The sequence below is a fragment of the Microtus oregoni genome, unplaced genomic scaffold (genome assembly GCF_018167655.1).
Source record: "Microtus oregoni isolate MIOR12 unplaced genomic scaffold, Mior012 000025F_ref0000491, whole genome shotgun sequence".
In the NCBI taxonomy this organism is placed as follows: Eukaryota; Metazoa; Chordata; class Mammalia; order Rodentia; family Cricetidae; genus Microtus; species Microtus oregoni.
In genome coordinates this window covers 9,885,038-10,162,188 of record NW_024543084.1, presented here as the reverse complement: position 1 = coordinate 10,162,188, position 277,151 = coordinate 9,885,038, and the positions used below count along the sequence as shown (strand labels likewise).

The 277,151-nt window shown below is 52.4% G+C and overlaps 9 protein-coding genes and 1 long non-coding RNA gene across 34 annotated transcripts; 7 read left to right on the top strand and 3 right to left on the bottom strand.

The window, feature by feature from the left end:
* Positions 1-64,880: 64,880 nt before the first annotated feature.
* Notch1 (notch receptor 1) lies at positions 64,881-111,531 on the top strand. Its single transcript, XM_041674453.1, has 34 exons — positions 64,881-65,187; positions 66,748-66,826; positions 83,679-83,941; positions 84,431-84,769; positions 87,352-87,474; positions 88,019-88,252; positions 88,828-88,983; positions 89,101-89,286; positions 89,578-89,691; positions 90,427-90,540; positions 90,828-91,061; positions 91,145-91,255; positions 91,781-91,973; positions 92,428-92,573; positions 92,769-92,882; positions 94,674-94,793; positions 95,096-95,248; positions 95,894-96,122; positions 96,644-96,845; positions 97,635-97,788; positions 97,922-98,106; positions 98,526-98,658; positions 98,865-99,122; positions 99,207-99,319; positions 100,167-100,738; positions 100,938-101,339; positions 102,375-102,523; positions 103,399-103,615; positions 103,836-103,923; positions 104,014-104,179; positions 105,412-105,707; positions 106,955-107,102; positions 107,199-107,296; positions 108,448-111,531. Exons 1-34 carry the CDS (start codon positions 65,127-65,129, stop codon positions 109,891-109,893), a joined length of 7,596 nt encoding a protein of 2,531 aa, XP_041530387.1. The 5' UTR covers positions 64,881-65,126; the 3' UTR covers positions 109,894-111,531.
* Positions 111,532-123,120: 11,589 nt separating this feature from the next.
* Positions 123,121-159,053, top strand: Sec16a (SEC16 homolog A, endoplasmic reticulum export factor). Of its 7 annotated transcripts, XM_041674245.1 has the most exons (32): positions 123,627-123,760; positions 127,243-129,774; positions 130,468-130,905; positions 133,304-133,440; positions 136,212-136,309; positions 137,900-138,023; positions 138,525-138,756; positions 138,865-139,039; positions 139,609-139,751; positions 140,207-140,268; positions 140,376-140,514; positions 140,891-141,136; positions 142,620-142,717; positions 143,004-143,085; positions 143,275-143,392; positions 143,569-143,680; positions 143,873-143,978; positions 144,875-145,015; positions 145,842-145,955; positions 146,193-146,376; positions 147,603-147,848; positions 148,414-148,496; positions 150,081-150,230; positions 152,027-152,104; positions 152,302-152,358; positions 152,506-152,617; positions 152,897-153,034; positions 153,293-153,348; positions 154,243-154,317; positions 154,930-154,989; positions 155,773-155,850; positions 157,537-159,053. In XM_041674245.1, exons 2-32 carry the CDS (start codon positions 127,309-127,311, stop codon positions 157,603-157,605), a joined length of 6,417 nt encoding a protein of 2,138 aa, XP_041530179.1. In that variant the 5' UTR covers positions 123,627-123,760; positions 127,243-127,308; the 3' UTR covers positions 157,606-159,053. The 7 variants fall into 7 exon arrangements, with proteins under 7 accessions (XP_041530175.1, XP_041530179.1, XP_041530176.1 ...); XM_041674241.1 differs by lacking the exon at positions 123,627-123,760 and adding an exon at positions 123,121-123,219 and having other exon boundaries at positions 127,243-130,905; XM_041674242.1 differs by having other exon boundaries at positions 127,243-130,905; positions 138,525-138,723.
* Positions 159,054-159,270: 217 nt separating this feature from the next.
* Positions 159,271-172,125, top strand: Inpp5e (inositol polyphosphate-5-phosphatase E). 2 transcript variants are annotated; one of them, XM_041674401.1, is made up of 11 exons: positions 159,271-159,495; positions 159,692-160,738; positions 165,821-165,944; positions 166,413-166,510; positions 167,214-167,338; positions 167,898-168,017; positions 168,280-168,387; positions 168,880-169,041; positions 169,107-169,222; positions 169,712-169,848; positions 170,321-172,125. In XM_041674401.1, the coding sequence occupies exons 2-11, from the start codon at positions 159,912-159,914 to the stop codon at positions 170,451-170,453; spliced, it is 1,950 nt and encodes a 649-aa protein (XP_041530335.1). In that variant the 5' UTR covers positions 159,271-159,495; positions 159,692-159,911; the 3' UTR covers positions 170,454-172,125. The 2 variants fall into 2 exon arrangements, with proteins under 2 accessions (XP_041530335.1, XP_041530334.1); XM_041674400.1 differs by having other exon boundaries at positions 159,271-160,738.
* Positions 172,126-172,704: 579 nt separating this feature from the next.
* Pmpca (peptidase, mitochondrial processing subunit alpha) lies at positions 172,705-179,850 on the bottom strand. 3 transcript variants are annotated; one of them, XM_041674404.1, is made up of 14 exons: positions 179,769-179,833; positions 179,313-179,521; positions 178,876-179,078; positions 178,400-178,479; positions 178,123-178,205; positions 177,636-177,730; positions 176,952-177,052; positions 176,402-176,665; positions 176,086-176,178; positions 175,890-176,008; positions 175,703-175,793; positions 175,485-175,547; positions 174,102-174,246; positions 172,705-173,023 (listed from the first exon to the last, which is right to left on the bottom strand). In XM_041674404.1, exons 2-14 carry the CDS (start codon positions 179,339-179,341, stop codon positions 172,854-172,856), a joined length of 1,536 nt encoding a protein of 511 aa, XP_041530338.1. In that variant the 5' UTR covers positions 179,342-179,521; positions 179,769-179,833; the 3' UTR covers positions 172,705-172,853. The 3 variants fall into 3 exon arrangements, with proteins under 3 accessions (XP_041530338.1, XP_041530337.1, XP_041530339.1); XM_041674403.1 differs by lacking the exon at positions 179,313-179,521 and having other exon boundaries at positions 179,769-179,850; XM_041674405.1 differs by lacking the exons at positions 178,876-179,078; positions 179,313-179,521; positions 179,769-179,833 and having other exon boundaries at positions 177,636-177,728; positions 178,400-178,455.
* Positions 179,851-179,889: 39 nt separating this feature from the next.
* Positions 179,890-186,864, top strand: Entr1 (endosome associated trafficking regulator 1). Of its 3 annotated transcripts, XM_041675220.1 has the most exons (10): positions 179,890-180,052; positions 180,136-180,285; positions 180,604-180,672; positions 181,384-181,499; positions 181,731-182,141; positions 182,927-183,000; positions 183,391-183,502; positions 183,854-183,916; positions 184,217-184,356; positions 185,877-186,864. In XM_041675220.1, the coding sequence occupies exons 1-10, from the start codon at positions 179,983-179,985 to the stop codon at positions 185,971-185,973; spliced, it is 1,302 nt and encodes a 433-aa protein (XP_041531154.1). In that variant the 5' UTR covers positions 179,890-179,982; the 3' UTR covers positions 185,974-186,864. The 3 variants fall into 3 exon arrangements, with proteins under 3 accessions (XP_041531154.1, XP_041531152.1, XP_041531153.1); XM_041675218.1 differs by lacking the exon at positions 180,136-180,285; XM_041675219.1 differs by lacking the exons at positions 180,136-180,285; positions 180,604-180,672.
* Positions 186,865-187,971: 1,107 nt separating this feature from the next.
* Positions 187,972-208,098, top strand: Snapc4 (small nuclear RNA activating complex polypeptide 4). Of its 5 annotated transcripts, none has more exons than XM_041675211.1 (23): positions 187,972-188,024; positions 190,095-190,237; positions 190,646-190,692; positions 192,085-192,252; positions 192,763-192,888; positions 193,357-193,435; positions 193,865-193,946; positions 194,842-194,946; positions 195,022-195,094; positions 195,449-195,613; positions 196,542-196,689; positions 196,935-197,041; positions 197,151-197,245; positions 199,182-199,276; positions 200,496-200,575; positions 200,830-201,198; positions 201,949-202,276; positions 202,623-202,693; positions 203,214-203,324; positions 204,191-204,218; positions 204,806-206,247; positions 207,064-207,185; positions 207,889-208,098. In XM_041675211.1, the coding sequence occupies exons 2-22, from the start codon at positions 190,108-190,110 to the stop codon at positions 207,175-207,177; spliced, it is 3,963 nt and encodes a 1,320-aa protein (XP_041531145.1). In that variant the 5' UTR covers positions 187,972-188,024; positions 190,095-190,107; the 3' UTR covers positions 207,178-207,185; positions 207,889-208,098. The 5 variants fall into 5 exon arrangements, with proteins under 5 accessions (XP_041531145.1, XP_041531148.1, XP_041531149.1 ...); XM_041675214.1 differs by having other exon boundaries at positions 207,787-208,098; XM_041675212.1 differs by having other exon boundaries at positions 187,979-188,024; positions 190,099-190,237.
* A 194-nt stretch (positions 208,099-208,292) lies between these two features.
* On the top strand, positions 208,293-219,608 carry Card9 (caspase recruitment domain family member 9). 6 transcript variants are annotated; one of them, XM_041675033.1, is made up of 13 exons: positions 208,293-208,400; positions 211,385-211,585; positions 211,997-212,134; positions 212,910-213,214; positions 213,288-213,467; positions 213,581-213,724; positions 214,051-214,176; positions 215,688-215,879; positions 216,369-216,410; positions 216,797-216,845; positions 218,244-218,317; positions 219,232-219,308; positions 219,384-219,608. In XM_041675033.1, the coding sequence occupies exons 2-13, from the start codon at positions 211,402-211,404 to the stop codon at positions 219,481-219,483; spliced, it is 1,611 nt and encodes a 536-aa protein (XP_041530967.1). In that variant the 5' UTR covers positions 208,293-208,400; positions 211,385-211,401; the 3' UTR covers positions 219,484-219,608. The 6 variants fall into 6 exon arrangements, with proteins under 6 accessions (XP_041530967.1, XP_041530968.1, XP_041530969.1 ...); XM_041675034.1 differs by lacking the exon at positions 208,293-208,400 and adding an exon at positions 210,014-210,154 and having other exon boundaries at positions 211,356-211,585; positions 218,244-218,417; positions 219,384-219,529; XM_041675031.1 differs by lacking the exon at positions 208,293-208,400 and adding an exon at positions 210,015-210,154 and having other exon boundaries at positions 211,356-211,585.
* LOC121463012 lies at positions 210,098-212,062 on the bottom strand. Its single transcript, XR_005976384.1, has 3 exons — positions 211,959-212,062; positions 210,715-210,870; positions 210,098-210,623 (listed from the first exon to the last, which is right to left on the bottom strand). It is a non-coding gene; the product is annotated as an uncharacterized LOC121463012 (long non-coding RNA).
* Positions 219,609-219,611: 3 nt separating the features above from the next.
* Positions 219,612-225,425, top strand: Dnlz (DNL-type zinc finger). Its single transcript, XM_041675037.1, has 3 exons — positions 219,612-219,985; positions 220,314-220,453; positions 224,670-225,425. The coding sequence occupies exons 1-3, from the start codon at positions 219,770-219,772 to the stop codon at positions 224,794-224,796; spliced, it is 483 nt and encodes a 160-aa protein (XP_041530971.1). The 5' UTR covers positions 219,612-219,769; the 3' UTR covers positions 224,797-225,425.
* Positions 225,426-229,153: 3,728 nt separating this feature from the next.
* On the bottom strand, positions 229,154-256,675 carry Gpsm1 (G protein signaling modulator 1). 5 transcript variants are annotated; one of them, XM_041674889.1, is made up of 14 exons: positions 256,498-256,675; positions 249,112-249,333; positions 248,182-248,317; positions 247,776-247,918; positions 247,300-247,423; positions 246,940-247,055; positions 246,256-246,411; positions 245,334-245,442; positions 244,318-244,441; positions 237,699-237,769; positions 236,854-237,033; positions 232,560-232,716; positions 231,954-232,162; positions 229,154-230,608 (listed from the first exon to the last, which is right to left on the bottom strand). In XM_041674889.1, the coding sequence occupies exons 1-14, from the start codon at positions 256,563-256,565 to the stop codon at positions 230,402-230,404; spliced, it is 2,022 nt and encodes a 673-aa protein (XP_041530823.1). In that variant the 5' UTR covers positions 256,566-256,675; the 3' UTR covers positions 229,154-230,401. The 5 variants fall into 5 exon arrangements, with proteins under 5 accessions (XP_041530823.1, XP_041530824.1, XP_041530827.1 ...); XM_041674890.1 differs by lacking the exon at positions 256,498-256,675 and adding an exon at positions 254,788-254,981; XM_041674893.1 differs by lacking the exons at positions 249,112-249,333; positions 256,498-256,675 and having other exon boundaries at positions 247,772-247,918; positions 248,182-248,240.
* Positions 256,676-277,151: the final 20,476 nt, after the last annotated feature.

Genomic DNA, 277,151 nt, shown 5'->3' with positions numbered 1-277,151 from the left:
GGCTTAGATGTTGAAAGGACTGGTGTCGGCCTAAGACACCCCAAGACCAAGTACTCAGCACAAAAGAGATTTATTTATACCAGAGGGACAAAGGGCAGGGAATAAGAGACATAGACAGGACAACGTGTGGTGGCGCACACCTTTAATCCCTGCACCCTGGAGGCAGAGGCAGACGCAGCCTTGACTTTGAGGCCAGCCTGGTCTACAAAGTGAGTTCCAGGATGGCCAGGGCTACACAGAGAAACTCCGCCCGAAGGGCGGGGGGAATAGAAGGGTAGTAGGGGAAAGAAACAAAGGAGAAGGAAAAGGGATATTTGCCCTGGATGGACAAAGGACTGGCTCTGGATAGAGAGGACACAGATGTGGCCCATAGACAAATGTCAGTTTATAAAGGGGGCTGGAGAGATGGCTCAGAGGTTAAGAGCACTGGCTGCTCTTCCAGAGGTCCTGAGTTCAATGTCCAGCAACCACATGGTGGCTCACAGCCATCTATAATGAGATCTGGTGCCCTCTTCTGGCCTGCAGGTGTCCATGCAGGCAGAACACTGTACACATAATAAATAATAAAGATGCTGGGCGGTGGTGGCGCACGCCTTTAATCCCAGCACTTGGGAGGCAGAGGCAGGCGGATCTCTGGGAGTTCGAGACCAGCCTGGTCTACAAGAGCTAGTTCCAGGACAGGCTCCAAAGCCACAGAGAAACCCTGTCTCGAAAAACCAAAAAAAAAAAAAAAAAAAAAAAAAACATTTTAAAAAAGGGGGGGAATTTTGATTGGACTTCTTAATCAGTTGAGCCAAAGCGGGCTTTTGATTGCTGTACTTCAACACTTGATAGCTGGACCTTAGTAGTCAGCCTCAGGAGGTGGAAGTGGCCAGTAGGGGAATGGACCTTGGTGGCAGCTTTAGGAATGTAGAGGGAATGGGGACAGAGGGTAAAAGGGAAAACCTGTCAGTGGCAGGTCTGCCATGCTGGGGCCTGTGTTTGCTATGTCAGGCCTGTTAGAGCCCCTTAGTTATTGTAGATATTTCATTAACGGTGTTTGTTTTATTTTTGTATATAGTGTGGCGGGTGGTGTTTGCACATCGGTGTGCGGGTGTGTACACCCACACACTCACGTGCAGAGGCCAGAGCTAGGCATCAAACGTCTTTCTCCTTGTTGTTTTGAGACAGAGGCTTTCACTGTTCTGCCAGGCTGCCTGGTCAGCCAGTGCATCAGCTCCACCGAGCTCAGGTCCCAGGGCTGGCCTTGCAGGCAGTGTCCACTTCTCATGTTGGCTTTGTGGATTCAGGTGCATTGGGCCCACAGAACAAATGCTCTTATCTGCAGAGCCATTTCCCCAGCCCCGATAAATGTTTTAAATCACTGGTGCTTTATTGGTGAAATACAGAAATTTCACAGTTTTTTGAACAGGCCCTTTCCTCTTCGTCTTGCAAAGGTAACTCCATTCTAGCAACTGCTCATAATTTTCAAAAAGATTCTCAATCAGGTCTAGTAGTATAGGCCTTTTCTCCCAGAAAACTGGGGCAGAAGAATCTTGAGTTCTAGAATTTACTGAGCCACACAGTGAGACTCTGCCTTACTGTTCTATTGCTGTGATAAAGACACCAGGACCAAGACAACTTGGTGTTTAATTTGGGGTTTACAGTTTCAGAGTCCATTATGGTAGAACAAGGCCATGGAGGCAGGAACAGCTGAGAGTTTGTATCTTGATTCAAAAGTTGGAGGCAGAGACAAAGAAGTCTTTTTAAACCTCAAAACCCAGCTAACCCCCAGTGGCACACCTCCTCCAACAAGGTTACACCTCCTAATCCTTCCACCAGTGGGGGACCAAGCATTCAAACATAGGTGCCTAGGCCATTGTCATTCAAACCACTACAGTGTTGTAGTTTGTTTCTGTTGTTGTGATGAACGCCAGGGTCAAAGAACAACTTAGGAAGGAAAGGGTTTATTCAAGCTTACCATTCCCAGGTTGCAGCCCATCAGGGAAGGAAACCAAAGCAGAAACCTGGAGGCAGGAATTGAGCAGAGACCATGAAGGAATGCTGCTTCCTGGTTTGCTCCACGTGACTTGCTCACTCTGCTTATATATATACACACACACATATATATATACATACATACATATATACATATACATACATACATAAAATCCATATATATAAGATATAAAGGACCACCTGCCCAGTGGTAACACTTCCCGCAGTGGTCTGGACCCTGATACATCAATCATAAATCAAGAAAATCCCCGCCCCCCCCCCCCCGGGCTGGAGAGATGTCTCAGAGGTTAAGAGCATTGCCTGCTCTTCCAAAGGTCCTGAGTTCAATTCCCAGCAACCACATGGTGGCTCACAACCATCTGGAATGGGACCCTCTTCTGGCCTGCAGGCATACACACAGACAGAATATTGTATACATAATAAATAAATAAATATTATTTAAAAAAAAGAAAAGAAAATCCCCCCCCCCCCACACAGACTTGCCCACAGGCCAATCTGACAGAGGCATTTTTTTTCAACTGAGGTTCCTTCTTTCCAGATGACCACAGCTTGTGTCAAGTTGAGCAAAACTAACCAGCAGACTGTTCTCACAAAACTAAAAAAAAAAAAAAAAAAAAAAGTCGTAGGTGACCTACACCTGTAATCCAGCACGTGGGAGGCAGAGGTGGACAGGTCTCTTTCAGTTCCAGCCTGGTCTACACAGAAAGTTCTAGAACAGTTAGGGCTGCATAGAGAGACTCTGGAGAGAGAGAGAGAGAGAGAGAGAGAGAGCAGGGAGAGAGGGAGGGAAAGAATTTTGTACTTAAAAGCTGTGCCTTCCTCTGACCCATGCCCTGCATCCTTCGGTGGCCTAGAGGTGTCAGCCAGGCCCTGCTGTGAGCAGATCAGCAGAGTTGAGAGCAGGCCTCCGACGTGTCAATCTTGGAGGGTTCAGTTTCTGCCCCATGTAGCATAGGCATACACATGCCTAGATCTCACCAGTTACTAAGTCCTTCTCGCTGAGTGCTGGGTGCTGCTGAGTGCTGTGTGCTTATGCTCATACGGCAGTTAGAGGACCACGTCTGGCAGTCGGTTCTCACTTTCCATCCTGTGGGTCTCCGGTATGGAACAGGATCCTCCCAACTGCGTTAGACTCAGGTTGTGGTTCTTGGTGGCAAGTGTCTTTAACCTCCGAGCCATCTCACCCTGTCTTCGGTTGTTTGTTCTAGTTTTGGTTTTGTCTTATGTGGTACTGGGAATCAAACCTATGGCTTCGAGCATGCTAGGCAGGCACTCTGCCAACTTTCGATCGCTTTTGATTATAAACTGAACTTTAGCAGGCCCAGGATTTTTCTGGCTCCTTTTCCTCCTGTGTCAGTGTTAGCAAATTTTGTCCTTTGGGGAATTTTTCCCATTCATCTGAATTGCCAAAATTTCGATCATCAGGTTTCTTTTATGGCTCTGAGACGTTATTTCCCCCTTTTGTCCCCCTTTCCCAGGCCGGTACCCTAGCAAGCCCTGAGCTCCCCGTTTCCTCCTGAGTGCTGGCCCCACCGTGTTGTCTATCACTTTCCCAGTGTCTGCTGAGTGTGCGTCAAGGCTTTGTCTTCGGATCCTGACCTTTCTTTACAAGTCTCTCCAGATTTAATCGTGGGTTACAATGACTTTCTGGTTGGTGCATTTTATTTATTTCTTTTAAAAAGATTTTAAAATGTTTATGTACACTTGCATTTTGCCTGCACATGTATATCTGTGTGAGGGTGCCAGATCCCCTGGGGACTGAAGTTACAGACAGTTGTGAGCTGCTATGTGGGTGCTGGGAATTGAACCTGGGTCCTCTGGAAAAGCAGTCAGTGCTCCTAACCACTGAGCATCTCTCTAGCTCCCTGTTGGTCCACTTTTGTTTGTTTTTGCTTTTGTTTTTAGAGGCAGTGTTTGTGGAGCCCTGGCTGTTCTGGAACTCACTCTGGAGATCAGGCTGGCCTTGAAATTGGAGATCTGCCTGCCTCTGCCTCCCAAGTTCTGGGTTTAAAGGCATATGCCACCCCCACCCAACTCCTGTTGGTCCATTTTAATTTCAATTCTATCTACTCATTTTTCTTCTGCTTTGTTTGTATTTAATCTCTTGGAGGGGGAAGCCCTGCCATATCTTTCCCACAGGTCTGGATCCTGGGGAGGAGCAGGTCCCTACCACCACCCCTGTCAACCCTGACCTGCTTCTCTGGAGGGGTCCTGAGTACTCTTCTTCCAACGCTGGGGTGCATGAGGGAAGTGTGGGCTCCCGGGCCATAAACCCAGGCTCCGAGTACAAACCACAGTGTTCAGACTAGGGGGCTCCCCAACTTCCTCCCCTCTGTCCCTCAGTTCCTATAGACCCCAGGAAGCCAACGCCTTTGCCAGCTCTTGGTACCAGTGTACCAACCTAGATGATGCAGAACCACAGCTGACCACAAGGGGGCAATGTGGCTTTAGAAAAGGCTACAGTGACGGCATGTGTGACCCAGTTCTCTCCCAGGTAACCACAATTTGTCCCGATCCTGTACATGGCCCCTCAGCTTTTCTCTCACCCTAGACCCAGTGGTGATCAAAGGCCAGGCCTCTGAAAACCCTTCAGTATCCTCATGGCCTACCAAGGGGTGCCAGCTGCTTGAGGACCAGCTGCCGGAAGGTTTGTGGGAGAGGGGAGAAAGGACAGACTATATGATGGGGGCAGAGGGGTAGAGCGCTGCTGAAAGAGGCAGAGGAGGGTTCACCCTGAGCCCGGGCCCCTCTCCATCCGACCTTCAAATGGGAGCTCCCCACTCCCAGAGACACGGATTGAACCTCAAGAACTGACCCGCTTCAGAGTCAGGACTAGAAGTTAGTGCAGGGCCACAGGCGGATGCTTGACACACGGGTGGATGAGAGAGGATGGAGAGGCCTTTGGCAAGGCAGACACGGAATGGGGACAGGGATGCGTGTTGGAGTTCCTGAGGCCTGCAGGGAGCTACCCTTCCTTTCCTGCCTCTGGGGCTGGTCAGGGTACTGGATGATGTTGTTCTCGGGTTACATTTAACCAACACCCCCTTCTTAGTACCTCACAGGGTCCCTTGTGCTCTGCCAGCAAAGCGCAGGCTGAGTTGTAACTCCCTTGGCTTGGGGAAGCTGGGGGGCTTGTAGCCCAGTTACGGGGGGGGGGGGGTCTCTGAGGAGTAATGGGGGACAAGGACACCACACGGCCTCTGAGGCGCTCCATTGTGCCAAGGTGGGTAGGGTGGAGTATGTCAGCTGCTTCCAGCCCTCGCCCCAACAAATCAGAGCAGCAGCATATGGTCAGCAGGCCTTTGTGTGCCCAGAAGAGTGGGCTGGTTCGCTGCCAAGGTCCCATCACAGGCCCATCCCTGCCCCGCCTTAGTGGCTCTGTTGAGCTCCATCCCTAGCCCTGGCAACAGCCAAGTCTGGCTCCCAGCTGGCCCAGAGCAACAGGTACCTGTGCTGTCAGACAAAGCAGGGTGCAGGAGAGGCAGTACCCAGTGAGGACCTTGGCCTCCAGGGTCCCTAACAAGAGGCAGGCCACATCTGAACCTGCATGGCCCCAGCTGGTGTCCGGCAGAGATTCAGCACCGGGAAGGCAATTTAGAGCTCTGTCCCCCACACTCAGCTACAAAGACTGGGGAGGGCAGTCTACAGGTTTTGTCCAGAGATCTGTGGGTGTCTAGGTTTCCTCTTCTGAGAAGCAGAGTGAGGTTCGTACTTCAGGGTGCCTGGCTGCAGGCTGAAGGAGCTCGCCTGGCATTCCCAGGACTGAAGGCTGGACCCCAGCTCTGGCACTGAAACCTGGGTGGCATGCCTCAGTGTCCCCGAGGGCTCTCAGAACCCAGTGGAGCATGGCAAGCTCCAGTCAGATGCCAAGGTAAAAGGCCAAAACTGTGGGAACAGGAAGAGAGCAGATGTCACTGGTGACCACGGTCTCCCCAGGGGCTGTCATACATACCTGAAGCAGAGGGATAACTTGGGGCTGGCCCTGTGTGGTTGCTGGGCAGGCATCCCGGGCAGCTAAGGGAGGAGGGACAGACAGCTCTACCTGGACTTCATCTTGAAATGCCGGTGACGACTCCCCAAATGGAGCAGCACCCTCTTTCCCTCATGCCCACGCCTCCTTCCTTGGATTTGGAGAAAGCCCTCCAAGCAAGACTCTTTGTTGCATAAACTGAAGCCTGTTAGGCAGTCCAACCTCTTGATCTGACTAGTGGTCTTTTCTGTTCAGTGAGACTACAGAACACATAGCCTTCCACAACCCAGCAGCCTCTTCCTGAAGCTCCAGCCTGGGGCCTTAGTTCCTCCCTCCCTCCCTTCTTAGCCCCTCACGCCTCATATTCCATTATATTGTCCCCCAGGCCTCCTAGTCCAGTCACCTGACCTCCTCTGGGGTTCAGACTGGACGCTACCCATACCTTCTTAGTCTCTACTGAATACCCAGGGTCACAGAGGGCCACTGACATCCTCTGTCCTCAGTTTCCCACCTCTCTGTTCTGTGATACCTAACATGCCCAGCCAGACCCAGGTCCATGACCCTATAGACATTCATAGCACACGAATTGTCTTCATTTCTTTAAAAATGGGGTGGAAAGTAACCTTTGGAGGTAAGAAAATGCTGTACTTATAGTATTAATAGAGTTCCTGTATGTCAATATGGCCATCAAATAGTTTTTGCTAGTTTAACTTTCCTTTTTTAATTAATTATTAATAATTAATAATTCTCTGTGTAGCTTTGGCTGTTCTGGAACTCACTATGTAGATCTGGTCGGTCTCAAACTCACAGAGATCCACCTGCCTCTGCCTCCTGAGTGCTGGGATCAAAGGCGTGCGCCACCACCACCCTATGCTAGTTTGACTTTCTATGGTTGAAATGAACGGGAAAATAAATTGTGTTGCCCATCCACCAGCCCCAGGGACCTCTCATCCCAGGCTGACTGCACCTTGCTGGACTGGCAGACGTGGAGGTAGGGCCAGGTGGAGGCAGCCCTGGCACCTACAGGTCTGACTACCCTACTGAGGCCTCAAGGACCACAAACCCACCTGGCTCCCCCACCCTGCTCTTTTGGTTTGTGGTCTCAGGGTTCTACAGAATTTAGGAAACATTGAGCCCATCCCCAGGGGTACAAAGAGGGCTCCCGAAGCTGCTGGGACCGGGAAGGCTTTGAAGTGACCTAGAGGTCCTGTAAACTGGCTAATGAGGCTGATGAAACCAATAAACACAGAATGCAAATGAGTTTCTTCAGAGGCTTTGAGGAGTACTGGGTGCCAAGCTACAGGCTTGTGGAGCCTTGCTGGCTTAGAGCCTGGGCCAACACCACCTGCCAGGGCCCTCCTTTACCTGCTCAGCTGGGAGGTGACAGTGGCCCTATCTTGGGAATCACCCCCTGCTCTGCTTGGCTGCCTTCAGTCCTCACTTGGATCATGGGAAAGCTCTAAGGCACATAGTTGAGGGGTGCTGACAGTTTGGCAATGCAGTCATCTTCCGCCAATGCATGTGTGTATGTGTGCATGTATGTGCATGTGCGTGTGTGTGTGTGTGTGTGTGCATGTGTGTTATGCATGTGTGTTATGCATGTGTGTGCATGGATAGACAGCGCTACTCACCCACGTGCGTACTTGTGAAGGTCAGGGGTCTACGTTAGGTGTCTTTCTCTATTGCTCTTCTCCGGATGTTTTGAGACAGGGTCTCTCACCAAATCTGGGACTTACCATTTTGGCTAGGCTAACTGGCCAGCAAGCCACTGGGATCTGCCTGTCTTTGTCTACCCCTAGTACTAGGGTTACAGATATGCCACACTGTCCCCAGCTTTTTTTTACCTGCTGCTGACTATCCAAACATGGGTTCTCATGATTGCTCAGCAAATATGTTACTCACTGAACCATTTCCCCGTCTTTTTTGTTTGTTGGGGTTTTTAAATGGGGGGGGGGTTGTTTCTTTTTTCAAGACAGGGTCTCACTTTGTAGCTCTGGGCTGTGCTGGAACTCCCTATGTAGACTAGACTGGCCTTGAATTTACAGAGCTCCACCTGCCTCTGCCTTAGAATTAAAGGTGGGCACCACTTTGTCCGGGCTTACATTTCCCCAGCTTTGAGCATCTCATTTTGTGACTGGAAAACGGAGGCTCACTAGTTACACAGATGCGCTAGGCAGCGGCACCTTCTAGATGGCAGGTTTCACTCCCTCTTCCAGCTGGAGCCTGGGACTCCATGGAAGGGCTCTGACCCAGGGCAGGGCTCTATCTCCCGAGTGTCACTCCCCAGTCTAACCAGTTGTTACAGAGCAAAGACCAGAGCCCATACCTGAGGCCCAGCCCAGCCCAGCTCCGGACTCTCTGAGGCTCTCAGCATGGACTACAGAGCCTTGGGGCTTTCCCACGGTGCAGGTGCGGTCCGGGATGACCTGGGGGAGTAGCCACAGGGAGCTGGGGGCTTTCCTATGAGAAAGGGCTCTTCCAGCCATGCCTTTGTCAGGGCCTCTATCGGAAGCCAAACATAGACCTGGGGAATGTCAATATCTCAGGCTTGCCACCTGGCATCTGGTGCCCAAAGGCTAGGCGGTGCCTATGGAGGACACTGCAACCACCCGCAGACAAGACGCTCCAGGCTATTTATAACACGGCTTGGAGAAGCTGGGCAAACATCAGATGTCCCCTCCCCACTCCCCTTGACCTCCAGGCTGTGTGTTTAAACTCTCACTGGGCAAATAGGAGGCCGATAAGTGCAGAGATTAGAGGGACAGTTCAGCTCCGATAAGCAGCTTCCTCCCTGAGTACAGGCTTGCTTGCACGGGACTTGAGCTGGCGTGGGGAGCTGGCACTGTCCGTTGCCTGAGTCCCTCTGCTGTCCCTACCCTCTTCTATCTCTTATTTCTTCTGGCAACCCCCAGTTGAGGCGCACCCCACCTAAGCACCCTGCCTCACACGCCTGCAACTGTCGTGTTGAGGTCTGCCTCTAGCAAGTGACGGACCCAGTCAAAGCGCACAGCATGCCATTCCCTGCTACACATACTTGAGCATGGGGGAACTAGCCTAGGCAAAGCCCAGGGGAGCCTGTTCACTCCTTGGGGCCTGCTCAGAAGAGCCAGTATACAGCAGGTGTTCCGAGTATCAGATAGTCCAGTGTCCCATCCCATCCCCGCAGCTAGCTCCTTAGCCTTTCTGCAGGCAACAGCCCAGCCAGGCTCTTTCCTGAGACTACGCTGCCCTAATTTACTGTGAAAGTGGACACAACACCCGGGGAAGGTTCAGAGCCCAGTACAGATCGACTTCCATCTTCTGTAGTCCACTGTTCACCTCTGCTGAGGTAGCTAACCCCATAGTGGCTTCAGTCTGGGAAATAAGGTGAGACAGGGCCGAGATAGAAACCCCAAGAGCTGGAGGCCTGCAAAGAGAGAAATGAAGGTCAGTATGGAGCCAGGATCGGTCTGTTTGAAGTTAGGGGCCATGCTTAGGTTGAGATCCTAGTCAGTCTCTCGTTCTGAACTTGTGTTAGAGTTTAGTGGATAGCAGGGGTCAAGGTTTCGTCAGTGCTATGTCAGGGCTCAGTGTGTGGCTGGGATCAGGGCTCAGTCAGTGCTGTGTCGAGTCTAAGGCTGGGAGTCACAGCTCAGTCTGTCACTAGGATCAAATCCTGGTCGATGGCTTTGATCAAGGCCCAGCTTGGGCTGGCGTTGAGGGGCTCAGGCTGTGACTGGGATCAGCAACAACAAACTTGTGCCTGACATAAGGGATCTGTCTACGGCTGGGGTCAAGAGTTACGCAGGTAGGACCAAGGCTCAGTATGTGAATCACCTTAGTCAATCTGTATCGGGGACCAGGGATCAGGAGGGTATTCATGGCTACGGTAGTCTGTGTCCGTGGAAGGCCTCCATCCCAAAATGACAACAGAGTGGGAAAGGTGATAGCGGGGATCAGGGCTCAGACTGGGATTGGAATATAGGCTCTGATATATAGCAGGAATTGGGAATCATCTCAGGGCTTGGATTGGAACTCAGTCTTGGCCTGAGCCTGGACAGTGTGCATCTACCCAAGGTTTCCTCACTTCCCAGTGGTCCTGGGTCAGGTTGGGCAAGTGAACTGTGCTTCCTCTTCGGATCGGAGTGTTCTTGGCCAGCACCCAGGTGCTGATTCCCGGGGGAGAGGCCTGTTCCTGCTAGCCACATTCCCACGCTCGCCTGGGAGGGTGCCAGCGGGTGGTAAGTGTCAAGGGGCTGCCTTCTAGGGGGTCTCTGTCTTATCCTCCTAGCTGTTGCCCCTGCCGCCAGCAGTAGGCTTCTGCAGAAGGACCCTGTCTCACAGGTCCATCATCCTACTGCTCGATAAAGGACAAGAAGATGGAGCATTTGGGAGGTCTACATCCCAAAGCTAAAAAATCAAGTTACTTTCTCTCAAAGGACCTGCCAGCAGTGGTTTCAGAAGTTGAATGTGGGCCTGTGCTTTCTTGGGCCTCAGTTTCCCCAAAATGACAAGAGAATGGGAAATATGATAGCCGGGACAGAATCTGCCAATGGCCCCTCTACTGAAACAGCTCTGACGGGTTTCACTTGCTCCCGAAGGGATTTCCATCCCAGGGCCTGGTGGGACAGAGACAAGATTCAGGGTTTTGAGGGGCTGGCCTGGACTCCAGGGATTTTCGCTGACCTCAGGTCTGTTACCAGAGGAGTGTACCTAGCTTTCAGAAGGTAGGTGCACACAGGATGGGCAGGCCCATGGCAGGGCTGCATGCCAGTTCTTGACTCCATGGGACCAAAGAAGTATATCAACATGGCTACATATATACAGGAACTCAGTCCAACAGCAGACAAGATCAGAGAGGCAGAAACCACAGACCACCATACCCCAAACTGTTAGTGCCAGGACCTTAGGATTTCTGGTTTTGTGTCCTGGAGAGACAGCCACCTACTATGGCAACAAAGATCTGTGCCCCGAGGTGGCCATTTCTGTTACCGTGTTTCTCTCGAAAGAGTCTCACTGCAGCCTGTGACGATGACAGGGTATACAGCTGAGTCAGGCTTCATATATGTCTCAATCAATTTTATCACTCCAGCTTCGAGGGGTGGGAATAGGACCAGGGAGGGCCAGGCCCCTGTGCCAGGCCTCTAGACTAGCTTTGGGGAGGACAGAAGCTTATGTCCTCGCTGGCCTGGGGGCTGGGATGTGGGAGCTGCTTGGCCTGTGTTGCAAACTCCTCTATTCCTGCCGTGTCCAGACTTGCTGCAGCTCTTGCCCCCGGGCCCAGAGGAGAGCCTCACCTTCCTTCCCAAGACCAGGACGACAAGTCTCAGCGTGGCCTGGTCTCTGTGCCAGCTCTGAGCGTGAGAACATGCTGAGCAGAGGAGGGAAGAATGGCAGGTGGCCAGGTGTGAGCACCAGCAAGTGCCCCTCAAGAAGCCACAAGGAAGCTGCCCAGCCCCCAGCCGCTCCCTGACTGGTTGTCCAGGTCTCGATTGGAGCTGGTGGGGGGACCCTCTTCCTATGCTCCTGACTTGACCAGCCTGCAGCCCCACCCACACCATCAGCTCTGCCCACATCGGCACTGCACGGCACACAGCTGGTGCTTACTAATTGCTTCTGCCAGGAGGTAGAATAGAACTGAGCAGTTTGACCGTGTGCTCAGTGAGGGCCACAGGAGCCGGCCAGGGTTATGGAAATCAGAGCTATGGAGTCTCCGTACCCCTGAGGCTACTGTCCCCTGTATAAGAATGGAGAGCTGAGTCTAGAGCCTTCTGGGGTCACTGTGTCTGCCTCAGGGATGGAGGTAAATATGCACTCAGGGCTTGGCACACAGGTACCTGGCCTCTAGGGTCATTGGGTGATCTCTGGCTCACCATAGCAGAGAGACATTGAGGAGGATCTCAGGAGCTGAGAGCCAGCTCTAGGGGCCAGGAAAGCCATCTCTAGCATCCAGTTGCAGCAAGCATTGCCTGGGCATGTGCCCTGCTTGGTACAGCAGCTGCCCTGAGAGGCATCATCGTAAGTGTCCTTACCACCAGAGGAGCCAGGCAGTGGTCTTCAGGCACTGGCCATGGCATTGACAAAGAAGTAGCTTGCTCAGGACCTCCAACCTCTGTATGCTGAAGTGGTTTCAGAGCCTGTCCGGGTCCTGGGACATAGGGGAGTTCGGTCAGGGACAGGGAGTCCTTGGGAGGCTCCTGGAGGAGGTGACCACAAAGTCAGACTCTGCTTGGAGTAACAGAAAAGATGAAACCAAAGGGGCATATGCTACGGAGGAGCATGGAGAAGGGAACTTTAGCCATGGAGGTCCAGGCTGTGTCCTTACAAGACAGGGAGGGACAGGTGGGTGTGGGCCACCCTGACCAGGGCCCACCTAGGCCTGCTTACTGCTACCCTTTGTTCAACACTGCTCTGAACCCTTTGTCATAGCCACCTAGCTTCCATATGTCTGTGTCCTGGACACTGAGGGTCCCCAAAGAGACCTTACTCAGCTCCCTCCTAGTCAGAGCCCCCAAAGCAGTGGCCGTATTACAGAGGTCAGACAGGGACAGTACCTTGACCAGACACTGGGGCGGGGCGGGGGGCCGAAAAGAGACCAAGGAATGAGGCAGGGCCAGGCGGCAGCAGAAGCTTTGTAGGTGGGTGGTAGGACACTCCACGGGCTTGAGGGTGGTGTCTCCGGAAGAGGTCTTGAGGTAGGTCTGGCTGCTATAATGCCAAGTCCTGTGAACAGTGTGTAACCTGCATAATGGCACCGGAAAGCTTTGATAGGTACAGCCAGAATGACCAGAGAAGAATTGCCTTGGCACAGGGAGGAGGCTGTTAACTCCAGGAGCCTCTGCTTGCAGGTCGGTTCCTTCCACCAAGCCCAGCACCGGGACCATCACCTCTAGCAGTGCCACTGCGGGGGGGATGACCTTTCTCATTTGTTCCTCAGCTCCCTGCCTCTCTACTTCATCTGCCCAGAGGAAGGAAAACCCTGTCACTGGCCCCACCAGCAGTAGTCTGTGCTGTGAACAGGAAACCCAGGGCGTGAGGCCACCACCCACCTGCCTGCAACCAGGAGAAATGATCGGGGAAGGGGGTGCTGGGTCTTGGCTACACATAAGCCTCAGGCCCCCGACCTGTGAGTCCACTCAGAACTGCCTTTCTCTCTAGCTTGGTCCATACTCCAGAGAGGCTTCTTGGTTTCCAGGTATGCCTAGACAAAACTCACAGATAGCTTCCTCGGGTATCTGGGGTCTCTGAGGAATAGCATGCTATCACCCAAGGGCAAAGGGTGCAAATGAGGACCTGGAGGAGGGGCCAATCTCAGTGTGCCCCCCTACTCACACACATTTCCCAGATGTGGGCAAGGCTGAGATGTGCCACCCCCAGACATCTGATGGGGGCTTTGGGAAGCCAAGGTACCAGGACCCAATGGTTATTGTGAGGGCTCTGGTTGTTTGGGGTCTGGGCATAGAGCACTTTTGCCTAGGCAGGTGAGACACGCAGTGCCCACCACTCCTCTCTCAGGGACCTGCAGCCTAGGGACATGTCTCCACAGGGTCTCTGGGCTGGTACCCCCTCCCCCGTGGGAAAGAAGCCTGGGAGCCCCAGGCGGGCAGCAGGTTGGGACCTGAAAGTGACGAGGGTTTCTGCCACAGCCTTCGTGTGATGTTGTAAGAGGAGCAAGAAGGCTGGCTGCAGGCACTGGGTGGGTCCCGGGGTGGGGGCAGTGACTAGAGGCTCTGGTGTGGAAAGAGGGGCTCTGTGGGATCCCAGAGAGTTCCATGTCCTCGGAGACCCCCCACGTGGGGAGGCAACTCCATGTCTGCTCCTAGGAAGCTTCGGTCAGTGTCCCTCTGGAAAGATTGAGGGAAGCAGGTGTCTCCTTCCTGGTCTTTGGTCGTGAGTCACATGCCCGGTCTGCAAAGAGGCTCCAGCTTGAGCCAGGGATCTGGGAGAAGAGTATGGCCTGGAACATGGCAGGCCAGCTCTTGGGCACTGTCTGGCTGTCCCTCTATCCCATTCCCCCTTTCCAGAGAGCACCTAGCAGGACCTGCAGGGGTGTGGTTACATGATGAAGAGACGAGGAGGAGGGCCTAGCGTAGTCCACCCAAATGTATCTGCAACCCCAGGGAAGGTCACCTCTCTTTCCCAGGCCTTGATTGCCTTCAAAAAGCCATTATGGTCAAATCGGCCTCTAGAGACCTCTGGGATTCCCTGACCAGTGGCCACAGCCCCTGACCACGTCTGTGAAATCTCCCTCCTTGGCCCTGTGACAAGTTCCCGGCATCTGCTCCAGCTATAAACAATTATCTCTGGCAGGGCAAGGCAGCCCCAGATAATGAAGCCTGGAGGACAGGGGGAACCAACGCCCCTCCCCGTGCCAGCCTGCTTGCTGAGGTCATACACATCGGCCCAATAGTGGTGGCTGGGGTGGAGTGCTGGCTCTGCATCTATGCTTCATCAGGAACACCACAGTAATCAGCTGCCCCTTCCCACCCCTCCCCTGCACTCTCAGGGCCATCCCTTAGGACATTGCTACTCCTGGGGGCCTCTGGGCACTTGGGTACCTACCTTCCATCCGGAACCTCTCTGTGGAGGGTGGGCAGGGGTCCCATAAAACATCTTATGTTCATTGCTGTTATCGCCCCATGCTCAACACAATCCAGACCCTCCTGTAGGCATGAGTGGGGGAGGGTAGGTCATCCCTAGCTTATCTTGCTAGTCAGGGAAGATGCCAAGCCCTGTGACTTGTGTGCTGCCCTTGCTCCAGGCTTCCTAGGCTACCATAGCTCTTTCTTTACAGCCTAGCTCAGGACCTTGCCTGACCCCTTTCCTGCCAACTCTGCCCAGGGTGTTCCAGAGCTCACCCAATAAGGGAGGAATGACCTGCTTCAACTCCCACAGGGAGCTCTGAGAGCAGGATTTGGACAGGCCCATCATTCAGACCAGAGCCTGGCTCTAACCTAAAGGCTAAACTTCCAGCTTTGTCCTGAGAGACCCCCAAGGGCTTGGCTGGGTTTGGCAGGGAAGACAGTGTCAGCGTGGGGGATGGGGAGTGTGGTCTTGACCCCCAGGCTCTAGAGTATGTGACACAGGAGCCACATCGAGGAGGGTGGAGGCAGAGCTGAGGGGAGATAGATGTGTGGCACAGGATCCCCCTGCTCGGTTCAGGCTGCAGGCTAGAAACCCGTCTGTTGGGTATAAGCCTTGCTTTGACTTGATGGAGACACCCGGCCATTGGGTTACTCCTGATGACCCACAGCTGCCCCTCGCGTGCCGCCACAGGCGGCCAGCTTTCCGGGCCCCACATTCATTGCACAAGCTCATGGGCCATCTACACAAACATCCCTCTTGCACCAGAACTCGAGTCTGCTTCCTCTTTGCTCTGCTGAGGCCTTGGCCGAGGGCAAGCAGGGCCCCAGCTGCTGTGGTCCAGCCCATCCTGGGGGCCCATGTGCCGAACAAGCCATGGAAGCTGCAGGCTTTGTGAGACAGGGTCAGCCCCCCGCCAGATGACCTGGCTCCCCAGAGAACACTGAAGCACAGTGACTCTCAGAACTGTCCCCAAACACGGGTACAGAAGCACAGAGGAGGAGGGAGTCTGGCACCTTGCCCGCGGGTTCATCTATCTACACGAGAAACTGCCAGGAGAGATAGGACCAGCTCTTCTTCCCATCACACAGAGGGACACTTAGCCTCTGAAAACTCTGGACAGATGCCTCTGTCTCTAGGAAGACCTTCTAGATGCCAACCCTTCCCTGCAGAGGTCTTTGTCTCCTCAGGTGACAGGTCCAAGACAGTGGAGCTGGGTAGAGCTAGACTTGGGTAGACCCCAAGTCCTTTGTCCTTGCCTGATGCTATGGTCCCTGGGTCCAGAGCCTATGTGTCCAGCTGCCCACCCCAGTAGCAAGCAGCCTGACCCTGCCATGGAGGTTAGAACACAGCTCAGAGCCTGATCCCAATGCCAAAGGGACTTGAGTGGTCTCTCTCATGTTGGACATGTGACAGAGAACTAGCCTGTTTTGTTGTTGTTTCTTTGCTTTTGTTTTTGTTTTGTTTTGGAGTAGGAGATGAAGAAGTAGGAGATGCAGCAAGGCTGGTCCACGTTAGGAGCCAATTACCAAACAGTGGGTACCCTGTTTGGGGATGAGTATGGGTCAGTCATAGTCCGGCCCATGAGGCTCCATTCTGCTGAGTGTTCTCTTCTGGGAGTCAGCCTCAGGGCCACCAATATACTTCAGAGGACATGTGGGAGGCAGAGACACCATGTGGGCCAGGGTGGACACCAACACCTGTCACCGAAGCCAGGTTTGGAGCCAGGCACTGCCTGCAGCACACAGAGCTGGCTTACCCCAAAGGCTTACAAGCTACAGGTTCTGTTGATGTGGGGAAGCTGGCAAACGCAGAGGGAAGAAGGAAAGACAGGACATCCCTGTTGCCCGGCGGGCTGACTCTCAGGCCTTCTAGACGGTTCTCACAGAATCCAAGTGCCCTGCTCACATGCAGAAGCCTGTCAGCTTTTTTCCATTTTCCAGTTCAGCACTTGTTGCTTGATCATCTTTTCCACAAGAAAGTGAATCCTCACTCAGCCTCAACCCTCTTCCTCATGACTCCCCTCATCCCACCCAGTCCTGTAAGCCACCCCTTTTCTAGTTACCTGTGGGCTCCAGCAAGTGGGTGGGGCTGCCCAGGTGATGCTGGGCTGGGCCTGAGCAGGCCTGGGCAGAGGCTGGCTCATCTCCCTCCAGGTTTCGGCTGGTGGGGAGTTAATTGCCCCGAAACGCAGGTTCTGTACACAGCTGTGCCCTGACTCCGTGCACCTGTCAAGAAGCCTCCAGGCATCCTGGTTCAGCCTTTGGGTGCAGGGAGCCCCTAAGAAGAGTCCAAGAGCAGCTCTCTCCTGCAGTTTCCTCTCGATTATCCCCAAATTGAGAACCCCCCACATAGCGGTCAGATAACTCACAAGTTGGACTTAGGACCAGAGAGTGAGAGGTTCACTCAAGGTGGTCTGAGCTCCTTCCAGGACCCCTTACTCCTCATGCCTCCCTGAGCGCTGAGACATCACGGCCTACACTAGGCTTCCTGTCATGGTCAGCCCCATGCCCCCATAGAAAGCCTCTGTTGCTACCCCATTCACTCATCTGTGTCTCAAGTACAGCTTGGTGTCAGCCCCAGACCCAGAGTCCTGCTAGGTTTCCCACACCCAGAGCCTAACGAACTTCCCTCCTCTGACGCATGGTTCTCTTATGTCCCTGATAGTCCCGAGGGGCCCCTTGTGGTACCCTCTCTGTCCCCGTCTTGAAACCCAGACAGAGCAGACTGATGTGTTCTCCAGACAAGACAGCATCCAAGCCATGTGGGGAGTTCCACCCACCCTCTAGCTTGATCCCGTGGCCCAGGGCCTGGGAAGGCAAGGTTGGAGGAGCAAGATCAGTAGAAAGAGTCCCCAGGTGGCTCTGCAAGCTGTGTGGACAGCTGGACACGACAGTGGGAGGCCCGTGGAGGGAGGGAATCGCCTTACAGGGAGGGTGAATTGATGCGGCAGGGGAGGGGGGACGACTCTGTGCCTGAAATAGGGAGGGTGGGGACTCTGGGAGAAGGTTCTGGAATGTGTGGTTCCCAAAGTCTTCAGAAAGATGTGGGGGAGGGTTATCTGTGACCAGTGACGGCAAAGCCCCCAGCATCCTGAGGACCACATTCCCCTGCTGAGAGCACAGGGGCGTGGCACATGGATAAGGGCTACTATGGCCCCCAGAATAGCTGGTGCAGATGTCCAGGGTGTGACACTCCCATTCCCGGTGGCCACCTCAGAACAGTCTGGCCCTGCCACAATGATTAGGACACAGCTCAAAGTCCATCCTTAAAGCCGTCCTGAGTAGGGATGGCTGAGTCCCTGGGGTGCCAGGTGGAATCTCTCCCTGACTGAAGGTTGTGGGGAGTCCTCACCGGGTGCGTACTCTTGACAGCCAGTGGGCTCTTCTAGTTTAGAGCTGAACCTCTTCCTGAAATATGGTGAAGCCCCTCCTGTCATGGTGAGGGTATCCCTGGGGGCCGAGCCAGGGGACAGGCTTCAAGGGAGGTTGGTATGAGACAGAAAAGGTCTTGAGAGGCCTGTAGGTTAATCCAGATGGCTTCTCAAGGTTAGAAGCCACAGCGTGGGGTGGGGAGGCTGGGTAGAAATGTCTTTGCCATGAGTACAGGGTGTGGATACCAGCAGAGCCCTCCCTCTGGCCAGTGAGACGCTTGCTCTCAGACCCTCTGGGACTGTTTCGGTTCCTCAGTTTTGATAGCCCAGAGGGACAGCTTCTGAGCACCTCTTAGACGCTGAGTGCTCGTAGCTAGCAAAGTGCTTCTTGTTTACCAGTTCCGACCAAGCCTAGGTCATGCTCAAAGTAGCCATGTGAGGTAAAGGGCTCCATTCTCCCGATGAGGCCTGTGTAGCTCAGAGGCATTAGGCAGTTTACCCTAAACCCCATACTCACCAGCAACTGACCTCCCGGTACGACCTCCCATAACCCATTCACGTCCTTGATCCCAGAAGGAAGGTGGGACAATACCAAAGCTAAGGTAGGGCCTCATGATATGCAGGATGGCTGGCCTCCCAGGTAAGGAAGAGGCTAAAGGCTGCATGGTAGAAGAAAATGGGGTGTCTGGGTTCAACTGGGGCCTTGAATGTAGCAAAGAGAAGGCATCTGGGAAGCATGGGTCTCATTAGCTAACATAGACTGAGAGAGATCCACCAGGGACCAGAAACCCACTTTTGCCCTCACTTGGGTGGTGTATACCAGCTGAGAGGCCAGACACAAAGGGAGGAGGCTGACTTCCCACTTAGGAGGAAGCCCTGCAGGACTAGCCTCTGTCCCAGGGGTCTTAGGAGCTGAGTGGTATCCTCCCAAAAATCTAACCCCAGGGCTTCAATATGTGGCTTTTTGAAACAGGATCTTTAAAGAGCTTGTTTTAAAAGCTGGAGTGTGAGGGAACGTCCTAGCCAACATGACTGATGCCTTCCTTACAGGGAGGGGGCAGGGCAGACACCAAAGGATGGCCATGTCCGGAGCCAGGGCACAGATGGCATCTGCAAGCTGAGAAGGAGCGACCAGCCCCAAAACCCTCAGATTTAAGACTGCTTTTCATATATGTGGCACTAGAAGTGGAGCCCAGGGCCTTGAACAAGCTGTGTCCAACTCCCGCTGCAGGCGCTGCAGGAACCTTGAAACCATAAGTTTAAACTGCCAATCTGTGTGACTCTGTTACCACTGCCCAAGCAAATGAATAGATCTGGCCTGTGCCCCTTGTCCTCACCCATCAGGGAGACGGGCATGGATGGGTTAATGTCCCCCTAACGCCCAGGTCTGAGTTCATGGGGCCTGCCTCAACTTGTATAGCCTCCTCCTTCTCTTTTGTCTCTGATGATCCCATCTCCAGTTGTAGTTGTTGGGGGCCTGCTAGGTTTGTGGGGAGACACACAGGGCCTGAGAGCACCCAGGAAGTTCCCTGAAGGAAGCCCAGCCTCACATGTCCCATGAAGCTGTACCCATACTGTCCTGCAACCTCTCAGAGAAATTCCTCAGCCAACCCTGAGACACTCCTCTTTGGGGTACCCCAACAGGAACAATGGAAACAGAGGTGGAAGTCCTTTGGGTCATGGTTTCTGCCTGGCACCTCTTGAAGCTGGGCACAGAAGGCATAAAGCTGGGTACGCAAGGCGTGTGGCCAGTTCTAGAAACGTGTTCGGTACTGGAGGTGTGTGGTCATTCCTGGGTGTGGGAAGTTAATCCTAGAGTCATATAGTCAGTGCTGAGGTTACTCGGGCAGTCATGTGGGTGCGGTCAGTTCTGGAATCATGCGGTCAGTTTCGTGGGCATGCGGTCAGTCCTGGGGTGAGGTAAATGGTCAATATTTAAGTCTCAAAGGAGTTCTGAGATCAGGCGGTCGGTCACTACTAAGCGCATATGGTCAAGTCTCATTGGGCAGTCCTAAGGTGCACAGTCAGTCTTGGGGGGCACACAGTCATTTCAGGGGGCTGCATGAACAGCCTCTCACTCAGGGATCCATAGGACCCCGTGGTCAGCCAGTGGGGCTGGACAGGAGGCAGCTACTTCCATGGCTACTAGTGACTCACAGCCTACTTTCTGGGAACCCCTACTTCCATATCCTGATGGTGCAGGGCTCAGTATGGGATCAGCTACAGGAAGAAGCGTGGCCATGACTAACGCCAGTACTGGGTGAGGAAGGATAGGAGCCCAGAGAAAGGACAACTCTCTGGCCCACCAGGCGATGGCCGAGCTGTCCTAGACCTCCCTGGCCCAGCATTCTTCCTCTCTTGGACAGGGGTCAGGGGCCTGAATGTCACCCACAGAGTCTCCGGCCTGAGCTCATCTTCTAGTCTCTCATGCTCAGGATACATGACAGGGCCTATAAGTGGAACTCACAGAGGGCAAGCCTTCCCACAACCAGGGTAGTGTTGGGGTGGCACTCCTGGATCTTACCACTCAGAGGGTCTCCTCCTGGATGCCAGACATAGGCCACTTGTAAGCAAGGGTGGGATATGGGGCAGTCCCCACCAGGCTTCCTGGGCCGGTGTCCAAATGCCATTTGTTCCTTGGCTTCCTTCTGGGAAGACTGTGGGAGGGGCGGAGGCCTTAGCAGGGTCAGAGTAGGAACAGAGCAAACTGTTGCCAGCCTGGGCCTTCACTCTTCACCCTGCTGTACTGCAGGAGGCCATGGGGGGAGGGACATCGCTGCCCCAGGCCCACATAAGCCTGGCTAACTGTGGACCCAGGGCAAGTGTCTTAGATTTTTTTTTTTCAGCTTAATAATTCGCCTGGCACTTCCACCAGATCCAATCACTCACAGCACCTCAAGCAGGTATTGCTGGACAGGTCTTAAGAAATGTGGGTCTCTCCCATCCGACCTCTGCCTCCGAGACACTGTCACGAGTGGGTAGCCTGCCCTGTGGTTTGCACGGCTCTCTGAGTTCCTTCTGGTCTCTCCCTAGTCCAGCAGCTGTGGGACCATCTTTCCTCATTGTGGCTGATCCATCGTACGGCCGGGCCACGCTTGATTATCTGCCATCCACGCTGGTTATGCAGGTTGTCGACGACTGTGTTGCCGGGAATGTTCTGGTATGGTGTTAGCCATGAGCCCATGTAGACAAAGATGCCCAGATCTCGGGTGTAAGGGTGTGTGAGTTGTTTGTGGGGGGCTGTCATCAGCCATGCCATTGTGTACTGCAGGTCTCAAGGCCCCCCTCTCCATGGATGTGATACCCCCACAGGACATTTACCCACACCTGAGGACTGGTCTGTGACCACGTGTGGTAGCAGGATCATCTGGTACCTGCTTCCGGTGGAGATGCTGGGCTCAGAGATGGATGTCTGCATCTGGTTCCCACTGGCTAGCCTTTTCTAGGCTTTTCCCAGGAGCACAAAACCCTCCTGTCCTCAAGTCCCACACTTGGCCACCAAGCTGAAGAATCTGAGACTGAAAACCCAAGTATGAGGTTCTAGAAGGTTATCAAGAATTCTGGAAGCTGAGTGGTGGTGGCACATATCTTTAACCCCCGCACTTGGGAGGCAGAGGTAGACAAATCTCCTGGTCTAGAAAGTGAGTTCCAGGACAGCTAGGGTTACACAGAAAAACCCTGTCTTGAAAAACCAAAGGAAAAAAAATTCTGGAAAGTTCTGCAAGCAACTGGAGCTCTCTAAGCTCCAATTCTGTGGCTCTGGCCCAAGTGGTCTCCCTCACACCACAGGCTTTTTGTTTCTGAGTGCTTGGCTGCAGCCCAGGAAGCCTGGGGCAGGGTCAAACTCACAACACCCTGTTGGTCAGCTACTCATCCCGCTGGCCTGGATACACAATGTGAGCACCCCTATTACCCTAAGCACGCCTATCTCAGCCTCAGCCCTGCCAATAGCCTTCTGTGGCAAGGCCACCCTCACAATAAGCACTCTCACCAGTGGGGTGGATGTGGAGGTATCAGGTGTGGGGTTCTGGGAGCTCAGCCTAGAAGTCCCAGAAAAAGGCAGCCTGGAGGGCTGGGAGGTGACTCAGTTGGCAACGCCACACAAGCATGAGAACTTGAGTGTCATCTTCAGAACCTCCACTGGGGGAAAAAAGCCAGGCTAGAGTCGGGCGGTGGTGGCACAGGCCTTGCCTTTAATCCCAGCACTCAGGAGTGGATCTCTGTGAGTTCGAGGCCAGTCTGGTCTACAGAGAAAGTAGCAAGTTCCAGGACAGCCAGGGCTACACAGAGAAATCCTGTCCTGAAAAACCAAAAGGAAGGAAGGAAGGAAGGAAGGAAGGGAGGGAGGGAGGGAAAAGAAGAAAAGGGATGGGAGGGGAGGGGAGGAGGGAGGGATGGAGTGAGTAAAAGAAGGAAGGAAGGAAGCAAGCAAGCAAGTCAGGCTTAATGGCATAAATTTATAATTCCAACACTCAAAGCAGAGACAGGCAGATCACTGGGGCTTACTGGACATCCAACCTAGCCTAATCTCTGAGTTCTAATTGAGCCCCATCTCAAAATAACAAGGCAGTGTGTGCAATGATAACCTAAGGTTGACCTCTGACTTCCACTTGCACACACACACACACATGCACACACGCGCACGCACACACACATGCACACACGCGCGCACACACACACAGGCACTCTGGTCAGCCATTAGATGCAGTCACACAACAGCTGCCAGGGACCACCCCATCCCACACCGAATGCCTATCATTTTTTTCTTCAAGTACCCCCAGGAGTGGGCGTGCGATCTCCATCTGTGTGGAAACTAAGATTTGGGTCACTGTTTGCTTCCAACATGGCACCTGGCAGTGCTGGGGAATCTGGACAGCAGTGACTGCAGCAGCCTGGCTCTCCTGTCCCCAGAGCTTCTGGTCCCCTATGCTGTGGTCATTTGGTCTTTCCAGGATAGCTGGATTGTGGCATTGTGTCCTGTAAAAGGTCCTCAGACCTTTTAGGTGTGAGCACCCTGTATGCTTGTTCCCTAGAAACCACCGTTCCTTCCCTGACTAGACATGCCAGGCTCTTTGTTTTCCACAAGGACTAGGGCTGGTGCAATCCTCCCCTACCTATGATGTCATTATGCCTGTCACCCTATCTGGAATCAGGTTTGTCCGATCACAGGGCCTGGGAAGAAGTTTCTGCCGAAAGGGCTAGTTGGGAAGACAAGCCAGAGAAAGGACGAAGAGGAAAGGCCTGAGCACCACCAGTGACTTTCAGAGCAAGCTAGAGTCACCTAGACCAAGACCAGGGGCCACAGACCTGGTAGACCTCAGTCCTATCGTGTTACAGGACGGAGCTGGGGCTTGGGGAGGCTCTGTGGAACCAGGAACTTTCTTTAGAATAGAAGCTCGGGAAAGAATCGCCAAGAGAATGTCACCTCCAGTCCTCTGGGAAGGCAAAATCTACCACCCTGATTGTCCCAGGAGAGCATCTCCCCAGAAGCCTGGTCTGCTACCCTCAAGCCAAGGAATGAGTCTTAGTCAAGTCCTCCTCAAGCTCAGGCGGCCTGGCAGGTGGGATTGAACCACCTAGGTATCTGTCAAGAATGGCTCTCAGAGAAAGTCAGCCACAGGGGTCCTGGGAGGAGCCAAGGTTAAGGCTGCCTGGGGCAGGCAGTGGACACACGGGAGGGGCCCCCAGCGAGAAATGTGAGCTCCAGCAGCTGGCTAGGGCCTGGAACTCAAGTAGTTCCATGACCACTCGCAAGAGCAGCTGTAGGGAAGGATGGCGCAAAACTGGCTGCTCGGACTGCGGCTTGGCCAACGCTACCATCCAGCCCAGCCCTGGGACCTTGGAGTTCTCAGACTAGAAATGGCCGCTCAGAGCATGGCATCATGGACTCTCACTTCTCTGTCTACGGTGTACCCAGCCCACGGTTTAAGGGAAGTACAACATCTCTAGGAGGGAGGGACCCCGTAGGGGCCAGGAGTTCATGCCACACACACCATTTGCCGAGGCTGTGGGCCAGCTGTCAGCGAGGCTGTCCTCACCCAGGGGACAGATTCAGGCCATTTGCCATTTGTCCCCATGCAAAGAGACCTGCAGTGTCTATTTTCCTAGAAGTGTGGACTGTAGTGGGACACACACACACACACACACACACGAGAGCGGGGAAGAAAAGGGAGAGGGAGGGAGAAGAAGGGAGAGACACCTAGAGACAGCAACAGACCAAGGGAGAAGGACAAAGCAGGGAGAATAACATCAGAAAGAGAGAGAGAACTATAGAAACATCCAGAGGCCCAAAGGTGGTCAGGGCAGAGCAGCCCAGTTGAGAATACTCTCTCTCTCTCTCTCTCTCTCTCTCTCACGCACACATACACACACACATATACACACCCCAACAGAAATATCTTGGAATCCCAAAGTTGGCCAAGGACAGACAGAGTCTGTCTGGAGTGACGGGGAGGTGTTGCCAGGCCATCTGACTGGTAGACGCACAGGTGAATCGGGAGCCCTGTCTGGCCCATGCGCCAGCAGGGCACGGGTTGGAACAAAGACCCCTTTGAACTCAGCATTAGATGCTTGGTTTTATTTGAGCTCTGCTGTGGCTTGCGAGCAGGAGCTGCTTCAAAGGCCACAGGGATCCCTGAGGGAGGTGGGAGGCAGGAGACTTGTTCAACCTGCCAGTGAGAATGATCCAGCACAGTCTCAGGCTGGGCCGAAAAAGCAGAGGGGACCAGTCAAGTCCGGAGACCACCTGCTAGACTGTTGGCCAGCTCAGCAGGTGGGCACGAGAAAGACAGAACAGGTAGAAAGGTATTGGAGGCTGCAGCTCAGACACTGCAAAGGATGAGCCAAGAAGGCCTTCTAGCCCAGTAGGCTGACCTTCCTGGGGGTATGGAGGGATTTGACTGTGGATACAGGACAGAGCTGTAGCCGCCTCCCTCATTTTGGACTCTACCCCTCTATTAACGCCACATGGCAGGTCTCCAAAGCTGGTGTCCTCCCTACACAGACAACTCCTTTTGGCTTCTCAGTTCCAGTGGCCTTTGGCCCGGGTTCCTTTTTGTATCCAGGCTCTCTTGCATCCTGGGAATCATCCATAGGGAATTAATTGCTCATCCACCTCATCCTACTCTGTCAAGCCCTCCCTACAGAGCTTCCCCTTCCTAATTAGTCCCTGGCCCCACCCTCCGAGCCATGTCCTGGGAACCAGGGATGTGTTCTGCCCCCTCTCACCTCACATCCATCCCCAGGTCAGTGTTCCCTGAGCTGCCTCCTCCCCATGTAACTGTGGCCTTGGAGCAGTCTGTCTAACCATATTTGTGGCCGGTGCCCACCGTGGATAGAGCCTGGATAAAGGTTGGCACACAGGGTTGCCAGGACAGTCCATCAAGATGGATTTGAACTCAAAGATCTGAGTACAAGTGGGGTCCTCCCTCAGGAGAAGAGCTGATCCCAGAATCATGGCTGCTCAGCATGTTGTAACAGAAGCCAAGGTACCTGCCACCTGCCCAGTCAGGGAAACCTGCAGGTTCTCAGGACCCCTTTCCGCCCACACTGTGAGCAAGGGGCAGAAGTGGGGATCAGACTCCAGACTCTCTGGGCTGCACTTCTGCCTGAGGCAGATGCTCCGGTGGAGGGAGGGAGAGAAGGAGGGCTCAGACACCCAGAAACTTTCCCTGGCTGCCTGAGGCCAGCTGCCTTTGAAGTGGGACGGCCTGGGAGGTGAGATGGTACAAGCTGCAATTACAGCAAGTTTCACTCTCTCACAGGGAGTAAAACCAGTCCTGCCTCCCAGGACAGAGCTGGCCTTGCTCCCTGACCCGAGCAGGGTCTCCAGTTCTGTGGCCACCTGCCTCGTCTCCCCAGGAGGGTGGGCAGCTCTGCCTATTCCCATAAGCACTGACCCTTGGCCCAAGATGTACCAGGAAGGTTAAACAGAATGGTCAGCTCCCTGCAGTCTTTCTTGCTGCTGAGTCTGCCCCCTGTCTCCTAGCGTCCCATTTTCTGTTTTTAGGGAATGTGGGGTTGGGTGGTTTAATGCACACTCTCCAGCCAAGATCTCCTTTGACCCTGGAGTTTGGAGCAGAATGCACCGCCAGGCTAGGTGAGGCACCCTTTTCTGAGGAGCACAGGTCAGGCTGAGCTACAGTTGCTCTGTCCCTATCTACCATGTCAGTTTCCCACTGGGCTGCGCTGGTAAGGTCTAACTCCATGTTGACGGGGCTGGATTCCTTCACTGTGTCTGCCTTCCTTCCATGTCTGCTTCTGTTTCTCTATCCCCTCAACCTGCATTCCAGGACCCTGACCGATGATTTGGGCAGAGAGCTTTGTAGTGAGTCTGGGACTTCCTGTTTAGGAGCAGCTATGTGAACACAGTCAGCTCGTGTGCCCCAGCTACTGGCTCTAAGGTACAGTTGTTCAAAGAACTCTGGTACTGGAAGGAGTGGGGTCAGGGTTCATCACGTTAGGAGAGCAAACGGACCATCTGCAGGACTCATCAAGCATCTGAGGCAGCCGTTGGGCCCTCCACACTGCCTGCATCCACCTCCCTACCCTGCCACAGACCCGCGCTGCCCCCTCTACATCTGGATGCCTCCCTGCCTTGACTGTAAACTAAGCTGCCCATCCTCTCCTCTGACCCTTACCTCTCAGGGCCACAGACAACTCAGCCTCCACAAGCAGCCTTTCTCCTCAGGAAAATGAGGAAATCTACAACTAAACTTAGAGTTCTAGAACTTCAAACCTCAAAGAATCGCAGCCTGCCTCATGTGGGATCATAGGTCAAGTCCTTGCCTCAGCCTGACGTGATGTTCATACTTGTAATACCAGCACTCAGGAGACTAAGGCAGGTAGATCAAAAATTTAAAGTCACCGACAGTGGTGGTGCACACCTTTAATCCCAGCACTTGGGAGGCAGAGATGGGGGGGGTCTCTGTGAGTTTAAGGCCAGCCTGGTCTACAGAGCGAGTTCAAGACAAGTCAGGGCTACACAGAGCAACCCTGTCTCAAAAAACAAAATAAGCAAACAAACAAGCAAATAAAAATTCAAAGTCATCCTGGGCAATTTAATGAAAACTCTCAGAACAAAGTTTAAAGCTGGCCTGTAATCCCAGTGACTTGGAGGACCAAGGTGGAAGGATTTGCAAGTTCAAGTCCTGCCTAGACCACAGGTGACACTTAAGCCACCAAGGGAGGCCCTGTTTCAAAAATAAGAAATAAGAAAAGGTGCCAGGCATGGTGGCACACTCCTTTAACACAGATAGAGGAGTCAGATTTCTGTGAGCTTGAGGCCAGCCTGGTCTACATGAATGTATCATATGTAGACATGTGCACACACATGCATACACACATAGACACATTTTGTTTGTTTCAAGACAATGTTTCTCTATGTAACAGCTCTAGCTGCCCTGGAACTCACTTTGTAGACCAAACTGGCCTCAAACTCACGGAGATCCTTCTGCCTTTGCCTCTCGAGTGTTGGGATTAAAGGTGTGCGTCACCACCTGACCCCACAGTTTTAAAATGAAAGAAAGAAAAGGCACTGGTGGCAGAGCACCTGCCCAGCACGTGCGAAGCCAAAAGTCAATCCCTAGTGTCAAAATATATGAGCAAAGGGACGGATGGCCGAGAGGAAGTAAAAAAGAAAGGAACAGACAGGAGGAAAAGAGGAAAGGGAGAGGAAGAAAAATAGCTTTAGGCCAGATGTAGAAACACACACCTGTAATCCCAGCACTCAAGAGGCTAATGCAGGATTGTGTATTGTTCATGAATTTAAGGATAGCCTGGACTACCAAGCAAGACCTTGAAACCAAAATGAATAAAACAAAAATAAACATTAAAAAAGGAAGGTGTTTCTCTTTTCTGAGCTGGGGGAACATGAGGCCTGGCCAGTGTACGGAGTATGTGTCTATCTGTCAGACACAATGGACCATCCCGGATGTGAGACAATTGACCAGCCCAAGATGCCCTGGGCAGGGCAGTCAGATCCCATGGAAACAGCCTTTTACAGTCATTCACTCTGCCCAGTCCTAGATCCTAGGAAAGAAAGAGCCCAGCCTCTGGGCTCCCATCTCAGCTGCAGCCCCAGTTGGCTGTGCATTATGGAATTGGGTGCAGTTCCTACAACTCATAGAGGTTCAACCTCCAGAAGCTAAAAGAGGCCAGGGTCCAGGGTACTTCTGCAGAGGAACGATCAAAGTCCCGACGGCTACATGGACATGCTAGCCAGGCACACTGTGTGCAAACCCATCCCCTTCACCCTGTAGATACCAGCAGGCTAGCTATGAGCCCAACCATCGTGTCCCGCGTTGAGATGTGAAGGCCACCTAGGGTTGTGGGAGGACCAGTGAACGCATGGCACATGGCTAGGGTGCATAAGGGTTCTGTCCTATATTATTCTCCAGGGACAAGGGTTTGTTGAGAGGACGTCACCCAGGGGAAGAAGGCATGGTCAAGTGGTTCTGGGCCCCTAACCAGTGTCAGGCATTTGGAAGAGGCCAGAGTTGCTATATTAGGGCCCAGCAGAGTGTAGAGGTTAGCACATCATTTTCACTAAATGCAGTGGCTTCTAACTAACCATAAGCAGACATTGCTAAGAGCCTGGGTAAGAGGACTGGGGGAACCATGGGGAGGCTGAGTTAGAATGCAGGCTCTTGCCCTTCCTCCCTAAAACAGCAGGGGATTGTCTAGGGACCACCCACCCCAGATGTTCAGTCCCTTTTCTCCCTTACCCTGCAGGCCTCCTGGGAATAGAGGTGTGCAGGCCCAGAGCTGGTTCCCACGATGCCAGACCATAACAGGTGCTCCTTTTACCTGCAATACCTTAAAAAAAAAAGTCACAGCTAGAGACACAGGAGCCCTAGCCACATGCTGCCACCTGCCAGTGCTGAGCCAGTGCACAAGGAGGCTCTTCATATGTCCCCCTGGCCAGCTGTCTAAAACTAGGGGCTCTGAAGTCCACACATGCTACTCCCTCCCGGCTATGCTAGCCCTCCCTGTGCCTCAGCCTCTTATTGCATCACTCACACCAGTCTGTCAGCTCAAGGGCAAAACAGCGCTCTGTCCAGGCTCTCTCAGGAACCCGCCCCAGGGTTGGCTTGGGCAGACATGGCACCCTGCTACCCACAATCTTACAGAGAGTCCACCAAAGCTGGGTGGACACTTGCCTCTGCTGCCCACCTCCCTGCCTTTGGCTTGGCTGTCCCCGCTCCCTGAGTCCACGGGAAGGAGGCTGTGGCCTAGGCTATGTGCCAGCCAAGCTCAAGTCTGTGAGCACCCCAGGAGGCTGGGGAGGAAGTGTCTGGATGCCAGCAGAGTCGGACTTGTTCAAAAGATGCAGAGGCATGCACACATGTAAACCCTCTCCGTGCTGGGATGGGGAGGCAATGGGAGGAGAAAGCCACGCTGAGCCCTGAGGCCCTGACTGTGGTACTGCGTCTCTGACCCTGGGTCTAGAATGGTTCTGAGAGGACTGTTAGTCTCCAAGAAACTGAGGTTTGGAGGAGCGAGGATGTCCACTCTTTCAGAGCCTGGGGTAGCTTTGCCCCTCAGCTACCTCAATGGGGCTCGTCCATGTCACTAGCCCTGAAAAATGGCTCCAGACATGGACAGCAGGGCTGCGGGGGCCCAGCAACCAGAAACAAAGAGGCCTTTGTGCTGCAGCCAAGGCCCCTCTGCCTTGGGTTAAGGCAGCTGAATGAGCCCCTCGGAGGCAGTCCTCCTTCTGCATGCCAAAGGCACAGGGACAGACAATGGCCATTAACATAGGCCCCTCTGAGCACCCCAGCCAAGCTGGCCATGGGATAAGGGACTTGGCCTTGAGCCTCAGAGTGGCCTTCTCGGACACCCAAGGCCCTGGGTCCACCAGCACTCCACTGGGCACCAGCACCCACTGTCAGCTGAGTCTCTGCCTGAGACCGTGGGTCACAGGATCAGGTGCAAAAAGAGGCTTAGGAGGAGGGTCACAGGGGACAGGATTCGGATCCAAGCCAGCCTGTCCTTCCCTGTAGGCCTCCCACTGGACTCTGACACGCGAACAGAGATGGCTTAAACTCAATGTACCCCACCCAGCCCTGGAAGAGAGTCTATCCCCGAGGAATGGAGGACACAGCATGTGCGTTGGGATCTCTCAGGCTCCCAAGCAAGAGCCAGTGGAACCACAGATTCCTGTCCCCTTGACACTGAGGACAGCCCAAGGCCCAGCTGAGATGGGCCAGTTCTCTGGGGCTTGCTATGTACAGGATCTCTATTGTGAACCACATCGCAAAGGTGGGCAGGGGGATGGCACCAATTCCATAGATGGGTCCGAGCAGGGGTGTCTGAAGACCCCAAGGACAGCACAGGCAGTGCATGGCCTATGGGCCCTTCTAGTTTATAGTGTGGGGCTAGGGCAGGACTAGCAGAGATTCGGGGCCCTGCTTCATGCTTGGGTCTATATTCTGTGAGATTTCCTATACCCAGCTGGGCTCTTAAACCCTGAGAAACATACCTATAGGACAGACAATTCCAGGGACATATTTCCTACATATGTCCTACTACCAGGAGTGGTCCCAGTGGTCTTTTGGGGAGGGCTGAAGGCCTGTGGCTGGATGGGATAGAGGGGTGGCAGCCTGCCATGTGACAGCTGCCAGGGGACATGAGGGCCCAAAGGCATTTGAACGCATCTTGTCTCTCAGGTCGGCCCACAAGGGCCCAGCTACTTCAGACAGGCTAGAGGACGTCTCCTAGCTGGTTCAAGCCGGTCACTCCTGAAAGGCCCTGATGGCTCTGTTGACACTTGGCTCCACGGCCACTTGGCTACAGGCCTTTGCAGTAGCTAATCCCCCACCCCACACCCCACATGCAGGGTGGGAGTCCAGGGAGCGCCTCAGGATCTATCACAGGGCCCAAGGACAGCAGTGTGGCAGGCCCTACACCTGAGAGCTGATGGGGCTCAGCAGGCTGAGACTGAGCAGGGGGTCTTGTGGAGCCCCTACCCTACTGCAGCTTTCTGCTCTACCCACGCTGTGAGGCCTCTGGCTTCCCCACAGGCATTGGCTGGACTGCAGCGCACAGTGGCTGCTACAGCACCTTTGCGGTTCGCTGCTGATGCTTCCAGGCCTGGAGGGGAAAACTAGTGAGGTGTAGAACAGAAAGAGTTGGCCGGTAACCCAAGAATGTCCAGGTGTGTGCTCACGGTGAAGACCAAGACGGGCATCCCCAGGCTCCAGGCTGGGCCCAGGATGGACGCACTCACCCACACCTCCAGCCTTTTATTACCTCCACCACCCAGGGCATTTCGAGACCCCAATCTCCTGCAGCCTGGGACCAGCCTGTTTCCTCTGAGGCTGCACCCCTCCAGAGAGGGGTGAGGAGGAGGCGGTGCCCTTGGAGCACCTCCTTACCCCGTCTACAGACTTGACCAGCCTCAGTTTCCCCACTGCGTGGTTGACTTTCGCTGAGTGGATAGGCACTTTGTTCCCATGCAGGCTGTAACTCCTCAGACTCAATTCCGGAGCCAGTCTGTAGCTGGTTTCAGGAGGAAGGCTGCCCGGGCCTGTTCAGACTCATCCCTGATACTGGCAGCGTAGCCCCTTCCGTGTGCTGGAGTCAGCCCAGCATCCCCTTCCTATTGGGGGTGTACCTTCTCCAGCCCATCATGGAGGCTGAGGCCAGGATTAGAGGACAAGCGGGGATAATGAAAGACATGCTAGTGCCAGGGTCCTCCAGTGGGGCTGCACTGAGGGGCTGCAGCACCCCTGACGCCGACAGAGTGGTCAGACCTTGTTCTGACTGACATACTCCTCTGCCCATCCAGAGACACCGAGAGCTAGCTCCAGGGGGGCCTGCAGCTGCCTTCCTACTTCAGTTTCTTCCTCGCCACTAGGCTGCTGGTGGCTGTGCCAAGTCCCTGGCACAATGCAGCACCTGCCTTGTTAGGCCCTGGTGAACCACTGGCTACTTGACAACACTTCCTCTGGGGCAGGAGAGATGTCCCGGTGTGAGGGGCCCAGAGAGGAGTGTCCCTCTGGTCACATAAAAATGGGCCAGCCTGGGCTGGGAGCCCTGCCTTGTCTTTGGCCGAGAAGATAAATTCTATCTCCCCATCAGTGCTGAGGGGAACAAAGAGGCTTTGTGCGGCCTCTGAGTGACAGGCCACAGTGCCTTCCCTCCTGACGCAGGATGAGGTACGAGGGATCCTTTCTCAGAGCATCTCCTTTCCCCAGCACCGAATCATCTTGTTACAGAGGGCAGGTTCACGGTGGTGGTCACAGAGGCTTTCTACTCTTTATGCCCTGGATGTGAGGGTGTCATGCAGGGACTGGAAAGTCTCAGAGGACAGCCATGCTCCAGTTAAGAATGCCCTCATCCACACTCACCCTCACAGAACCTGCACATCCCACACCAAGCTGCAGAACATTTATCTTCCTAGGCCTTTTCTGTGGCTTTGAAGGTTTCTCAGTCACTCAAGGACACAAAAGAAGTACACACACTCATGCCCGGGCACACACAATTATACACACAGTCATGAAAGGCACATATACATGCACACACACACTTATGCACAGGCACACATACATGTTCACACACAATCATGCACGGGTGCACATGCATGTATACACAGTTACATACACTCGTGCACAACAGCCACACACATAATTACACATGAAGTCCTGCACAGGCACATACACATGTAATGTACACAGTTACACACACACACACATGCACAGACACACACACAGTTAAACACAGTCACACACAGGCAAGTATGTATGTACACACATAGATATACACACTCATGCGCAGACACACACAATTACACAGTCATGGTCAGGCACACAGGAACACACACATATAGTTACACATTCGCAGTCACACACATAAATGGCACATATGCACAACTACACAAATCATGTGTGCAAATATACACACTCATACACATTCATGTATACACGCATCACATGCCCACACACATTGGTGCACACATGAGGCATCCTGAGACCTGTCTGTCTCATGGTTTTTTCCTACACTTTTATAATTTGCATCTTGCTTCATTAAGTGAGAACCATGCCTTCATTTGTTTGTCTATTCCCCCATTCATTCTTTCCATGAGTAATTATTCATAGCCTTGCTCATCCAGGGACTCTGCTGAAACAGCTGAGCTCAGCTCTGCCTTGCCCTATATGGTCTATCGAGGCCACACGATAGACCAAATGCGATCTACTTATGGGATCAGCACTCACTCACCCCACAAACTCTCTTCTGACTTCTGAATGTGAAACTGGCTTTTGCGATGTTCCCTGGCCCGTCGCGAGAGATCCCGCTGGAGATGTGGCGGTCCCACTAGTCAGCATGTTGGCATGGAGTGAGGTTTTCCTGCCACTCTTTGCAGAAATGTGACTTCTTGGAGCCATGCCTGTACGCGTGTGCTGGTTTAAGCCCACCTTGAAGATAAGAAGGGCCGGGCGGTGGTGGCGCACGCCTTTAATCCCAGCACTCGGGAGGCAGAGGCAGGCGGATCTCTGTGAGTTCGAGGCCAGCCTGGTCTACAAAGGGAGTTCCAGGACAGGCTCCAAAGCTACAGAGAAACCCTGTCTCGAAAAACCAAAAAAAAAAAAAAAAAGAAGAAGAAGAAGAAGGCCACAGCAGGAGGAATGACCCACGCTGGGCCCAGCAGTGAAAACGTACCATCTGTCTGACTTCATAGCTTCTCCCTAGTATGGGTCTGTTTATACCTTCCACATCTCAGCTGCCCACCAGAACCCTTCCATACCTAGGAAGGGCTGCAGCATGATGCCAGAAGATGAACCCCAGTTCAGCAAACCTCTGGGTAAAGCTGGAGCCGGTCTCCCACATTCCTCAACCCTAAGACACTATGACATCAGCCACAGTTGCACCCCTAGAGGATGGTGCTCAGGCTGAATCATCCCACCTTCTCCCAGTCCTTAAGGCGCCTCTTAAATGTTGTGACTTTCTTTTTAAAATAGTGTTAAGCTAGGCAGTGGTGGCGCAGGCCTTTAATGCCAGTTCGTGGCAGGCAGAGGCAGGCGGGTCTCTGTGAGTTTAAGACCAACCGGGTCTACAAAGCAAGTTCCAGGTTAGCCAGAGCTGTTACACAGAGAAACCTTGTCTCAAAAAAACAAAAACACAAACAAACAAAAAATGTTAAAATGTACAGGACACAAAACCCACCACTCTACCTGTTTCAAGAGTACAGTGCGGGACACAAAACCTACCACACTGGGATGAATGCCCAGGTATATTAATGCCCGGACATGTGACCTGACAAGACGATAATACAGTTCAGCCTCCATGTCCTCTGTTCAACGGCCACTCTGTAACTGTCCCCAGCTGCCATAACCAAGTGCAGCAAAGGAAGAGGCTTTGGACCATGGAGTCAGCTTCTCCCCCAGACCTGGGAGTGAGGTGTGCAGCGTCCCAGGCTCTGAGCAGGAGCCTTCTTATCTCGTCCCCATTTTTGTGCCTCTAAGTCTTCCAGGCCCATGGCAGCATAACTCCGACTGCTGCTCCTCTTCCCTTTGTGTGCCCTCTTCTCGTGAAAACACCTGACATTGGGTTGAGAGCGACCCTGAACCTAGGGCAATCTCAACTCAAGATCCCTCACTACTCAGTCCAAACGTTAGTCCCAACTAAGGCTACAGTGTGAGGTACTGTCGAGAAGGCTTTGAGAGAGTCCCCCCTCATTGTTGGGCCAGCACCCCAGAGGTTAGGTGTAAAGACACCCCAGCCTCTGCAGGTTCGTCCCCTGATGGGTGCATGAGTAAGCAGCTTCCCTTACGAACCCTGCTTCCTTGGTGGATGTCACTGAGCAGGCGCACCCGGAAATGCCCGGGTGGCGTGAGCAGCATAGGCTTGTAGTGAACTCCACTTCATGGCTTAGAGCTGAACCCAGACTGCCCTGGGGCCTCCTCTAAAGTACCATCTCAATCCATCCAGGTCCCAGGGAATCTACAAGCAGGCCCCGGTTTGCCAACTACTGAACCTGACCCCTAAGGAATCTTTGTCTTCACCCACGGGCAGGGGAGAGTTGGTGAGAATCAGCCCTAGCCAACTGTGACCATTCTCCTAGTTCACAAGGATATTGCACAGGCACGACATTTATTCCCCACCCCCCCCGGGCACTTCCAAGTTGGGGTAGCTGGGGTCTACTTGGCATTTCTAACCTGGTCAAGTGCCAGCTGTGGGAACAGAAGCGTCTGCTGGTTGGCTTTGGACAACTTGAAATAAACCTGGGAAGAGAGAATCTTAATAGAAAAATGCCTTCTTAAGATTGACCTGCAGGCAAGTCGGGGGTATTATCTTTATTAATGATTGAAGTGGGAGGGCCCTACTCACTGTGGGTGGTGCCACCCCTGGGCAGGTGGTCCTAGGGTGTGTGAGAAAGCAGGCTCTGACTAGGCCATGGGAGCAAGCCTGTAAGCAATAGAGCACTCTCCCATGGCCTCCGCAGCAGCTCCTGTCTTGCATCTCTGCCCTGACTTCCCTATATGAATATATAAATTATATATATACTGTACGCATCAGTACTACAGGCTGTAAGATGAAATAAACCCTTTCATTATCCCCAAGTTGCTTTCGGCCGTGCAGTTTTCTCACAGCAGAAGAAACTCCCCCTCAAGGATGAGCGAGGGAGCATGATGGGGAGGAAGACCTCAGCCTCCCCCAGATGGACACTTGTCAACTTTCTCTGGACCTTGTCACACTTAAGGAGCACTGTGTCTCAGTGTTAAAACAGTCACAGTAGGGTGGTTGGGCACACCTTTAATCCCAGCAATCGGAAGGCAGAGGCAGGAGGATCTCTGTGAGTTTGAGGCCTGCCTGGTCTACAAAGTGAGTTCCAGGACAGCCAGGGCTACACAGAAAAGCCCTGTCTCAAAAAAACCAAACCAAAACAAACAAAACAAGAACAGCAAAAAATCCAGCCACAGTAGGCTGGTACTGTCACTATCTCTATTACAAGGCAGAAAAAAAAATTAGAAAGATTAGGTATTTTAAATATTTTTAAAATTTATTTATTTATTTATGTGTGTGTGTGTGTGTGTGTGTGTGTGTGTGTGTGCGCACCTGTGGAGGTCAGAGACTAAGTAAGCTACAGAAGTTGGCTCTCTCCTTCCACCATGTGGGTCTTGGGGCTCAAACTCAGGCTGTCGAGCTTAACTGCAGGCTCTTTACCTCCTAAGCTCCCTCAATGGCCTGAGACCAGGTCCTCTGAGTGGACCAAGGGTACAGCAGATGAGCATCTGAGGAGGCCACTGCTTAGCTCCCTGCTGGCCTTCCCTTCAAAGGCAGCAGTTACTCAGTTACCCAGAACCCCTTGGTGCTTAGCCCCTTGCCTGCCTTCCCTTCAAAGGCAGCAGTTACCCAGTTACCCAGAACCCCTTGGTGCTCTGAAACTACCTTCTTCAGTCTATAACCTTGGGTGGCTTTGAAGGTTACCCTGTGTGTCTGAAGTCTGTGTTCAGACCCCATCGTCACATTCCTGCTGGGAGAAGGCAGTCTAAGTGTTACAGCTCCGAGGGGAAAGTTATCCTGGCAGTCAGGAAACCAGAGAATACCATCAACTCACATGACACAAAAGACCTCACAGGCTGGCGCAGAAACAGCAGGGAACTGAGCAGGAGACAAGTTTTACATATGGCTTCTTGGGGGCAGAATTTTCTAGGTTGGAGATTTCCAGGGTGAGGATTGGTGGGATTCTAAGTCCTGAGCTTGGGGTGAGCCCAGGGATTGGTGGGGTTTCAAGTTCAGAGATGGAGCTCAGGGATGGGTGGGTTTTCAAACCTGGAAATGTGCTCGGACCTTTTACCCTACAGGCAAACCTCTGAGCGCTTCCCACGGGAACCCCTCCATCAGCCTACCCTTCCTGGCTGTTACAGCAGGCCCCTTCCCTTCCTCAGTCCCATGTCTAACCACTAGCCAACTTCTGATAGAGAATCATGGGTCACGGCACCCACTTCTTAAGGCTTGGGCCTCCCTTAAGGACCAGATGAAGACGCAATGTAGCCATTGGTGTTGTGGGGTGGCCTGCCATCCCAGCACTCAGAAGGTCGAGGCAGGAAGATTGTGACTCAAGGCCAGTGTAACCTATACAACGACAGTTTGTGTGGCTGTAGACAGTTTCTGTCTCAACAATGAGAACAAAATGCAGAGTGCCTCCCAAGGCCTGGGAAGCACCATGAGGTGATTACTTTGCCTGCCAGTTGCCCCCCTATCTGGAAGCCACGTTCTCCCTTTTCTGTTTCTTGGAGGCACTAAGTAAGTAAGTACCTTCCTGCCAAGGCTGCTTTCTTTATAGACAAGATTCACCCTTCTTCAGGTTTCTCACCCTCACCTCCTTTTTGATTTTTCAAGACAGGGATTCTCTGTGTAACCCTGGCTGTACTGGAGCTAGCTCTGTAGACCAGACTGGCTTTGAACTCAGGGACTGTCCCCATTATTTTGTTTTGTTTTGGGTTTTTTCAAGACGGGGTTTCTTTGGGTAGCCCTGGCTGATCAATCTGCAGACCAGGCTGTCCTCGAACTTGGAGATCTGCCTGCCTCTGCCTCAGGAGTACTAGGCTTAAAGGTGTGCACCAATACCGCCCAGCTCTGTCCCCATCATTTTAAGGCAGGTGCAACTGTGGGCTTCAGAGTGGGCCTCCCACCTAGAGTCAGGAGCTGCCTTGCTCAGTGCATAGCAGAATCCCTGACCCAAATGGAGTATGGATGGAAGGACAGACAGTCTATACTGGGTGGCTCTGGGTCACCTTTCTGTGATTCCAGAAGAAGCCAATTCCCACAGGCCCAGGTGTCTTCCAAAGTCCTGAATGACCGCTAACCACCCAGCTGGAGGTTCTGGAGACGAGGACAAGAGGTGGCCAGGGGAGTCCTGCCCTCCCCCCACCCTACTGTGGCTCCAGGGGTCTCAGGGACAGTCCCACCCGAACAGAGGAAATCCTTGAATTTTCCGAGGGTGAATGGAAGCAACCCTTCTTGTTTATTTCCTGGTGAATTGTAGAGGGTGGGAAAATGACTGGGGGCTGGCTTTAACTCTTTCTTCCCTGGATTTAATTGTCCCCTTTCCGGCCAGGCTCCTCCAGGCTCCTGGCGCCTGGTTTTCCTGAGACTTGGGGTGGGGGGAGGGTTATGTGAAAAAACACAACAAAAAACAAAGTTCAGCAATAAATAAGTCCCTGGCGTGTAGAGTCTGGGAACCAGGAAATGCTTCCCCAGGCCCCTGATGGAGGAGGATGCAAAGCTGGGGGCTGGGGAAACACACACACACCTGACCAGGAGCCAGGCCTGTAGAGCCTGGGGGAGGTGGGGACTTCAGCTCCAGTCCTTGCTGCAAAGCTGGGACACCCCACCCCCATCCCACCCACCCTGCAGTGCAGAGTAAACTCTCAGGCGCTCTGGGGTTCTGGGATGTTCAGTTCTGGCAAGGGGGCCAGGCGGCCACGGCAAGCTTTTCCCATTACCTCACCGGAAGGGCTGAGCCGAGGCTCTCAGTGGGTTATGGATCTGGCTGGAGCTGCCCCTGCAGATGTGTACCCTAAGTCCAAAGCCTGGGGTCTCCTTCCAGCTGGGACCAGTTTAGGAGTGGGTGGATTCCACTGAGACCCCAGATGCGGACCTACTTTGTGCTTACCTGCAGGGGAGTTTCTCTGCTGGGAGCCGAAGCTTCCTCCTCTAACACCCAGGACTATGTGGTCTTCTGCGACCCTTCTGTCTGCACAGAAGTGGATGAACTCTTGGGCTCAGTTGGTAGAGTACTTCCCTTGCATGCATGACACCGTGGGTTTGATTCCTCAACGCCACAATACCCTCCCACCCCGTTATATAAATTGGTGGCCTATATCTGTATTCCCAGAGCTTGGGAAGTTGAAGCAGGGGGCTGCTTTGAGCTCAAAACTAGCCTAGAATACAGAGCAAGATACTGACAATCAAACTAAAACCTAACCCACAAGACCAGGATATTGACCCACAGAAGAGGCGCGCACACACACACATACACACATGTGCGCACGCACACACACCAGCACCAAAACTCAATTTGAACTTTTCGGTGTAGTTTTGGCCTGCTGACCCAACTTTCTGAGTCGTCCATACACACACACACACACACACACACACACACACACACACACACACTAGCCTGGGATGCACACGGAAATATGATCTGTCAGTGTGACCGGCAGGCCAGCTCCGCCCGCCCGCCCTCGACACCGGTTCTCACAGCCCCAGCCGCAGGACTGAGGCTCCCACAAGGCTGCTTTCCTCAGCAGATGCTCCTCTGCCTCCAACTTGCTACAAACACCAACCAGATGTTGGGACTGTCGCCCACAGGGGGATGTGTTTGAGGAAGTGGTTTATCTGGGGAGCCCAGCCTGGAATAAGTAGAACCTGAAGGGGTGCAGAAGTGTGCCTGAGGACTCAGCTGAGATCATCAGAACTGGGGTGATGCAAGCCCTCCCTGTGTTACAGATAGGGAGACCAAGCATGGTGAGGTCAGCAGGTTAATCTGCCTTTAAAAGTAGGAACCTAGGCCTCCTTCTGCATCTGACCAGCACAGAGAACTCAGGCTACACCAGCCCTCCCCAAGCCTGCCTGGACTCGGTCCCCCAGGTACTAGTTGGAGCATGTGAGAGGCTGTGCAGGGTCACATGGAGGAGGATGAGCCCACAAGCTCAGCTCACATCAGCATCCCTGCGGAGAACCTACAGGTCAAGATCCTGGAACTCAACCTCTTCAGGCCTAGAGGCCCATGCCTGTACGATAACTGATCTCCCTCCTCCCCAGCACTTGCATGCATGCGCACGCATGCATACACACACACACACACATGCAGATCTGTTAGCAATTATACGTATATGCTCACACATGCACACAGCACAGGTCACCTACCATTAAGAGTCTGCAAATAGGACCTTACGTATGCATGTGCACATGCACACACATGCTCATAAATACATACGCTTGAGCAAAATCCACATATAGGCACCCGCACATGTGAAGAGACACACACATATCTGCACACCACGAAGTTGTCCCTGGAGCACACAGTCCTTGGAGTGAGTGGCTCTGCTTCACATATCCATCCATCCCCAGTCTTTTCCACTCTGACAGGCTCTGTAGCAGTGAGGACTCAGAGCGGAGACAAGGTGGCCTGATACGGGGAGATGAGTTCATGGCCACCAAAAGCCAGGATATCTCTCTCTCTCTCTCTCTCTCTCTCTCTCTCTCTCTCTCTCTCCAGCCTGCAGGGGTAGCAGTAATGTATACCTGCAGAGGAGAGGTGTGTGCTCAAGAGACAGGTGCCTGTCAAGTTGCAGGAACTCAGCAATGTCCCAGTGACTGCTTCCAGCTACTGACCCTGGGGAGTAGACTGGACAGGTCTCCTCTACATAACTGAAGGAATGAAAGAAGAAGCAGCTGTTTCAGGTAGACTCCTGCCACTTGAAATTCACACACACACACACACACACACACACACACACACATTACACTACACACACCTGGATGAGCATCTTGGGATCTGGCTCTGAGGTTCAGGTTCAGGCTGCCTGTTGTGCCAGCGGACAAGCAAGCACTTCCTGTCTCCTTTGCCCATCAGTGCACCCATCACCTGTGCCCCTCGTCATGCCACTGTGTCGGCGAGAAGGCCTTGTATGTAAGCACATCCAGGCAAGTTAAATGCTTTCCTTTATAAGAGTTGCCATGGTCATGGTGTCTCTTCACAGCCACAGAGACCCTAAGGCAGTGGTCTTTCCTCTCACATCTGTGGGATTAACATTCAGAGGGCCCGGTGAGATAGAGACCCCCAACCCAAATTCAGAAGCCAGACCCCTCTGTCCAGCCCACAGGGACTGAAGAGCTGCTCCCAAGGAAACAGACACCTCAGAGACATTCCAAGCCCGGGGGTGGAATCCAGTTCAGTGGATTGCCAGAGCGAACAGGTACATCAAAAGAAACCAGCAAGCCTACCTACATGAATGAAGCCTGTTTTCACTAAATCAGCCACGATTTGGGTCAGTGGTCTTTCTCCTTGTATCTATAGGATGCACAGTCTCTGCTTCTTCCAGGCAGCCGGTCTGGTCCTAGAACCTTCTTTGCAGCCTTCATCCTCTGAGGAGTTTTCCTTGCAGCTCATCTTCTTTGGCCTAAGAGGGACTCTCGGTGTTTATAGTTTACTCCAGCAGGGAGGGGGACCTAGCGAATCTGGTCAGCTTCAGGGACTTCCTGGAGATATTTTGAGTTGTTTACCTTCTTGTTTAAGGAGCTCCCCTGCAAGGTGGAATGTTTCAATCTGGGAGGAAGCTCACATGACAAGGGTCTATGCTTCTGGGGTTAGCATCATGTGAGTTCCCAAGGACGCTCTTGTGCCTCACACAGGCCCTGCTTGGTGAGGGTTAGAGCTGCACACGCCATAGATGCTTGAAAGGGTGGGTAAAGAGATGGACAGATGTGCTCTTGACTAGAAAGAGCAGAGAGAAAGGGACTCGGAGACCTAGGGAGACCCAAGATTCCAGGAACCCTGTTTCCTACTTTCCCATCCACTCAATGCACAGGTCCACACTATGGTCCCACAGGGGGACCAAGGCCAGGAAACAGGAGTATTTGCTCTAAGTCATACAAGCAATTCTGAGGAAGGCTTTAGCTTGTAGGGAAGGAGAGTGGCTTCTACCAGATGCAGAGGCAGAGGCTACTGGTCCCTAGAGGACAGGGCACTGTTAACAGGTGCAAGTTGGGGGAGGGGCTGAGACCAGGAACAGGGATGGGAATCCAGTGTCTCGCCAGGTCTGGTCCTACCCCTCCAAAGTGATGTGACCTCAACAGTTTGATTATCCTCTCTGGGTCTGCCTCAGTTTCCCATTCTATCTGTAAGTTTGTGAGCATGGGTGTCTTGGTTCCCTACAGGAACCAGGGGACCTGAGGCACAAGGGCTGGGTGGTGAGCAGCTGACTGGCTGTCGGAAGCGGTCTTGAGGTGGAAGGAAGGCTGGCTCCAGACAACCCAGGACAAGGGTGACTGCAGGGACAGCCCCTGGGAGCAGCTTATTGTGAGTTGACAGCCTGAGGGAGGAAGTATGTTAGGGGTGGGGCCTACAGATCCCAAGCAGCTGAGAGGAGAGGGGAGGGGAGTGGTGAGGGGAGGGGAGCAGCAGGTGGGGAGAATAGCTGCCCCTGAGGACCAGCTCCTTGTAGCCTGTGGCAGCCGACAACTACTGACCAGGTAAAGGCTGTCAGCACAGCAGAGGAGAGGCTTTATCATGTACCACCCACATGAGGTCTACTCTAGTGCAATACGCTCCTGGCTTGGGTCCTGACTAGCCCGGGATGAAGCCCTAGGTTCTTAGAGGGCTCCTCCAGGAAGCTCCTGGCCATGACATAGGGCACAGGGCACCAGGACATCGTACCTATGTTCATAACCCTGTTTGGCATCTTCTTGGAAAATCCAGTGCCCACTCTGAATGTGCTGTGTGGCACAGACCGGGGGTCTTGAAACAGCAGAAATCAATGCCCTCCTTCTCTCCACTGCAGAGGTCTGAGGCCGGGTGAGGTCAGGTAAGGTGCCCCAGGGTTGAAGATTCACCCTCTACTCTGCCCGCTTTCCCTCAGTGTCTTGTCTCGAAGGCCTGGCCTACCTTGTGACAGAATCCTTAACTGACTACATCTGAAGTCCTTTTACCAGATAAGGTCCCAGCCCTGTGAGTTTGGCCCCCTACAGACCCTAGGCCAACACCAGGGTCTAAGGAGTACCCACCCTCCCCTTACTGTCTCTGGTCCTTACTTAGGGTTTGCTAGGTTTTTTTTCTTTGTTTTTCTGGAGCAGGAGTACTCTTTTAGGTGAGACGGTTGGTGCTCCTGCCCACTTGGTGGCTGCAGGCTTCTTTCTGGGTCCTGGCACGTCAGATCCATCCCTCATGGGTGGCCTGCTCTCCTTGGCATGGACCTAGGAGGCTCTGGTCCCCAAAGCCAAGAACAGAGCTGTGGGTAGCAGTAGCTGTGGGCTAAGCCCAGCATGGGCAAAGAAAGAAGACACCAACTATGTGTCCAAGAGCCTGGGAAGCCTGTGGCAGGCATGGTCCCCAACCCCCAGGTCCCAGCCAGGGCTGGGTTAGGGTTTCCCAAACTGGTGCCACCACCAGGCTGGGGCCTCCCTGGCATGTCCAGCCTGTGGCTGGCTCCCAGGACGCTGCAGAAATGTCCTTTTGTTGGCTGAACAAAGCGGCTTTGAGCTGTGCCCTTATCGCAGGCTGTAGTGAGATGGGACACCAGAGATCCGGGCAGGAGCCGGCTGGCCAGCCTGGACAGGCATCCCCCAAGCCTGGGGAGGCAGAGAAAGCCCTTCGAGGGTTGGGGGAGGGAGAGGTGAGTGCCACCTAACTTGGGGAACAAGGCACATTCAGCAGGCACAAGTGGGCACAGACGTGGACAGACTCCGGCACACAGGTAAACATAAGCAAGTTTCCCTGGCTGGGCCAGGGTGGTAGTCAAGCCCCTTTCTATACATGGTCCCCTGTAGACTGGGTGTGGCTCGTCCTGTGTCTATGCCTAGGTCATCCTTCAAAGCACCGTAAGGGTTAAACCCTGTACCACTAGGCCAAGACTCCCTCAAGATGCCATGTTGGGCAGAGTACAGTGGCCCTCTACCTCTGCCTCCTGCCTTGGTCATTCTGTAGGGCTCTGGGCAAGTTCCTCCCTCTTGCCTTCATCTTACTGCATCCTGTGCCAAATGAGTCAGGAGCCACCTTCTGAATGAATGAATGAATGAATGAAGTGAGGGCTGGGGTAGAGAACTTGCACATGCACAAAGTCCCAGGCTCTAAGACCAGAATTGCACAAACAAGGTGTATGGATGTGCACATGTGACCTTTAGCCCTTAGGAGGTAGAGACAGTAAAATCAGTTCAAGATCATCCTTGGCTGTGTCACAGTTCAAGTCTAGCTTGGGCTACGTGAGAAAAGAAAAAAATAGAGGGGTTTTGAGATGGCGTTTTGGGTAAGGACCCTTGTCACCAAGCCTAAGGGCTTACCTGAGTTTGAGGTTTAGAATCCACATGGCAGAAGGACTGACCCTGAGCATTGTCTTCTGATCCAAACAATGCAATAAAGAAATATTAAAGAAAAGAAGCCTAAAAAGAAAAAGAAAAAAGTAAATGAAGAATGAGTCGGGGACATAAAGAAAAAAAATCCCACGTCATATCCCTCCTGCCCTAATGGCTTGAGGAGGGAACTGGTATTTCCCAGACTGAGTAGAGGGACTCACCAGGTAATCCTCCTTCTAGATGGATGGAGGCCAGATAAAGTGTCTGGCAGACTCATGTCCCAGAGAGACTGTCACTCTGCTGGAGGCTGGGTGAGTTCTGTGGAGACGGCTCCATGATTGGGTGAAGCACGGATGTCAATATCCATGGCAGGCCCGCCAATGTCCAGCAAAGGGCAGGGACTTCAGTGGCCATGCTGCAGGCCATAGTGGCCCTGGGCTGATACTGTAATTGGAAGAGGGTCCCCTGATTCCTGCCTTCCCCTCCCCCAGCCCCTGAGCACTAGCTCCATCCTCACTTGGGTCCTACCTGGTGTCTAGGGAGACCAGAAGTCCTACTATGAGGACCCGTCCCTCAGCTCTGAACCTGGTACTTAGCCAGGCCAGTCTGTCTCTCCCTTGTCCCTGGGGATCCCCCCCAACTTAGCCCCTTTCTGCCTGCGATTAGGATCTTCTACTTTTCTTCACTCTAGCCTCCACAACTTTCTCACTAGCATTTTCTATTTTTTTTTTCTGGAAATCTCGTGCAATCCAGGTTAAACCTAAGACTCTATATAGTCAAAGATGACCTAGAACTTCCAATCTTCTACCTCTCAAATGCACCACCATGCTGTTTATACAATGATAGGAATCGAGCCCAGGCTTTGTGCCTTATAGGCACGCACTCTGCTAACTGAGTTACATTCCTAGCCCCCGCCCCCAAACATAAAAGTAACTTCATCAGTGGGGACGGGGATTCTTGGGCTCTCTGAGAACCTGGCTCCTCAGGTTCTTGCGTGCTTGGGCTTCAGGACTGTGTCTTAGAAAGCTCTTCTGTTCTGCCCACTGTTGTCAGGCTGCGGCTGGGTACAAGTTCTGAGTCCCCAGCATAGTATGTACTTCTGTCCAGATGGGAGGGGCCTCCTAGGAGCTCTGAGGGCCCACATGGCTCACAGCCTGGGGCAGGCAGGCTGGAAAGCCTGAGGGAAGCAGAATCTTCCGGAAATTCATACTGAAAAATGCAGATCCCACAGATCTCCATAACCAGAGAGGCACAGTGTCAATTATGTCCCTGAGAAGAGCCCAACCGGCCATGGGTTCTTCTGGGTGGAGCAGAGAGTGGGAAGAAGAAAGAGTTAAGTCACACACTCACTGATGAGGACAGCATGCACCCACTCACACATGAACACACACATGAGCATGTGCGCTCACACACACACACACACACACACACACACACACACACAAGACAGGAACTCCTACACACTCACTGATGAGGACAGCATGGCACTCACTCATACATGAACACACACACACACACACAAGACAGGAACAAAGGAAGAAATTTTCTTGTCAACTTGTCCTAGGCTTGACAAAATGTACAAAAATCTAATACAGAAAAGTGTTTTTTAATGAACTCAACTATACAGAGTAACTCTCTCACGTATCAGCAGCTACACAGAATAAAACTTCATCGAGGGACAACTGCAAGCAGAATAACTGTTCCACAAAACAACAACTGTTAAGTAAGTAAGTCAGAACAAGATGGCTCAGCAGGTAAAGGTGCTTGCTATCAAGTCCGACAGCCTGGGTTTGACCCCTAGAACTCACATGGTGGGAGGAGAGCACCAACTCCTGAAAACTGGCCCCTGACCTCCACACACACCGACACCGTGTAAGAGATTTTTTAAAAGTCAAAGTCTGGCTGGGCAGTGTGGGCACACACCGCTAATCCCAGCACTCAGGAAGCAGAGGCAGGTGGATCTCTGTGAGATTCAGCCTGGTCTACAGAGTGAGTTCCAGGACACCCAGGGCTCCACAGAGAAACCCTGTCTTGGAAAACAAAAAACCAACCAACAAACAAAAATAAAGTTTGCTGTTTAGTGAACTAGAGAAAGCATCTGGTGACTGCATCACAGAAGGCTGTCTTTTCTCAAATATAAAGAATGGCAACAAGCCGGGCGGTGGTGGCACATGCCTTTAATCCCAGCACTCGGGAGGCAGAGGCAGGCGGATCTCTGTGAGTTCGAGACCAGCCTGGTCTACAAGAGCTAGTTCCAGGACAGGCTCCAAAACCACAGAGAAACCCTGTCTTGAAAAACCAAAAAAAAAAAAAAAAAGGAACGGCAACAAACCAACAACAGTGTCAGGGAGTACAGAAAGATAAAGCTATGCAGAGATGCATCAGAGGAGAGGAGCTGGTTCAAAAAGCTTTGAGGAAAATGCAAATTAGAGCTGTGCTAACATATCAGATTGGCCGGGTCTGCTTCCAAGACCATAGCAATGGGAGGAGCCAAGGCCCACACACTGCTGTCATGGTGGTGACCTCTGCAAACAGTGATTTGGGGAATTTCCCAGCATTACCCATGCACACTCTTTGACCCCGTCCTAGGAAGGCATCCTGACACTGGGTACACTAGAGGAAAGCTCAGCCCATTGCGTCGCAGTGGCTACACAAGCCACTCTGAAACAGTCCCCAGGCAGATGTGGGAGTGACAGGAAGGCTTTCTCTGTTTGACACCATCACTGGGGAAAGAGTGGCTGTAGAACCTGCCCCAGGGAGGGCCCACAGGACCCTGTCACCTTGGCTTTTCTTGGAAGGGAAGTTTTTCTGAACCCTTTCTGGAGCACAGGAGCAGGGAAGGGAGCAGGGAAGGAACGGGCTGCCTTCCTTTTGACTTCAGTCTGGGTCAGAGCAAGATACAGGTGACAAGCATTGTGTGGCCTGCTGTGCTGGACCAGAAGTGGAGAAAGGAACAAAAGGCCAAGGCTGGAAGCTGGTGGGCTCACCCTTCTGCTGGTGAAAGTCTCCTGGTCTGAGCTTCCATACTATATGGGGCAGGCTGAAATGGGGGCCGCAAAGCCAGGCTGTAGAGATCATTGTGGCCTGAGCGTCTGCATCCTTAACGTCTCACTGAATGGAGCATTAGTGTCCAGTGAATGTTGCCAGCGCCAATGGGACTGCCTGGGCCTCCATTCCGGGGCCACCCTAGCACTGGCCAGCCGAGCAGTGTACAGCCTTCCCAAATTCTGGGTCTCCTCATCACTCATGCCCGCCAGGAGAGAAGATGGAGAAGTTTACACAAGTAGGAGTGACTGAGGCCTACTAAGCACAGCGGTCCAGGTTCTCCACTGCGCATCTCCTAGCAACAGTCTGGGCTTCCTGTTGCCTTAGTGAGTGCAGCTGTAAAATGGATAGAAGACCCCATCCTGAGAGGGTGTCTAGTTTCAGCCCAAGGTGTTAAGGGGGCAGGGGAGATGGGGAGGGAGGAAGAAGAGCATTCTCATCAAAGAAGAGCAGAGAGTGGTCTTGTGTATCTGACCACGACCACGAGGGGTCTGCCTTACCATCTTCCTCTAGTGGACCAGCTCAAGGCTCTGCAGCCCACGATGGGTGGGATGAAGCTCTGGAGGCTGCTCTTTCACCCACTTGGTCCCACAGGATGGTAGGGAGACACTGGATGCCAAAACTTCAGAATCTAAGTGACTATAGGCAAGGAGGCCCAATGACCCCAAGGGCAAAACCTTGCTTCACCCCAGTACTCCATCTCTTTGTTAACTGGGATCTTGCAGGGTTGGCTGCACATTGAGGCACCTCACTCTTTGTACCCCAAGGCTGGCTCTGTTGATCCCCACTTCAGGGGACAGTTTGAGTGCGGAATTACAGCTTCTGTCTTTACATATGATACTGGCGACGAGGATGCATTGTTAGGCTCCTAAACCAGATGAGCCAGAGGCCCTGAAATATCAGGCATAGAGGCCCAGAGCCAGTTCTCAGGGAGAGCAGCCAGACTGCTAGACATTGGCCCCAGGCTTGCAGCAGTGGGCATGGGGCAACAAGAAGGAGGGCCTGGAGGGGCAGCATTCGCAATCGGAAACCTGCATGGGGTGATCAGTGGCTAGGGGACAGGCAGGTCACGGAAGTGTGCTAAGGATGAAGTGAGAGTCTTGGGAAGCGGGAGGCCATGCAAGCAGTAAGGAGTTCAGGCTCGGTGTGCCTGTCCCTCTCCGTGACTTTACTCTGCCTGGGAACAGGTGTTCTGTAGACAGCATAGAGGATAGGGTAAAGAGTGCCAGGTTTTGACCTTTTCTGTCTAGTGCCCAAATTCTCACAGACGGCCGACAGTAGCCAGCCTAGACCAGTGCTTGGCTGGATGCCTGTAGTAGCTCTCCTCCTCTCTGTGTAGGGCGGTGCTGGCCTGGCTGACTCCTCTGGGAACTGAACAGAGGGGGTTATTCTTGCCTGTCTCAAGAGAATGTGACCACTCTATACCCGTGGCAGATAAGAGCTCAGATTCTAGTCCCGACCCAGCCATATGCTCCTAGTGTGATGCTTGACCAGTTGGCCCCTCCTCTTAGTACGTTTCCTCATCTGTAAGATGGGTTTGGTGGCTGTCTGTGTGTCAAGGCTGAAGTGTGTTCTCTGAGCCTGGCTATAGGGAGCAGGCTGGGTGGGCATATGGCCATGGGCTGGCCATAGGTGAGATACTCAGGGCTGGGACAGCAGGTTTTGCTGTCTGTGCGTGAGGAAAACCAAGACATGAAATAGGGACTTTCCAAGGACAGAGCCTGAGAAAGAGGGATAACTTGGTGACCTTAGGGGCTTCGGAAGCCAACTGTAGTGTTGAAGAGAACAGAGGATGAGGGGCAGCAAGGGCTGGAAGAGAGCAGCACCTACCCCTGGGCATTCATGTTGTCACCAGAGGTCTGAGCAGTCTTGGATAGCTCTGGGCCGCGGGTAGAGAGATGGACGCTGATGGCCAATGTGAGGATGCCTGCCATCACAGGCCACAGAGATGTGTAGAGTAGCATTGGTGGCAAGGGCCTAGGCTGACAGGACATGGCGTGACCATGGCAGGGATCCAACATGGCCACACACCCTCCTCTCAAACTCTGGGGCCCAAGGATCCTCCCAGTAGGATCTGCACTTACTCAGAGCTCTCAAGGGCTGCTCTAGGCTGGGAACTCAACAGAGGCAGTGATCTAGAGAGAAAGAGAGCTTCCACTCTCCAAAGCCAGCAGTATGCATGTTGCAGGGGCTCCCTCCCTAGGAGTCCTGGACTCCAGAGAGTCACAGACCATAGCACTGATGGCTTCCATGTTTGCTGTTAAGGGCCCTTAGGGCATGGGTGATGGTGGAGGGCACCTCTGTGTTAGTAGTGTCCCAGTGCATCTAGGACTCTGACTCAGGCCTTCCAGGCATTCCCTCTTTCTCTCCTGGCTGGTCCCAGCTCCCCGAACCTACCTGGGGACAGTAAGGGGAAAAGTGGCCTGGTGCTGGAGAAAGGGACCACAGGGACAGGAAGAGGCAGAAACCCAGGGTCAGACTCAGTCTGGATCCACCAGACCCATGCCCCTATCTCTTAGACAAACTGTGACCCATTTAGGGTCTATGTCCTAGGCGTGATCCTGCTGTCCCTGTCTCTGAACATACCCTGGGAAGCACAGGCCTTTGATATCCAGAACAGGACCCAAACCTTCTCTACACCACAGACTTGTGCTTCAGAAGGAGAAACTGAGTCAGGATTCTCACCAGCGTAGGCACTCTGCAGATACACACAGACACACAGGATACCCCACCTGAGCTTTTGACTCATCTACTCCCTAAGGCTTCTTTCCTGACATGTGAGCTTGGTGGGCCTCAACCTCAGCACCCTCCATGGTAAGTAAAATTTCTGTAGCACGGAAGCTGCCTTTGGCCCACACTGAACATCCAGCATGGTCACCAGGCTAGCTACTCATCGAATTTTATCACCACCAAGAGACGACATTCTCTTATCTCCCGCCCAGCGGCTTTGTCCCAACTGATTTTTCCACCCTGGACATATCACGTGAAGTTTATACAGCCCAAGGACCCTGGCACTGGCTTCTCCGAATCTAGCCTAACACTCCAGACCAATTTGTTGGACCCTGCACTAAAGCTTGGTTCTCTTCCTTGTTCCTTCTCCATTCCTCTGTCCCTGTGTGTAGGTGACCTGGAATGGTCTCCTCTGCCCTGGTGCCCTAGTTGCCCCGCACAACTGGGAGAGGAGGCAAGTACCCCTCCAATTCTCTGGTGAGAAGACCCGGGCTAGAAGGTAACCAAGACTTTACCAAGTCACTGAGAGCTTTCCCTGCAGAGGATGTTGGAGAGGCTCCTCTGACCCTCCAGGTAGGGATTGGGCAGCCAGCAGTATGTCTGGTGTGACACTGAGCAAGGATATGGAGACTTTCTCTTAGGGAAAAAATGCAGGAGTCCTCCCCCCTCCCCCACATCACCTGTGCAGCCTGGCAGCCTGGGGTAGGCTAACCCAGCAAGGAGAGGAGATAACTACCCACTTAGCCTAGTAATTGCTCCTGAAGAACAGAGGTGATTAATGGTGAGAATAACACGTCCCCCCTGCTGATGGCTGGACACTACCGGGTACAGCCTGTTTTCACAGAAGCCTGATCATCTTCCCTTTGCTTTAAACCATCCCTGAAACCGGAACGCACTGAAGCCTGGTACAGCTGCTCCCCAGATGACCCCCAAGCTCCCCTGATCATTCTCTTCCAAACCAGGGAAACTCTGGGCTGGCCTCCAGGATACTGGAGCTCTCAGGAGAAATGTCCACTCCCAGCTCTTTGGATTAGGCAGAAGTCAGGATGGCAGATCTAGGGGGGTTCTGGGCCCCCACAGGACACCTGTAGGTTCTACACCTTGGGTACCTCATAGGGTCTTATGGGAGCTCAGACTATTTCACCAGAATGTCTTTTGGGGATGTCAAAGTTATAGAAAGCCCAAAGAATCCTTAGAACCTGTGAACCAGTGGTTCTCAGCCTTCCTAATGGATGCCTTAATACAGTTCCTCACATTCTGATGACCCCCAACCATAAAATTATTTTCATTGCTACTTCATAACTGTAATTTTGCTACTGTTATGAACAATAGTGTAAATATCTGTGTATTCTGATGGTCTTAGGCTACCTTTGTGACAGGATAGTTCAACCCCCACCTGGGTTGGGACCTACAGGTTGAGAACCACTGCTCTGAGCTGTGCCAAGATAGCTGCTGGTTTGTTCCTGTCTTTGTCTCTGTGATGACTCAGTTCCACCACTCTTTTGTTTTGTTTTGTTTTTTCAAGACAGGGTCTCACTATGTATCTCTGGCTGTCCTGGAACTGACTAAGTATACCTGCTGGCCTTGAACTCACAGAGATCCTCCTGCCTCTGCCTCCTGTGTGACACTATGCCTGGCTTAATTTTCCCCATTCTTAAAACAAGCCTCACAGGGTGATAATAATGTATCATGAAAAAATAAGAACCTGCTTTCCTCAATCCAGGGTCTTAAGCCCACCAGTGAATGTAAGTGAGGGTTAATCATGTCTAGCCATGAAAACATCCTAACCATGAAAACACCAACCCAACTCAGGCCCATAACGTGGGGCCAGAACAAGCACTGAACCTACCTCTGGGACTGGCTGTTTGAGATGAAGAATTCCTCCTCTGCCCACCTTGGCTAGGAGAAAGGAGGTGGAAATGGGTGAGCTATCTTGGAGTTGCTCAAGATAGCCATCCAGGCCTGCCAAGCCCTGCTGCCTCTAGCCCAGGCAGTAGCCTGGTGTAGTAGTGCCCAGGCTGTGATTGTGGTTCCTTCAGGCTGCTGGTCTTCAGGTGTTCAGGACCTTGTCCTCACCTTCCTCATTCCTAGTCTGATTTCCACAGCTGTGGGGATACCATCACACTCCTGGCCGCCCCCACCCCACCTTTGGAATCTGCTTGCCTCTACTCTCAGAAACTGTCAGGCTGGTGCCTAGACATTTGGATGCCACGTTTCTCAGCTAATACACAGGGAACAGTAGAGTCAGACAAAGAGGGCTAGAGGACTGGGGGATATGTGGGAGCAGTTCAGGATGCCCCCCCGCCATCTCCACCGGCTTCCTCCCCCTGAAGCACATCTGCCTCTGCATTCCCCAGGAACTGGGACAAGTCTTAGGGATGTCTCTACCCAAGGGATGAGGATTGGCTGGTCCAGGTGGTACAGCGCTGCCCTCTGCCCTGCCGCCCACTCACCCCAGCCCACTCAGTGACCCAGAGACAGACCCGGAATTCAGCCAGAGCAGACGGGCTGCAGCTTCCCACCCGAATAGCTGGTGGGTGGTGGCCTCCCTCCTGTGCGTTCAGGCGCAAGCTGGAATGCAGCCTCCATCGCTCTCCTTGGCTGGAGCAACACACAGAGCTCAACGTTCTGCCTGCCTCCATCCTGCCTCTTCTCATCCAAGCCCATGACTGTGAGCGTTTCCCACGCCGTCGGACTTTCTGTGGTTCCCCGGGCGTCACTGCTTACTGTCAGCAGTCCACTGCTTAGTTGGCTGGCGCCGCCCCGCTCCACACATTTGGTCCCCTTCCAGGTCTGGGGTTATAAATAACACCTCCAGGGGTCCCCGCAGCAGCCAGCTTTCTGGCTCCCACGATGCTTCCTGAGGAAGAACTCCCAGAGGTGGAACCCACAGGTCATGGTGTTTGGGCTTCTAATGCCTCTCGCTACCCACGATCGCTGGAGTGGATCTGGGAACCAGCTGGGTGGAAAACGAAAACTGCCAGGCCCTTAGCTGCGGCGGGGACCTCAGCTGCTCAGGACCGACATTCTCCTCCGGCCTTGTACTTTCAGCTTGCACAATTCTGAGGAGTTCTCACGCTATCAGACCCATATGACAGGCTCATATTTTTTTGGTGGACAATTTGAGTCTTCAGGGTCTGCTTAAAATATCCCAGGCAGGGCTTTTTGTTTGTTTAGTGGGGCTGTTGAAAATGTAACTTAGGGCCTTGGTCTTACTAGGCAAGCGCTCTACCACTGGGCCCCAGCCCTGACCCTCCTGGAGCTATTTTCATCCAGAACAAGCTCTAATCAGAGACAGACAGACATCTATCACCAACCTCAGGGTAACCTTGGTGACCTTCTGCTACTGTGTGGGCCTCAGTTTCCCCACACAACTCTAGTGGAGGAGGGCAGGCTGGTGGCAGGCTTGACTAGAGTCCCAGCATAAGCTGAAGGAGTCATACTGGAGCTGAATCTCCAGTATGTGTGTACTGAAAGGCCAGGCCCCGGAGCCTCGGGGTGCTGTCCAGGGACCCTGGTTTTGTCTGTGTTATTGAGCTGGCCCTGCTCTGCAGCCCAGGCTGTGGACTCCTGAGACAACCACAGCAGAGCTGTGGTGATGGCCTGAGAGCTGGCACAGCCAGGTAGCGGACAGAGCACAGGGAAGTCACTGTTTCCTGCCGACTTCACAGCTCTGTGATGCCTCTGGTCTGCTCCTTCCTTTCTCTCAGGACCTCCAGCCTCTGTGGGGTTTCCTGTTTACTGTGTCTCAGAGGCCAGCCTGGATCTGAATGGTCAGGGCTAGTTGTCGGAGTCCATGATCATCTCACTCCCGGGTCACAGCGCTGCCGGGCATAGGGCTGGGCAGAGGTAGGCTCGTCTCTCATCTGCTCTACCCTGGACCCTGGCTTAGTGGCCCAGGCCTCTTCAGCAACCCAGCCCAGCTTGGCTGCCCCTTCTATAGGAAGCTATTCCCAAGCTTGAGGGAGCAAAGGAACAGTCTGCCATGGGCACTTCTCACCCAAGCCTACATCTTAGCTACCTGTGTAGGTCTCTAAGCAGTGTGACACCCAGGCTGGTGCTCAGAGCCAGGACCTTAAGCAAGGCCTCGCCAGGGAACTGTGAGATCCCCACACTGACACATGCCTCAGACTGTTGGCTCAGTTGCAGATGTTAAGGAAGCAGAGGCTAAGAAGGGGAGGGGACTGTCTCCTACCTGTCCCAGGACTGCTCAATAGCTGCAGGTGAGTAAGTGGGGGGCGGGGAGAGGCCACCCAGAGATCAGGAAAAGGGTTCAGTGAACTAGGAAGGACAAACTGCAATGCCAGCCTTCCTCTGTTAATTACCATGTGTCCAGCTCACATTCAGGCAATGTTTCCCAAGCAGGCATGGTCAGATAACACCGCTGAAGTAATCTGAACTTTTCGTAAGGATAACCTCGATTTTTGGATTCTTTTGCCTCTACCTCTCAAGAGCTAGAAATGCAGGCATGAGCTACCACAGCCCATTTATAGTTTATACAGCGCTGGGGACGGGGGCCTTTGTGCTTCCTAGGCAAGCAAGCTCTCCACCCTCTACCCCCTGAGACCCAGCCTATGCTTTTAACCACATTGTCTTTATTTGTTTGCATGTTTTCTTTCTTTCTTCCTTCCTTCCTTCTTTTGTTTTTTGTTTTTCAAGTCAGGGTTTCTCTGTGTAACAGCCCTGGCTATCCTGGAACTAGCTCTGTAGACCAGGCTGGCCTTGAACTCACAGAGCTCCAACCGCCTCTGTCTCCCTAGTGCTGAGATTAAAGGCATGCACCACCACCGCCAGGCTTGTTTTGTTTTTCAAGACAGGGTTTCTCTGTTTAATGACCCTGACTGTCCTAGAACTCACTCTGTAGACCAGGCTGGCCTCGAACTCCATCTGCCTCTGCCTCTGCCTCTGAATGCTGGGACTAAGTGTGTGCTCCACCATGCCAGGCAAACAAATGTATTGTGATTTATATTCTTGACCCACCCATGGGAGAGTGCAGGAGAAAGAAAGGATGTACCCTATTTCCATGGGCGTTTATCAAGTGTCCACAAAGTCTGGCTCCTGGAAGAACAGGCTTCTGTCACTGAGGTGGGGGACAATCTCCAACACTCCCTTTTCCACTCAGGTTTGCTCTTCTTAACTGAGCCTGGTTCCTGGGAAAAGTCTTCCTTACCACAGCCAAAGGAAACAAGACACTCCTGAAAACAGTGACCCCTCCCTGACAAGGACAAGGACGAGGGCCTGGCAGTTAGGGACCCAAAGGACTTCCCCAGGGCTGGCTTGCTGTGTACCCTAGGCAAGCGTGACTGCATTCGCAGAAGCAGGGCATCCTGGAACTCACTGTCCTTAGAATAACATGACGCTACAGATCGTTAACCTTACAGCCAGCGTGGCGGAACCTCAGGTCACGCTCATTCCCTGCTGGTCACTGTCCACATCTGGATCGGATCCCATCGTCTGCCTCCCAGCCTCCATCCAAACAATCCAACTGGGTCTTCCTATCACCATACTCTGCTCACCTCTCGCCTCGTCTGTCACAGGGCCCTGGGACCGTCCCTCTGCTCTGAGCTCTGAACTGATGCTGTCTAAAAGTCTCAGCTAAGCAGGGACAGGTGGTAGAAAGTCACCCCAGGGCAGGCTCTCCCCACGCTCCAGAGGAAGCTTTCTTCTTCTGAGAGCAAACAAAACGTGCAGTCTGGCTGTGGGGCCCCCAGCACCTCTGACCCCATGGTGAGGACTGGAGTCCTCCCAAGCGCCTGTGTGTGCGGAAACACCTGTTGGCCCTAGAACGATGGCAGCAGACACAACTCGGCACATGGGAGAGCACTGGGTGGCCGTTTCCCTAAGGAGCCACCAACCACAGCCACAACTATAGCTGGTTGGATTGAGGAAGTGGGCAAGGGGCGGGTGGGTAAATGTCTTTAACCAGAGAGGGGGATGCCACTTGGCCAGGTGTTAAGGGAGTGCATGGCCCTGAGGCAGGCATTATGGCAGACCCCGGGACTGGCCTCAGTAGCCTGGCAAGGAAGGGAATGGACACAATGTTCTTGTGACAGACTTAGGGCCATGGCCCTTCCCACATACACTGACTGGTCAGTGGCTCTGAAAAACAGGCTCTGCGGCTATCCTGGTCCTCATGTTGGCCAGCCTGACCCACCCCTGGACATAGTCTGGATAGAGAGGCAGAGAAGGCAGGCATCGTAGGCCCCCCATCTCAGATGTCCACTAAAAATACTGACCGCAGATGTATCAGGGCAGTAACAGAGAGTCCAGTTAATCCCACTTACCCTACAGTGCCCAAAACAGGTCCATTCCATGACGGGGAGCCCGAGGCACAAAGCAGGACTGCCGTCTGCTTGCTAGACCCCAGTCTGAGGGCCTGTAGTCAGGACTTGCTTCTAAATCTGAAGTCAGCTCCCCAACTCCTTAGTAGGCACTGGGCTTGTGAATTCTTTGGGGGGAGAACTCAGACTAAATCCTTCTGCCTCTGCTTCCCAAGTGCTGGGTTTACAACCATGTGTGCATGGTTTTATAGGGAGCCGGGGTTCAAACCCTAGGGCTTTGCACATGCTAGGAAAACACTCTGCTGAGTTACATCTCTAGCTCAGAGGTATTTCTTGGGAACAAATCAGCTTTTTACTCAAAAGTAAATGTAAATTCAAGTTTGTTTTTTGTTTGTTTGGTTTGCTGGGGTTTTTTGTTTTTCTTTAATTGTTTTTGTTGTTGTTTTGTTTTGTTTTGTTTTGAGATAGGGAGATAGAGTTTCTCTACGTAACAGCCCTGGCTGTTCTGGAGCTCACTCTGTAGACCAGGCTGGCCTCGAACTCAGAGATCTGCTTGCTGCCTCTTGCCTCCCGAGTGCTGGGACACCATTGCCTGGTGTAAATTCGGTTTTTTAAAACCCATTATTTTTAATCCCAGCACTCGTGAGGCAGAGGCAGGTGCATCTCTGTGAGTTCAAGGCCAGCCTGGTCTACAAGAGCTAATTCCAGGACAGGCTCCAAAGCCACAGAGAAACCCTGTCTCGAAAAATCAAACCAAAAAAAACCCAAAACCATTATTTATATTTAATTTTTGTCCATATGTTTACTTGCACACGTGTCTGTGTGTGTGTTTGTGTGTGTGTGTGTGTGTGTGTGTGTGTGTGTGTGCGCGCGCGCACCATGCTTATAGCACCTATGGAAGCCAGTAGAAGATATAATATCCCATGGAACTGTTGTGAGCCTCCACAGAGGTGCTGGGACCTGAACCTGGGTTCTCTGCAAGAGCAGGAAGTATTCTCAAGTGCTGAGTCAGTTTTGAAAATGTGGGTGCAGAGTCATAGGAGTGGGAACTACTGGGGCGTCAGCTGGGCTTCGTAGAGATGATCTACAGCCCCAAGATCCTGGTCCTGTTCGTATTTTCTGTAGACAAGCTCCCTTGGGAGTCCTCTCTTTATTTCTAGGATGTCTAGCTACCCCAGGAGGTCAAGCAGAGTCATTTGTACACACACACACACACACACACACACACACACACGTATGCTACCAGTTAACACAAACTTGTTCCCCCATCATCACCTAAACTGTCTTTCTCACAGAGAGGAGAGGTGGAAATGGAGGCCTAAAAGGCCTGGGCCCTTCCTTCTCTGGTTTAGTTCCCACCTTCAAAGCCACCTCAGGATATTTGTGACGTAAACCAGTGCTGTCTGGCTGTCTTGTTTCCTTGGGTAAGGTTGGTCAGAGCAAGACAACAGTTAAAGATGCAGTCTGTCATTTAGTTCCTTCTGTATCATCAGAAAACCATGGGGCCCAGGGCCCAAGTGCTCTTGCCTTTGGAAAGCCAGGTGTGCTGCCCTGGTGGGTGGTTAACAGACACTAAGACATTACCTAAAGTGAGACTTCCAGGCCTCGGGTACAGAAGACACAGGTGCCTAGCATCTTTAGGAAGGCCCAGCTCCCTTCCATTGACCCACACTCCTGCCAGCCTTGGACAAAGTTGAGACAGTCAAGAGCTATGCTTGTCAGCATGAAAATGTATCCGCTTCCAGGATAGCAAGTTACCAGGACCTTTGTGGCCTAAAACCATGGAAATGTATGATTTCTCGATTCTGGAGACTATGATATCATTCATTCATTCATTCATTCATCACTCATTTCTTTACTGAGGCAGGGTTCCTTATAGCCAAGCCTGGTCTCCATTTTTCTGTAAAATCAAAGATGAGAGTCAACTATTGATTCTCTTGCTTCCATCCCAAGTGCTGGGATTATGGTTGAGCCAATAGCCTTGATGCAGGTGAGGCAGAGCCTCTCTGCCTACAGGGTGCTCCCTGCAGGCTCCGGTGTCCCTCTCCCTTCAGTGTGTATCTTCATTGCTGCTCTCCCTCCTCTCCTACAGTGCCAGCCTCAGCAGAGGACCATGCTGATATGTAAGGACCTTATTTTAATTGATAACATCCACAAATCTTCGAAATAGAGCTACACAGATTCCAGGGGAGCCTAGCAACCTATCTTGGAGGGACATGCTTCCACTCCTAACACTCCATGAGCTACAACAATGGACAATGCAGGAACTGGGTTCCGGTGGGAAGAACCAAAGCAGAACTAGGGAGGGTGGCCTCATAAGGTCAAACCGTATGGCCCGGTCTGGCCTGGCTGGAGTTCCTCAAACACTCATTGCTTTCAGTCCCTTCAAACCTGGAGGTCCATCCCCCAGATGCTCAGATGGGTCCAGGACAGCAGAGAACTGTTTGCACCCCTTTCCCACACCTTCTTGGTTCTTCATTCACACATCACTTCTTTAGGGCCTCATACCCCAAATGGTGCCTGGTACTCCACCTCTCCCACCCCTACTCCGACCTGCCGGCCTGTCTGTGGCTCCCATACCTTGTTCTGGTTCCCTAGGCTCTGGGGTTCCCCACAGCAATACAAAATCCAGCAAGCTCTCTCTCTCAGTCCCCTCCCCACCCCCACAAGTTCTTGCAGCTTCACTGGCTCCCACGCTCTGGAGGTGGAGTGTAGGGGGTCTCCGTACAGACAGCATTTGCTTTGCATCACTGTTCCCCAGAAGGGGCTCTAGGACTGGCTGTTCTATGTTTGCGGCAGATGTTGCTGCGACTGAACTCAGGACCCCCAGCTTTGAGGGAAGGAGGTCAGATGCTCCCAGGAATGTGGGCTCTGAGGACCAGAGGATTCGATCAGGTCAGACTCTCTGCAGCAGGCCACCTTCCCATTGTCCCCAAGTGTCACCCTAGCTTAGGGGAACTTACCAGCCAGCTCGATGTCATCAAGGAATGACTCAAGGACCCCCCTCCCCACAATACATTGTCCTTCACTAGAAAAATCCTGGGATGTCACACACCCCATTCCCGCCCCCACATTCTGCTGATGGGAAGCAGAATTCTTTTCATGGGTGAGAACAGAAGAGTGGAAAGACCAATAAATTCTAAGAGGCCCCTGAGACTGCCAGTCCACAGGGAACGCTCAGAAGCGCTGTCAGCACCCAGCCTGGCACAACGGGGGCATGGCACGTGCTCACCAGCCTTGTGTCCTGGCCCCCCACATGCATAGCCCTGGTACCCTGGTTCCCAGGGTTTCCATGTCCCCTGGAAGGACTTGCCTGTCACTGGGAGCCCCTGGGAATACGAGTCCTACTGCAGTCTCTTGGCTCTGCCCCCTCCACCCCGGCGATAATTCCTCTGATTTATGTGGCAAAGACCTCAGTGCCTCAGCGTTGAGCACCAGGAGATGCTGAGAAAGCTCTCCGTCCAGCTCCAGGCCACAAGGACTGGTCTGACTACCGAGTTTCAGTATTCCACCAGTGAGATAGATGTTCCCAGTGATAAGCAGCTTAAGCTCTTGAACCCCCTTCCTGGGCCCTGTCCTAGAAGCACCAAGCATGCTTGCACATTTGACTGGCATCGCCACAGAGGTGCCTGTTTTTATTTAAATGGCCCTGAGCAAGGCTGACTAAACTAACATTCCCACGCCAACTCTCGGCAGCGCCTCTGGTTTGGGGTAATTTTTTTTCCCCTCAGCTGTCAAGGCAAAAATATAGAAGAATTCTGGTATTACTTAAAGATTTGTTGAGTTTTTGTTTTTTTTTTACCCCTTCTCTCTAGAGACCCAAAAATAGCTCACAGATGTGCTGTACCTGCTATTGTTCGAGCTCTTGTTACTTTACCATCAGAACTCCCAGCCTTCCCTGTAACCCAAACCGTGATTCCCAGGTCCATTTTCTGTTAAAGAGGGGGCTGTGGGGGAAGCGAGCCTAGAGGACGGAAGTTCTAAACATGTCTAAATGTGTCTGCAGCAAATTCCAGGAAACGCAGGCCAGTGAGAAGCCAACTCGTGTGTGGGAGGGGGTCTCTAGGATCGTAGCCAGGGCAAGAGTGGGCAGGGAATGGGTTCAGGACCTCACGGATTTCTGCTGGGGCAGGAGATTTGAGTCAGAAACCCACCCAGTCCCAGAAAAACTAAAGTGGACTCTTTTTATTATTATTATTATTTTTAAAAAGCAACTTTCCTGCTATTTTTATCACCAAAAAGGAAGAGAGGAAAGAAGAGGAAGGAAGAAGAGTGAAAGAAAGGGAAGGAAAAAGGAGGGAAAAGAGAAGGAGTTGGCTTTTGCAGTGACTCAGCCTCTAGGCTGAGCTGGTACCGAGCCTGAAGGGTGGAGCTTCACAGTTTCGTCCCCTGGGGCCTTTTCTTTTTGGAGAAAGTTCTGAGCTGGAGTGGGCAGGGGGCCAGGCAGGGTGGAGGCCCCCCTCCTCCCAGCACTGCAGGGGTTCTTGGGCCCCGGGATCCTGAGACTCTAAAGATGTGTGGGCAGACCCTGAGGCCTGGCGGGGTTCCACAACCCTACACAGAATAAGCAGGGTAGTATGGTGACAGCTTCCTGTGGGCCCAGCCCCTGCCCAGAGGTACAGTTTCTGGGTTCAACCTCCCAATCCTGCTGGGATTCCCCCTCCATTAAGCTCCCCTGATTTGAGCGAGCAAATGTCCCAGTGTACCCTAACCCACATCATGCCACAGCCAGGCACTGTTTCCCTGGGGATCTTAGGAAGTAACAGAAGTGACTACTGATCACCAAGGGATCCCATTCTAGGCTTTGTGAACAGCTGAGGGAAACTCAGGGCCTGGGTAAACTTCAGTGAGACACTCCTCAGACTATGCCCACGCCCACCCAACCTCCTCCACCACCCGCTAAATTTCAGGAGTCTATAGGCTGTTCTCTGAACAATTTGGGAACTCCTGGGGACAGGCAAATGGCCTCCATCAGAGGGTAGAGTACAGGTCATCAGGCCTAAGGCTACCTCTGCGATGACAGTGGTAAACTAGCCCAGTAGGCCAGGCCTGCAGTCTGAGTGCACCTCATGTGGGCCTTGGCAGCTCACCTGCTGGGGAGCTACTAGGTACCTGTCTCAGGGACTTGCCCGGGCAGCACACTCTTAGGCCTCCCCACAGTAGTGAAGCAGCAGGACCTGCCTTTTGGGGTGCTTTTCCTTCTTCTTAGGCTTTTAGGGCAGCAGGAAGCCATAGGCAGGCTCCCAGGTACACACAGGAGCCATTGACCTTGTAGATGGGCTCAGGGAGGTACTGGACTCTTGCCGAAGGGCTGGTCAGTATATCGGTGGTTCTTCAGGATGCCAGACGCACCAAGAGACCGCTGAATCATCTCTGCTGGCCTCTGTACTCTCCTTTCAGCCTCCCTTAGTGATGGGTCAATTATCAAACGTTTCTGAGCATTTGGTTCTGGGACACAGCAGGGCTGGGCCCTTCCTCAGAGAGCCAAGCAGAAGACAAGGTATCACAAAGGCTTAGCTGGCAAAGGTCTAGGGACGGAGGCCCAGAACCAGGAGGGCATCTTCCAAGACAGGGGGCTTAGACTGTGCTTTCCCACTGGTAGCGCTGAGATAAGCAACGCCAGTCACAGGGGAGCCAGCCTGGGCCTGCTCATCTGGAACAACAGTTCAGGCCACTGAAAGCATATGGAGAGATGTTCAAACTTCTAGAAAATGTTCAAAGCCGTGTTTAAGTGCAAAACGTAGACGGAATCTACAGATGACTTAACAGGGGGAAACCGGAAACCGAGGCCTAGAGGCCTGAGAGACCTACAGTGAGCAGGTCAGTTAGTAGTTCTGATTCAGAATCCAGGGATCTAGTTCAGAGGCTGATAGATATGGCGGGGCCGCAGCCTGGCTGTGGTGGATGCAGAGGTAGCAAGAAGCACCCTCTGGGCTGGGTGCTTCTTGGATCTCTAAGCCCAAGTAATGTAAACAGATGGATTCCAAGGATGGTGATCTGGAATATTCTCATAGCTGCCTGTTCTGCTGGCACTCCACTCGGGACAGGACACTCACCACCACAGACCACCTTTAAGCTCAGCCCTTCCTTCCCCCTTCCCCATCCTGTCTCCTTTGTCACTCCAACCAGGCGACACCATGAAAACAACATACCGCATGCCCTGAGCTGGCTTGATCTGGAATTATTCCCCTAGGGACATCTCTGAGCCTCTCCTGAGAACTAGAGAGCCTCATTCTGCCGGCACCCACACTGCCGGGTCCTTCAGGGTATAAGTGCCAAGGTGAGACCCTGCAGGAGGGAAAGGCACCTGAAACCCAGGCTTGGGAGGTTTAATCCTGGTGCTCCTGGGCTTCTGCTGCCCATCATACCCTCATGAAGACCTGGTCTCTCTAGGACAATCAGGCCTTGCTGGTGTGTACTCTGAAGCAGGTGGTTACAATGTTTCTGGCCTCCATACTGCCCAGTACCTGAAGGCTATGTTACAATGTTCCAAGTCTAAAGGCCACAAAGCACCTGAAGCCCAACTGTGTCTTGACCAGCTGTGCTTTAGAAGGGTCTAGAGTCTGGCCTGGGAACCTTTCTGGTTTATCTACAGACACCCTGCTCCAAGAAGTGCTGGCAGTCTTTAGGATGCCCTGCGGTCCTGACACCGCTCAGACAGGCATTCCGAGGAAAGAAGGGGGACGGAGCAACGTAGGCTTAAGTGGCCTCTCTGGACTGATAGTGTGAGGTGGGCCCCAAGAGAAGAGATGGCTGCTAGCCACTTTGCTTCTCCACTCCTCACTCCAGGCTCTAGCCTTACCTGCCTGAGAAAATTACCCTGGCTCCCATTATAAGTTGGGACAGCGAGCTAAAAGTGACTTCCCACTGGGGTGGCCTTCCTCTTCCTTACTGGCCAGGGTTTGGTTTTCTTACTCTGTAAGCCCTTTTCCTGGTAGATTGGGAAGAGGAGGCCCAGTATCTTGGCCTCCTGTGTGAAACAGCTTCACACCCACTTGCTAAGGGCTCAGCCCCAGCGCTGCCCACACCGGGCCTTTTACTTGGTCCAGCTGTTTGAGTGTTCTGTAGCTAAGGATATGCATCTCTCCTGCCTGTGTGCTTGGCCTCCATCTATAAAGAGAGCCGGCGAGTGCCTGGTGTCAGCTGGTCTGATGTGCAGCCATACTCATTGCTGGACAAAGACAGAAAAAAAGGAGAGACACAGGTACCCATGGACAGACAGGAGGGCAGGTAAGGAGTTGCTGCCCGACCAGTGCACTTCTCCCCAGACTCCAGAAGGCTGAGACATTCTTTGTATCCAAGCCAGGCTGGGTGGCCCCTGCAGCAAGGCTGGGATATAGTTGCCACACAGCAACAGCAGCCGGAGGCCTTCAGGGCCCATCTCAGAAGAGGCACTTGCAGAGGCTTGAGTCTGTGAACTCTGCACAGTTAGCCAGCCCTTCCTTCTATGGAAACTGCTCTCTGGGGCCGCAGATCTGTTATATAAATATTTCTGCAGCATTGGGCGCCTTTTCTCCTGGGTACTGACCCCATGCTGCTACCCCCCACCCCTCCAGGCTTGAGGCCAGCTTTTGAGAGGAGCAGGGGAGGGGGCTGAACAAGCTGTCCTCATTGGCCCTTTAGAATGCCCTCTACAAACAGGTGTGTCAAGAGAGATGGGTGGGGCTGCAGGAGAAATGAGCCCACTTCTGTCTCCCTAGGCAAGGGCTGCCTTCCAAATTCTGGACTCCCAAATTCCTTTGGTTTTCCTGACTCAGGATTCTCCTGGCAGCTTCCAGTCAGCATTTAAGGCCCTTTTAGGCATCCCCCTGCTCTGGGAGCGAGCCTTCTAGGACAATAAAAGCTGGGGCTGTATCCTGTGTTACACTCACCATCCTTTTTTGGGATGGGAGGTGTTGTCCGGTCCAGATTCCACTGAACTTTGATTGCATAGGGACAAGGAAAGCATCTTGAATGCCCAGAGTTAGCCAGTTTGGCACAAGATGTCCAAGTCCAGCACCGAGGTGGAGAGATAACTGATCAAAGAGAACCACGTGAGAATCGCTGCGCGGGTACAATCATTGTACTGGGGTTCTGCACTTTTCCGGGTCACCATAGTTGGGCAGAGCCAGGAACCAAAGAGTGACCGTGGAATGTCTAGACGCGGGTTCCTTCTGGGGAGCGAGAGCACAATTTGTTCAGCAAGGCACTGGCCGTTTGGGGGAGTTCCCTTGGCGAGCCCCGAGCTCCCTTCTATAGAGGCTGCGGGCGCGAAGTCTCTATCCTTTAAGGTCAAGCGTTCCGGAAGTCACGACTAGGGGTGCCTGACCTCAGACATCCAGTTGCCTAAAGCCGAGACCAAACGGCTCCCAGGAGTGGGGCCCCAGACGCACCCAACGCCGTCAGGGCGCGACTTCTAAACTCCCGCTCCGGGAGTCCCCCAAACCTGACTTCAGTTGCTCCAGCCCACGGCTCCAGACCTAGCTCTGGGACAGACCTGGTTCCCGGGGCAGTTTCGCCTTTTCCTACACGGCCAGAATCTTCTCGGCTATTGAAATGCAAATCCTGGCCAAATGTCCCCCGAGGGAGGTGACACACGAAGCCTGATCCTTCCGCAGCCCAGCTCAAACTTTTGGTCTCTGTAAACTTTCGAACAAGAAGTAGTCCCTAACCGCCGATTCCCTGCACCCCTCCACGCTTCCTTGTCTTGCAGACCATAGGATCCTAGATCGGGACGTTCTCCCTAGCCCGAGAAGGCGCTGAGCCCACCAGGGCGCAGAGAGGGACAGGGCCAACGAAGGGTTTCAGAGTGCTCAGGAACCGGGGGCGGAGCGCAGTGGGATGGGGCGGGGCAGGGGCGGGTCCCCTCGGGGGCGGAGCGCACGCCAGTCCTGAACCTCACTAGTGCCTCGGCCGCGGGAGGGAGCGCAGGGGCGTGGGGCGCAGGGCGCGGGCGCTGAGCGCGGGTGCGAGCGCTGTGAAGGAACGAGCCGGGGTGCCTAGTAGGGCTGGGGAGACCCTGAGAACCCAGCGCCGCCCACCCGCCAGGAAAGAGAGGGCATCAGTGGGTGGACGCCCGCGGGATCGCTGGTGGTGCCCGTGTACGTCCGATCCCCGCCGGCCACCGCAAGAGGCCGCCGCCCCGGCAGCGGGCAGCCGGCGAGCAGGCATGCCGCGGCTTCTGGCGCCCTTGCTCTGCCTAACACTGCTGCCCGCGCTCGCCGCAAGAGGTAGGCGCCTGCGAGCCCGCAACTTCGCGCACCCTTCGGAAACTTCGGCTGCGCCCTGCGCGCGCCGTGGGTGGACGGGAGTGAGAGCACCAGCTGCCAGAGTTGGTAGCCGGTGCTGGCGGATGGACATGGGGACCTGGCGTCCTCGCATGGGGTGGTCCTTCTCTTCAGTCCCCCTTCCGGGTGAATTCGCTTTACCCAGAGCTCCCTAAGTCGTTGGAAGCTCAGTGTGGGGCTCTGGGGTTTCGGGGCCCGGGACCCGGGAGACTAAACCCTGGCTCGCTCTTGGGCAGCCGCGCCTGGGGCTCGCCGCGGGGGCGGACAGGCTGCCTGCGCCTGCTACTTTTCGATTTGAATCGAATCGGTTTTGGTTTCCTGTTGCTTCTTGGGACCATTATTTTCTTTCTTCTTCGCCTCTGGCCCGTGCTGGGGCGGATGTTGGGGCTCTGTGCTCGCCTTGCTTAACGCTGGGTGGGGGAGTTGTGCCCTGGATTCCCAGTCCCGGGTTTTGGGACCGCTGTCCCCTAGCGGGACTCAAACTTTCGAAGAGAGGCAATGTACTGGCGGCTTGCTGCCTAGGGTGGGGAGTGGGACAGACTCACTTTGGAAATTTGGGACCCCTGCGCGGGCAAAGACTGGAACCTGGGGGCGGGGGCGCTTATTTGCCTGCTGGCATCACCGAACGGGGACTTCTGAGGAGTCTTGTAGTGATCAACTACATCCGTCTCCCAGTAATTGGAGGAGAAAACTGCCTGCCCTTTTCTTAAAAGTGGGGTTTTATGTATCACTTCAGCTCGGCCCCCATATCGGGGCTTAATTTCGGCGCTTCTTAAGATTATGGTGGGAGGGACTTGTTTAAGATTCCCTCCTTCCCGAGACTAGGGTGGAATTCCTTCCAAGTGCGGGCTCTAAGACCCCCTCCTTGGATGCGGCGGGGGCTGCCCCTGGAGATGCCTGCGAACAGGTATTGGGTGTCGGAGGAGGCGGGGCAGGTCTCCGGGTGCGGCCCCGCTGCCCCAGGAGGCGGCCCTGGCGCGACAATGGGCCGCTCTGATTCCCGGGCCGGCGCTTTGTTGAAGGGCGGGGTGGCGGGCTCCGCAGCTGTCGCTTTTTCCCACGATCGGGGGAGCTGAGTGTGGCCGCCCCCTCCCTCCTACTGCCCCCTTGTATTTTGTGTTTGAACCGAGGCAAGGGTGGAGGCTGGTCGGGGGCTTTGCAGGACTTCTTAATCAACACCCACTTTTGGCTGGGTGTGTAAGAAGTTTGGGAGAATGTCCCAAGTCACTCAGTTCTTTCTATTGCTTTCCACTTCGACCCACTGTGACTGGGGCTGTACACCTGCCACCTAGCCAGCTTATCCCTTTTCCGTTTATTTCTGACTAAAACCGTGTGAGCCGAACCCGGATCCCGAAGGGTTGCCCAAAGTCCCCACCCCCACCTCCCGACTTCCAATAACCCTAGCACACAGCTCCATGGCAGTAGTCTCCTTCCACAATCTGGACCACGAGGAGTCGGCTGCCCAGATCCCAGACTGACCTCTCTCTTCTGACCCTTCCCCAGGCTTGAGATGCTCCCAGCCAAGTGGGACCTGCCTGAATGGAGGGAGGTGCGAAGTGGCCAACGGCACCGAAGCCTGTGTGTGAGTACCGCCCCTGAGGGGACCTGTTGCTTTTGTCAGAGCAGAGCCCCTTCCTTCTGGGGACAGAACACTGGGCCATTGTCTTCGGAAGACAGCCCAGAGGCTGAGTGCAGTCACGTGCTGACTTTTATTGGACAAAGTCTGGCAATTACTTAATCACCAGCAATTATGCCGCGTGTGGAGCTACTCTGGCCCCTGGAGGTTGGCACACTCCTTCATGGGCCCCCTCAGGCTCCTGGGAATCCATGGTACCCTAATTCTTATTTAAAATGCTTGAGAAACAGTTATTTTTGATGAGCAGTCTGGATCACTTACTGAGTCTGAGCCCCCGCCCCCTGTCATCTGGGAGCCCTCTTCTAGGCGGGAGAACACTAGGTAGGAAATTACCCTTTTTTTGTTTTGTTTGTTTCTAGTTTTTGCTTTCTTGAGACAGGGTCTCACTAAGTAGCTCTGGCTGTCCTGGAACTCATAATGTAGAGCCCTTTATTTATTTATTTTTTTGGGGTTTTTTTTAATATTTATTTATTTATTTATTTTTTAAAGGATTTATTTAACTTTATTTTATGTGCATTGGTGTGAAGGTGTCAGATCTTGTGGAACTGCATTTTCAGACAGTTGTGAGCCGCCATGTGGGTGCTGGGAATTGAACCCAGGTCCTCTGGAAGAACAGTCAGTGCTCTTAACCGCTGAGCCATCTCTCCAGCCCCTTTATTTATTTATTATGTATACAATATTCTGTCTGTGTATGTCTGTAGGCCAGAAGAGGGCACCAGACCCCATTACAGATGGTTTTGAGCCACCATGTGGTTGCTGGGAATTGAACTCAGGACCTTTGGAAGAGCAGACAATGCTCTTAACCTCTGAGCCATCTCTCCAGCCCATGTAGAGCCCTTTAATTCAGAGATCTGCCTGCCTCTGCCTCCCAAGTGCGAGCCACCATGAGCCAGTGGAAAATGCCTATTTTAAGACAAGACTCACTCACCCCTCCTTGCTTCTTGGGTTCAAGGTGAGGTTGGGAAAAGCTGGAATGGTCCTTGTTGGCACTGCTGCCTGGGTGGTGGGTGTGGGTAAGTGCTGGAGTCTGGTTTCTATCCTGGCAGCTGCAGTCCTACCTCCCCTCTCTATGCCAGAGCTCCGCAGCCTCAGGTCCTCAGCTGTGAAATGGGCGTGACTGGGGGTGGGGTGGGAAGGTCTGTTCCGAGCCAGAAAATCTTCTGGACCAGCCAGCCAGGGTAAGTCTCCACTGGGGCTAGGGCCAGTGCCCTTCAACTTGAGCTTCTCCCTGATGAGACCAGCGAGGTGCTGGAGGCCCAGGCCTCCCCTGGAGTCTGCAGACAGAAACGGCTCCAGCCTGCGTGGCGCGCCCTCATTCCATCTGCTGAAGGGCCCATCCCCTTGACAACGGGTGCTACTGCCTACAGTACCCAGCCTGTGGGCTGCAGCCCCACCTCCCTGGCCGGCCCGCCCTGTACTGAAGCCAATTAAGCAGGTCTGTGAGCAGTTTATTGGACAAAGCCGATTGTGCCTCTGTCCGACACTAATGAATGCGCACTACTTTTTTTTCTTTGCTTTTTTGGGGGGCCCCTTTCTCCCCCTGCAGAAGCCTCACGGACGCTTGATGCCCTAAATCTTATTTCCTTCCATTCAGAGGCCGACAGCTGGGATTCAGTAGAAGGGCAGCGGCTATTGTTGGGAGGCGATTAATGCTGTGTGATTAATTATGCGTGGCTTCCCAGAATGCACAACCCCCTTCCCCGCCACCGTGCTCCTTGCTCTGCCTGCCTGCCTGCTTCACTGGCAGGGCAGGACTGAAAGGCTTCTTATGCTTACTTCTTACTTCAGACGGAGGAAGGTGGGGGTAGTTTCTTCTTAGCCCCGCCAGGCAATGGGCACAGCCTGGCCTGCTACATGCCAGTCACTTGTGCCGCGCTATCTGGTGGAGTTGTGTGTGGGGTCCAGTCTGCTTGCTGCAATCCCAATAGCTTGTATCTTGTTATCTGTGTGAAGACCTTTCAAGCTGAAGGCAAACGGGAGCTGTACTTTCTCTCCCACCTCCCAAGCTTGGGGAAGCTGCTTGCAAGTACCTTGCAGTACAAGCCAGGCCACTGAGAGGATCATTGGTGCCAGGCCTTCTGTCTTGCGCTGGATCTTAAGGTCCTTCCTCCTTGGCGGAAAACTGGCCTGTTTGGCTCAGAGTTCCACGGAGTTCTGTCCACAGAGGCTCCATTGTGCTCACTTTGTAAGTCCAATGAGATGAGATAGATGTACTTGCTCACTTCTGGGCAACAGAGCGGGAGCCCAAGGCTACAGCTAGGCCCGGCTTGTGATGCACAGGTCTGGACACACTGTGTGGTTTAGGGGACTTCGCAGTCAATCCATGGAGGGGCCCAGCTCACGGTCTGGGCTTGGGTGCTTGAGGACACCTCTCCTCCCCTATTCCTTGGTGGCTTTTACCTTTCCACTCCTGTCCACTTCTTCAGATGGCCTCAGGAGGCCTACTCAAGAGTTGACCATAGCACTCACAGAGGGTCCACCTCTCCTGGCTGAGGAAAGGAAGCCTCCTCTTTTCCTCAAGGGCAAACTTGGAGCCTGTAGGCCTCTGTCACACCTAGCCATGACCTCGAGTGGTTTTTGACGTCTGGTGCTGCCTACTCCAAGGAAGGCCTGAGAATGGAACCATAGGATGGTGAATTAGTACCTTGTAAATTATCTCTTCTACCCAAACAGAGAAATTTCCCCAGAAACTTCTGGACAGGGAGTTTCAGGACTTAGGATTGGAAAGTGAATCCTTTTGGTACCAAGGGCCTTCTGGAAAGGTCCAGTACCCCTGAGGTCTAGCTAGCCAGTGATCATATGGGAAAGGCCTGGGGTTACATCCTGTAGACTGAGCACAGTCTGGGTAGCTGCTGTGTGCTGTGGGGTATCAGAGACCCTTTGGGGAAGTTTGGGACTCACTGTGGCTTCCTTGTAGATCCAATGTGTGCTGAGGAGGAAGGCTGAACAAGAGCTGTCATTTGAAGCGGGGTGAGGAGGAGGTACCTATACACTTGGGTAAACATGAATTTACTGATCAAAAAGGGGGTGTAGACTCTGAGCTGAGGGAGCGCAAGAATAGTGTTAGGGCGACTAAGAGACCCCCGTCACTGGGGGCAAAGTCCAATGTGATGAGGACATCTTTTAAATGCATTTAGAAACCTGATGAACTAGCCAGAGAAGCTTGAGCTGATGGATGATAATCTTGGGGTGCCCTACAGTTGAGAAATGACTTCAGTCACGCCATCTTTAAATCGGGGCAGATGCAGGGTTGATGGATCGGTGGTGCCTCAGGACTGAGTAGGAACTGTGAGTGGTGGACACTGTAGAATGTCGGGGTCCTTCACATGCTGTCCTGGTGAGCTCATAGGGCTGCTTTCAAGGGCCTCGTTCTCCTATAGTAAGTTGGTTAATGAATGAATTCGCCATCCCAAAAGTACTGTCTGGTGGGCCTGTTTGTATTTGGTTCTGAGGTGGCTACAGTTGTCAGCTCCTTTGGTTTCCTTTTTTTGGACTTTCTCTGTCTGTGCTCTCACAGCAGGCATATGCATGGAGGTCAGAGGACAACTTTTACGAGTCAGCGTGAGGTCTGGGGATCAAACTCAGGCAGTCAGGCTTGTATAGTAACTGTCTTTTCCCTCTGCGCCATCTTGCCACTTCTTCAGACACCTTAAAGCAACTCCTGTTTTCTGAGCTCTACACCAGGTATAGCCCAGAACTGGCCAGGACCACTCAGGATTAAGAGAGTCATTCAGCATGGGTGTGACATATAGCAGGTGGGCCTGCCCCACCATGGCCTGCCAGGACTCTCAGTTGGTCGGTCAGACCAGCCATGCTTGGCCCTGAGTGTCTCAGCTGATGCTGTGTTATGGTCACATCCCCGGCCCATCACTTCCCGCCTGTTTGGCGAGGAAACGGGTGAGGCAGGAAGTGATTGGTGGGCTGAGGAGGGACCCAGCAGAATGTCATATGTCTTCCGTCATCTGGCCTTGCTACAGTTCGGTTCCGTTGAGTCACTTGCCATCTCGGTTTGGTCCCATCCTCCCCAGGAGGAGAGCCGAAGCTGTCTCAGGCCTGCCTGTCTGTGCGGTGTCTTGTCTGGTCTTCAAGGACAGGAGGTTAGAAAAACAGGTGAAAAACAGCCTCCCAGCCTCACTTGTCATGGAACCTGTGGGGAGCCGTCCAGGTACCGGGACACCTGAGTAGAGGCGGGGTGTTCCGTGAAGTAAAGTGTCTCTGTGGGCAGCCCTGCCTCTGGCCAGCAGCCAACAGTTTTTCCACTGAAGGAATAATAATAATGCTAAAAAGGAGAGAGACCGAGAGCAAGCTGTGACCTCAGCAGGAAGAGGGTGGGGTAGGGCAGACAGGAGAGTCCTCTTTCAAGGAGCTGAGCACGGTGTAGATAAGCAGGGCCGGCAGCTGCAGTCCCCAGAAACTGGGTGGTAGAGGGGTTTCCGCAGGGTTTCATGGCCAGTGTCAAAGATGGAAACTCCACAGGGGAAGAAGATGGCTCTGGTCCTCATCCCTGCCCCCTGTGGTGGGGTAGTGCACTGGCGTTCAGAAGACCCAGATGGCAGTGGCAGCCTGGGCTGAGGGGTTGGCCCCTATCGTGTGCGGAGGGACATGCTTGTGTCTCAGCTATAAATAGTGAGAGGATGTGGCTTCGCAGGCGAGTGGAGTCCACGCTGCTTTCCTGAAAAACGTGAAGGTAGCAGCCCTTGCAGAGCCGGGGCTGCCGTGATCAGCCCCGGAAACTTGGTGGCAGTGAGCCGGGTTTTCCCTGAAGGCCTGGCCCATCCTGTGTGTTTCATCTCCAGTTTATAGGTGGGAAAAACTGAAGCTAAGGGTGAAGAGGGTGGGGGGGTGGAGGACCCAAGGCCAGCTTGCATCAGCTTTCACCTTCATGTGCAGGCGTATCCAGAACTTTCCAGGCCTTTCCCAGAGGCCGAGGGGAATCATCACCAGCTTTAACGAGCGGCTGGCTTCAGGGCATCGTTGTGACTACGTCAGGATGTGTCTGATCCCCCTTGTTTCCCAGGCAGGGCACACCCTGGCACCTGCCGACTGGAAGACACAGACCAGCTGGCTGTGGTAAACTGTACTCAAGTCTCAGTTTACCCCCCGTGCATGGGAGGGCCCCATAACCTCTTTTCTGCTGCATCTAGGCTGGGCTCAGGGATAACCTACAGGTGTAAGAATGGCTGTTGCAGGTAGCATTACCTAGGACTGAAAAGTAGCCGTGTGGCAGGGCCAGTTCTGCAAGCTGGGGCATATTTTGGCCTCGGGCTGGGGACACCCCTACTGGAGAAGAGAGTGATTGTCAGGGTGGGAGGGCAGGGGATGTCTTTCTTGTGGCCTCACCCTGCCCTCTCTTGCTGACCCAGAGCCCAGGGTTTTAGGACCAATTTGGGAGATGGGGCTTTGGGGTGGCGGATTTACATGCTTTGTAAAATGCGCCATTTGAGCCATGGAGCCATGGAAAGTACACAGAACAGCATGCTTAGTAGAGGCGTGGGTTGCACAACCGGCACACCTATCCAGTTCCAGGCTTGTAATCACCCAGAGGCAGCCGCTTGCCAGCTCCCCTCTCCTCCCTGGCATCTACTGAGCTGCCCTCTGACCCTGAGCCTTTGCTGTTCCATTTCCTGTGAATGAAGTTACCCAGTCTGTGACCACTGAGTGCTGCTTTCTGAACGTGGAAGATGTCAGGGTCTCTCTGTGCCACTGTGGGTGCCAGCTCTGCCCTCCTCTAATTATAGATTCAGCTTCTGGTACCGTCAGGATGAGCCCTGTTATGAGTCCTGACGAGTCCTACAGGGACCAGAATGTACGTCTCTGGGCCTGTGTTGCCACCTGGGGCTGTAGGGGAGTGGGGCCTAGCATGCTCCCATGTGAGTCTGATAATGGCCTACAGTACCCAAGGCCCCACATTTCCCAGTGTGCATGGCAGACTCTCAGCCACCTCATCTTGCTTTCCCACGGCCATCTAGCCGCTTGGCCTCTTACAACCTGAAGGGAGACTTAGTGAGGTCAGTGTGCCCAGTGCAGGCCAACCGAGGCAGTGGATTTTTGCTGAGCGCTTAGTATATGCTGGACCCTAGGATTTAGGGCAGGCAAGGCAGCCACCCTACTTAGGCACACAGCTATGAGGAGATGGGAAACCAGGGTAGGTGGGCTGCTGGGGTCAAACTTAGTCTTCAAAGGGTAAAGCTTGGGGAATACCTTGTCTGAGTGTGCTAGGCCTTTCGTAGCTTTGGGTGAGGCCCACCGCAGGGTGGCATCTATGGTAGCCTGGATGGACCAGCAGTCGGGGGAGCCATAGCCAGCTGGGGCAGTGTGCAGTGTATTGGGGACGGCAGGGAGGGAAGCTCTAGCCCTGCCTCCCATTGGCCTATGCTGTGGTTTCCCCTCCATGGACTGGGACCTTTGAGAGGACCTGCCAGTCACTCACAAGCACTTTCTGTTCCCTAGGAGGAGAACCAAACTCTGTAAAAGGAAAGAGCTCGGTGCTTACCTTAGACGTAGAGACTACTCCCTCAGTTGCCCCTGGGGCTCAGAGAGGTGTAATATCTCCTGCAGGACTGTCTCCCTAGCTAGCACAAGTGGGAGTTTGACCATCCAGACCTCTAAGTGTCGCCAGTGCAGGGGAGAGGAGTAATTGAATGGACTTGGAATTTGAGGGCTGCTTTCTCAGTGTCCCTGAGACCTACAGGATTCTAGAAGTAGAAGCCTCTTCCCCTAGGACCTCACTTCCGGACCGCGCCTTTCTGTTACATCTCTTCCCTCCAGCAGCTCCTGGGCCAGAAGTGCTCTGGATAGGTGGTCCTCCCAACTTTCCCCTGTGCTCCTGTAATGTACACTCTAGAATGAATTAGCTAGACTAATTCTTTTCTTCCTGCCCCCCTCCCCCCCCGCCTTTTTAAAGCAGTTTCTTTATATGGTACCCACCAGGTGAGTTTCATCCACTCCTGAGGCACAGGTAGGGAATGACTGTCACCTGTTGTGGAACGAGGCCAAATGCTGGTTGCAGCCTTGCCCTAACAGGCAGATAAGAAGGGTTGTCATTGGACTTGTGTTGGCTTATCCTACCACCTGGCTGGGTGTCCCTGGTGCGACTGACGTGCTTAAAGTGCTTGTCCTTCTGAGCTAAGTAAATGAGCCCCTTGTCATCTGTCGACACTGCTAATTTGCTGAACAAATTCTACCACAGGTAATGCCAGAGGCCAGTCTGCCCCCAAGCCCTAGCACAGGCCTGAGGAGGCAGAGCCCGCCGCAAGCGCTGTCAGTCTTGTGCCTGTCAATCTTGTGCAAGCAGCCCTGCCCCATGCAACTAGCTGAGGACTTGAGAGGTGGCCACATCTACTGCCAAGAGTCCTTAGGCCTGAGCAGGGGGACGAAGAGCTGTCTTCCCAAGATGATACCCAGGCACCGAGGCCGTAGTTTGGCTCTGGGCCTCCTGCCTTAACACCACATGTGGGTCACCCTGCATGAATCACAGCCCAGCCACAGGGAGGCCAGGGAGCCGCAGGCAGCATGGAGGCCACTGGCTTTCCTAGAGAAACATCTGTGTTTAATCAAGTTCAGGAAGAAAGCTGGGCGGCAGCCCGCTCCCTGGAGCAGGTTTTCCCACGGCCCAGAATCACGCGTGTGTGACCCTGTTTTTTTTTCGTGTGTGTGTGTGTGTGTGTGTGTGTGTGTGCGCGCGCGTGCGCGCTCATGTACAGGAGGGTACTTGGGGATGGGAGGAGACAAAGTTGACAGCAGCTTTCTTTCCTTCACCGTGCTCCACTTCCATTTTTTTGTGGAGGGTCTCTCACTGAATCTGAAGCTCATCAGTTCAGCCAGCCAGACGGTCACTCATCTTCAGGGGTCCTTCTCCTATCTCCTCTCCTTGGAAGGCTGGGGCGACACTACAGGAACATGCCATCACACCCACATTTTTACCTGGGTTCTGGGGATTTGAACTTAGGTCCTTGTGCTTGCACAGCAGGTGCTTTGCCTACCGATTCAACGTTCTGGGTGTTTGTGTGTGTTCATATATGTATGTGTGTGTGTTTGACATGTGTGTGGAGGTCAGAGGTCAACCCTGTGTGTCTTCTATTGCACCCCATCTTACTTTTGAGCTCACTGATTCGGCTAGACTGGCTAGCCGACAAGTCCCAAGGATCCTCCTGCCTCCTCCTCCCCAGTGCTGGTGCACCACCATTCTTGGCTGATACAGGTGCTGAGAATTGACCTTAAGTTGTCATGCTTGCTCAGCAAACACTTTCCGGACGGAGCCAGTGCCCCAGTGTCTCGCAGGTAGAGCTCTTGGTGTGCAGTGTCCCCTATTGTAGACCATGTATCCATAGGCTAGATCCCAGAGATACCCCAGGGGAAGCAGCTCACACTCCGGGCTCCCAGGGCCGATGCTCTGCTTAAGGAGAAATGTGGGTGGTAGACTCTGGAAAGATCACCCAGGCCTGAACAGCAGCAGCTTGGGCCTCGGGCTTGGGGACCTGCCTCCTACCATTTCCTCTCAGTTTTGGTTCTTAGTGAGCGGAAACAGCACAGTTACTGGAAATGAGAGGTTTGAGTGAAAGCGGGGCTTCCAGGGTTTGTGCTTTGCCCTGAGGTGGCTGGGGTAGGGGCAGGCGCTGCCTGTGTGCCTGACCCGCTGCTGCACCATGGACCTCTGTTTCTTGTCTGGGTCTGGTGGAACATGACTTCTAGGGGTCCCGTGATGTGGGGCTTTCCTCCCTTCCTTCCTCTTCTCAGGGTCAGACGAGGATGACCTCAGCTCTGTCTCAGAGCCTGACAGTCGAGACCAGGTGGGGCTGTCAGCAGGGACTATGATATGACAGGTCAGGCCGTGGCTGTATTCTGTCTTCATGGTCCAGAGACTGGCCCAGTCTGTGGTGTTGGCAACTGAGTTAAGCTAGGCAGTCTAGTCAGATGGACTGGGGCAGGCCTGGGCCAGGTGGGTAGCCCTAGGTTGCTAAGACCTGGCTCACAGTTCTCAGAAACCACGATGCAGGCTGGACACACACACACAGCCCACGTACTCTGGACTTGGCCTCTAAGCCAGCGTGTAACCTTCTAGCATCCTGTTCCGTTAGCATGTGTCTGGTCAAAGCTCAGAATGAGGATGTTTCCTTCACAGTGGTGCCTGCAGCTACATTCTCACACTTCCTTTTCATCAGACAGGACCATCTCCTTGGGGTGAGTGGAGGATCCCATGGGGCTTCTGATGCTAAAGGTGCTGGCTGGCCTCACTGCTGTGTATTGGACGTTGTTGTCTTTGCGGTCTCTGGGGTCTCACTTTGAGATCCCCGTGTGTTGTCATGAGGCTACAGAAAGTGCCAGGTTGACCTTGGACTGCTCTGACTTAATGGAGCATGTTCTTTTTGTTTTGTTCAACCCCGACTAAGGCTTTGAGGGTTCACAGGATGTCAGTGAACTTATGTTTGAGAATAGGCCAGGCAAGCTGGTGTGATGGCTCAGCCATTAAAAGCGAGGCTCACAACCACAATATAAGAGAAAAGGCCAGGCATGGGGTATCAGTGTCCACTGGAATTGAGGGTCCAGAACCTACAAGCCCAAAGCTTGCCCTAGCCCAGCTGAACTGGGACACCTCAGATCCCCTACAGATTCCTCCCAGAGTGCCCGCTCTTCCCTGGGCCTCTTCTAGAGCAGAATACACGCAAGTGGCTCTCCCTGTCTTCCAGAGTTTACTGTGTCCTGAGGCGGAATGAGAGTTTCTTATGGAGAGCTGGTACACTGTGAGACTTTCTGTGATCAGGATTGGGATTAGACCTAGCCGTCCGCTGGGGTGTGGGGACCTCCCTGGCAGGGGAGCTCTTTCTTGTTGGAAAACATTTGGCTGGGGTGGGAGCTGCTGAGTTTTGAAGGGTGGGGGTGACCTCTGGGGACCCTACCAAAGCTGCAGTCTGCACTTCAGCCAGTCATCTGAAGGATTCACTGAAGCAGGTTTCCTGGGAGCTCCGGGAAGAATGCAGCCGAGGCCTGTCTCTCTTTGTCTGCCCAGCAGCCAGTGGCTCTGCCCCAGTGGGTAGCTGGACATGGGTTTCACTGCCGTGTCTTCAGTGCCCACGGTTGGGAAGGATAGCCACAGGGATGGCATGAGACGACCCTTCTATAGGGAGGGTCTTGAGGGGTTTGGGGAAGCTAGGAGTTTTGAGGTTTCCCTTGCAGTGGCAAGTACCTCTCAGTTCCTGGGTGTCTCCCTAAGAGCCCTGCCCCCTTCCTACCAATTTTGTTGCAGCCAGACTCCACCTCCTTTCTTTCTGGGAGATCAGGTGATCAAGCCACAATCTAGACTGAGGGATGAGGCAGCTTGGGGCACGGGGCACCTCTGCCTCTTTCCCTAGAAGCCTCTGCTACTCTGCCCTGCCTGTGACTGTTCTCTGAGCCAAGGCTGGTCTGCCATGGGTGACAGGAATTAAGCACTATAGAACTGTGCATGTGTGTGCAGAGCCTGCTGGGCCTTTGTCTTCCCATCTGTAAAATGGACCTAGCTACCTCTAGGACTGGAGTAAGGGTCTAGTGAGGTGAAGCTTCTACATTCCAAGGACCAGTTTAGCCAAGAGGGAGTGTGTCCTCTCTTTTGGACCTGGGAAGGAAAACAGGGTAGCCCCTGAGCAGCCCCCTTCACCATCTTTATATTTACTTAGGAAAGCAGCGATGGGCAGGGGCATAGAGTTCAGTGTGCGGCATCTGGCTTCACCTCACTCTGGACGAAGCTCTTCTCTCATTGCTTAACCTGAGCAGGTACAGGGTTGAGCTCCATCCTGTACAGACCAGAGAGGCCTGTAGTTGTTGCCTGTGGCTCTCCCTGGCCTTTCTTGATACTGCTGCACACACAATACTTGTCCTTGTGAGTCCCCAGGACCACTCAGAATGGGTGGCAGGCATTGTGGAGTACCAAAGGAAGACAGATTCCTGGCCTTTGCCTGAAACTTGAGGCTCTCTGTGTTTTGGGAAGATGAAGCAGGAAACTGTCCTCAGTGGAAGCAGGAGCTTAAGCAGGTGTTTTTCACACCCTAACAGTGACCTCTGCTTCCTGGTGACCCCAGTTTGCCGGGTGATGCTTTCACCAGTGGTAGAAGGGGCAGGTTGGGTGGAGTCTCCCACCCTTGCTCCCATGGGTCTCCACTTCCCACAGATCAACTCCAGGAAATTATTTGATTGCCCCTCCCCCAGGAAGCTTTTGGTCCCCTCAAAGGGGCCTTCACAGGCAGCAGCCAGGGGCATTGTTTTCCCTATGGTGGGAAAGGTGGCTTCCCTGGAGGGCAGGTTCCAACCTCAACTGTCTCCCACACAAAGGGCTTTCCTGCGCCAGGCCAGGAAGCGGGTGCTTTTCCTGAGCTTCCTTTTCCAGCATATTTTAAACCACCCAAGGATGCAACTGGGGGGAAAGATTTGAAGACAAAAGCGCTGAGCATGCTGGGAGTGGCTCTCTGAGCTGGAAAGCCTGGACCCTGGCCTCAGTCCTGGCTGGCACCTGTAGCCACCTGCAGACGCGCCACACCTGCCCCAGCCCTGACCCCCCTCTGTCCAGGCAGCTTGAGCAGCAGCTGATGTTTGGGGCAGGAGAGTCTACCTAGCCACGGCCCTTACTGTCCTCTCACCTTTCTGCTGCTCTGGCCACCAGTGGGTGACAGGGCCTCGGGGCCAGGGAGGAGACAACAGTTCAGTTATTCCCGCCTGCCGCCCCTGCCAGGACAGGTGCAGCCACAGGTGCAGGCTATAAGTAGCAGTATTGCTGCTCCCATTAGGGGCAAGGCTACCAGTGCCCTGGGCTACGTGGGTACCCACATGCTTGTACACCTCATCCAGCCAGGGTGGGGGAGGAAACTTGGTTGTGGGTATAAAGGCAAGAGACCGTGAGGATGAAGGGGGCTGTTCCCACCCTTGTGCTCTAAATGATTTTCAGATAAGTGTTTGGATTCAGGCAGGTTTGGTAGGAAGCTGGAGTCTTGTATGTTCTTTGCCCTGAGGGCTGTGGGGAAGCGAAGGGATAGGGCTGTGGTTTGTAGGTGTCTCCTGTCTTTTGGACAAGGGAGAGTGCCCGAGAGTCAGCAGGTCACTGAGCCACTGCTCAGTCTTCTGCAAGGCACTGGGATTTGGGGGGACTTGGATTGGCCTGTGCTCAGGGAAGAGCTGAGGTCTCAGAACCTCTCTCCTGCTCCCAGAAGCCTTTGCCAAGCATGGGGCTGGGACTATTGACCCTATGAAAACCCTACAGGGTGGGCTGTTTGAGTAAGAGGTGGTTCTGATTTGGACCCACTGTGGGAAGGTCAGCAGGCAGGCAGCCATCCTCACTGTGTTTCAGCTGAACAGACCAAAGTCAGGCTCAGGGAGGGATCTACATTTCTACACGGAACCCTTCCTGAGGTACAAGAGCATGGCCACTACTTGTTGAGTGAGAGCTTGCAGAAGAAGGGTCTTGGCTATATTTGGGTAGCTCTAGACACAGGCAAAAAAGATTAAAGTGAAGACAGGGGCTCCCTCCACCACCACCACCCGGTGCCAGACACTCTCAGTGGTGTGAGCGACCAAGGTATACAGTAATTCTCTGTGTGGGGAGGCCACCCTCTGGTTGGGGAGGTGTACATTCTGGGCTCAGGGCTTCAGATGCCTCCCTGCAGACTCCTGGCCCCAGAGAAGAGTAAGCAAGGATCTTGGTGCTCAGATAGGGACCTATGGTGCCTTCCAGTCCTCAGAGGGGTATGCTTACCTGGACAATGAAATGTGCCCCCCCCCCAAGGGACAGGACTGCACCTTTGAGAATCAAACCAGCCCGAGAGCCCTCAGCATCTTGGGTCTGCTGGTGCCTGCTGCAAGGGTCCACCTTCAACAACCACCCTGCCCCACGCATACATCCACACCCACGCACACACAGAGCTCTTCTGTGAAACTGAGGCTACACTTGCGTGTAGCAGCTAAAGCAGAGCTGGGAGGGTCCCACAAGCCCCACCCCCTACTGGAAGTGCTTTCTCACCCAAAGGTTTCTCTGGCCGCTAGGTTCTTGGAAGCCAATGAAGGGTCCCCCAGCATTGAGACCCTCCACTCAGCCATCTGAGCTCTAATAGATCCTCTACTCCTTTCCCCAGCCTGCTTGACCATAAACCCATCAAGAGCAAGAGCTAAGAAACTCCTACCACAGTCCCTCTGCCCCCTCCTCATTTTGGGGTGGAGGAGCCGTCATCTGTCCCCTGGGGGCGGCAGATGGCCGCATAGTTTGGAAAGGAAAACAGCACAATTTTGAATTAGTCCCGGGTGAGAGGCCACAGCAACATCTGCCTCCGGATGCTTTGGGGAGTCGCATTTCTATGGAGCAGCAGCGCGGCCAGGGAGGTGGGAGGCAGCGCAGTGGAAATACTGAAGCCGCCAACAAAACTGCAGGCAGCAGTTGGGGATGACAGGCACAGGGGCCACTTGTACTCCTCTGCATCTGCGGAAGCCCGCCCCCTTCCTGGGCAGCCAGCCACGGTGGCACAGGTCACACCTCAGGCCTTGGAGTGTGCTGCCTAGAAGAGGTGAGGTGGAGAAGTAGGTGCCCTGAGGAGACCTCAAGAAGGAAGTAAGGAGAGGGTGCACCTGCCGTGGCCAGGTTCCGGCTGTGGGGAGCCTTGCGTGCCAAAGCATTGCAGAGCGCAGGCAGCTCTTCTCTTGCTGACAGATCAGGCTCCTGCCCTGAGGAAGTCCTACCTTTCAGTCCTGGGAGGGTCCTTCTGCTACACGGATAGGAGGTGACTCTGGGGAAGCAGAGGGGACATCCTGGGTCACTCAGGGAGGCTCTGGTCTGGTGCTCAGGGACTCCCCAGTGAGCGAGGCCACTGTTGGGTACAGCCTCCCATGCAGGGCTCAGGTGCCTCTTTGTTGCTCACATCCTCCTGTCAGCGCTGAGGACCAAATGGCCAGTGATGCTGGGGACTGTGGCATGGCTGCAGGGCCTCTTTTACCATCTCAGGGGCGTCTGTATGCTGTGAGGAGAGAATGTGACTAGGTGGTCGAGCGTGAGACAGGAAGGGCACAGACAGAGGAGACACGCGCCTTTAGCCTGCCCCCTTTCCTTCCCCAGCTGACCCTGAGCTAGACCCTGCCATCTGGTGCCAGGCATCTGAGGGACAGTCCCATCCAGGTACTTGCTGTAGTACGTTGGTGGTGGATGGTGGCCTCACCCTGGTAGGCCCAGCCAGGCAACATGCCTGCACTATGGTGTCCCCAAGCCCAGGGTGGCTTATCCGGTGGACAATGGGCCTTCTTAGCCACCGCATTCCCCCACGGAGGAGCTTCCCTGGCCACCAACTTCCCAGCTTCTGCCCCACCCGCTGGGGTTGGCATCTGGCCGCGCCCAGCAGGAGCAGCTGTCCCCTCCACAGACGCACCTGCTCCCTGCTGCCCTTTGTCCATGCTGCCGGTGCCTGATTTATTGGCCATATTTTCCCCCTTGCTGGTCCAGCAGAACCCAGCCGCGCTGACAAGTGTACATCCCGTTTAGGCGGGTTTCCCCCAGTCCTGCCATGGTGGTTTCTTTTCAGGGTGCTGTAGGGAATGCAGCCCATGTCTGGGGGCGGGGGAAGAGGGGTGTGAGCAGGTCTGGAGCCTTTGGCTACGTTCAGTGTCTTTACCTTAAGAAACCTAACCGGGGTTGCTTAAGGGCTGTAGACCCAGAATGGCATTGGGCTTACCCCATTTTCTCACCCAGGGAAATCTTCCCGCCTCTTGAAGCCTTGGTCTCACTGGCCAAGAGCTCCCCCCACTTCCCTAGTCTGCAGGGATGGGTGGATGGCAGCTCCATGGCTTTGAAGATGAAGCTCCCTCTGTCCCTCAACACCCCCTCCCCCGCAGCTTCACCAGTGGCTGGGAAAGAAAAAAAACCTTTTCTCCAAGTGGGCTGAGGCCAACTCTGCCTGACAAAGGGGCATTGATCCAGAGAGGAGGGCTGCTTCTAGGGGCCAGCCTCAGCCTGCAGATCCCAGGCTCCCAGGGGCCTCTCCAGCTGACTGGTAACTGGATCCATGAGTAGCCAAGGCAATGCCTGCCTCCTTTCCTCCCCAAGTGTGCTTCTGTCAGAGACTAGGTGCCACAGAGTAGCAGGTGTGGATCTCAGCGGCTGGGTACACTGGTGGGAGGTACCCTTCAGGGCTACCCCATGCAGGAGGAGCCAGATGGCCCCCCCTCCAGCACTTACACCAAACACACACTTCCCAATTTGTGCGGGAACTCTTGCAAAGGCTTGAGTTAACTCCCCGGGGGAGGAGGTGATTTGTTTTCTTTAAGCCAGTTGGTTTGAGACTTTTGGCTTCTGGCAACAGATGGTCGCCGGAGTGGCCATTTTGTGTCCTCCTTACCCAAGCCATGGACACAGATGAAAGGCTTCAGAGCAGACAGATGCCTCCCAGTATTCTGTGGAGATACCTGACCCCAGGCCCCACGCTGCCTCCAGCAGCTCTTAGTGGGAAGGTCTCTCCTGGGGCCAACTCTCACACAGAGGTTTGGTTATAAATAGCCGTTCAGAAGCAAGTGGAGACTAACAGGCTGGCACTGGAAGTGGGGATTGGGGCAGGTTACGGCCTCAGCTTTGGGTGCTTGGGGATCAAGGGGCAGTGTCTATGCTGGTGGGTAACCTCTGGAAAGCAGGATGCCTGTTGGCAGGGGCTGTGTCCACCCAGAACCTGGCTGTGACCCTGCCGTGGGGCTGTTTTGTCAGCCAGCACGTTCTGCCTCACAGCCTTTACCTCTGGGAAGAGCTTGGCCCTGCTGCTCCCAGAGCCTTCTCTGGGAGTGTGGGACCTGAAGGCGGGGCAGGAGTGGGGTCAGGGAATTTATGGCCCAGGCTCTGGGAGCAAGGCAGGCAGGTGGCTAAGGAGGCTCCTGTGGCTGGGGCGGTGGTGGACCTTGAGCTTGTCCCTTCAGGGAACCAGTGAGTCTAGGCATGAAGACAGGAAGCCCCACTTGTACGGAGATGGGGCATGCTCTCAGCCCACCAAAGTGCTGAGGAGAGCTATCCTTCGCTGCATTGTGTCCTCAGAGACTGGTAGTGGTGGTGCTGCTGCTGGATGCGTGGCACAGAGAACTTGTGTCTGGAAATTTAATTTGTCCCCCTGAGGGAGTGTCATTGCTGCCAGAGGTATGCTATGAGGAACCTGTGTCTGGGAGCTGAGCTGTAGAGAGTGGGCACCAGCCTGCATCCTGGCATAGCCCCCCTGGCTATGGGGCAGGAACTGAATAGGAAGAAAGCACATACACTCTCCAGTCTGCTCCGCTTCCCGCGTTTACTGTGCTATTGATGTTTGAAAGTCGAAGGAACCGTGAACTCTTTTATTGCCCAGATGATGCATATTCATGACAGAAGCTGGGAGAGAAAAAGCAGATCAGCCTCCCAAATGAGAGTTTCACGGAGTGCCCCCACCCCCACCCCCGGGGGCTCTGCTGGGCCTGCAGGGGCCCCTTCTCCATGGCTCACTCTATACTCACAAGTAGAGACCCATGGGTTTGAAATCTGCCTGGTTTGAAATTCAAGCTGGTCTTGTCTCTCCAGCCTGGCCCCAATTAACAGTTGCTATTATTTCTTTTTATTGAGGTGAAGTTCACTGACTATGTGAAAGTAGCCACTTTAAAGTGAGTGCCTCCGAGGTACTGGTGCGTGCTCCAGAGGTTTCATCACCTCGGAAACCTCTGCCCACCGAGCAGCTACTGCTCCTTGCTTCTAGAGCCTGATTCCAGTTGCACCTGCTACCCAGGGTGAGAAGAGCTGTGGCTAACAGAAAAGAAGGCTGGGGTGCTAACTGCCCTGTGTGTCTGTCAACAGCTGCAGCGGGGCCTTTGTGGGCCAACGATGCCAGGACCCCAATCCGTGCCTGAGCACACCCTGCAAGAATGCCGGGACATGCCATGTTGTGGACCATGGTGGCACTGTGGATTACGCCTGCAGCTGTCCCCTGGGTTTCTCTGGGCCCCTCTGCCTGACACCCCTGGACAATGCCTGCCTAGCCAACCCCTGCCGCAATGGGGGCACCTGTGACCTGCTCACTCTCACAGAATACAAGTGCCGCTGCCCCCCAGGATGGTCAGGTAAGGGCTGTGAGAAGGCTGTGAACCTCATGGCTGGGGCCAAACTTTCTCCGAAATAAGCAGGGATCTACTATCCTGAAAACTCTTGGGGTTCCTCAGGAACTCTGGTCCTTTCCAGCCCCGAACTGTCTGATATTTGGTTGCCAGAGCCCCAAACCCTCTGTTTCTGTGAGCAGAGGGGGAGTCCTCATGCAGCGCTGGTCTCACCCTCTCCATGCTGGGATGCTTTCAGCTGCCATTGGTTAGATATGTGGGGTCCAGGAGACAGCTAGTACAAATTTGGGGCTACCCATTCCTACTCCTGTCTCTGTTCTTGGGTGGTCACTTGGTCTCTTGTAATCCCCAGGCCTCTGTGTATAGAAAGATGTCTACATTTTGCATCAGGTACTAGGAAACACCCCTAGTTGGTGCCTCCATGATGTCCAAATTTGCCATGGAATCATAAGGGAGGCCCTGGCTACAGCTGACCCTCTTGCTTCCCCGCTCCAGGAAAGTCATGTCAGCAAGCCGACCCGTGTGCCTCCAACCCTTGTGCCAATGGTGGCCAGTGCCTACCCTTTGAGTCTTCATACATCTGTGGCTGCCCTCCTGGCTTCCATGGCCCCACCTGCAGGCAAGATGTTAACGAGTGCAGCCAGAACCCCGGGCTGTGTCGCCACGGAGGCACCTGCCACAATGAGTTCGGCTCCTACCGCTGTGCCTGCCGTGCCACCCATACGGGTCCCCACTGTGAACTGCCCTACGTGCCCTGCAGCCCCTCACCCTGCCAGAATGGGGGCACCTGCCGCCCTACGGGAGACACCACCCACGAGTGTGCCTGCCTGCCAGGTAGGTCCCATCTCAATATACTGGCCTATCTAGCCTGGATGTCCACACCCATGCGTGTTCTGCTGTCAAGCCAGAGGGGTACAGAAAAGGGATCATACCTTTTGTGGGGGAGAGCACAGAGGAAGTTTAGAGAAGGCCGGCCACAGAGAGCCTGGCGACCAGGGCATGGTTCTCAGGAGCAGGTGCCCATGAAGGAAGCCTCGGGTGTAGTGTAAGAGCATGTTAAGATAGAGGTATCAAAGCCAGGTGGCACTCTCAATGGCACTACACACTTAAGGCCCCATTGGTCCATTTCCATCTGACCCATCTGCTGAGATCCATCAGCTGGGTGCGTGAGCCCCAAGCCTTCTTTCTGCTAAGGGTGCCTTCCCCTGATATTTCCTTCATCCTGGAACTCCCCTGATTCTGGCTGCCTAGCACCCTGTCTATACCATGAGCCTCTTAGTGCTGGGGCCAACCTGCCTGTAAAGCCAGCTCGTGAGCTGCCGGGCATCTGCGTGTGAATCTGTATGTTGGAGGATCAACCTGTCACGGGCAGTCCCTGGGGTTTCCCCTGTCTCAGGGGATGGAAGTTGGTTAGTAGGGCCTTGAGGACCCGAGGGGCGGAGAATTGCTCATTACTTCCTCGGCAGTGTTCGTCCCTCTGGGCCTGCTGTTTCTGCAGGGGTGGAGCCTTTCTGCTAAGGATGGTAACTCAAAGGTTTGAGACCTCCTCTCATACCAGGAGGTTGAGAATGGGCTCAGGAAATAGGAATAGGTTTGGTTGCTAGAGGTAACCTCAGGCCACCCCACCCCCTTTGCAACCCTGGGGCCACACTACCCCCTGAAAAAGGGAAGTTCCCTTCTGCTCCGAGCTTGCAGAGCCAGCCTCAAGAGTCTGCGTGCAGACTCTGGCTTGTGCATTTCCTGAAAGTCGTTGGGCAAGCTTGGAGGTAACAGACAGCTGCCTACACATTCTGTGGCCAGCTAGGCTTTCTGGAGGGCTGGGACAGAATCTTCATGCTCAGTAGGCCCCAGAGCTCTGGGTTCAGATCCTCCTTGGTGGCCACATCAGACCTCAGGTGTTAGAACCTGTGTTGAGAGGCCAGGTCTATCATGGGGGCTGGGAGAAAACCACTTTGTCCAAGGAGCTTGTGCATGGCGCTGGCACCGATCCACCTTAGGCAGGGTGGGGTGGGTCAACTCAGGGTGTTGGGAGGTGGGCAGGAGGGAAGGAAGGGCTGGGTGGGGTCTGCTTACCCTGACTGGTGGGTCTTAGAGGTTGATGTGTTAGTGGCTGGGTCACCCCTAAAAGCAGGACACCCTGAAAAGCATGGAGACTTTCAGAGTAAGAAGAGGTGAGAATTGTTTGCCCAAATTGCTGAAGGGACTCAGTCAGGGCTCAGGTATACCCACCCTTTGGGCTCTCAGGTAACCTTGTCCCCTGAGGGGCACATGACCTAAGGAGATCTAGGGCACTAAGGTCCAGACTGAACTCAGCCCTGGGAGCTCTGGCTAGGGATTAAAGTGACTCTGGCTCATGGGTACCTTGCTGGGTCCCACCAGGCTCCCTTGTGCTCTCATAGGCCCTGTTTCCCTAGAGGATGCTGTATAGAGAAGGCTCCAGCCAGGCTGCATGTTGGACTTAAGCTCTCTTGTCCTCTCCCCTGAGTGAGATCATTCTGCACTGCTCAGGGCGCCTCCAGGCTCAGTTCTAGCCTGGAAACGTGGCTTGCCTTAGAATAAAGCCCTGCACAGGCAGGGAGTCAGGGTGTTTGGTCTCGCTGACCCCTAGGTGGGCGCTAGACTCCTGGTTGGCTCTTCCCCCTCCCAGACAAGCATTTGTTCTTCACTTTGGCTTTTCCCAGCCTCCAGCTTTTTGCTGTGGTGCAAGGTGGTGGGGTGGAGGGGGAATCTTTGAGGAGGAGCCAAACAGGTGGGTTCTCCAAGGGCAAGAGGGGTTCAAAGGCATCCTCGGAGAGGGTGTTAATTAGTAACCGGCTGCAGGTTTGGCTGTTGCCAGACTCGCCTTTCTGGGTTGATCATTGAACCGGCGGGAGTTGAGGAGATTAATAGCTAACTGGCTGCTCAGGAGGCCCTCATGAAGGCCACGCTGCAGGCCACACCTCGGGGCCCAGCCCCAGGCTAGATGAGCTGCTTTAGCCTGTGGAGGAGAGACAGGTGCCCTCACCGTGCTCTAGGGAAAATAGCTCACAGGTCCTGGTTCGGCAGGCCTGCCGGGGTCCCACGCCTAGGCCCTAGTGTCAACTCCAGCAGTTTTAAGTGTTCGTGCCTACCCCACTGATAGAGAACCCCAATGTGCAGTTTCCAGAAACACTGTTAGTAGTTTTATAGCAGAACCTTCTGGAACACTATGTTTCTGGATCCCTGTCTGTTTAGCCAGCTCTTTATACAGCGACTCTCTAGAAGGGAGCTGTCACCTGTCACCTGGACACGAGAGCAGGGAGGCCATGGAGGGATAGATAGATACCTTGTCCTGAGTAGTACACTGGGCCCAGTTAGAAACTGAAGACACTGGAGCCCAGCGGGGCTTCTCAGCTGACCCTTAAGGTCAGGTTGACCTGCTGGCCTCTGCCCCACAGGCTTTGCTGGCCAGAACTGTGAAGAAAATGTGGATGACTGTCCGGGAAACAACTGCAAGAATGGGGGTGCATGCGTGGATGGCGTGAATACCTATAATTGCCGCTGCCCACCGGAGTGGACAGGTGTGTACGTGGGACGTCTGTGGGACAGCCTTCCACTCATCTAACTGCACGCAGTGGAGTGGTAGGGAGGTCTGAACTCTGTTCCATGCTCGGGAAGCCCAGGCTGAGAGACCCAGGATGACAACTCCTGGACCTCCACTTAGAGTCAGCACAGCTCAGCATCAGCTGGTTCTTGTGGGCTATTAGCACACATCCAAAATCAGGTCCCCAGCACTGAGCCAGACAGAGGTCTAGCATTCTGGGCAAGCTACCCAGGGATGAACACAAAGCTGTTCTCAGGAGGATCACTAGTGTTAATGATAAATTAATGATAAACTAGGACTGATGGCCCTTTGGGCTGGAGAATGGGGTGCATGCTGGCTGCATAAGTCAGCTAGGAAGACTTCCTGGAGAGAGTGGCTTACAGTCCCACAGGCTAGGGCAGGGAGCTCAACACGTAGCATCTAATGAGGTTGATGGTCCTGTGGTCCTCCCAGGTCAGTCTGCACAGAGGATGCTCAGCACGTAGCATCCCCTGAGGCTGATGGTCCTGTGGTCCTCCCAGGTCAGTACTGCACAGAGGATGTGGATGAGTGTCAGCTGATGCCCAATGCCTGCCAGAATGGTGGAACCTGCCACAATACACATGGCGGCTACAACTGCGTGTGTGTCAATGGCTGGACCGGGGAAGACTGCAGTGAGAACATCGATGACTGTGCCAGTGCCGCCTGTTTCCAGGGTGCCACCTGCCACGACCGCGTGGCCTCCTTCTATTGCGAGTGTCCACATGGGCGCACGGGTGAGTGAGCGTGGAGTCTCCGAGGAGAAGGCAAGCTTGGTTGGCTTGTCAACCTTGGCTGCACACACCTGGGGCACTGCGGGTGAAATGGCAGGGACCAGCTTCACTCCAACATAGCTATAGGGCTGGGCACGTGGCTCAGCTGGTAGAGTGCTTGCCTGGCATGCACAAGGCCCTGGATTCAACTCTCAGTGCCACATCAGCTGTGTGGGTGGTGGTGGCATATGCCTATTGGTCTAACACTCAGGGAACAGTGGACCGAAAGTTCAAGGTCTTCTTTAGCTATATAGCAAACTTGAGTCCATCCTGGAATACGAGAGAGACCCTGTCTTAGAAAAGCACAACCAACCAAAAGACAAGACAAAACAAAACAAAAAAAGCAGATAAAGCTGTGGCTCTCATGACCAGGTAGACCTTGACAAGATACTTGCAGTGATCCAAGCATTATGGGATGTTATGGGTTGCTTGAATGAGTCACAGAGATTCATTTCAGGGTGTTGGGTGAGGATGAGCCAGCTGCAACAGCCAGTCAGTAGGGAAAAGCAATGAGCACTCATCACGGCTGCTCTGTCTAGGTCTGCTGTGCCACCTCAACGATGCGTGCATCAGCAACCCCTGCAACGAGGGATCCAACTGTGACACCAACCCTGTCAATGGCAAGGCCATCTGCACTTGCCCCTCCGGGTACACGGGGCCAGCCTGCAGCCAGGACGTGGATGAATGTGCTCTGGGTAGGTGCAGGTGACCTGTCCTGGAGATCCACCAGTTTGATGACATGGGCTGGGGCATTGCAGATGATCTGGAGGCCGGAAGGCCAGATCAACCCTCATCTCTGCCTCCCCCACCAGGTGCCAACCCCTGTGAGCATGCAGGCAAGTGCATCAACACTCTGGGTTCCTTTGAGTGCCAGTGTCTACAGGGCTACACGGGGCCCCGCTGTGAGATCGATGTCAATGAGTGTATCTCCAACCCGTGTCAGAATGATGCCACCTGCCTGGACCAGATTGGGGAGTTCCAGTGTATATGTATGCCGGGTATGTTTCTGCTGCCTCCTGCCCTGGGGGCTGCCAGGAGCAGGGAGCTGGAGACTGAGTCGAGGCTGGATAGCTTCGAGTAAGGCTTCTGTCTGGGTTGGCAGGCAGCACATGGGGAACTGAGACTAGGTGAACAGGACAAAGCAGAGCAGATACAGACCCGAACCCCAGTGGGCTGGCATACTAGGCCTGTGTGAGGGAGGGTCACTTCTGTCCCGTATCTTCAGTTGGGGGAGGGCTCTAGTAGGGCCTACTGAAGCCATCCTCAGTGTCACCATCTCCCGTCCACAGGTTATGAGGGTGTGTACTGTGAGATCAACACGGACGAGTGTGCCAGCAGCCCCTGCCTGCACAATGGCCACTGCATAGACAAGATCAACGAGTTCCTGTGTCAGTGCCCCAAAGGTGAGGCCACCTGCTTACCACAGGACCTGCGTCCTCTTGATCTCCTCCCAGACTACTCTGAGGGAGGACTTTGCCTTGTGAGTTGACCAGGATGTTTTTAGGTCTTCCTCAAAGGTGAAGACAGTAGGCAATTGAGCCCATGCTGAGATGTAGGGAGCCTGGCACCTGAAAACCTTTACTGAAGGAGGGAAGGATGATGAAGTGCAGTACCTCTGAGATAGGAGGGCCCAGCTGCCTGGCTCTCCCCATGTCTGCTTCTTGATGGTCGTGGGGAGTGAGGACATAGCATGGGGATCTGACTTAATAGGGATGGGAAGGACTTGGAGGAACTGAGATGGAGGGTGTCTTGCCTACCCCAGGACTGGACAAGGCCTTGGGCCTTCTGAGATGTTAATCAGCCATCCTAGACATGGTTGAGCCAGGGGAGCCCCATTCACAGCCTAGCGCAGCTGTAACCATAGCAACCAGAGGCGGTTTGGAGAAAAAGGACCCTCTGTTGGGCCAGGGAGGCAGCCACCAAGCAGTGCTGAACAGGGACCTCTGATCAGAGGGGCAGGGTGTAAGGGGCAGGATACAAGAGGCAGGTAGAAGCCTTCAGGTCATCTGTACCTAGAGCCAAAGCACCCTCTGGGGAGCCCATGTAGGCAGGCATTCAGCTAACGCTAAGGTTTGTGGGTAGCAACCAGGGGGCTAAGATATGGTCAGATGTAACCATCTCCTCTTCCCTGACCACAGGCTTCAGCGGGCACTTGTGCCAGTATGATGTGGATGAGTGTGCCAGCACACCTTGCAAGAATGGTGCCAAGTGTCTGGATGGGCCCAACACCTACACCTGTGTGTGCACAGAAGGTATAAGAGGCAGTGTGGGGTCTCTGGGGCTAGATGGTAGGAAGAGGCCAAGAGACTGGGGAGGCCTCAGTCTGGGGTCATCTGATCTGAGGATCAGGAACTTTGCTGAGTTTTGACGCCAGGCAGGAGTAATAAGGATATCCCAGGGTATATGACACCTCTACATCCATCAGTGACCTGGCAGTGACCCCAGGATGGTCCAGTGGTTTCCCAATGTATGTCCAGCTAAGTGTTGAGGGAGTTACTGGCCCTGAAGCTCACCTGTGCCCACCCTTCTTGTGATCTAGGTTACACGGGGACCCACTGCGAGGTGGACATCGATGAATGTGACCCTGACCCCTGTCACTATGGTTCCTGCAAGGATGGTGTGGCCACCTTTACCTGCCTCTGCCAGCCAGGCTACATGGGCCATCACTGTGAGACCAACATTAATGAGTGCCACAGCCAGCCATGCCGCCACGGGGGCACCTGCCAAGACCGCGACAACTCCTACCTCTGCTTATGCCTCAAGGGAACCACAGGTGACTGGCCAGAGCCAGCAGTGGGTGGGAAAGGGCGGGGCTCAGCTTGGAAGCTAGCTGACCCATGTGTCACATGACCCTAGGACCCAACTGCGAGATCAACTTGGATGACTGTGCCAGCAACCCCTGCGACTCAGGCACCTGTCTGGACAAGATTGACGGCTACGAGTGCGCCTGCGAGCCAGGCTACACAGGTGAATGGCTGAAGTCAGAGGTCAAGGTCAACCGTAGAGTTAGATGAGTCAGGTCTGGGAGGATCTCTGGAGTTAGCAGGAAATGGATGACACAAGCCTGGGTGCCCACGACCCTTGGGGGACAGCAGAAGAGAATGGGTCTCAAGACTGTAGTAAAGCTGGTCTGAAGAATGGCTCAGTCGATGAGATGTTGGTCTACCAGGCATGAAGCCCTGGGTCCAGTTCTGCAACCACACATATGTGGCACATATATAGTGGCATATGTTTGTAACCCTAGCACTCTGACATCGAAAGCAAGAAGAGGAGAAGTTCAGGTCATCCTCAGCTACCTAATGGGTCTGTAGCTAGGCTGGAACACACGAGACCCCGAAGCTACTGGCACTACAGTCCTTTGGCTCGTTGCTACATAAAGCAGTTTACCGTAGCTCAGGATTTCACAGATGAGCATGGAGAAACTGAGGCCCAGAAAGGGAGGGGTGGGCTCCGGGAGGCAGGCCTTGTATCTGATTCCCTCCCCACCCACAGGGAGCATGTGCAATGTCAACATTGATGAGTGTGCAGGCAGCCCCTGCCACAATGGGGGTACCTGTGAGGATGGCATCGCTGGCTTCACCTGCCGCTGCCCCGAAGGCTACCACGATCCCACGTGTCTGTCCGAAGTCAACGAGTGCAACAGCAACCCCTGCATCCACGGGGTTTGCCGGGATGGCCTCAACGGGTACGGCAGGCTGGCACGGGAGGTATCAGCTCGAAGCCTGGGGCAGACACAGGCCGGGTGGATGTGTGCTCCAATGGTGTTGAGGTCAGCCCCCAGCATCTTCCCAGTATCCCTGCTCTGGGTCCTCATTGGCCAGCATCAGCTGAAGATACAGCCACAAGTACCCTAAACCCACTGTGGCAGCTGAAGCAGTCTTCTGACACTTATGATAAGGACAGCAGCCCTTTGTCCGGTGCAGGGTGGAGGGGACGTGGATAGGTGAATGGACTATTAAAGTCTTTATTGAAACTAATAAAGTTTTACACAGAAGGTCAGGTACTTTGTCACATTCACATTGTCCCAGTCTGGAGCCCTTTCATGGTTTTGGGCAAAGTGGTTATCTCCAGCTCACCTTACGAGTGTCCCAGTAGATGACGGGCTCTGAGCCCGGGCTGCAGCTCAGTTTTCTGTGTAGGTACAAGTGTGACTGTGCCCCTGGGTGGAGTGGAACAAACTGTGACATCAACAACAACGAGTGTGAGTCGAACCCTTGTGTCAACGGTGGCACCTGCAAAGACATGACCAGTGGCTACGTGTGCACCTGCCGAGAAGGCTTCAGTGGTGAGTGCGGTGGGTGGCATGGCCCAGTGGGGTCCCCTGGGTGACCTGGGGCTGGCAATACAGCCCATAGTATCCTCTTCTTGGTTCACCTGATACACAAGAGCTGCTGATGTCTCAGGCTGGGCCTCTGACTCGCTAGAGTAAATGCATAGGGGAGAGGCGCAGGCCCACCCACTCTTGCTCCTCTTCTTACAGGCCCTAACTGCCAGACCAACATCAACGAGTGTGCCTCCAACCCCTGCCTGAACCAGGGGACCTGCATTGATGATGTCGCCGGGTACAAGTGCAACTGCCCTCTACCCTATACAGGTACAAGCAGCCAAGGGGTGTAATGGGCTCTGGTGGTAGCTAGTGGGACTGAGAGTATTGGGATCACCAGGCATTTTAGAAGGTTCTGCTTCTTGCTGAGAGCCTTAGGTCCCGCAGCGCTTGGGCCTGGGTCTAGGGATAGGGTCTCTATAGAGGATGCCTGGAAGGACTCAGATACCAGGGTGTGTATGTCCAGGTGTCTATCTGGCAGGCTCGGAGTGAGATGTGCACTGGACTCCTCTGGGGAAAGCCCAGGGGGCCAGTAGACAGTGCATGGATTAGTGTCCACCCTGTGCTTCTGAGGGGCCTGGCTGCTCTCCTCTGCCGGCTGGGCCTGAAATGCCTTTGATGGCAGCTTCTTTGTGTGAGGGGACAAGGAGCTCTCTGTTCAGATGAACAGAAGCAGCTCCTGCCATGGGCACTGCCTGAGGAATGGCGAGAAGTGGACCCCTTGCAGGAGAGATGAGCAAAGCAACGAACATGAAAGCCATGGCCACATTGCCCCCCCAACCCTCTCAGCTCCTGATACTGCTGCCACTGGGTACTGGTGGCTTCATGCTGCTGGTCTCTGGACATCCCAAGTGGGTCTCTGAAGTTGGAGGGGAGGGTCCTCTTATGTCTGGCAGCTGGTGACCAGGATGCTGGGGGTTTTTTTTGTTTTTTTTTTTTTTTGACAAAAGTTAAAGGGCCTGGATTTTGTCTCCTGTGTTGGTCAGTGAGGAAACTGTCAGCAGCTGGGCGAACCCCGTGTTCCTCTAGGTCTTGTTGCTATCGGGGCTGGCGGGAGGAGTCAAGCCATGCTGACCTGCTTCCTGCTGGCCTGCTTCCTGCTTCCCTTTGCACAATTGTCGGAAACTCTGTCAAAGTTCCTGTCTGCCCAGGTCACCGTGGAAACCGATAGAGATAGGGGCCCTGGAGACTCACACCAGCAGGCTAGGGACACGGTGGGAGACAAGGAAGATAAGGTTTCCTTGCTCAGCTGTGGAGCCAACCATAGCCATAAACAGGAAAGCTAGCCTGGATTACAAGGAGCGTGGGTGCACATGGCTCCCCCAGGCGGTTATCAGATTCACTGTCCTGGCATGAGGCTGCACCCCTTGCTCCCCAACAAGTAGGATGTGCTTGGAGTAGCCACAATGGCTTCTGGGATCTAAAGCCTCAGGACTGGCTGCAGGCAGGGCATTTCCTGGAATGGGAACAGGCCAGGGTTCACCAGGCTTAACCACCTGTTGTAGGATGGGTCTTGTTTTGAGGTTTTCTGGTTGGGCAAGGCCCAGGCTTCATCTTGGAGAGTTTGAGAGACAAGAGGTGGCTTCAGGGGCTAGGTAGGCAGCTCATGGAGGAAGAGTGCTGGCTGTGGAAACTTGAGGCCCGTGTTACATGAAGACAGGATGTGACTAAATGCCCATTACCCAATTGTTTGGGAGCAGAGACTGATGTATCCTAGGAGCTCACTGGCTGGCCAGCCTAGCTGAATTGACAGTCTTCCAGTTCATTGAGACTTGGTCTCCAAGGAGTAAAGTGCGGAATTGAGAGAAGACATCTGATGTCCGCCTCTGTCTGTGTACACACTCACACCCCACATGCACATACCATACGCTTAAAAAGAAAGTGGCTTCAGAAAGAGACTTGTTTCTGCTGTGTCTCTAACTTCCTGTCTGTGATTATCACTCCTCCCAGGATCAGATTCTGGCTGGCCAATCATACAGGGTCCCCATATCACCCCCCCTTCCCAATGAGAGATGCTATGGGTCATGCCCACTGGGTTCAACTACGTATCTTTCCCCTTAGGAGCCACATGTGAAGTGGTACTGGCCCCGTGTGCCACCAGCCCTTGCAAAAACAGCGGGGTGTGCAAGGAGTCTGAGGACTATGAGAGTTTTTCCTGTGTCTGTCCCACAGGCTGGCAGGGTAAGGCTTGCCTGGTTCCACCAGACTGGGGCAGTGGTGGCGGGTGGGAAGTCAAGAGCCCCGGCCAGCTCTAGGTCAGGAGGGAGTAGGTGCCAGTCTCCAGAGATGAGCCCATAGGTACTGAGCCACCTGCTCTGGGAAGCTCCAAAAGCAGGAGGTGACCTTGGGTGGCCCTTCCCATCTTGACTCTGTAGCTTTCTTTTTCCCAGAGGTCAGGAAGTAGCATTGCAGGTAGAAAGACCAGCTAGGGCAGAAGCTCAGAGGGCAGGGGCAGGGTAGCCAACTGGATCTTGTCCTAACAGGTCAAACCTGTGAGATTGACATCAATGAGTGTGTGAAGAGTCCATGTCGCCACGGGGCCTCCTGCCAGAACACCAATGGCAGTTACCGCTGCCTCTGCCAGGCTGGCTACACAGGTCGCAACTGTGAGAGTGACATCGATGACTGCCGGCCCAGTAAGTGGTACCCAGCTCTGTCCACCCGACGTTTCGGCATCTGTCCCTTAGGCACGCATGGCAGTGAGCTGCCGAATCTGAGATGGGACATTAGTCCTAGCATCCAGTGACAGCCAGTGATGTCAGCTTCAGGGCTGTGGGTAGCTGTGCCCTCAGACCAAGAGGTGGCTGTTGGGCACCACTGCGTGCTCCACATGGGCCGAGCAATGCGGCTCCAAAAGGCTTTGCAGCTAGATTGCCCAACCCAATTGAATGGCATGGAACAGAGGCGCCAGGCGCTTCGCAATGATGGCATAGGCCTAACTGTATTAAACCTTAACACTTGGCTTTTGTCAGGACACATTGAGTTGTGCAGGGCTCTGGGGTTGCCCCCATCCTGAGTCAAAGCTAAGACTTAGAGAGATTGAGGGTCTGCCTGGCACCATCAGGGTGTGTGTAGGAGGATGAATTTCCCCATGGCTGGTCTGCAAAGCTGGTGAATTCTTGTCTCCCCACTGCCTTGGGCCTGGGGGAAGGGAGGTATGTGGAGCAGAGCCCAGACTCAGAGCTGGGATCAGCCTGGAGTGAGTGGCCCCACTGACTGGTGTTCCCAGAGGCTTGCTGCGAGCCCTGGCCACCCTAAGGCTCATCCTTTTGTCCCTTCAGACCCATGTCACAATGGGGGTTCCTGCACTGATGGCATCAACACGGCCTTCTGCGACTGCCTGCCTGGCTTCCAGGGCGCCTTCTGTGAGGAGGATATCAACGAATGTGCCAGCAATCCCTGCCGAAATGGTGCCAACTGCACCGACTGCGTGGACAGTTACACGTGCACCTGCCCCGCGGGCTTCAACGGCATCCACTGCGAGAATAACATACCTGACTGTACCGAGAGGTGGGTCCCGCCAGCCTGGGCTGAGGCAGGGAGAGGATGGTGGGGGGGCACATAGGGACTCACAGCATGGCACCTCAAGCAAGTGTCTTGCCCAGACCCAGTGGGCATTCAGCCCTAATTGAGTTGAGTCCAGCATTGTTCATTATACTACGGTGTCCCTCCTAAAAGGGCCATTGTGACCTCCAGTGACTTAGAACAAGGAAGTTTATCCAGAGGAATTGGTGAGCCAGCCTCCTACTAAACAGAAGCTCTATAATCCATCTTATTTCCCCCTTTGCCCTGATTGCCAGGAAGCTTAATTTTAAATGTCAGTCTCACGCCTGGTTTGCAATGTGTTTCCTATAGTATTCTGATTTTGCCCTTGATTTTTTTTTTTCCTTTTTAACCATCATGTACCTGTGTGCTGTAAAATCTCTGGTCGTGACGTGAGTGTTGTAGCCAGGCTAGCATGGCGTTGACTTCTCCAGGCAAGGACCTTAGCACACTCCCTCACTCTCCTCTGCTCCTGTCTACCTCCGCAGCTCCTGCTTCAATGGTGGCACCTGTGTGGATGGCATCAACTCCTTCACCTGTCTGTGTCCACCTGGCTTCACAGGCAGCTACTGCCAGTATGATGTCAATGAGTGTGACTCACGGCCCTGTCTGCACGGTGGCACCTGCCAAGACAGCTATGGTACCTATAAGTGCACCTGCCCACAGGGCTACACTGGCCTCAACTGCCAGGTGAGCCAAGGTTGCAGAGTATGACCCCCGAGGGCCTAGGACTCTCCACTGCCCGGTGCCCAGCCCTTGGCCATGCTGCCTTCAGAAGGCCAGGGACACAGGAGCAGAGAGGGCTCCCAGGTGTTATTATGGGTTTATGGGGCCAGAGTGGACCCACATTCTCTGGGAAAATGCCAGGATGGGTTTTTCTAAGGGAGAGAGTGGGTAGGGATGCCAGGCTCTTGCGTCTATGGAATGCATTATATGGCCATTTATCTAAAGCAGCCTGGGGGCATGCTCCCTTCTGGTGGAGGATGTCCAAGGGAAGGCAGTAGACATTCTGACTTTGCAGAGGGCCTTGAAGGAGAGCAAGGGAGACATGGTGTTCCATGTGTGCCCAGAGTGCTCCCAGGGCAGGTGTCTGTGAGCCCGGTGCCTGGGAGTTCTTAGGTGACATTCTCTCTGAACTGGTGTAAAAGGAGGTGAGGGAGGGAGGGAGGGACAAAATGTCCCCCTCTAGTGGGTCTCACCTTGGGTCACAACCCCCACAGGGGTTGCATTTTAGATCTCCTGCATATCTGATATTTACATTACAGTCTGCGACAGCAGCAAGATCACAGTGATGCAGGAGCAATGAAATTATTTTATGGTTGGGGTCACCACAACATGAGGAACTGTACTAAAGGGTCCCAGCCTTAGGAAGGCTGAGAACCGTTGCGCTACTCAGAGCTGGCCAGGACCAGGGCAAGAGGAAGTCCCTGGCAGTCAGAGTTGGTGGGGGAAGAGGCTGACAATTGTCTGTGTCCTCAGAACCTTGTGCGTTGGTGCGACTCGGCTCCCTGCAAGAACGGTGGCAAGTGCTGGCAGACCAACACGCAGTACCACTGTGAGTGCCGTAGCGGTTGGACTGGCTTCAATTGCGACGTGCTCAGCGTGTCCTGCGAGGTGGCTGCACAGAAGCGAGGTAATTGGCCCAGCCCATCTGTTCTTGCCCTGGCTCGGCCCAGGCCAGGCCTACCAGGTCAGGAGGACGTGGGCAGTAGTCATCCTGGAAGTCATGACCCAAGTCTCAGCTCCTTTTCGTCTGGTCCCCACAGGCATCGACGTCACCCTCCTGTGCCAGCACGGAGGCCTCTGTGTAGATGAGGAAGACAAGCATTACTGCCACTGCCAGGCGGGCTACACCGGCAGCTACTGTGAGGATGAGGTGGACGAGTGCTCACCTAACCCGTGCCAGAATGGAGCCACCTGCACTGACTACCTTGGTGGCTTTTCCTGCAAGGTATGGGCTGTCTTGAAGTGGGGGGTGGCGCGGGGCAGGGGTTATTGGCATGAGTGTTGCCGCAGGAGGGCTTTGGAGCTGGGACCTGGTGTATCATGGCCGACTGAGTCCAGTGTCTTGTTAGAGCAAGGTGTCACACACCTGGGCAGGATCCATTCACATTGCAGATGTGCTGGAAGAGGAGGTGCAAGCAGTGGTCCAGGGTACTCTTCCTAGAGAGCTTTATGCTACCCAACTCCTGCTCCAAGACCTCACCCCTGTGGGACCAGGTGTTGTCCCCTCCCCACCTTGGACAGTGACTTTAATTTGCCTAGGTCCTACCTAGGGTCTGCTAGGTAGAGCCCCCATTCAGACTGCCAGTGTAGGCCTGAGTGTGTACCCTGACCCCACCCAAGCTGTGGCCTGTGCCATTTCTACAGTGTGTGGCTGGCTATCACGGAGCTAACTGTTCTGAGGAGATCAACGAGTGTCTGTCCCAGCCCTGCCAAAACGGGGGGACCTGCATCGATCTGACCAACACCTACAAGTGCTCCTGCCCCAGGGGTACACAGGGTAAGAATGGGGACCTGGGTAGGGTGACGAGGATCCAGCCAGAGCTCATTCCATCTCGCCTTGTGGGACCAATCTTAGTAGGAAGATGGACTTCACTAGCGCTGTGCCTCTTTCTTTGTGTCCCGGTTCCTAACTGCTGTGCTGGATCACATAGGACAGAGTACAGCCAGTACCGTCCCTTGATAATGTCCCTGGTCATTCTGCAGGTGTACACTGTGAGATCAATGTTGATGACTGCCACCCCCACCTTGACCCTGCCACTCGAAGCCCCAAGTGCTTCAACAATGGCACCTGTGTGGACCAGGTGGGTGGCTATAGCTGCACCTGCCCACCAGGCTTCGTCGGGGAGCGGTGTGAGGGCGATGTCAACGAGTGTCTCTCCAACCCCTGTGACCCGCGTGGCACCCAGGACTGCGTGCAGCGGGTTAATGACTTCCATTGCGAGTGCCGGGCTGGTCACACTGGTGCGTGCCTTGGGCAGGTGGGCCGAATGGGAGGACGGGCAGTGGCAGCAGGGCATGCTCCTTACTTACTGTCTTCTCACCCAGGACGCCGCTGTGAGTCAGTCATCAATGGCTGCAGGGGCAAACCGTGCAAGAATGGGGGTGTCTGTGCCGTGGCCTCCAACACCGCCCGCGGATTTATCTGCAGGTGCCCTGCGGTAGGTGCCCCTGGCCCTGTGCAGCCGCTAGGGTGCCGTGTCTGAGGGTGCCAGAACCCCTGAATCTTACATTGGATGGACCTGTCCCTTACCCACCCTCACCCAGAGTAGTTTAGCCTGAAGGCGTCTAGCTGAGGCTAGGGACCAAGAACCATTCTCCCTTATGCCCACTCTCCCAGCTCATTCATAAAACTTGAGTGGGCATAACACATACATGCCTGTGATTCTAGTCCTCTGGGGCTGAGGCTGAAAGATTGCCCTGCATTCAAGGCTACCTTAGGCTACAGAGCAAGACCCTGTTTAAAGAAGTTTATTTCCTGCTCTGCTGGATTGAGCATCTAGGTCCTCACACATTCTGGGCAAATGTTCTGGCACTGGGTCCCAGCCCAGCCTCTTGTTTTTATATAGATGTTCATTTTAAAGCAGTTTTAGGTTTGCATGAGAACTTATCAGGAGGGCCAGGTCCCTACCCTGCCTGCCATCTCCTATGGTTACCACCTTGCATGGAAGGTGTCGCGGGTCACACTCAGAGCTGGCACTGGTGTGCAGTGTTTGCTCTGGGTGTTAACCCCTTGGGGATTCACACATACAGTGGACCAGTGTCGGCCTGGTTTTTCATGGCTCTAAAAACTCCTAGGGTTCTACCCACTCAGCTATCGCTCTGTTTCAAAGCCCTTGGCAATTCTGACCTTCCTGTGGCGAGGATGTTTCAAGGGTCTTGTTACTGGGGAAAGGCCACAGACACCTTTCATAGGTCATGGGATGTGGCTAGGCTTAGGCTGGGATGCTTGATGTCCCTGAATCCTAGCACCCTGATCCAATGCTCCATCCTCTCTCTCCACCACAGGGTTTTGAGGGCGCCACGTGTGAGAATGATGCCCGCACCTGTGGCAGTCTGCGCTGCCTCAACGGCGGTACGTGTATCTCAGGCCCCCGCAGTCCCACCTGCCTCTGCTTGGGCTCCTTCACTGGTCCCGAGTGCCAGTTTCCGGCCAGCAGCCCCTGTGTGGGTAGCAACCCCTGCTACAATCAGGGCACCTGTGAGCCCACATCCGAGAGCCCTTTCTACCGCTGCCTTTGTCCTGCCAAATTCAATGGGCTGCTGTGCCACATCCTGGACTACAGCTTCACGGGAGGTGCTGGGCGAGACATTCCCCCGCCACCGATTGAGGAGGACTGTGAGCTGCCCGAATGCCAGGTGGACGCAGGCAACAAGGTCTGCAACCTCCAGTGCAACAACCACGCATGTGGCTGGGATGGTGGCGACTGCTCCCTCAACTTCAACGACCCTTGGAAGAACTGCACACAGTCCCTGCAGTGCTGGAAGTATTTCAGTGACGGCCACTGTGACAGCCAGTGCAACTCACCTGGCTGCCTCTTTGATGGCTTTGATTGCCAGCAAACCGAAGGGCAGTGCAAGTAAGTAAGGCTGGGTTGCTTCAGAATCCCAGGGCTCAGCAGATAGCTGCGGGAGGAAGGACCAAATACCGGGAACCTGAGGCCAATGTCTACCCCTGCTCTTAGGGGATACCAAGCACGTTTCCCAGGTCTGGGCTGGTCAGGGTGGGTGTGAGACACACAGACTGGGATAAGACTGAGTGTGTCCCGTATCCCTCAGCCCCCTGTATGACCAGTATTGCAAGGACCACTTCAGTGACGGCCATTGCGACCAGGGCTGCAACAGCGCCGAGTGTGAGTGGGACGGACTGGACTGCGCAGAACACGTGCCCGAGCGGCTGGCAGCCGGCACGTTGGTGTTGGTGGTGCTGCTTCCCCCTGAGCAGCTACGCAACAACTCCTTCCACTTCCTGCGGGAACTCAGCCACGTCTTGCACACTAACGTGGTCTTCAAGCGTGACGCGCAAGGCCAGCAGATGATCTTCCCCTACTATGGCCGCGAGGAGGAGCTGCGCAAGCACCCTATCAAGCGCTCCGCTGTGGGTTGGACCACCTCTTCTCTGCTTCCCGGCACCAGTGGGGGCCGCCAACGCAGGGAACTGGACCCCATGGACATCCGGGGGTGAGTGAGCACCAGATCCAGCCGCCATGGGCTATTTCCCACGTCCCGGGACCCTGTTGCCAGCTCAGTCCTGGAGGTGAACTCTGGGGAGATAGTATTCACCCCGACTTATGGTCAAAAGGGATCTGCAGTGCTGAGGTCACCCCTCTTCAGGCACCTGGCAGGCTTTACTCTTTGCCAAGCTTGAGGTTTTTAGGCCCCACTATGTACCAGGTGATTAATTGGGACCAACCTGATTAAAGCCTCCAGGGTGTTCCCTGAAGCTAAGTCATCCTAGACCAAGCCTGCACCTCAGTCTCTACAGCCCCCTTACCCGCACTGCAGAGGAGGCAGGTGGGGAATGAAGAGGGCGTTGTTGCTGAGCCTTGACAGCTGAAGACCCAAGGGTGGCAGTGAGTGAGGGCATCTCGCGGATGCTTCACGAAGCCACCTGGGGATGAGCAGAGAAGCACCAACGAGGCCAAGTTATGCCTCCCCCACACCCTGCATTTGAGGGTCCCAGAATGGCACCTTAGTGTCTCCTGACCCCAGTGGTTCTTAGTCCTGATTTCCTTGGCATGGAACTGCAGTAGAGGTCAGAAATGTATTGTCACCTGGAGGCTGTATTAGAATCCTGTGTTTGAGGGGCCAGAGCCTGAGAGTGGGTAACCCGGCTGGCATGAGAGTCTCACCTCTCTGGCATCCGATCCTGCTGTTGCCTCAAGCCACTCCCTGGGGAGTTCTGAGGAATAACCCACAATTGCATCCCTGCACTTCTGTGGGGCATCACATACTGCTTTCAAGAGGGCCATGGGTGCCTGAGGACATTCTCTTCTCTTAGTTGAAGCAAAGGGGTGCTGTGGTACCTAAGGGGCAAGGCTGAAAGACATGTTGGGCAGTGGGATGAGCCCCTGCTAAGTGCTGAAAATGGGGCTGCAGAGAGACCGTCCAGTTGCAGGGCTATTGTTGTCAGACATGCTCTCTGGATCAGGGTGATAGGTATGCAGGCAGCATGCTAGGCTATGTCTGATCTCAACCCGATGTGTGTGTTCCCAGCTCCATTGTCTACCTGGAGATCGACAACCGGCAATGTATCCAGTCATACTCGCAGTGCTTCCAGAGTGCCACCGATGTGGCCGCCTTCCTGGGCGCGCTGGCTTCACTGGGCAACCTCAATATCCCCTACAAGATCGAGGCCGTAAAGAGTGAGTGGTCATGGTTGGAAGGAAGACTTGGTAGTTAAGGACGCTGGCTGAGAACTGGCAGAGAACCCCGGTTCAAATCTCACAATCCACATGGTATCTTATAACTCTCTGTAACTCCAATCCCAGGGGATCTGACACCTTCTGACCTTCGCAGGCACCAGGCATGCTCAGGGTTCACAGACATACATGCAGGCAAAAAATACACACATTAAAAAGAAAATTTAAGTGAGCGTCCCACTCCCCAGCCCTGCTTCTTCAGGGATGGGTTGCTGGAGTCTGTCTGGGAGGGTCACAGCCTGTCTCTCACTCCTTGTGCCAACTGCCCTCCAGAGTTCAGGGAGTGCTTTTCTGGAATTTTCCTGATAGCCTTCCCTCCCTGTGGATGGTAACAGCCATGGATAAAGCTTAGTTGTACACATATACCAGAAAGTGTGGGGGAGCTTTTTTGTCTCCCCATTCTTTACCCCTGATTTTTCTTTGTTGGGTATTATTTCAAAATCATTACAGTTTTTTTTTAAGAGAGAGAGAGAATTGATCGGTGTCATGTGAAGTGTTGAAGTTTGTATCTTGAAAATCCCCCTAAATCCTTTGTCTTAACAGCTCAATGCGAGCGCAGCGATTTGAAGTTCGCTAATCCTCCTCCTCGAAAGGGGAGAAGTGAGCACTGTCTCCAGACAGATCAGCTGGTGCAGGAGAGAATTTAGCGATAGTTTGCAATTCTGATTAATCACGTAGAAAATGACCTTATTTTGGGGGGTGGGATGGAGGAGAGTGGGTGAGGAGGAACTGGCCGTGGAGCCAGTCCGCCGCCCCCCGCCGGCCCACAGCATCACCACGCCTGACGTGGGGTGCTTGCCTGCCGCCCCTGCCCGCAGGTGAGACGGTGGAGCCTTCCGTGCCCCCGCAGCTGCACCTCATGTACGTGGCAGCCGCCGCCTTCGTGCTCCTGTTCTTTGTGGGCTGTGGGGTACTGCTGTCCCGCAAGCGCCGGCGGCAGCATGGCCAGCTCTGGTTCCCCGAGGGCTTCAAAGTGTCAGAGGCCAGCAAGAAGAAGCGAAGAGAGCCCCTCGGCGAGGACTCTGTCGGCCTCAAGTGAGTAGACACTGTTCCCACTATGTGTGTGTGGGGGGGGGGGGTGAGTGAGTAGCAGGGGTGGGTGGGTGGGTGGGGGTGATTACCTCCTGCAAGCCCCTGGGCCCATCGCTCCCTGTCCTCACTCTGAGCCCACCTGCATGTAGAGGATATCCATAGGTACTGTGGCTACAGGGCACTCCCTGGAGCCCCTGCTCAGTCTCCCCATGCCCTTACCCAGGCCCCTGAAGAATGCCTCAGACGGTGCCCTGATGGACGACAATCAGAACGAGTGGGGGGACGAAGATCTGGAGACCAAGAAGTTCCGGGTAAGTCCAGCAGGCTCCGAGGCTTCCCTGGGCGGCACTTCCCACCTGGTCCCCCAGTGATGAGGCTCTGCTTACTCTGTCCAAATTCAGTTTGAGGAGCCAGTGGTTCTTCCTGACCTGGATGATCAGACTGACCACCGGCAGTGGACCCAGCAGCACCTGGATGCCGCCGACTTACGCATGTCTGCCATGGCCCCAACACCGCCTCAGGGTGAGGTGGACGCTGACTGCATGGATGTTAATGTCCGAGGACCAGGTAAGGCCACTGGAGGCGCACACACACACACACACACACACACACTAGCGTAGATTTAGAGGCCAGCGCGCACACACACACACACACACACACACACTAGCGTAGATTTAGAGGCCAGCGCGCGCGCGCACACACACACACACACACACACACACACACACTAGCGTAGATTTAGAGGCCAGCACACACACACACACATGCACTAGCATAGACTTAGAGGCCAGTAGGACTTGAGAAGGGTTGACTCGTTGAATAGCTCTGCCTAGCAGCACCACTGACCCAAAGTATACTTTTTCATGAAATGCTGCTTTGCAATACATCCAAGTGTTGATTTTTTTTTCCTTTGTTTTTTGAAGCTGGGCCCCAAATATGATTCTTCTGTCTCAGCGTCTAGTGTGCTGGGTTTATAGGTGTGGCCCCCACGACTAGCTAAAGTGTTGACGTTTTAAATTATATGAATATATGTATGTAAAATATATGTGTGTATATATATTATTTTATGTGCATGGTTCTGCTTATACATACATGTCTGTGTACCATGTGCATGCCTAGTGTCTGTGGAAGCCAGAAGAGGCTATTTGATCCCCTGGAACTAGAATTGTAGATTGTTGTGAGCGGCTGTATGGGTGCCGGGTATTAAACCCAGGTCTTCTGGAAGAGCAGCCAGTGCTCTAACTGTTGAGCTACCTCTCCAGCCCTTATTTTATTATATTTTAAAGCATTTATTCAAGTGTGAGGGGCACACATGTGCCATAGTGTGCACACGTGGGGGTCAGAGGACAACTTGCATGAGTTCATTCTCTCTTTCTGCCATGTGGCTCCAGGGATCAAGCTCAAGTTTTCTGGAATGGCAGCAAAGGCCTTTACCCACTGAGCCATCTCATTTGCCCAATAGTGACTTTTTAAGTACATTTTTCTTGTCTTTTTCCTGGATGGATCTTCAATGAAGGGTATCCTCTTTGAAGGGCAGGTCAGGAGGTAAAACTGGAGGGGTCTTCATCACTCCATACTACAGATTGGTAGCTATACTAGGGCTCTATCCTGCAGAAACTCAAGGTAACTTCAACAGCCCCCAGTAGCCACTGTGTGCTGAGAGGTGTGTGTCTGTCCCCACAACTGTCCCTTGAACTGAAGGCTGTAGCAGGGCTGCCATGGTCATGGCTGGGTACTGACCCTCCCTGAGGCCGATACCACCACTTCCATGCCCACCCCTGTCTCTCTCCTCTCTGCAGATGGCTTCACACCCCTCATGATCGCCTCCTGCAGTGGAGGGGGCCTTGAGACAGGCAATAGTGAGGAAGAGGAAGATGCACCTGCTGTCATCTCCGACTTCATCTACCAGGGCGCCAGCTTGCACAACCAGACGGACCGCACAGGGGAGACTGCTCTGCACCTGGCTGCCAGATACTCTCGTTCAGATGCTGCCAAGCGCTTGCTGGAGGCCAGCGCAGATGCCAACATCCAGGACAACATGGGGCGCACCCCACTGCATGCAGCTGTTTCTGCAGATGCTCAGGGTGTCTTCCAGGTAGGCAGCCCTCCATCCCTGGGGACAGTGGACCTGATCTGGGGCGGTGGTCTGACTGGCATAGGCTCTGCAAGCCCTAATTCCAAGTGTGACTTGGCAAGAACAGCTGGCATTTCAACACTGAAACTGCACATTGAAGAAAGTCCAGGTTACAGAGGGCATCAAGCCCCACCTGCGTTCTCTGGGCGAGCTGGCTGAAGGTGGTTCTGAGAAACCTACAGAGTGCATCAGGGCCTCCCTACCCTCAGTAAGACCCTTCTGTCTACAGGCTGTGGCCTGACTTGAGGCCCCTGGACCAGTGCTATAGCCTTGCAACCTAGTCCCACCCCATTCAGCTGTGGCTGCAGGCATAGCCCATGGCGGCAGGAAGAGAGTTTTAGAGGCTGCTGGTCCTGGCCTTTGCCTGGAAGCCTGAAGCCAGCCAGGGTAGATTTAGAGATTGAGTTGCCTGGGTCTCCAGGGACCATCCCTAGTAAATACTCCTGTATGCTGCCAGCCGTTGACCCCGGCTACCAGGTCCCATCTTCTAGGTTGCTCTGGAGCAGGCTCCAATGGGGCATAGACCTGATGTCAAAAAGCTTGCCATTTCATCATGTCTTAACTCGAGCTACATACTGTCAGTCTGCAGAGGAGATTTAACCAGACAGGGCAGTGCACACCTGTTATCCCAGCACTCTAGAATCTGAGAGGATTGTGAGCGCAAGGCTAGCCTGATCATTAAAGAAAGACCCTGTTTCAAAATAGCAAAGAGAGGCTGACATCAGCCACAGGGTAAGATGAGCCCAGGGCAGGCCCACATGGCCTGCTTTGCCTACACAGATCTGTGTATGACCTGCAGGAATCTAGGCAGTGCTGAGAGTCCTTACTCAGGTCGCTATCCCACTCCTCCCACTTGTGACTCAATCAGGGCAGCTTAGCAGTTCCAAGTATGGCTGTGGGCTGTGTGTATGCACCCTGGTTCCCCTCCCTTCTGTCCCCCATGCCAGGCAGAAGCTTGACTCCTTTAACCTGGAGATGTTTCTGGTAGCCATGACCATAAGATGAGGCCATATGTGGTCACAGTGGGTCATCTCTGTCACCAAAGGTTGGGGTAGGAACCCTAGCCCCTCCTGCACATTGACTGTAGCTCCATAACATCCCATCTTCCTTGGGAGTTCATCTGAGTCATGGGAACAACTGGGCATTGGTTCTTGGAGATACCAGCTTGTGTTTGGATCAGTCTGCCTGAATCCATCCCTACCTTCCAGATCCTGCTCCGGAACCGAGCCACAGACCTGGATGCCCGCATGCATGATGGCACAACCCCGCTGATCCTGGCTGCACGCCTGGCCGTGGAGGGTATGCTGGAGGACCTCATTAACTCACATGCAGACGTCAATGCTGTGGACGACCTAGGTAGGCCCAAGCTAGAGCCCGGCTATGGAAGGCATCAACCACTCCACGGTCTGGTCAGCCCTAACCTAATTTCCTCTCTCCTTGCTTCCTTTCCAGGCAAGTCAGCCCTGCACTGGGCAGCGGCAGTGAACAACGTGGATGCTGCAGTTGTCCTCCTGAAGAACGGAGCCAACAAAGACATGCAAAACAACAAGGTGAGCAAAGGGGCTGCCTTAACCGCAGGGGCAGTACAGGGACTCCAGTGTACCCATATGGGGACCACTTGGGGTGTTAGAGTGTCTGGGACACAGCTAATTCTTCTGCCACCTCCCAAGTGTGGGGGCTGGGGTTTGGGACAACAGCAGATAAAGTAACCTACCCTTGCCGAGGAGATGGGGTGAGGCAGCAGCCAATGTCCTATGTCACTGTTACTTGAACCTTACCTTTTGTTCCCCTCTGTCCTTGGGGGGTATGGTGACCCTAGGGGTTCAGGATTGGCCAAAGGGCTTGGGTGGGGTGGCTCTGTATGGCCCACTACTACCATCTTCCCTCTGTTGGGATAAAGGAAATCCTAGGCTGCATCTCCCCACCTTGCTTTCCCAATGTCTCTGTTTGTCGTTTGTCGAGGGCTAGTTACTGCTCCAGTACTGTTTAGTTGCTCAGAAGTGCCAAGTCCATGCCTCCCTCACCAGCTCCACTGCAGGGCAGGAAATGCAGCAGGCAGCAGGCACCAGGGGCTCTCCCTGGTGTGGGGTGGGCCAGTGGTTATCAAGAGAATCAGAGCCTGGTAGACGCCTCTCTAGGTTCCTTTGCCTTTCACAGCCCTCGCAGAAGTATGGTTATGTCTACTGGGCAGAGCAGACCTGGAAGGAACTGAGATGCCACAGCCACTGGCAGTCCTTTGGACAGATTTTCCTTAAAGGTTCCTGAGTCCCCAGATTGCAGTATTTTGAGGAGGGTAAAGGGCACGAGGTTCAGTAGGTTTTTGGCAGCCTGACCCCACACAGAGGAAGCCCTGTGGATTTAGCATGGAGGGTCCCACAGACCTTCTCTGGTATGAAGTGATAGATCTAGATTCTCTAAAAAAGGGGCTCAGGTCCAGCCAGGTGTGGTGGCACACACCTGTAATCCTAGCACTAGGAAGTTGAGGCAAGATGATTTTGAATTGCAGGCCATCTTGGGTAACATAGGGAGGCCCCACTATAACCTTCCTCTCTCCAAGCCTGGTAGTCTAGGCCCACTGTGAAAAGAGGAAGAGGAACCCCTGCTTCCCTAGCTCCTCCTCCCAGGCCATCCATCATGAATGACTCAGCAGGTCCTATCCCAGGCCCAGCTCCCTCATAGGCCTCCTGTCCATGTCCTGCAGGAGGAGACTCCCCTGTTCCTGGCCGCCCGTGAGGGCAGCTACGAGACCGCCAAAGTGCTGCTGGACCACTTCGCCAACCGGGACATCACAGATCACATGGACCGACTGCCCCGGGACATTGCTCAGGAGCGCATGCACCATGATATCGTGCGGCTGCTGGATGAGTACAACCTGGTGCGCAGTCCGCAGCTGCACGGCACGGCCCTGGGTGGCACGCCCACACTGTCTCCCACACTCTGCTCACCCAATGGCTACCTGGGCAACCTCAAGTCTGCCACCCAAGGCAAAAAGGCCCGCAAGCCCAGCACCAAAGGGCTGGCCTGTGGCAGCAAGGAAGCTAAGGACCTCAAAGCACGGAGGAAGAAGTCCCAGGATGGCAAGGGCTGCCTGTTGGACAGCTCAAGCATGCTGTCGCCTGTGGACTCCCTCGAGTCGCCTCATGGCTACTTGTCAGATGTGGCCTCTCCACCTCTCCTCCCCTCCCCGTTCCAGCAGTCTCCATCCATGCCTCTCAGCCACCTGCCTGGTATGCCTGACACCCACCTGGGCATCAGCCACTTGAATGTGGCGGCCAAACCTGAGATGGCAGCGCTGGCAGGAAGCAGCCGGCTGGCCTTTGAGCCGCCGCCCCCACGCCTCTCCCACCTGCCTGTAGCCTCCAGTGCCAGCACAGTGCTGAGTACCAATGGCACAGGGGCTATGAATTTCACCGTGGGTACACCTGCAAGCTTGAATAGCCAGTGCGAGTGGCTGCCCCGGCTGCAGAACGGCATGGTGCCCAGCCAGTACAACCCACTGCGATCAGGTGTGGCATCGGGCACGCTGAGCACACAGGCAGCTGGCCTCCAGCATGGCATGATGGCCCCACTACACAGCAGCCTTTCCACCAATACTTTGTCCCCGATGATCTACCAGGGCTTGCCCAACACAAGGCTGGCTACTCAGCCCCATCTGGTGCAGACCCAGCAGGTGCAGCCACAGAACTTACAAATCCAGCCTCAGAACCTGCAGCCGCCATCACAGCCACACCTCAGTGTGAGCTCAGCAGCCAATGGGCACCTGGGCCGGAGCTTCCTGGGTGGGGAGCACAGCCAGGCGGATGTACAGCCCCTGGGCCCCAGCAGTCTGCCTGTGCACACCATCCTGCCCCAGGAGAACCAGGCCCAGCCCACATCACTGCCATCCTCGATGATCCCGCCCATAACCACCACCCAGTTCCTGACCCCTCCTTCCCAGCATAGCTACTCATCCTCACCTGTGGACAACACCCCCAGCCACCAGCTGCAGGTGCCAGAGCACCCCTTCCTCACCCCATCCCCTGAGTCCCCTGACCAGTGGTCCAGCTCCTCCCCGCATTCCAACATCTCTGATTGGTCCGAGGGCATCTCCAGCCCGCCCACCAGCATGCCGTCCCAGATCACCCACATTCCAGAGGCGTTTAAGTAAACAGTGATGCGGGATGCAGGACCCCAGCTTCCGTTCCCAAGCCCTGTTGGGAGTCGTTTCCAGTGCTCCAGGATGCAGGGGCGACCAAAGGAGCTTTTTTTAAAAAAATGTTTTTATACAAAATAAGAGGACAAGAATTTCCATTTTTTTTTAGTATTTATTTATGTACTTTTATTTTCCACAGAAACACTGCCTTTTTATTTATATGTATTGTTTTCTATGGCACTAGGGAAAGACCTATCTGTTCCAAGAAAATAAACTAGTTCTCAGAGCCTTGATTTTCCTGGTCAGGGTGAAGTTTGTAAAATATGAACAAGGACTCATGATTTGTAAATGCTGTTTATTTATTGATTGCTTCTTTCCAAAATCAAAAGAGAAACCATGACAGAAGGGAAGCTGGAACCTGCCATGGTCAGAAATCCCCGTCTACCCAAGATGCCTGCCAACCTCCAACCACTGCCCCCTCCTCCCGGTCTGACCTGGGATTTGTAGATGTGTTTAGAGACAGGCCAAGACCTTCACACCTTGGGCTCGGAGATTAGTTTTGTACCTAAAACAGGAAACAAGTAAAATGATGTGGTTTATATGTTTTTCTAAAACCACCAGTGTGGGTTTAAAGAGATGTCTTGGCATGTGCAGAGTGTGCTACCCAGTACCAGTCATGAGTCTTCAGGCTTCCGTGTTCCACAGTAGTGTTTATGGGCCTTGGGAGTACTTCCCTCCCCTCTCGCCCTGCCCCACTGTCCCCTTCCTGATATCTTGAGCCAGTGAGCCATGCAGGATGTGGTGCCTCCTGGGGCCATGTGGAGTAACCCCACCCTCTGGAGAAAGATACTGCCCGGACATTTTCCTGTGGGGCCCCAGCATCATCCAAACTCAACTGAGGATGGACTGTCCATGCGTGGGCCTGGGCTCCCGAGACCTGACTGCGGAAGGGCTCCAATGTGTTTGTGGATTCGCCAGAGTGGCCTGCACTGAGGAGGCCTCAAGGAAATCTGGGCTTTGATCCCCTAACTGCCCTGGGTGGGGACTCGCATTGAGTGTGCTGGAATGTAGGTGGTGCCTGCTTCTGCCAAGTCCCTCCTGGTTCAGGGCAATGCTCACAACAGATTCTTGCAGTATCAAGTATAAGCCTGTGGCAGAATAAGTACCTGTAAATACATGTTTAAAGGTGGATTTTGTTTAAAAAATCGAAAGGAACAAGTCTGTCCTGTGTCAAGCTGATGAGGAATGTCAGAATGTGGCTCACTGTGACCCAGGCCTCATGACCTACAGCTGCCGAACCGAACCAGTAGCTCCTAAGAGCACAACTCAGGATGGCCCATCTGCCGTCCACCAAGCCCTCACCCAGACACTGTGTGCTGGAGGCTCGCTCAGGGGCAGGTGCCCACCTCCTCAGGGCAGCTCCTCCTGGCTTCTTGGGGGGTCAGTGTCTGGGCCATTCCTAGTAGGTATGACCAGACACATCCTAAGATGTTGATTCTTACCATGTTTTATAAAATAAAGTGTAGTTTACAGAAAAAGGAAACTTTAAAAAAAAGTTATCTACATGTAAAACTGTAGGTAATGAAAATGATGTATTTTTTCATCTTTTTTGTTAACTAATTTGCAATAAAAAAATGTTGATGGTTGTCCAGATTTTGCTAAACTTCCCGTGTTGTTTGGCTCACTCTGTGGGGTGGGTGGCAGAGCAAGGGCCACTTGACACTGAGATAACCGAAATCTGAATCCTTTCATACACAGTAATAACAGCAAGGTTGATCATAGGGACATACCATTCCTAGAAGCTGGACAGCACAGGACAGCAAGCTGGGAAGACAGCTGCCAGAGGAGTTGATGCAGTGCCCTGAGGGGGACATGGATTTGATGTCAGCCCCATCCCCATCAGAGGAGGCAACCTTGTATAATGACTATCCTCTGAGCCCAATAACCACTAGCTTCTTCAAGTTCAGCTGTGCCCTCTTGCAAACGGTCATCCCCACTGAACCTGTTGACTGTTTATATCCCCCCAATGGGACGCACAGAACCTTCTCCTGGTGATCCAGCCAATCTATACTGCCTGTTGTATGCATTCCTGCCCTAATTGTGCCTGACCTCAAGGAGGGACTAGAATATTAGTCTAGGAAGACAAGTGGGAGTTGTCTCCATCTATGTGGCTGTGGGAAAGCCTTAGCCCTGCTGGATACCTTCCAATGTGGATTTTCTTTTTTAATCGGGGAGAAGCAGCCACACTCAGAAAGTAACCCTTCACCTATGTTCTTTACGTCAGCCCAGTAAATCCATTGGTGTCCTAGAGTCAACTTTAATGGAATCGTGCCTGGGACTGTCATTAGGACCTTAGGAGGAGGGGTAGGTGTTGTCTCCCCCTGGGAAGGAATTTTAGCAACACTCATCTAGTCAGAGAACCCCTGCAGCAGGCAGAAAGGAACATGGGGAGGAGCCTTGGGGCATGCACCAGACCTAAGAGGACGGAGAACTGCAGAAACCACAGAATGTGGTAGCAGGTAACAGGGCAAGGTGGGTCTGGAAAGTTCCATGATTCTAAGACATTGAGTGCTAGCCACAAAGGCATCCTAGGCCTGAGAAGAAGTCAGCACAGTACAGGTGTGGATCATCTCTCTTCCTGCCAGGTCCTCTCCACCTGACCCACACCTCGGAGCACCACTGGAGTCTCTAACCAAAGTGACAAGGGGGAGTGTGGCTCCCTCTCAGAGTCTAGCCATCTGAGGACAAGAGTGAATCCATCAAGTTCAGATGTCCTGTCCTGGGCCCAGGGTTGTACATTGTGATAGCAGAGGGTCCATAAAGTGTGTTCACACCCAGAATTATGGTAAGGTGTCTGATTCTTGCCTCAAGGGAATGTCTGGGCCTGAATTCTGCCCAGAGAACTCCTAGCACCGCTAAACTTCCACCCTGAAATGGAAATGACGATGGAAAGGGCCTAGCAGGCCCATATGCCTGTGTTCTCTGTAGCACCACCCACAATGGCATCAGATGAAGGACATAGCCTGTTCACACTGAGAAGGCTGACCTCTAGGCACACACTTGGGCTGGGTTTGGAGTGATGGCATTTGCATTCGCAGGAGCCTTACCTGTGTGAACAAATCTCTAGCCAGTGAGAAGAAGCCACACTACCAAAGAGCAAGAGAGTGGGGACACTCTGCCTGTTGTGGCAGAGCTTGAGTCTTCTCCTGTCCTCAGATTCCCTCTGAAAGATTGCCTTTCCTTCCTAGATCTCTATAATTTGGGCCATTAATATCCTGGGTCTCCAGCAATCAGGTGCAGCTCTGAGGACTTGTCAACCCCACAACTGTGTGCACCCTATGGCCCATTTTTCTTTGTATACACCCTAATAAACATTCAGAGGAATAATTTTTAGCGGTTGAAAGGAACAAAGCTCTAAGACCCTACTAAAATGTGGGTGAATTGTGGGAGGACATCGGGCTCAGTGAAAGAAGCCTCGCAAGTGGCCATTTTTATGAAATGTCCCCAGTAATTAAAGCCACAGAGGCAGAAAACAGAGTGGCCATCCCTGGGGTTGGGGAAATGGGTATGACTGTCTGGTGGCTACAAGTATGACTTGGTATGATGGATACCAGCACTGTCTAAGAGGCGGGAGGCTGCGTGGCATGGTGACGGTCCCAGACCCGTCAATGCTGGAATCCCACAATCTGTGAACTTTTAGTTTGTCCCTATGGATGCAATGACAGGTTCTCTTTTATTTTGTGACAGGATCTTGCTGGGTATCCCAGATTAGCCTCCTGCCTCGGTCTCCCAAGTGTCGGGATTCCAGGCGTGCACCACCCCACTCAACTCAGCCTAGTACTTTCAAAGAGCGTCTCTCTGTCTCTGACATCATTGGAAGAAAACAAGAAATAATACTTTTTAAGGACTAGGGATGTAGCCCACTACTAGAAAATTTGTTTACTATGCACAGATTCCATCTCCAGGACCAAAGAAAGTAATCAATAAATTGACTTGGGAGATAACCGTCAATAAAGTGCTTGTCATGTAAACCTGGGTTTGAGCCTCTATAAAAAAATCTGGGTGTGGCCGGGCAGTGGTGGCACACGCCTTTAATCCTAGCACTCGGGAGGCAGAGGTAGGCGGATCTCTGTGAGTTCGAGACCAGCCTGGTCTACAGAGCTAGTTCCACGACACGCTCCAAAGCCACAGAGAAACCCTGTCTCGAAAAAAAAAAAAATCTGGGTGTGGTAAAGGGCTGTAATCTCAGCAGCACCAGGAGGTGGGGAGGTGGAGGTAGATGGATTCTTGGGGCTCATTAGATAGCCAGCCTTGCCTAGTCAGTGAGGACTGGGGAGATGGCTCAGATGGTGAAAATCCCTGCTGCACTAGTATAAAGGACTGAGTTTGGATCCTGAGCAACCATATAAAAGCTTGGCATGACCACACATCTGTGACCCCATGTTGGGGTGGAGAGGAAGACAGGATCCTGGAGCTGCATCGGCCTAGCCAATCGGTGGAGCACTAGGTCCTGTGAAAGACCGTGCCTCAAATAGGGTGGGTCAGGCATTGGTAGCACACGCCTTTAATCCCCGGCATTCAGGAGGCAGAGGCAGGTGGATATCTGTGACTTTGAGGCCAGCCTGGTCTACAAAGTGAGTTCCAGGACACCAAGGTGGGGGGAATGGAATAGAATGTGCATGGTGGCGTACACTTTTAATCCCAGCATTGGGAGGCAGAAGTTGAACGTGTGAGTTCCTGGCCAGCCTGGTCTACACAGTGAATTCCAGGACAGCCCAGAGCTAATAGTCTCTGTCTCAAAAACAAACTAAAAACCTGAATGGAGAATGAGAAAGACACCCTCTGTCCTCCACATGCACATGTATACACGCATGCACACACACACACACATACACACACACAATTTAAGGACTAATTGGGGCACTTAGAAGCTATATAGCCCAGAGAGGAAAGGGAGTCTTCCAGCCTTGGTCTTCGTTGTTTAGGAGGAATACAGGACAGTGTCCTGCCATCTCCCAGCAGAAATATCCCAGGACCAAAAGCCAAGCAGACAGAAGTGTGGGGATGAGCTCTGCGACACAGACACACAGAGGGGTGGTCATATACACGGGAGCAGAGGCAACTGCAGGCTGAGAGTGGGCTTGAAACAACCTGCCCTGTGGCACCTTGTCTAAGACATCTGCCTCCCGGATAAAGTGAATTCCTCTGAGAGCCAACCAGTGTGTGGAGCTGTTACACAGCAACTCAAGTAGATCATCCAAGAGTCCAAGGCCCAGGTCGGCTCTTGAATGCCAAAATCTTCCAGGGACATAGGCTAGTGAGTCCCCTAAGAACTATCCTTTTCCCAGGGATCTGTCATCTTATACCGTTCTTGTTTGCTTTTACTTCAGAAGAAGAGTTATTACACAGAGACTACAAGAGGGGAGTGGGTGGTCAATAAGTAGAGCAGTCTGAGACGGGGCTCACTATGTCATTCTGGCAGGCATGGAACTTGTGATCCCCCTGCCTCAGCCTCCCAACTGTAGGTATGCTCCACCAGGCTTCGCTCTATAAGTCCCACTTTTCAACATTCAAAGTATGTAAGTAGAGCCATTCAAGCATAGTAAACCCAGTGCTCAAGGGGCTGAGACAGGAGGATCGACACAAGTTCAAGGCTATCCTGAGTCATATAAACAGCTAGACCCTGTTTCAAAACTAACGAACAATTAGTTATAAATAATCCAGAACATCCAGGTGCATGCCTTTAATTCTAGCTCTCAGGAAGCAAAGGATCTCTGTGAGTCTAAGGCCAGCCTGGTCTATAGGGCACATTCCAGAACAGCCAAGGCTACACTGAGAAATCTTGTTTCAAAAAAAACAAAAAGAAACACACACATACACACACACACAAACCACACACACACACACACACACACACACACACCCCTGCAAGAACTAACCCCTTCTTCTTCCCCTCCCCGAAATGTCCTTCCTTTTCCTGTATAGTGCTGGGGTAGGCGAGGTTCCATACTTTTGAAGAAGAAGGGCTTCCTTGGCCTCTCAGGGTGATTCAGAGAAGCCCATGCCAACAGAAATGTTACTGAAACTACGTAGGTCATTTAAAATCCTTCACAGCCCTTCAAAAAAAAGTACAAAGGAGCAGGTGAATTTATTTTGATAATACATCTTGGCTGGGCAGTGGTGGCAAATGTCTTTAATCTTAGCAATCAGGAGGAAAGGACAGGCGGACCTCTGTGAGTTCAAAGCCAGGCTGGTCTACAGAGTGAGTTCCAGGATAGCCAGGGCTACTAAGAGAAACCCTGTCTCGAAAGACCAGTACATACATATATACATTTTGGTTTAACCAATAAAACCACAGTTACCACTTAACCAACAGTCCACATAAAGTACTAAAAAGACTGAATTCACATTCTTTTTATCATTATTTATATTTATTTATTTGTATGTGTGTGTATGTGTGTATACTCACACATGACATACATGTAGAGGTCAGAGGACAACTAGTGTGAGCCAGTTCTCTCCCCTACCAGTTGAACTTAGTCCAGCTTGGGAACAGGCACCCCACTGAACCATCTCACTGGTATTATGATTATTTGCACTGTGCCTGAACCCAGGGTTGGTTGGCTACACTGAAGGTGCTCAGAGGCCACATGTGGCTCAAACTGTCATCCTAGACAGGAAGATTTAGACTTCAAAACCTCTGCCACCATCAGAGATAAGCAATCCATGGAGCCAGATGTGGTATTGGGAGACGAAGATAGGCTCGGGAATTCAAGGCCAGACCCTGTCGATAAATAAAAAAGGAAATAAGTAAGAGAGGTGAAAAGGAAAGACTGCCACACTGGTGTTCTGTCCCTTGTTGTTAGAGGGGCACCAACTGCGGCTCTGCATTGCGCTGTCCAGTACAAAGAGGGATCCAAGGGTATCTGTGCACAGACCCAGCCAAGGCAGCAGGGCTCCGCCTGCAGCCAAAACCAGTGGAGTGCTGGCATCCTCATGCAGCTCCAGGAACCAACCAGCCACGAGTCTTGCCTTATCCTGAGCCTTACCAATAGGGAAGCTCCATGGGGAGATGATTTTTACCATGTGACTCCAGACCAATCCTCAGCTGCACACGAGGGCCTCTGGTAAAGGTCCCAGCAGAAGTTCTTGGCATAGCATAAGATACATTTCTCTGCAAAGGTATTTTGATACAATACTTGAACACTGCTAGTTAGTATGGTACCAAAAAATGTTATCTTGAGAAACTCAGAGTGAGGAGTTAGGGGGAAACGGGGCTCTTTACTACAGGATCCCCAAGCCTGAATGGGCTATGTGTACTGTGGATCTCTAAAGAGGGGTGTGAGGGAGCTGGAGAGATGGCTCGGTAGTTAAAAGGGACGGTTACTCTTTCAGAAGAACTAGGTTCAATTCCCAGTACCACAAGGAAGCTCACAATTGTCTGTAACTTTATTTCCAGGGAATCCAAGACCTTTATGTAAGCAAAACACCAAAGCACATAAAATAAAAAATAATAATAATAAAAAGAGAAGTCATGGAACCTTCCCAAAGAACTTCTTTATCTTGTAGATCAATGACAGGGTTGCTATCTACACATGTACCTTACACGTGTACCTTAAAGATAGGGTGATTCTATATTCTGCATATGCACCTTAAAGATGCTGTGGCTCTACCCTCTGGACCTGAACTTTAAGATGCTGTGGCTCTACCCTCTGGACCTGAACTTTAAGATGCTGTGGCTCTACCCTCTGGACCTGAACATTAAAGATGCTGTGGCTCTACCCTCTGTACCTGAACTTTAAGATGGTGTGGCTCTACCCTCTGTACTAGAACACTAAAGATGCTGTGGCTCTACTCTCTGTACCTGAACTTTAAGATGCTGTGACTCTACCCTGGTTCCCGACCACTCTCCTGGTTGGTGTTTTCATGTTCTACCTGGCAGCTTTAGGATAAAAGATCCCTAGAGTGTGCTTCTATGTAAGGTGCTGGCCTCTGAGGCCTGTGTGTGGATGGTTTGGCCATAAACATAGAACCGGCGCTCCGTCTGGAGCATGGCCACTTTGCCCTCACCGTGGATTTTAGGAGCATCCCTGAGCAGTCATGCCCAGCATATATAGTTGCTGGTCATCATCCTCACGGTAAGATGGTGACACTGGGCTTCCAGCGGCCAGGCATGTGTGCTGCTGGGCTTTTATGTGCACAGGCCACCCAAGGTGTAGCACAAAATACATGATTTGATGCCTTCACACAATTTTGACCTCATGGTTGTTTTTGTATCCCACTGCTTCAATCTCTACAGCACCATGTAATTTCTATGACTCTATATTTAACACTGTATTGTGTTTCTGATGAGAGTCCTCTGCGCGGGGAGACAGGCAGTAAACATGACTTCTACTGGAGTTGGGATTAAGAAACAAGCCTGACCTAAGCTACTTCTTTACTCGCCACCAACCCTGTCTTCTTAATCTGGGAAAGGGAAGGGGAGAAAAAGGTCACAGACCTTAGCTATAGCAGACTAGGTAGAAGGGATGATACAGAACAAGGTCCTTTCCCTTATCTTAACAGCACTGCTACTGGCTCCTGTAAGGTTGAGGGTTGAGTCTCTGGCCTCAGCTCTTAGAAATCCATCATCTTCCACGACGCCACTGTGCTCAACTCAGGGAGCATTTATGCAGCACCTGATGTCTTCAGCAAGCCCACAACCCTCAGAGGATCCAGAAATAGAGACTTCCCTCAGAGAGGGCTGCTGTGCGGGGGGTGGGGAGGTGGGGGGGGTTTGCAGGGTGTGCAACACCTGTACCTAACTAAAGTGAGGAAGGCTGGAAGAAGCCCTCAATAGCTGGTCAGATTTGTAGGTGGTTTTCTGCTGCCCTCTGCTGGCAGTGTTCCACTACTGCTCCTCTGACCAACAGGATATCCTCCAGATGGTATTTGTGCCCATCCCAAGATACTATTATTCATGCTGCAAACAAGGGAACTGAAGCTCAAAGAGGTGTGCAGTTCATTCAAGTTTATTCACTAGAGCCAGGGCCAAGAGACTCCCAGATCCATGAGAGAGGTCATCTCCGTAGAAAGAATGTAAGAAATCCATCTAGCCACGTTGCCCATCACAATCACTCCAAAAGCAGAAATGGATGCTCAGAGAGAAAGAGAGGTTTGGCAGGCCACTTTTCCAGGATCCCTGGCCAAAGTCAGTTTGGCACCCGGCACCCTTTGTCCTTTCCCTGCCCAGACTCCCGGGGAGTTCACCCATGCAATGCAAATCACCACCCATGTTTCAGATTCACGCGCTGTGTTATGTAATGTTGCTGTGGGGACTACAGAAGAAGTTGCATCTTAATCTCTGTACAAAGGCCTCATCTAAGGTGGGTTCTACATTTGATGCAGACAGCATACCATTTGCTTGAGATGCCCAAGCTGCCTCTGTGGCAGGCCAAACTGAGCTGAAAAGCCCCCAGGGCCTGCCTTGTTTGATAATATCCCATGGCAAATAGCCCTTGATGAGCCTACAGAGCCACATCCCAGGATCCCTTTCCTTGCCATACAGAAGCCTTACCCAGACTGTCCCTTCAACCCTAAGAGCTCCTGCCCCTGCTTTGACGAGTGTCTCACACAGCTCCATGACTGCAGCTCTCTAGTGCCCACACCCGCTCCAGGACAGAGGGCCGGCCTATCTGTCCAATCCCAGTCTGCCATGTCTGGAGTACAGCAGGGGCCTGGCATCACCTTTGAGTGTGTGCTGGAAAGAGGACCCCTACTCTTCTCAGGGACCCCACACAGCTGAGAGATCTTCCTGCTCTATTTGTGGTCCTGGGTTAGTGTGATGTCAACTGTCTCGTGCTTTCTACTTCATCCCTGTTACTGGCTCTGTAATTTAAGGCTGCCTGAGACATAGCACAGGCCAAGCCTATCGCGGGACTCTGGAAACATGAACGTGTACCCATAAGCCCAACCAGGAGGCTACCAGCAGTGCGGTTAACATGAACCATACCTGGAAGGAACCAGGGAGTGGCCTACTGTGGATTCTGAGTCCTTGTTACCTACGGAGATGGTTCCAGAAGTCTAGGACAGGCTGTGATAACCACCTGTTTTCACAGGTGAGGAAATACAATTGTCTAATACCCTTGACTCTCTGGCTTCTAGAATCTTTTTTTAAAAACTATTCTTCTTTTAATGTTTTTCTTAGACTTATTTATTTTATGTATGAGTACTGTGTCTGCATGTACACCTGCAGGCCAGAAGAGGGCATCAGCTCTCATTACAGATGCTTGTGATCCACCATGTGATTGCGGGGTGAGGGGCGGGGGAGATAGGATGAACTCAAAACCTCTGGAAGAGCAGCCAGTGCTCTTAACTGCTAAGCCATCTCTCCAGCCCCCATGGCTTCTAGAATCTTTCAGTACAGTTGGACATAACAGCTACCCAACAATTGCTCAAGCCATTTTATCTATGTTCTAACAGACAGGTGGGCACCCAAAGTGTACTCGTTCCTACGGCGAAGAAAGACTGCGGGCCCCATTCTCAGCAACCCAGAATAGGAATACAGTGGCTAGGGTTTCTTTGGCTGGCACCTTCTGTCCACAGGTCCACCCTCATTCACGTGCCCAGTGAGTACCCAGAGTGCCTAAGACACTATGGATGGAAAGCAGGGCTTCCGAGGCACAACTGTCTGGGTATGGAGTCTCATTTACGAGCAGCCCTGTACTATGGGCATGTGAAAAAGCGAAGCTGGCCTGAAGCTCCTTTCATGCTGCCCACCATTGCCCACAGGGGCCGGGCCTTAACCTTCAAGAAAGGATCTCTCCTCACATTGGGGGCATGGTAGCCGTGGTAGCCCAGATGGCACAATGGTAGCAGCCTGTACATTATAAGGCCTGGGAGCAAATGGCATACAGCTCTAAATCACAGCTGTCTCTGCTTCCCCATTACCCTCAGCCATATTTCCTTTTCGTCCAGGAAGCCCTCCCGGTCGGCTCTTTCTACCCATGGCCCTCGCATGCTTTTGGCTGGGACTTTTCAGGGAGCCCTGGATCCTGAATAGTGACCCTTTCTCCTCTCCAGGTTCTGTGTCCATGCTCAGGGTCGGTCAGGGGCTGAGCACAGTGCCACATGGAGCAGGCACAGACCACCAAGCACATCTGATGCTGGAGCTACATCCAACAGGTGCACAGGACAGAGACTGGAGGACAGGAGCTACCCTCTCTTCACCTCTTCCTCTAGTACACCTCAGAGGCCTGGCCCGGCTCCTCACTGTCAGATAAGAGCCAGCAACGCATGGCCTTCTCAAGGAGTCTATAAGCTCTAGACTAGGGATGCCAAGTACACACCATTTAGGCCAGCACTGTCCAGGGGGACGCACTCCCAGCCACAAGTGGAATTTTATATTTCCTAGTTACATGAAAGAAAAAAACCATAATTTTTAATAGGGGTTTATTCAATTCAACATACTCAGAACACTGCTGTTTCAACATGCAATAAACACTCAGCAATGAATCACTGAATTCTTACTTATCTGTCTAGCATCTCTTATGTTTAGAGCCCAGCCCAGAGTGAACCAGCTACATGTAATCACCCAGAGGCCACCACACCAAACAGTACAGCTACTGGAAGAGGCTGACTGGGTGGAGATACAGCGACTACAACATCACCAACTGTTGGTCATAGGGACAGAAGGGCAGGGAAATTCTGACATGGCCTCCATGCATAAAAATCCTGTGTGCTCTGCGGTGCAACACAGGCTATAACAATTCGTATCGGATGCTGGCTTCATGGGACTGCAGGGAGCTGGAGACACTGGGCCAAACTTCTAACTAGATGAAGAGTCCCCAGGCAAAGGTATCCATGGTGACAGTGGGAACACCCCTAGGCACAGGAGTCACCACGTGCCCTGCCTGCCCCAGGCAGTCCCAGTTTGGGCCTGTTGCACCAACATATACATTAGAAGTAGTCTATTCACCGGGTGGTGGTGATGATGCACGCCTTTAATCCCAGCACTTGGGAGGCAGAGGCAGGCGGATCTCTGTGAGTTCGAGGCCAACCTGGTCTACAGAGCTAGTTCCAGGACAGGCTCCAAAGCCACAGAGAAACCCTGTCTCGAAAAAAAAAAAAAAAAAAAAAAAGAAGTAATCTATTCCAGTCCTCAGCCTGCCCACTGGCTCTCCCGATGCCCACAGAGGTTACAGTCACCAAAGCAGGACAAGTAGGTAGTACAGACTGGGCCTTAAACTGTGTCAATAAGTCTGTGTCACTCAGAGGCCAGACTCACTTGGGCTGCAGGACACCAGCCAAACTACAGACAAGTTAGTCCCGTCTTTACCCTAGGACAGGAAGAAGTTAGAACCCAGCTGCCTCTCTAACATCCTTACTTTTGGGAAACTGGGGGTGAACACTATGTGTTTTGTTATTTATTATTGGTTTTCTCGAGACAAGGCCTTTCTATTATGTAGTTCTAGCCATCCTGGGGCTGGGGGGTTGCTGCTTATCCCTAGGGGCCTAGGGCTAAGTTTACCACGTATTCTCCTGTGTTGAAAGAGGCTGGGAACCTGGCTCTCGAAAGACAAATGTTAGCTTTACAAAGTGACCCACAGTGCCACGTCAGACAGGCTGAAACTGGCTCTCTGAGCTCGCGGCTCTGCTTGCGTGGCTGAGTGCAGGCCAGCTGCACCACACGCCCTCCTCCTCCTGGGTCTGCCAAGACCAGGCGACCTAGCAGACGCGCCACCTTCGTGCCCTCTGGAATACAGGTGAGGGGGCCGGGCCTGGTCACTTCCCAGATGACATCACCCACCTTTTCCAGAGAGCCTCTGCACCGACAGACGCAAGCCTGACCTGCGGATGTCCCTGGTCTAAGAGGTCCAGCGCCCCACCGGCGTGAAGGAGGTTAGAGGACCGTGGTGTCAGACTCGGGCTCCTCTCCTCTGGTAGAGACCCGCGGGCTGCATGAGCGCTTCGGACAGCTCCTGGCAAAGACAATAGCCGGGAGAACTGCACCCCGCAGGCTGTAGGTGAAAGCTGTAACCAAGCAACGGATGCGGCCCCGCGCACGCGCTAGTACAACCCCTAGAAGAAGACAGCCCAGCCAAGCGAACAAGCAGGGTGGCGCAGGCGCAGTCACCACGCCGGCGTCTGGGTTTGGGGGATCCAACGGAAAAGTGGGGAGGAAGAAGGGGAGGGCGGTAGGACCCACTGGAGCTTTGGACTCAGTGGAGTTGCTGGCTTCGGTCTTCCAAGATAGTTTCTCCCCGGGGGGTCTCGTCAAATCCAGAAACAGGAAGGCTGCGGAACAGAACCGGCGTAACCAGGGCGACGTCGGGAGGCGGGGCCGCGCCCTGGACCCGGCAGGTGGGTGAGGGGCGGGGCCACGGGGGTGGAGCTGTAAAGGACTGACCCGAGGGGGCGGGGCCTATGGGGTGGGACGAAGAGATGAAGAGGCGAAAGACTGGAGGAGAACGAGGGGCGGAGTCAAGAGGGGCTCTACGAAAAGAGAGCTCTAGAGGGAAGGGGTGGGGGCCATGGGGCGGGACAAAAGGATGAAGGGGCAGAGAAACGGGACGAGAGAAGGTACGGAGCCAAAAGGGGGCGTGGCGAGATCGCGGCGCAGGCGGACCAGCTCGGAGCAAGGCCAAGGGGGCAGGACTGTGGAGGCGGGGCAGGGGGGGGTGAGGCAGCGAAAGACTGGACGAAGGCGAGAGGCGGGGCGATCCAGGGGCGTGGCGCGCGCTGACGTAGCCGTCGGACACGTCGGCGGCGGCGGCGACCGGAGCCGGATGTGCCAAGATGGCTGCGGCTGCTGCTGGGTACGCGCAAGTTCCCCCTACTGCCGCCGCTGTCTCCGGCTGGGTTTCAGTCCGCGGCGCCTGAGAGGCCAGCCGCAGCTGCGCGGGTGAGGGCCGAGCGTGTGGATCCCGGCAGAGGCCCGTGGGCGGGCGAGGCTGTGGAGGCCGGGTAGGCGCTGTGAGCACCGGGCCTAGCCCGGAGTGGCGAGCGCATCTCAAGAGACGCCGCCAGATCTGGAGAGAACGGCAGTACCGGGTCGCCTGGTGCTGAGACACCGGGAAGGCCACGGGCCGTGTCGCTTTGGTGGGTTGTCCCGGGGCCCGCGATTGCCGGGCCCGACTGGAGGCCGGTGCCGGGTCTAGATTGCGGGAACTGGTTGGCCACTGGGGAAGGTGTTAGCCTGGCCAGACCGTGACGTCTCAGAAGAAACTTGCAACTTGTTTAAAACGAAGGAAGGGGCAGGAAATTGTCGAGCGTGACTTTTGCTGGTTTCTGAAGATTTTTGATTCTCGTTGGCTCGAAGGCTTCCTCTGCAGAGCTGGTGATGAGACACATTTTCATATGAACCAGAGAGTAGGAGCATTTATTTGTAATCCCTTGGCCGGCAGAGCAGGATGTCGCAAGGGAGGTCGTGGATTGTTTTCTATCAAGTGTACAAGAATGTCGGCATGACTGTGGAGCGTCCAGACACTAAGTCCTGCAGAATCAACTCTGGCTGCTTTGCTGATACACATTTTTAAGTGGCTTGTAGAGTGGTCGTGCACCGAGATTTCCTTTCAGATGTGTTAACTCTAGGCATATTCCATCCTGACTATGGCAGTAGGAAACAGCAGTCTCGCAGGTTACTGTCCCTGCGGGTCCTTTTGCAAGTTGCAGCACAGTGCAGCCTCCTTACACGTTTTCTCCACGTACCCTTTCTTAGGGTCTCATTGCTCGAATCTTGGAGATAAGAAGCAAAATAGGGATTGGTTCCTCTTCTTGTGGTTACTCCTGGTGGCATGTATCTGAGTGAATCTCCAAATTGCCCTTGAAATTGTTTTTGTGAGGTGCTGTGCAGAGTTTGAAATTCTGTCCTGATTTAGTAACCGTTTCTGAATGTCACTGTGTCTTCCTCACTTAGTGTATATAGCCCTTCCTCTTCTGTGGATGCCTCCTTCAACATTGAAAGGGTTCAGGTTTAGATTCTGAGTTAGAAGAGAAGTGTTTATCGTGTCTATCTGTTAAGTGTATCACTAGCTGTCACCATGGGGGAACTTGTTGACATAGTGGAACTCACTAATGTGGGTGCCTCAGGCTTACAGTTTACAGTTTTAGTCAGTGACAGTGAGAGGAGGGGATGTGTTTTAAATACCTCAGTTACACAGAGTCAGACTTCAAATGTCTTGTGTAAGTATTATGTAGATAGGAAGCAGCTGAGCTGCGGAACTGGGTTTATGAATAATGCATCTTTGAAATCAGTAGGTCTCTCTGAAGCAGGTGCTTTTTTGAAAAGTACATAACTGGCTGAACAGAATAAAAGTGTCTATAATTCTGAGTTAAATAATAGGCATTATCTTTCTGTTTGTAAGTAAACAAAAGTAAAAGAATAATGGTCCCTGTCTGTGGTAGCACAGGCCTTTAATACCAGCTCTCGGGAGGCAGAGACAGGCAGATCTCTGTGAGTTCAAAGCCAGTCTGGTCTACAAAATGAGTTCCAGTATAGGCAGAGCTACAAAGAGAAACCCTGTCTCGACACACACCCCCCTTGCCCCATTAATAATGTTCAAGTCACGAGATTGTTCTACCTGAAACAAGCATATTGTGAAAAGCTCTGGGCATGGGAGCTGGGGGTTTTCTTTGTAGATGATAGTGTTAGCTCATAAAACAGCTCTTGGTCTATTACTATTGAGAAAATAACTTCAAGTTTCTACAAACAAGAGTATAAATTTAGGCAATTTAGATTATAGTAGTCACCTATAGGGATTAGGTCCTTTAAAGAAGAATCTGTGGGTAGAATCTTGTTAAAAGTAAATTTAAAAGAAACTTATTCTCTCATTCTGTAGATGTAGAAACTAGTTGCAGAGAGAGATAATTGCCCTCAACTGCTCAGTGTATACCCAACCTATTGATAACCTGATGCATCAGCCCTGTACAATGTATTGTATTTTAGTTTAGTTTTTGTTTGTTTTTAATTGTTTGGGGTGTTTGAATTCTTGAGATGAAGGAAGCCTCTGTTGCCTTTTACTCTTGCCAACCAGGTTTTGGGAGGAACATGGAAGAAGTCTTCGTGTCCAGACTGGGTCTAGATCCAGATACACAGGGATGGAGTAGCAGCTCTCTTCTCCTTTTGGTTCGTGTAAAGGGAAACAGCAATTTTCTTTGCTACTTAAAACAAGTTAGAGCCTAACGAACTCCAGCATTGCTTCTAATTGAAGTTCCACTGTAGTCCATGTCATGGTTCTAGTCAGGATAGGGTTCTTTGTTGACATAGGAAGGAGTGTATGTGGGCAGTAATGGAACTGAGTTATAGATTAATAGAACATTTAGATAGGGATTGGCAATCTTTTGTAAATGACTTTACTTAAAATACATCAGTGTTTTGGGTTTTTTTTTTAATCTTGAGTATCAGAAAGATGTTCAAGGACAAAGTGTACATCTGTAAATTAAACTGCCTTTACTTTATTTTTCTGTGGATTAGCTAAACAAACTTTTTCTTGATGATGGTGCCAGGAAAAAGTTCTGACACAAGGAAAGGGGGTTTCAAGCTGCCATACTTGAGTTGTGCCTTGCTCAAAAACAAAAATCACTAGTGAGGATTTTGCCTCCCTCCATCCCCCCCATCCCCCCCCCCCCCCCGCCCCTTTTTTTGAGGTTTGTTGAGATCTGCCTGTTGGAAACATGAGTCCAGTAAAGCTTCAATAAATTTTCTTGGGATTTTTAGTCTCTGCCTTGTTACAACTTCAGTGGTCAGAAGCAACTTTGTTTCGCTTGTTTGAGAGGACAACCCCAGGCATTTCATTTGGTGCAGTAAACATCCTTAGTAACTTTCTTTCTTTTTTTTTTTTTTTATCTTTTTTTAAATTTTTTTTTATTATTATGTATACAATATTCTGTCTGTGTGTATGACTGCAGGTAGAAGAGGGCACCAGACCTCACCACAGATGGCCGTGAGCCAGCATGTGGCCGCTGGGAACTGAACCCAGGACCCCCGGAAGAGCAGGCAATGCTCCCAACCTCTGAGCCATCTCTCCAGCCCCCCTTAGTAACTTTCTAACTGCATTTTAGGAAGTATAAACTCTTCTTTTAAAATGAACATTCCAAAAAGCATGCTATGCATGTTTCTTTCTTAGTAGTGGAGTTGGCTCTTTCTGGATGTGGTAGTTGTGGCTTCGAGAAGGGTCAAGGACTAAGGAACATCTGGTAGTGTGTCAGACTAACAATAAGGTCGTTTCTTGTCCCTGAGGATGTGGGGTGGGGATGGAAGAAGTGGAGTCTTTGGTAGTTAAATGATTGAAATCACATTTAGGCTTTTTATTTTCATAGCTTTATTGATTGCATCCAGGACTGGGATCTCTAGGTTTTATATTCCTCTTCTGTTTTCTTTTTTAGCACAAATTAAAGAAAAACTCGACCTGCCTCCTATAAGCAGCATCTCCTTGTGTGAAAGACTCCAGCATGCAGCCACCACCTCAGGCAGTCCCATCTAGTGTGACTGGACCACCCCCAGCTGGGAATCCTCGGAGCATGTTCTGGGCCAACAGCCCTTACAGGAGGCCAGCCAGTATTAATGCATCGGTGGCTCCCATAACACGCCCATTACAGCCAGTAACGGATCCGTTTGCTTTTAATAGACAGACTCTTCAAAACGCACCACTAGGCAATTCCTCCAAAAGCAACCTGCCCAGTTTGCCAGGCCCAGCCCCCTCTGCTTTTTCTCAGTGGCCTGGTTTGCCTGTGCCTCCCACAAATGCTGGGGATAGCGCCCCAGGACTTCATGAACCTCTCTCACAGCCCAGAGCAGATACCAGTCCATTTCCCCCTGCGTCTGCCCCTTCTTCACTGCCTGGGCCGGAGATGAACCGGAGTGCTGAAGTTGGTTCCAGCTCAGGACCTGGAGTACAGATGCTGTCACATCCATCTCACTACATTCCAGGAGTGGGTCCTGAGCAGCCTCATGGGGGACATCCGAATGACAGTGGTTCTGGACCCGACCAACCCATGAATAGGCACACCCCATATGATGGTACTGTGGCCCAAGCAGCATCTCCTTTCTTCCCTCAGCCACAGATGCCAGGTCAGTGGGGGCCAGTCCAGGGAGGTCCTCAGCCCTCCTATCAGCATCAGTCACCCTGCCCAGAGGGACCTGTTCAAAACATGGGGCCCCAGGTTACCAACTTGCCCCATTTCTCCTCTCAATCTAGTCTATATCAGGGGCCTAGCCATGAGCCCCATGTTCCACTGATGTCTACTCCAGCATCCTTGGCCAGTGGCGAAGGAAATGAGGTAGTTCACTCATGGAGTAGCTTTCCCCCTAAAAATACTTTTGAACAGAACTCCAGAGTTGGGAATATGTGGGCAAGCCCAGAGTTCAGGCAGAATCCAGGAGCAAGTAAAGGGCATGTGCTCGACCCTACCCATGTGACTCCCTTCACTCAGGGAACTAGCCCTGAAAACCAGGTGCACCGTCCCTCAGAGGCTTCAGCTAACCATGCCCAGCAAGATGCAGCCTCTGGAGCTCTCTCAATGTTTTTTCAAGGGGAGGAGACAGAAAATGAGGAGAATCTCTCCTCTGAAAAGGCAGGCCTTGATGACAGATTGGACTCGGATGACTTCTCTTCTACCCTCAGATTAGGCCATCAACCACCACCTGCACATGGACCTGGCAGTGTCTACCAGGCTTTTCCCAAAGGCCCTGGCAGCGAGGCTGCTCAGGAAGGAGATGTACAACCTTATTTTTCTCAGTCTCTGGGCATCCGGCATGACAGACAGACCACTATGACCCCCGCTAGTGATACATGGGGTGATACTTCAGGGGCTGGGACCCACTGTGCTAGTGGGCCACAGTGTGAGAATGTTGAGAACTTAGAATTTGTTCAGAATCAAGAAGTTTTGCCACGTGAGACCCTGAATGTGGATCCCTCTTCCCTGAGTGATCAGTTTCGACATGGGTCCCTTCCTGGGCCAGCTGTCTCCAGGCCTGTTACTGTGGGCCTCCCCAAAGGTGGGGGGCCTAATCTCGAGGCCCCTGATATACCACTGCATCCTACACGACCTGACAGTGTGTCATCCAGCTACAGCAGCCACAGCCACAGAAGTCCTCCAGGATCAGCCAGACCCCAAGAATTGGTAGGCACATTCATTCAGCAAGAAGTTGGAAAACTTGAAGATGATACTTCAGGGAGTTTTTTTAAGCAAATTGATTCTTCTCCTGTTGGAGGTGAGACAGATGAGGTTACTGGGAGCCAAAATTACTGCAGCAGCCTGTCCCAGCCCTCAACCCCAAGCCCTCCAAAACCTACAGGAGTGTTCCAGACAAGTGCAAATAGTTCTTTTGAACCAGTAAAGTCCCACTTGGTTGGAGTGAAACCAGTTGAAGCAGATCGTGCCAACATGGTAGCTGAAGTGAGAGGGACCCAGGACCGCCAGAAGAAGCATAGGGCAGCTGCTGTATCATCTGATGCCACCCCAGGGAACCTAGAACAGCCACCAGATAACATGGAGACACTGTGTGCACCTCAGGCCTGCCCTCTGCCTCTTAGCACCACTGGAGAAGCTGGACACCTGGTTTCGCACACAGCTGGTCCTCCCTTGGATGCTGTTCGCCCAGTGCCTGAGAAGAGGCCCTTGACCAGGGCCCAGGGGCCTGTGAAGTGTGAGAGCCCAGCAACAACTCTGTGGGCACAAAATGAGCTACCAGATTTTGGTGGCAATGTCCTTTTAGCCCCTGCTGCCCCTGCACTTTATGTCCCTGTAAAACCAAAACCTTCAGAAGTTATTCATCATCCAGAAAAGGGAATGTCTGGACAACAGTCCCGGAAACCAGGATCCATGCCACCCTTGCAGAACCAAGACCCTCCTGGTGCTTCTGAAAACCTTGAGAACCCTCCCAAGGTGGGAGAAGAGGAGGCCCTTCCATTGCAGGCAAGTTCTGGTTATGCAAGTTTGCTGTCCTCGCCGCCCACTGAATCTTTGCACAATCAACCTGTCCTGATTGCCCAGCCTGATCAAAGCTATAATTTGGCTCAGCCCATTAATTTTTCTGTGACCTTACTGAATCCTAATGAGAAGAATCAATCCTGGGGAGATCCTGTGGTGGGGGAGAAATCCATAGTGAGCAGCAATCGGGCTCTCAGTGGTGATCCTGAAGAACATGCTGCTTTGTCTGGAGTTCCAACCAGTGCTGTCATTGGCTTATCTTTGCCTAACAATGTCCCTCGAGGTTCTGGGTCTTCAGAAATGATTGCTAGCCAGCCTGCCAGTTTGTTGGTTCAGCGGCTATCCCCTCCAATTGCAAAGAACTCATTTCCTAAAAGTCAGAATCCTAATGCAGAGAAGGGTTCTCCTGAGTTTAATAGCCCTGCTGGAAGTACATGTGTGATGCTAGTGCCACCTGCAAACAGCACCTTGGTACCTAATAGTAATAAGGCAAAGCACTCCAGTAATCAGGAAGAAGCTGTTGGTGCCCTAGACTTCACATTAAATAGAACTTTGGAAAATCCTGTGAGAGTATATAGCCCATCTCATTCAGATGGCCCAGCTTCTCGGCAGTCTTTTGCTAATCATCCCAGACAATCTGGGCCTGGCTTGCATAACCAGGATCATTTCTACCAGCAGGTAACAAAAGATGCCCAGGACCAGTATAGCCTAGAAAAAGCCCAAAAAGAGCTGGTGCCTCCTCAGCCACAGAATTCTCCCCCAAAAGTGCCCCAAGCAGCGTGTCCAGAGCCTCCAAATCCAGAAAGCCCACCCACACAAGGACAGACTGAAAGCTTAACCCAGCCACCAGCAAGTGCAGCTCCAGTCAACATGGGCCAGCAGGTGCCGCCTCAGCCACCACAGTCCTCCAGTGCATCGGTTACATCTACCAGCGCCAGCCAGGCAGCTGTGCGGTCAGACCAGCCATGGCTACACCCACCACCTCCCAATGCTTTTGGTCCAGCACCTCAAGACTTGGCATCTTACTACTATTATAGGCCTCTGTATGATGCCTATCAGTCTCAGTACCCTTCACCATACCCATCAGATCCTGGGACGGCCTCCCTATACTACCAGGTAAGAACAGTAACATTTAACCATCTTTCTCTCCTCACTCTATCCCCTTTTCCTCCTCTCATGCTGTTTTTCTCAAGAGTGGCCCATCTTCAGACCCATGTGGTGCCCCTGAAAAAACGTCTTCCTTGGCCACTAGTGAAGATCTTCTTTCAGAGGGTCCTCAGATGTAGTATGTTGGGTTGCTTGGAATACCAGTGTGGTTTTTGTGTAATCCAACATCTCATTGACAAAAAGAGTGGCATTCATGGCTTGCAGTTTCAGAGAATTGCTTTCCCCTTTAGGGAAAAGCCTTTGTTAGATTGTATGTTTTATTTTGTTGTTGTTGTTGTGCTTTGAGACATTGTTTCACTCACTGTCTTGGCCAAGTTAGCTGTGAATTTAAAATCCTTTTGCCTCAGTATGCCTGGCTTTTTTTTTTCCCCCTTTGGTTTTTGAAGACAGGGTTTCTCTGTAGCTTTGGAGCATGTCCTGGAACTTGCTCTGTAGACCAGGCTGGCCTCGAACTCACAGAGATCCACCTGCCTCTGCCTCCCAAGTGCTGGGATTAAAGGTGTGCGCCACCATCACCGGGCTTATGCCTGGCTTTCGTATGTGGTGGTTTTGTTTTTGTTTTTGACATGCCTCCTTTAGTTCTATCTAGTCTCATATGTGACTAAGGATGACCTTGAAATTTTGAAGTCCTTATCCTGCCTCCACCTCCTGAGTGCTGGAATTACCAATGTGTGCCACTACATTCAACTCTTTTATGTTTTTTAAAACATGTATTTGTGTGCATGTGTATGTGTATTTGTATTTGCATGTGGATATACACATACCACATTACACAATAAGATCAGAAGACAACTTTCAGGAGTTAGTTTTCTTCTTCCACTATGTGGGTTCCAGGGATCAAACTCAGGTCAGCAATTTGCTGGTACCTTTCATATGGTTTTAACAACATAATCAACTCCTGAAACCAACGATGGGAGTAACTTTAGGAGTCTTTTATATCCTTCCTTGAGAATAAAATCATTGAGGGAAAACGTTAGATTATCCGTGTGCAATAATGAAAAGAGTTTGAGGGATTCTAAACATCTCTGGTACATAGCAGTGACTCTGCAGAATGGGAGCAGATCAGGAGGTTCCTTGAATTCCTTCCTGCCTCCTTCTGCAGTGGGATAAGCTTACAGCTGCTGCTTAGGTTCTGCTTAATCCTGCAGTCATTTAAAATGGTGTTGTCTGTGAACACACTTGATCACTGTTAGCTTTTTCTTACCTCTGACTCAGACTCCTCATTACTCAAGGTAGGTGGATTGTGTTACTGAAAGGTGCAAGACCCAAGTCCTCCAGTGTTTGGGGCCAGGTGGTGTTGAATTCTGTGTGTATGGTCTGAGAACAGTTGGCACTGCACTGTACAGGAAGATGGGTCAGAAAGAACTCTGTAGGAACAGGGTTGTAGCAGCTAAGCCAGAAGCTGCCACTGGCTTATACCTTCTTGTCAGCCTGGTGTGCCATCAGGTATACATGTGTAAACAGTTACATATGTGCCCTAAAGACTACTAAATTCTAGATTCTAGAAGGAGGAGCTGTAACTATTGGTGTACGAGGGAGTTCAGCTTTGTGGCCTGACCTTGGGCTGCAGAGTAGGTGGAACCACAGATAGGTTGCAGGCTCCAATCTTCACAGCTCTTCTGTGCATCCATGTCCCCTTAATGCTGTGGTCCTCAGTAGTCAGAAGAACCATTTCCCATGATGTCATGTTACTTGTCAGCTGATGGCAGAGCTAAGGTTTTTGCACATGGAGGATGAACTCTGATTCATGCCCCTATCACCTCATCTCTCTTCAGACCTCCACATGTCCTATGGGGCCTTTTTTAGAGATGGTTTTTGTTATAATGGGGCTGAAATCCTTATCAGAATAAGGTACAAATTTTTTTTAAGACAGGTATGGTAGTTCTTGCCTGTAATTCTAAGACTGGAAAGGCTGATAAAGGTGGCTTCCACAAGTTTGAGGTCAGTGTAATTTCAGACCAGCTTAGGCTAATATGAGACTCTGTCACAAAACAAAACAAAACAAAACAATGAGATCTCTTGTGAGGCTTTAAAAGCTGATAGTTTTAGGGTTCATTCATGTGGACCTCTGGTCCTATTGTTTTACTGAGGTAGTGACTGATGCACATTTATGCTGTTCAGCTCATACTGACTCCAAGACTATAGGAAAAAGATTGCCCTGGGCCTTAGGGAGAGTCTACTGGCTGCCGGTTGATGTAGATTGCACTGTAGACTTTGTTTTCATGAGAGAATCCTACCCACCATACTGCTCTTGGACAGTGGGCATCTGGAGCACCTAGAGCTAGTCCTGACCATTCGGTGTCTGCTCTTCATTGAGTCTAACAATCCCCAAAACTTCTCTCCACAGGATATCTATGCCCTGTATGAGCCTCGATACAGACCCTATGACAGCTCAGCATCTGCTTATGCCGAAAACCATCGCTATTCGGAGCCTGAGCGGCCCAGCTCCCGAGCAAGTCACTATTCCGACCAGCTCATTCCCAGGTGGGAGCTGCGTCCCATGCGGCTGCTTACTCTCATGCTCAGTTTGTATTGCTGGCTGTGATGGTAACTTAGTGATTAAAATAATTCCTTATCTGTAGAGAATTCTACAAACCCATTTAGTCAGCATGAACAAACAGGAACTAAGCACACTGCCACATGCAGCCCTAGCAGAGCTGTTAGCATTTGTTCCCCAACCCCTAGCTAGGTTAGACCCTATGCAAGGCCATAAAGAAGTAGATGCTAGTAGATGGGTGGTTGTTCCTGTCATAGGCACACCTGGTTCTTTTAGCAATTTGATGGTGCATGGTTAGAGTTCTTAGACTGCAAAGTCTTGAACATTGATCACAGTAATGGCATAGTCCATAGATTCATCAATATAGGGACTAAAAATACGGGGTCTGTTCTCTAATACAGGAACTACGAGCTGTGTTCTGTGCCTGACTCTGCCTACTTTGCTAGAAGCTCTTCCCCACCCCTCTACCCCCTGCCCCCACACTGCCTGAGCTTGTATATCTCCTATACTGGTTATCCATGCCTCTCTTTTGTAGTCATAGAGAAGAGATTTGAAAAGAACTCTGGCCTTGTGCCCTCTGAGTAAGTCTGTGAGCCAGGTCAAAGTTCCATTTGCATTCTCCGTTGCCCAGGCCTGCTTTTGATCTTGTGTCCACTCCAGACCATTGCACAAAATAATGAAGTGTGGGCCTTGGCCACTGTGGACTCTGGTACCTCAGTTCTACAGTTGTCCTGGTTAGTCAAGTCCTAGAGTAGGTACTCATGGAACTGCCTTTGCTACAAAGGATGTGTCACTCTTTTGCTTAGTAGCTCCCAACTGCTGGGGTTAAATGTGCCCTTGCTTTCAGAATTTTCTGTGGACGGGTTCTTGGAGGTATTTGGTGACTTGTCTGAAGACAGACTGCTTTGCATGTGAACCTTTGTCCATTTAGGTACCCTAGTGTACCTCCCTCAAAAGGTGCACTCTAAACTGTGTGCATACATGCATAGCTGACCATTCTGGGTCTTTATGAAACATAGCAATTCTGAAGCTTAGGTGAATTATGGGGTATTGCCTGATAGGTGTAAGGTTCTGTGTTTGATCCCTAATATACTTGAGCAAATGTACATGTATGCATGTATGAACGCACACATACACATATGAGAGCAGGGGCAGAGATAGAAAGACACATGATTGTGAGAAAATTCTTGGGATCTTAGATGGGAAGTAGCATTTGGACTCATACAGCTCAGCTTTCTGATTCAGCATCTGTGAAAAGACAGGAGGCATGTGGATCTGTGTGCTGGAGTGCAGAAGGAAGAGAGCACGGGGCCAGAGCCAGAATGTGTCTTCCCACTGTGTCTCTTTGCTTTCCACATGTCTGCCTGCAGTTTCATTTAAGAATTAACTTCCAGTGCTGGGCAGTGGTGGCACATGCCTTTAATCTCACTCAGCATTTGGGAGGTAGAGGTTCTCTGAGTTTGAGAACAGCTTGTTCTACAGAGCAAGTTTCAAGGCAGCCAAGACTGTACAGAAAAACCCTCTTGAGGGAAAAAAAAAAGAATTAACTTCCAAGAGTGACTGACTGTATGCCACAGAGCCTCAGACTAGGTCAGGTTCCTACCATTGTGATTTGTCATTATGACTGCAGCTTTGCCTTCAGCTCAGCTTTTGGGGTCCTCTGAGTGTCTTCAGCCCACATTTGTCTCATCCTGCAGGAGCGTCTGTTCTCTTGTCTGCTCTGTTTGTGTGTGTGGACACTCAGTATTGATGTGATACTCAGTGTTAGGGGGATAAGGTAACTGTCAGACCTGCTTGAGGGGTTAGGGGGATAAGATAACTGTCAGACCTGCTTGAGGGGGAGCACATTTCTCATGTTTGTGACTGTTCTTCCTGAACTGTATGTAGGTAAGTTGTTGAGAGCAGTTGAGGTATTGGCATGCTCTTGATCTTGCTTTATATCAAAATGTTTTTCTAGAGCCACTGCCACTCAGATGAAAGTCTAGAGTGGCCAACCTGAATGAAACTTTAAGGACGGGCTGGTGATATTTCTGTGGCTGGGCAGCTGGTTGAGCAGTTCTTATGCTAGCCAAACAGCCAAGTTCAGCTGAGCAATGTTTAGTGCTTTTGAGAATCCTAAGAGTTCCAGAAGCACTTACATCTCCATAACGAGTTGGGGGTCATGGGTCAGTCTATTGGGCACAGAAGAGGCTAACTTCTTACTGATCTACTGGCCCTGGCCCAGTTCACAGATCTGTTCCTGCAAGGCCACACTGAACACACATAGCTAGTGATCCTCCCTAAAGGCTGCTGAAATTGTCATTTCTCACAGCTGTAATCCCATTACTGTGGAGGCATGGGCAGGAGGATTGTCATGAGTTTAAAGCCAGCCTAAGCTACACAGTGAGACCTTGTCTCAAAAACAAAAACAAAACAGAGTGAGAGAGAGAAAGAAAACAGTAGGAATTTTAGATTGGTTTTGGGCTTAGTGCTTCTTGATGCTGCACAGTATGACATAAAAACTTGTTAGGATGCAGCACTTAAACACAAGGGGAATCAATTCTTTTGCTGACCATGGTCCAGCAGTCATTTTGATGAGCTCAACTTCAGGTAGGTACGTACTGGGGAATTCCATAGTCTTGTCTGTTTTTCTTGTGGTCTGTGCGTTTTCCACAACTGAGTGATTTTATGAATGTCTGTATGTGGGTTGGCTAATTTCTCACTACTTTAAGAAACAGAGACTGTATTTAACAGCTTTTTTGTTTGTTTGTTTTTCCAGGCAAGGTTATCCTGAAGGATACTATAATTCTAAAAGTGGATGGAGCAGTCAGAGTGATTACTATGCAAATTATTACTCCGGCCAGTATGATTATGGAGGTATGTTTAGAAATTGTAGCCATTAGCAGGGGTCTGTCCAACCACTTCCTGTGATCATACAGCCGTGTACAAGTCATGGTCTGGCAGGCGAATCAAGATCACTTTTTCTCTCCCTGGCCTGTGTTTTTATCCCAAGAGCCAAAGTAATTGAGAATGCTTAGCATCTGAGAAATACCATTTTTGACAACTTTATTGAAAAGTCACATTGTACCCACACCACGGTGTCTGTTGTATTGTCATGAAGAATAGTGACTAGTTCTGCAACTTCCTAGTCCACTTGTGACTGCTCAAGTGTGAACTAATGAGGCTGTGGTGGAATGCGAGACTGGCTCCCCAATCACACTGCCACACTTGAATGCTCAGAAGTCAAATGAAGCTGATGCGTGCTCCTTGGTGACAGGTGTAGCCCACCCACTGGCAGTTCTAGTTACTTTGCAAACCTCCATACTTCCTTTCCACAAAAGATATCCTGGGAAAAGCTATGAGTTAGTTCCCTTAGTAGCCCTGTTGTATGCTATTGTACCATAAGGCCTTGCGGTCCCTTGACAGGTCTGCATGGTGCTTCTCAAGGGGCTCTTTGCCATATGCCTCTAAAATGCTATCTTAATATTTCTTTTCAGAGTTAGGTTTTAATGAAATCGGGTTTTTTTTCCTTTTTCTTTTTTCTTGTTCTTTTTTTTTTCAAGACAGGGTTTCTCTGTGGCTTTGGAGTCTGTCCTGGAAGTAGCTCTTATAGACCAGGCTGGCCTTGAACTCACAGAGATCTGCCTGCCTCTGCCTCCTGAGTGCTGGGATTAAAGGCGTACACCACCACAGCCCTGCTGAAATTTTTTCTTAAAATCTTAAATAAATAAATTAATTAATTAATTAAAAAAAATCCTGAAGCACAAACTGGAGAGATGGGTCAGCTGTTAAGAGCACCTGAGTTCACCTTAAGTACCCACAACATCTGTAACTCCAGTTCTAACCTCGCACAGACATATGCACAGGCAAAACACAAGTACACATAGAAAGAAATCATATTAATCCCAGCTCTCGGGAGGCAGAGGCAGGCGGATCTCTGTGAGTTCGAGGCCAGCCTGGTCTACAAGAGCTAGTTCCAGGACAGGAACCAAAAGCTACGGAGAAACCCTGTCTCGAAAAATCAAAAAAAAAAAAAAATCATATATATGTGTATATATATATTTCCTGAATCACATTAGGAAGATAATTAGTATAATTTGTAGTTGAGATTAAATTAACTATTAAAAAATATTATCAACACTGGGACTGTACCTGTGGTACCTAGTTATACACCTGACTATTCTTGAAGCCTTAAGTTTGATCCCTCACATGGCAAAACAAACTAAAAAAGTGAAGAATATAGAATTTAATATAGAACTCTTGTAGTGGCTTTCCTTTTTTTCCATCCAGATATATGTACTGAGAGAACAGCTAGTGACTGCCACATCATGAGCAGCACGCAGCTCCCGGAACTTTCTCTAGGCCATGCCTGTCCTTTCCTCCTGAGCTGTCGGGATGCCTGCTCCAGGGAGCTGGGTGTCTTCAGTGTGTCACTGCCGCACTCATCCATTCATTCTTCACTTACAGACCCAGGCCGCTGGGATCGTTACTATGGGTCTCGCTTCAGGGACCCTCGCACCTGGGACCGGAGATACTGGTATGACTCCGAACATGACCCATACAGGAAGGAAAACTATGCTTACAGTGACAGGTTGGTGAACTGCACATGTGTGAAGGAAGTTGGAGGGTCTCTGTCTTTGGAAGTAATCTGCTATAGTTCTGGGGCTTCTGGGAAGTAATCTCTTAGTGTCTGAAAGAGGTGTTGGTCACCCCTCCCTGTGCCCACCTCCAGCCTATGGGAGAAGAACTGGCTCAAATGTGTTTCTTCCCAGTGACTTTGGGAGAATCTTAACTCTGCCTCCTTTCTGCAGTGTCCCTTCTCCACCCTGCCATAACCCAGGAAAGGAACCACCCTCAAGTTGCACCTGCAGTGTGTTCTCTGAGGTCACCTGCATCTGAACCTAGGATTTGGTTTCTGCATGGTTAGGTTTAACTAACATTCTTCAGGATGAAGACAGCCTCAGGATAGAGGGGCAAAGGGAGGGCAGTGAGCACTGAGGGCCAATTGCAGCTTTAGGAGGTTCCTAGGCAGTTATGTGGTGTTCCATAATTGCCCTTCCAATTCCCTGTCTTTGTCCCCTGTTTACTCTAGGCCTGAGAAATGTGATGATCACTGGAGGTACGACCCTCGCTTCACGGGAAGCTTTGATGATGACACTGAGCTCCCCAGGGACCCCTATGGAGAAGAAGTGGACAGGCGCAGCATCCACAGCGAGCACTCAGCACGGAGCCTGCGCAGCACTCACAGCCTGCCCAGCCGCCGAAGCAGCCTCAGCTCCCACTCACACCAGGTGAGCTGGGCAGGCGTGGCTGGGGAAGAACAGGTGTTAAGTCTTGGCCACAATTTTGTCTCTGCCTACTTCTAAAAGTGTACCCACAATCTTTCTGACATTTATGGAAATTCACTTTCTCTGCTTGATTTCTTTCTCAAGAGTCAGATTTACAGAAGCCACAATGTGACTGGCGGTTCCTTTGAGGCCCCTCATGCCCCAGGCTCATTTCATGGTGATTATGCCTATGGCACCTATGCCAGCAATTTCACCGGTGCCCATGGTTTTCCAGAGTACAGCTACCCTGCAGATACCTCCTGGCCTGCTGTGGAGCAAGGTGCGTCTCAGCAGTTCAGATTGAAGCCATCAGGTTGGGATAGAACAAGGGAGTCCAATCAGCTCTTCTTTACACGCTGTGCCCACTGTCTCCAGTGTCATGGTTTGTTGGTACAGGCCAGTGCTGGCCCTTGGGTTGACGTTTGGCTCAGGGTCTGAGAACTGTTTGCTTCCCCACATATGCATTGTTAATGTGGAACTTTGAGTCCAGTCAAGCCTTGGGTGGCTCTTCTCTGTGTTCCCACACCGGCTATGTGGGTGAGCACTCTTGGAACACCCAGCTTCCCTTTAGAGACTCTTGTTCTGATTTGTGCCAGTATCCCATTTTGACTCACTCCTGAGAAGGGGTTGCTGAGAGCTCTCCTAACTGAAGCACCAGTCAGTGAGAAACTGTTTTTGTGTGTGAGTTGCTCACCTCTTTTGCTCTTGGGTGCCCAGTGATAGCCAGTCTGAAGCTTAGCTGGGAGTCTGGTTCAGAAGCTATTAGACATGACCAAATAGCTCACTGGTTTTTTTTTTTGTTTTGTTTTGTTTTTGTCGCCTCCCCCCCCCCCATTTATTCAAATTCAGTTCCATCAAGACCCACCTCTCCTGAGAAATTTACGGTGCCTCATGTCTGTGCCAGGTTTTGTCCTGGTGGTCAGCTCCTTAAAGTGATTCCCAACCTGCCTTCAGAAGGACAGCCTGCACTAGTGGAGATCCACAGCTTAGAGGTAAGCTTGGACCCGTGGTGCTCTCTGCCCCCCACAGCCTTGGAAAGCCTGCTTTCCTGGGAAGCTCTGGCTTATAGGGCTTTCTTTCTATTTAAAGGCTGGCTCTTCTAGAAGTCAGTACTTAAGCAGGTGCTATGGTTGTTAGGTACGGGTTGCTTGTGTGTGCTCTTCTGCCTTTTGTGTTTTGAGAGTTCTTTTTTTTTTTTCAGTAATGGAAAAGACTGGGTACACACTTACTCTATAGCCTCAGAAGCCTTCTCTTGATACATCTGTCAAGACTAAAATAGGTTTTGCTGTTTAAAAATTGAAAATCTTCATTGTAGTTCCCACTCATATAATTGTAGCAATCACCTTTACCCTCTGCGTGGAGGGATGAGTGTGGTCCCAGGATTGGCTTGTGGCTCTGCTGGTGGTTCTGACTGTACCTGTGAGCCACTTTGTCCCTCTCATTGCAGACGCTGCTGCAGCACACACCTGAGCAGGAAGAGATGCGCTCCTTCCCAGGACCTCTTGGAAAGTAAGGTTCCCCATGGCACTGTCTCTTGATGTCTGCCCTAATAGCAGCTGCTGAGTTTGGCTTACAGTTTTGTGACCACCATTCACTGAATATTCATTCTTTCCCAGAGATGATACCCACAAAGTAGATGTTATTAACTTTGCACAGAACAAAGCAACAAGATGTTTGCAGAATGAGAGTTTAATTGACAAAGAATCTGCAAGTCTTCTTTGGAATTTCATTATTCTGTTATGCAGACAAAATGGGGTATGTTCCCTTTTACTTTTGAATGTTCTCTCTGTTTGCCTTTAGTCTTGGAATCTGTTTCCTATTCCTTTCCTGAGCTGTGGGCAGTGTCAAGCCTGCCATGCCATGCTTCCTTGGGAAGCGTGTCATGGCAGCAACCTGGGAAAGTAGGAGGAAAGGGAGGTGTAAGAGTTGTGATGAGCTGACACCTCAGCCTTTATGGGAGGCTGTCCCTGCCTTCATGAAGAATCAGGCTTCCTTCCTGAGGTCTAATATGTGCTACCTATGCAGACCTGGCCAGGCCCTGACAGCATGGGAATTTCTTGTCATCTGGCTAGAAACCCTGTTTCTAATACAATCTTATGCTGCTTTCCATCCATCCCCACTGGCCCTGTAGACCGTGGTGGGAACAGACATTGCAGAGCTTTTGTTACGAGACCACAGAACTGTGTGGCTTCCTGGGAAGTCACCCAATGAGGCAAACTTGATAGATTTCACTAATGAGGCCGTGGAACAAGTGGAAGAGGAGGAGTCAGGGGAGGCCCAGCTCTCGTTTCTCACAGACAGTCAGACAGCGACCACCAGCGTGCTGGAGAAGGAGACTGAGCGGTTCCGTGAGCTCTTGCTGTACGGCCGGAAGAAGGTAGGCAACCCTGCAGATGTTTCTTATAGTCCATCTGTTGGCCCAGGGAAAAGACCAACCTTCTCCAGGAAGCAAGTGCTGTTTAGGGATGATATCTGACCCTTTGCCTGACATCTCTGAAGGTATCAGTAGTGTTTTCTCTGAGAAGGACCCATGTAGAAATCTGACCAGCTCAGTTTACAGTCATTTGGAGAGCGTGCATGCCCGTCTGTGTGCAGAGTCCTGGGATGAAGTCTTCTTACAGACTGAAGCTTCAGGCCAGTCATGTGTATTTTTGTTAAGACAGGGTTCTACATACCTGAGGCTGATAGTGTGCACAAGAGTGTTGAAAGTAGCCGGGCGGTGGTGGCACACACCTTTAATTCCAGCACTCAGGAGGCAGAGGCAGGTGGATCTCTGAGTTTGAGGCCAGCCTGGTCTACAGAGTGAGTTCCAGGACAGCCAGGACTATATACACATAGAGAAACCTTGTTATGAAAAACCAAAAAGTTAAAAAAAAAAAAAGAAAAGAACAAAAAAGATTGCGTAAAGTGTGCACATTGGGGCAGAGGATGCTCTGAGAGTGGAGGTGCTTCATACTGGCTCCAGTAGAGGTCTCTGTCCGGACATCTGATAGGCCCAGGGTTCTCTGCCCTTCACACTATGATTCACTTAGGAGGTCATGGCTTTAGTCTGCTTTGGATCTGAGAACCGACCCAGGAACATGTGCATTGGTAAACATATACTCTCAAAAATACTACAACTTAGAAAGTTTTTTGTCTTTAAAATAGGATCTTTTTGGCCCAGGGCAGCATCAAACTCATGATCCTCCTGGCCCCAGCCTCTGAAGTTCTGTGATTTCAGGTGTGTGCCACCACACCTGACTAGAAAGCTTATTTTTTGTAACAGTCTTGCTATGTTACTCAGGCAGACCTTGAACTTCTGGGCTCAAATGGTGGTCTCCTCTGTTTCCTGGGGAGCTGAGACTATAAGTGTGTGCCCCTGTGCTTAGGAAAAACTCATATGTAGTCCTTGGGATTTTAATGTGGATGTTTCACAGCTGGTGGAAATCATAGACCCCATTGACTTTTGTGAATATTTACTTCTATTGCTAAGGTTTTGCCTCCTAGCCAAAAGTGCTCAGTTGTACCACAGATTATTTGGGGTGAAGGGAGATTATGTTGAAGATGTTGTTTGTTTGGGGAGAGTCTTTGAGGCAGCCACATGTCACCTGGATGGGGAACCCCGACTGATACTGCATTCCTCACATTGTGGTGCTGCCACTTGTTTCTAGCTTGTGTGCTGGTTCTGTATAGCATGCATCTACAGATGCTTGCTAGAGAGCAAGGGCAGAAGGACAAGACTTTAGTGTCATCTATAAACCATGTTTGCCTTTTGACCTGCCACGTTTGTCCTATTTTCTGTGTACTTGACGGCATGTGGTTCTGCCTGATCCAACAGTAAGTGTTCTGATCGTTCTCATGAGCCCTGAAATGCGTTGCAGGATGCTCTGGAATCTGCTATGAAAAATGGCTTGTGGGGTCATGCCCTGCTACTTGCAAGTAAGATGGACAGCAGGACACATGCCCGTGTCATGACCAGGTGAGTTGACTTACAGTGCACCCCCATGCATTTACATAACCTGACTTTGGTTCTCAAGTACCTTGCCTCTACTTTGGGACTTTCAGCTGTGGAATCATAGGCTTCCTTGACCCTTCTTGGGTTATACTGTTAAGGGAGTTTTGAATTCTTTATTGCTTTTTTAAAAAATATTTTCTGTAAAACTTCAGGGACCTCTTCATTCTGACAGTTGCTAAAGGGCTGAAAATGGGTTGTGGTTTCTACTAGCTAAGCCAGAGAAATATCTGACTGTTCTCTTTACACATAGGTTTGCCAACAGTCTTCCAATCAATGACCCCCTACAGACTGTCTACCAGCTCATGTCTGGACGGATGCCTGCTGCATCCACGGTGAGTGTACAGGTCCCCTGGACACTAGTGGAGACCTATAGTCCAGTGGAATTTGTGCATGCTAAAGACTTTGATCATGGAGTCTCTGAAACCTGTTTCTTGTCTTGCTTTCTCATTGGGCTTGGCCATCAGGAAATTAAAGGTGACAGTCTCTGAAGGATAAAGATTTGTTTGGTGTTCTCTTTGTAGTGTTGTGGAGATGAGAAATGGGGAGATTGGAGGCCGCATCTTGCAATGGTTTTATCCAACCTGAACAACAACATGGACGTTGAGTCTAGGACCATGGCTACAATGGGCGATACCCTAGGTGAGTTAGGTGTGAGGTAGGCCTTTAGCTGTCATGTGATAGACCCCAGAGTCTGACTGTGTAAACTGTGCCAGGACCTAAGAGACATGGTACATCTTAATAAGTCTGATGTCTTATGGCACCATCCCTGGAATGGTTCCAGGGACTGATGAGATGTGGTTGTTCTTTCTCTTCAGCATCAAAAGGCCTCCTGGATGCTGCACACTTCTGCTACCTGATGGCCCAGGTTGGATTTGGGGTTTATACAAAGAAAACCACGAAACTTGTCTTGATAGGCTCAAATCATAGGTAAGGACTCAAATCAATACAGCAGTATCCTTTTTCTCTAAGAAGCAAAAAACTCCTGTCCTTCATTTAATTTGAAAATGGCCAGCCTTGCATCTTTGTCACATAATGAGACATGCTTGGGATGACCTGCTCGGAGGTTGATGATGCCATAATTGGCCACTTTTCAAAAGGAATAATTCGCTTCTTCCACAGTTTGCCGTTTTTAAAGTTTGCCACCAATGAAGCTATTCAAAGGACGGAGGCTTATGAGTATGCTCAGTCTCTTGGGGTGCACACCTGCTCCTTACCTAATTTCCAGGTGAGCAGGGGCTGTGTGGGGTGGCCAGTGCTCACCAGTGCTTGCTTGGTTAGGTTTTTGAATTCTCAAAGAAGTAATGATGAGGCATTTTGTTTTGTGGGGTTTTTTTGTTTTTTGATACCTTGAATATACCGTTAGTTGGTCAAAATGCTATATTTCTATTTTTGTTTTTAATATTTCAGACTAGGTTTCAAGAGCTTTTTTATATATAAGGTATTTTTAATGAGATTGTGTGATCTGACCCAATATGGGCATGTGTGTGTATTAACAGGAAATGTTTACAGTTTGCCCGTGGTGCTGCCTTTAATCCTAGTACTCAGGAGGCAGAGGCAGGCGGATCTCTGTGGCTTCAAGGCCAGCCTGGTGTATAGAGTACCAGGACAGCCAAGGCTACACAGTGACATCCTGTCTTTGAAAACAAACAACAACAAAAAGATTAAATAAATAAAAATAGTTTGCCCATGACAAAGGTAGTTGTCTGAATGTCTGGCAGCAGCAGAACATCAAATCTTTTTTTTTTTTTAAATATTTTTATGGTTTATTTAACTTTATTTTATGTGCATTGGTGTGAAGTGTCAGATCCCCTGGAACTGATCTTCAGACAGTTGTGAGCTGCCATGTGGGTGCTGGGAATTGAACCCGGGTCCTCTGGAAGAGCAGTCAGTGCTCTTAACCACTGAGCCATCTCTCCAGCCCCCAGAACATCAAATCTTGAGCCTCTGATTGTATCAGAGGTGTTATGAGGAGTGCAGGTGTCAATTTTGACCCTGCACTAATCACAGAGGCTGCTGTGGTACACAGCATCTAAGAGCTGAGGAGTGATGGAAAACCCAAGGATTGTGACAGTGCACTTAGTGGGAAGCCTCAGAACTGCGATGGCGCACTTGTCATTTCAGGTGTTTAAATTCATCTACTTGTGCCGCCTGGCTGAAATGGGACTAGCCACACAGGCCTTCCACTACTGTGAAGTGATAGCCAAGAACATCCTGGCACAGCCTGGTGCATATTCTCCAGTGCTGATTACCCAGTTGATTCAGGTAGGACCGTCTCATACCTTTCTGTAGGCATTGTGCCAACTTTGGGAAGACACAGGCTTCATCTTGCTGGGCTTGGGGATGGGGTTGTAGTAAGTAGTACTCAACAGAGTGACACCCAGAACCTACTTTAGATATTTCCGTGCTCTTGACTGGCTGTTTTGGCTTTGCAGTATTAATATAGGAACTTTACAGGTACCCTGTGCCCATGCAGAAATTCAGCCATAAGCTTCAAGGTGGAAAGATCCATCTGTGTCAGGGAACCTGAATTTAAAGTGCTTTCATTTAGTTAGAAGCACATGCTTGTGAGTCAGCAACTAGGTCTGAGTCCTAGTTGTACCTCTGCCAGGCATTTCTTTCCTTATTAGTTTGATCAGCCCCCAGTACAGGTGCAGGAAGCCCACAGCCACTCTAAGCAGGTCCCAGTACATGGCATGTCAAGGTATCCCTTCCCTAACAGTTCCATTCCTAAAAATATGTCCATGAAATAAGTAAAAAAATTTGTTATTGTGGAAATATTCAGATAAAGGAGGCTCATGCTCTGCCCCATCTTTAACAGTCACAGCTTATGTCTAAATTTGGTTCATCTGGAGCCACTCAAATCCTTCCAAGGCCCTATCAAAGAACTGCATCTTCCCTGGCCAGCTGAGCACTGGGACAGGCCTGCTGATCCATACAAGTGTGAACTCCACTCTGGGCTCACTCTGATCACTCAGCTTTGTACAGCCCACACATGACCTCCTTCCACTCTAACCACTGTGTTGCACTTGGGGACAGTTTCGCTGGTGCCATCCAGCAATATCAAGGACCTCTGTTCTCTTTGGTTTAGATGGCTTCCCAGTTATGCCTCTTCGATCCTCAGCTGAAGGAGAAGCCAGAGGAAGAGTCCTCTGTGGAGCCTTCCTGGTTGGTGCAGCTGCGGGATGTGGAGAAGCAGATACAGGTATGCCTTTTGACAGCACAGCCTTGTCCTAAAGCTTGTCCTGGAAGCGTTTGATGAGAGGGTTTGTGTCTCACAACCCCTGTTGTGTTCACACTGAAGCATTTGATGGTGACAATGTGACACTTCAGAAGGGTATATACTGTGGGAGTTTCCGTGTTGCCAGGAGGGCATTAGAGAATGCTCTTGGGTCCACATGGACTGTTGAGCATGGGCTGTAGTTTGACTCTGTTTCTCTAGGAGGGCACTGTGCTGTGGAGCCCAGATGGAACTGACCCCCAGCAATGTCACAACACACCAGGCTCTGAGGTAGAGCAGTTGGATGGTCCAGGACTCAGCCAGCAGGCAGGGCTGAGGACCGAAAACCCTTTACTGATGCCAAGCACTGAGCCCTTGATGCACAGCGTGCAGCTGCTGCCCACAGGTGGGACCCACAGTACCACAGACCCAGCTCACTGATGTCTGCTTTGGACTAGAGAGTGTTTTGCTGCCAGAGTTGAGGCAGTATGCCACCATGGTGGTTGGTGATGTTTGGGCTTCCTCCTCCTTTCTCTCTATGCTTCCTCCTGTGGTGAGCATATGGAGTTGCAGAGCTTTAGGTGCTCTTCTGCCCATATCACTGATGCTCATGCACCCCTGGCCTTGCTCCCCTGGCCCTGCCTTTGCCTACAGCTGCCGTTTAGCCGCTTGCTTCCTGTGGCGCCTCACTGCTCAGTCAGAACAAGTGCCGCTGCTTCTCATCTTGCAGCTATTTCTCCCCATCTTTCTCATCTTGGGATGGATTAGTTACCCCATTCCTCCAGAAGGTGGGGCCCAGACTTCTCACTCGTTTCATGAACCTCTTTCCTTGTCAGGCAGGCACCTTTTCTGCCCATCTGTCTTTCATTCTGCCCCTGCTCTGCAGGTATCTCCAACTGGCCTGAGAACAAGCAGGTCTTCCCAGCAGGTCTGCCTTGATACCCTCTATTCCAAAGCTCCCCTCCCACCTGGCCTTCTAGCCACTCCTGACTCAGACTGCTGCTGGCCTCCACCCTGTGGCCTCTAGCCACTCCCTATTCCTGCAAGTTTCCTGTCACCATCCTGGAATTACTACCCTCAGTGCCTGGTTTCCTTCTTCCCAGTTCATTCCCTGCATCAGGATTCCTGTTTTGTATTGGGAGATAGGAATCTCACTCTGTTGTGCAGACTGGTCTGGAACTTGTGGTTCACAAATTCCCATCTAAACTAAGAAATTGGGACCATAGGCATGTGCCTTTGTGCCCAGTGTTGAGCTGGTAGAGAGGACTTGCTCAAAAGTTGAACTGTGGATACTTGTATGCACAATTAGTCCATTTGACCCCTGGCAATGGGGAGAGTGCACTGCCAAAGCAGCACTGTGTTAGGTGCCACTCGATATAGGTTGTAACCTATGACCCACATCACATCTACTGATAGGCACTAGTGCACCCATCCTGCCCTTGGGTGCCTAGGACATGAATGTTCTGCTTTTTCTAGACCACTGGTGGGTGCTGTTTTCAACTACCTCATTATAAAAGAAGTATGACTACAGAACAGCTTGTAGGAAGTGTTCATGATGTGCCAGTCAGTGCCTGCCTGGGAGCAGTCAGCCTCAGTGACCTTAGACTTCCTCTTCTCCACTGTGCCCTGCAGCTCCGCAGACATTCCCTGATGGCCAGTCAGCTCACCTTGCCAGGGTGCCGATGTTCCCAGTGCCAGTATCCAGGGGCCCCCTAGAACTGGGTCCTACCTATGGACCCCCAGGGTCTGCGCTTGGCTTCCCAGAGTCCTCCAGATCTGATCCTGCAATATTACACCCTGGGCCGGCCCTGCCACCCACTACACCATGTCTCCAGGAAAGTGGAGTTCCACTCCAGGAGTCCAGAAGCCCTGACCCAGGTATGTTTGCGGAGGGATAGATGCTGTCCTGAGAGCAGAGCGAGTTGATCTTGGTGTTGAAGTAATTATGTGGACCAATTAACAGAAGAAATTATGTGGACCAAAAGTACTAGAATTCCAAACAGAATGGATTAAGAGTCTCAGTGCAGTGAAGCACTATTGCTAATTTCTGTTGTGGCTTGGCCATGTACTACCCAGCTGCCCACTTAGGGTATAATGGAATGGCTGTAGGGCATTTGCAGGGTCTGTCTTGGTGCTGTACTACGTCCCTTGAGCTACACAGGTATAGGTGGAGAATGTTTCTCTGGAAGTCAAATTTGGTGGATCCTGTGCCTGTCTGTGCCTGTCTGACTATCTGAACAAAACAAAACATAGGCTTGTTTCTAAAGATCAAAACAGATGCCAAACATTTGGGAAAACCTTCCTTTGGGGTATTGGAAAAGAACACTGTCGGCCAAGTCTGGTACTACGTTTGTTCTCAGTCTGAGCCCTGCCAGTGCCTCGCTTCCCTCCTGTCACATGGAAGCAGCTCCAGGACCCAGTCATTCTCTTTTGTTTTTGACAGAAATGGTACCACGGGGCTCACCTGTCAGACACTCACCTCCAGAGTTCAATGAAGAGGAGTTTGGTGGGAACTTTTCTGACCCGGTACTTCCCATATCTTGTTGTAACTGTTTTCTGTGAGTTTGTTGAGTAGATACCTTGGCTCCTTGTTCTTAGCCTGAAATAGGAAGGTAATAAAGGTAAGGAGATTATGTTTAAATTTGATTCTTAAAGAAAATGTATTTCTAAAATCATTGGCTGGGGCCATGGAGATGGCTCAGTTGGTAAGGGTGCTTACCACCAAGCCTGATGACCTGAGCTCATTCTCACATGGAGACAGAGAGAACCAACTCCTACAAGTTACCCTCTGTCCTCCCCACAAGTTATGTAACACGCATGCCCCACACACATACAAAGAATTAATTTTAAAAGTTGCTTTAACTCTTCAAATGTGAAAGTTGTGAAAACGTTGGTGGGAAAGAGGTGAGAGAGAGAACCGGGTGGTGTGAAAGCAGAAACACCCACCTGCAGTGCAGTGAGACTCCAGATTTAGTTTCCAAAGGTGATCTCTCCCCTTTGTACAACAGAACCTGACATCTTGATGTCCCTAAAATTGCAGTTATTGCAGCACACAAAGTTTGGTACAGATATTCTTATGTGTGCTCTCAACTAAGATGGACAGATGGCACATTCTGGAAGTTCTTTACAGATACCCTGTTCTTGATGGATGTTCCTTCAATAGGTACTTCCTCTTATTATTTCAGATAGCTTGTTCCTGAAAAGTAATGTGGGGGGGGGGGGGGCGCTTCACTGTGTGGTGATCATGCCTTCACCTGGGCAGGGTTTCTCTCTGTATATATAGCCCTGACTGTTCTGGAACTCACTCTGTAGACCAGGCTGGCCTTGAACTCACAGAGATCTGCCTGTCTCTGCCTCCCAAATGCTGGGATTAAAGACATGTACCACCACTGCCCGGCCATTTTTTCTGTAAACTTTATTTTTATTTGTGTGTGTGCATGCATGGGTTCCTGTGGAGGGTGGAGGAGGGCATTGGACCCCATGGAGCTCGAGTTACAGGTATTGGTGAGCTGCTGGATGTGAGTGCTGAGAACTGAAGTCTAGTCCTCTACAAGAGCAGTAGCACTCAACTGAGTCAGCTCTCCGGTCCCTTTATTTTATCTCTTAACATTAGTGTATGGTGTATGGGAGCTTTTGTATGGGTGGCGGGCATGTGACATGCATGGAGGTCAGGGGAAGCTTTGTGGAATTGGTTCTCTCCTACCTTCACGTGGGTGCTGGGGCTTAAACTCAGGTTGTCAAACTTGAGCTGTGCAAGTACCTTAACACTAAGCTGTTCATCAGCTCATGGAGAGGATATTTTAGGTTGTGATGTTTTCCAAAGGTACCTTTCCCAGCTCTGACTGCCTCTACCCTCAGGGCATACATATATTCCATCTCTTGGAGTACTGTGATGCTCCCTGTTAGGTGCTTGTGAGGTATAGCTAGCATTTCTCCAGCAGATGGAGAATGTTTCGAAAGCCCAGCTAGGATGCTGTCATATCACTCTTCTCTGTTCCCACTGGCTCTCTGCCCTACTAGGTAGATACTAGTGAGGTCTACTCCCTTGGCCCCCTTCAGTTCCTCACAAGGAGCTCCAGGAGAGCTGGTTTTCATCTTGCCTTGTGACAGGGCTCCTCCAGAGCAGCACAGGACTTGGAGACACCCCCAGTGTGGGATCGTGGCAGCTCCAGTCTGACACCTGCTCCATCTCTGACACCTGCTTCGGAAGGGAAGAAACCTGCACAAGCTGTCAAAAAGGAGGCCAAGGAGACCAAGAAGGTATAACCCAGTCTGCCAACTTTTCTAGTGGACAGAGAGGTGGGGCAAGTGGTGGAGGGAAGCTCAATACCCTGAAACAGCTTTCTTTGGAAACTGGAGCCAAAGAAAAGACATTCATTTATAAATTTTTTTCTCAAGATGAAGCATATATGAACTTGAGTGTGTAAAGCATATAGCAGCTAGACAAGTGTCTCTCTGAGTGTGTGTGTGTCTGTGTAAGCACAGCCAGATTGGTGAGGACACACCCAGGCTCCCTAGAGATTCATTCATAGCCAGTTTAAAATAGACAAGCCCTAGTGCAACCAGAGGACAATATGTGACTCTTGACGTCACCAGCGAAGCTGAGTACTTTTGCACAAGTTTAGCCCCAGGTGCTCCTTTGTCTTGTACTTGTTCTGTGTTCTTCATTCTGAACTGTTGTTTCAGTGACTAGTGGGAGACCCTGCATGGTGGGTATAGATTCTTTGTTGAATGACTGTGTGGTGCACAATCCCTCCCAGGCCATAGACCACCTCTTTGTTCTTGATGATGTCTTAATAAAGAATACAGTTCTAGCCGGGCGATGGTGGCGCACGCCTTTAATCCCAGCACTCAGGAGGCAGAGGCAGGTGGATCTCTGTGAGTTCGAGACCAGCCTGGTCTATAGAGCTAGTTCCAGGACAGGCTCCAAAGCCACAGAGAAACCCTGTCTCAAAAAAGCAAAAAAAAAAAGAATACAGTTCTTCAATTTTAGAAAAGATTTTATATAATGTTTAAATTAAATGTGAATAACTAGTACAGAACCCACATTCTATTTCTCCTGGAATCCACAGGGGAAATAACCTGTCCTAGGAGGTAGGCAATTGCCTCTTTTTCCGTGGCTCAGGGATACAGTGTTTACCCAGTATCCCTGAGAATGTGGGTTCTGTTCTACAGCTATTCTCTTCTCCCTTTAAATAAAATGGTCCAGAACAGTAAAGACATAAAATTCTGATCACCAAGATTCTCTTGGTACAGGAAGAGGGTCTTTGTGTGGAGGCCATCCTGACTGCTCAACTTCCTGGGGTGGGAAGAGCCTGATCTGATGCTCACTCTGTTTTCCAGAGCTTGAATATGGAATGTTTCTATGGAATGAGTGTAGGTGGCATATTGTCATCGTGTTAAAGATAACCTTTTTTTTTTTTTTTTTTTTTTGGTTTTTCGAGACAGGGTTTCTCTGTGGCTTTGGAGCCTGTCCTGGAACTAGCTCTGTAGACCAGGCTGGTCTCGAACTCACAGAGATCCACCTGCCTTTGCCTCCCGAGTGCTGGGATTAAAGGCGTGCGCCACCATCGCCCGGCTTAAAGATAACATTTATCAGCCCGGGGTGGTGCGTGTCTTTAATTCTAGCACTCAGGAGGCAGAGGCAGGTAGATCTCTGTGAGTTCCAGGACAACTAGATCTACATAGTGAGCCACTGTCTCACAAAAAGATATGCTTAGGGTTATGGGGTGTTTGTTGTGCAGTGGTAGAATGTTTCCCTGGCATTTGAGGGGTCCTGAGTCTCCTCCCCAGCACTATGAAAGTGTACAGATCATTGCACAGCAGAGCCTCTTTGATTTGCGTGGTCAGAGCATTCCAGATGGGCTCATCATCCTCATTGTCCACGCTGACCCTCTGTCTCCATGATCACTGACTTCTCAGCCCTGTCCTCTGTTGACGTTTCATCTCTGTGGATGTGGTTTCGCAGGCACTATTGTAGATGGCATCACATCCTTACTGTGCTGAACTCCTCTCACTGCGAAGTGTCCTCACGCTCTTCCAATGATTTTATTTAGAGTGAGTCCTGGTTCTCTCGCTGGCTGCCTGGGAAGAAAAGGACAGAGGCTTATCTACCAGATGATAAGAACAAATCAGTGAGTATTGTACAGGTGTGGCAGTTGCTCAGTGGGAGTGGGTAGTGATGATCTGTCACTGGCTGATAGTATAATGTCTTGGGGCTTAAGACAGACCTGAGAGTTGACATTTTCTGAAGTTGTAAAATATCTAAATCAGGTTCTAATTCTTTTTAGTTTCATTCTATTGATTTTTTTTCTTTTAAAATTTTTGGCAGATTGTTTGGGATGAAAAGAAAAACCGGTGGGTGAATTTGAATGAACCAGAGGAGGAGGTAAGTAGTGCCTCTAGGTCCCTGTGTGTGTGTGTGTGGAAGGGGGGTGTTTGCTTTACTCCTTGTCACCTTTCTGCCTCCCTTTGGAGAGTCCTCACTGATCTCCATCCTGTTAAAGGCATTGCTGAGCTCTCTCTCCCTCTGCAGAAGAAGGCTCCACCCCCACCTCCAACATCGTTCCCCAGGACTCCCCAGGTGACTCCTGCTGGACCTACAGGACCACCCACAGCCTCCGTGAACATGTTTTCTAGAAAAGCAGGTAATAGCTACAGCAGAAATCAGAGGTGTCTGGGGAGAACACTGCCCTATGGCATTCAGAGCACAGACAGCTGTCACAGTACTCACGCTGTCCAGTTATCTAGTACATGGTGATGCCTTGGGATCTGAGTGGATGGCCCACAGATTCCCAATAGACAGTTCTGCTGAGACCTCTTCTCTGGTGGACCTCATTGTTCTTCTGACTCAGTGGGAACAGAGTATATTGGATGTTGTAGGTTGCTTGTGCGCAACTGAATTTGACTCCTCTTCTCATTGGTAGGTGGGTCCAGAGCTCGCTATGTGGATGTTCTAAACCCAAGTGGGACACAGCGGAGTGAGCCAGCTCTTGCTCCTTCGGATTTCTTTGCTCCACTTGCTCCACTCCCAATCCCTTCTAACTTGTTCGTACCAAACCCAGGTAGGCAGCCCATGTGCTAGCTGATCCCTGTCCACCCTGCTTCTTCCTGTTCAGTCTCTGTCTATGAGTCTCTGGCCTGTCCTCCTTAGAAAAATGAATGACTGGGCTAAGGTACAAAGGACCAGAGGCTTGCATGTACTTCTTTGACAATTGACCTTTCCTCTCTGAGGGTCCAGGGTCAAACCCTTTCATGTAGCTTGCTGTACAGGATGTCCCAGAGATTGGGATGCTGACGACCTCATGCCTCCTCATTCACAGATGCAGAGGAGTCAGAAGGAGCTCAGTCTAAGGCAGAGCCCACCCTGGAACCCAAGGTATGTATAGTCAGTGGGAAGAAGGTGAGGGGGCTTCCCTGTGTCCTTCAGGATTCCTTCCCCCCTACAGGTCAGTGTCTGGTATGCCTAGGTGATGACTCTGGTCACACTGTCTACATTTGTTTGGTAGAGAGACTAGAAGGCCTGAGAAAGGCGGTCAAGGTTCAGTTTGGAAAGGTGGAAAACTATAAAGGCCGATGGGGGTGATGGCTGTACAGAAGTGCAGTGCATTAATGCTTCTTGTTTTGACATGGTGTAGATAATTGACTTTTACATTAAATATATTTTACCAAAATTTTAAAAATAAGAAAAAAGTTAGAAAACAAAGAATTAGCTAGCAGTACTAAAAGTAAAAAAAAAAAAAAAAAATGTGTATCTCAATGCAAAGAGAGCAAATGCATCCCATGTGATTAGGGAAGCCTGCCCTGGTCTGGACCCCATGGCTTCTCACTGCCTCCATAAAGTTGGAGGGCAAGCCAGGCGGTGGTGGCGCACACCTTTAATCCCAGCACTCCGGAGGCAGAGGCAGGTGGATCTCTGGGAGTTCGAGGCCAGCCTGGTCTACAAAAGCTAGTTCCGGGACAGGCACCAAAGCTACAAAGAAACCCTGTCTCGAAAAAAACAAACAAACAAACAAACAAAAAGTTGGAAGGCAATAATGTGGAGCACATACAGGCATGTGGTCTATGCCTAGCATGATTTGATGGCTGTTGCATCAAGAACTACTCCAAGCAGAACAGTGGGTCCTGGTGAAAACACCTGTGTGACCCCTCGTAGAGGTTCCTGGGCATGTCAGAACAGTCTCTAGGCTACAGGAGCAGGCAGTTTTCCTTTTGCTTGGTGTAAAAACTCTTTGGAATTTCAGAGTTACCACATTTCATATTTCCTCAACAGATGATAAGCTCTGCAGCATCACCCCCGGGACCTGAACTCTCACCCTCCAAATTAGATGGCTCCCAGGGAGGAGAGGTAGGGACACCACACCATATGAGTACAGTGTGTGTGTGTGTGTGTGTGTGTGTGTGTGCTTTGTGCATTTGTGTCTTATGTGTATGCATGGGTGAAAGGGGGGGCATGTGTATGCATGTGCATGGGTGTGTGCATGTGCATGTATGTGTGGTCATGTGTGGGTGCGGTGGGGTATTATGGCCTGGAATGGAAGCTTAGCCAGCTCAGTGGATTGCTTAGTGGCTTCTCTCTTTAGAAATGTGTGTGAGTCTGCAGAAAAAGGAAATGCAAGGCTGAAACACTTAATGTATTTTATTCACGGAAAGACATTAACATGTGTGATCACTTTGGCTCAGGAGCTCTGAGCTCCTGACATCATCATCCTCTAGCCAGGTCTCCCTCAGAGTAGTCTGGCAATTGCTAAGGGCTATACAGATTTTTCCCCTCCCCAAGAGTAATGATGGTTTCTTACCAAAACTGTGGAGGGCATTTGAAGCTACCTCTGACTGTCTTCATTTGAGTGACACTGATTCTAATGGCATCATAAAGCTTTTGAATCCAGCTGGCAGCTTGGAGCAGTGGCGCATGCTGATCTTCATGTCTGTATCTGTGTGTGTTCTTCCTGTTCCGTAGCTCTCGCGCTGTAGCTCTCTGAGCTCGCTCTCACAGGAAGTGAGCCGACATTTCCATCAGGTACCTGTGGCTGGTGGCTCCCTCCTTCCACGGGGCTGGCTGTGTAGCCCCTATGTCCCTTAGAGAGTCTGTTGTCCTCTTCACTTGTCACTAACCCCTTGACTTACTCAAGCATCATGTGGGCAAAGATGCAGTTTTCCTCCATTAAAGGACCAGGGTTTAGGATACTTCCTGGACATGATGATGGACTTGCCTCACAGGGTTTTGAATGCCCAGGTGAGCTATAACTCTGCTCCTTGTGAAGTGGGCCTGACCCCAGCCATACTGTCAGCATCACCTGAGTTAGGACACCACTTGGGAAGAAAGATTTCTTCTTGCTGATGAGGCTTGAGGAAGTCTGTTTGCAGCCAGGGAGAGTATGGCTGTGATGGCCATCATGCGACTAGTCTAAAGGAGGCAAGGATGCTTCACTTTCTGTTCTGGAGCCAGGCTGTGTCAGTAGCTTTCAACGGAAAGTCTTAAGGGAGCATTTCTGGCTGCCTGTGGCTGTAGAGCAAGCACACTGTCCAGGTCTCCTAACCGCTTGACCAGCACTAATGAAATATCAGTGTTGTGTGTTCATTGTCTGCATGTTTCTGTTCGGATTGTTTTGCTGCATGGTGCTTTGACTTTGGCTATTCTGTGAGCCATCCAGTAATGAAAACCAGTGTTGCCAGAGCTGTCTCTCTCTGGGGCCTGTTTGGCGCATTAACGGTGCTTTCTGAGGTGTGGCTTTTGTCTGCTGCTGGGTCAGCAACTGCTGTGTAACACTGGCTTGCTGAGCTCCTTCTCTGTGCTTCACAGGCTCCTGGAGACCACTGTCCTGCAGGAACCACTCCAGGCGGGTCTGTGCCCTTTTACAACCCTGCTCAGTTGGTGCAGGTGAGTGACCCTTGCCTATGTTCCCCACAGCCCTAGCTTGCCTGTTCAGTGAGTTGGGGGTTTTTTTTCTCTGACTCTTCTTTTTGTTTTTGTTTTTTTGAGATGTGGTTTCTCTGTGTAGCCCTGGCTGTCCTAGAACTCACCTTTGTAGGTGCCTGGCTGTTCTTTCATGCCGTAGATTTGCCTTCTTACTTAACCTGCATCCTCTGCTTGCCTCCTGTTCCTCCCACTACTTTGGGCTTTTCAGGTTTAGGACTTTTCTTTCTGTTCCTTGCCATGGGCTGAGGGCAGCCTCCCGTATTGCCAGTCTCCCATTGCTGCATAGGATGTATGGCTTTAGCCACAGCCTCCCAGCCCCAGTCATCAGCTCTCCCTCCTCCCTCCTTTTATCCTTGAGAGGAGCTCTAACAAGGAGACCCCTAGTTTGGAATCTTTTATTGTTTCATTCCTGATTAATCCCTCTGTCTGGGTAACACACTGTCCAGCAGCTTCAGGCCTCAGCAGCTGACTTTGGCTCTGCCCTAAGTGCTGGGTTGGGAGTTTACTGGGTGCGGTTTTCAGATGGGAATTTTCACCAGGTCAAAAGAAGTAGTGCCATTTTCTGGTGCCCACTGTGAGAGTACAGGCCCTCATTCTGTTTCTGAAGACTGAAATGGCATCTTTCCTCTGGGGTCAGTCATTGCCTGCCAGGAAGAGTCGGGAATGCACTGTATGCTTTCTCTCTTTCTCTACCAATCTTTTGGGGAAATGTAGTCTGGCCACTGTTAGGGGGAGCTGTGGAAGGGACAAGCTCTTGGCAGGCATTTTTATTTTGGGACTTGAATCAGGCACTCATACATGCTAAACAAGTACTCTACAAACTGAGTTACATCCCCAGTCCTGCGGCATGCATCTTGTATGTGTATGGGTTGTTTGTTTTTAATAGAAGAATAAACAATCAAAGTTTATTATGTAAATTTTTATTTTATGTGCATGTGTTTTGCTGCATGTATGTCTATGCCATGTGCATGCCTGGCTCCTACAGAGACCAGAAGAAGGCAACAGATCTCCAGGAACTGGACTTACAGGCAGTAGCTTAAATTTGAATGTGCTATTCTCAGCTCACGCTCACAGGGACCCTGCCCTTGGCTGTGCTAGACCCAGTCATGGTCTCTATATAGTCCTCTTGGGGGTGCTGGCCCTGTGCTGATGAGGTTACTGTACCCCTAGTCACCATTTATGTCCATATTTTCAACTACAAAATCTCATTTTTCTTTTGACCTTGTAGTTGAGTAGTTCTGCCAGATTCCTTGGCTTTGATCCCAGTGCAGTCTTGTGAGGGAGGAAGAATGTGTGCCAGTGTTCTCTCCTGGCATGGAGCATCCCTGTGCTTTGCAGCAACGGAAGACCATAGGCCACATCCACTCTTGGACTCACTGAACCCTTAGCTGTCCCAGCTCTGTAGAGCTAGCCTCAGCCCTCTGGCCTTGACAGCAGTGTGACCGGGTGCAAACAAAGCATGTCTGCAGTGCTGTGGGCAGGAAGTGCTGAGCAGCAGAAACGTGGCACCTACAGAAGGTCTCATGCTTGACACTAACACAGAGCTTGCCTGTTTTCAGTTCTCCCTGTACTTACCCTGTAGACTCATCCTGCTGCACGGTCCCTGGGCATGGACACTGTAGGTCATTGCTGTTCCTTTTGTTCCAGGCTTCTGTCACCTCGGGGAACTCAAGGCCAGGGAGGATTGGCCAAAGAAAATACGTGGCATTGAACTAGGAGTGCTGCTCGATTGTACTTGGAACCCTGAGATGACTAGATAACTGTTCTCCACCAAGAACCAAACTGGCTGCCTCAGGCCTCGTGGATCCCAGATGGACTTGGCAGTAACCCAGAGCCGGTCATACTGTGTGTCTCCCTCCTTACAGCCCATGTATATGAATTACTGAAAAATTGATTCCATGCTTCCTTTCTGATGCTGGATAGAATGAATCTAATTCAAAGTCTTTTATGTAAAAGAACTATGTTTCTTTCCTAGTCACTTTAGACAAATTAAGGATATAATAGTTTGAGTCTTTTGAGAATACTCCTAACGTGAGGCTAGACAGGGCTTCCCCACAGGAGAGCACAGTTCCTTGGAAACCAGGGCCTTGCTCACCTGAGTAATGGTGCAAACCGACCAGGATTCCTTAGGCTGCTGAGAGGAGAGTGAGTGCTTGACTGGAGATGAACTGCCTCTGTTGGGCTGCCTGGAGATGAACTGCCTCTGTTGGGCTGCCTGCTCTGCCCTGTCCTGTGAACCAGGTCCTCTGGGGCCACCAGATGGCAGTGGCCCACAGGCTGGGAGGAAAGCTATTACCAGGGCATGTCCCCAAGAAATTCCCAGCCTCACTCCATTTTCTGTGGCCTGATTAGGGCTGGGTGGATTTTACTGCTCAGAGCTTCCCCTTGTGGCCCAGTCACTGGGGAGAGCCCCAGGGAGCTGATGTTCTGAAGCTGCTGATCTGATTAGCCAACCAGGTCAAAACCTGGCTGCATGCTGCAAAATACTGCCCTCCTAGTGAGGGGTCTGTATGGGCTGTGTGGGGCCCTCCAGCTGACTCACCTGCACAGACATCTTTCAAGGACTTGGTGGTGTCCTAGCAGACACTCTGGAACCTGACATCTCTACCCCAGAGCCCATCAGGGACCGCAGCAGCTGCCCACTGACTCAGCCACATCACTCTTCAAGGAGCTGCTGCTGCCTCAGACTCAGAGCTTTAAGGCTTCACTGACTGTTCCTAAAACTATCGTTTTACTCTAAAGAGGAGGGGACAGAGATTTTTAAATATTTAATAAAATCAGCAGGTAATTTGGGTAGAAAACATAAATGGTTTGGTTTGGTATTAAATTTAGAAATTGTAGACTGTGGAATTAGTACAGCCCTTCCTGGTTTTCTGGTTCCCCGCATCATCTAGAAAGACTCACAGAATGGTTTCCAGAATGTTCCATAGGTGAGTGTGCCCAGACCCTCCTGTATGGTCACTAAGAAAGGCCTGTCCCTGAGGGTCAGTAGCAACTTGTGTCCTTACTGGGACCAGGCAGGATCCTTGCCTCTGGTGCAACCCTGCCCAGGCTCTGTGTTGACTGCCAACCACTTTTGATTCAAGAAGCTTCCTCCCTAGGAGCTGCTATTTTTCCTAAATTCAAATTGTTAAATAAAATATTTTGGGCTCTCAAGAACCTCATTTATGGCTTCCTTTGTGTTTTGAGAGGCTGACCAGTGAGATCCTAAGTGTGATCACAGCCTTGGGCTACTGTCGGGTTGGGCATTGTTTGTCTGGAGTAGGTACCGCCTCTGTCGGACAGGGCGTGACCTCGTGTGGGGGTGTGGCTTCCGGGCACGGGGTGTAGTCCTCCAGCCGCCAGGGGCCGCTGTGGGCGGCGTTGTGATATTGAGCCGGGCAGTTCGTAAGGCAACCACAGAGAGGGTCCTGGGCCAGGGTGACCACTAGGCTGAGCTGTGGCGAACCCTGGGCGGGGGCCGGGGCACCGGGCAGCAGTCGTTGTTCCAGCCGCCACCGTGACTGGGCTAGCCCCGCCTCCCAGCACCGGGCCCTGCTGAATCAGAACAGGCGCCGGGCGGCGGGTCTGCGGGTCTGCGGGTCTGCGACCGAACGGTGGGCACAGGTGAGCCAGGACGGCGAGCGCGCTGCCCTACTCTGCCAGGGTCGGGTGGAGTGGTCACCCAGGGTGTGGGATAGATTTCTACAGCTCTGAGGAGGAAGTGCAGCCCCCGACCCCCTGGTGCCTATTCCTACGAGGTCGCTTTAAGAGCAGCAAGCTGGTTTCAGGGAGCTAAGAGAGATTTTCCGGATCTCCTTAGGCATCTATGAAAACTCAGGACTCCAGCCATGCAGCCACAGGCCCTGCTCCAAAAGGACCGCCCCATGCCTCAAAGGGAACCACCCGAATTTTCTTGGCATCCAGCTGGTGACCTCTGACGTGCATCCTTGACAACACGAGTTGCTTGCTAACCTCCGAGAGAGGATCCCTTTCCTTAGGAGGGCCAGGCTAAGTGGGTGAGGTCTGGCCTAGTCCGGACTATGCCGTCCAAGTCAGCTTGCCTGCGTCGTCACACGGAGGTACCTGGGCAGCTGGAGGGCAGAATGCTCCAGGGACAGCTTCCAAACACAGACAAGAACCTCACCCCAACACCGGGCTCCCTACCAGCCACTGACCCTCACACTCCAGAGATAAACCCCATGCCTCCTTTCAGCATTCCAGCAAAACCAAGCGACCAGAACCCACAAGCTAAAGCAAACCCCATCACCCCACAGCTGCCCTTGAGACCCAAGTTGGAGCGAACCCTGTCCCTGGATGACAAGGGCTGGAGAAGGAGGCGTTTCCAGGATAGTCAGGAGGATCTGACTGTCCACAATGGGACCAGTCCCTGCAGGGGCTCCATGCAGGACTCTGTTGCCCAGTCTCCTGCCTGCAGCCGGCCCCTACCCTGCCTCAGCACATCTTTACAGGAGATCCCTAAGCCCCGAAGGGCCACAGGCAGTGAGGGCGGGATCCCATCCTTGTGGAGTGACTGTCTCCCTGGTATGATCAGCACCTCCTTGGACCTCCTGCACAGAGAGGCCTCCCCAAGTGGGGGCTCCCCCAGGTTGGCAAGTTTGCATGCCGCACACACACCACCCGCCATGGACCTCAACATAGCCTCCAGCTCTCTGAGAACAGCCAACAAGGTTGACCCCGAGAATGCCGACTACAAGCTCCGCATGCAGACCAGGCTGGTCAGGACCCACAGCAGCCTGGGCCCTAGCAGGCCCCGGAGCCCTCTGGCTGGTGACGACCACTCCATTCACTCAGCTAGATCTTCCTTCAGCCTTCTGGCTCCCATCCGCACCAAGGACATCAGAAGCAGGTAGGCTTCTTGGAGTGGTGGGGAACTCAGGGGCTATCAGCTCTGTCTAATCAGGCCAAGGGCACACTGAGCCAGGCATGGTGGCTCGTGCTTGTAGTCCCAGCGCTTGAAAGGCAGAGGTAGGGTAATTACAAGTTCAAAGCCAGCCTGAGCTACATAGTGAGCTATCTATATAACTAGGTAAGTGAGGAAGACTAGCTGCACACGGGCCATTGAACAGGTTCGCATAAAGAATGCGGAAGACGTGGAAGATAAGGCAGGACTCCCATCCTCTTTCAGACATCGTGCCTTTCTCCTTCTGTCTGTCTCATTCCAGAACCTTTTCTTTGTGGCTCAATGTCATCCACAGACACTGTAAACATAGATCATTCTACCTCCACCGTCTGTAGGCAGATGAGGACACACCCATCTTGCTATCATTGCTCCCGTAGTTGGTACGTCCTCGCATCCTGGAGGGAAGTTTTCTCGGTGTCTGAATTGGCCCCTTTGTTTTTTCTGTGTGGAGGGTCTCAGGTTTCTTTAGCTATGCCTTTATTTAACCACTGCCCGTGAGAAGCAGTCAGCGACTCTCAGTGACACCTGAAGAAGGGTTGAGTACTGTCCCATCACAGTGGGCCATGGGTCAGAAGTTTACCAGGACGTTTAGACACCAGTTAAACTACTGGACCAAGTGACATCCTGGGGCCACAGGCTTAACTAGTTTACCGTATGCCCTTGAGAGAGCTTCCACACTGTCTTGAGCCACAGGGTCCCAGTGTCTGTGGTGGGGACTTGCTGATGTCCACGGAGGCCTCTAACATGCCATAACATCCTAAGAATGTACAGGACCTCTGTTTCTTGTGCTGGGTCTTTCCGACTCCAGTCGTTAACTTGTGTGGACTTACAGAAAAGAGCCTGGGTGTAGCCACGATGAGCCCTTTCTGCCTATGACTTCTCAGTGCTGAGTCTCCTCTCCTGAATCCACGAGCTCATCCACCACTGGGGGCACAGGCCCAGTGCATGGCCTGTCCAAATCTAGAGCCTCATTTTCCAAGCTGGCCGCCTTCTGGGGTCTTGTTCTTGGCCCGTAAGGTGCATCCTCCTTCTCTCCCCCACAACCATGCTGTGGGGCATAGGTGGGTGGGGAAGTGAGAGCAGGGAGAATCTGGAGATGGCTCCTGCAGCTGTTGCCAGGAGCTGCGCAGACGGGTGACTATGGGTTAGAAGGTTTCATACAAAGAGACCTCGCGGCAGAAAAAGGAACGGATTGTCAGCAGGGTTTCCTCGATCTAGAGAGCCAAAAGAACCTACCTTTCCTCTGAGAGTGGTGTGATCTCTGGCAGTGTAGCTCCTGCCTGCATCTCCAGGTGGTCACTTCTAAGTTTCCAGTCAGTGGCTCCAGCCATGCTAACCGCAGGGCCCTCTTCTGGAGATGCTGCGGTGCTTGTATCTGCACAGACTGCTTACAAAGAGGGTCGCATTCTTAGGGGCTGGGAGGTGGGGAATACCATTCAGTCTCCTTTAGCTGCTGAAGGTAGGCCTTACTCCCTGTACTCATAGACAGGCCTGCAGGTAGGGCCCTCTATTGATATTTGGCCTGCATGTCTTTGTGAGGCAGTCAGGTCCACTGAAACTTGAGTTACGGATAGTTGTGAGCTGCCACGTGGGTGCTGGGAATTGAACCTGGGTCCTCTGGAAGAGAGCAGTTACTGCTCTTAACCACTGAGCCATCTCTCCAGCCCCCCCCCCCCCCAGCAAGCCTTTTAAATATTTAAAATATTTAACTATTTTTATTATTTTTAATTAGGTGTAGGTGTGTGTGTGTGCATGTGCACACCCACGGGCATGTAGGTATGTCCATGAGAGTCCAGGTGTCTGCAAAGGTCACAAGTGTTGGATTCCCCAGAGCTGGAGTTATAGGCAGTTGTGAGCTGTCAGATGTGAGTGCTGGGTACCAAATTTGGATGCTCTGAAAAAGCAGCAAGCACTCTTAACCACTGAGCCATTTCTCCAGTCCCACAGGGGTCTTTTAAAGAGTACTGTATCTACCACATTCAAAGCATTATTACTTGCAATCCATAGGAAGAGGAAATAAGTCTGAGTGATGTCCGTGGGCCCCTATTGCATCCCTGGGAAGTAATGGAGGAGGGCTGTAGTAGACTTTCTTGGACCACCAACCCCCAAATCATAATACACTTATTATTAATTATGAAAGCTCAGGGGCTGGAGAGATGGCTCAGAGGTTAAGAGCATTGCCTGCTCTTCCAAAGGTCCTGAGTTCAATTCCCAGCAACCACATGGTGGCTCACAACCATCTGTAATGGGGTCTGGTGCCCTCTTCTGGCCTGCAGGCATACACACAGACAGAATATTGTATACATAACAAATAAATAAATATTAAAAAAAAAAAAAAAAAAAATTATGAAAGCTCAGCATTAGCTTAGACTTGTTTCTAACTAGCTCTTATAACTTAAATTAACCTATTTCTATAAATCTGTGTGCTGACACGTGGCTCATGGCTTTTACCTCTCCCCTTGCATGTCCTGCCTCCTCTCTATCTTCTCTGGCTTCCCTCCCAAGCCTAGATTTGATTCATCTCTTTCTCTCTGCCCAGAAGTCCCGCCTAACCTCTTCCTGCTTAGCTGTTGGCCATTTGGCTCTTTATTAAACCAATCAGAAGGCACCTTGGCAAAGACACATCTTCACAGTGTACAAAAAAGATTATTCTGCAGCAAGGGGCTTGGTCCAGTTCTGCCTCATACTTTACAACCGCAGTTTGTGGGATTTGGTTCTTTCCTACCATGTGGGTCCTGGGAATCACTTACGTCATCAGGTTGGTGGGAAGCACCTTTACCTACTGAGTCATTTCACCAGCCTAACCTGCCACTCTGTGTGTGTGTGACAAAGTCTCACTGTATAGACCAGGCTGGCCTTGAATTCACAAATGTCTACCCTCTTGGATTAAAGACTTCATTTTTCACCAGAAGATCTGGGGTACCCTCCCCTAAATGGGTTGGGAAGAAGCTGTGCCTCCTAAGGCTGGGCACAGCAGTGAGCTTCTACCCTGCCGCTGTCCAGTCACTTTCTGTAGCCACCTGGACAAACTGTGGCTCCCTAGGTTGGAGGAAGCAGGGTCAGCCTGTAAGGAGAGACACAAGCTTAGGGGCTGGTGACTGAAGACTACTAGCCTGGGCCTGCCTTTGTTCAGTGGTCCTTTCCTAATGGTATGTGACTCGGAAATTTGCTCTACCCCAACTGGTGTCTGAACCCAGCTAGCACATTAGTAACTGATTCATCTACTTGGAGGTGAGATCCAAAAGGTCCCTCACTGTGACAGCCCGGTTTCCCTCCTGAAAGTGTACAGAGCTGTACCATCAGATGTTCTGTCCAGTGGGGTTCAGGAGCATGGTTCTGGCTTCAGTCGGCCATTGATCTTCAGGACTTGGTTATAATCGGATCTTCAGAGGAACATGGTTTTGTCCATGCATTCTTAGCAAGTTTGGCAAAACCAGTAAGCATTGTGGAGCATACCTTCATCCCAGCTACTGGGAGACAGAGGCAGGAAGATCCCCAGTTGAAGGTCAGCCTGGGCACAGCAACACATTGTCTCAAAACAAAACACAAGAAACAAATCGAAAAAGGCCCAGGATATAGCTCAGGGGAGAGGTAGCTCATGTAGCACGCACGAAGATATGGGTTCCATCTCAAGCATCACTAAAAATAGGGTGAGGGGTAGTTGGAGAGATGGCTCAGTGGCTGAGAGCACTGCTGTTTTTGCAGAGGACCTGGGTTTGGTTCCCAGCACCCACATGGTGGCTCACAATCCTAAGTCCAGTTCCAGGGGGGTCTGATGCCACCTTCTGACCTCCAAAAGCACCGGGCATGCACATGGTACGCATACACACACGCAGGCAAAATACTCGTACAAATAAAATAATTTTGGTTTTTGTTTGTTTGTTTTTAGAAAGACAGCCCAGGGTCTGGAGAGATGGCTCAGAGGTTAAGAGCACTGACTGCTCTTCCAGAGATCCTGAGTTCAATTCTCAGCAACCACATGGTGGCTCACAGCCATCTGTAGTGAGATCTGGTGCCCTCTTCTGGCCTACAACCATACATGCAAACAGAACACTGTATATGTAATAAATAAATAAATCTTTTTTTTAAAAAAAAAAAAAAGAAAGAAAGAAAGAAAGACAGCCTAGACCATCTTGGTACTTACTTTGTAGACCAGGCTGGCCTCAAACTCACAGAAATCTGTCTGCCTCTGCCTCCTGAGCGCTGGGACTAAAGGAGGTTGCCACCACTGCCCAGCGGGAGTTCATTTCTTAAAGGGCTGGAGAATAATGCAAACAAATCTAATATTTCTCAGTGCATGAAAAATTATGTGAGATTTGGATTTTTTAATGATCTATTTATTTATATTTCATGTGCATTAGGGTTTTGCCTGCATGTTGTGTGTGTGAAAGTGTCAAACCCCTTGGAGCTAGAGTTATAGACAGCTGTGAGCTGCCACATGGGTGCTGAGAATTGAACCCAGATCCTCAGGAAGAACAGCCTGTGCTCTTAACTGTCCATCTCTGTCCATGATTTAGCCTGTCCATCCCTCCGACCCTGAGATTCAGATTTCATTGCCCTTATAAACACATCTTTCTGGGCACACAGACACATCATTTCTGTCTAAGGGTTTTTGCGCTTCTGTGCTGTGGCAATGAAGTTGAGTGATAGGGTAGAGGCCCAGTCACCACAGGATTGTGTATGTCCAGTATCTCTGTCCAGGATGCTTGGGCAGGCCCTCTAGTTCATGGCGCATACACACATGTGTGCTGGGTAGGTCAAGAGATTCATCACACTGTTAGGACTGTATCTCAACTTGACAGGCGTGGCTTCATTCCACTGAAATCTGGAGATGGACTGAAGTCGGGGAGATGGATATCACAGTGGCTTGCTATGAAAGTGGTCCTGCACTGGAATTCCCAGCTCCAGAGGTGACACTGATGCCTGGCATGTCAGTGTTGTCCTCAGGGTTCACATTGATGCTTTGGAGAGAGTGGCTCCAGAGGCACCTGTCACTGAGGCTAGCTGCTCACTTGTCTCTTTTCGCAGGAGCTATCTGGAGGGAAGTCTTATGGCCAGTGGAGCCCTGCTTGGAGCAGATGAACTAGCCAGGTACTTCCCAGACCGGAACATGGCTCTCTTCGTGGCCACCTGGAACATGCAGGGCCAGAAGGTGAGAGGGGTCACAGTGAGGTAAGGCAGAGGCAGAGGCAGCTCCATGTCCTTGGGGAGCCTATTCCCAGAGACCCCAGCACAGTCCACTGGTCACAACACGGGCATAAAGATAAGCAAGCGGGCTGCCTCCATCTCTGTGAGCCCTTGTGAAGGACCAGGGTCGGACATGCACCTGGGAGGATAATCAGACCTGGTCCATGCAGCACAATCTAGGGTACCTAGTAAGGTGGGACCCAGGCTGGAAGGTAGTAAGTGAACAAATCTGGGCTCAAAGAGGGAAACTGAGGTATCTGACATGTCACGGTTCCCTGGGAGAGCAAACCCACAGCCATGCACAACTTCTCTTTGAAAAGAGGCTGTTCTGTGACCGCCTCAAGATGACTGTGCAGGGGCTTGCTCTTCAGCTTCTGCCCCCAGACCGGAGGGAGCCTCGTGGTCTTGACTGTTCTGTGGCTCTTCACTGCAGGAGCTCCCAGCGAGCCTGGATGAGTTTCTGCTCCCCACGGAGGCCGACTATAGTCAGGACTTGTATGTCATTGGCGTTCAGGAGGGCTGCTCTGACAGGTGAGGCACCGTGCAGCCGCCACTGTTGGGGCCTCCACCGTCCTGTGTGGACAGTTCACCGAGATAGGCCTGTAAGCCTGAAGGGTGGGACGTGAGGCCCTCCTATGGGGCTAGATAGCAGCCCCCATGCCTCACTGAAATGAATGTACCTATAGTCAGTGGTGTTTCAGGTTTTGTCTGCAGTTGGCCAAGGGAGCACAGAAGCAACCAAGATGCCTGGTTCATACACAGGTTCTGGGCTGCTGCAGTTCTGGCCACATATCCTGTGGCACCCTGACTGCTGTCCCTGGGAAGTGATCCCATAGCTATGTGCTTCTAACTGCAGTTCGTGGGGTTCCCTGGCCTGTGAGGAGAGCAGCAGGCCTGCATGCTCTGGGTTAGAGAACCTGTCCTCAGAGGTCCCAAGTAGTGGTGGGGCCCACCCCTGCCAGCCTGCAGAACTCTGACAGCTCTTCTGGTCTTAGGTGGGATCGGAAGTCTGCACATATCATCAGAGGGAGGTTCGGGCCTGCAGCCAGCCTGAAGGGTCTCACAGCGCACAAAGATGCCATTAGCCTTGTCATTATCATCAGTACGAGGCCCAATTTGAGGGGCCCCTAGGAATGCTTCCAGGGGCTCTCTGGGCAGCAGATGGGAGAAGGTGGCGCTAAAAGGCCACCGTTCATGTAAAGGCCATGCCTTATAACCTGCTTCCTCCTCACAGGCGAGAGTGGGAGACACGCCTGCAGGAGACACTGGGCCCTCAGTATGTGTTGCTGTCGTCAGCAGCACATGGGGTCCTGTACATGTCCCTGTTTATCCGCAGGGACCTCATCTGGTTCTGTTCAGGTAGGTGCCGCCACGGGGCTTCTCCGCCACCACTCCTCTTTCCATTTCTCCCTCTCTCTTGCTCCCGTGTGTGTGCACCACAGAGCACATGTGGAGGTCAGAGGACAACCTGAGTCAGTTCTTCCACCGCAGATATGAGCTCAGGTCTTCAGGGTTGACATCTCGCTGGCCTGTGCCGTGGCTTCTGTATCTACCACTCCCAGGGATCTAGGTACCTCCATATACAGGCTCTAATAACATGTAGCTCCTGTCCACATATGGGTCCCCTGACAGCAAACTGCAACCTCTCTCATGCCCGGCATCCAGCCTCTGAGGTTCCCGTGTCTGAATACACAAGCACACCTGCTGCAGCTGTGCTCGTGAAGGCCCTGAGGTTCCCGTGTCTGAATACATAAGCACACCTGCTGCAGCTGTGCTCGTGAAGGCCCTGAGGTTCCCGTGTCTGAATACACAAGCACACCTGCTGCAGCTGTGCTCGTGAAGGCCCTGAGGTTCCCGTGTCTGAATACACAAGCACACCTACTGCAGCTGTGCTGAACCCCCGTTCCTCACCCTGCAGAGGTCGAGTACTCCACGGTAACTACGCGCATCGTGTCTCAGATCAAGACCAAGGGGGCCCTGGGCGTCAGCTTCACCTTTTTCGGCACCTCCTTCCTCTTCATCACATCTCACTTCACCTGTAAGTGTTCGCAAGGCAGTCATGTGGTCCTGATGCTGACCTCGGAGCAGCTTCCCCTCCTCACAGGCCGCTGTGGGCGGGTCATGGTGGGCTCTGCCTCAGGGCCTGACACTCAGGACATTCGCTTCTGTCAACCACAGTCCTCCGAGGCAGAGCACTGCAGCAGGCCACTGGGTGGTAGTGGGGGACAGTCCTGGTGTGGGGCAGTCTTCCGGGCAGGTTTTTCACAGAAGCTCAAGTGTCTACTCTGTTGGCCTCATAGCTGGAGATGGGAAGGTAGCTGAGCGGCTGCTGGACTACAGCAGAACCATCCAAGCCCTAGCCCTGCCCCGGAATGTGCCAGACACGAATCCCTACCGCTCCAGTGCAGGTGAGGGTTGTAGTAGCACAAGGCCCTCTGCACATGACTGTTTCTGTCCCTTGGCCCCTGGCAGCTTAGCCGAAACCACTGGAGGACTTCTGAGAATCATGAAGTCCTCACTACTGAAACAGCTACTAGGTTTGCACCTGGGCAGATGGGAGACCACAAGGTCCAGTGGCTTGCCCAGGGCCATCACTGTCCACAAGTTCTCACCGCTGAGCACTTCCTGGCCCTCGCTGAGCTGTGAGCTGATAGGCTGTGGCTAGCCTGCTGCATGCATCAAGGCTGTCCCTTGCATCTGGACTACACAGATGTCTTCCCAGTCCTCTGCAGCTGTTGACCTTGGCTGTTCCCCTCACTAGCCTCTTCCTGGGGGAGCTGTGGGGAAGGGGACCCACACAAAGGAGGATTTCCCACTTGGCCTACAGCTCATCCACCTTTTAGCAGGCCATAGCAGGTGAGGGGAGGCCAGAACCAATGTGTTCTCCCACATGTGCCCAGGGGATGTCACTACCCGCTTTGACGAGGTGTTCTGGTTTGGGGACTTCAACTTCCGCCTGAGTGGTGGACGAGTGGCTGTGGAGGCCTTCCTGAAGCAGGAACCAGAGGTGGATGTGCTGGCACTCCTGCAACACGACCAGCTCACTCGGGAGATGAAGAAAGGTGAGTGGCCTGGGGAGCAGCTCTTTGGGTGTGGCAGGCCCTCCCTGAACTCTCCCGTGTTACAGGGTCCATCTTCAGGGGCTTCGAGGAGGCGGAAATCCACTTCCTCCCATCCTACAAGTTTGACATTGGGAAGGACACCTACGACAGCACCTCTAAGCAGAGGACACCTTCCTACACGGTATGTAACTTCAGCCTCAGGATTCCTGCCAGCAGTAGCTCATGTCAAACAGTGTGGGACTAGCAGCCAGCCAGCTTAGCCAGCCTAAAACTCAGCTCCAGGCCTGAGGCCAATGATCGCATGCTCACAGCTTACTGGGGGTGGAGGAGAGTTTCTGAGTGTATTACAGGGCTAAGCAAGCCATCCCTGATTCACAACTGGGTTCATCTGCCTGGTACTAGGAAGGGACAAGGGAGACACATGCACCCTGCCTGGCTTTTCCACCAGACCACGATAGCACCTGGTGGGACCACAGGACATCCTTGAGGCAAGGCAGGTCCCCACTGCTCTCAGAGGGCTAGAAGGGAACAGATGCCATCCACACAAGTCTTTACATTCCTAACAGTGAGAGGTCCAGGTTCAGTGGGGAGGGCTGCAGGCCCCTTGCTGCAGAGGCCTCTGCAGCAGAATGGCACAGTCTCTTCTCCTGCTTCGCCATCTCTTCTGAAGGACCGGGTCTTATACAAAAGCCGCCACAAGGGTGACATCTGTCCCATGAAGTATTCCTCTTGCCCTGGGATCAAGACTTCAGACCACCGTCCTGTGTATGGCCTGTTCCGGGTAAAAGTGAGGCCAGGGAGAGACAAGTAAGTCCCTGCTCACCCTCAGAGTTGGCTGGGCTCTGGGAGCCCTTACCAGTTCTGGATGGGATGACTTTTTGGGAGGGGTGACAGGCTTAGATGTAGAAGAGCAGGTCACTGTTTCATGTTGTAACATAGAGGACAGACCGGGTGCCAACAAACCCCTAGGTTAACATGAAGTTGCTTTCATCTGAGCCTAGGTCCTAGCAGTTCTCAGGGTTTCCCTGTAACCCTCAGGTTGCTAACCTTTGGGGTTCCATGAACCAGCATCTTGTTCTATGACCTCAGGTCCCCGAGGTTGAGCAAGCTCCTGGAGCAGTATCCCACACACAGGATTGTGGTTGGGGCTAGGGTGGCCTAGATGGGATGGATGAACCATAACCTTATAAGCACATAGTAGTCCGCCTATATGGGGCTCAGCAGGTGTACGGCTGGATGAAGTTTAAGCCAGTTCTTCTAATGGGTCTTTCTTCCACAGCATCCCATTAGCCGCTGGCAAGTTTGACCGAGAACTGTACTTGATAGGAATTAAAAGACGGATTTCAAAAGAACTTCAGAAACAGCAGACAATGAAAAATCAGAGCTCTAGTGCTGTCTGCACTGTGTCTTGAAGTCACAAGTACTGGCCACTGCAGCTCAGGGACCAAGGCCACTTGGAGAGAGATTGGACTTGTGCTTGGGTGTCTCCTGCTACGTTGGGGTCGGTCTAATAAACCATGGCTAGGGGCTCTCCTGCTCTCACTACACACCCCACCCCTCAGGACAGCAGTGGGCTGGTCAGGCCATGCTTATGTCGGGGCAGGCCTGCTGTTTACGCCATGTTCCTACAGGCACATGCCGGGGATTTGTTCTGAGCAGGGCTTATACCACCAAGCAGCAGCCACACACAAAAACTGTAGACAGTGAGGCTTGCCCTAAGCAGCCCTCCTCCCGCCCCACAGGAACGGGCAACTTCCTGCCATGGGGCACTGCAGCATCTTAACCCTCTTTGTTCCTGTTCTCACGCCAGCCCCTTCCTCTTCTGGGGAGGGATCAGGCAACCTCTGAAAGCTTAGGTAACCAATGGTCCTAAAACCTGCCAAGGCCTAGAATTCAGAGACCAAAGCCAGTCACTTCTGGAACATATCCAGCAGACATTTTGGCAGGCTTTGGGTTCTATATCCTGGCTCCATGCTCCCGACCTCCAGTTGAAAGGGGCCTCTCCTCTCCACAGCTGTTATTAGCTCATGGTTTTAGAAGCTTCAGACCATTGCTTTTGTGCTGCTAGCCCAGAATGGCATTAGAAGTGGTGTCACAGGCAGCGCCTTGGTGGGCTCCACTCCTTGAAGGCGGCTTAGAACTCATAGCCCTCAGTCTCGCCCCATCTGAGACATAGCCTTGAATGTACAGACACCTAGGGGCATCCACTCTAGTCTTCTAAATAATTTATTTTTCCATATTTATATTTTTAAATAAATGCATATATTTAATTGTGAGCTCTTTTTGGCCAAAGACTGAACCTTTGAAGAAGCAGTCTGCCATGCATCCCAGGGCCTCAGGACAACCCCGGGTTTTTAAAGGGCAATAGAAGTCAAAAAGCAGCATTTTTTTTTTAAATTAAAAAACAGGGTTTCTGTTTAATAGCTCTGGCTGTCCTGGGACTCACTTTGTAGACCAGGCTGGTCTCAAACTTGGAGATCTGCCTGCCTCAGAATCTCGAGTGCCGGGGTTAAATGTGTGTGCTATGACCTCCCAGCAAAGGCAACAATTTCAGTCTTACCTGTCACCTGCTACTCAGCCCCATCCCAGGTCCTTCTGCTAGGTGTTGTCCCTGCTCATGGCCAGAAGTGGCAATGGCTGGGAAAAGTGACCACTTGGGACTCCAGTGAATCACAGTAAAACATGCTAACAAATGAGATAAAACTTGCCAACATCAGCTTCTAGAATGTGGGATGTCAGCAAAGCCAGGCCTTTTTGCTTCAATAAACCACTCAAATGTATGTGGAAAGTGTCAGAATGTCAAATCAGCGAGCTGCAAATTCCCATTGAGATTTGTGGTAATGAAGTTCAGAATGTTGCCATGTCCGTCTGTCCCCGACCTCCTACAGGCTAGCTTTCTGCCTCAGCTGCTTCCACTATTGCTGATTTGAATAAGGTTTGGTGCTTTTTTTTTTTTCTTACTTGGGGGTGGCAGCATTCAAGGCAAAGCTTCTCTGGGTACACTTGACTGCCCTGGAACTCACTCTGTAGACCAGGCTGATTCTAACACAGAGATCTCTCTGCCTCTGCCTCCTGCTAGGATTAAAGGTGTGTACCACCACCGCCTTTGATGCTTTTTTGTAGACATTCTCTGGCCCTTTAAAAGGACTGAGGTAATCCTGAACATCCCAGGTTTGACCCGAGATGAACAACATCAAGTCTTGGGAAGGGGGCAAAGTGCAGTGATGACCATTTACATTTAGACAGCCATTAGTTTACCCAGGGAATGTCAGTTAAACATTGAAGCCAGTGCAGATGAGGTGGGAAACTAGAAATGGGGCTTTGTAAATAACTGGGAGGCTCAACTGGCATGGTGACTCCTATTTGGATTCCCAGGATAATGGAGGCCAGCTTGGTGTCTACATACTGAGGTCCAGGCCAGTCAGAACTCTGCTGTGAGGTCCTAGTTAAAGGAAGAAGAGTGAGTATGGCAGCACCCATGATCCTAATTCTTGGGAGACCCTGTACGCTTTAGGTTGCAATGCTTTATCTCTGATCCGACCTCAAGCCTGTGCCCTACTCCTCAGCCTTCCTGGTTTTAGAATCTCTAGTGGCCAGATGGGCACTCCTTAGTAAAGAACACTTGTTAGATGACGGAGAAGCCACTTGTGCTAGAGACACAGGTGCAGTGGCGACAGTAACTTTCATTCAGGCTTTCCAAGTCTCACTGTTGGCAGTGCTCACAGAGCCAGCCATCCTTATACAGTGTCCACACCAACAATAACATGCACAGAAGCACTCTGCAGCCTGCCCTCAAGGGCCCTGCAGGGACTCTACCGGAAGAGTCGGTATGTCCTGGGCAGGCGCCCATCTCTGCTGGACAGCGCTGCCTGGATGTGCTCATAGGTGGGTAGGTCAGTCAAATCACCCAGGGCAGCCACAGCAGGCTTCCCACGGAGCATCTTGGAAGCAACTCTCTTGATATCTTCTGGCTTCACATTGCCTAAAACAGAGAGCAAGAGGCAGTGAAGAAAAGAGCAGAGTCTCCATCTTTATCCCTGACTATGTGTGCATTCCACTCACAAAGGCAAGCCGAGGAGCCCTGACCTACACCATCTCCACAACTGGGGGTGGAGGTGGTCACTGCCGAGGGACCCAGAAACTCAGCTACAGCTGGACCGACCAGGAGTGAGTCAGAGCAAAGTCAGAATAAATTTCCTTTAGGTGGGGAACTACAGTGGCTTAAAACTATTTTCTAGCTGAGTGCTGTGCACCTGTCATCCCAGCACGCAGGAGGGAAGGGCAAGAGGGTCAGGACTGGCATCAGCCCAGGCTTCAAGACCCTGTCTCAAATCCCCTGTGCAGCAGAAGAAACACTACTTCAAACACACAAAGGTGGCCAGGCGGGGTAAGGCATGCTCAGGCCAAGCTGAATGACCCAGAGTTTGAGGTCAATCTGAGATGTGAGTCTGTAAGATTTAAAAAAACAATCCAACAAGGGAGGGCATAGCCACCCCAAGAGGAGTCTCATGTTTAGACAGAATGGGTTGTCCTAAGTCCACTTTATTTTCCAGACCACATCCTCAAGTGCTACATTGTCAGCAGCCATGCACACACAGCCTGGCCTTCAAAGGGGTCCCAGCAATCCATCCTCCAGAACCACAACCAGGTCAGCTCATTTTTTAGAGAAGATGAGGCCCCTCATGAGGGCAGGACAGACACCTGTCCCACACCATGAGGACTCCAAGCCCAGGCAGATTGTTTGAGGTGTCTTTGGGACAGGTGCCCCTACCTACAGTTCTGTACCAAGCTTCACACCCAATTCCAGAAGACCGCAGACATGAGACATACTGCCAGAGCCACAGGGCAGAGCCTGCAATGAGCAGTGCCCAGCCCAGGACACCGCTCCACCACGAGCACCACCTAGTTCCTAGGGCTGAGGAGCCTAGCTGGTCCAGGATGGAGCTCAGAACAGAATCTGGGGAAGGCAGAGCTTGTGCTGTGGCAGACAGTGGACCCATCTGTCTATCTGCTCCAGGGCAGTCTTAAATAGCCCAACCCAGGCTTTTGTTTATACTCACGAATAAGTGCGCATAGCTCATGGGGCAACTTTCTTGAATGTGTAGCCAACACCTGTCTCCCCACATCCTCGAAGATCACAGGCCTGGACTCCAGGTTCATCATGAGCATCGACATCAGCTGCGTCTTGGCCCGCTCTAGCTCCACCTGAGGGCCAGACACCACCAGTCACCTACAGCTGGTTCATGCTGGCAAAGGGCTTGACCTGAACATGTCCCAGTAAAACGGTTCCATGTACCCAAAGACAAGTAGAGTGGAGATGCTGTTCCCAGTCTGGTTTCCAGTCTGGTACACCTCCTGAGTATTGGAGGAACTGTCCTGGGAAGGCCTTCAGCACACCCGAGACAGACACATGCCCAGTCTCTGGAACCACAGGAAAGCAGCATGCAATGGGGAAGCCACACTCAGCTACACAGGAAACCAGAGGATATTGATGAAACAAAGACTCTGGCTGCTCAGAATCCGGAGCACAGGACCCAGGCCACTAGCCCTTAGAGTTACTGAGGAGACAGTAGAGTAACAGCTGAGCCTCTGGCCAAAGGTGTACTTCAAATGTGGCGCCAAAGGATCAGGACCACAAGGGGACAGACCGAGCTGAATATGTCTACCCTCACCTGGGGGGTGGAACCCAGGGCCTTGAGCACACCTAGCAAGCTCTCTACCACGGAGCCATACCCCCAGACTTTGATTTGTTTTATATGTTAGCTTAGGCTGGCCTTGAGCTCAGGACCCCCTGCCTCCACTTCCTGAGAGCTGGGGTCACAGGTATGTATTTGCTTTACCTCGCCGTGCCATGCTTTTGATTTTTAAGGACATTTTAATTTTTCAATAATGCTGCCTTTTTTCCTTAAAAAGACAGTATATGGCATGTGATCACTGAAGAAAACGTGCAGAAAGGGAAGGCAAAGAACATGCTCCAGCACATCTACTGTACCAGTGCTCTGCAAACCCGTAACACCCGGAAATGTGCTAAACTTCCAGATATCAAGATACCAAAAACCAAAGCCAGGCATGGCTGCCCACATCTTTAATCCCAGCACTCTGGAGACAGAGGCAAGTGGATTTCTGAGTTTGAGGCCAGCCTAGTCTACAGAGCAAGTTCCAGGACAGCCAGAATTACACAGAGAAACCCTGTCTCAAAAGAAAAACCTTGGGTTCCAACATAAAACGGAGCCAAAGAAAGGTCTAGAAAAGGCCCCACGTTATTGCTCATATTGTACACTGCTGCATTAACTCATGGCCAGACTATAAGAACCACTGAGAGGGGCAGAGTGTTCCTAGGATAGAGCTCAGGAGACTGACTCCATAGTAGAATGGCCAGCCTGTGGCTCCTGCAGGTGTGTGAGTTAAGTGGCTCCCAGTGCAAGGGATGCTCCAGGCCTCACCAAATCCACTGTTCTGCCCATCAGGATAAACTCCTTTGTGATGATTTCCACCATTTCTCGAACCTGTAAAGGAGCATGAGACAAGGGTGAGCTGGAGCCCGGCCTGCTGACTTACTCCTGCCGCCACATCTAGAGCTGTGCTACTGCTCTGGAGTGTAGACTGCAGTGGGACGAGAGCAGAGGGCTGAGAGCTGCACAGGCACGAGTGCTGCCTTTACCTGTCTTGGGTCTGCGCTGGCATGAATGCACAGGAGGCCTGTGTCTTCATAGCTGTGGTGGTAGGAGGTTGCATTGTACATCCAGTGGTGCCTGTGGGGGATATATTGTGTCCGGGTGACGGCGGCAGGATGGCTGGAAGGTGTCAGCACAGTCGTGCATGAGCAGCAGTAGCCCAGCGGTACCTACCGATTGAGCACGTTGAGGTAGAGCCTGGAGAACATGCCTTTGCCAGGCCCTCCAGCAGAGAAGGAACCCCCTCCTCCCATCATCATATTCAGCACAGCAAAGGGGATGAAGTCCTCCTCCTGTGGAATGTAGAGTCACAGCAGTCAGTCACAGTGGCATGGCCCTACTGATGCACCTGGATCATACGTGTACTCACCAGGAAGGAACAGCTCTCTAGTCCCACCATGATGTGTGTGAGCTCAGGAATTGGGGTTGGACCAAGGCTGACATTGGACATGTCTCTCTCCACCTGTAACCAAGCAGACACGTGTCAGCAAGACCAGCAAACCTTCCACGAAGCAAATAGACACCAGGTGACCTCAGCCCTGTCAACTCTGGCCTTGAACAAGGGATGTCCTCATGCTGTCAGTGCTGGACAGTACACTAAGGGGAATCATACACACACACATCCATCAAAGCACATATCCAGAGAATACATGGCACGAGCCCTGCCCGCCTTCCTGCTGAGTTACCTTGACAATCCCCCCAGTGTACTGTGCCACTGATCTGTCAACATCCACAGCTCCAGGAGCTCCCCAGGCAGGCCGAACTCCCAGGAGGTACTTTCTGGCACATTCTACTAGGTGCTCATGCTCCACTCCCACTCCAGCAAGCACCATGCGGTCGGGGGTGTAATAGTTCTTCAGGTAGGAATGCAGCACTTCTCGATCAATCTTCGCTATGTTTTCTGCAGGGCAAAACCGGTGCAGGCCCACTGTGTTCTCCCTAAAAGCAGCCTGCAGCAGGGAAAAGGAGAATAAACAAAAGTGAGAAAGAAAACTTCAGGTCCCCTGAGGCAGGACTCCCCAACATGGTCTACTGCCCCATCTGTGACAAAAAAACCTGGGCATTATCTACGGTTTGCCCTCTTTTTTGAGAGGTGGCACATGTCTATCTTAGCACTCACTAAACCTGAACAGTATAGCAGCTGTCTCAAAATACTAAGGAGCTAAGCCTGTTCTATAAGCCTCGCCACCTGCAAGGCCAACAGCAGGGAGAGGCACATGCGGACTCCTATTTTACTTCATGAATCATCTCGGTGAGCAGTGGCTCTGGGTCAGGTCTCATGTTCAGGTCCTCAAGTTCAAACTGGACAGCCATCCTCGTCATCTCAATTTCTTCATCTGCAATAATCCAAACAAAGGTTTGGTCTGAACCAACAAGGCAGAAGGCAGCACTAAGCCTGAGCAGCTGAGCCTGGTAGGTGCTATAATCAGTTCTTAGGGGAAGCCTCAGAGCACCTGCGTTAAAAGGGAGCGTTTAGGAGCATGCAGATGAATAGTAGAGACCCCGGTCTCTTGTCTTGTTCTGAAGTCCCTTGGACTTGCTCCAAGCTCAGCTGCCTCACCTGCTGTCTGTTCCAAAACACACACCTGGGATGACACAAGGTGGATGTGATGGCACTTAGGAAACAGACACTAACTGAGTCAGGCTCCATGACATGAGGCCAAGCTGCTGTGAAACTCAGCAAAGGGTAGCTGCTACGGACCAGCAGCTGTTCCCTCTGGGATCCTAACAGGAATCTCTAGGTCCAACCATTCGCAAGGCCAGGGAACAATGGAGACCATGCCAGGGAAACTTGTGTAGGCATGGATGACATTAGGTGTTTACATACAGGATGAAAGGCATTCTGAAACAGAATTTCAGCAAACCCTTTAGTGTTTTTAGAGAGATGCCCCCTCTAACCACCCAGTCACAAAGCCACACCTGTCAGGCAGGGGTGCAGAACTACGTCAGCCAACAGGCCCACCACAGTGTCCAAGCCTTTGCTGTCTGCAGACACAGCATACATGGTGGTGTCTCTGGAAGGAAATAAGCCACAATGGAAGGTGCTAGGTTTAGATCAGAGGAGCCACCAATGCCTACAGTGAGGCTTTTCAAAGATACAACAGACCAGATAGAGTTGACTCCCCTCTCTCCATAGACGAAGTCTCTCCAGCTAAATAACAAGCTGGAAGAGCTAGACTACCTTCAGACAGCTGTCAGAGGCCTGCTTGTCTAGTTTAGCATCCCTCACAGGTCAAGGCCTGGACAAGTTCCCAGGATGGCAGGGAAGGAAGAAACAAGCACGCTATGCTCTCTGTCCCCCGCACTCCATCAGGCCGGCTGCTAATCTCTGCAGCCTCTCTGATTCAAGGGGCTCCCAGAATATGGCCAAGGATGAAGAGAACAGCTCCACATGGACACACAATACCTTGAGGTCTGGCAGTCACAGATACCGCCATGTTTTTCCAGGGTAAGCAGAATTTCATCTTTGCTGTCAAATCGAGCAGTAGACTATAAAAATAAGAAAAGCTTAAGTAAGCAATCCAAAACCCAGGAAATACTAAGGAAAGTTTACTTTTGCTTTCAAACACACAAAATTATATATATGTCTCTAACGATTTAGCATCAATAGAACCATTAACTAATATAAGTTCTAAATAGAGAAAAAAATTAAAAGTCATAAAAATTACAAATTAGAAACTGACCGAAAATGCCAATTTTTCCAAAAAATGGGCAATTCCACTAAGATACTTCGCTTCATACCGTGATCCTGAATTAATAAGAACTGGTAATAAGAAGAAAATTGAAGGGTTATGTCAGATAATCAAAACATATTTAATCAACAGAAAGCTTTCAAAACCATGGTTGTAACTTGGCCAGTCATTACTACATGGGGGCAATGAACACATCTGCTATCCTAGGTGATGGTCTTTCTTACACACACACACACACACACACACACGTTAATGTATATCTATACATGATAGAAACTTCTAAAATTACAGAAAAGTAAAATGGGGGGGAGAGGAATACCCTACACACCACCTCCAAACATGCCATCATTCACATCTTGGATAAGCTTTCAAAATTAACAAGATTCCCCTGTGAGTAGTCCAGGATGGACATGCTAATTGCAGCTGTCAAACTGAGAGCCCACCTTGAACAGGCCAACAGAACTTACTTCCTACGGTACAGAATTGTCCAAACTTATTTTGAGATGCCACACGAAGCCCATTGTCCAGCGTGGTAATTTTGGTTTCAAACTTTTCCTGTCCATCAACTGTAGCAAAGACAGGCTTGGGCACTCCAGGTAAGGGAGAAGAGAGGGGGATGTTGGGGTATGGGGCGCCACTGCTGAACTGTCTGTGTACAGGAGGTCCAAACCTACAACAGAGCAAGCAGCCAGTTACATGCACTAGTGGTGACCACTCATGTGCACCACATGTGTGTACATGCGAAGTCTTCGGTGGAATTTATTCCATGGGCCTCAACAAAATGTGTAAAGCGATAGAGATCCAGGTTCTGCCATAGGATCTCAGGCACGCTGGTTCAAGACTTTGGATCCTTTTTAACAGAAAAATAATTATTTATTCTTATTTTATGTGTTTGAGTGCTTGCCTGCACGTATGTATGTGCATCACGTGCATGCCTGGTGTCCAAGGAGGTCAGAAGCGAGCGCTGTGTCCCCTGAAGTGGCAATATGAATGCCGTTAGCCACCATGTGGGTGCCGGGAACCAAACCCGAAGGAAGCAATCAATGATTAGCTGCTGAGCCGCCTCTCCAGCCCCAGATCTTTGAGTCTTCATTGCCCATTCTGGACAACAGGCTGTGTGAGAAACCATTTGCCACATATAAGGGCCAGGGCGAGCCCTGCCCTTCAGAGCTCTGTCTTGGGGTCTGGAAGACCCCAGCCGGCAGACTACCAACCCCTCCAAACAGCTTCCAGCCCCGGGCTCATTCTTCAGGCCCAACGCTCAGAGCTCTGCTCCAGGGCCCGTACTCCTTTTCAGTTCTCTAGGGTGCCTGACCCCCCGAGTTCCCACTTCTTCGCGCCGGGTCACGCCTCAGCTTACCTGGGCCGCGCGCACCGAGCCGCAGAGCCCCGAAGCAGCCGCGCAGCCGCCCATACAGCCGTCGCCATCGCGCCGCTGCGCTTCTGCGGTCACTTCCGCTTCCTGCCCCGCCCCGCGGCGTTCGGCGCTGGCTTCCGGCCGGCTGTGCCGGGTCGGGCATAAGCTGGCAGCGGCGCGGTGGGCCATGGGGTCGCGGCCGGGTTAGGGCGCGGCGATGTCGGGCTACGCGCGGCGGCCGGGCGCGCCCCCACTATCGAGGACGCGGAGCCTCGTGGTTCCTGACGGTGAGCGGCGCGCGACTGGGGCTGGGCCGGGGGGCGCGGGCGGAGGCGGCCCGCGGTGAAGCCGCTCTCGTTGTCGCTTACAGCTCCTGCGTTCTATGAGCGCCGGTCTTGTCTCCCCCAGCTAGGCTGTGAGCGCCCCCATGGCGGGGACCTGCACCCCCACCTCTTCGGCTTTCGGCCGACGTTTATGTGCTATGTGCCCAGCCCGGTGCTGGCTCCGGTAGGAGACACAGGTGAGAGTCGGGGCGCCGACCGCAGTGCGGAGCCGGGCAGCGCGGGGAGCCCTCCCCATAGCCCGCCCCAAGGCAGGAAGGTCAGTGTCCGGTGGAGTTCGGAGACCACTTCAGCCCACCGGACTGGGAGAGGCCAGGGGCTGGACCTAGTGAGCGCGCAGGAGTGTGTAGTGTACTGCGCCCCGCTTTAGGAGACATCCTCCTATTCCCAGACCAGTCAGTGGGAATCAGGCGGTCTGCGGTCTTCACCTCCCTGGACAAATGCTGCAGTCATAAGGCTTGCTGTGATTACGGTGAGCTGACAATGTCTCTTTGCAGATTTTGGCTATGGAAAGGGGAAATGTACTAAGCAAAGTCCGACGGGAGCCCATGAGACGCGCTTTGGAGGTAGAGTAGCTCAGTGATTCTTCTTGTCCTCTTCCTCAGACACGATGCCAGGCAGTGCTCTGGCCGTGAACAGTCAGAATGACAGGGTTTAGTGGATGTGCCTGGAGCCCAAAAGAGCAGTGAAGATAGAAACCGAAGGATAGGAGACTGGGTGTGAGGGCAAAATGACCTAAGATGTCAAGAGGTGCCTGGGAGGTGGAGAGTATCATCAAAGGGACACAAGTCACAGGAGCCCACCTTACAGGGGCTGGCACCTGGAAGAGACAGACCCAAATAAGTAACTGGAGTGTGGTAGGTGTGGAAGGAGGTAGAGGCTGGTCAACTAGGTAATCCGGAGAAAAGGTCAGAAGAAGGGATGACATGGAGCAGTTCTGGGCACTGTGGCATCACCGGAGCTGTGACCCTCCTACAGAAGTACCCTTTAGCCCAAACTGAGCGTGTGGAGTGAAGGCAGCCTTAACCGTCTGGAAGATTCCCTGGGCAGCTTCAGTGTTAGGCCAGTTGCCTGAATGTGTGCGGGACCCTGGATTTGGTCTTTGGCACAGCATTTTTTTTAAGGTAACAAGGGCTATCTGGGGGAGACCCAAGTTCTCCACTCGCTTTGGGCCTCTTTTTTGTTCTGTGGCATTCTTTGAGTCCCAGTTGAAATACGATGGTAACATAAGATGTGGTTGGATCCTTTAACAGTCATTGTGGTGTCCATCATTTCAGGTGACAAACTTGAAGACCTTGAAGAAGCCAATCCGTTTTCCTTTAAAGAGTTTCTGAAAACCAAGAACCTCAGCCTGTCAAAAGAAGACACGACCAACAGTCGAGTTTACCCGAAGGTACATTTGGGAAGCTGTCGGTGGCTGCCTTAGACAGCGTCTCTTCTAACGCACAGCTTTGGAGACAGACGTTTGAGTGTGGGGAACAAAGCAGGACAGCTGATGGAGAAGCGGGGGGAGCAGCTGCTTGGCCCCTTTGGTAGATGAACTAGGCCTTCTTTGTGCAAGCTGAGCAGAAAGAAGGCCAAGCATTGGCTCGCAGGTCTCAGTGTTGGTCTCCACTGTTTTTAGGAAGCCTCGAGGCACCCCTTGGGACTAGACCACAGCTCCCCTGCCTCCCAGCCCGTGGGGTATGGCCTGGAATATCAGCAGCCGTTTTTTCAAGACCCAACGAGAGCCAGCAACCTGGAGGAGGATGAGGAAGAAGATGGATGGAATGGCACCTACTTGCCGTCCGCCGTGGAGCAGACTCATTCCTCTAGGGTCACAGAGAATTCCTCGCCCTGTGGCACCTACCTGTCCTTTTTTTCCAACGCATCAGAGCTGGCAGGTCCTGACTCTTTGCCCCCATGGACACTGAGTGACACCGACTCAAGGATCTCGCCAACGTCTCCAGCCGGGAGTCCTAATGCAGACTTTACAGCTCTCGGAGAGTCGCTGGGAGACAGACACCTGCGGACGCTGCAGATAAGCTATGAAGCGGTGAGTGAGGGCTGGGCGGCCCCAGACATAGCTGGACAGTGTTCTAGAGGAAGAGCTGTGGTCCTCCGCTTCTTGGGCAGCCTGGGCTTAATGCCAGAGACAAGACAATTGGTCATGTAGTATCCTGCTATAGAATTTCCCCTAGAGAGGAGCCTAGAGATATAGTTCAGTAGTAGCATTTTTTTCCAACACTTGAGAGGTCCTGGGTCCTGAAAACTAAGAGAGAAAATGGGAATTCTCCGTGGAGCACTCTCCCCTTGGTTGGCTCTGACTGTGCTGTTAGTGTAGCAGACTGAGAAGTACTATGGTGAGTGGAGTCGGGCAAGCATGAGCTAGAATAAATGAATGGAAATGTTGGCCTGGGGACATCCTGCTGAGTGTCCTACGTGAAGGAAGGTTTTAAAACCAGTCACCTGGAGACATTCAAGTCTGTTGCCACAGTCATCTAAGGGCCGGAAGCTGGTTCCATTGACCTGGGTGCTTAAGTCCTGGGGCTGGGTGCACAGCTGTCCTTCCAACACTTGGAAAGTGAGGGCAGAAGGAACGAGAGGTCACAGCCATCCTTGTTCATGTAGGAACAAATTAGAACGCAACCTGGTTACAGGAGATGCTGCCTCAAAAAGATACTTCATGAGCAAGTGAGATGTGTCTCCACACTCAGCCCTGCCTCCAATGCATAAGGCTCCGGGTTCTACCTGCAGACTGACCAAAGAAAATGTTCTAGAACAGAAGTATGCTCCATAGTAGCAAGAGTGTCTAATGAGGATTTTTTTTTCTCTCTACAGCTGAAAGATGAAAATTCTAAGCTCAGAAGAAAGCTAAGTGAGGTTCAGAGCTTCTCTGAAACTCAAACAGACATGTATGTAAACTTGTAGTTAGGCATCACCTTACAGACCTTTTCTGCCATTCACAGAACTTGGTTCCAAGGGATGAGGTGCCTAGCTGCTTGTCTTCCATATCCCTTAAAGCAGCAAACACACGTCTCATGTTCTGTTTTAGTCTTTTTAAGCACCAGACACAAGTCAGCTGAACTTTGCCTTGGTTGGCAGAGCTTGAGGAAATGGTATTTGTGCCTTCCACTGGGAGTATGAAACAGCAGTGGCTGGAGGTCTTGCCACCTTGTGGCTGCCTGAGGCAGCTGCTCTGTCCATGGGGCTAGTGGGTTTCTCCAGTTCATCAGTCTAAAGTGCTATTGGAAGCATCCTTGACAGTGGCCTGGAGAACTCAATTCAGTGTTTCCTTTACTGAGGGTGAGGACGCTTGAACGAAAGTTGGAAGCGAAGATGATCAAGGAGGAGAGTGACTTCCATGACCTGGAGTCAGTGGTCCAGCAAGTCGAACAGAACCTCGAACTGATGACCGTACGGAGGGGGCTCTGCTCTGGGGTAGTGGGCAGGGGACAAGAAGCTGCTGAGACGGCACTTGCTGCTGTTGCCAGAGTCCACAGCTGGACCCTGAGTCTCTCACCATGCTGAGTATGTGTTCTGTGGTAGGCCAGCATTCCCTGATACTATAAACAGGCTGTGTCTTTGAGTAGGTGGCCCCCAATGCTGTTTGGTGAGCCGAGGTAGAGCCCAGGTCCTAAGGGATGGGTATCCATGGGCAGAGTGGCCAGGAAGGGAAGTTCTAGCTCACTGCTGTCTGTTGCTCTAAGTGTCCTATACTGATACAGCCTTAGTGATGTGTGTTGTGTTTATTTTGGGGGTCCACAGAAACGAGCTGTAAAAGCAGAAAATCATGTCTTGAAGCTGAAACAGGAAGTAAGTTTGCTCCAGGTAAGTGAAAAGAAGGATTTAACTGTTTGCTCCTTCCTTTGTAAAGTCCCAGAGATGTGAGTTCAGGGAAGAAACAAAATGTGCCCCAGGCATGGTGCTGTTTGCTTATAATCCCAGCATTCAGGAGGCTGAGGCAAAAGAATAGTCAGACGTTTATGACCAGCATGGGCTACAGGGCAAGAAACGCTGGTTGTGAGTAGATCAGGGCCAGGCTCAGCACTATGTGCAAGTCTGCCTCTTGGCTGTGATGCAGTTTGCCACTGGGTTGCTTGTGACACTAATTCCTCACCCTCTTTGTAGACGCAGCTCTCCAACTTCAAGCGAGAGAATGAAGCCCTGCGGTCAGGCCAGGGTGCCAGCCTGGCAGTGGTGAAGCAGAACACCGATGTGGCCTTACAGAACCTCCATGTTGTCATGAACAGTGCACATGCATCCATAAAGTGAGTCCCTGGATAGCCTGGCTCTACAGTCTGATTAGACCAGGAAAGGAAATGTGCTGAGTGGTCTGGCTAGCCTTCTAGCTCACACTATACGCAGTCAAGCACGGTTATTCTCTTCTTTTTGAGACAGGGTCTCACCACGTAGCTCTGACTGTTCTGGAACTACGTAGATCAGGCTAGCTTTGAACTCACAGAGATCCGCCTGCCTCTGCCCTGGCGTGCTAGGCCAGGATTAAAGGCGTGCACCACCATGCCTGGCTTGTTTTTTGAGACAAAGTCTCACTATATAGCCCTGGCTGCTCTGGAACTGTGTATAGACCAGGCTGGCCTCAGATTGACAGAGATCCCCTGCTTCTATCTCTCAAGTTATAGGATTAAAGGTATACATTATCATGCCTAGTTTGGGATTTTGTTTTGTTTTGTTTTGCTTTTTCGAGCCAGGGTTTCTCTGTGTAGCCCTGACTGGCCTGGAACTCTGAAGACTAGGCTGACCCTCAAACTCAGATTCTCCTGCCTCTGCCTCCCAAGTGCTAAGATTAAAGGCGTGGGCCACCACCTGCCAGGCAGGATTTTTTTAAAATCTCTTTTTAAAAAAATATTTATTTATTTATTTGTTTTGATCTTTCAAGACAGGGTTTTCCCTGTGTAGCTTTGGAGCCTGTCCTGGACTTGCTTTGTAGACCACGCTGGTCTTGAACTCACAGAGATTAGCCTGCCTCTGCCTACCGAGTGCTGGATTAAAGGTGTACGCCACCACCACCTGGCCAAAATTTATTTTTATTTCATGTACATTTGTTTTGCCTGCATGCATGTCTGTGTAAAGGTGTCAGATTCCCTGAAACGAGTTACTGTCATGTCGGTATTAGGAATTGAACCTTGATTCTCTGGAAGAGCTACAGCCCCCAATTTTTATTTCTAATCTGTCCCAGAGAACCTCCTCACCTGGAAGATGTGGGTAGATGATACCACAGCTTGAATCTAGCTCTTTTCCCTACAGAGCCTGCAGCTCTGAATAAAGGGGATGATGTAGCTTCCCCCTTGTCCAGAAGACTGCCACAGTGAGCATACTATGCACCGGTCAGTTGTTGGTGAGGCTGCACCCTGCCAAGCATGTTGAAATGTATTTTATTATCTGACGTCCTTCACACGAGAGCATAGCAGTCCTTCTTGTGGTTCCCCTCATGACTAGGAATGTAACTCTCAGTGAATGCTGCCCACATCAAGAGCACTGCACCACCACCTTGGCCTAGACAAAGACCAAAACTCAGAATCAGTTTCTACTGAACTGTCTGGTCTCCAGCCTGCCATCTGTACCTGTCGTCTTCCCTGAGCTCTGCTGCTAGACCCAGGGTTGCTGGCCAGTGCACAAGCATGGGGGCCTGAGGACAAGCACACAAAGTCCAGTGTGCCAAACCTTGGTTGAGTGGAGGAACTTTCTGGGCTGGGACCCTTGCCTTTCTATCTGTTGCTGGCTGCTTGTGCACAGCTGGAATAATGGCCCTGGTATCCATCTGTTTCAGGCAGCTGGTGTCTGGAGCAGAGACACTGAACCTTGTTGCTGAAATCCTTAAGTCCATCGACAGAATTACTGAAGTTAAAGATGAGACAGACTCTTGAGAACCACTAGCTGCCACCAGCTCGCACCACCTCTGCACCTGTGCCACCACGTCTTCCAAACATGCTCCTAACTATGCAGTCTTCCGCAAAGCATTTCCTGGCCTAAGCAGTGTTGCTGGCCCCCTGCAGTGTGGGCTCCTCTCCAGCGTTGCACTGACGGTTTACCTGCAGTCCTTTGGGGAAAGTCCCACTGTCGATAGACTCACAGATTTACTGGAAGGCATTTTTATAAAATCCAGCAGTTTTTAGAAACCACTAAAGCTGAAATCAGCACTTTCATAAGAAGCCTCTTCCACTATCCTCTTGAATTTACCTGTAGGATAAACTTGGGTTCAACCTCAACTTTGTTAAGCTGAACACTAAGTGAGCCCATGTGGAAGTGAGCAGCCTATACAGGGATTCTTGCCCTTTTTCTGTCACTTAGTACCTCACTAGCTGATGGTCGACGTTGTGGCCTCCACAGGGTGGCTCCTGCAGTCAACCTCAGTAAGGCAGCACCAATTGATACTGCCCTCCCACCATGACCATAGGACCAACCAAGGTCACAGATACTCCACATTGCAAATCTTCGTAAACTCACCGCCGGTGAGCCTTCGCCCTTAGAAAGCCATCTGGGGCTGTCAGTTCTGATTCATGTTATGTGTCAATGAGCCTTTTGCATAATGCAGTTCAGACTGAAACTTAAAGGACCCACACACACATCCTGGGGAGTCAGCACCAGGTCTCTGGGCTCTCTGATTGTTCAAGGACAAGCAAGGCATGATCGGCACCCTGTGCTGTACTGAGGGGTGGGGGCTTGGGGACCATTTTCCTATAGATTTTTAAAAATTTTTCTTTTCCCCTCTTGTTGAGATCGACAGCTTTCTTGTCTTAAATAAATCCTGAAGCTCATTTGTACTGTCTTGTCATTCTGGCTTTGTCGGGGATTCATGCTTGAGAGCTACCCTGCTCTTTTAACCTCAGTGTCTGCCTGCCCACTGTCAAGATCCCCAGGCTCTTGACCCTTGGAGTCAGGGCACACAGCAAAAATCACTACATTGTCAGTATGATGGGTGAGCCACATCCTTGCTGCAATTTTGAGGCTGGGTGAATGGAAGCCTAAAATCAGATCTTCAGATATCTTGAAACTACTGGGCCCTTTAACTCAGCTACAAAGAACCCCCACTGTTGTCAGTGACTCAGAGCAGACCCGAAGTGGAGGGACACATAGGGAGACTGGGCTAGTGCTCCCTTTGCCCGCAGAGTTGCCATCTGGAGCATTCCTTCAGCATGCCCCCACCACTGTGAGATGGGGCTGCACAGCTCTTTGTGCGCTTCCCTTGGTTTATGCGCCAAGTGTGCAAAGGCAAACGGCTCTAAAGTTACAAGTACGATATTTGCCTGACAGTTTATACCAGACTTGCCCCACACCAACAGGTCCTTGTACAGGCAAGATTAAATACCAGGCACCTGCAGGTCTGCTTCAGAGCCCCAGACTCACCCTGACCAATCCCAACTCTGGGCCAGACTTTTTTTAGTTGAGACAGGATCTATATAGTCCGGGAATTTGTTGCGTAGACCAGGCTGGACTTGAACTCACAGAGATCTGCCTCCTAAGTGCTGACCATCTTGTGCCTCAAACCATTACCCAGACCCTGCCACTCACACGCATTATTAGACACGAGGAAGACCCCCAACTCCTCTATCCAGCCCTGTGGATTTGCTGGCCTCTAAGACAGGTCAGGCAAAATGTTCCTCAGGGAATGAATGTTCACTTCAGGCGGTCCCGGGTTGTGGGCTCCAAAGTTGCCAAATGTGGAACGGTACTTAGCTACCCCCTCACTGACCATTCACCCAAACCCACGACACCAAGGGACGAACCATGGAACTCCCAGGAAACTCCAAAGAAGCTCAGCTTCTCGCTAGGACCCCGTCCCAGCATGCTCTGCGCCGTGCCCGGGGCGGGACTTCCGGTACGAGCCTGCTGAATTTCGGGGCCGCCGGAAGCTTGATGTGCGTGTGGTCGCCCGGGCGACGGAACAGGCTGTGGAGTGTGTGGAGCGGCCTAACAGGTGAGGACGGGCGGGCTGCAGCTAGCCGGCGTTGTGTCCCGGAGGGGCGGAGCAAGCAGCGTGGGGAATCCGAGGCCCGGTGTGGCCACTACCTTTCCGGAGCGGAAAGCCCGCATCCCGAGCCCAGCCGAGGTCCAGCAGCTGGTGAGACGCAGCAGGTTTGCACAGTGCTGCGCTTCGAGCCGCTGCTCTTCCCGGTTGTGCGCCGCAGCCCCAGGGATCAAGCGTGGCTAATCGAATCCAGCCACGAAGGGTGCCTGGGCCTTCAACTGCCTAGCCCGGAATCGGGTTATGCCCTTAGAAGGGACAGGCAGAAAGGCGCCTCTGATGTCAGTGAAGGCTTGAACATGTGACCTTTTCTTCATTCACAGCGCGAGGGAGGTGGGAGATGGAATTTCTGTCGCCTCAAAACACACGTTGCCTTTTCTTTGGAGGTCAGGGGTCCAATGGCAATGGTTATTGCTAGGTCTGTAGATCTGGCTGCTTCTAACGAAACTTGGTTGAAGTAAGGAGTTTGGTTGAAGTAAGGCATCTAGTTCAGGAATGACATCACTGAAGGGATTGCTTTGTTTTGATGCAATCAGGCAAAGCTGCTGCCAACACCTCGGTAGTAAAAAGTCAAGCCAGGAGCAGAATGTTTCTCTTCATTTCTGAATCTGAGTGTGAACTTGTGTTTGATTTTTTTTGTTTGTGACAGGATTTCACTAATAGCCTGAAACTCAGAGATCCATCTGCCTGTTCTCCCAAAGGCTAGAATTAAAAATGAGTGCAACAGGATGGTGGTGGTACAAGCCTTTAATCCCAGCACCTGGGAGACAGAGGCAGGCGGATTTCTGAGGTCGAGGCCAGCCAGGGTTGCACAGGGAAACCCTGTCTCCAAAAACAGAGAGAGAGAGAGAGAGAGAGAGAGAGAGAGAGAGAGAGAAGGGGGAGTGCCACTACCTTTTTTGGTGTTTTGGTTGGTTGGTTTTTTTCAAACAAGGTTTCTTTGTGTTGCCCTGACTTTTCTTGAAACTCATTCTGTAAATCAAACTGGCCTCGAACTCAGAGATCCACCTGCCTTTGCCTCCAGAGTGCTGGAACTTAAGGCCTGGGCCATTATACCCAACTTTCACACCCAGCTTTATCGTATTAGTTTATTTACTTATATGTATGGTGAGGTTGTCAGAGGAAAACCTAGAATGGGATCTCTCCATTATGTTTTCCTGGCATTGAACTCGGGTCATTAGGCTTTCGTGGCAAGAACCTGGAGAGCCATCTTACCCACCACACTTTTTTTTTTTAAGATTTATTTATTATATATACCGTGTTCTGCCTGAATGTATGCCTGCAGGCCAGTAGAGGGCGCTAGATCTCATTATGGATGATTGTGGGCCACCATGTGGTTGCCGGGAATTGAACTGGGGACCTTTGGAAGAGTAACAAGTACTCTTAACCACTGAGCCATCTCTCCAGCCCAAGCTTGTGTTTTCTGTAATAGTCTTTCACCCTTCCCTTCCCACTTTTCCTCCTCTCTCAGATTTTGCTTAGTGTTCCCATGAGAACGCCTCCTTTGTGCTCAGTGTCAGGCGGCACTGTGAGCCAGGTGCTGTTCTGATAAGTGAGGTCACAGCCCTAGCAAAGCCTTGCTCTGAAAGCTCGCCATTCAGCACTGTGTCGAGCAGGGCCACCTGCAGCTGTGGTCATGGTACTCTTAGATCACAGCAACTGAATGTCTTTTGTTTTGCATTTTCTGCATTTGGTAACCAGCTCCCTCTGATTGGACACAAGGGCACAGGGGCCAACAGGTGGACTGTGTTTTTACCTATGCTGATGGTAGCCACAAGAAAGGCAGGGCCAGTGTCAGGTGTTGATGACAGGTGATGAATCAAGAACAGGAGTTCCTGGGTGTGAAAGTGTCACCTTGTAGGAACACTCAGGGCACCCCCAAGCTGATCTTGAGCCTAGGTCTCCATCTGGGTAGCCCATTGCCTGCTTCTGAACAGGCTCTTGCCATCTCTAGCAAGTTTGTGTCCAAAGGAGGGTGAGATCCAGGCACACTCAATTCTCACGTCTCATAATACTGTGAAGGCAGGCTGAAGCCATGGACATCGACGCGGAGAGAGAGAAAATAACGCAGGAGATCCAAGAACTCGAAAGGATTTTGTATCCTGGATCCTCCAGCACCCATTTGGAGATCTCTGAATCCAGTCTCAGTTCAGACTCTGAAGCAGGTATGTCCATGTGTCTGGCATAGCATGGCATGGCCGGAGCACCTGTATGTACCCTTTAACTATGTTAGACTGTGAACTGCTCTGTGGCCAGACTGTTGTTTCTTGCCCAAACTGTCCTCTGCTTTTACCTCAGAAAGTTCCTTCCATTCCCTCAGTCTTTAGCTCTTGGGTCTGCATGTGTATCAGACCTGGAGCCTCCAGACAACAGTGGCATCCAGGAGGGAAGGGAGGGCCCAGAGTCCATCCTGTCAGCTTGAGTAATCTCCATGACCCAGACACCCAGGATTTCTTTCCTAAGCTTAGTGGCTAACGCTCCCATGGGACCCTGTTGTAAGGGCTCGTCTGTCAGCAGCATGCTCCTGCTGCCTAGGCTCCCACTCTAACATGGTGTACTTGTGTTTCTTATAGATTTCCTGCCCGATGAGGACTTGGGAACTGCTTCTGTCCCCGTCCTGGTAATTGTTGCTTACTCGGCTGGGCTGCTGGGGCTTATCTGCTGCTGGCTGCCTTCCAGACCAACCCGGAGGACTTGTTTGCACTCCTGCTGGTTTTCCTACAACTAACGCCCATTCATTGTGAAAATAAGGCATCACAGAGTGCTCGCTTCTTGTGCTAGTGATGGAATCCAGGGACTCATTCACACTAAGCTCACACCGTACCATGGAGATCATCCCTGAACACAAGCTATTAGCAAAGCTAAAGTTATCGGCAGAATTGAGCCCTCTAACAGGCTGCTAACTCTAACTGCTGGCCTTTGCTGCACTCACTCTAAAAACATCAGATGTAGGCGGCAGCAGCCCATGTGTCTGGCCAGTTTCACAGCTTAGCCACTGTACCTGTTTCCATCTAGACAGTGGTCACCATAGAAGACTTAGAAAAGCACCTGGCAGAGATCGATTCATACCAGAATAACCATGTTTTGCTAACCATATTTTGATCGTTTGAGGAATTTTGTTTGGAGAGGTTTTTTTTAAGATTTATTTATTTATTATGTATACAACATTCTGCCTCGATGTATGCCCACACGCCAGAGGAGGGCGCCAGATCTCAGTACAGATGGTTGTGAGTCACCATGTGGTTGCTGGGAATTGAACTCAGGACCTCTGGAAGAGCAGCCAGTGCTCTTAACCTCTGAGCCATCTCTCCAGCCCCCTGTAGAGTTTTTTTTTTTTTTTTTTTGACAGTTTTCTTATTTCTTTACCAAACAAGCAAGACTATGTGTTTGCTCACTAGATTGACACAGCCCTGTAGTCATTAGACATTTTGGCATTCCCAGGTTTTTTTTTTTTTTTTTTGGTTTTTTGAGACAGGGTTTCTCTGTGGCTTTGGAGCCTGTCCTGGAACTAGCTCTGTAGACCAGGCTGGTCTCGAACTCACAGAGATCCGTCTGCCTCTGCCTCCCGAGTGCTGGGATTAAAGGCGTGCGCCACCATGGCCCGGCCATTCCCAGGTTTTGATCCCCATGGCTATTCAGGGAGTCTCTTTGCTGATATCTGACACTTGAGGTACTGGGGATGGGAGTACAACAAACTTGCTGTGAAGTTCGGGCTTCACAGAGATGTCTGTTGCAAAATTGGAAGCTGCTTGCTATGGTACCCCAGCCCCAGCATGTGCTTCACAAGCAGAGCTCATGTTGATTTGAAAAGATACACACACTCCGCCTTGAGGGTGATGGGCTCTGTTTCCAAATAGAACTCCTCCCTCACCCCGGTAGGATCAGCTCATGGTTCCGCATTCAGGGGCTCATACCAGAGCTGCCCCAGTATTCCTTGTGGGTGTGGACCTGAGCGTGGCAACAAGAAAGGGGGTTGCTATCTCTTCATTTGCCTTTTCTGGCCCCTAACCAGGGAGAAGAAAGGTGGAGTGAGGCCAGCAATGATGAGGAGGACCCCAAGGACAAAGCTCTTCCTGAAGACCCCGAGACCTGTCTGCAACTAAATATGGTCTACCAGGAGGTGATCCAGGAGAAGCTGGCAGAGGTTAGCCAGCTGCTAGCCCAGAACCAGGAACAGCAGGTAAGATTGCCTACTCAAGGCCCGTCTAAGCCCTCCTGACCCTCAGTGTCCCACAGGATCAGATTCCCAGGACAGTGCTCACAGTGGATCTGTTTGTAGACGGAGACTGCTCTTTTGTTTCCCGGCTGCCCTGACCTGAATAATCGCACAGAAACTGTATCAATTACCACACTGTTCAGCCAGTGGCTCAGGCATATTTCTATATCTTGAATTAACCCATTTCTATTAATCTATGTATCATCACGAGGCTGTGGCTTACTGGTAAGGATCTGGTATCTGTCTCGTTTGGCAGCTACATGGTGTCTCCTTGGCTCCGCCAACTCTATATATGTCTCTTCGGATTTCCTGCCAGGCTTTGCTCTGCTAAGCCATTGGCCAAAACAGCTTCTTTATTAACCAATGGAAATAAACATATTCACAGCATACAGAGGGGAATCCCACATCATCTGTTCACCCTCTACCTGCCCTCTTCCTCTTCTTGGCTCATGGATGGCCTTGCTTTTGTTCCAGGAAGAGATTCTGTTTGATCTGGCTGGGACCAAATGTCCCAAGGTGAAGGATGGCAAAAGCCTGCCTTCATACATGTACATAGGCCACTTTATGAAGCCGTACTTCAAGGACAAGGTCACTGGAGTGGTAAGTAGTAAAGACCCCTCTCTCAGCAGCTGGTTGAGTGTCCTAGAAAGAAGGGTCTCTCTTCTTTTCCACACTTGTGAGTTCCCTTGAGTCTTTTGGGTTAAAATTTTTTGTCCCCCAAAAACCACCTCATCCTTTAATGAAAGTCAAGGCCTCCAGCTAACATTGCCCTTTGGGGTGTGTTCCTTTGAAATAGAATCGCAGCCTTTAGCAAGTCAGTGTAGACCTGAAACTGCTTATGGCTCTATGTGCCTGTCAGCCTCATGGAGCCTCTGGACACTCCCTTGTGCTGGGGCGGTCATGCCCAGAGCGTTTCACTCAGCAGTAGCTTGTAGAACAGATGTCTTGGGCCTGGCCCTGCATGTGGACAGCATATGAGGAGGCAAGAGGGAAGATTCTGAGTCTCCGTGGGGGCCTGGAAGGGTGAGTGTGGTCTGTGTGCCATGTCCTGACACTACACTCTGACAGGGGCCTCCTGCCAATGAAGACACACGAGAGAAGGCTGCCCAGGGAATCAAGCCCTTTGAACAGCTCCTGGTGACCAAGTGTAAGTCCAGAGAGCCTTCTGGGTGGGCATCCACCAACCCTGGAAAACACAGAGGGCATCCCTACAGCATCCCCACAGCCTGGCCTCTCCTGGACATGTGCGGTAGTTCTCAGGCCCTCCCTCCTGTGGCCTCATGGGCTCCTTCAGGCCTTGGTTGCTGGGACTGGCCTCTCCAGTGCTGAGTTGGGTGCAGGCTGGACCACACACAGCCCTTCCCAACTCTAGCTATTCTTAGAACACCTAGCCCTAAAGAATACTCTGAGCTAGGCTTGGGTGGAGGGTGGAATCATGGGCCGGAAGGTGTTCTGGCTGGCTGCCCCACTGTCATGCAGGGGGTAGGCTAGAACTGCAGAGCGGATTCAGTGGATGTGTGTGTCTGTGGGGTAGGCCAGGCCTCGTGACATCACATCACTATATCCTCCTCCTCAGGGAAGCACTGGGAGAAAGCCTTGCTCAGGAAGTCTGTTGTGAGCGATCGCCTGCAACGCCTGCTTCAGCCCAAGTTGCTAAAGTAAGTCTGGAAATAGGTCGCCATAGCCTTCCCCACGCTTGAAGGCCAGGCCGCTCTGGGGCTGGTGAGGGTCAGCTGCCCCTGCAACCCTGTGACGTCGACGTCCGTCCTTTACTCTGTTCTGAAATGGGTGGCCGGGCAATGTGGCCCAGTATGGAGCATGGAGGTCAGAAGGCATGCTGCAGTCAGTTTCTCAGATTCTCTTCTCTGGGTTTCTGGGCCTGTCTGTGAAACCAGCTTTATGAGTTCATTGATGGGTACATATCACATGACCAAAGGGCATCATGCAGTGCCCCGTGTGAGTACACAATGAAGGGCATTGTTGTTTTGATAAGTTGCTGAAAACAGATGTCCTCGGGGGCAGGGTGTGAGCTGTGCCGAAAGAGCCACACCTGCTATGCCTGTGTCATTTAAAAGGGGCAAAGTGGCCACATGATGCTGACAATGTTAAGAACAGAGTAATCAGATCAGAGGTGTCTCTTAGAGCTGGACCACAGGGTACCGGTCCTCTCTGGACTTGTGTGCTCAATACTGATGGTTTTCCTGAAGTGTGAGTGAACCAGCTCTTTCCAAACAAGATCTGTTTGCTATTTGCTGTAGCAGTAGCTGCAGAACTAAGTCAGGCTTGCCTGAGATGTTTGTGTCCTGGAAGCCAAGACTGCAAACAACCTGGCAACTCCTACCCTGGATGATGGTATTCTGGTGGTAGGGGTGCCTCAGAGGTGGTGCCAGGGCTTTCTTTGTGTTAAGGGACCAAGGCAAGAGAGAAAGCACATTCCTGTGCAGGTTTTCCAACTTTGATCCGTGAGACTTGCACAAGTGCAGTTCAGAGGACAGAACTTCGGTTTCCCTAGGACATTTCATCCACAACTCCTCCACTCTGCCTGCCTTGCAGACTTGAGTACTTACATGAGAAACAGAGCCGAGTCTCTAGCGAGTTGGACAGGCAGGCCCTGGAGAAGCAGATTAAGGAAGCAGAGAAGGAGATTCAGGACATCAAGTAAGCTGGGGCCTTCTGGGTGCAGGGGAGAGCTGCAAGCCTTGCATGATACCAGCTCCTTATTCTTTCCTGTAGCCAGCTCCCAGAGGAAACTTTGCTGGGGAACCGGCTGGACAACCACGACTGGGAAAAGATTTCCAACATCAATGTAAGTCGGGCAGCCCTGAGCGCCCACAGCTGCACCAGTGCTTCTAAGCCAAGTGTGGGTGGGAACTAGGTGGTAAAGTCTCGCCTCCCCTTGTGCCGTATCCCACTGTAAACTCTACAAACAAGCATGCCTAGCACTGCCAGAAGTGGCAAAGGACTTCATGGGCCCCTCTGTGACAAGGTGCGCTTCTTGAGAAGTGCAGTCTTCAGTGCCTTTGGCTACACAAACAAGTCAGCTCACTTAATGGCCACAAAAGCCACTGGCTGGCACACAGTGAAAACCCCGCGGTGGGGCTATGACTTTGATATGCTTGGCATCAGTAACGCTCTAAAAGCTGTGTTCCCGTGGGTGCAGTTTGAAGGAGGCCGCAGTGCAGAGGAGATCCGGAAGTTCTGGCAGAGTTCTGAGCATCCAAGCATCAACAAGCAAGAATGGAGCGCAGAGGAGGTGGAGCGACTGAAAGCCATTGCTGCCGCGCACGGCCACTTGGAGTGGCATTTGGTTGCAGAGGAGCTAGGGGTAAGGACCAGAACCTGCAAACCTTGGAAGTCTGGGAGGACATGGACTTCTGGGCTTGGGATGGAGCTCAGTCTCATGCTGTATAGTGTGGTACACACAATCTTAGGAATTAATTTGTTTGGTAAATTGTGCTTTAAAGCAAGTGATTTGTCCCTTTATCTTTTTAACTTTAATTTCCATCTTGTCTGGTGAAATGTAACCATTTCCTGCATTTCTTTGCCTTTTATTTGTTGTGGGGAAATGCCTAGAAGCAAACCATAGCTGAGCACCTACCACATCCCACCCCTAAGTCCCATGGCTGGTGAGCTGGCTCAGATAGTGAGTCTCCTGGAAAAGCCTTTCCATGAGGGGATGAGTGATGGGCAGGTGCAGACGCAGTGTCGTGTGGCTGCCTTATCTGCCGTGTGTCCCTCATCCCTGCCTATCTAAGGTTCTAAATAGCCTGCCTCCGAGCTTGAGAGCCAGAGGATTCCTGTGAGAGGCTTTGAGAGGCATTCCCACAGCATCTCCTCCCATCCTTCTAGGAATTGGCAGTGTCGTCTAGACATCTGAGTTAGCTGTCACAAGGATTTTTCTTGTTTGTTTTTAATACAGGGTCTCACTCTGTAGTTCAGGCTGACTTAAGACTCATGGCACTCTCCTGCTTCAGGCTCCCAAATGCTGGGATTAGCAACACAGTTGTCTATGGCCAGGTTTTCTTTTACAAGCCATAGAACCTTCTCTGAACTGCTCCTATTCTGGGCCCCTCCATGGTCTAGCAAACTATCACTCCCCAGGAGCCTGAAGAGGAGAGCTCTGCTGTACAGAGTGCTGCCTGTAGTTCAGGCCCCCTTCTCCTGGAAGCCCTTGGAGGGCTGTTTCTGGGCATCTCTGCGTGTGCAGGGTGAAGCCCAGTGATGCTCATTCATTTCTGTTTGGCCTTGGGAAGACAAGCCGCAGCGCCTTCCAGTGCCTACAGAAATTCCAGCAGTACAACAAAGCCTTGAAACGCAAGGAGTGGACAGAAGAGGAAGACCACATGCTCACCCAGCTGGTCCAGGAGATGCGTGTTGGGAACCATATTCCATACCGCAAGAGTAAGCCCACCACAGCAAAAGGCATCTTCTCATCCCTTGAGCTGCTCCAAGCCCTAGTGGCCTGAGGCCTAGGTCCCTGGAAGCAGAGATTTGTAGAAGAGTTCACAGCTGTACTAGGGAGTGTGGGCGGGGGAGTGAGGGGCCTGATGACCAAAGTCACTCCTCTCTGTAGCTTCTGGGAGACCCCTCTCTTCCTGCTTATTGCCTGCATAAGATGGGTGAGCCCCCGTCTTCTCTGTCCCCAGTTGTCTACTTTATGGAAGGAAGAGACTCCATGCAACTGATCTACCGTTGGACCAAGAGCTTGGATCCTAGCCTGAAAAGGGGGTTCTGGACCCCAGAGGAAGATGCTGTAAGTCTGTCACCCAGAGAAGACTACTCAGGACGTTTGCCTGGCTACCCTAAGTACAACCCTTTTTAAGCTCGGGTGGAGGCATTGTCTATTCTCTTCTTTCCTGCAGAAGTTGCTTCAAGCTGTTGCCAAGTATGGGGCTCACGACTGGTTTAAAATCCGGGAAGAGGTGCCAGGTAGGAGCGATGCCCAATGCAGAGACCGGTGAGTTGCCCACACTGGCTGAAGGAGCGACTTGCTTGAGTCACACTTCTGTAGGCAGCAACCCAAAAGTGATTCGTCCACAAGCGCTTTGCATACTAGGGGTGGCACTGCTGGGAAGCAGAACTTTCCTATTTCTGTTATCCACAAGGAGTCAAATGCTAGTGGCAACTCTTGCCGATGTCCTCCCACTTTGCTGGGGAGACGGTCCCCATCAGGTCCCCCACATTGCTGGGGAGATGGACCCCATCAGGTCCTCCCACATTGCTGGGGAGATGGTCCCCATCAGGTCCCCCACATTGCTGGGGAGATGGTCCCCATCAGGCTACTAGGGTTCTCTCCTTTTCTTTCAGTGGTTTGTTCAGACATGTTTTACTTTACCTTGTTAATGTAGATCACCTACAGTCCACACTCTAACCCCACAGAACCCCATTCAAACAGGCAAAGGTCAGTAGACTTGGCTCCGGAGATGCACAAGCAGCCAGAAGGCCATGAAAAAATGCTCAGTCACTAACTTCCGGAATGCAAGTCAGAACCACAGTGAAATACTTCACACAGATATGGATAGGGGCAGCTGTCAAAACAAACAAACAGAAACAAAAGAGCACAGTAACAAGTGCTCCTGGGGAGCAGAGCACGGCCTTTGGAGAATCCAGAGCATGAGGCAGCACTATGTGAGATGTTGCAGTCCCTACCTGCAAAACTCAAGTGCCCCAGGCAGAAACTCTTGTACCGGACAAGAATGTTTATAGAACGTTGTTTATCACTGTCGATAGGAACATGTGGGATGCAAATTTGGATTCTGGCGTTTGCAAGGAAGGGCATTCTGATAGATGCTGTGTTTCTGTTCATTTGGTTCAAAGGTGCATGAGCCTTGAACATTTTGACCATTTGGACAAGTGTTTCTCAAGACATGCTTATTTCAGGAATGTTCCTGAGTCAGTGACTCTTGTGTTTGGCTTTTTTGGAAGCTGCTAGACTTTGTGCAAAGTGTCCCTATTATTGTGTGCTCCCACAAGCAGCATGTGAGTGTTGGGGCACTCTGTCTTCACCCCAGCATGTATTCCTGTTGTCCCTGTCTCTGCTTGGAACTGCACCTTCTAAGTGCCCATGAAGTAGCCTCCCGCAGTAGCATCTCGCAGCAGCCCCTGTGGCTCACTGCTGAGCCTCTCTGCTGGGCCTGCTGGTTTCTTACATGTGTGCATCTCTTTGGAGAAACATCTGTCAAGTGCCTTGCCTGGTTTAAATTACTTGTCTTTGCATTACTGGCTTGTGAGGGTTATGTGCGTCTTTATGCATTCTGGATGCAAGTCCCTGTCAGGTGCAGGATTTGCATGGTATGCCAGTCAATGGCTCATCTCTTCTTTCTTTTCCAGAGCCCTCAAAGCAGTAGTTCTCAACCTGTGGGTCATGACCCCTTTGGGATTTGAATCATCCTTTCACAGGATTTACATAACAATTCATAACAGTAACAAAATTACAGTTATAATGTAGCAACAAAAACAATTTTATGGTTGGGGGTCACCACACCATGAAGAAGTCTATTAAAGAGGCACAGCATTAGGAAGGTTGAGAACCACTGCCTTAAAGCATAAAAATTTTTAAATGTTTGATTAAGTCCAGCTTCTCTTTATTTTTTTTTCTTTTTGTTTTGTTTTTTTTTTGTTGTTGTTGTTTGTTTTTCAAGACAGGGTTTCTCTGTAGCTTTGGAGCCATCCTGGCACTCGCTCTGTAGACCAGGCTGACCTTGAACTCACAGAGATCTACCTGACTCTGCCTCCCGAGTGCTGGGATTAAAGGCATGCGCCACCACTGTCCAGAGCTTGTCTTTATTTTTATTTATTTATTTGCTTGTGGTGTCGGTCTAAGAAATTATTGGAGAAGACGGAGGAGCAGTGGTGGGTCTTAAACTGTCCCTCTGTTTGCACACCATTTCCAGCTACATCAGAAGATTACATTTCAACCTGAAGAAGGGAAGGTGGAATGCAAAAGAAGAGCAGCAGCTGATCCAACTAATAGAAAAATACGGTGTCGGTGAGTTGTTGGGCACTTGTCTTTCCTGTCGCTGCTGGCTCTGAGCATGCTGGGAATCCCCACAACCATCTGGAGACTGCGTCTTTTCGGATCTTAGGCTGCTCTCCTGGTGTCAGCTTCTGCCTCAGGCTCAGTCTTAACGTGCGGTAGTGTGTCTCCCCATTGCAAATGCTCTTTTGTTTTAGTGCTGGTGCTGGGGATGAAATCCTGGACCTTAGCTGGCTAGACAGGCTTGCCTCCAGGCTCCAGCCCCATGCTCTCCATTACAAACGAGTGATAGTCACTACAGGAAATTGGAAAGCAGACGAAGTGATACATACCTTTCATCCTGGCACAAACACACAGCACACACAAATAACTATAAAGCACCAGGTAGAGGGCTGGAGAGATGGCTCAGTGGTTAGGAGCATTGCCTGCTCTTCCAAAGGTCCTGAGTTCAATTCCCAGCAACCACATGGTGGCTCACAACCATCTGTAATGAGGTCTGGTGCCCTCTTCTGGCCTGCAGGCATACACGCAGACAGAATATGTGTACGTGATAAATAAAAAAAAATTTAAAAAAAAAAAAAGCACCAGGTAGAGACCATTCATGAGCATTACCCAAGATTCACCTGTAGCCTCCATGTTCGTGTGCACACACGCACCTGCAGCCATTATGTTGCCTAACATTGTCACAGCTGTGCTACCCTTTGGGAGTCTTCTGGTCCTGCTCCTGTGTCTTCTGTGGCTGCTCTGGTGCTCTGTGCAGAGGAGCCTCTGGGATGTCAGTCACATCTTTCGTGACTGGTGTTTGCAGTATTTCCTAACTTTTTACTGCAGAGCAGGAGTGGGTGTTTGTAGCTACATCTTGCTGATACTGGTGATACCACCTCAGAAAAACGCTAACTATCGTTCTGGGACATGCAAAATACAAAGGATTTTGTCACCTGTTGTCACACTTCCCCATAAGTGCAACCTCCAGGTGCCCCTCTGCAGCACTAGGAACAAAGCTTTGACGTTGTCTCTTCAGAGCCTTGGTACAGCAGATGCACCAGGGCCTGGAGTGACTTCGCCTTCCTACCTGTGTGTGCCAGAACTTCCTCAGGGGTTGGTCAGCCCTGAGATACAGATCCTGTCAAACACAGGTGCTCTGGCTTCAGTAGGAACTGCCTCTGGCCAAGCACATGGGGGACGACCATCCTGATAACTTAGCCTCAATGGAGTGTGGTTGTTTTTGCAGGTCATTGGGCACGAATAGCTTCTGAACTGCCCCATCGGTCAGGCTCCCAGTGTCTGAGCAAGTGGAAAATAATGACCAGGGTGAGACATTTGTTTGCTTGCTTTGCTCGGGTGGAAGGCCCATGACCTGCGGGAGTGCTTGGGCAAGGGCGGAGCAGTGGGTAGGGTAGGGAGCACGCAGGTTCTGGCCCTCCTTTTCAGGAGACCATACCTCAGCAACAGTGTGCTCTGACCCTGGAGGTGTTCATGCCCGGGACCTCTTTAAGGCTAGCCTACCTGCCTGTCATAGCACACCTGGGCAGCTGAGACCTGGAGCACTCCTTTCCTCCCCTCAGAAGAAGCAGCATCTCCAGAGGAGGAGGGGGCGGAGGCCCCATCACAGTAGCCAGTGGAGCTCGAGCAGCAGCAACAGCAGCGACAGTGAGGGTTACGGTGGCAGCAGCAGCAGCAGCAGCAACAGCAGCAGTAGTGAAGACTCGGGATCAGAAATGGAGCTGGAAGAGTCTCTGGAGAATGGCAGAGCACTGGTTCCTCCACAGCACAGAGTGCCAGACATTGACCTGTGGGTTCCTACCAGGCAGACCACCAGCCAGTCCCAGAGAGAAGGGGCAGGATGCTACCTAGAACACCGTGCTGTGTCCTACACGCTTGATGCCACTCAGAGTCACCACAAGGAAGATTCCACCACCGTCTCCACTTCTGAGGTAAACCAGGTGCAGATGCCCTGTTAGCCCCACAGCACTGTTCCAAGAGGGTCCAGTACTAGCAAACATGGAAGACCCAGCCAGCAAGGTTTGCCTCAGTGCACCCTAAACGTGAGAAGGGGGAGTAGTGAGTGCTCTGTGCTCCTAGTGGTCACTAACGCTGACACTGGACAATTTTATTTCTGACCTGGACACAGCCATGTCCTCTTGTTCACTAAAATGTGTTGCTTAGGGCTAATTACAGAGTTGTGCAGTAGTAGTGGCCTTCACAATGCAGCCTCCATTGTCCCCAAGTCATAACATCCGCTTTAGGGCGCATCTGAGAGGGCGGTTTCCACCTCCAGCTGCTGAGTCCAGAAGGTGTTCTTGGGCAGTGTCTTTCTAACTTGGCTTCTCATGTGCATCCACCTGTCTCTCTCTGGCCTCAGAGCTGGGGCCTAGAGCCGGATGCAGCTCTGGCAATGACTAGAGCAGCCTTGTGGGCTGCATAGGCTGCTCTGCCCAGAGCATTGCTGGAAGGATGGCGCAGCTAGCTCAGCCATGGCACTGCCTGCCATGTGGACCAGAGCATCTCGTAGAGAAGGAGCTGAGCCAGACCCTACCTGAAGACCACGTACTTGTCTTACTACAGAGCGCTTTCCCAATAGCAAGTGGTGTTCATGATGAATGCTATGGGGTCTCACAAGGAGGTGTTAGACCTGCACCAGGTTCTGCTGCAGCCAGCCTTACGTGGTCTCTTTTGATATACAGCTTGCGTTGAAAGTGCCCCTAGAGAAAATGCTGAAGTTGGTCAGGACCCGCCCAACCACCCGGAGCCACACACTGGTGAAGAAAAGACCAATGCAGCCACCCCTACCTAATTCATGCTCGGGGTCTGACCCTGGTGACGGTGTGGCTGGGCCTCATCTGCGGCGGCTGTGGTGTGGAACTTTACAGCATAAGCTGAGACGCAAGAGACAGGCTTTGCACCGCAGGCTTCTTAAACACAGGCTTCTGCTGGCTGTGATACCCTGGGTGGGTGACATCAACCTGTCCTGCACACAAGCTCCTAGGAGGCCTGCAGCAGTGCAAACTCAAGGTACGATCCAGGGCTCCTGGGACCTTTCTGGAGCTGGGGCAGGAACAAGCCCTGGAAGTACTTCTCCTGGCAGAGGGAACCACAGGGGAGGGACCTGTGGAGAGGCAGATCCATGAAGAACAGATAGGACTGTCACCAAAGGGTTTGAAGATGAACAGTTGGGCCACCCTTTCCTCCCTGCCCTTGTGAAACAAGGTTCAGCTAGATCTGGGGTAGTAGTGAGAGGCTTAGGGGGCCCTACCTTCTGCTCTCGGAGGCAATGTGGAACACTAAGGCTGCTCTGCCCCAGACTCTGTTGGGGAGCTTCAAAACTGGGGCTACTTTGTGCTTTGCCCTTGTCCTCTAGCTGACAGCATCAGGATGCAGTTAGAGAGCGCCCGCCTGACCAGCACTCCGGTGTTCACACTGCTTATTCAGGTGAGCGCCTAGCAGATTGCTGTCTGCTGTCTTCTCCTTCTTCTTCTTCCTCTTCCTCCTTCTCCTCCTCCTTCTTTCTTTTTTTTGGTTTTTTGAGACAGGGTTCCTCTGTAGCTTTGGAGGCTGTCCTGGAGCTCTCTCTGGAGACCAGGCTGGCCTCGAACTCTCTGCCTCTCAAGTGGTGAGATTAGAGGTGTGCGCCACCACTGCCCAGTGTCTGCTTTCTCCTTTTTTTTTTTTTTCAGGGTTTAGTAGTATATTTCATGTTTCATACAGATAATCCACATTCAAAATGACAAGACATTCCCTCTTTGAACTATGTGGTATGCTTTCTTCTATACTGGTGAAGAAGCATGCATGGAGCCTAGGCCCAAGCTAGAGGCTGTGAAATTGTCTTGACCTCCCTGGGCAGTCAGAGGCTTTAGGAGTTTGGATCTACTCCTGGAACAGCCATGGTTAGGACTGCCTTCCATCTCCTTGACCATCGTTGCGGGGAGGTTCTTATTCTCAGGTGTCTCAGCTATTGCAGATTGATACTGCAGGCTGCATGGAGGTAGTTCGAGAAAGGAAGACCCAGCCACTTGCACTGCTCCAGCCTGGCACCCAGAACCCCCAACCACATCTTCTGCAGGTAACAGACACTGGGAACAAGAAGGTCACACTGGGTACAGTGGCATACTCCTTTAATCCAAGCACACGGAAGGCAGAAACAGGCGGATCTCTGTGAATTCAAAGCCAACCTGGCCTACATAATGAGTTTCAGGCCAACTAGAGCTACATAATGAGACCTAACCTCAAAAAAAAAAAAAAAAAAAGGAGTAAGCCAGGCAGTGGTGGCTTACACCTCTAATCCCGGCACTCGGGAGGCAGAGAGGCAGAGATGGATAATGGGCAGATCTCTGAGTTCAAGGCCAGCCTGGTTTGCAGAGCAAGTTCCAGGCTCTAAAGCTACAGAGAAACCCTGACTGGAAAAGAAAAAAGAAAAAATGGAGTGAGAACAACTATACTTCCAACTCCTGCCCCATGGTGGCCCAGATTCGGTGTCTTAGCTCTTCCTTGGAGGAACAATTTCCAGGCATTTCCTTAGAAAAGTTGGCTCTCCCTCAGAACATCCCTTACCATACCTTCTCAGGGAGGCATCTGTGTGAGCTGCCCCACGGGAGGCCTGATTAGAGTCTGAGGGAGGTAGCTTACCAGCTGCAGTTCAGTTTGGGGGAGGCTTTAGCTTGGAGCCCTGTCACCTGGGGAAGCAGTAACCAAAAGAGCACTCTGGTGCCCGTAGTCCCTAAGCCCCACACTGTCCAGTGATGATTTGATGAGCTCTGGCCAGCAGCCTTTAGTGGAGCTGTCCTGAAAGCCTCCAGCAGCGGCTCTCCTTTCCCGGGCCCCCTGCGCTCAGTGCAGACAGGAAAGCCCCAGAGTTGCAGCGGGTGGTGAGCGGGAAGAACTAATGGGATCCAGCAAAGATTCTACAGACTGACTTTCCTGTCTTCACAGGTGTCCTCCAGTGCCAAGAACAGCACAGGTACCACCTGCCACATCTTTCTCTCTTATGGTGGGAAATGCTCTGCATCTGAGCCACGGCCTCTAGTAGCACAGCCAGTGGCCCTGAGAATAGGCTAGAAGGGCCTGGAACTGCATGGACTTTCAACTTTGGGCAGCCCCTGAGGGCTCGAGGCACCATATTGTGTCACATGTTGGGAGAACCAGCAGTCCTGGTTTTGAGCATCTTTGAGGTTTACAAACCATTCTCTCACATCTTGTTAGACGTAGACTGGGTGGAGGCTGGAGAGATGGCTCAGAAGTTAAGAGCATTGACTGCTCTTCTAGAGGACCCAGGTTCAATTCCCAGCACCCACATGGCAGCTCACAACTGTCTGGAACTCCTGTTCCAGGGAATGTAGCATCCTCACACAGACATCAGTACACAAACAATAAAAAATTATTTTTAAAAAATGTAGACTGGGCTGTCTCTGGCATCTGCTGCCCTCTGTGAACAGAGTACCTTGAGTTGGAGCCCATGAGGTGAGCTAAAATTCCACACATGGGCTTGCTGGTGTTCCTGGGCACATTGCCTGAAGTTCTCATCAAGATAGTTGTCTCTTCCTCTAGGCTGCCTCCTCCCAAGCATCCCGGGTCAGCAAACTGCAAAGAGAGACAGCCACAAAGAGCGTCCACAGCTGGGATCCTGCGGTGCTTCGGCTGCCTCCTCCCAAGTTCCTGTAGCAGCCCCACGTGGCCTCCGACCAAAACCCAAGACTGTATCTGAGCTGCTTCGTGAAAAACGGCTCCGTGAGTCCCGTGCCAAGAAGGCCACTCAGGCCCTCACTGCCATCAATAGCCAGTTGCTGATCTCCTCACCTGTGATCCTCCAGCCCCCTCTGCTGCCAGCCCCCCAGGGTTCCCCCGTAGCAGGCCCTGCAACATCCAGTGTAGAACTCGCTGTTCCTGTGGCCCCAGTGATGGTCAGTTCAAGTCCTTCTGGCTCCTGGCAGGTGGCTGGGCTCTCAGCCACAGACAAGCAGCCCCCCACCCTGCAAACTGTTCCCCTAAATCCTTCCCACAAAGGGACCCATATTGCAGCCCCTGCTGCTTTTAGGAGCCTGGCCCCAGCTCCCATGCAGGTCCCCACAAGCTGCCCCCCAAGTACTCTTGGACAGTCTCAGGCCTCTGCCACATCCCAGAAACAGGGCCCGCCCCTTCTCCCAGCAGCCCCCAGCCCCACACAGCTACCTATGCAACCCCTCAGTCTACCACCAGTTCTTGGCCCACAGGCAAGTGGGCAGCCCCTGGCAGCCAAGGCCAGCCTGCCTGTCAACTGGGTACTCACAACTCAGAAGCTGCTCTCTGTCCCAGTACCAGCTGTGGTGGGCCTCCCCCAGTCAGTGATGGCCCCTGAGACTGTAGGACCACCAACAAAACAGCTACCTTCCCCTGCCATGACTCCTGCTTGCCAGGGACAGCTTCCAGTCAGTGCAGACACAGAACCCAAAGGTCCTCAGGGCCACGAAACACCACCCACATCTGGGCACGAAAAGAAGACCCTGAACCTAAGTCTGCTTTCCCAGGAGAGTGAGGCAGCCACACTGGCGTGGCTGAAAGGCTGCCAAGGCGCTTGTGTGCCCCCACTGGGGAGCAGGATGCCCTATCAGCCCCCTTCACTGTGCAGCTTGCGAGCATTGTCCAGCCTCCTCCTCCATAAAAAGGACTTGGAGCAGAAGGCTTCTTCTCTGGTGGCCAGGCAGGCAGCTGGGTCCCAAACTGAGCCCAAGCCTGGAGCCCTACAGACTTCCTTGGAACTGGTACAGAGGCAATTCCGGGACAACCCAGCCTACCTCCTGCTGAAGACACGTTTCCTGGCTATCTTCTCTCTTCCCGCTCTCCTGGCCACTCTGCCTCCCAACAGTGTCCCTACCACACTGTCAGCCATGGCTGTTGGTTCTGAAAGTGACAGTGAAGACCTTGGTGATCTGGAACTCAAGGACAGGGCCTCGCAGTTGGACTGCCCCACCTGTAGAGTACAAGCGGACCCAGCAGCCACAGCCGCCATACAGGTAAGGATGCTGGGGCAGGCAGACGGGTCCTGCAGTACCTTGCCCGCCTGTGTGTGTCTGGCTTGCTGGAAGTGTTAAGCTGGGCAGGTGGAAGTTCTGTGGGTTTCTGAAGGAGGAGGAAGCTCGTCCAGTCTGCCTAGTTGGGAACAGGCTTAGCAGAAGCTGCCTCTCCTGGGCTGGCTGTAGCAGAAGAGGGAGACAGCCTTCTACTGTGACAGCCCCACCTCACACACATACCACACACCCAAACTCAAGGTAGAGAGGCAGGCCTGACACGTGACACATGAGATGGGCTGTGGGTACAGTGGAGGTGAGAGTTGCCCTTGTTTGTGCTCTCGTGGGTACAGAGTTCCTCCCAGGCATCTCTTGCTCACAGAGCTAGGCCTGGCAAAACTGTCTGTTTCCCATAGGACCCATTTCCTGCCCTTCCTGGCTACTCCCAGGGAGCCCTACCTGGCCTCTTCCCCGCAAGGGTTAGACATGTAGAACCTTCACGCAGCTGTCGCTCCACACCTGGTCGTGCTACCTTAGTTCCAAGGGGACCTGGGAATCTGTCTCCCTTGCTTAGCACCTCAGAGCAGGAGAGTGGTTACCATGGGATTGCCTAATGGTTGGAGACCCTACCCGAGGGGCAGAACTGCAGAAAGCTAGACCTAGCTGCTCCCATGTACCTGTCCTGGAGAAGCATATGCTAGCAACTGCCTGTCCCTGATGTTCGGGCTGGTGGTGGGGGGGGTTGTCCTCCCTTCCCCATTGCCTGCCTGTTCTGGCTGTCATCACTCTTGTCTTCCCTGGCCTGGCTTTTTATTATTTCAGATAGGTCCTGGTTCTGGTGAGGACTCTGCCCCCTCCCACCTGAGTACTTCTGATGACCTTGACGTGCTTAGGACACGGCGTGCTTGCCATTCACGGACACGGAGGCTGCTGTGAGCCACAAGGTGAGTCGCTATGGAGCCTGCCACACTGCCACCAGGAAGACACAGAATCCAGAGTATGGGCTTCCTCAACCTCCCACTGAGCTGAGGCCAGGATAGCGCTATCAAGTCTGAAGCTGGACTTATGCGGGCAGGTCAAAGCTTCTACCCAAAGGCTGGACTTATGCGGGCAGGTCAAAGCTTCTACCCAAAGGCTGGACTTATGCGGGCAGGTCAAAGCTTCTACCCAAAGGCTGGACTTATGCGGGCAGGGCAAGGCAAGGCTTCTACCTGAAGCCCCATGTTGCTCAGTGTGCCGCAAGGCCTTGGCACTATTCCGTCTGCCTGGGTTTTGTCCCCTCCCTGGGGTGTCAGCTCCTCAGAGCATCCTCTCTGACAGCTTGTCTTGGCCTGAGTCTCAGCTGCTCCCCACATGCAGCCCGTCAGCATGGTCACCTGCTTGTGGTCTCTGATCACAGACTTCAGGCTGTACCTTGCTTTCATTGCTGAGTCCCTGGGTTCAGGCCAGAGTAAGCAAAGAAGGCATTGGAACTGTGAGGGGTGGGTGTCTAGGATGTTCTCGTTGGCTTGTGAAGCCACCATAAGTTGTGCTGCTTGTCCTCAGTGCAGCGCCAGCTTATGCCCTCAGCAGTACCACCTGTGGGTCTGTCCCGGAGCCTGGGCCAGCTACGGTGAGAACACTGTCAAGAGTATCCCTGTGTTTCAGCACAAGGACTCAAGGGGCCAGAAACCCACTCTTACACCAGGCGAGAGGCAGGGCCGAGGCCTGACCACAAGTCCACAACCGTCTGTGAGAGGAAGCGGAGGCCAGGAAGCTGCAGGCCTGCAGAGTAACCTGTCTGCAGCCAGCAACAGGGACTCTGACAACAGTGACCGTATGGTCACAGGCTTAACTGCTAACAAATGAAAATCCATGTATTTGAAGAAATAAAGTAAATGTCTATTTTTTTACTTTAAAGCAACGCATAGCCTTTTGTGGTTTTTGTCATCTAGGGCTGGGTACCCACCAGCATCTAAGGATGTGGTCACCTGCCAGTTCTGAGACTCCCACACCCTTGGCTGCCCATGCAGCCCCTGCATCCAGTACTTTTCCATAGAGCAGGGAGAATGGAGAAACAGCTCTTCTTCCATTTCGTGAAAATGTGTCAGCTGGCCTATACCTCCGAGGTGGGGCTCCTAGAACCAGCATCCGCCACAACAGCAGTTCCCCTCATGATGGTAGGCATGTCTTTGGCATGGACCCAAGACCCGATTGGGTCTAGCCTCTTGCTTTTCTTAGTCACTGTTATGATCCCGACTCTCTGAGTCCCGAGCCCCTTGGCTCTCTAGGAGTGGTTCTTACGTGTGCTTTATCCTCTGTTGTGGGAAATTTCCAACTCAGAGTGAAAGGGTAAGTGTGACCAACCTGGTCCTGGTGCTTGTACCAGCTGACAACAGGTGATCACTCTTGGAGCCAGCAGATGGCTCATCATGCGTACTGCTCCAGCTGTGGCTGCCCCCTACCCCTGTTTCAAGGACATCAATACATCCAGGAACCATCTTTTTAGTGACTCTCTCTAGCTTCTGCCTTAGATGTCTTCATTTCGGAGTACTTGGGAGTTTTTCGGGTGTCTTTGTACTATTGATTTCCTCCTCAGTTTTATGGCCGAGAGCTTGGCATTTTTACTAACACTTTAAGACACTATGATGTGTGTTTTTGCTATTTGGGGACACAGAGCTGTGAAGGCCTGGTGCTGGCTTCCCTGGGGTGACTGCAAAGCCGTGAACCCCTCTTTGCCATCCTGGAAACCCAGGCAAGGCCCAGTCTTTAGCAGTGTGGCTCCCAAAGGCCAAAGAGGGTAGAAAGAAGAGCCAGCAGAAGGGTTGAAAGCCACAAAGGAAGGGACCAGTTGGGGGCTCACGACAGCACTGGGAGTTTTACCTTAACGCAATCCAACAGGCCAGGCAGCAGCACCTGTCAAACAGCCACACTGGCTAAGCAGGGCTGGCAGGTCCCCACACCCATCTCAAGCAGACTCTTGAAGGGCCACCCTGAAGTAGAGGCTGTGACACAGTCCATAAAGGACTCTAGCTGCCTATAGCCTGTGGATTTGGACCAAGCTTTGTCCTGGTGCCTGGTTGGCTCTGCAACTCCCTGGATTAGCTCTAAGTTGACCACAGGGTGGAAATGCTCCAATGATGGAGATGAAGGTTATTGGGAAGTCATATCTCTATTAAATGCCTTACTGTGGACTGCCAGCTCTGGTGTGGCCGGAGCTTGTGAGCTCAGGGTTGTGGGTAAACCCTTTACCCTGTAGTCGTGACCATGTCCTGCTGCACCTATCCTGTACCACTGTCCCTAGATGTTAGAGAGGGTCTGAGACACGGTGCCATACTGGAAAATAGTTTTAGAAGCCTGGATGGAGGAGGGCCTGGGACCACCCATCCACACACAATGCCAGATAGATGTTCAGCTTCTCTGTCGCTCCAGGCCCCTCATCCTAGGCGTGTGGGCAGGCAGGGAGGGCTCCTTTGCTCCCTAAGCACTTCTACTTCCCTCTGTTCTCTTCCTTGATGGGCCAATCAGAAGGTAGACCAGAAGGGTAGAAAGAAGAGCCAGCAGAAGGGTTGAAAGCCACAAAGGAAGGGACCAGTTGGGGGCTCATGACAGCACTGGGAGTTTTACCTTAACGCAATCCAACAGGCCAGGCAGCAGCACCTGTCAAACACAAGTACTACATCTCCCATGATTCCCCCGGGGCAGGGCCTGCGTGAGCGGGCGTGGTCTGCGTGAGGGGAGGGGCCTGCGCGAGGGGCGGGGCCTCCTGTGGGAGGACTGGCTGGCCTGTGGCGTCAGCCAGAACTCATCAGGAAGTGCACAGCCTTCTCCAGTCCGGGAGCATCCATCCCCACACTCGCAGAGACCCAGGCTTCTGGTGTGCTCATAGCCCAGGCAGCATCCCGCTGGCAGGCGGCTCCCACAAGACCCTGAGGTAAGTTCAGCTAGTACCACTTCTGGAAGGTGGGTGGAGCCTGTGGCAACTCTGCTGGGACTCTCCTGGAGCTTATACCCAGCAGTCAGTCAGCGCCTACCGTCAGGGGGCCTCCATTCTCCTCCAGTGCTGGGGCTGTGTGGCCAACCATGGGGCTGGAATGGCAGGCGATTGGCCCAAGTTTCCGAGGAATGTCCTCTGGGTCAGCAAGAAGGTGCCACAGGGTGCTGAGAAGTGCTTCTGAAGGTGGCCACGGCTAGATCTGGGGAGCCAGCTTCTCTGGGCAGGACCGCAGTGTTTTCCAAGGGCTGGAGACTGGGCTGCCTTCACTCAGCCCTGGAGTCACTGAAGCCACTCACTAAGACGTCACCTGTCCACGGTGGAAGCAGTGGGCAGTCCCACATGAGTGCTCCCCTGTGAACAACTGACCTGGTTGATCCCCAACATGTGGCCAGAGGCCAGAGGTCATCTGGAACAGAAAAGCACAGGGTTTGCTGGTGCCCAGCTCCCGAAAATCTGGAGGGGAGTCATAGCAGATGTCTGAAGACTGATGGCATTACCTGCCCTTCCCGTGTACCCAGCCTGGCAGGAAGAGAGAGATATTCCTACGACCAACCCTCACTTGTCCTCCCGGAATAGCTCCATGTCATGGGCAGCTGCCAGGGGGCTGTTGCATCACTGGCTGGGTACAACGGAAGGCTTGAAGGACACGGGGCCTGTCAGAGAATGAGGAAGTCACACACAGGCCTGGCTCCCTGGCAGAGTGAGAAAGCCTCCAACCAACCTGCCTCTCAGCCCCAATCTGGACACTAGCCAGCCAGAGTCCATGCCACCCAAGAAGGTGCCATGTAGGACTGCTAGTAGGGGCAAAAACTCCTCCGTACACTCATCTACCTTCAGGGAGGGCCAGAGCACTTTAGGGTAGAGGGCAGAAGCTAGTGACAGCCATTGTACAAGGAGTTTTCTCTTAGACCCAACCTGTCCCTTCCCTGACATAGCCAGGGGTGACAGGGGCAGGACAGCTGCTTGGGGAAGGTGAGCTTGACAGGGTGGTCTGAGAAGGGGCTGTCTGTGCAGCTCGGCTATCCCTCAGAAACCGCGGAACAAGGATGAGGCTGAGCCCTCAAATTTCCCTAACATGAGTGGCTGTGTCCCTGCCCAAAGCCGTGGCCTGGCACTCACAGGCCTGGGTCTCTCGTAGGCTGACTGCTGCTTTTCCTCCGCTGTCAGCACAGCCCACAGAGGACATGTCAGACTACGAGAATGACGACGAGTGCTGGAGCGCCCTGGAGAGCTTCCGGGTGAAGCTCATCTCCGTAATCGACCCCTCACGGATCACACCCTACCTGCGCCAGTGCAAAGTCCTGAACCCTGATGACGAGGAGCAGGTGCTCAGTGACCCCAACCTGGTCATCCGCAAGCGGAAAGTGGGTGAGGGCTGCTCCCATGCCGGCAGGCCCAGCCCGAGTCCCTCATGATCCCTACAAGACACGTGGCCAGAGGCTGCCCTGACCTTGTCCCCACCCAGCTCCATCTCCACGTAGGATGTATGAGCGATAGAGCATCCACTCCCCTCGTCATTCATGCTTACCTGGGGCCACCCAGAAGGAAGAGGAGTTCTTACCATTGTTCAGGCCCTGAGAGGACTGCGAGAGTGAAGGCAGAACCCTGCCCTGCCTAGACTGAGTCCCACAGGGTGCCTTATGTGATGGCCCAGAAGTGAGGGGTGGGGGTTACACAGCTTGGGATCTCTACCCAGAGCAGTCCTCCACCATCCCACCTGGACCCCAGAGCGTCTACATACCCGGACCTTGGCCTTGATCCCGTCTCTTCCACCTGTAGGCGTGCTCCTGGACATCCTGCAGCGGACAGGCCACAAGGGTTATGTAGCCTTCCTTGAGAGTCTGGAACTCTACTACCCGCAGTTATACAGGAAAGTCACTGGCAAGGAGCCAGCACGTGTCTTCTCCATGATCATTGGTGAGAGGCACAAGAGGGTTGGTGCTATGGGCAGAGTCAGGTGCCGCTGGGTCCCGGCTTCTGTGGTTGCATCAGAGTGAATGAGTCTGACACAAGCCCTACGGTGTATATCAGGGTAGTGGTACCGAGTGACTGCTCTCAGCTGCTCAGGGTCAGGGCTCCCCGGCTTGTTGAGGTCCTGCTGGTCTCCAGAAAGAGAACCTTTCTTTGATTTTCCCATCTTAAGAATAGTCACTGAGAAGCGGAGACCCCTCAGAAGTGCCATTATCACCTAAGGGCAAAATCCTACAGTTTCTAGAGGGGACAGAAGTGTTGTCTCCTGATAGGGTAGCCACATCCCTATCAATCCTCATTCATCTCATAAAGACCATTATAAAAATAGAGAGCCAGGCATGGTGGCACACACCTTTAATCCCAGCACACTCTGGAGGGAAAGGCAGGCAGATCTCTGAGTTAGAGGCCAGCCTGGATTATACTGGATTATATAGTGAGACATTGACTCAGAGAGAGAGAGAGAGAGAGAGAGAGAGAGAGAGAGCGCAACTGGCACATGAATGGTCCCAGTCAGGTCATCTGTAAGGGGCAGCAAGGCAGACTGGGCCTAGTGAATACACTTATCCTGAGGGAGCTTTCCCGCCAGCTTTCTCTCTGCGGGTGACCAGCACTGCTCCCTCTGTCCCCACACTGCTGGTCTTCAAGCACACACTCCTGGAGGACAAGAACAGGGTCTGCAGGTGACGGCCACAGGCTCCATCTGACACTGCATGGTCCCCAGATGCATCAGGGGAGTCGGGCCTGACGCAGCTGCTGATGACAGAGGTCATGAAGCTGCAGAAGAAGGTTCAGGACCTGACGGCACTTCTGAACTCCAAGGACGACTTCATCAAGGAGCTGCGGCTGAAGGACAGCCTTCTGCGGAAACACCAGGAGCGCGTCCAGCGGCTCAAGGAAGAGTGCGAGCTGAGCAGCCGAGAGCTGAAGCGTTGCAAGGATGAGAACTACGACCTGGCCAAGCGCCTAGCGCATCTCAGTGAAGAGAAGGGCTCCGCGCTCATGCGCAACCGCGACCTGCAGCTTGAGGTGATCGCTGGCCCCATCTGCAGGAGAGTGGGGTCTGGAGGAGCCTGCCACTCACTGACTGGACCTCCCACAGGTGGACCGGCTCAGGCACAGCCTCATGAAGGCGGAGGATGACTGCAAGGTGGAGCGGAAACATACACTGAAGCTCAGGCACGCCATGGAGCAGCGGCCTAGTCAGGAGCTGATGTGGGAGCTGCAGCAGGAAAAGGACCTGTTACAGGCCCGGGTGCAAGAGTTGGAGGTCTCTGTACAGGTAGGGCTACCAGCAGTGCACACCAGGCTTCATTTCTGCGGGGGGGCTTCAAGCGGGGCACACCAGGTGGTACAACTGCAGTGGCCAGGCTTGTTGCCCTCTGCCACCTCCAGGAGGGGAAGCTGGACAGGAACAGCCCCTACATTCAAGTGCTGGAGGAGGACTGGCGCCAGGCCCTGAAGGAGCACCAGGAGCAGGCCAACACCATCTTCTTCCTACGCAAGGACCTCCGCCAGGCTGAGGCCCTCCGGATCCGGGTGAGAGACCAGGGCAGGCAAGCAATGCCCCTGGGTATGCGGAAGGTGGGGTCTGGGATCTACCTCGCTATCTCCCCTTCACCAATTCCTGGTGCACGGTCATGTCGTGTCCACAGCTAGGGTCACCCTTTGGGTTACAATGTGACCAGTGGTGGCTGAGGCCAGGGTCTCAGACCAAGCTGGCCGACTGTAGCCTGGGACTCCAGCGCCCTTCCCATCATCCCAGCTAGCCTGATCTTGTGCACTCTGGAGCTGTTGTCCTGAATCCAGCCCAGGGGTCGGGTGGGCAGTGGAGAGTGGGTGAGGCTGAGTGGTGCTCCCTGTAGTGCATGGAGGAAAGGGAGCTGTTCGAGCTGCAGTGCCAGGCCTTACGCAAGGATGCCAAGATGTACAAGGACCGGATCGAGGCTATCCTGCAGCAGATGGAAGAGGTCTCCATTGAGCGGGACCAGGTAGGTGCCACGTTTGTGTTCAGAAGATGAGAGTGAGAGACATGTTGGGGTGCCGGTGCAGTAGCTTTTGGAGCTGTGGTCAAAGCAGCTTTTGTTTGTTTACTCTTGAGGTAACTTCAAAAGGTAGGACCCCGGGCCTCTCGTACAAACACAGGAAAGTCTGTCTTTCTCACAGAAAGAACTTATGAAACAGGGGAGTCCCAGTGGCCCTTGTGCTGGTTAGGGTAAGGATGAAGTTGGAGACTTCAGTAGGGGAGAGGAAGTTGCTAGCTGCACAAGTGGGGGGTGGAGGGCAGGCATTGGGTAGGAAGAGCTGGTGGTAGCTCCCTGGCATAGGTGGTAATAGTAGTAGCTCAAACCTGCAATTCTAACTTGGAAGTTGAGACAAAATAATTACTGTGAGTTTAAGGCCAGCCTGGATTACACAGTGAGTTCCGAGCCAGTTTGGGCTACAATGGGAGACCTTGTCTCAAAAAGCCAAAAACAACAAAAAGTAGTAGCAACTGAGCCAGGTTTGGTGACACATGCCTGTAATCCCAGGCTTTGTAGAAGCAGGAGGATCAGAAATTCAAGGCCATCCTCAGCTACATAGTAAATTTTAGGCCAGCTTGGGATAATGAAACTTTCTCCCAGGAAACAAAAGAAAAAGCATGGTGTTTGTTTTAAGAAGAGTCATCAATCATGTTCTTTTTTATTTCTCTTTCTTTCTTTTCTTCTTCAAGACAAGGTTTCTCTGTATAGTCCTGACTGTCCTGGAACTAACTCTGTAGTACAGGCTGGTCTTGAACTCACAGACCTCTGTCTGTCTCTCTGTCTCCCTGGTGCTGGGATTAAAGGTGTGTGCCGCCACCACCAAGCATTGATCATGTTCTTGATGTCAAGCTGCATCCAGGATTTACAAAAAAATGCCACATGGATGGAACAGAGACACATGCTATCTACTAGGGACATGTGACGCCTCAGTTGGACTTCCCTAGGAACTGCCTTGAGCACTGATCACAGAGAGTTTTACTTTTTTGTTTGTTTTGTTTTTTGTTTTTTTGTTTTTTTCGAGACAGGGTTTCTTTGTAGTTTTGGAGCCTGTCCTGGAACTAGCTCTTGTAGACCAGGCTGGCCTTATACTCACGGAGATCGACCTGCCTCTGCCTCCCGAGTGCTGTGATTAAAGGCGTGCACCACCGTCACCAGGCTTACTTTTTAAATTAATTTTATTTATTTATTTTTTATTGTTTTGAGACAGTGTCTTATGTAGTCTTGCCTCAAACTCAAACTATGTCCAAAGAGGACCTTGAACTACTCCCAAGGATGCTGGGCATGCACTACCCCACCCAGTGTCTGTTCCTTTGTACTGAGAGCCCTGGCCACTTTGAGAATCCCTCCAGTTCAGCAACTCCAACTGCTCAACAGGTGGCTGACATCCAGCCGGGACCTTTGGTAGAGTGGGGTCTCTACTGCCAAATAAAAGCCAAGAGCCTCACTGGTCAGGTCTCTTGCTCCTCCTATCCCTACAGGCTATGACCTCGAGGGAAGAACTGCATGCACAGTGTGCCCAGAGCTTTCAGGAAAAGGACGAGCTGCGAAAGCAGGTTCGAGAGCTGAGCGAGAAGGCGGACGAGCTGCAGCTGCAGCTATTCCAGAGCGAGGGCCGGTTACTGGCCGCTGAGGGCAGGCTCAAACAGCAACAGCTGGACATACTCATCCTGGTAGGTCCTGTGTCTTCTCTACCTGGGGAGGTCTGAGCAGTGAGGGAGCTGGGGAGGACCCGGGCTCAGGGCAAGACTCCAAAAGGGATCATCAGCCTAGGGGCATCCCCAATCCTAGCCTGGCATGGCTGGTGCCCTGCTTGTGGCTTCCAAAACTGCCTGGGCCTTCCTGAATCCCTTTTCCTCTTTGGAGCTCATGCTGGAATGACAGACATAGATGTAACTCAAGGTCCAGTCAGCACACAGGGGCTTTTGAACAGTGGCCTCGACCGAGGCATAACCTTCACGTGGCTTGGCGGGGTAGCATTAAAGAAAGGCAGATGTTCTGGGTCAGGGTCCTGAAGAGGTTGCTGGCTTGACTCAGATACACTCAGGGCCTCCCTAGAGGATGAGACTGGGGTGGGGCCCTCCCTATGCCCTGCACACCCCATGTCCAGGTGCTTAGAACCCCTGTAGCGAACTGACCCATTTCCTTTTCTGTGGCCGCAGAGCTCTGACTTGGAGGATACTTCACCCAGGAACTCCCAGGAGGTGAGTGCAATCCAACGGGTGGGCACAGAGTGGGCCTCTCCCTGGCCTCCAACCTCCCTCCGACCCTACACTCATCTCCCACATGGTCCTGTCCACCCGAACTGGACTGTCCCTTCTCTCCCACTTTGGGCTGGTTACAGGGAAGACAGCTGGCCAAAGTCTGGGGCCTTTGTGAGCAAAGTGAGACGCAGTCCAATGCCCACACCCTGGCCTCTTAGGACAGGAACTTCATGCTTCCCTTTACCCGTTGGCCCGACTGGGACTGAGCCCCAAAGATCTCTGTGCAGATCAAGTGGGCAGTGGGGGAGGCCACATCTAGTCCTGGAAGAGCAATGGTGGCTTGTAGCATGGATGGCCTAACTGAGTGGCATGTCTCTGTCTGGAAGCTCTCACTGCCTCAGGACCTGGAGGAGGATACCCAGCTCTCAGACAAAGGTGAGCAGGTGGGGGTACCAGGCACCGTCAGACCCTCCCCTAGCCCAGAGGCACCTGGGCTAGAGTCTCCTGGGCCTCCCAGAACCCTGGCCCATCCTCAGCACACAAAGCTGTGTGACTTACTCTGTCTCAGTAGTCACACCACTCCAAGGACAGAGAAACTGAGGCAGGGAGTGGCAGTGGTGAAGAGTGGTGAAGGACTAAATGTTTAGGCTCACACACCCCGAGAATAAGGAATCTGATTTGAACATGGGGCTTAGGTCTCAGGGTCTGTGGTTCAGACGGCAGTGAGTGTGGAGCCCCCATCCTGCCTAGGCCCATCTTTCCCTACCAGCCACCCCCCTGCAGAGGGATCGAATAGCCGGCATCCAGGTGTTCTCAATGAGGAAGTAAGGGATGGCGCTATAGATAGGGCAGCAAGCAAGGAGATGGGGTGTATGCTATCACAGTAGCAGGCTGCTAGACAGGACCCTCCTCTGGTCTGATGGTTGGCTCGTTAGTCCTGGGGATGGCAGTGGGGGAGCTGACGAGAACAGAGTGTCCTGAAGTAGCTGGAGATGGGAGGTGGTGGTGGTGGGGAAGGATGTCTGGTGCAGGAAGGAGCCCTGAGAGCTTTCTTGAGAAGTCAAATAGACTTCCTCAGCTCAGCCTCAGCCCAGGCTCTCACCAGAGGCAAAAGGGGAACAAGTGGTGCGGATGGAGAAGTGTGGAGGTGGGTCACCCACTGCAGCCCCCAAGACCCAACTTTAGGCCACTGAGCTCCATGTGGGCACAAAATAAAGAGAACCCAAGAACAGCCAGCTCCCTGCAAGGCATGCCAGGAGTTAGGCACCATGAAAGTGAGAGGGGAAGGAGGTGGGTCTGCTGGTTGCTCTCACATCCTGAGTCCTCCTTGGATATAACTGTTTCTTGATGTTCATAGCCCTCCCTGGACATCTGCCTGGAAGCTTGAGCCTTGCTCTGCCCAGGACCTTGGGCATGCTGGGTCTGGCCACCTAGTCTGGTCTAACTAATATAGTGTACTTGCTCTCACCTCCAGAAGTCCTGAGCTCTCCACTGAGGCTGCTCCCACCCCACCCACGGGAACCACTAAGCACATAAATGTTGCCAAGCCAACAGGGACATGGCCTAGGACATGCATGAGCAAACTGTCCTGGGGACCAGGAGTCTTTCCTACCCATCCATCCTTGTATGTTTGGTGACAGTCAGCTTGGAAGGTTGGGTGGGTGATGGTAGGAGCCCTGTTGAGAGCTCCTGGCAGCCTAGGGCTGGCTCGGCCTGTCCCTGCCTGGAAAATGCAGTCTCCACTGGCCTGGGCTAGTGCTAGCTGGATTGTTAGCAGAGGGAGGTAGTGGCCATGCCGGATGGGCACCCCACAAGCACAGCTCTTCCTTTCAGGTGTCCTGGCAGACAGAGAGAGCCCAGAGCAGCCCTTTGTGGCTCAGAGCAAGGAGCCGCTTTCACAAACCCATGTAAGGCTGACTGGGGCCCCCAGAGTCCTGGTGACTCGATGGCTGATCTTGGGGAAGAAGGTGACTCTACCTGTAACCCCGAACAGCTGCGGATCACAAGGTCTTTGCAGTGCATGCATGGGGTTTAACATTTGGGTAGTGTTTGGTACATGAAGTGGAGCCCCTCTTCGTGGACAGAACCCTAGATGATGTGGGGTGCTTGGATGGGGCGGGGCAACAATGAAAGGACACCCCTACAGCTGTTCACGGGGAGGAAATGTAACAGGCTTTCTCCGGGTTGCCAACCAGCTCCCAAGTGACACGGAAACTTATTATTAATTATGAATGTTCAGCCTTATCTTATGTTTGTCCCACTAGCTCTTATCATTTAATTTAACCTGTTTCTCTTCATCTACATTTTGCCTTGGGGCTTTTAACCTTTCTTTCAATTCTGTATGTCCTATTTTTTTTCCTGCTTCCTCTGTGTCTGTCTGTCTGTCTGTCTGGCAGCTGCCTGTCTGTCTGTCTTTCTCCCTCACTCTCTTCTCTCTCAAGTCTAGATTCCTCCTCCTACTTATTCTCTCTCCCTGCCAGCCCCACCTATCCCTCTAATGTCTAGCTATTGGCCGTTCAGCTTTTTATTACATCAATTAGGTAGGTGCCTTAGGGAGACAAGGTAAAGCAGCAACACATCTTTACATAACTAGACAAATGCAGCATAAACAAAAGCAACATACCTTTACATAGTTAAAGTAATATTCCACAACAAAGAAGTCATCTAATCAGTCTGGCTAAAGGGGTAGTTCCCCCGTGCTCGCTCATCTTGGAGTTTATCAGGCCCCGCAGCCAGCTGGCTCAGCTTCACACTTGCTAGAATCCCAGGGCGGCCCTGGGAAGGCCACAGTGTCTAGCTTCCGGCCCTGTTCCTTCTGCAGGGCATGGGGCCCAGCAGCAGCGAACCCCCTGAGAAGGAGCGGCGGCGCCTCAAGGAGAGCTTCGAGAACTACCGCAGGTGTGGGGCGGCGGGCAGGACGACCTGGAAGGGTGGGACACTGGCGTGTACCTGCTCACACTGCGGGTCCCATAGGAAACGGGCGCTCCGCAAGATGCAGAACAGCTGGCGACAGGACGAGGGGGACCGCGAGAACACTACTGGCAGCGACAATACCGACACCGAGGGCTCCTAGCGGGCCTCACGGAGGCCGAGCATCTGTGTAAATGTGAAGGGATGCTGCATTTTTTTACTGTATGCTACACATGTGTTGTACAAGTGTTGGAAAATACAGCTAAATAAAATGACCACCAAGCCGAACCTATTGGGTGGATGTGCACTCGGAGGGACACCAGGGGGCGACAGAGGGCAGCGCGCCGGGTGGCTACGGAAGCCGAAGAGGGTCGCTTCCGGCCGCGGCGCCTATTTCCAACTCTGTTGCACGGGGCGGCAAGAAGGATCGGCCGAGGACCACAGACGGGATGTTGTGGAGAGCACTGAACCGCGTGCCTACACTACTACGTAGTGTGCGGACCCGGAATCCCGGGCCTGGGCGACTTTGGGATGCGGGAACTCGCCTGACGACCTCGGAGAGACGGTGGGGCTGGCGGAGTTCGAACTCCGCACCAGAACCCGAGTCTGTGGCCGCGCTGGGGCGCGTCGAGCAGAGCCACTACCAGCTCCACTACACCTGCAAGGTAGGCGCGGCCGAGAGAACCTGGCGCTGGTTCACTTCCTGAAGGAGCGTGGTTCTCAGAGAAGGGACTGGAAGTAACCTTCGGGCCGGGGAGGGGACGGGGTCTTCCGCGGGAGGGCTGGGAAGGGATGGAGCCATCTTTGAGGGACAGAGGCTTCCAGGGATGGGGAAGGTTACCTGGAGACAGGCGTTCTGGGTAGGAAGTAACTGGGATCTCTCCTAGGTGGGACCATCTGGGACAGAGTTGGGGCTGTCTCGCAGGGTGGTTAGCCCTCGGGAGGGGGCTTTCTTGTGTGTACCTGGCCTGACCACCTCTCTAACCCAACTAGGTCTGTGGGACTCGGTCATCTCAGCGCATCTCAAAGTCGGCCTATCACAAAACTGTGGTCATCGTTAAGTGCCCTGGTTGCCAGAACAACCACATCATCGCCGACAACCTAGGCTGGTTCTCTGACTTGCAGGGGAAGAGGTAAGGCCAGCTGGGAGGGATAGGAGTCAGTAGGATTGTGTGTTATGAATTAAGTAAAATGCGGATCTCTGGCAGCTGCAGGTAGGTCCCCGAGCAGCCAGGGGAGGGAGGGACGGAGGGGGGAAGGGGAGAAGTGGGGAAAAAGTGGGGAGAGACAGAAAAGCTGCCTCTTTGAGAGGGAGACAGAAAAGGGAAGAGACTCAGGCTGCAAGCAAGAAGAAAGATCTGCCTGCCTCAGCCGACTGGAGAGGGAGTGGGCATAGCTTGTCTTTTTTTTTAAAAGATATTTATTTATTCATTTATTTATTTATACAGTATCCTGCCTATGTAGGCCAGAAGAGAGCACCAGATCTCATTATAGGTTGTTGTGAGCCACCATGTGGTTGCTGAGAATTGAACTCAGGACCTCTGGAAGAGCAGTCAGTGCTCTTAACCGCTGAGCCATCTCTCTAGCTCCTGGCTTGTCTCTTAAAGAGAAAGGATAGATCATTACATTGTGGTCCTTCAGGAGGAGCCTTGCCTGGCTTCACTGGACAGCCCAGCTTCCATGTGGATCTAGAAACTTGAATTTGAACTTCAGATAAACCACGAATAACCCCCAAGTGTGGCAAACTATATCTCTAGTTCCGTGGCTCCACCTCTGCCACTGCCTGACCTCCTATGGCCTTTTCACTGTCTTTCTTTAAAGATTTATTTATTTGCTGGGCGGTGGTGGCTCACGCCTTTAATCCCAGCACTCGGGAGGCAGAGGCAGGCGGATCTCTATGAGTTCGAGGCCAGCCTGCTCTACAAGAGCTAGTTCCAGGACAGGAACCAAAAGCTACGGAGAAACCCTGTCTCGAAAATAAAAATAATTTAAAAAAAACCCAAAACAAACAAACAAACAAAAACAAAGATTTATTTATTTTAAATATGAGTGCTCTATCTGTGTGTACAACTTTATGCCAGAAGAGGGCATTAGATTCCACTATAAGACAGTTGTGAGCCACCCTGTGGTTGTTGGGAATTGAATTTAGGACCTCTGGAAGAGCAGTCAGTGCACCTAACCATTGAGCCATCTGTCCAGCCTGCCTTTTCACTTTTTTTTTTTTCATTTTTACTTTCTTTTTTGGGGGGATGAGGGTTTTTAAGACAGGGTTTCTTTGTAGCTTTGGAACCTGTCCTGGAACTAGCTCTTATAGGCCAACCCTGGCCTCGAACTCACAGATCCACCTGCTTCTGCCTTCTGAGTGCTGAGATTAAAGGCGTGCGCTTTAATCCGCTCCCAATTTACTCAGGAGATCTTGTCTTTTTCTACTTTCTACTTCCCATGTAGATTATATCTATATAAGTCTCTCTTAGTGTCCTCATTGTTGTCTAAGGTCTCTGGAATTGTGGTTTGTAGGCTGGCTTTTTTTGCTTTATGTTTAAAAACCACCTATGAGTGAGTACATGTGATAATTGTCTTTCTGTGTCTGGGTTACCTCACTCAAAATAATATTTTCTAGTTCCATCCATTTTCCTGCAAAATTCAAGCTGCCCAGATGGACTTTTTCTTTTTTTTTTTTTAAATATTTATTTACTTATTATGTATACAATGTTCTGTCTGTATGCCTGAAGGCCAGTTGAGGGCGCCAGACGTCTTTACAGATGATTGTGAGCCACCATGTGGTTGCCGGGAATTGAACTCAGGACCTTTGGAAGAGCAGGCAATGCTCTTAACCACTGAGCCATCTCTCCAGCCCTGGACTTTTTCTTTTATTGATATTTATTGAGCTCTACGTTTTTCTCTGCTCCCCTCCCTTCCTCCCCCTCCCCCCTTCAGCCCTCCCCCAAGGTCCCCATGCTCCCAATTTACTCAGGAGATCTTGTCTTTTTCTACTTTCTACTTCCCATGTAGATTATATCTATATAAGTCTCTCTTAGTGTCCTCATTGTTGTCTAAGGTCTCTGGAATTGTGGTTTGTAGGCTGGCTTTTTTTGCTTTATGTTTAAAAACCACCTATGAGTGAGTACATGTGATAATTGTCTTTCTGTGTCTGGGTTACCTCACTCAAAATAATATTTTCTAGTTCCATCCATTTTCCTGCAAAATTCAAGCTGTCGTTATTTTTTTCTGCTGTGTAGTACTCCATTGTGTAAATGTACCACATTTGCCTTATCCATTCTTTGGTTGAGGAGCATTTAGGTTGTTTCCAGGTTGTGGCTATGACAAACAAAGCTGCTATGAACATAGTTGAGCACATGTCCTTGTGGCACGATTGAGCATTCTTTGGATATATACCCCAAAGTGGTATTACTGGGTCTTGAGGAAGGTTGTTTCCTAATTTTCTGAGAAATCGTCACACTGACATCCAAAGGGGCTGTACCAGCTTGCATTCCCACCAGCAATGTAGGAGTGTTCCCTTTTCCTCACAACTTCTCCAGCATAAGTTGTCATCAGTGTTTTTGATCTTGGCCATTCTTACAGGTGTAAGATGGAATCTCAGAGTTGTTTTGATTTGCCTTTCTCTAATGACTAAGGATGTTGAACATTTCCTTAAGTGTCTTTCAGCCATTTTAGATTTCTCTGTTGAGAGTTCTCTGTTTAGGTCTGCACTCCATTTTTTTTTTTTGATTATGTGATCTTTTGATGACCAATTTCTTGAGTTCTTTGTATATTTTGGAGATCAGACCTCTGTCTGATGTGGGGTTAGTGAAGATCTTTTTCCATTCTGTCGTTTTGTCTTGTTGACCATGTCCTTTGCTTTAAAGAAGCTTTTCAGTTTCAGGAGGTCCCATTTATTAATTGTTTCTTTCAGTGTCTGTGCTGCTGGGGTTATATTTAGGAAGTGGTTCCCTGTGCCAGTGTGTTCAAGTGTACTTCCCACTTTCTCTTCTTTAAGGTTTAGTGTGGCTGGCTTTATGTTGAGGTTTTTGATCCATTTAGACTGAGTTTTGTGCATGGTGATAGATATGGGTCTATTTTCATTCTTCTACATGTTGATATCCAGTTATGCCAGCACCACTTGTTAAATATGCTTTCTTTTTTTCCATTTGATATTTTTTGCTTCTTTATCAAAGATCAGGTGTTAGAAGATGTGTGGATTGATATCCAAGTCTTCTATTCAGTTCTATTGGTCCTCCTGTCCTTTTTTTTTTTTTTTTTTTTTTTTTTTTGGTTTTTCGAGACAGGGTTTCTCTGTAGCTTTGGAGCCTGTCCTGGAACTCCCTTTGTAGACCAGGCAGGCCTCGAACTCACAGAGATCCGCCTGCCTCTGCCTCCCGAGTTTTTTTTTTAATATTTATTTATTTATTTATTATGTATACAATATTCTGTCTGTGTATATGCCTGCAGGCCAGAAGAGGGCACCAGACTTCATTATAGATGCTTGTGAGCCACCATGTGGTTGCTGGGAATTGAACTCAGGACCTTTGGAAGAGCAGGCAATGCTCTTAACCACTGAGCCATCTCTCCAGCCCCCCTCCTGTCTGTTCTTATGCCAATACCAGGCTGTTTTTAGCTCTGTGGTAGAGTTTGAAGTCAGGGATTGTAATGCCTCCAGAAGTTCTTTTATTGTACAGGATTGTTTTGGCTATCCTGGGTTTTTTGTTTTTCCAAATGAAGTTGAGTACCGTTCTTTCGAGATCTTTGAAGAATTTTGCTGGGGCATTTTTACTTTCTAATGGAGGCCTTTTATCCTCTGCCAGCTCAGGGCAAATGGGTGTGTGTCAGACTGTGGAGTGGGTGCTGGACTTCAGTTGGTGCTCCCACTTGTGGGAGGGCAGTGCGGAGGGCCAGGAGCCAGGGTGGAGGATGAGTCTATGACCGCCTGATGGTTTTTTAGTGTCCTCCTGTGAGGAGGGATTAGTGGCAGGAGTGTGGGCAGAGCCGACATGAGATAAGCATGCAGACCCTGGGTCTCTGGGTTTGCTTGTTGGACCTGTGCTGCAGAGAAATCTCAGGTCTGATTCGTAGGAACAGGACAGAACTGCTGGGATGGCTAGCTGGTGAGAGGCATGGCCGAGGCCCCTGGGGGTACGCTGTGTGTGGGGGGGGCGGGGGGGATGACATCCTGTTTGCTGACTTCTGAGGTGGCCCTTCCTGACACACAGATTTGGTGAAGGTGCATTAGGTACCTTTGAGGTACTGGTGTCACTTGGGTTCTGGGACAAGTTTTCCAGAACCAAATTGACCGTGGGATGATGCCCTTGAGGGAGCCCAGTACAGAACTGAGGCTGCCTTCCTGTCTCACAGGAACATTGAAGAAATCCTAGCAGCTCGAGGAGAGGAGGTTCGCCGCGTTCCTGAAGGATGCCCTGGTACTGATCCGGAGGCTGCTGAACCACCTGCCACCCTCCCTGGCAAGACTGAACAGAGCTGACTGTGGGGGCCAACCTTAATAAGCTAAATACAGACAGGTCACCCAAAGGAAGCTCTTTGCCAGAGTAGAACTTGGCCATTGATAATTTAATAAGAGGCCAGAGTCTCAGTAGTTTACCCTGAGGCAATGCCTGGCTGCAGGAGGAACCACAAACTGAGATTACCGTAGGGCAATGCTAGCTTTTAGACTCCCTCCTGTTCCCATTTCACCTTGGGATCTGTTCCTTGCCTTGGTGGGAGACAAGCATTAACCGCTAGATATGCACTTGCTCTGTGCTTACCCACGAAATGACTAATTTGGTTTATTTATTAGCTTTACAGAGTATGGAGTTCTAGTCTTGTACTTATTATAGATGGTTAAAAAACCAAGTTAGTCATCTTTAAAGTGCTGATGTGGTAGGTTACAGGAATGAGCCTCATTTAGTTCCCTGTGTATGTTTTCAAAGTCAAACTTAAAGCAGGTAATAAAAAGCAGGATTTGTCTAATCAACGTGCTTAGGCAGCCCTCATACTTCAGAGATCTGCAGAATATGGCATTTAAAATAATGATTAAAAAACTTATTACAGGGGCTGGAGAGATGGCTCAGAGGTTAAGAGCATTGCCTGCTCTTCCAGAGGTCCTGAGTTCAATTCCCAGCAACCACATGGTGGCTCACAACCATCTATAATGAGGTCTGGTGACCTCTTCTGGCCTACAGGCATACACGCAGAAAGAATATTTTATACATAATAAATAAATATTTTTTTTAAAAAAAAAAAACTTATTGCAGGGGCTGGAGAGATGGCTCTTCCAGAGGGTCTAAGTTCAATTCCCAGCAACCACATGGTAGTTTACAACCATCTATAGTGGGATCTGATGCCCTCTTCTGGCATAAAGGAGTACTTGTGATAGAGCACTCATATACATAAAATAAATAGATATTTAAAGAGAAAAGGGGGGCAGTGGTGGCACACGCCTTTAGTCAAATAAAAAAACAAACAAACAAAAAAACTTACTATATTAGACAGAGACTCAGATATCCTAACAGTAACCCAAGGTCTCCAAAAAAGATTATGAATGAGATGCCGGAGGTCTCCACCTGGATTACAATGATGCTGACCACTGGGCGAGATGACTCCCAGTGCAGCACCGGCTGCCAGGAAAAAGCAGACCCAAGATTGGGTGCTGTCTAGCTACTTGTGAAGGGGGAAATGTGGGGGCCAGCCATAATAAGCTAAATATGGACAGGTCACCCAAAGGAAGCTCTTTGCCAGAGTAGAATTTGGCCATTGATAATTTAATAAGAGGCCTGAGTCTCAGTAGTTTACCCTGAGGCAATGCCTTGCTGTAGGAGGAACCACAAGCTGAGATTACCAGACTCCCACCCAAGAACAGACCATCCAAAGGAAATGCCTGGCATTCCAACCGTTGTAGATAGGTCCACCTGCCAACGCACATTCACCAGGACCCCCTAGACAGATGTCAGGCAATCAGAGGTCCTGAACCTCAGAAACCCCCCACCCCAACATTAACTACTATAAAAACCCAAACTTAGGGCTGGAGAGATGGCTCAGAGGTTAAGAGCACTGACTGCTCTTTCAGAGATCCTGAGTTCAATTCCCAGCACCCACATGGTGGCTCACAACCATCTATGAGATCTGGTGCTCTCTTCTGGCCTGCAGGTGTACATGCAGGCAGTGGAAGACACCACCCCCACCCCCCGCAGCCGGGAGACTCACTCAAGTCTCAGGATAACATGACTCCCCAGGAACTCACGAGAGACTTGCTGCAATCACACGAGGTTTATTGACAGGACAGGGACCAGTGCACTGGGGCCAAAACTCATTTCCCATGCAGGGGTAGAGAGTTCGACCCCGAGTAGCTGGGAGAAGGGGTATTTAAGGGAAGAAACCATAACACAATAATCCAAAGGGGGTAGGGAGGGCGTCATTGGAAAATACCAATGATAATTACAAGGCAGCTCCCTGTTTCTCAAGATTATTCTCAAGATTATCTAACTTTATCTTCAGCTAGTTCCTGAAACAGAGGCACTAGATTTTTGATTCTTCTCTCCCTGCTTAGATTTTTGGCTCTATTTTTTCTGCTATTGAGGGGTCTGGATTTATCTGGGTCTTTCAGCAGAACATTGTATTCATTTAAAAAAAAAACAACCCAATTCTAATTGAGCTCGAGGCTCTCCAGATATTCCAGTATGTTGGACTTGCAGAGAGACCAAGTTTGCAAACTTGATTAAAATAAAGGCTCTTTGCTTTTACATATGGGACTTGGTCTCCTTTGTTGGCTCTGTGGGGACTCCGCAGATTTGGGCATAACACTGACTTGTACACTCCTGCAGCTGTGGACTCCGATCTCCCAGAAGTTACCCCATCCACCTGGAACCCCAAGTCTGGCCTGCTCCTTGTCAGCAAACAGCTGTCACTTCCAGGTGCTGGGCCCTGGCTCCTGTTTTCCTTTCTGAATTCAGAACAACTCTGTGGCTCTGGGACCCCAGCCTCAGGAGCTTCCTTCCTCTTCAGTCACCTCATCCCTTGTGGCCCTGGGCAGTTTCTGTTCCTCAGAGCTCCACTACTTCCTCCTCTGTTGCCCACTCTCCTGCCTAGCACTGGTGGCTTCCATCGTGTGAGCTAGTGTCAAGTCAAGCCCTGAGGCATGGCTTCTGTACCAGAACTGGCTGCCCAGTGCAGCTGGTAGACCTGTGGGGTTCTGCTCAGAGGCTGGGAAGAAAGAAGAGGCCCCCCTGAGCTGCCTGCACCTCTTAATGCTCCTTCCTGTGTTGGGGCCTACGAGGACATGTGTGGCAGTGATGAGGGCCATATCATGCTTGCCTTGGTGTGTGGTTCATCTCCCAACTTTGTTTGACACGCCTTCAGGATGTTCTTGTGTTAAGGAAAACAAGCGGATGCGAGACCAGGACAGGCTTTTTGCGGGAGTCTCTGGGCCCCGTGATGTTCACCATTAATCAGCAGCCCATCTGGCAGGGAGAGACCTGGGACAGGAGGGTGGGGTGTGACAGTGACACAATGCTGCCCTGTCTCCTGGGACCCAGCTAGTGATTAGCAGTTCACTCTAGGCCGTAGGAGGCCGGGTGCACTTGCAGGCACTCAATTACCCCCTGTCCTTCCCTCGGCAAACACCGTGCTATTATCCCCACCCAGAGCCTCCTGTGTCATTTGTGCAAACTGTCGGAGTCCTAGAGGCAGAACCAGCCCCCAGCTCCAGCCTGCTTCCTGTGGAGGACACAGAGGTCAGAGGGGGCTGACTGTTGCTTAGGGGCCTTCAAGTGCAAGAGGCCAGTGGAGCCCGACTAGGCTCTTCTGTTGCCTTCAAGTGTCTGGACCAGAGTTTGAGGATGCCCAGAGGTGGCTTGACCTGATGGTGCAGAACTGGATGGAGGGGACCTGCTCTGGATGGGAAGGCAAAACCCACTGTGGACTTATCTTTGTGTGTGCCTTCTGCATGCTGCTGCTCCCCATCTGGAGCCTTGCTGCTCCGGAGCCCTCTCCTTCCGGGGAGCCTCTCTGGACATCGGGGTCTCACTTGAAGCCTCACCCTCCACACAGACCATTATTGCACGGTCCATACGCTCACCCTGTCCTGCAGACTCACCTTGGGCCACTGTTGTCAATCATGGCAGCTTGGAGTTGTTCTGACTAGTCGAGTTGTCTCCTCCTTCCTACCACCCCAGCACTTTCGGCATGACTCCCGTGGAGTGGCGCGGCCCTCTGATCACATGCCCTTCCCAGGGCAGCTCCTTCCAAAGTTGCCCTCCCAGCACCTAAGCAGTCCCGGCATGCCTGGAAGAATCTGGCTACCTCTAGAGCCACCACAGTGCTCCAGACTCCAGCGACTTCTCTAGGTTATTTTATTGGTCTTATGTTCTGCCTCCCTTGGCCTAGGTCAGGCCTCTCCCCAAAGGGCCCTATCAGGATAGACTTGAGCTCCATGGGGTACTGCTCACCACTTGAACGTGGAGGACAAGCCAGTTTCTCTGTTGCTTAGACTGGCACAATCCAGTCCCAGAATTAGGAACAAAGGGAGCCCTGTGGCTGGAGCTAATCCAATGAGGGTGAGGCTGCTGAGAAGGGCTAGTCCCCAGTGTTCCCCAGTGCACAGTGACAAGCCTGGCTTCTGTTCCACATCTCTGGAAAGCCAGGACCATGAAGAACAGCAGAGAGTGCAGTAGGCAGAGGATGCAGCAAGTAGAGGCCCAGGCCCTAGCCCCCCATTGCTACAAGCAGCAGGGGCGGGCATGGCCTCATGATCTCAGAGGGCTTGTGTGCTAGAGGACACTGCACTGGACAAGCCAAGCCCACGTCCTAGGAAGGCCGACGGACACAAATTCCACCAGAAGCCACACTCACTTGGCAGACGTTTTATTTCTGGGTAAAACAAAAATGTACCTCTCGGGTTGGAAAGAACCCGTGGATAACATGGCAAACACGTGTGAGCAATAAATACGCATGTACATTCAAGTATGCAGGCGGCCACTACGTCCCGCCCGAGACCCTGTGCTCTGGTATTTGTTCCTGCCCTTGGGGTGCTGTTGCCTCTTAAAAGTTGGATCACAGGGCTGGCCCTACAGTTTCCCTTACCCTGGCCCCCTCCTAGGCTGCAGGGTAAGAGGCCCTGGGTTGTACAGAACCCTCCAGTAGGGCTACTTGCAGGATCTGCAGGCAAGAGCTGGGACAATAGTCCCCAAAGGTCTGTCTCGTGGATGCCCCAGCAGTCCGGCCTGAATCTCCACCCCAACTGCAGTGCCCTATGTCCAACTCAGATGTTGCAGCTGGACCCCTTGAGGAGAAAGCCAAGGTACCATTTCCCTAGTAGAAAGGGGTGTTTGTTCACTGAGGGGACTGGAGGATCTAGCTGAACAGATACCTCATAATACCCACTGCCAGCCGGCAGGACAAGTCCTCCTAGGACAAGACCCTGCCTGTGTTTTTGGATTGGAAGCTTGCCTTGTCCCCCTGCTGGAGAAGGTTCATCTTTCCTCAAAGGCCAAGTGCAAGGCTGGCGACTACTTGGTCAGGGTGTCTGAACTTTGCAGCTGTCAATCTCCTGCGGCAGAGTTGGGCACAGACAGGCCAGGATAGGGCCTGCCCTGGGGAGGTGAGACAGAATACAGAGTGTACCTCCTGCATAGCCATCCCAGGACCAGCTGGGGGACAGAACATGCCGTGCCACTGTAGCCCCCAGAAGAGTCTTTGAGGCTCTCCTGGGGAGCTTGGGGGAGTTGGCAGAATTTCACATTTGGCAGGGCAGGGCTTGAGGGAGAAGGGTCTGGACAGCACCGGGGCTTGGGGCCAACATGCTGAAGGCCCAGCCTGGAGCAGGGTAGGGCGGGGTCTGCAGGAAGCTATGGGCCATATGGGGTCAGAAGCATGCCCTCCCCCATATAGCAGCTCTAGCCTGAGCCCACCACCCTGGGATGGGGGTTCCTTGAGGGCTGGGTGCCCATCATTGGCTCAGTGGGAAGGGGTTGGGGGCTGAGCTGGCTCTCCATCATGGCCTTGGGAAGATTTGGCTTATCAGGGGTTATGGCCACTGTGGACAACTGAGTCCCCAGAGTCCAGGGCACGGCGTGCCTGGCTGGAGGGGTGAGGCCTTAGCTGGCACCTGGTGGACACTGCTGCCGGGGCTCATGCAGCCCACTGGCCTCCTGCTCCGGGCTCCCAGCAAGGTCCACACGCTGCTCATCCATCCGCTTAGCCTGCACTCTCTGGATGAGGCTGAAGAAATCCTCATCAGGCATGGTGGGGCCTCGGGGCAGCACATCCGGGGGTGGGCAGCGCTGGTCATCAATCCTGGAGGACTGGGCAGACACAGTGGAGATTGACGGTCTTACATTTCTTAGGCCTTTTGGAGGGCCTATCCTAGCACTGGGTGGGCAATGAGCTTACTGAAAATCTAAGGGTAGCAAACACTGGCTCGAGAGGAGTAGTGTACTTCAAGTGGGACCCGCTTTCAGTCACCTCTTGCCTCCCTGGTTCTGGGATAGTGTTAGGAGCCCTGCCCTAGCAATGTCTCTTGATGACATCTCCCCAGAGCTGTGGCTGGCCAACCAAACAGAAAGGGCGGGATAATATATTCTGGGCATAGAGCAAGCCAGCAGCTACTGGGCAGCCCTAGGGCCAACTCCTGGAACCCATTAATCCAGGGACTGTACCCCTAAAACTACCCTGGAACCTAGCACAACCCTGGGGGCCATAGCTCAGAGCCTGTTCCTTGGAAATCACCCCAACCCACACCCCGCCAAGGGTCTCCTTTGGATCAATCAGCTGACACCACGGGCTCTGTCTGCCTGTCCCGATGTGGGCCTGAAAGGTGTTTGTTTTTTCTTCAGAGCCTGGAGCAGAAGGGACTGGAGCCGGTGCAGCTGATGGCCCAAGTATTGGAGTGGGCGGGGCTTCTCGGGAGGAGCTGACTTAGAGGAGGTTGTCTGGACGCTGTTGGGGTTCTGTCTCTGTGAGAAGGAACATCGATCTGGAAGCTTAGCCTGATGCAGAGGTGGGGTGCCGGCCCCCGCCCTTCCTGCGTCTGACCAAGTCCCACCACATACATAACTGCTCCAGCCGGAGGGCAGCTGGCTCAGCCCAGCAGCACCCTAACCCTACCCCATCCCATATCCCGAAGCCCATCCCTGGGTAGCCCTACCCTGGTTCTGTCTTCACAGGTCTGGGCTCTCCGTTTTACCTGTCAACCCCACAGTGATAGCCATTCTTGCCGCTAACCCTCCAGCCAGCTGTTAACACCCCAGCTCTTCTTCCTTCCCAACTCCAGGGTGTCACTTGACCCTCAGCTTCCTCTGCCCAGATGTGGAAGCTGAAGTGGACATCCCTGGATTTGGGGACCTGGCAACCCAGGCTGACCTCTGGCACCAAAATGTGCTGAGGCTGGCATCTCAGGACATGCTCAGCCCCTTGGCAGAAGGAGGGCTTCAGGCCTGAGCATCTGCAGGGTGGTCCCTGACTCCGGCTGTTCCATCCTCATCACCAGCGTGTTACTATGTCTCCCTCAGGCATCCCTCAAACAAGGCCAGAGAGAGAGAGACCAGAGCTTGCTGTGGGCCTGCTAGATGACTATACTGCAGCGGGCAGAGGACCACCAGAAGGCTGGCCTAGAAGAGACCCCACCCAGTCTCCTGAGTGCAGGCCCACCTGGTACTTGATAAGCATGTTGAAAAACTCATCCCCTGGCTCCTGAGGGTCCCCATCGCCTCGGAGGTGCTCCACATTGTTGAGGGTGATGCGTAGCCCAGGCAGGCTGCCCACGCTAGCCCTCTGGTCATCCAGCCGACGGCTCTGGGAGCTGGCAATGAGCTCAAAGAACTCCTCAGTCTGTGGTGAAGCTGTCACGGAGGGCTGAGCTGCAAGAGACAAGCAGAAAGCGAGGCCTGGAGAGGCGACCACTGGGAATGCTGGCACCTCGAACTGGCCCAGCTCTCTTCAAAGTAAGTCTTCTATGCCTGGGGCCGCTCCTAACCATCTTGCCCCTGCCCTGCCTCCCAGGACTTCAGGAGCTGACAGGAGAAAGCTTTGGCCTCCCACACGCTCAAAGGCTGAGAAGCATAGACACTGTGTGTTCTCCAGGGTGGGGTAATTACATACTTCCCAGGATGCAGCTTCAGGGACAAGTGTGGAGGGAGCTCTGGGTGATGGGGGCACTTTGCAGCTGGTCTCCCCTGCCCCCCAGACTAGCTTGTTGGGGGCTAACAGGATTAGCGCTGGGTCTGGCTGGTGGGCTCACCTAGGATCTGTCCTCACCTGCCCTCTCCTCCAGGGTTGGGGCAGCTGTGGCCTCAGCAGCCCCTGCCTGGCCTTCCTCCAGGGGGCAGCGCTGGTCATCCATACGACTGCTCTGGAACTTACTCAGCAGGTCAAAGAAGCACTCCTCGTCCGAAGATGGGGCCCTGGGAATACTCTGGATAAGAAGGGAGGCCACAATTTAGCCCTCGGTGCCTCAGTGTCCTAGACCCACTGACAGGGCTGCCCACCCTAACTATACACATTCCCAAGACGAGGTCACAAGACCTTCCAGGATGCCGCCCCCAAGACACGATGCCCCTAAACCTGCCTGTCTCCTGTCCCCAGTTCTGTGGCTGTCTGTCACCCCTCCAGCCAGTCTGTCACTTCCTGTCTTGCTGCTACCTTAGCCTGGGCCACCCCTACCCAGCCTCAGCCTGGACTTTCCCCAAGCTGACCCAGGTCAGAAACCACCATCTTCAGAAATGGATTCCACCCCAGAGGGCCCTGTCAGTCATACAGAGCTCCATTTGTACCTGGCCCCCAATTCTGTCACCCTCCAATGTCCAGTGAGCTGGCCTCTGCAAGCATGGAGCCAGGATGGCCACTAGCTATGTGACCTCAGTGGCCAATCTGGCTGCAATGATAGAAGGATCTATAGGTTTTATCACCAAGGGCATGGAGACCCAGGTGGGGAGATGATGGTCTTCTTGCCTGTTTCTGGGCTTAGGCCACACAGAGATGGTAGACCAATGTCCAGTTCAGAAGACACCAGTGGTGTGGGGGCCGGTGTATGAGGAAGACTTAACACCCCTAGGTCCTCTGCGAGCTGGGTGGGGAGGGTGGGGGGAGGGCCTGGGGTTGAGGATGGGAATACTGCTGAGAGTTCCTTCCTGAAGAGAAAGAACTTTCTGGAGTCCGTACTGGACTCTGGATCTATTCTTCAATATATGGGTAGCTGAGTGGGGGTCTAGTCTAAGGCCTAGGTCATGGGTTACTGTCCTGAGTCCAGATAAGTCATGGGGTGGGGGAGCCTACTTCCAAATGGAGAGTTTGGGTCTGTGAATCCTGAGCATCAGGTGACTGGAGCAGGCTGTGCCATCCCAGACTCAGCTTTCACAACCTTGGACGGAAAGGCCTACTCTGCAGGGTGGGCTCTCAGAAGCCTGGCCCAGGGTCCTAGCTAAGCAATGGATGGAATGGAGGTCCAGAACCACCTGCTGCAAGAAGCTGGAACCTGGCTCTAGCCCATCAAAGTCCACACAGAGCAAGGAAGCAATGCCCAGGAAGGCCTGACCCTGCAAAGCTGTGGTCTTCAGAATGCAGGAAGGTTTCTACCATAAGGGGCACTTTCCATGCCTGGGATTGCCCAGCAATAGAGGCACAGGCACAGAGGTTGTATGGCCTCCCCAAGGTCACACAGAGGTAAGAACAGAACTGAGACCTGCATATAAGCAGACCGGGTAGACAAGCCCAACATAGACTAGCTAGATTCAGGGCTCCAAAGGTAATGCAACCCAGTCACGGGAGCTATGGACAGGGCAGTGACATGGCAAAGAGACCCTACTGGGACCTCAAGTTGACTTTGCTCTCCTTCAGGCTTTGTCCTAAATGAGCCCTGCAGCCCGACACTGTCAGAGCCAGGAGAAAAACCAGAGCTGTAAGCAAAGGAAGGCTAACATACACAGCCCCTGCCAGAGGACAAGCAGCACTTGGCTGAGCCAGCACTCCGAGGAGTAGGGGCTACACAGTATGTCTGGAGAACTGGATAGCTGCAGGGTCCAAGCTGCAGTATAGAGTGGCTCCATGCTATCCTCCCCCCCTCCCCGTTCTTACACACACACACACACACACACACACACACACACACACACACAGAGAGAGAGAGAGAGAGAGAGAGAGAGAGAGAGAGAGAGAGAGAGAACGCGCTTGAGGGAAGCCCCTGAAGGACTTGCATTTGTTCTGAGATTCCTCTTGCCCTCACTCAACTGTCAAGATATAGTAGAACCATATCTAGGCTGGAGACTTGGGACCTGGACTCCCTTACTCACTGCCCTGCTCTCCCCTCATACATGAGACATGAGAGCATGATCTCATGTCTGAGAGGGTCCTGTGAGGACTGTAAAGGCCTCCCTGAACCCTGTCCCCTGCCCACAAGTCTCTGGCTCTTTCCCAAGGTCTGACTGCAATCTCGACTACTTTAGTTTAAGCCCAGGTTCTAGAGACGTGTACAGCTCTGGCCCAGCCCACCCCTACCCTGGCTGACCAAAGTCCCGGCATGCCCGAGAACCCACACTCACACAGAATCACAGGCTCCCTCCAGCAGCAGCAATCAGGAACTGTATAGGCGCCAGGCCACGTGCAACCCAGGCAGGATGCCAAGGTGCCAGGCACAGTCGCCACCACCTGCCCAAAGTGTCTCCTCACTGCCGCTGCTGGGACCCACGGTGTTCTCTAGATGCTTAAATAGGATCCAGGGAGAAGGCTGGGCTCTCCTAGTACCCGCCCTCACTGTTGCAGCTCACAAGTGGTTGAACGAACACACACACACACACACACACACACACACACACACTCCAGGCTCCAGGGAGAAGAAGGTTGGGCTCTCCTAGTACCCACCCTCCCTGCTGCAGCTCACAAGTGTGCAAGCGCTCTCTCTCTCTCAATCTCTCTCTCTCTCAATCTCTCTCTCTCTCTCTCTCTCTCAACAATGAGCTGGCTTCCCCCAGCTCAACAGAGCACACCCCTTGAGGCCTGTGGGTGGGCAAGCTAAAGGCTGTGGGGGTGGACAGCTTATTTGAAAGCCCTTTCCCACCCAACCCCTTGGCCCCTGGGCTTCCTTCCAAAGCTAAATCTGGGCCCCTGGGAGAAGCAGTCTCTCTTCCCTCAGCTTTGCTCCTGAGGCCACCCCAGGTGGACTCCACTCTGACCTGGACAGCCGTTGACATCTGCACGGTGGCCCCTTGGCTCTACCACAACCTTCCTCCAAGCCCCATGGATGAGAGGCTATGTGTTTCCTTCATAGCTCCCCTCCAAAGCCTCCCTGTGATTGGAATAAAGTGGGCTGGAGCGTGGGGTTGAAGGGAGCAGCCCCGGCAGGAAGGGTGGGCTCCAGGCACTAAGAATAACCAAGGCCCCTACGCAGCACAGGCCGCCAGAGCCTGTGGCAGGGTGAGGGTGTTGTAAGCTACTTCCTAGAGCCTTAGGTGCCCTCCACAGGGACTTCTAAGCCTAAATACAGACTCTCTGCCTCTGGACCTCTGCCAGCTCCCAGTGCCTGGAGATACTGCCCAGGCACAGTGGGTACCTACTGGCCCTGGCAGGCCCCACCCTCCACCCGCTGGCCACCAGTCTTGTAACTGGCCATTGAACTTCCCATCTTACCATCTCTGTGTGCTGCCAGAAATGCCGAGTGTTCTCAGATCTGAGCATCCAGGCTGTGCTGTCAGCTCCTGCTGGACCACAGCAACCCCCTACTGGGTCTCCAGTCTAGCTTTGATCAATGCTAAGCCCAGTTGGAGTAGGTGGCACCTCCCAGCCCAGACCTGTTGGAAACTGGGCAGATGCTAGCTCCCTGCTGTTCCTTCCACACCTGGCTCCACAGCTGTGCACTGGCCACCTAGCATGTCCCCCTACATGATGCCACTCCCCAACTCCAGTTCTCACACTGAACTGCCCCTAGTACTAAGGTCTTTTCTTTGGGGACCTGCCTTATGGGCAAGCTTGGGGACTTCCCATCCATCTCCAGCCACCACTCCCGTCCCTCAGCTCAAGGCCACCACTCCCCAGGAGGCCTCTTAGACTCTGAGGGGTACAGGCTGTACCATTTGCGCTCGAAGCAGACGACTCCCCCACTAAATCCCGTGTCCAGGCACTCTGGAGCCTCTAAGGTGTCTGCTGAGGCACAGAAGTAGGCTGAATCTCTGAAGTAAGCTGTATAGTCCAGCTTTGTTAGCTTGTATAGCCAAGTTTCAAGTGTCCCAATAAAACAAAGGGGCTGTGATACAGAGGGAGGTCACCTGAAGACTGGTGTCAAAGGTGGAAACTTAGGCCCAGAGACAGAGCCGGTCTACAGGAAGGCTGACCTGGAGTGCCCATGGGGGCTCCCCGAGGTGCAGTTATGAGCTCTGTACCCCACAGAGTGCCTGAACTGCACAAGGCCAGGTGGAGGGCCCAGCAGCTTACAGCTCGGCCTCCCCAGGAATGGGTTCAGTGTTGACCCCACCGCCACCCCAGGCTATAGGCTGGATGGTGGGAGAAAGGGAAGGGAGAGCTCCGTGTTCTCAACTATTCCCTCGGCTCAGGAGGTACCTACCGTACGAGGCACCTGGATCCTCACATCAGCGCTGTCCAGTGGAGAGTGGCTGCCCTCCCGCAGTCTCCTCTCAATGGCATCTGACCCTTCCTGGTACTTCCTGCTCCTCACGGGGAGGGGGAGCGAGTCCCTGCCTGGCCCCCTCCAGTCCCCTGTGTGGTGGGTGTCTCCATTCTGCTCCTGGAGAAGGAAAGGCAGGTTGGACATGAGCCAAGGAAACTGGAAACCAAAGTCTCCTCTCAGCAGCTGGCCCAGCTGCCCACCTTCCTGGATACACACAGTAGGGACTCTGAAGGACGGAATATGAAGCAGAGAGGGCACAGACAAACATTTGAGGAGTGCCATCTTCCTTAAATGTCAGCCTTCGAATGCTAGGCAACAGAGGTGACCACAGGTGTTCCTGAGCTTGAACTCATGTTATGCCCTAAGGGTTATTTACAACTAGAAGATCAGAGAGTCCGGGCCATATAATACCCATACTAGTCCCCCCAGGTTTGACAAAACCCACCAGCTTCTCCAACAATAATAGCTGTGTTCCCTGCCCCAGATTCAGGCCAGTGGCAGGGAGCAGACAGGAACCCTGGACATGCCACCCAGGGAAAGCTCATGCAGAGGGTAGAGTTGGAACACCCACAGGGGAATAATGACAGATGGGCTCCCTGTAGGGTCTCAGGCTGCTGGAGGAGGGACATTTATCTCCCAGGGGACAGGGCCCTTAAGAGGGTGCTGACAGCTCAGCAAACACTGCACATGGGGCTCGTTAACCTAGGGCCCACATGCTGACCATGTCTCCACTGCCATCTGCTCCTCAGGCCCTGGGCCACCAGCCCTGATCCCCAGCTCACCCGGTCCAGGGGGAGCCGCAGCAGGTCCCAGGTCTCGGCGCTCAGCCTCTGTGTCCTCTTGGGTCTAGCTCCTTGAAGAGATCACAGCCCATCAGCCTGAGCTTTGAGACCACCAGCCAAGCAAGGGACCCGGGAGACCAAGAACACAGCGGTACCGCACCCTGGGGCCAGAGTTCATAAATCCCTCTTGTGCAGGGAAAATATAGTCTCTGAGTGTCCACTGGGTCTTGTAAAAAACTAGGCTGTGGCCGGGCGATGGTGGCGCACGCCTTTAATCCCAGCACTTGGGAGGCAGAGGCAGGCGGATCTCTGTGAGTTCGAGACCAGCCTGGTCTAGAGAGCTAGTTCCAGGACAGGCTCCAAAGCCACAGAGAAACCCTGTCTCAAAAAACCAAAAAAAAAAAAAAAAAAAAACTAGGCTGTGGGCACCAGACAAGGCAGGCAAGGATTAAGGACAAATGTGGCCCTGGGAAGGATGTAGCAGGGGTAGCTTTGGTGTCCCCCCGACCCCCGTCCAACAAACAAGGGATTTTCCCTGTCAAGCAATGCCCCATGTACCATCCCTTCTTCCTGGAAGGCAGCCTGTGTAATCCATAGCATCCCTTCCATGAAGCCATGCTTGAGCTCCCTAACTGACCTTCTGCACCCACATGGGGATGAGGCAGAGAGGAACCTCTGGGTCCCTGGGGCTCATGTGGGCCACCCAGACTGGAGCAGCAGTGACGTGCCTCAGGGCAGTCCTGCTGCAGGGGACTCTGGACACTGAACAACCTGGGAGGGGGGGCATGGCCTGGCAGATGGTTTGAACTAGGCTCTGGGCTCCCACAGGAGACATATCGCCAGCCCTCAAGTCCACAGCCACAGTTGGGAGGGAAGGAGCAACTACCTGACCCCATACTGCTCAGCGCTACCACAGCCCTAGGGGTCCCTGACCTTCGTTTCTAGGTGGGGTCAGGAGCTACTTCACCCTAGTCTTTCCCAGCACAGTCAGTGATGGGAAGGAGACTGGGAAAGTGAGCCTGGTCTGGGCAGCTGTTGGGAGCAGTGAGACCCCAGATCCTGAATTTCTTGTAATCCCCTGATCTGAGTGCCTATAGCTGCTCTGAGCACGAGACCTTCAGGAGTTCCTGATGGCAGGAGAGTGGTTTCTGGTGGGTTTGGCTGGGGCGTGGCTATCTCTATATACTCTGCCCCTGAACACAATAAAGGGGGCATTCTTGGGGAATTCAAGGATGACCCGTGTCACTGTCAGAAAAAAAAAAAAACTGTCTGTGTGTGTCTGTTTTTAACCTCCAGCCCCTTGCCCGAAGCTCGGTAACTGGGTGCCAGCGCACAGAGCACAGACACAGGGGTACGGTGTGCGCGGCAGGCAGCTGCTTTGACTACCTGCAAGGCCCAGGTCTTGGGAGAGCCAGCCGGGTCAGCCAAGCCACAAATGGACAATTTAAGGGGGACACTGGGTAAGGGCCAGTATTGGGAGGACCCAGACCCTGATGAGGGGAGAGAGGAGTGTAGTGAGCCTGGCTATTTGAAGACACAGCCTCTTTCCTGCCTGCGATGTACCAGCTCTCAAAGGACCTGTTGGCCTGCTGCAGAGAACAGGACCTCATTAACAGTCCAACATTCCTGCCACCATTCCCACCCCTCACTGGGCCTGCCAAGCATCCTGCAGTCACGGGACAGGCACTGGACACCTACTGCTCGTGAGCACGTCAAACAGTGCATGCATATCCAGGGCGGGGCTTGTGAGGCAGGGGGTGCAACGAGGAGCATTGCCCTACAGGGCTCACCGCCGAGGGGGAGGGGTACTGAGTGAACGCCAGTGGTGGACAGGTGTGGGGAACTGGCCGCTACCCTCTGACCTAGCCACTGTTGTATTGTGTGAAAAAGTGGTCAGCACTGCACTTGTGAAAGCAGCAACTTTAAGGTCACCCTTGGCTATGTAGTGAGCTTGAGGCCATCCTGAGCCATATTCTCAAAAACCAAAATGATAGGGAGTAGTGGGGGTTACTGCAAGGCAAGCCAGGTCTCCAGCATGGTCACTAGGCCTTTAGTCAGATGGCTCCAGACCAACCTTCAGTGAAAGCATCACACACCCAGTGAGACAGGGAAGGCCATCAGAAAGGGATGTGTGACTCCATCCACTGTCCAAGATGGGTTTTTTTGAGGGAGACAACCTGTGTCCTGCCCTCGAGTGGTTCAGAAATAAAAGATCCCAGGAGGAAAAGCCACTGAGAGGGACGTAAGGTTGGGGGGTGAGGGTGGGGGCACGACACACAGGCTACAAACAAGTGACACATAGAGGCGTGGCTCTGGACATCCAGGAGCCCCCCAACCCCGCCACTGTCTCTCCTGTCTTCAACACACCCTGCACCTTCAGGCACAGGGGCAGTTACAGCAGCCATGGGCCACTTGGTGCCCACTCCGTATCGGGGTTAGGAGAGAAAGTCTAACACACGAGCACGGAGACATCCGGGTCCCCACGTGTCCTGATAGGACTACCAGGATGAGTTCTCTGAAGAGCAGAGAGGGCCCTCTTCTGCGATGCTGCACGGGTGGACCCAAGCTGTGGTGGTGACTAAGCAGTCCTTCTGAATCACAGCACGCAGCTGGCTCAGGACGGGCATCCTCCTGGAGACAGGGAGAGGCCCACTGGACCCAGCTAAATGAATCCTCTGTCTAGAGTCAAAAAGGTCAGGTACGGCCAGTACTAACGGCCAGGCCTCCTTGGCTGAGAAACCTCCACCGAGGCCTCAGACCCTAACCCCTCCTTCAGCTTCCTGTCCGCCCCACCTAGAGTACAAGGTCTTGAAACTTCTTTATCATGTCTACCCACACAAGATGGACAGTTACTGTCTTGTGAAGGCTCCTGACCACTATGTCTGAGGGAAAGTCATCCAAACGTATGTGTGTTCCTTGGTCTAGCCCTCCCTACAACGGAAGGTACCCACCCCATTCCCTGTTCATGGTGGCTGCTAGTGGTAGTTTTACCTCCACACATAAAAACTGGCTCTTTTCTTCCAGGCAGACCTACATCAGTCTCTCACCTGACCCTTTAGTGTCTTCTCCATGCCAGGGATCAGTGAGCCCCTGGTGAGATCTGCTTCCCGTCTACTGAGTCTGCAGATCCGTAGGTCCTCTCCACGGCCCCCAACAGCTGCAGACATATCTGTGCAGCAGACTCAGCACTCTGGCGATTTGCCCGGCTGTCATTCTCAGCAGGTCTGCCTCCCAGACGGGGCAGTGACACACAGGACTATGGCAATCAGGGCCAAGGCTAGAGCCCACAGCCTACACCGCCCCTCAGACACCACACCAAGCACAAAGCACATCCCTGACCGTGAAGTGGAGAAGGACCTCTAGTGCATTTCCCAAAGTGTTCATACCACAATTCTGGGCCCACAGGACGAGAAGGGCCACAGACCATCAAGAGCAGAGGGCTTCCACCATGTCACTGTGTGCACTGGGTAGCCCAGGCCCGTCACGCCTGGCAGGGGTCAGGACTAGCTCCTTTTCTTCCTTGCATGCTCATCCAAAGGTCACTCGGAAACTCCGCCTGAATGCTCCCCATACCACTGCATTCTGGGTGGCATGAGCAGAATAGCCAAGTATGCTATAAGGGTCTCAGACAGCCACACAACCAGAGGGACTGGGCAGGGGAAGCAGCTGGCAGGGTAGTGCCCCACCGACTAGGGCAGTCTGGGGCTGCTGCTTTGCTGGCTGAGAAGACACCACCAAGGAGAGGTAAAGGGGTCTGTCTTCCTGCAAACGAGTCCCTTGTTTATGTCCATCAGCTCTGGAGAGAAAACCTGAACCTTTGCCTGCCCCGAGCCCCTGGCCACCATTACACCTACAGACCACACCATGTTCCAAGCACACACTGCTCAGTTCAAAACACACATGGATCACTGCCCAAAGCCCAAATGCGCGTTTCCCCCTACAGCCCACTCAAATCACTCCACTTTCGCAAGGCCACAATGAGTGCCTTGTGCTACAGTCCCACAGGCCACACCCACACGCAAATACCACACCAGATTGAGTCTAACAACGGTAGGCCACAGCTCCCCTGACTGTGACTTCCCTCCAGCCCTAGCAGAATGAATTCCCCAGGCCCAGGAGGCCACCTATCCCCAATCCTGCTGGGTCTGTGCCCTTTGGGGTGTCCACTGAGCCCTCCTGAACCAGAACTACTGGGTAAGCACCTGTCTAGCTTCTGGTCAGTTTCTAGGAGGCAGGGCCAGCCCTCCTCAAGTGTCTCAGCTGCGTCTAGCTTTCTCCTGGCTTCCTTACCCTGCTCCTTCCTTGCTCACCTGAGTGGGGGTCTCCCTCAGGGCCACCCAGACTCTCACAGTGCCGGCCTGCCTTCAGCAGCTGCATCCCAGAACTTCAGGGCACCAGCTCCCTCTCCCTGATGTCCTCCTTGGAGGATAAACTTCTCCAGTGTCCAGGGCCCGGGCCTTTGGCCGCAAGTAGCCCTGTGGGGAGGAGACTTCCGGGGGCCCCAGCTGGGAAGGGTCTGGCAGGCAGGGCAGAGCAGAGAAGCCAATGTGGGAAGGACAGAGCTGCCTTGTCCCTGGCCATTCACTCGTGACTTACTCCCCCCCCCCCGCCCCCCCACTTTTCCCTTAGCTTGGAGGAGGAAAAAGAGTCAGGATGAGGAGCTGGCCGCCTCTGTGGGACTCTTTCCAGAAGCCGCCCAGCCCTGCTCAGGGTACACAGACTGGGGGCTGTGCTAAGAGCTCTATATAGATATTTACTCCAGGAAAGCCCCCGCCATGGGCTCACACCGTCCAGTTCCATCCTACCCCATTCATCGCTGCATCCCTCGCCACATGGAACGGCTGAGGGTCCCAGAAGCCTTTGCTCCTCTCCTCTGTCCCCAGCCTCCTATTCCACACCAGGGCCACTCTGAAAACTCCCAGGTTTGAAGCACTAGGGGCTCTCATGTAGCAAGAAGTATCCCTTCTCGACATCCTGAGAGCTGGAGTCAGTGAGTACGCCTGGGAAAAGACCCATGAATAGCTGGGGCTCCACTCCTGGCAAACTCAAGAAATGGGGCGTGGGGGAGGGAGCAGCTACGAGCCTCCAGAAGCCAACTCAGCATAGTAGCCTGCATCCGCCATGCCCCTCCTTTGTTCCCTTTGTTCATATTAATGTATTTGCTTTGTGGAGAACAGTCTGTCCTTCCATTCACTAAGTGTCTGACCTGCAGGGGACAATCATCAGTCTGAATGAGGTCACTGAAATGGCTTTGCCTGATTAGTACTCCAGGCAGGCGCTGACTGGCTCTCTCCAGCCTCCCAGAAGCCCCTCCTATAGAGCAGGATGATGGACACTCTGGCTGCTAGGCTGCTTGGGAAGGAGCCATTTCCTGCCTTCTGGCCATTAGCCATGTGGTGCTACCAGGATCAGGGAGGGAAGGGCTCGAGGTGACCACAGGTCCTCGCTATCTCAGGGAGAGTGCAGAGCAGGCCACCATCCCTCTGTCATTGGTGTTCCTGGCTACTGACTAACCTTTTTCAGTTTCCCCTTGGAGTGGTTTGAATGGGAATAGCCCTCAAAGGCTATTTTTATATGCTTATTGGTTTTTTTTTAATTATTTATTTATTTATTTATTATGTACACAATATTCTTCCTGCGTGTATGCCTGAAGGCCAGAAGAGAGCACCAGACCTCATTACAGATGGTTGTGAGCCACCATGTGGTTGCTGGGAATTGAACTCAGGACCTTTGGAAGAGCAGGCAATGCTCTTAACCGCTGAGACATCTCTCCAGCCCCTATATGCTTATTGTTAAAGGCTATGTTTGTATGCTTGGTCCTAGGTAGTGGAACTGTTTAAGAATTAAGAGCTGGCCTTGTTGGAGGAGATATGGCCACTTGGAGTGGGCTTTGCAGTTTCAAAAGCCCACATCAGTCAGGCGGTGGTAGCACACGCCTTTAACCGCAGCACTCAGAAGGCAGAGGCAGGTGGATCACTGTGAGCTCAAGGCCAGAGAGAGTGGAGTTCTAGGACAGTCCCTGCCTCACAGAGAAACAACTGTCTTGAAAAAACAAACAAACAAAAAACCAAAGAGAGAGCAAGAGCTTCAAATCAAAAGCCCAGCCAAGTCCATTTGCTGGACACACAACTTTTAGATCAGGTGTGCACTCTCAGGGCGCACCACACCCGCCTGCCTGTCACCACACTCCCCCACCGTGACGATGCCTTTCCCCATGGGAGTAGCCTGGGTCATGGTGTCTCTTTACAGCAACAGAACAGTAACAACTAAATTGCCCCTGATCTCTGGTTTGCCCCAGTGGGGTCTGTTTGCGCCCCAGAACTCTGGACACCCTGTCTATCCCCCACATCACAGTGCAACTTGTCTCTCTCCTAGCATTGTGAGCTCCCCGGGGCAGTGGGCAGTGGTCTCCCCTTACGGAGCAGCTGTCGGTGCCTCCCTTTCTGGCAGACCTGTTCCCTGAACCAAGGGTCAGTCCTGTTGATAGAACCCTATGTCTTTTCCCCTGATTTTCTCTCTTGCCATACCCCTGCTTGGATGGATGCTGCTTTGACTGTCCCTCAGTCTGAAGCCAGAGCCCACGAAGAAGCAGACCCCAGCCCTCAGGACCAGAACTCACCTTGTGCCTCGTAGCCAGCCAGATCTGGCTTTTCTGCCGCTGCTGGGCTCGTCAGCCGGCCCAGTGCCAGCTGCAACTGGGCAATATTCATGCGAGCTGTGAGCTCTCCGTTCCGGTCTCCGATCTGAAGCAAGCAGGGGTAGGTAGATGGACAGGTGAGGCCTGGGACTGTGCTCTGGTGGTGGTGACAGGGCTCCAGCAACCATCCTTGGCCTGACGGACAGCCTAGGCTGACCCCAGACCTTGGGTTTCTTAGAGAGCCAGTCCCCACTAGCAAAAGTTGATTCTAGAGGTCGATTCCTAGGTGTTCTGGATGGCTTCTAGACCACCCTAGAAGTACTCAGGGTCTTGGGAGATACCCTATGAGCGGTCAGCTTGTCCCCGCCCTGGGCTATACCTGTCTCAACCCCAGGGGCCAGTCTCTTAGGCTCCATCAGTGGGGTCCTTCTGAGTACAAGCCCAACATGAGGAATACAGGGAGCCACAGTCTTTGGTGACTTTTGCGTGCACTTCTGGAGATGGGGGCCTGGTCACCCTGTGGAGGGACCTTCAGACAGGCTCTCTTCTGCTCCTCCCACTTGAACCTGGGCGCCCAAGAAGCTCCTTTAGATGCTGTGGGGGCTTGAGGCCCACCCTTAGTTAGGGAGGGCAGGTTTCTTGGGATATCTCTGCACTGTCCACAGTAGGTGACTGAGCAAAGAGGAGGGAGACTCAGCTTCCTAGGGATGTGTCCAGGGAGTTCCTGAACAGTAGAACCTCTGTCTCTCTGGTCCCCCTCCAAGAGGTTACTCCCAGCATCCCCATAATCCAACACTGTCCCCCACACAGGGGACACCAGCACTCCAAGGGTGGGAAACAGATCCTTGCTTCTCCATAGATCCACTGACCCCTGTACACATGTGTGGGCGTTATTCATTCAGGGACCCAACGTTCAGAAAGGCCAGTGGGGTCCCCCAGAAGGATATGACCGGCTGCTGAGGCACCAGCAGAGGCCTAGGGGAGTGGGCCCAGCTCACCTCCTGGGAGATCTGCAGATGTTTCTTGGCAAAGGTCAAGGCCTGTGCGGGGCTCCCCATGGACACGTAGGCGTTCCCCAGGCTCCAGCATGCCCGGCCCTCTCCCACCCTGCAGAAGGTTAGACAATCACACCTGCCTCCCAGGACTGCCTGAGGCCCCAAGTCCCTGATGGTCTCCAAACCCTGGTACACAAGGTACCAACAGCACAGTGACTCCTCCGCTGCCCAAGGGGCCCATGGGCCCTGGGCACAACCAGCTGCACTTTTATTCTTTCTTGCTGAAAGAATTAACTTGATCAACTGAGTCTGTGACCAGCTTACCCTGGGGCCAGCTGAGACCTTCATAGAGCCCTCAGGGCTCAGCCTTTGGGTCCTCTTGCTCAAAGCCTGGCTCGCCCCCTAGTGGCCATCAAGGTAATATCCCCTGCTCCAAGCTCCCTCACCGGGGTCCCAAGTGAGTAATGACTTTAGCTGTTCCCACTGTTGTATCGTCACTGTCTCTAGTTCTAGAACACTTCCATTATTTGCCCTTCCAAGGGGTAAAAAGTCCTGGGGATAGGGCAGCTCTTGGAGAGAATCCCCCACACTATAGTTGGCCACAGGCCTGTGGCCCTGACACCCTGCCTGGTACAGCAGGTATGCATCTAAGGCTGCTATTCCAGAATTGGAGGCCATGAGATTTATGTTGCCATGGGGAGAATGATGCAGGTCTAAGTGATGGAAAAACCTTCCTCCATCCCAGGTCCTGTCAAGGGCCTGTGCAAGCCTTGGATTTACCTATTTGCTTAAAGTGTGCCCCCCCACCCCTCCCAGGGCCTGGGTGGGAGGCTGCTCTGACCTCGCTGTCCTAGCAGGGGAGCAGGGACTCACACCCAGGCCGTCACTGTACCGGTCCCGGCCAAGGCCTTGTTGGCACACACACCTATCAGCCAGCTCCTGCGCAATGACCAGGTGCCGCAGGTGGTACTCAGCGGCACGCTCGTAGTCCTGCAGCAGCGTGTAGGTGTTGCCCAAGCTGTAGCAGGCCTGCGCTTCCACTGCCTGGTCCCTGAGCTGCCGGGACAGCTGCAGCGTCTTCCTGCGCAGAATGAGAGAGTCAGTACCTAGGCGGGTGGCAGTGTCTCCTTTCCTCCCCGGAACACCTCTCTTCAAGTGGCCATAGCTTTTCATTCGCAGCCCCAGATGTGCGTGGGTGTGTGGGTTAGGCTAAGGAATGGGTAAGGCCACTCACTGATCACCGAGCTGATGACACTTCACAGGGGAGCCAAGACCAAGTGTCCACAGCTCAGAACCACAGATGAGCACATAGGTCCCACAGTAGGCCCAGTCCTGAAGTTCCTTTGTGTCTAGAGGCCACCCTCTACCCAGGAAGCAACGGACTAAGTAAATACTTCAGCAGAGGTCAGGGACACCTTGAGCTTCATGAATTGGCCTTTTTCAGGGCAGCCAGGGTCCCCAACTGGCTCCTGGGAATACTAAGTGATAAGTGATCCCCCCTGGAGCATGGAAGGGGCATCTCTGTAGCCTAGTGGTCAGTGCACCCCGGGGCTGCCCTCTGGGATGGGCATTTCTGTGTAGCCTGTCATCCAGTGCACCCAGGGCTTACTTGTAATGTTCAGCAGCCACATCAAAGCGCCCCAGGAAGATGTGGGCATTGCCCAAGTTGCTGTAGGCCCTCCTCTCAGCCGCCTTGTCTCCAAACTCCTTGGCAATGGCCAGGCGCTGCAGACAGACCCAATCCCAGATTACCACATAACCCTGGAACCCTAGACACACAGCCAGGGATGCCTTCCTGCCCAAGGTGCTGATTTGATCTGGGTGTCCAGGGGAGCAAACGGGAACTCCAGGACCAAATACAGCAGGAGCTGGGGGATCAGTGGGGCTACCCGGTTGTTGAGGACTCTGAGGGGTGACCCTAAGCTTTCCTGCTGTAGCATCCCTGCCCCAGCACCCAGGCCCAACTCACCTCTTTGTGGAAGGTTGTGGCCTCAGTGAAGTTTCCCAGCAGGTAGTGGGTGTTACCCAGGTTGCCATAGGCCCTGCCCTGGGCCGCGCGATCGCCTAGTTCCTTCACCAGGGACAGGTTCCTCCTAGGGGGACCAAGTCTGTCTGAGCTGTGCCCTTCCAAACACCAGAAAAGTAGCTTACAGTTTCCCCACACCCTGAGGTCGGAAAGTACTGAGGGGTCCTCCCAGAAGACAGGTGGCTCAGGGTGACATCTGAGCCTCAGTCTGGTTTGGTCAGACAGGTGTGTGGGAGGGGAAGGGTGGCCACAAAGCATTAGGGCTGATGTATGTGGGGATATTTTGTGTCTGGGATCCTGCCCGGTTCCTTGCCTGGCACATATTGGCTCAAGAAGTGTCTGTGGAACACAGGGGCGTTCAGACAAGCCTGGCGCCAGCAGTTCTCACCCCGTGATGCCAGCCCTCCCCATTCACTCACTCATAGAACTCAGAGGCCCTGTGCAGCGTCTCGCGGACATCAGGTGGCAGGTGCCCGGGGTCCTGCGCGGCATTCCAGGACAGCTGCTTACCCTTGGCGTGGTACACATTGCCAATGTTGTAGAGGGCCCTCGCCTCCCCAACCTGTGGGCAGCAGCAGGGTATGAGGGCATGTTCTATAGTCCCCCAGAGAACTCACCCCGAAGTACAGTTGCAGGGGTTGTACAGTCCCCTGGCCTGCTAGGTCCCTGTGGAAGGCCAAACCCGGTTCTACTCCCTACCCCTTCTATCCTCTGCCAGTTGGGTGGCAGAGACGGCCGGGGTCACTGCTCTGTCTGCTAATGTTTGAGGTTAAGAGCCCCACCAGGAATGGGATGGGCAGAACATACAAGGGGCCAACCACCTACCTTGTCCCCCTGCTCCTGGGCAATGTCCAAGTGTCGCTGGCAGCAGACGATGGCCTCATCGAACCGGCCTAGGACCTTGAGTGTGTTGCCTAGATTCCCGCTGGCCTTGGCCTCCCCCATGCGGTCGCCAATGGCCCTAGAAGGTAGCAAGGAATGAGGAGCAGGCAGGGGTCTAGCTGGACCCTGAGCTGAGCAAGGGCCAAAAAAGCCTTACAGAAGGCCTGGCAAGAGTTAGCTCGACACATCCATCAGCAAACCCTTGTTCAGGCCACTAGCACCAGATCTGGGCTGAGTGTTGAGGCCAGGATGGGCTCCCTGGTGAGCAGGGCTGGGAGGATGGGCTGCTCCCCCAAATCCCCCATCCCCATCTAGGAAGTCAGGGTGGCTCTGAGGTCTCAATAAGGAGCTGGGCTGAATGTGGAACAAGGGAAAGGCCCTGTAGGACACAGTAGAAAACAACAGTCAGAGGTTGGATAAGACTGGAGACATCAGGGTAGAAACTCAGGAATGGTGGGAAATTTGAGCAGTGTGCAGGAGGGAGATCATAGGCCTTTAAGGGGTTAAAGTTCACAGGGAGAACAGGGAGTCCCTGGGGGCAAGATCACTAACAGATGGCAAGGAAGGAGTAAATCTGAACTCAAGACCACAGAAAAGGAACAGCTATAGGGGTAGAGACATAGGCTCAGGGAGAAAGAGTCCCAGCAGGCACAGGTGGCCAAACAGAACACATGGACAGACATGTGTACACACACACACACACACACCTTGACTTGAACACAGACCTCTAAGAGGCCCCCAGATGCCTCTTCCAGGTCAGGGCTACCTGCTGGGCTCTCCAGGCTCAGAGAGACCGGCACCTTCCAACCTCCTCAAGGGCAGGGGGCAGGGTACCAGGCTAGTGCCATCAGGACACAATTCTCCAGTACTTACCGTGCCAGCAGGAGGTCATGTTTGTGGAACTGCAGGGCCCGGGCATACTCCTTCAGATAGAAGTAGGCATTGCCCAGCTGACTATAGATGGCACTCAGTGTCTTCAGGTCCTCAGTGCCCACCTGCACAGCGGCCTCAAAGAAGGCCACACCTGCCTTGAAGTCCCCCGCCTTGCACAGCCGCTCGCCTTCCAGTGCCAGCTCCAGACAGGACGCCTCCATCCTGGGCAAAGAAGGAGTATTACGGCCCGTCCCTGGGGACCCTCTGTGGTCACAACAGAGACAGTGTGCCTCAGCAGCTGTTGCCCGCGCCACAGCTTTGTTCACCGATACGCCTGCTGGGAATTCATGCCTCCAAGCAGATACAGTGCCCCAGCTGTTCAGCTCGCCCTGACCACATCTTTTTTTTTGTTTTGTTCTTGTTATTTTGAGATGGAGTTTCTCTGTGTAATCATGGCTGTCCTGGAAATCACTCTGTAGACCAGGCTGGCCTCGAACTCAGAGATCTGCCTGCCTCTGCCTCGCAAGTGCTGGGACTAAAGGTGTGTGCCGCCACCGCCGGGCTTCACTTTTCACTGTTGGAGTCGGAGTCACTCTATGCTACCCAGGCCCAAGCAATTCTCTTGCCTTAGCCTTCCCCAAAACTAGAATAACAGACACACAGCATTTGACCAAGCTCTGATTGAATAATTTGTTGTTGTTGTTTTGCTTTTTCTAGACGGGGTTTTTCTATGTAACAGCCCTGGCTGTCCTGGAACTCACTCTGTAGACCAGGCTGGCCTCGAACTCACAGAGTCCATCTACCTCGGCCTCCCGAGTGCTGAGATTAAAGGTGTGTGCCACCACCACCAGGACTAATTGAATAATTTTAAGGTCAACTTCAAGTGCCTTGTTGCCCAAGATGCTGTCCCCTCCTCTGTGTCACGAGAATCAGTCAAATCCAGAGCGATGCAGGGAAGGGATGAAAAATGGGGCTGCAGAGATGGCTCAGTGGTTAAGAGCACTGGCTGCTCTTACAGAGGTCCTGAGTTCAGTTCCCAGCAACCACATGGTGGCTCACAACTATCTGTAATGAGATCTGGTGCCCTCTTCTGGCATGCAGGCATACATGGAGGCAGAATGTTGTGTACATAATAAATAGATAAATCTTTAAAAAAAAAAAAAGGAAAAGAAAAATCAAGGACAGAGACGCGAAGCATTTTAACCAAAGGTTCTTTGACACAAACTGCAAAACACAGTCTCTGTATTCTGTGTTATCAAGAAAATGGAGTGTTTTGAACTTTCCTAAGATAAGACTGTCATGTGAATAGATGGTGGAGCCAACGGTCCCCTGAGAAGCTGGCCCACACATCTCCATCCCTGAGCTTAGAGCGCTCTAAGTTCCACCCTGCCCATGCCCACACGCCAGTATCCTGGGAATCACGCTACGGTGTCAAGTCCCATTAGTGTTAGCCCAAAGCCCACAGCACCTATGACTTCTTTTCTGTAGTATAATCACCACTTGTAAGGTCCTTGATTTTCCAGAAGCCAACTACTGGCTGTCCTGCCCTTCTCTTCTGACACCAGAAGATCAGGTGTCTCCACTCTGCCCAGGGAATGGAATGTGAATTCTCAGGATGGGTGGGCAAGACCTTGTCTCCTGACTCTCGGGCTTCTGGTAGCTGCCTTCGTGGTCTAGTCTGGGCTTTTCTTGCTAGGGCATCTCTAGCTATCACCCAGTCTGCTTACCAAACACCCATGCTGTGCCAGCTAGGACCCTGTTCAGTGTGAGGGTCACTCTCTAGGTCTGTCAGGTCTGTCTGCCATAGGGAGACTGTGGAGGCCTGCCCCTTCTCCACACAGTCCAGACATTTTTTACCAGGGCTGAGGCCCAGGCGTGACATTTGAAGACAGTGACATAATCAGAAAGGGGTATACAGGACATTACAAACACACCTGGCATCAGGGAGAATGGGCTTCTGGCTGAAGTGGCTCAAGGATTCTCTCCCCGCCCCCTACTTCTCTATTTCCTCCAGAGCCACTTCAGGGAAAGGCAGTGGCCTTGACACCAGGAAGTCAGGCCCTTGGGCTATTCACCTACCTTGCTATTTCAGGGACTCCCATCCACACTCGCTGAACTGCCCAACAGCCACCTTACCAAGCCCTCTGGGAAAGGCCATCAGATGCCACGTTGGCCACAAGAGGCATGGTTACCGTGGCAACCAGCCACAAGACATCATCTCTCCTGTGGCCAGTGCCAAGTTCTGGCTTCTTAATTAAGGCCTATCTGTCCCTGCCCCATGGTTCTCAGCAGCCAGATACGGCTCCATTCTGCCGTCCTTCTAGAGGACTGTACAGGAGTGTCTGCTACATGGGGGTACTGCTGATTGGGGGGAACTGCCATCCCACCCTGCCATCCTCCTAGTCCAGAGATCTGGCACCCAGAAAGGAAAAGTTTGGGAGAAGCTAGGGGCTGAAGCCCTGGAGAATATGCCGGGAGGGGCATCAATGTGGTTACTTTGTACCAGACAGAGAACTGACTCGGGTCACGACACAAAGAGCCCCTCCCCACAAGACACCCCTGAACCATGCCAAGCACCCACCTTGACACCTGTCACCTGTCCACCTTTTTCTCTACAGGTTCCTGTCCCTCCCTGATTCCAAGACACTCCCAAATCATGCCTGGCCCCACGCAGACACCCAGCCCTGAAGCCTGGCGCCTGCCTGGTCCCCACCTCTTTCTCTGTAGATTGCGCATCTTCTGCACATACAGCCACAGCTCCAGGCCCACAGGCAGTAGCAGGGGGCGGGGGCGAGGGGCACCATAGACCACCTTGCACACAGCCTTCTCTGCCAAGCTCAGGGCCAACGGCTGGCCCTCCATGGTAGTAGCCTGCATCACAGAGTTCTGGTTATGGTCCCAGGAGATGTGCCAATCTCAGGCTCCAAGGCTGGCTTCCAGGAGACCCCAAGCTCTTCAACAGCACCTCCCTCCTTCCCTGGATATGACGTGGATGGAAGGATCAAGGGCAGCTCAGGATGGATGGATGAGCACTATGGTAGATGGGGGTGGGGCGGGAAGCCTGAGGTAATCCTCTATTGCCCTTCTGTCCTCCTTGGGGGCTGGGCAGCAAGCATGGCGCCAATCCTTTGGTTAACTTTTATGCAGGTCAGACCCAGGACCCAGGGACTTCAGGAGTGTTAGGATTGCACATAGCTGCCGCTGGCAACACTAGAGGTGAAAGATGGTAGGGATAGTGCATGAGAGCCCCCAAATCCAGCTCTGCACCCCACCACGTGCTGACACAGGCTGGCAGGAAGCCGGAGCCTACCACCGGGAATGCCAGCTAGGAGAGCCTGTCCCACGGCCGGGCAAAGCTAGGACTCTGGACAAGGTTGGTACTTGGCCTCTTCACTCTATCCAGCCCCTGGCATTTGTTCTGCCCTGGATCCTGGCATAGGCAACTCATCTGACCTGGAACACGGAGTCCTCTTCACCCTGCAGGACTCCTGCCTGCTGTTACACTTGTCCAGCTCTTTAAGGTAAGCTCCAGGTTCCAGGTCTAACCAGGGTATAGGGCCATAAGGGGTCTGCAGATGCTGCTTCCAGGGAAGCTGAGATTTTCCTCTTAACTTCTAATTTCCCAGACACCTTCTCAGCCCCACCAGGGCAAAGGGAGGGGCTCCAAGAATGGAGGGGAGATTCCAATGCCCACCTATGGACAGAGGCCCACAGGATGAGGGCCTAATCCAGTGCCTGGGGGCAGTGTGCTGGTGGGCTCTCAAGAGGCCTTCCGCTAGACCACTGCCCCGTTTCTGGCCTCATCCCAGTGATGACAGGACCACCCCCGGAAGCCCTCCAGCCAAGCTATATGCCTTTTGGCTGTGGAACCCAGAGAAGGGGTATAGCTGCAGTCACAGGAGATTGGACAGCACTTTGAGCTCTTAGTCCTGGAGATAGAAACTCCAGGGTGGAGAGGGATTCCAAACCCTGGATAACTCAGTTCTGCTCTGAGGCTCTGTAGAGACAGGGGTTCCATTCATGGAATACCTTGGCCAAGAGTATCAGAGTACAGCCCGGAACCCCCCCCCCCCACCAGGGGAGCTCTCTTGGGCCTCCCTGACTCCTCACTAACATGCCCGCTTTGCTTTTCACTCTCTCCTGTCCTCTTGGGGCCAGCCAGACTGATGTGGCTGGGCAGAGAAGTTCCTGAAACCTCTGTGTTCCCACATCACCTCGCAGACCCACAAGGGACTGCTCAGCTGTCACCTGTCAAGGTGTTCATATGCCCAGGGGCTACAGCCATTTGAACAAACAGATGCTGGGTTATCTGAGGCCTCTGAAAGACCTGCCTGCTCCAAGGGTTACCTGAATTCCTACCCCTGAAGTTCTGGATCGAAGTCATAAGGGGTTCGGATCTTAGTGTCTCCCACCAGCCTCACCACCCCAACCCTGGGAGTGAGCAACTTCTCCCCAGGGTTTGTCATCTGGCTAGACAGACCTATTGCTGAACAAGTAAACAGCAATCCTTCGCCTCACCACCCCAGCGGATCCACCTCCACACTGAGGTCCTGATCCCAAGCCGAGTCACCAACCGAGCCACTTTAAAAGATCACAGTCCTGCACCGTTCCACTTAAATATGCCAGATCACAACAACCGGGAACCAGGTACTACTGCCATATACCAGCCGCTGAAGCAGTAATTAACTCCCTAGTGGCCAGACACATTCTGCCCATGTCGCCCTGGCCTTCTGATCTCACTTGCCTGTCCCCTTAAGGCTCCTGGTGTCCTCTGGTACCTACAACCAGCTGGCCCCTTAGCTCTCCAGTTCTAGCTACCTGATCTTTGTCCTGCCTCCTTCACCGGAGAGCAGTCACCCGGCACTGGTCCCTGGCCAAAGGCTTGAGAGCCCCTTGCTCACTGCTGTTCCAGCTCCCCCTGTTCAGTCCTAGAAGGAAGCACCACCACTGACCCTCCCTCAACAGCCGGGAAAAGGGAGACAGCAAGAAACAGAAAGGTTGGGAGGGAGCATGGTGGGAATAGGAAACTGCTGGAGGGGAAAGGAGACCTCAGCTTCAGGAAGGTACCTGAGGATCAGGTTTGCAGTGCTACTGGGGCTAGGATAGGGAATGGTCCTGTCCGGGCCAGTGCTGGGGGAAAGACACAGAAAGAGGTGGTAGGGTGGATGGGGCCAGTACTGCTTGGCCATGCAGCCACAGAGGACTTGCCCATACCTAGGGATGCCTTTGTAAGGCCACCTCAATGTATGTTCCCCTTCCACCCCTCCCTTCCCAGCCTGTCTTGGCACTTAGCTATGTGCCGCCTTCTGGGGCTGGGAGGCCAGAAGAGGATTTGCAGGGATTTCCTAGCTGCTCGTTCATTTCTCTGGGAACCCTCTATCCCAAGCCCCTGTGCTGGCCCCAGTGTTAGTGGACCAGGGAGATTCAACAGAGAGCCTCCCTCCTCTACCCCGCCCCTCCCAGTGTCCCTGACTCTCCGAGCCAACTCCTCTCAACACTCCACGCAGAGTTGGTAGTTCAGTGGCACATCTGTGGCCCTTCTCAGCTCCTCAGCCCCATCTCAGACAGACATCAGTGAGAGTGAGGATGCCCCTAGGAAGATGGATGCCATCAGCCCAGAAAAGCCACAGGACTTCTTAGACACGGTGGATCCAGTTCACCTAGGCATCCATGTACCTGAGCAGCCACAGTCCCGGCTCCTACGTCAGCATGCAAGCTTCCCTGGTCAACCGGGGGTTGACGTGGGAAGAGGACACGCATGGATTTCTTTCTTCTTAGTTCCAGTGGCCACAGGTTGTTGGGCCTGATGGCAGAGACTTTTCTTCTCGGTCCCCTCTCTAAGACCTGCTTCAAATCTTCACATCTGCCCAGCATATCAAAGCCAGGGACTGGCTGCCCAGGCCTGGCTGGGACCCCTCCATGGAGACCAAAGAGCTCATAGGCCTCCTGGAAGGCCCTGTGGGAAGGTCTCTTGGCTGTTCAAGCTTAAATCTGGTCCCAGCTCAACCCTCTGAGCTCAGCTTGGGTTTCAGCTTGGAGGGATGCCAGGTTGAGCTCAGGGCCTCAACCAATATCCTGAATACTGTCCCTAACCAGTGAGAGCTACCCAGGGCCTGGATTCTGCCCAGTGAGTCACCACAAGGGAGAACTGGGGGCAACTGACATGGCTTGGAGACCTGTGCTTTGAATAGTGCCCCCCCCTTCTCTCTCTCTCTCTCTCTCTCACACACACACACACACACACACACACACACACACAAGCTGCCTCGTAGCACCTCCTCCTCACAGGTGGCTGGTCCTGAGGTAAATGTGACCCTGTACAGTTTCCATTCCCAGGGGGACTGTAAGAAGAAGCTGCCAGCAAACCTCTTACCCTGCACTATAACCAGGAGGCAGAGACTAGGGCTCAGGCTTGATCTCAACACCACACAATGGGGATACTGTCTCTGAGCTGCAGAGAGTGGAATGGGGAGGGGCAAGCCTCTCTTCACCAGCCACCAAACCTTCATTTTGATCTTTGGGGGGACTGGGCAGAGCTTGGCTAGCAGATAGGCCATCTCACTTGAGGCAGATGTCTTCAGGGTTGGCCCCTAGCAGAGAGGCCCCAGATCTGGGGAAGGGTTAGAAGAGGCGGGAGTCAGAAGCTCACAGCAAGGAGCTGGGCCTTCCTCTAGGGCTAGTGACAATCTGCAGACCCTGCCCAACACTCAGGCCCTTCCAGTTCAGCCTGAGGCCAGGGTGAACTGGCAGCACCCCGGCTACTGTCCACTTCTGGAACCAACACCTCATGGGGAACACCCTCATCAGGACGGAGTCACCAGGGAGGCACGCAGCCAGAAGCAGGGCTATCCTGTCATCCCCAGTGGGCGTGGGTACAGAGCACAGACCGCTGGATCACCTGTGAACCTGCCTGGAAGGCAAAAGCCTTTGTAAGGAGGCACACCCACCTGCCTGGCTGAGGCCCAGGTCCTGCTGGCCTGAGGCTGGGGATAGTTAGTGAAGGCAGGGCCCCATCATGACAGCCTGGATCGTGGCCTTGTCACCCCAGCACCGGGTCATGGCAGTCCCAGGCTTGAGAGGCAAACTCCTCTGGCAACGAACCCTGCCATCTCTGGCTATTCAGGGGCCCGCAGAGCTCGGTGGAGGAGTGCCCCCCTCGTAAGCCCCTCTGGCACCGGGACGGGTTGCAGGCAGAACCCAGCCCCCAGCCCCTCTACCGCGGGGCCGATGTTTGGGCCCCGCGTCCCCTCCGCTCTCTGCGCACAGCTAGGGAGGCGCGTCCCCGGCCACGTTGCGCGCCACCGCCGCAGCCTTTGTTCTGGGCCGGCAGCCTCCCGCCCGCGCCCGCCGCTCGGGTCCCCATCCCCATCCCGGTCCTCGAACTACCTGGAGTAGAGGCGCCTGGCGGCCGGGCCCGGGAGCTCGTCGGCCGCGGGCGGGGCTGGGCTCGCCATGAGTCGGGGACGCGCCGAGCAGGAGCACCGCCCCGCGCTGCGGCCGTCCGCCCGCCGATCTGCCCGCCTGTCCGCGCGTCCGTCTGGCTGTCCGCGCGTCCGCGCGAGGCGCCGAGGAAGTGATGTGCTGGGGTGCCACCGCCCCTCCCGCCCGAGCCGTGATGTCACCGCCGCCAGGCGGAGGGAGGGTGGGGAGGGGCAGGCGCCCACCGGCCACCACTGCGGCGGTCCCGCCTTCCGCGAGGTGGGCGGGGGTGGGCGGGGCCCATGTCTTTGAGGTCCAGTGCAGGGAGCGTCCTAGGCTTAGTGAGGGCAATGCTGGATGCCCTTTTTGTTGTTGGCAGACCTGGTAAGCCCCTGGAGTGCCTACATGCTATCCCTCTTTCTTACAACACACACACCACATCACTACATCCTACACTCTGGCTTGAGGTGTTGAAACCTCTTTTTTGCCTTTGCTGTCACACACACACACACACACACACACATACACATCCTGTTCCTTTCCTGTCACCTCTTGTGGGGTAGGCATCCAGGGCTAAGGAGAATAGAATACGGGTCTTCCTGACCTGGGGGAGGGGGATGCTGTGGGGCCCTGGGCAAGTCCCTACCTTCCTAGGACTTTTACCACCAGACTTCATGTTGCCAGTACCTGTGAATGCAACCATTTGGAAAGCATACTGGTAGAACACCAGGGGCCCACCAGGGAGCCTGGTACCATTCATCTACCAATCCTCCTGGGACTCACCTAGCTCTCCAGCCCAGTCCCAACATTCTTGGAAAAGTAGCAGTGACCCTCAGTGGTACAGGGTTGAGTCGGGGTGCAGCAAATGGCTACCTCCGGGGCAGCTTTTCTTCCTCCCTGGCCCCAGGCCTGAAGACAGACACCATGCCAAGGTCACCCTAGACAGACCCTGCAGGCGCAGCCCACAGTGGCTTCAGGCAAAGAAAAAAAAAACCGGCAACAAAAACAAACAAGAGATAAAACGGGTCTGTTGGCCCGGAGCTGGTTTGTTTTCCCGAGGAAAGAACAGGCAGGAGCAATGAGAACCATCTGTGCCTGGGGCGAGGAGGCTCTGGCTGACTGCGGTCCCCACACCTCCCCCTAAGACCACAGGAGCCTGGCCTTGCTCTCACTTGGCTGAGGCAGGGTGGGTGTTGTGGCTGGCCAGGAACCACCCACGGTTGCTGAAGTCTCCAGCATTGAGGCCCTGGACTGCAGGCACTTCCTGATTCCCCTCAAAGGGCGCCAAATGGAAGTGGCTGCTGTGGCCCACTGGGGGTCAGGCTGGGCTTATGTCTCCAGCTCCTGGCTTTAGGGAGGCCCTTAGAGACATACTACAGCCATACAATCCCCTGTGGGTTCCCAGCTTTGCCAGGGACCAAACCAAGACGCCCCACACATAGTGTTAGAGGGTTCTGAAGTTAAGGGGATATGTGGGCCACAAAATTGTCAAGATGTACCAATTTCCTTCTTCCTTGAGGCAGGGGTGGGGGGCACAGGTTGTGAGAGTCCACATTTGCAGGGATCCTCTGAAGCACGATGGCTGACAATTCTGGCTCTGAGTGAGAAAGACCTGAACTTGAAGGCTACCTCTATCCCTAGTGACTAGAAACAAGCTACTTTCTCTTTGTTTCAGTTCTGTCACCTGCAAAGGAGCCAACCCCGTCCCAGCCTGTGCAGTGCTTATGTTTCCAGGTAAACAACACACACTGCTGGTATCAGAACACCGTGACACTTGTACTGGACTCTGGGGAAGCCCTGCCCTCATGCAGGGCACACCCTCCACTATACAGCCAGGGCAGCTTCTCTCATCAGGGGCCTTTTCAGGTGGAATGTGGTGAGGGATGAGGGAATAGGCTCAACCTAGAGGACTCTCATAAAAAAGGGCAAGATGGGTTTATGGCAGGAGGGATCCTTGGGGTATCCACCCACATCTCTGCCTATCTCCTGCTAGCTCTGAGTACCCCCTCCCATATCTGTTCAGCCTGAAAAAGAGCTCCTTCCTCTGACCCCTCCCCTGTCACCGCTCCGTTGCCTGTGCACAGCTAGGAACCTAGTTACCTCCACCTGTAAAGATTCTGGAGCAGCGGAATGGAGAATTCGGCCTCAACCCTAATGCTTGTATTTCCTCCCTATGGAAGATTTGAGGGAAGAAAACGATTTCCCATTTGGGCATCACCAATAGCTATCCTACTGATGCTGGCCAAGGGTGGGTGATGGGTGGCTTTGTCATCACCGCATGTCAGGTGAGCGCCAGGGGGTTCATATCAGCTCCAGTCATCTTCACACTGCACGACCAGATGACTTCCTGTGGTCGTCACCTGATGGCCTGTGTCATGCACAAGGTGGCAGTAGTGACTCATTCTAGGTCTTCTGCCAGACTTGGGTTTCCCAAGCCTAAATTTGGTCTTGTCCTAGGCCTGTCACCCTGGTTCAGGAGCGGATTTGAATACCCCTGTGATGAATAGCTAGACCCTATCTTCCAACTGCTGCTTCCTCAGGCCCCTCCCCCAGAGCTGTTTCTTCAGGATCTTAAGGGGGCTGTGGCTACCCCAGAGGCCAGAGGCCATTGGTTGTGCTACCAAGTCCAAGTCTTTTTTTTTTTTTTTGCTTTTTCAAGACAGGGTTTCTCTGTTGCTTTGATTTGCAGCCTGTCCTGGAACTAGCTCTTGTAGACCAGGCTGGCCTCGAACTCACAGAGATCCGCCTGCCTCTGCCTCCCGAGTGCTGGGATTAAAGGTGTGTGCCACCCCCGCCCAGCCCAAGTCCAAGTCTAACTGAGGACAATGGCACCTAGACAGCCTCTGCCAGATATTGCAAACTAATGTATGTGAGAGAGACAGGAAGACGTAAGTGGAGAAGAAAGGAGACATGTTGGGGAGAGAAGGAAAAGAGAGCCAGACTCACCTGTAAAAAAAATGTACTCAATTTTACCCTGGTCTCCAAATAAGTGCACTGGTCTGAGAAAAGAATTGTTTTTTTTAAGATGTAGGTGTGAATTCTTCTTTGCTGTCCTGATCAAACACACTCTCCTATGACAGAATCACCCACTGATGGTCGTTGGGGGCTTCAAAGCCTTGGGGAGGTGGAGTAGCAAGTAGATAGATGGGTCTATGTTATTTTTCCATAGGAGCCAAGAAGGAAATGGTCTGTCCCACCCACGAGAGCCTCAGGGAGATGACATACCCACAGACACACACACAGAGGAAAATAGCTCCAGCTCCACGTGAGACTGAATACCACTGCCATCACGAGACACCTAGCCACACAGCATTCCTGGGGCTCTCACTGACTGTTGTAAGCTTTGTCACCTAGGCTGTCCCTGAGGCCTGCAGGAGCAGGTGAAACACGCAGGAAGTGGGCCTACACTTCCTCATTGTCTGTGGGTCTTGTCCTTGTCCTGCTTCCCACCCATCTGCGCCCTTCTGGACCTCACAGACCAGTGACGTGAGTGTGTCCGGGAGTAACACAGCCAGGTGTGCACTCACCAGGACCTGGAGGCACCTGGCTCATGAGTAGTTTGAGATGCTCCTGGCGTGGGGTGTATGGTGGGAAAGACTTGACAGGTGCCTAAAGTCAGCAGAGTCAGGAAGGTGCGCATCTGCTCTCCCCACAAATCCTGGATACCCCCCCCCATAGCAAACAGAAGCCAATAGGTTCCTCCTTGTACAGACAGGCTCCGGATCCCCAGGCTTGGGGTGGGATGCAGGAGTACGGACTTGAAGCTTACTAGAAGTGGGATTGTGCAATGGAGCTTCATATGCCTGCAGGCCCTCCTGTGTGTGTGGCCACTAACGCACCACCCAGCTCTTATTCTGACCTCCTAGAATCTTGAGATGGAGTGCACGAGGGTGGTGATGTAATGGGTAGTAAGTACTCATTAACTGTGACCAGGAAGAGGCATGTGCCTCCACAGGGTTGTCTCAGGGCTGGTGCAGTCAAGGACCACAACTGAGTGGCTTAAAATAGATATTTATATCTCCACAGTGTCGGAGCTAGATACCCCAGATCTAGATGGCAACAGGACCTGCTCCCCACAATGTGTGCTTACCCGGGACATGCTCCTTCCAGAGACTCAGAGCAGAAGCTATCTGCATCAGGTACAGTTTGGGGCTCTGCAGACATCTCTGGGCTTGTGGCCCTACTTCTCTGTGTGGCCTTCTCTCCTCCCTGTGTCTTGTAAGAAGACATGAGCCAACCAAATCTAAGATGATCTTATCTGGAGATCCTTCACTATACCTGCAAACACCTTTCTCCAGGGGGTGTCTTCTGAGGTGCCATTCAGGGGGTGCCATTCAGCCACTGCACCCATGGCTCAGCCCACTCACCTACACTGGCTATTATAGAACTTGGGTCATATAGTGCTTACCTATATGTATCCATTTTTATTTTTTTCACTTACACTATACTGTTATTTTTACCCAGGTTGGGATCAAATCTGTACAACCTGATTTGATAGTATTAAGAGAACCTGGAACTGGAGAGATGGCTCAGCAGTTAAGAGAACTGGCTGCTCTTTCAGAGGGACCTGGTTCAGTTCTCAGCGCCCACATGGAAGCTCACGACCATCTGTAACTTCAGTCCCAGGGATCCAGTGCCCCCTTTTGGTCTTCATGGACAGTGCACACACATGTTGTGCATACATGCAGGCAAAACACCTATACACATAAAATAAAAATAGAGGAAGAGGTGGGGCTTGTGGGATATGACTGAGTCAGAAAGGATCCCTCTCCATCAGTAGGACTTAGCCACACCACCAAAGTATTCAGGGGGCCAGCCATCATTTGGCTTTTACCCTTCAGCTTTCACCATGTGAACACAAGAAAGTGTTGTGTTGGAAGCAGTGAGAAGCTCTTGCCAGAAACCAGATCTGCCAGCATCTTGAATGCAGACGTCCCAGCCTTACTACAGTAAAAAGTAGACTCGTGTTGTTTGTAGATTGTACAGTCTAAGGCATTTTGCTATAGCAGCTGAAATGGACAAAGACTCATCAGTCTAAGCAAAAGTAATAGGGCCATCTTCTGCACTTTGTGTGGGTGCCTGCTGTGGTTGCACAGCCAGGTTTGAGGGTGGATCCGAGGCTGGCTCCACCTGACCCTGTAGGGGCCGAACTGTACATTCCAGAGCACAGCAGCTCCCGGCACAAAGGGGATCTGCAAACACTCACTGAGCACAGAGCCAAGCTTTCTGTTTGGACAGTGTCCTGCATGGAAGGTAGAAACTATTGTCTCTGCTGTCCCTAAGCTGTGGGGGACTAGATTCCTGGGCTTAGCATCGGTGCCATAACTGGGATCACTTTTCAACCATGGCATGAGGATGGCCTGGGCATTCTCTCTCTCTCTCTCTCTCTTCGAGTCTTGGCCAGGATGTTTGAAATTCTAGGTTGTGTCACTGTGAGAAGAGGCCGGGAATCTTCAAGATGGGTGGTGCATCAGAGAGAGCAGGGCCTCAGTAATGTGGTCTATCTGCTAGAGAAAGGGACAAATCAGGAGGTTGGTCCAAACCTTCCTCAGCTCTTTATACAATGAAGCCTCAGCCCATATGGCTTTGTCTATAGCCCCACCCATAGACCCCATTCTGTGGACTCATCTGTGGGTTCAGGGGTTACAACCCCCTCAGGGACAGCTACTCCATGACAGAAAAACCTCAGGGAACCTGGACACCTCTGGAACTTCCAGGCTGAGAAACAGGAGTCTTTTGGTCATAATGCTGGAAAACTTCTGGGGACACAAGGAATCCTCTGGTCCCTGGTCTTCCCATAACCACCTGTCTGATCTCACATAAGCTCTAGCACCAAGTGTTTGGGGACAAGAGTCACTTTGCCACAAGATGGGAACTTGGCATAGGTGTAGAATAGGGTGGCATGTTCACCTTGGTGGGGACCCATAGGGACATCTGAAGGGCTGTGAGCAGGACCAGTATGGCAGGAGACAAGGAGAAAAGGTTCTCAGAATGTAGCTGGGATGCTCATTATACCTCCCTGGACGTCCAAGATTTAAGCCCCAATGTGCGATCGGCTGTGGACATTCTCTCCCCTAGTCACGTGACAGGAAACTTCTCAGCTGTTCCATGTGCCTTATTAAGTCCCTGTGCACCTCCTTCTGATTAATTGACCTCAAGAGCGAGGAGTTGAACCCTGTCTCACCTCCAGAGGGTCTCTCTCCCGAGTCTCCATTCTCCCACTCCCAGGCCTGGTGACAAGCTTCTGGCTGTCCTTTTCACAGCCCCCCCCCCCCTCCGGCCGCTTTCCTTCAGCTTGTTCTCAACGTAGCAGTCAAAGTTAACCAGCTGGCTTGGTCTTCAGTTTTCCCCTTTTGCTATACTGGTCTGAATGGGATGGCCCCATAGGCTCATCATAGGCTCACGAGTTTTTGGAAAGATTAAGAGGAGTGGCCTTGTTGGAGGAGGTGTGTCCTAGGGGGTGGGGTGGGGATTTCTGCATCCCCGGTTGCAGAACTGAGCCCTCAGCTAGCTGTTCCTGCTGCCCTGCCTTTGCTCCGCCATCAAGAGCTTTAACCCTCTGAAACAACAGCAACAACAAACAGAATCCAATTAAACACTTTCTTTTATAAGTTGCCGTGGTCATAATGTTTTATCACAGCAATAAAAAAGTAATTAAGACATTCTTCCTGCAGGACCAGGGCACCAAAGCTTACAGGGGGATTCTGCAGCTGGGGAGAACTGGATGTTCTTATCACAGATGACGACATCCCAGGGTCTAAAGCCAATTAAAATGTGGACCCAAGTGGAGATGCACGAGGCTGAGGGCACCTTGCCTGCCTGTAAACTTTTACTTCCAGGCCAGACTTCCTGACGCCCTGGAAACACCATTGAAATCACAATTGTTGGTTTTTTTTAAAAAACAAAACTCATTCATTCTTTCATTTACACACACACACACAGGCTCGTACACAGTGTGTGTATATGTGTGTAAATAAGAGAATGAATTAGCCGGGCGGTGGTGGCACACACCTTTAATCTCCCAGCACTCAGGAGGCAGGCGAATCTCTGTGAGTTCGAGGCCAGCCTGGTCTACAAGAGCTAGTTCCAGGACAGGCTCCAAAGCTACATAGAGGGGGCTGGAGAGATGGCTCAGAGGTTAAGAGCACTGACTGCTCTTCCGGAGGTCCTGAGTTCAATTCCCGGCAACCCACATGGTGGTTCACAACCATCTGTACTGAGATCTGGCGCCCTCTTCTGGCCTGCAGGCATATATGGAGGCTGAACACTGTGTACATAATAAATTAATCTTTAAAAAAAAAAAGCTACATAGAGAAAGCCTGTCTCGAAAAGCAAAATAAATAAATAATAAATAAGTTTAATTTTTAAACTTATAGCCCATAAGTTGTGCGGTTTGTTTTTAAATAATATACCGACAAAGACCAGAGAAAATGGGAGATGGGACAAAATGACCTCCGCCTGTGAGTAGGAGAGCTGAAGGAGTTCACATGCTGAGTCACCTCTCCAGGCCCTGTTCTCTCTCTCTCTCTCTCTCTCTCTCTCTCTCTCTCTCTCTCTCTCTCTGAGACAGGATTTCTCAGTGTAACAGTTTTGGCTGTCTTGAAACAGGCTCTGTAGATCAGGCTGGCCTTGAGATCCACCTGCCTCTGCCTCCTGAGTGTGAGTGTTGGAATTAAAGGCGCGCACCACCACCACCTGGCCTGTTAGTTCTTCTTATAAGTGCTGCGCACCACACCCCCATGTCTGCGCTCTGTGTGCGGGCACCCAATTGCAGGCTTCGGGCAAGGGAGCTGGAGGTTAAAATACACAGACACACACAGACAGAGAGACAGAGACACGGGTCATCCTTGAATTCCCCAAGACTGCCCCCTTTATTGTGTTCAGGAGCAGATTATATAGAGATAGCCACGCCCTAGCCAAACCCACCAGAAACCACTCTCCTGCCATCAGGAACTCCTGAAGGTCTCGTGCTCAGAGCAGCTGTAGGCACTCAGATCAGGGGAAAACAAGTTGTTTATAAGAAATTCAGGATCTGGGGTCTCACTGCTCCCAACATATAAGAGCACTGACCTGGCAGACTGGGATTACACCCTTAGGACCTTATCTAATTTTTATTTGTTTTTGTTTTTGTTTTTCGAAACAGGGTTTCTCTGTGGCTTTGGAGCCTGTCCTGGAACTAGCTCTCTAGACCAGGCTGGTCTCGAACTCACAGAGATCCACCTGCCTCTGCCTCCCGAGTGCTGGGATTAAAGGCGTGCGCCACCATCGCCCGGCTCTTATCTAATTTTTAATGACTTTCTTGCAACATCAACTTGGGGGATACATTCAGATGATCACAGTGTGTGAGGTTTCATTGCTCATGTGAGCCCCGAGTCTGGGCTGTGATTCTCTGTTTGGAGCTAGACACAAACCCATCCCTGCTGCATTCATGTGTCCACCTGCCACTCACACAGAAGCCTGGCCTGCTGGGAGTCTTTTCCAGTGCTAGGCCATACTCAAAGTTGGATGCTTCTGTCAGTGTGCAGATGGTCAGAGCACGTCACTAGTGTGGACTGTACTGCCTGTCTAGTTTGAGCAGGTCGCCAGATGCCAGTCTCCTCTGTCACCATGGAAGATGACTTCTGCTGGAGAGGGAACGCCCAGAAACACTTCTGAACACTGGCTCTGGAATTGGTAAGGTCAGGGCTTCAGGATCTCTGAGTCTGCAGTCATTATAGCTGGTGAGCGTCAGACGGGGATCTGTCACCGGAGGCCACCACCCTTAGTGTGTGCGGTTGCTCAACCGGCCCGGCAGGCAGCATTTCCCATGAGGAAGCCAGTGGCTGTGACACTTAGAAGAATGCTTACACAGCTGGGCAGGAGATGGAAGCCTGGTCTGGGCAGGGCTTTATGGAGCCCAGCTTCTTGCAGCGATGTGTCTTGAGAGGAGCGTGCCAGATGGGCCACGCACACAGCCACACAGCGTAGCTTGGAGGATGCCTTGGAACCGCGTCAACCTGAGCAGCGTAGCAGCATCAGCCTGGAGGATATGGTCCAGCTGCTGGGCAGCCTTCTCCATCACTCTCCCATCTGTCCTGCTCTAGCAGGGGCAGGACTGGTGGTAGGAGGTGTGAAGGGAGCGACTGTCCCTACATCTTTAGGTCCTCAAAAGGATGGAGATAAGTCTCCATCGTCCCAGTCCGTGTCGGTGGTTTTCATATTTTGACTAGGTGGGGTGTGACTCCGTAGGCTCCTCCTAAGCCCTCACTGTAGTCACGCCATAGTCCCTCAAAAGACCAAGGGTTCACTATGGGAGGTAAACCAACTGCTAAGGATGCCCATGGAGGAATATCATTCTCTATTAGCCATCTCCATAACTTCATGGGTTAGACCCTCTGGTCCCTGCCCTTAAGTATGGCATTCGCAACATGGGTTTTGGCAGTTAAGCATGATCTCTGTCATATTAGAGTCCCCTCATCTCCATCATTGTGTGTACACAGCTCGTTAGAGGTGCTAATGTACTGACTATGGCCGTCCACATGACCTGTATAAACTTTACACAGGTTTTTCTGGATACTTTTTTTTTTTTTTGATACAGGGTCTTATTCTGTCGTCCAGAACCTGTTATGTAGATCAAGTTGGCCTTGAGTTTGCAGCAATCTGCTTGCTTCGTCTCCCCAGAGTTGGGATTACAAGAGTGTACAACCAAGTCCTGCTTTCCTGAACCTCTAATTGATGTATGCCTTGGACTTCTGAAAGCAACCTGCAAGCTGGAAGGTCACAGGAAATGCCCTCATATCTCAGAATTCTATACCTAGTCAAGCTAACTACTCTAACGTTCAGACGGAGAATGGGATAAAGACATCACAAGAGCATCCATTTTCATGAAGCCGCTAGCAGAATGGGTCCCAAAAACCTTAAGAGGCCAACTAGAAAGAAGAGCTAGGAAAAAGGAAGAATAAGGCTCTTTCAGAGCAGTGTGGGGACCTTCCAAATGAGTGGGGTGCAGAAAGATGTTGAGGTGCCAGCTCTACGTCTGGGATAGAGGGCTACAAGTCAGCGTGGATCAAATAAGAAGATTCTGTAGTATTGTATGTCCTGCAACCTCAAACTCTGGGGGCTCTGGAATCCGTTCCTCCTGGCCATAGAGCAGATGAGTGTAGGGATGGGAGAGCAATGGTAGGCTTGGGGAAGACAGTTACAGACATTCACTATGGAGATGGGTGCTATGGCATGCCTGTTTCTTCCGGGCTTGGTAACTCTCATGAAGCAGCGGTGCTGTTGTGACCCAGAGGAGACTTTGGCCCAGTCATAGAAATAAACAGAATGGTATAGTTAGTAGTAGGTCTATGGTGATGAGGCTGCTAACATTCCCTTGTGGAAGGACAGAGGAGGGCCACTTGGCCCGCACATGAGACTCAAGCTACCACTCCCTCCCTCTGTACATTGTCTGTGGGTTCTAGGCTGACAGAGATGGGCCGGCCTCCTTGGTCCACCTGCTCACGCGTCACTCACTTCTGAAAATAACCCCAGCAAACTCATTCATTCTGTCAAGCTAGACATGCTGGGATCTTTCTTTATGCTGTTGAAATCTTAAAGTCACATAACAAGTGTGCAAAGTACCCTGGAATCCAAGCATCCTGGAAGCAAGTCTTTGGACTCTGCACTTGGAGCCCGGAGTCTCTTGGCTCTGTTTGCTTAAGAGAAGATATTGACTGTTATGTAGAGATAGTGAGGTTCAGGCTCATGTCTGCTCCAGCTGGGCTTCTCCTCTTCCATAGGGACAGCCATGACTCTGCAGCTGCAGGTCAGAGACAATGCAGCAAAGGAGGCTGGAGGCCAGGCCGAGGAGAAAAGGATAGACACCAAAGCAGGAGAGTCTGGCATAGGATTGAGAGTTCTTTTAAAGGTTAGGAGACCAGGTAGTTTGAGTACATTACCTGTCAATGAAAAGAAATAACTTTATGGGATCTGGACAGATGGCTCAGTGGTTAAGAGCACTGCTGTATTTGTGATCGACCTGGGTTCTTTTTTTTTTAATATTTATTTATTTATTATGTATACAATATTCTGTATGTGTGTATGCCTGCAGGCCAGAAGAGGGCACCAGACCCCATTACAGATGGTTGTGAGCCACCATGTGGTTGCTGGGAATTGAACTCAGGACCTTTGGAAGAGCAGGCAACGCCCTCAACCTCTGAGCCATCTCTCCAGCCCCTCGACCTGGGTTCTATTCTCATCATCCACACTGTGGCTTACAACCATCCATAACCCCATTTCGGGGGGATCCAACAGGTATGCATGTGGTACACACACATGTATGCATGTAAAAATTTCATGCTCATAAAGAAATATAATCTTTTAAAAAAATTATTTATGTATGAGTTCTCTATCTGCATATACACCTTCCTGCCAGAAGAGGGCATCAGATTCCATTACAAATGGTTGTGAGCCACCATGTGGTTGCTGGGAATTAACCTCTGAGACCTCTCTCCAACCCTGAAATGAATAAATCTTAAAAGAAAAGAAAGAACCTTGTGCTTTTGGACGCGAAGCCTTCTGACTTTGGCCAAGACCTGTGTGGTATCATCCTTTCTGCCCAGTGCCTGTGACATGGAAATTAATACCCACGAGGCAGCTCTCGAGTGGCCCTGACTATCCGGTGGCCCAGCTGCAGAGTTGGCATGTTGTGTAAGAGTTTCCTCCTAGATTGAAATGTTCCATCCTGTCGGAAGTTCCTTAGCCAGGAAGCTAAACAATTCAAAATAGCTTCAGGAAGTCCCTGAAACTGAACACATTCACCAGACCCCTTCCTGAGCAGACCCAGAGTAAGCAATAAAAGCTAAGAGAGTCTTTCTAAGGTGAGCCGAGCTGCAAAGACTTGAGACAAGCTGAGCTGCCTGCAAGAGACTTAAATCAACTGAGTCACTTTCTAACCTGCTGAGCTGCCTGCAAGACTGTGAAGCGTGCTCCAGGTTCCCCAGCTTTTGTGAACAGTCACCTGTGCTGGTGTGGGCTTTGGTGATGCCGCTCTCAGTGAGGCATTTCTGCTCCTGTAAATAACCCTTTCCACACAGCCCTGGAAGTAGCCCCAGTAAAACTCATTGGTTCACCAAGCTGGACTTTGGTGCTCTCTGTACTTGGTGGTCTGTCTGTCAAGAGTAGACTTGTGTGTTGTGTCTCCCCAGGAAGTTTTGTCACACAACATGGTGTAAAGACCATTACCTTCTGGAAGTGAAACAGGGGGCTGAGTCGGGACTACTGCAGATGAGCCCCAGAGAACCCAGGCCACCCTGAGAGGTGCCTCCATCTTGTTTTGCTGACTTGGGGACTTCGCCCATGGCGAGAGAGTTGCTGCTGCTGGGGTTTGACCCAGGATCTCCCTCGGGAATATTTTGGGTCCTCACAGATTGGCCTCTATCTTAGTTAGGGTTTCTATGGCTATGATGAAGCACCATGACCAAAAACAAGTTAGGGAGAGGAAGGTTTATTTGGCTCACATATTCTGAATCACAGTCTATTATGGGAAGCCAAGGCAGGAACTCAAACTGGGTAGGAACCTGGAGGCAGGAACTGATGCTGAGGCCATGGATGGATGCTGCTTATTGGCTTGTTCCTTATAACTTGCTCATTTTGCTTTCTTTTAGACCCAGGGCCACTTGTCCAGGGTTGACACTGCCCACATATGAGCTGATCCCTCTCACAACAATCTTTCATTCATTCATTCATTTATTCATCTTATTTACTTATTTATTTTCCAGGCAGAATTTCTTTGGGTAGCCCTGGTCATTCTAGAGCTCGTTCTGAAGACCAGGCTGGTCTCCTACCTCTGCCTCCTGCGTGCTGGGATTAAAGGCAGGTGCCACCACTACCCAGCATCAATTATTCATTTTTAAATATGTCCTACAGGCTTCCCTACAGCCATATCTTAGGGAGGTATTTCCTCAGTTGAGGGTCTCTCCTCGCAGATGACTCTAGCTTGTGTCAAGATGACATAAAAACACTAGTCAGCATAAGCTTTGTTTAGCGTTTGGGTCAGAGGACTTCTTGCTTTTCTGACATCAAAAAGTCTGAAAAGGATCCGTATTGGCTCAGGACACAAGACCAAGTTCTCAACACAAAGGAGATTAGTTTGTCCCAGAGGGACAAAAGGCAGGGAATAAGAGACAAAGACAGGAGACAGGGGACAAGGAGAAGGGAAAAGGAACAAGGGAGAAGGGAAGGGTTATTTGTTCCAGGGGTGGGTGTGGGTGGGGCAAAGAGGAGACAGATGCAGGCCACAGGGAAATGGTGGTTTATAACGGTAAAAGGAGGAACCCCGTGCTAGAATAAGGTGTTTAATTTTAATTGGGTATGTTAATTAGGGTAGCCAAGGGGGACTCTTTTTTTTTTATTTTAAATCTATTTATTTATTAAGGATTTCTGCCTCCTCCCTGCCACCACCTCCCATTTCCCTCCCCCTCCCCCATCAAGTCCCCCTCCCTCATCAGCTTGAAGAGCAATCAGGGTTCCCTGACCTGTGGGAAGGGGGACTCTTGTTGCTGGGCTCAATACTTTGGTAGCTAGAGCTTGGTAGTTAGCCTCAGGATGGGGAAATGACCAAATAAAGGACCAGACCTTGGGGGCTAGCTTTAGGAACATAATCTAACAGTTCTTCACAGGAGCAAGGCCTGCCAGAGCCGTGTTTGCCATGCTGGGGCTGTCTAGTGTCCCTTCAGCATCACCTCATCTCCGGGGACCAGCACACACCTGAGGTCTGTCCACATGCAGGAGCGAACCTCAGATGTTGGGGCCAGGTCTTAGATAATGGCTGGGGTGGCCGTTGGCATGTCCCCAGAACTCTAGAACTATGGGCTTCAGAAGACACGCTTTCAGGATTGCCTGACTAGTGCCCTGTGAGAGCAACCTAGAGTGTGGTCTTGCTGCAGATGGCGGGGCTATGCCTGGTCAGCACTGATTCCCTATCTACTTCCCTACCATGCTCCTTCTAGGGAACAAGGAGTGCCCTGTGTATTCCAGGGGCAAAGCCATCTTCCAGTCTTTGTCCCGAATTGTATTTTTTTGAACACCCAGAGGAATTTTTTTTGAGAAAAGATTTTTTTTTTTTTTTTTTGCCGGGTGGTGGTGGCGCACGCCTTTAATCCCAGTACTCGGGAGGCAGAGGCAGGCGGATCTCTGGGAGTTCGAGGCCAGCCTGGTCTACAAGAGCTAGTTCCAGGACAGGAACCAAAAGCTACGGAGAAACCCTGTCTCGAAAAATCAAAAAAAAAAAAAAAAGATTTTTTTTTCCCCCTGGAATACTTTTTGGGTGAGAGGGGTATCTCTTTTTGCAAGAGGGACTGTGAGTGGCAGGAGCGCTCTGCGTCCTTCAGCACCACCTACTGGCATCATTGGGAGTTGCATCTGGAGAGGACCATCAGACTAGGAGCAGGGAGCAGAAGTCGGGCTGATAGCTCCCACAGCTAAAAGTTCAAGCGTTCACCAAGGCCAGCTGGCCTGGGTCTGAAAAAGCCTGGGATAAAACCGGACTCGCTCAACATAGCGGACAATGAGGACTACTGAGAACTCAAGAACAATGGCAATGGGTTTTTGATCCTACCGCATGTACTGGCTTTGTGGGAGCCTAGGCAGTTTGGATGCTCACCTTACTAGACCTGGATGGAGGTGGGTGGTCCTTGGACTTCCCACAGGGCAAGGAACCCTGATCGCTCTTTGGGCTGATGAGGGAGGGGGACTTGATTAGGGGAGGGGAAGGGAAATGGGAGACGGTGGCGGGGAAGAGACAGAAATCTTTAATAAATAAATAACTTAAAAAAAAAGTTCAAGCGTCATGGCCTTGGGAAAAATGTAAGTTTTTTACTCCAAAGATCCAGCACGTGCAGAGTCAAAGTAGCAGTGTGTAGGCGGAGCCTGAGTCCAGCCGCTTGTCGCCCCAGCATCCTCCCATCACTGCCCCGAGAGATGCCTATTCCAGCTACAAAAGTGGCTTTGCAGGCTTTGAGTTTGGTATTATCAGACCCAGGAGTGTTGAGACCTTGGGCCACGAGTGTCTGTCTACCGTCCTGGAAGGTTCCTGGGCTGCTCTCCAGGCCTGGTTGTTGTGTCCAGTCTGCCTCGACCCACAGTTCAGAAGCTGTGGGTTAGCAATCTGGGGTCCTGCAGGTCTCCAGGCTGCTGCTGCCGGAGGAGGCAGGGATTGAGGGTGTCTGCAGCGGGGAGCATGCAGAGGCCAGGAGCTGAGTCAACATCAAAACCCGGGGGAAGCTCTGGACCAGGCTGAAGATACATCACCACAGCCTTGGGGTGGGGAGCAGTGGGGTGTGAACAACCCCTTCCTTTATCTCTCCTTGGGGACTAATGGGGTTGAGAGCCCCAGGTGTAAAGCCCCACCCGCACTCCACCCACAATCCCCGCACAGATAAGGCCCCTCCCTGACACTGAGTCTCCCAGGTGCTGAGCAGGGATTTGGGGGGAGGAGTCAGGGTTTCTCTGGCAACCCGTGTACTGGTCTGCCTCCCTCCCTGACTCAGCCCTGGGCTCCTAGACTCTTGGCCCTTCCTGTCTTGGCCTCCAGTGAGTGAGTACCTGGGAGGGGATCCTAGCAGATCTTCCCCAGTCTTCCCCAGGTCTCTAGGGGAGGGTCCGGGAAAGGGTGGTATGGCAGAGGTGGGCAGGAGGAGACTTAGGTTTCTCAGCTTCCTCAGCCTGAAGTATTATTGCCCCTCCATTCTGCAGGTTTGCTCTTCACTGGGCTCAGACCCCACTGTTGGGGACCCCCCCCATTGTCATGTCAATTGGAGGGCTCTTGGCACTACCGCTTGGCTGAAAGTCCTGCTGGAATGCCCCCCAGAGGGCGGGGTTCTGTGTGTTGAAGGCTAAGGGAGCACTGGATGGAAACCCAGAGCTGTGCCTCCCAGACCCCTGTTCTGACCCTTTCAGGGAGGGTCGCCCACAGGCTCCTTTCATAGTATGCTCCCTGGCCAGGACCTGGCATAGTCAAGCCGCTAGGAGCAGAGCTCTGAGGGCTGCCGTTTCAGGAAGTGGTATGGAAAGTGGATCACGGCTAAAAGCGAGGAGCCAGAGCCTGGTGACATGCTGGAATAAGTCTGAGTGCCCCAGTGGTGGCTTGCTGAGAACTGTTGTCAACAGTAGCCACTGAGGACTACCAGGGGCCTGGTCAGCAGGGGCTACTGCTGTGGGCTATGAAGGTGGGGCAGAGGAAGGGTACCAGTACTGGAGGGGCCTGCAGGCCTGTGCTTCTTGTGGAGCAAGCTTGTGCTGGTGCTAGGTTAGGGTTTCTTCTTGTTGCCTTCTTCTCTCTTGTCGACATGGGTCTCCAGTCATCTCCTTCCTTGCGGGGCAGGGATAGAGTCTCCCAAGCTTTAGCAGGGCTGCTGTGTCACGGTTGCTAAGCAGAGGGGCTTTGCGAGAGCGGGGCTCTTGGGGTGGGGGATGGAAGAGCATTCCTGGCATCTGTACCTGCATCTCCTGCCAGCCATCTCCTCTGAGGAGAGGACAGCCATGGGTCCACTCCACTTGTCTGCTTCATCTCCATCCTTTCCGCCCCTCCTCCTGCCTGTTTAAACGGCAGCATCCTTCCCAAATCATCGCTATTGTTCTGGCTCCTTTCCACCCTTGCAGCTGCCACCTCTGTGTGGCCTTTGTCTCCTGGGGCTCAGATCAGACTGAGGCGTCCGCTGACTTCCCTGGAGAGCAATCGGTGTTGGAACAGGCTGGGGGGCTAGAAAGATAGGGTCACCGGATTTAGAAGTGCACCCAAATCAGACGCCCACACCCCACCCCCAGCCACGGAGCTGGCTAACCCTCGGGTGTGTGTGTGTGTGTGTGTGTGCATGCATGCATCTGTGTGCTAAGTGTATGTTGTGTGTCATGAAAGAGAATTGTGTTTATACACAGGGTGCCCCTGCCATCTGCCTGTTATTCCCAGCTGTGACCTGCTTTGGCCTGTGGAAAGTAAGATGCTTTTGTTAGAAGCCCGAGGCTCCACTCCTTTTTCTTGCCTTCAGCACTCTGGTGTGTTCCGGGCAGGCCTGTGGCAGCGGGAGGTGTTGATTGGGCTGTAGTCCAGGCGGTCATGTTGGCAGTTGGGTGCCATGCCAACATGAGGACGCCAGACTTGAGTCAATGTTGCTGAAGAGTGCGTTGAGGTTTCAAGCCCTAGGGGCCCCCAGGGTGGTGGGTGTGGTGCCCTGCTCCCCTTCACGGTTCACTGGCTGCCCCCAGACTGCGCTGGGTTTTGCTCTTCCAGGGAGGAGGCGGTGAGAAATAAACAATGGGGCTAATTAGAGTCATTGCAGGTTTCCAGAAGAAAGCCCCTCCCCACCCGCTGCCACCTGCCCACCCAGACTGTAGCCTAAGCATAGCATATGCTGCATGCTGAAGCTTGTGTACTTTTTGCAGTAACGAACGGAGGGGAGGTGCCTCTTGGGCTCTACTGCCGAGTAGCTGTCACGCTTAGCTGTACCTCTGTGGTTCATGGAGGAACCGGACAGCGAACTGGGTCCCGGCCAGCATTCCTGGTCCTGGCATGCTTTCAATTATTATCCTATGCCCAGCCAGTTGAGCACCTTGTAATCTGTGTGCTTCTGCCCTCACAGGAGCCCTCCTAAGGCTCGGCCCACTCTTCTGAGGAGCATCCTTAGGCCGAGAGCTCTGAATGACTTGTTTGAGGTCACCGGACAGAAGACTATTCTGCTGGACATTCCTATCCCTTCCCTGACAAGAAGCTGCTCCTCAGGTGAAGTTCTACATGGTCCCGAGGACCCACAGGTGGCTGCTGCTGCTGCTGCTGCTGCTGCTGGCTGCAAGGGTGTGGTGGGTGGATTGTAGTGAGGATTTAGTATTCTGAACTATGGCCCAGCCAGGACCTTCGAAATGTGACTTGGTCCCTCTGGTACAGTGAGCTTCACAAGGCTGTCAAAGTCTGATGCAAGGTCACACTCCCCCGTGGCTAGCACAGCGCCTCACAGGGGGCTCTGGGAATGCTGTAAAAGGACCTGGCCAGTCTGGCTGCTAGCAAGGCTGTGCTCATGACTAAGGGGGCCCTGCCCTTTGAGGGAGGCAGAAGGGGATGTGGTCAGTAGGATGGCAGGCACCGCCCTCCCAGAGAGCTGAGGGAGGATGCAGGAAGGATGGGGACATGTGGCCTCTGAGACTGCACTCGTACTTCACAAGCATGGGGGCAAAGGGAATGGGAAGTGCCAGGAGCCCAAGAGCAGGGTCCTGAGGTTCAGACCTCCATGCCTTGCGATGTGTGTCCAGGTTGGCTGGGATGCTGCTGCTGGCACTAAGAGCAGGCGTGGCCCGGGTGGGGAGGGGCATGTGCCATCCTTTTCCTGGGCAATGGTTTGCCCAGAGGCCACAATGCCTTACCCCTAGTTCCCCTATGGCAGACACAGTGCAGTTTTGTCCGGTCAGCTGCTGGAGCACGGGCCGTCTATGGATTTTATCCTGCCATGGACTGGATATCGGCAGAGGGCACCCTGACTTTGACCTTGGCCTCGGAGCTGCAGCTGAGGCCTCGGGGGTGAACCTGGGCTGTGAGAATGACATGGTGGCAGCCTGCACTGGGCTGTTTGCCAAGGCTGAGGGAGACAAGGGAGGGCAGAGTGCCAAACCCGTGGGGTGGCATGGGAGACAAAGGGATAGGCACTCCTGGCCTGCAGGATGGTGGCACTGCTCCCACACAGTGGGTGGGAGCCAGCCTGCAGGGGCTGCTGCTGCTTTTGTTCATTGGGTTTTATTTTTCTGCTCAGCAGGGTTTTGCTTTAATAACTTAGCTGGAAGCGGCAGTCAAGTACTTGCTACGGCTAATCCGCTGTGTTTACGGTGTGGTTTCTTTCAGATAAGTCGAACCCCAGTTAGTGGAAACAGCTCAGCCCCAAGGCAGCTTCCTGTGGGTGGGAAGTAGGGATGCTAGTCGAGCGAGAAAATACTGTCTCCTGAGCTCAGAACCACCCTGTTCCTCTGCCTCTAGGAGAACACAACAGGACCTCATGGGCTCCCTGGTGCCAAAGGTAACCATGATTCAAGGGTGTTGTGTGTCAGATCTTTTCCTGGGGAGACACAACACTCACCCCTGATAGCGAGTCCACAACAAACCAAAGTAGGGATCTCACTCAAGTTCAGCTTGAGGAAACAAGGAGTTTTACTGGGGTTACTTATAGGAATATGGGTGGGGGGGTGACTTACAGGAGCAGAAATGACTCAAAAACAGCTAAATCACCAAGGCCCACCTCAGCATAGCTGACAGCTCACACAAGCTGGGAACCTGGAGCACACTACACAGTCTGGAGGCAGCACAACAGGCTGGAGAATGTCCTTTCCAAGTGACTCTTGTCTAAAACTCTTCTAGGCTGCTTGGCTGGTTCCTGCTTCTCTCAGGCAGCTGTGCTTTGAAGTTTGGCTTCTCTGAGAGAAGTCTTTTATTGCATACTCTGGCATTAGGAGCATGGTAAATCTGGTAGATTTCAGGGACTTCCTGAAATCTATTTTGAGTTGTTTGCCTCCCTGTCTAGAGAGCTTCCCTTCAGTTTGTAATGTTTCAATATTGGTAAAAAACTGTTACATAAATCTGGTTTGTTGGTGGTGGCACAGGCCTTTAATCCCAGTACTCTGGAGGCAGAGGCAGGCAGATCTCTGTGAGTTTGAGGCCAGCCTTGTCTACAAAAGCTAGTTCCAGGACAGGCTCCAAAAACTGCAGCGAAACCCTGTCTTGAAAAACCAAAAAGACAAAAACAAAAACAAACAAAAAAAGCTGTTACATAACATAGTTCCAAGTCCCTGGAGATTTGATAGCCCTAGTACTTCAGGGCTGCCCACCCCCCAATCTTAACAGGCAGCAAAGTTAGAGACAGGATAGCAAGGCTGCAGAGGCCCTTCTGGGAAGGCTCTCTGGAGCAGAGAAGTCTAAAGCAGAGTTCTCTGAACCCCAAGGGTGCTGTGGTCATTCCCTGTTATTTTGCTTCCTCATGTCCTGGCTTGGGTTAGCATGCCCCAGTCTGGCATAATCCTAGCTGGCTTTCTAGTCACCTCTTGAAGCATGTTTGGAAAAGCCTAGAAGGCTTACATGTTTTCCAGACATCTAAAAATACCTGATGCCACCCTGTAGTTTGCTCATAGAGACCACTGATCTCTTAAAAATGTCATCTGGAACACATGAATGGGGTTTGCTTCAGGTCTGCCCATGGGAGCAGATGCGCCCAGGCAGGATGACTCTAGGCCAGCAGTCAAGGCAGAACCATGTAGTTACTACTGCCAAGAGGAATACTTGACTGTTCTAGTAGACCTGGGCCCCCAGGTGGCAGGGCTCACCCACCACATCCCCTTGCTTCTGTTCCAAAGCAGTGTCAGACGCCTGTCATGGGTATGCTGCTCACCCCACTAAGGGTATCACACCCACAGACCTTTCTAGAAACAGCCAGCTAGAACGCCTCTTCTCCCTCAGCCCTGGGAAAGCAGTAGATGGAGAAGCTGGCTCCAGGTCTGTCCAGGGCCCTGGAACTCAACTCTGGGTCCCATCTTTTCTGTGCCAGAATGTCCTGGCTATGAGGGAGAGCCTAGGAACTGGTGGGACACAGGTAGCCTCGGCTCACAATCAGGCAGTCTGTCTTTGGATTGCT

Coding starts and splice junctions, on each gene's coding strand:
- Pmpca (XM_041674403.1), bottom strand. CDS start 179,836: ATGGCGACGGCTGTATGGGCGGCTGCGCGGCTGCTTCGGGGCTCTGCG. Junction 179,079..179,768: donor GCTCGGTGCGCGCGGCCCAG/GTAAGCTGAGGC, acceptor GCTCTGTTGTAG/GTTTGGACCTCCTGTACACA. Junction 178,206..178,399: donor TGGAAAAATTGGCATTTTCG/GTCAGTTTCTAA, acceptor TTATTTTTATAG/TCTACTGCTCGATTTGACAG.
- Card9 (XM_041675033.1), top strand. CDS start 211,402: ATGTCAGACTACGAGAATGACGACGAGTGCTGGAGCGCCCTGGAGAGC. Junction 216,846..218,243: donor TACCCAGCTCTCAGACAAAG/GTGAGCAGGTGG, acceptor TCTTCCTTTCAG/GTGTCCTGGCAGACAGAGAG. Junction 219,309..219,383: donor AGCTTCGAGAACTACCGCAG/GTGTGGGGCGGC, acceptor CGGGTCCCATAG/GAAACGGGCGCTCCGCAAGA.
- Gpsm1 (XM_041674889.1), bottom strand. CDS start 256,565: ATGGCGAGCCCAGCCCCGCCCGCGGCCGACGAGCTCCCGGGCCCGGCC. Junction 249,334..256,497: donor GCCAGGCGCCTCTACTCCAG/GTAGTTCGAGGA, acceptor TTCTTTGCCCAG/GATGGAGGCGTCCTGTCTGG. Junction 246,412..246,939: donor GTGGCTGCTGAACATTACAA/GTAAGCCCTGGG, acceptor CATTCTGCGCAG/GAAGACGCTGCAGCTGTCCC.
- Dnlz (XM_041675037.1), top strand. CDS start 219,770: ATGTTGTGGAGAGCACTGAACCGCGTGCCTACACTACTACGTAGTGTG. Junction 219,986..220,313: donor AGCTCCACTACACCTGCAAG/GTAGGCGCGGCC, acceptor TAACCCAACTAG/GTCTGTGGGACTCGGTCATC. Junction 220,454..224,669: donor TCTGACTTGCAGGGGAAGAG/GTAAGGCCAGCT, acceptor CCTGTCTCACAG/GAACATTGAAGAAATCCTAG.
- Inpp5e (XM_041674401.1), top strand. CDS start 159,912: ATGCCGTCCAAGTCAGCTTGCCTGCGTCGTCACACGGAGGTACCTGGG. Junction 168,388..168,879: donor TCCCTACCGCTCCAGTGCAG/GTGAGGGTTGTA, acceptor ACATGTGCCCAG/GGGATGTCACTACCCGCTTT. Junction 169,042..169,106: donor CACTCGGGAGATGAAGAAAG/GTGAGTGGCCTG, acceptor CCCGTGTTACAG/GGTCCATCTTCAGGGGCTTC.
- Sec16a (XM_041674241.1), top strand. CDS start 127,309: ATGCAGCCACCACCTCAGGCAGTCCCATCTAGTGTGACTGGACCACCC. Junction 133,441..136,211: donor TCCGACCAGCTCATTCCCAG/GTGGGAGCTGCG, acceptor TTGTTTTTCCAG/GCAAGGTTATCCTGAAGGAT. Junction 150,231..152,026: donor AGGCCAAGGAGACCAAGAAG/GTATAACCCAGT, acceptor GATTTTATTTAG/AGTGAGTCCTGGTTCTCTCG.
- Entr1 (XM_041675220.1), top strand. CDS start 179,983: ATGTCGGGCTACGCGCGGCGGCCGGGCGCGCCCCCACTATCGAGGACG. Junction 183,503..183,853: donor AGAACCTCGAACTGATGACC/GTACGGAGGGGG, acceptor GGGGGTCCACAG/AAACGAGCTGTAAAAGCAGA. Junction 183,917..184,216: donor AGGAAGTAAGTTTGCTCCAG/GTAAGTGAAAAG, acceptor CCCTCTTTGTAG/ACGCAGCTCTCCAACTTCAA.
- Notch1 (XM_041674453.1), top strand. CDS start 65,127: ATGCCGCGGCTTCTGGCGCCCTTGCTCTGCCTAACACTGCTGCCCGCG. Junction 90,541..90,827: donor CACCTGTGTGTGCACAGAAG/GTATAAGAGGCA, acceptor CTTGTGATCTAG/GTTACACGGGGACCCACTGC. Junction 92,883..94,673: donor CTGCCCTCTACCCTATACAG/GTACAAGCAGCC, acceptor CTTTCCCCTTAG/GAGCCACATGTGAAGTGGTA.
- Snapc4 (XM_041675211.1), top strand. CDS start 190,108: ATGGACATCGACGCGGAGAGAGAGAAAATAACGCAGGAGATCCAAGAA. Junction 199,277..200,495: donor AATAGAAAAATACGGTGTCG/GTGAGTTGTTGG, acceptor TTGTTTTTGCAG/GTCATTGGGCACGAATAGCT. Junction 202,277..202,622: donor TGCAGCAGTGCAAACTCAAG/GTACGATCCAGG, acceptor CTTGTCCTCTAG/CTGACAGCATCAGGATGCAG.